The sequence below is a fragment of the Momordica charantia genome, assembly GCF_013281855.1.
Source record: "Momordica charantia cultivar OHB3-1 chromosome 10 unlocalized genomic scaffold, Mcharantia_2.0 BLBB01000010.1, whole genome shotgun sequence".
Lineage (NCBI taxonomy): Eukaryota > Viridiplantae > Streptophyta > Magnoliopsida > Cucurbitales > Cucurbitaceae > Momordica > Momordica charantia.
Window position 1 is genome coordinate 22,716,515 of NW_028275158.1, and position 228,723 is coordinate 22,945,237.

A 228,723-nucleotide genomic window follows, 5' to 3' on the forward strand; every position below is an offset into this window, starting at 1 on the left:
TAAATAGTAAATTAAACAAAAAAAAAAATCTTTTAATTTTTATATTTTATTTTATTTTCCATGGTACAACATCAGGTGGAATTCCATTTTAATTTTTAAAGTTTCAAAATATCATTTTAGAACCTAAGCTTTTAGGTTTATTTTATTTTTATTCCTTTAAATCTCATGTTTTCTAAACTTCCACTCTAATTTATTATGAATTTGATCCAAGTTGAGACTGGTTTAATTTTAGTTATTGGACTTTAAAAAAAGATATTTTAATCTTTTAATTAAAAGAAACCATTTTGATATTTTTTTTCCTCTTTAAATAATTTGCAAACATGATTTATACTATTTATACCAACATCTTAATTATACGAGTGTGTATTGAGACCACTCTAGTCGAAAATGATCATTGGATAAGTAAATATTAGGTGATAAAATAATAAAGTAAAGTTCAAAATTATTGTTTTTTAAATTTTCCATTATTAAAATAGACATGACAAAAACTAACCAAAATGGTTACCGTTGATGTTGGATTTTGGATGAGGTGACACATCATCTTCGAATGTCACCTCGTCCGCCGAGCTACTAATTACACACAAAACCTAGCACCAATATTCAACTATATATTCTTTGATGTTTGAATTATAACTTAATTTGAGCTGGTGTCAAGTTGAGCTTAGTTAGTTGAGTAGAGATTGTTTGTCTTTACGAGGAATCAACTTGGAATCGTGGCACTACCATTTCGTTACTTGATAGATTTTGCACCGATGATAGCTACATCTTCCGGTCATTCCAAAAGATGGTTTTACAAGTTCTTTCTCATTCTTGACATATTTGAATTTAGATCCAAACACGTGTTTTTAACGAAAGAGCACATCTTATGCTTACTCCAATTAATTACTGTGATTAAAATAAATATTTTGAAAGCAAGGAAGGCGACAAATTTAAAAAGTTCAGATTTGAAAAGTGAAAATGGATGAAAAACACGTGTATGACAAAATCTTCTTGCTGTGAAATATGAGGAGAGGATGAAAAGTGAAAATTGTGAAAAGTTGAAATATGAGGAGAGGAAGGCATCATCCGGGGATGGGAAGATGCCATGGAATATTCGAGTATGACAAAATCTCAGCCCCCACATCCGCGCCATCCGTCGGCCCAATCATCTCGCTTTCTTTCTTTTTAATTTCATTATCATTTTTATTCTTTCTTAAATCTTAATTTCCTTTTTTCTTTTTCTTTCTCAAATCTCGTCGTCGGATTCGTTCTCATCCAAATCCCTTCGATCCATCGATATCCAAAATTTGCCCTACTATGCTTTCAACTCCTCCCCCTTTCTCCTCCTGATTCTCGTCGGAGTTCTTCAATTATGGCCGCTCAGGTTCCGCCGGAGCAAAACCAACTCGAACGCCTCGATGTCTTCAAGATCAAAGGCAGAGACAAACAAGGCCGCCGGATTCTTCGCATCACCGGAAAATTCTTTCCAGGTTCCCATCTCTCTCTCTCTCTCTCTCTCTCTCTCTCCGATTCTATTTTCTTCCTCTTTTGATCATCGACCGCGTACTGTCAGACTCTGATTCCATCTTCTTGCTCTGCTCTGCTCTGCTCTGATTCTATTTTCTTTCTGTTTTCATCGATGAAATTGAAATTGAAATTGGAATGTCCTTAATCATGAAGTATCTGCAAATACTTGCCCTAGTATCCTCTGATTCTACTTTCTTGCTGTTTTTTTACTGATGAAATTAAATTTGAGTTTGGAATGAGCTTAATTATGAAGTATCTCCATACTTGCCCTAGTATGCTCCGATTCTGTTTTCTTGCTGTTTTAATCGATGAAGTTGAATTTTGTTTGTATATTTTTTTGATAATCAGCGCGGAGTGTGAGTTTGGATGTGCTTAAGAAGAATCTGCAGGAGAAGATCTTGCCTAGGCTGAAGAATAAGCCTTTCGCGATCTTATACTTCCACACCGGCGTTCAAAGAAGCCAGAATTTCCCCGGAATCGCCGCCCTCCGATCGATCTACGAGGCGATCCCGGCCGCCGTGAAGGCTAATCTGGAAGCCGTGTACTTCGTTCACCCGGACCTCCAGGCCAGGCTCTTCCTCGCCACCCTCGGCCGCATTTTCTTCACCAACGAGTACCATTTTCCTCAACCCTTCTCTCAATCAATTTCAGTTTTCCCTCCCAATATTCTTAGATATCTTAATATTATTATAATATTGCAACAAATCAAATACTCCAATTTTTTAAAAAAAGATGTAATATATATTGTCTTTTTTTGGTTTAATATATATATATCAAATCTGCGTATTTTTAACTTTAGAAAATTATATATATATATATATATATATATATTTCTGTTTCTTAATTTATCAATCTTGGTTCATTAATTAGTATTTTGATTTAAATGGCTTGGAGATTCATTTTAATTCTTATATTTTCAAATACATTCGCAACAGACTAATTTTAATTCTTATACTTTCTCAACTATTTTCTTAATGTCTATTGTGTTCTATTTTAGTACACTTTCACACCTTTTTTTTTAAATGATTATTTTAATTCAATTTCAAATTTTTTAAAGGTAGATATTCACGTCCCATTAAAATTTTTAAGATGATACTTTATCTACTATAATAAATAAATATTTTAAAAATAAAGTATTAAAATAATATTTAAATTAATATTTTCTTTAGGTCTAATTCGACCTCTCGTATTTTTCAAGTTTCTGGTTAATCTTTGAATTTTAGAAAATTTTGTCTCTCATTTTCATTGATTTGATTCATTTGGTGTATATATATATATTTTTAATTCAAAGCTTTATTGGACAAAAAGTAAAATTTGAAAAACGAGACTAAATTTGTAATTTAAGTTAAATTAAATTTATTGTTATTTTTTAAAATTAAAGGAATGGCATTGACGTAAAGCAAAAAGTAAGAATAATGCAACAATTTAAAATCAATTTTTTTGTGAGTGAGAGGGAATATTCGGATGTGGCAGGTTGTACGGGAAGGTGAGGTACGTGAGCAGAATTGATCTGCTGTGGGAGCAGGTGAGAAGGAGCGAGATCGAGATCCCGGAATTCATATACGATCATGATGAAGATTTGGAGTACCGTCCGATGATGGACTATGGGCTGGAGAGCGACCACCCTAGGGTCTACGGTGCACCCTCAATGGAGTCGCACGTGTACTCCATGAGGTGCATCTCCTAGAACAAAACTTTGCTGGGGCCTTGTTTAATGGGTTTGTATTTGGACCTTGTTCGGCCCATTAGTTTGCTTTCTCTCTCTTTTGGACCCCAATTCTGTTTTTCTTGTAAAAAAGCTATGCAATATGTATATATATGCCTTTTAATTATAGATAGTTTTAATTTTTAGCAGTGCTGAATAGTGAATGGCGTTCTTTTACATGTTTACTGAAGAAATTGTATAAAAATTTTGTATTGTAACTTGTTCTTTAAAAGGAAAAAAAGAAAGGGATTGTAACTTTGTAAGTTGTAACACGTATCCTACGCATACTATCAAAGATAGATCTTCAGTTTGACTCAGGATGATTTTAAGTTGGGTTGAATTTTGAACTTCAATTTTATTGTCCGGTAGATAAAACTAAACTAATGAAGTTATGTTGTACTAAAAAAATTGTCAATGACACCAAAAATTGAAAGATATTATAAATCTATGAGATTTTTTAAGTGTATTTTTATTTTGTCATTTTGTCATATTTATTTATTGCTTTTTATTTTGTATACAACATGGAGATTGGAATTGTCCAATTACTTTTTAAGTAAACTCATATTTTATTTTACTATGTTAAAGTTTATGTATTCCCGTCTTGAAAGAGTAGGAAAGTGGGAGAAATATTTGTATGCAGTACTAAGCTCCCTCCTAAAGACAGCTAGTTTGAAGCAAAGTCTTTTAGAGCCAGGGACAAGCAGCTTGGATTGGGGTATTTATTGTTGTTAATGTTCTCATGACAGAGATTTTGCAAAGGAGCACAATTTGTTTTATTATTTACTGGTAATTTTGTACACATTACAAAATTTGGATGCATTTCCAAGATTTTGGAAGACTAGTGAGAAATCAAATTCAAGAGACAAGCTCTGGCTCTAATCATCTCCCTGAATATCCCTTTCAATCCATTCTCAAATCCTTCCATGGCGATTTCCAAACCCTCTAAGCTTCCACGCGCAGATTGCAGCTTCTCCGCCTCCACGCCATCGCCGACAGCTCCCAATGCCGCATCCACATCGCCAAATTCATTCCCCATCTCCTCGTTTTCTTCGCTCGCTACCGCTCCCCTTCGCATCACCACTTTCGAAACTAATTGCCACCGACTCGGCTTCGATTTGGGCGATTCAATCGCCATTAACGACAGCACGGAGCCGAATATCGAAACGGTTGCGAAACTAGATTCCTTTAGGGCTCGAACCACAGCGTAGAGATGGAGATCTCCATGAATCGATCCGATTCTGTCGTCCGTTTGTTTGGCGGATGACATCAATTTCAGTGCCTCCTTCTTCGTCTTCTTTCTCAGGTGAGTGTAATTAGCAATGGCGTTTCTGATGCTCGAATCTCCCTTTCTTCTTCGAAGGGCGGATTGCAGAGCTTGAGCTTGTTCCTGGATTTGCAGTATCATGTCTCTTGTCTTGCTGCAGATGTCCAGAAGCTTCATGAATCCGTCAACCAATCCGTCCACCCATTTCCGATTCTGGTGGCTCGATAGGAGCTGTTTGGTTGAAGCCATGTGGAGAAGCGCATCCATGGAAGCGTACAAGTCGTCCAGGCCCAATAAGCCATCGCGGATTGACTTGGAGGTTGAAGGAGATGAATTCTCCCATGCCTTCAGCTTGCTCAATTGCTCTTCGATTCTCACAGTAGTGGGATGGGATCTGGAAGGTAAGCTGATTGATCGTAAATGGTAGCGAGCAGCCATTGTTGGATGCTTTAGAATGCTTAAATTTGAGAAATCTGCTGAGTTTGATGATCTCTAACTCCATGAATCTGCTTATATATGGGCACATTGCAGATTTGGGGAGGATAAGAGGGAGGAGACAGAGAGTGTGGATTTCAATGAATGGCAGCTTGGCAGCTGAGAAATGGCCGGCGGGAGTGTCCTTTTTTGCCAAAAAACTGAGAAAGGTCAGCTTAAATCTTGCTTTGAATTGTCTCCTTGTTTGGAATATAAAATTGAGGCTGCACACATCCCTCGTTTGGGGAGCAAATGCAATGCATATGCAGATGCTTTTTTCAATCAGAAATTTAATGTTAAATTTTGTTTGCTTTCTCTGCAATCTTGTCGCAATTTGAGAAGTGGACAAAGGGTTGACACCCTTGTTTCATATAGCCATGACAAGTTCTTATAGATTCTGCTTAGAAATGGCATGTGGTTTAGTGGAGTTGAAGGGGCATAATGTTTGGGGGCGTTTTTGAAAGTTTTTGGGGCAAAAATATTCTTGGAGAAAATTTTGATCAAGTGTTTTTCTATCCCCTTGCAACATTGCAAGGGAGTTACGGGATTCGAAATAGTAAGGAGTAGTTTCATAACTATTTCGTTTCGTTCTTATTCTTCTGTTCTTTATAAATATGTTTGTTTTCTACAATTTCATTAGTAAGCTTTTCACCGCTCTTGAAAACACATATTTGAGTTCTTATCCAAATTTGGTCTCAATTTCCAAATGTATATAAAAACTATATAACAAAATAGAGAAAGCTTAACTTTTAAAAACGAAATAGTTATCAAAGAGTCTAAATGATTTTTATACTCATTGAGGTGTTCAACATTGAGCGAAAAAAATATTTTAGTCATTATTAATCTTTTATAAATTATTTAGTAAAAATCAAACATGGTATGTGATGGGTATGTTTTGTTAGACAAGTATCTAGTATAGACTAAAAAAATATTTTAAAACAAAATTAGTATGAAAGTGGTAAATATGATTTAGGGTGTGTTTGGGAGTGTTGGTAGGATGAGTGATTTTGAAAAAAGAAATTCAAGTATAATTGATTTTTCAAAATGATCATCCAAGTGATACCTTACAAATCAATTTAAAGTAATTTTTAACTTTCCTAAAATCAATTTTTTAATTTGCCAAACATGATCAATGGCTAGGGAAGTGATTTTGATAATGGCCAAAATCACTCCCAAACACACCCTTAGACTATAGTCCTTAAATGATAGTTAAAAGCACTTTATAAGTTTTGTTAAAGAGTTATAGAAATATGTCTTGATTGAAATTAAAAGAAGATGCAAATTTTGAACAAAAAATACCCCAATAATATTTTGGATTCATTTAAAACACTCCTCTAAACATCTCCTACTTTCATTTCCCACGTTTTTTTAGAGGAACAGCCAAAGGACTGGGTAGAGTCAACCCCACCCAGAGAAGCTATACAAAAGCTTTCCAATTGTGTAAGGAAGTGGAAAGATTGTAATTACAAAGAAAATTTGCTATAGCTAAGGCACCACCAAGAAGTAGTGTGCCGAATACATCTACAAAAAAAAAATCAAAAGTAGACCTCTTGTTTTCAAAAATACAACGATTTCGTTTTCTCCATAAGTGCCAAAGAAGAACCCTGGTAACGCAATTCCATATAACTCTTGCTTTTTTAGGATCATTTCCCACATTTTGGATAACCAGAGGCAATGGTGCTTAATTTTTATGGATCAAACGGCACAAAAAAAGATGGAAGGGAAGAATCTTGGGGGCAGAAAAGAGACAGAGAAACAGAATATTTAAAAGGTCACCTAAATTGCAGAACACTGAACATGTTCACTGGAAACAGATGGGGTGGAGGAAGAAGACAAGGCTTTCAAGGATCTAGCATGTGACCGTACAGTTCGAAAGGTACGCATTATTATTTATTATATTGCACAAACAAGATTTCTTTTAACAGAATTTATATTTAAATCTTCATAATACCCATTATTTGTAATTTTGAACCTGACTCTTATCTTTTTTATATTGAATATGAGAAAGTAGATACGGAAAATAAAATTTTCTTTGAAACTTAATAATACATAGAGTTTGAGTCTTGTCATTGTAAATCTTTTCAAGTTACTACGGATGTGTTAGGATATTAAATCTCAAGTAGGTGGTTACCACGTTTTCTTTAGGCTCTATACTATTTACCTTGGCCCTTAATAGACCGCTCGGCCAAACTATGATAATTTTTAGGCTCTAAATTAGTTATGACGGGTATTTGGAAAAAAATGTCCATGCTAATTACTAACCATTTTTTTTGGATGTGTTGGGAGTCCTCTCGAACTTTTAGGAATGGTTTGACATGTTCAAGTATCTACCTCACCTGCTATGTTTGCATGTATGTTATTAGTTCATGGGTAGAGGATTGAACATTAAACCTTAGCAGCTCAGTTGAAAAAATTCATTTAATCTTGATTCTCCTTATTGTTCCATAGATCGCATCTGACATCTCAATAATTCAGTTTTTCTTTTTCCGATGAAGAGGAGTTTATTCAACCTATAGTGTCAAGGGACCTCATTTCTTGCCATGGTGCGCTAAGAATTAGCAAACAATTATTGAAAACTACGGACTTAGACAATAATTGTAAAACTTCAAAACTATTCATATCCTTCAAAATTAGTTCATAAAAACTATACAAAATAAACTATAATTGAATAAAATAGTTATAACCTTTTCTTACAAGTTTTTAACTTGTAAAATAAAATGGCATCCTTGTTCATAAGGAAAATGGCTTTTGATCGTCACAATTCAAGTTGTTTCCATATCCAATACCCAATATGTCACAATACCTTTGGTAGAAACCAAGTCTATCAACTGCTCGAGCGTCGGTGTCTTTATTACATTCTTTAAAACCGCTTATTAAGTTGATGGTTAGACCATAACCAGGTAATCTTTTAGCAGATATATCTTGATCAGATGGTATCCATTTACCTGTCATAATATCATGACATGACGGTTTGTTTCCTTGTGGAGTCATCCAAAACCATAAGGCAGTCTTGAATGATATGGTTGCATCGGTCGCCACAAGATCGGGATTGTTTAGCAAATCCACCCCAATTGCTCTACCAGCAGCCCCATAGTTGAAGTTACTAGTCACCCAAGAGTCATCCAAAAGATAAGCATTTCAATAATGTGAACGAGTGTCAAGTTAAAAGATAGTTAAGGCATGGGTGCTCTTGAATATAGAGGAGCAAAGTTCGGACTCCTAATAATGTGAATAGGTGTCAACTTTAAAGTGAGTTGAGAAGAAAATTATTCTCCCCACACCCTTTTGCACTATTCCATTACAAAAGTCACTACTTACATTACGGTTTAACTGCTATTTTGATCTCTGTAGTTCGATTTTGATTCATTTTAGGTTATGTACTTTCAAAATGTCAATCTTTGTTCTTGTATTTTTAATTCATTTTAATTTATATATTTTCAAAACGTTTATTTTGGTCAATATATTTTTTAAAGGTAATCATTTTGGTTCCTATTTCCAAAATTTTAATATAAATTTTATACACAATGGAAATCTTCTAGTACAATTTTACAGCTACATCTCAAGAAATTTTGTAAGTTAAGTGTCATGCTAAATTTATGATGAAATAAATGAGATAATAATGATGGTGAAGGACCAAATAGGTTTTTTTTTTAAGTATATGAATTAAAAGTGCCTTTTGAAATTATAGAGAGTAAAATAGTATTTAAACATGTAAATGGTTTCATATTTACCATTTTTTAGAACTAATATCAAATTAAACAAATTTTTATAATTTACATTTATTCTCTTACATTAATAAGTATGCTATAAGGAGCTTTATACAGGGCAACAAGTTTTTAGTTGGGTAAGAATTATTATATTATGATTAGTATAGTAGATAATGATTAGCATTGTTATCATGTTTTTTTAATAGAACAAGTAAGGGTGAGAGATTCGAATTCATGCCCTCTTTATCGGAGAGATGTGTCAATTATCGTTAATCATATTGGTGCATTATTATCACGTTTTCAATCATTTAGAATAAAATCCTAAAGTAAGAAGTGAGAACTTACAAGGTGATTTGGAAGGGACCTCGGCCATAATATTTCTTGCCAGATGCACAAGGCCAATTTTGGGAAGGACTACATGAGGAATCTTTATTGGTAGAATTAACATAGCAATACCCCCAAGCATATGGTCCATCTGGTGCACTTGCCCATCCTCCTAAAAATAAAAAATGAAAAATATTTCATTTACTAAATTTAATATTGACGCTAATGAATTTAAAGAGAAGTTTCTGTTTAGTTGTTAAATTTCAAAAATTGACAGTTTGGTTTCGACGTTAATCAAACTTAATAAAAGAAAGGTCAAGATCAGAGATCACTTATACTCAAATTCAAAAATTAAAAGTGTATTTTACCATATGTAGAAATTCAATAATGTATTATTAGATACAAAGTTAGAAAATGAGTAGGCATACAATTTAAATTCCACTTAGCAAATATTTTATAAAGTTGACATTCTTATTAGACCATTTTAAATTTCACGATTAATTTGTAATTAACTCCAGGTAAAAAAAAAGAGAGACAATTACATCAGTAATTTTGAAACGGAGCGAATAATTGACGTTGACCTGTGGTCTCGTGAGAAGTTTGAGCGAGGAAAGCGGCGAGCTCCCTCTTCCTGGCGATGAGATTTCCGGTGGTGCCGAAGCCGTCGAACGACGCCGCAGCAGCCACAAATGCTCTGTAGCTATAAAATCCATGGCTCTCGCACCTCAAATCGTTTCGATATTTCAGCATCTGCTCGAAAACCGAGGCGCTGATTACGCTCCCGATCTCGGCGCTAGGGCTCGCAAATGTCAGATCTGAACCACATCGCCTCGCAAATCCAGATCCGCACAGCCCCGATCCGCCGCCGCAAATGCCTCTCGGACACATCGCATCCGCCGTCTCTCCTCCGCCGCACTCCGACGCCGACGACGACGGCGCCAAAAGAACCAAGGTTAGAACTATGAAACTGTACATATTCTTCTCTGACGATGCTGTGAGGGTGAGACTCGTTCCGTTTGAAAATTTTTCCAAGTGGAACTCTCTAATTGACTGGTCCTTTTCATTTCTATCGTTTTTTCATTGGCTAACTCAGTTTTATTCCGATTAACATTTGAATTCAATTTACCCTAGAAAAAGATTTGTGAGAATCAAATTTCAAAGTTTGAGTTAACCATTTTTTTAATATAAACATCAAACTTGAGCCAGGTTTTTATTTCTTCTTTTGATTTCAAAATCTTATACTTTCATCCTAGCTAAATATAGATTTCATCACACCTAAATATATCGTTCAGTCTCTCATGTTTTTTCAGTAATTTTTTTTTCAATTTAGTTGGTTTAAAAAGTTACTTGATACTTGCTTAATTAGCGAAAATTGAGAGGGTTGATGCGTGGATTTTTGGTCCTCCGATTCTCCTCCTCGCTTGATTCGGGACTAATACCTGAAAAACCAAATCGAGCTAAACCCGTGTGCGGCACCACCTCTAAGGCTGACGTAAATGTAGTCAACTTTTAGATGCCCCTACCTCTAAGGCTAGATCGCTACTTATAGCGTGAAGTTGTTCCAGAACTTTTCGTAGCTACAGGGCCGGGGCGAAACCGTCGATCGAAGATGGGGGATCATTGGCTGGGCCGCGGGCCGAGGGGACCGAGCCCCGGGTTCGGACCGAGCCCCTCGTGGCCCAGTGGGCTTCCCTCCGATCGTAACCTGTAGCTCGACTATCGATTCCCGTTGCATAACAGATAGGAGAAAAAAAGTTAAGAGGAGAAAGTTTATAATTTCTCCAAATTTCGAAACTTTGCATTTTCTGCTATATATCAAATTAAAAAATTTTGATACGCGGAGAATGAGATTGAATTTTTTTAGTTCAATAACATGTGAGAGTGGATGCTCTTTATCCAATAATACTACATGATTTTTGTCTGTGATATAATCATATTTTTTTTAGTACAACGATATAATCATATTTTTGCTATATCAACATATAAAATTAATTTTAATGAACCCAATTAGCATTCAAGAAAAATGAAGTATTATTTAAATTTTAAAGATAAAAGTATAAAATTTTGAAACTTATTGCACCAAATGAAAATCTATAGTAAAACTTGTATGGATTAAGGAATGTCTTAAGATAAGAGATACTTAGAGTCAGGATTGTCATATGAAACTTTTCCGATCAAACTTTCCTGACATAATATCACATTATTTAGTACAATAAATATAGGAATCGGAGAATGATGGAAAACTTTCTAGTTGTACTATATTCTTTTTGTTCACACTATAATTTTATCTTTATAAATATTTTTCTTAACGTTGGTTGACCTTACATCATTTTCAGTACGACGATGACGAGACAAATATTTAATGAATGATAACAAGACACGTTGTCGGTTCAAATATAGTTAAGTGGACGGTCCATGAACATAATTGAAGCTCTCTAAAATTTCCATGAACTTTAACTTCAAGGCAAAATTTAAAAGTTTGAATTTTGATGAAAAATAAATCTCATAATGTTCTGATGCTTTCTTTTTCCGGTTTCACATTTGTCTCAATCAAGTCGTCGTAGGATGTTACATCAGATGCCACTTAATTCTTGCCCTTTTCTTGGGAAATGCAACTATACAAAGCTGGAATTTTTTCATTTGATGCTACTTTTTAGTGGCACATTTTTTTTTACCAAAAAAAAAATTAGGTTCGCTTGATCATTCCTATTAACTACTATTAAATGTTTGACTCCCGAACCTACACCGAGGTATTAATTTTTTATCTTTTTTTGTTTTTCAGGAAAAAAAGCTATTTTGACGCGTACAGATTGGTCCAATTTATATATATACTTCCATTGAAACGAATAGTGATAGAGATATATTTCGGTCGGTAGAAAATGAATACTTATTATGTAGTACACTTCGTAGTTTTCATATCACCTAATTGAGTTTACACTATTTTTTTCCTTTTGAATAAATTTGTATTTACACTCGAGCACCAAATAATAAGTTGTCTTCTTGCCAACCTAAGCATAGCTAAACTGGTTAAAACATCTGTTCCTGACTAAAAGTTTGTGATTTCGAATCTCTACCTCCACATATTATACTAAAAAATATAGTTGTCTCTTCCTCTATTTGTTCTCTCTATTTCTTCTGTCGTTCTCGATGATGATCTCTTTAATTTGATCTCTTCCCAACTTTCAATGAAAGAGAAAAATAAACAAGAAAAAAGTTACATAAAACAAGTAATTTAAAGTTAATAAAATTTATCATATATGCAAACATAAACTCAACTCCATGATTGAAACATAGAGATTAAATACAGAGATGAGGTTTAATCCCCCCATCTCCAAATTCTTTTTACTAAAAGAAATTATATATTTGAAAACATATTTGATCACCAACTTAACGGCTAAGTTAGTTTTAAAAAATCATTTGCAAACATTTTCAAAATTTTAGAGACCTATTTTTAAAATCAAAATCATTTTTATATCTCACTTACCAAAAACATAATTTGCCGTTAAAAAAGATATAACAAAAAACAAATCCCCATCAAGTCAATGGAGGAGACAAGATAATGTCAAGCATGAGCTGGATTTTTATTTTTTATTTTTCATATTTTATATTTTATATTTTTAAAGGAAAAAGGAGCACAAAGAACACGTTAATGGCTTCTCTTGACTAAAGATTTATTTTATTCACCAATCAAATTCATGAGAGCTTCCTTTTTAACCAACTACACCTCCACCTCCTCATTCCACTATTTTAATAATAAATAATATGTTATAATTTAGTCCTTCAACTTTATATTATTTATTTATTTTTCTTTAGTTCAAATGAGATGTTGGAGAACTCGAATCTCCCACTTTTAAGGAAGTACGTAATATTTTGACCAATTGAACTGTATTCGTACGTCATATTTATTTTATCTCTTGAACTTTTAAAAAGTAATCGTTTTGTTTTTACCATTTATTTTACCACATGATATAAGTCCATCCAATATCTATTTCAATCAGCTTATATACCTTAATATATGTGTATACATTTATTTGAAAATTCATTATTCATCGTTCAGTTAGTGAGAAAATAGCGGCAAAAATCCACGTAGTTTTTTTTAATAAAAGTAATAAAGATTAAAATAGACATTTTGAAAATTTAAGTACCAAAATGAAACAAACTTGAAAAATTATGGATTAAAATAAATCTTTCGAAAAGTTTAAGGACTAGTCAACTTGAAGATAACTCAAACCGACCAAAATGAACAAGGACAACACTTCTTTATTGATGACCAATTCCTCAGTTTTTTTACGAATAATACTTAAGTGCTAACCGATCAACATCTATCTTTTTGTTGACTACCATTAAAAATTTGATAGTTTTAAAAAATATATATATTATTTTATGCATTCCTCCCTCTTTTTAATATGTCAAAAATTTAATGATCATCGGTCAAAAATAGCTGTTGACTAGTAAACACATAAATATTATTCTTGTTTGGCAAGTAAGAGAAAAGAAAGACTTTTTTAAAATATATATTTTTTAATAAATAAATACATATCAAAAGTTTCTACTACCATTGAGGAAAGAAATAGGAAAAAATATAAACAATATTTAGGTGCTTAATAGTCGACATCAATTTCTATATTAACCGTCATTATTGAAAAGTTAACACTTCCTTTTTTTAATTCTTTATTTTTACACGTCTCTCTAATTTATCAACAATTTAACAGTAGTTACAAGATAGATACCGATTCTTATTTTCCAAAACTTACAGTATCACAGATGCTTAATAGGTACTCGAACACTTACATAACACTTATCTATATATTTAACCCTCATCGAAAAATCGATAATTTTTTTCTAACCTTCATTTTTTAACCTCTTATTTATCAAGAATTTAACGGAATATAGATGCTAACTCCTATAATTCTCCAAATATATATATATATATATATAATGTGTGGAAATGGGCGCCATGACTGAAACAACTTGTGTTTTTTTTTTCTTTTTAAAATTTTAGGATTCGGTGAGGCTGTAAAATGTAATGGGCTGTGAGTCACAGGAGGGTGACGCCACTCTTTAATTCCGTCTCCAAATTTTTAATTTCCATGTACTCTATAAATTTCCTAAGTACGTTGTGATCTCTCTCATCTCAAAATCTCATCTCATGATGGAATTCGACGGCCGCCTTCTTCACTGCCCGGCGAATCTCCTGCCCCTCTCGCCGGTCACCTTCTTGAAGCGGGCCGCTGCCCTCTACGGCGGCCGGACCTCCATCATCTACGGCACTCGCGCCTTCACTTGGGCCGACACTTACTGTCGCTGTCTCAAGCTTGCTTCCGCTTTGGTTCATCACTTCCACGTCTCTCCCGGTGATTTGGTACTTCTTTTACTCTCCACCCCCTTCGACGTTTTAATATTTTTCAATTATACTGTTTATGTTAAAATTAGCTTATGATAATTTAAATTGCGAGATTAAAAAAATTAAAACAATGGTATATACTCCAAATCAACTGATATATTTAACTAAAATGATTAATAAATATCTACTAGTCAAAACGAGCATGGCTCATCGGTAATTGACATATACATCTAAACTATATATTCACGTGGTTGACTACCTCTCTAATTATTTATTTAAGTAGCTTGATTTTATAAAATTTCTCCTGATTTAATAATTATTAAAAAAACATTTTTAAAAAATTGTTAAAGAAATAAAAATATCAATAAACATCTGACTAAATTAATTAAAGTCAATTGATAGCATTTCTTATTTCTTATGCCTTATTTTACGTTCATATACTTCCGAATATCATTTTTTTTTCTTGAAGAAAAGGTCTCTAAACATTTCATCACAAAATTAAAATAAAAAGGTTAACAAATAAAATTAAATTTTAAAATAAACAAAAAACTAAAAATATAATCATCAAATTTGAACTACTTGAACACTTTTTAGTTGGGTTTTCTTTTCTTTTTTTTCTGTCTGATACTGCTGCCATAGAATTTTTGTTTTTTTAGAAGATATGTGTTTCAATTAAAATATTTATTTATTTTTTAAAAATATTATTAAAATCTTAATCACATGTTATGTACTTATGAATAATTGGTTTACTTAAATCTCCCCCAAATTTCAAACATTATATCCAATTTTTATTTTATAATTTCAAATGCAAATTTATAATCCTAAGCTAGAGGCCGTATATGACTTAAAACATAAATCATGTAGTTTCATGTAATATTTTTATAATAATATTTTAATGGCAAGAATTAAAACAGGTTTTTATGTAAAATTCAAACATCAAAAACAAAACATATAAAAATATAAAGACCATAAATAAAATACCCACAAGCCAAGTAATAAAAGATTATCTAAAAAAAATAAAATTTACCCTTTACTATTAGATTTGTAACAAATTTTAATGTTAAAATTTTAATTCCACCAAATTGAACTATAAACTTAAATAAGTGGGTGAAATTAGCACCTCCTAAAAATTAAATTATAAAATTTTCTATAAACCAACCAAAAAATTACACACAATTCAATCAACAAAAGAACTTGATATCAAGCCATAAAAATGAGCCAAACTTAACGACTAAAAAATATCAAACACAATAAAAAAAATATATATCGATACATTTTATCATCTCAAAGATTGTATTATAGAAGAACTTGACTAAAGACGAGTCAACAGTCAATGCAACTATATAGTAATTATGGGCAAAGTCGAATTTTTAAATGGTGAAGTCGTATGTGTGGGGTGTCACACTCGCACCTTTTCAAAGCAGCTCGAGCGATTGTGCGGCACTTGCTCTAGCTCAAACGAGCAAGTCAAACACACCCTAGACAAGCATGTCCACAATATGGGGCATGCAACTTCATTTCAATCGAGAAGAAAATACGCTATTTACAAAAATTCCAAATATAAGTATCTTCAATTATTGGTTTTAATTAGTGACGATAGAACTATAGGAGAGAGCCAATCTGAAGTAGATGATTGTCACTAGATAAGAAACATTTTATCATCTCAAAGATTGTAGCTTGACTGGAGATGATTGTCATCCATCCGTCAATGCAATTAGTAGTTATGGGCAAAGCCAAAATTTAGAATGGTGAAATTGTGTAGACCATGTAACTTCATTTAGTACACGAAAAAATGTTATTTACAAAAATTCCAAACATAAATATCATCAATTAGCGACCATAGGACTATAGGAAAGAGTCAATCCAAAAATAATTTAATAGGCAAGACATCTTTTATCGTCTCAAAAATTTATTATAGAATAGCTTGACTAAGGACGAGTCAACTGTCAACCCGATTAATAGGTATGTGTGGAAGCCGAAACATTAAATGGTGAAGTCTTGGGAAGCATGCAACCTCATTTACTCATCAAGAAAAACTCTTTACGAAAATTGCAAACATAGATATCTCTCAAAATAATATATATACACACACACACACACACCCACACCAATAGCTAAAAATAGTTTTAATTGGTTGCAGTTGGACTAGAACATAAATATTCTAATATATATATTGGGACTAAAAAATATTTTAGTCCATGTATTTTCGCTAAAGTAATAATTTAATCCTTGAATTTTTGTTTGTAACGATTTAGTCTATATATTTTTAAATGGGTAACAATTTAATCCTTGAAGTTTAATATATAACAATGTAGTAGTCCTTGTAATTTAAAGTTTGTAACAATTTAGTCATTATTTGTGAAATGTTTTTTTATTAAGTTTCTTATATGTATGGATTGATAAACTAAAAAATGACTAAATTAAATATGTTTATATAAATTAGAAAGATTAAATTGTTATATGATAAAATTTGACACTTAATTTTAATAAAAAATTATTATAGGGACTAAATTGTTACAAATTTAAATTACATGAACTAAATCGTTACAAGTTAACGACTAAATTGTTAATTTATAGAAAGTACATGGACTAAATTATTACTTTTAGTGAAAATAGGGGGACAAAATGTATTTTTTAACCTCTATATATTTATTTATTTATTTATTTATTGTCCGGATCAAACAAAATGTTATATTCTATATAATCTTTTGATTCCCAATAATAAAGGAGATAATAAAATTAAATGGAACATTTTAAAAATATTAACTGTGTTTAATGTAAGAAATATTAAAATTGAAAGAACAATTTTAATTTCCTACGTCCATATCTTCAAGTGGGAATGAACTGACTATTTTTTATTTTTTTTATGTGAAAAAGATGGTCAAAAAAATGAAATAAATCTTCCAAATTTGATTGAGAAGGAAAGCAAAATGGAAAATCATCTTTTCCATCTCTCTCCCTCTTTCATTTTCAACTTTCACATCATTTGATTTGTCATCAAGCTTCTTTCTTTATTCTTCCCTCTTTAAAGTTATCAAATCCATAAAATCAAATTAAAAAAAAAAAGATTAATTTGTTTCTTTTTAAGAAATAGTTAAAAATAAAAACATTTTTTTTTCTCATTTGGAACCATAGAGGTCGTCTTTCCGAAAAGAGATTTCTAAGTCGTTGGAGAATAACTTTTATTATAGAGAAATTTTACTCCATAAGATTTAATTTTTCTTAATGTGTTTTACGTTATATTAATTTATTTTATTTTTGGTTTGGATTATGTTATTTTTATAAAATTTTAAATTTTTTAGACAATACAAATTTCTTTTATTTTACTTAGATAAATGGCTCTTTATTAGTCATCTACTGATCATTAATTTTATGATTATGATTTAAAAAAAAGACTATTTTATTAGCAGTTTTCCTAACACTCTAATGTAGAATGGATTTACAAGAATTTAAAATCACATAATAACTTGTAAAGATATTATTTATTATTATATTTCAAACACTAAAGAAATCATTTTAAAAACTATGATAATTGGGACCAAATAATTTACTATATTCTCTCTATATAAAAATTTTACATAGCAAGGGGAGAATGTGAGACGAATTATTATCACTCCTTCCGTTGTGGTGAAGCCTTTGGATTAAGAGATTGTGTAGATCAAACGAATTTTCTACACGAAAAGCTATTATTTAGAATAAATCATTTTATTTATAATTTTTTGTTTTTTAAAATTTTATTTACTCTCACAATATCTAAAATATGTTTTCAGGACATATTTGAATTTTTAGTCAAATTTTAAAAATAAAACATTTTTAATTTTAAAATTTTAGCTTAAATTTTGAAGACATTTTTAAAGGTAGGTAGCAAAATAAAATAATACATACATGGGTGGGTAGGAATTTGAATTCACAATTGAAAATATATCTCAATTACCGCTTCGCTTTGACAAATCGCTTTTAAACTTGAATTTGTTTTTTTAATGTTTTTTCTTTCGCTATGCTTTAGACTTGTTAAAATATACCCATTTTTCCCTAGAAGAATGTGATATATTTATTATTTACTATATATTAAAATCCTGTTTTTAATGATAATTTGTTATTAAAAAAAATGTTTAGTAGGATAAATGAAAAAGAAATAATAAAAATATAAAACAATTAATTAAAAAAATATGGATCTCATTAAAAACAGATGATTTTTCATTTTGTATCGGTAGTAAGAAGTAGACACCTTATGTGCATATAATATAATATATGCAGGTTGCAGCGATGGCGCCCAATATCCCAGAGATATACGAGCTTCACTATGCAGTTCCAATGGCCGGAGCCATCATTTCTCCTCTCAACACAAAGCTGGACTCCGCCACTTTAGCATTACTCCTCCATCAACTACGCCCCAAAATCATCTTCGTCGACTCCCAATTTCTTCCTATCCTCCTCCAATCCCTCTCCCAAAATAATGCAAATTCCATCAAACCCGCCGCCGTCGTCATCGTCATCCCCACCGGCCCACCCGAAGTTCCAACCTATGACGGAGTTCTTGCCATGGGATCCGACGATTTCACCCCGCGTCCCAACGCCGAGCTCGACCCCATTTCCGTCAATTGCACCTCCGGCTCCACCGGGCTTCACAAGTGCGTCGTTTACAGCCACAGAGCCACTTATCTCAACTCTCTCGCCACCATTCTCCGCACCCAAATTTGCCGATCCGCGCCGCCGGTGTTCCTCTGGACGGTGGACATGTTCCGCTGCAACGGGTGGTGCTTCGTCTGGGCAGTGGCGGCCGTCGGCGGCTGCAATGTCTGCCTCCGTACCGTCACCGCCGAAGCAATCTTCGACGCGGTGGAGCTCCACGGGGTGACTCTTTTCTGCGGGCCGCCCACCATTCTGAAAATGATTTCGGAAGCACCCAACCGAAAGCCGCCGCCGCCTCTCCGCCGGGTTGACCTCATAGTCGCCGGAGCACTCCCGGTGGGCGAGATTTTGAGCAGAGTCACGCAATACGGTTTCAACATAAGCTACGGATACGGCATGACGGAGGCATTGGGCCCCGTCATAATCCGGCCAATTTCCGGCGGCGGCGGTGGGGTTTCGTTGCTGGAGGATCTGATAACGTCGTTGGAGGTGGACGTGAAGGACTCGACGTCGATGGAGAGCGTGGCGGCGGACGGCGAAACGTTGGGTGAAATAATGCTGAGAGGAAACACTCTGATGTCGGGATATTTCGAGAATCCGAAGGCAACGAAAGCGGCTTTCAGTGGAGATTGGTACAGGACTGGGGATGTGGCCGTTAGACACAGGAGTGGTAGAATAGAGATGAAGGATCGTGCCAATGACGTCATTGTGACGGCGGATGGGGCGGCGGTGAGCACGGTGGAGGTGGAGGCGGTGCTGCTCAGCCACCCGGAGGTGGCGGAGGCGGCGGTGGTCGGAAAATACGAGGCGGGGTTGGGGGAGATCAGGCCGTGTGGGTTTGTGAAGCTGAGGAATGGGTGCAGAGCAAGTGCGGAGGAGATCGTTGGGTTTTGTGGGGACCATTTGCCGGAGTTTATGGTGCCGGCGAGCATCGTATTTGGAGATTTGCCGCTCAATTCTACCGGCAAGGTACAAAAATTTATAATCAGGGACAATGTTAAGGTATTTAATCACAACAATGGTGTATAACTTTACAAAAATGACAGGTGAAATAGAATTCATAACCTCTTTTAATGGGGAGATATATACCAATCATCGTTGAATTATGCAATCATCGTTGAATTATGCTCACTTTGACACACACTTTAAAAAATAGTGAATTGTCCATTGTCACGAGGAGCCAAATATATCTTAATTTGGGAAGGATTTTATGATAGTAAAAATGGCGGGCACATAACTATTAAAGATCCCATGTTAAAAAAAGAATACTAATAATAAACATTGACTAGTTCGAGTTAATAATAAACATTGACTACTCCTCTCGAACTAGTTTTGAGATGAAACCCATCAATATTAATAATAACCGATAAAAGACTAAGCTTTAGACATTTGTTTTTAATCATTCGAAACTTAAACTGACATCTTGTCGTATCTTTTGAAAAGTTGATTAAAAAAAAAAGTGCAAGATATAGGACTTAACTCCACACAGTTAGGACCTAGGGGAGACTAGGCATCCCCTAGGTATTTTGATCGAATACGCAAGCTAACAATTTTATTTTATTTTATTGAAAATGTTTAACAATTTTATTAAATTAAGTAAACTACTTGGTAACCAATGATAGAGACACGTGGACATGTGTATTACTAAGTTGATATTGACAAATATAAAAAATAATTAATTATTGATGTGACAAGTTATTTGATAATTTGAGTATTAATAAATAAGTACATGGCAAAAAATGGACCATTGATCCATCTAACAAAAATGAAATTTGAGTTGCCATATTAATTGCGTCCTTCTTTTATCTTCCATTTGACGCAACCATTATTTTCTCTCCGAGTCTCTTTCAATTCCCTATTCTATTATAGAGCCTCATACCCATGAGACCACGGCAGTTCATTTTAACTCCTAATTAACTTTATTTGATATACATTTTTGGATTGATTTACAAATTAAATTGTCAAAAGATAAAATAATCGACAAAAAAAATTCAATAATTAACTAATAAAGAAAATAACATTGGAATAAAGTATTAACAACAATTATTGCTCTGGTTAAAAATCTTCGTATATTCCATATTAAGGTTCCTCTATCAAAGTTTTGCTAGCAATATTGTACCGAGTGTCTTTGGTAGTGGAAAAGATTGGTCAACCTTTATATATATCACCTTTTATTTAGTATAAATTTGAGTATAACACCCCGGCACCACATTAAAAAAAATAATTATTTCATCATCCCGAAAGATGAACCACAAGAAAGAATAATATTGTATCAAACCACTTGTGTTCTAAAAAAAAAGAAAGAAAAAGAAAAGAAAACTCATTAAATGCGAACTTAATTCCATATTTGGTCCAAAATACTTTCCTACAGATTGTCCAGTAAAAGATTCTTACCGTCTCCAACCCAACTTTTCACGGATAGAAGGGAGAGAGAGAATCGATATTTTTTCTATTTAACAAAAAAAGAAAAAAGGAAAACAAATAAATAGAAAAATAATTTTTCTATTTTAGAAGGGAAAAAGTATCTCTCTGTTTTTATTTGCATTTCTATCTTTTACTTATAAAAAATTTAGTGCTAACAAAAAAAAAATTGTTACTTAGTTATTAGGAAAGTATTATACAAAAAATAATAATAAAAAATAAATGCTGGTAGAAAATTAAACCATCAATTTTTAAAAGGGTAAAAGGGAATTTTTCACTCAATTGTGCACACAAAATTTTAGTCATAAATAAAAAGGAGGAAAAGATGAGAGATTTTTTTTAAATAATAAATAAATAACCATCAATTTTCTTATCTTTCTTCCTCGGTATTAGGTGAGATTTTGAATAAAAATAAAAAGAAATCGTTATGACCGATGAAATGGATGGTTGTAAGCTAAGCTTCGAGTCGTCTCTCTCCAGTATTCATTAACCAATTCGCTGAGTCATTTCCCGAGTTCTGAAGCGATGCCCGAGTCGAACAACCCGCCGCCGCCACCCACCCCGGCCGGCCATCGGGACAGATCAGGATTCTCGGCGACGGCGGCTCTCAAAATCGCGGTGGTGGCTCTGGTCGCCGCAGCTATAGTTGCATACCAACTCGACTCGTTCGACCCGGCCGCTATTCCGGGTGACGAGTTGACTCGGGGGGTGGCGGCGGTGGGGGAATGTAACGGGGGGATGCTGCGAGGGGCAGAGTACCTGGGGCTGGGGAAGCTGTCGGCGGCGGAGGACATGGCTTATGACTCGGGAGCTGGACTCGTTTACACGGGGGATGCGGATGGGTGGGTCAAGCGAGTCAGATTGAATGACTCGTCGGTCGAAAACTGGGCGTTTACCGGCGGCAGACCCCTCGGAATCGCTCTCGGACCCGGCGGCGATATTTTTGTCGCCGACGCTTATAAGGTCATATTTAGAAGTTTTTGATTAATCCCGAAAATACCCTTCCCTCGGATTCCGATTAGAATTCAATGGAATTGGGCAGGGGGTACTAAAGGTGAGCGCAGAAGGAGTGGTGGAGGCGTTGACGACGGAAGCCGACGGCGTGAAATTCGGGCTGACGGACGGCATCGACGTGGCAGAAGACGGCGCCGTTTACTTCACGGACGCTTCCTCAAAATACGGATTCCACAATTTCATATACGATCTTCTGGAGGGGAGGCCGCTGGGCCGATTAATGAGATACGATCCAAACACTGAACTAACTGAAATCCTGGCCGCACATCTCTATTTCGCCAATGGCGTCGCCCTCGATCCTACTCGCCAATTCCTCGTCTTCTGCGAAACTCCCCTGTACGTACTGTATTCTTTCGATCAAATTCATCATTTTCGTCTCAAAATCAATCGGCAGTAATAGTCTACGAATCTTGAGTCGAATCCCCTTTTTAATAGAATACTCAACTTTTTTGCTCTTAATTTTGTTTTTAGTTTCACTGAGTGTCTTTGATCTCACCGGAGAAATGAAATTAGTGCCATGGTTGTTGTTGGAATTGCAGGAGAAGATGCAGAAAATATTACATAGCCGGCGATCGAAAAGGAAGCGTAGAGAAATTCATAGAAAACTTACCAGGAACGCCGGATAACATCAGATACGACGGAGAAGGCCATTACTGGATCGGACTGTCCACGGTAAAATCATGATCAATCAATCAATCAGTTAATTTGTTGCTTCTGAGTTAAATTATGTGTGTGTGTGGACTGTGGATTAATTTAATTGCAGGGAGATGACGGATTCGTGGTACCTTGCGCTGAGATTTCCGGCGATTAGAAAGGTATTGGCGATGATGGAGAAGAAGGGGCGGCGGCCGAAAATGGAGAAGAACCGGGCGGTGTTGTGGCGGTGAATCTGGAAGGGAAGGCGGTGGCGTGGTATATGATTACAAATTGTCGCTGGTAACCACCGGAATGAAGATCGGGAATCATCTGTACTGCGGATCCTTGGCGTTTCCCGGCATCCTCCGACTCGATTTGGACCAATATCCTGCTCGCTCCGCCGCTTGTCCACGCTCCAATTCTGACCTCTAATAATTAAACAACCATTTCTATTTTCCACGTGTCCATGTTATTATTAACGAATATTTCTATAAATCAAAATATTTATCTTAGTTTTTTTTTATGTTCTTGTGTATGAGATAGATAGGATGAAGATTCCAACTCGGGCTCAAAAGGCTCATTTATTTAGGCCCAACCGAGTTCGAACCAATAACTTTCTTTATATGCAGTCAAATGTTGTACCACTGAATTATGGATCCGTATCCATTAAATTTGAGTTAATAATATAAATTTTCATAAGATTTGGAAAATATTGAATAATTCGAAGGTTCATTAAACACAAAATTCATAAATTCGCCAAATAGTAGAGATATCTCAAATTAAGATGATGTTAAATTGGATGGGAATAATTTTTTTCCCTTCCTTTATTATTTATCATTATTATTATTTTTTTAATTCAATAGAGAGTAGAAATTCAAACTTACTTTTGAAAATGATATATTTCTTTAACAAATGCCCGAACGTGTTATCGTCCTGTCGGATATGGCATACTCTTATTTTAATAAGGTTAGAAACCATTTGTTGTTATCAACATTGTAAGCCACAATATTTTGATTTGAGAAAGATACATTAATCAGTTAAGTTATACTCATGTTAACTTTTTTTTTAGTATAACAAACGTGAGACGATATATTGAAATTCTAACCACAAGAGGTCTTAACTATTTAACTATTCTCATGTCAAGTAGATTGATAATTTTGAGAATGATATATAATCGATGTGGAACATGTCATTTCATATGTTTATATTTTATTATAAATTGAAATACATTTTGTTATTGGAGAAAAGCAAGAAAATTTCGTATGAAAATAAAGTAACCACCATCGGCTTAGCTCAATCGTAATCGATGCCAAGAGGTGATGACCTTCGAATTTCCCACCTCCGTTGTAAAAAAGAGAAAAAAAAAGAAACTCAAAGAAGAAAAGTTTCACGTGAAACGCACGTGAGTATAAATATAGATGGCGAAGTCGCTCGCAGGAACGAAGAATTCCCATTAGAATTCCGTTCCAGCTGCCGTCGGACGTTTCCGATGAAAGAATAGCGACTAACTGAATTCTTCTGCGGCAGAGGGATTTATCAATAGCATTAACAATAGATCTTCCGCCGCCGTGATAGATCTCCGGCCGCCATTCCCTTCCTTCTTGATTCAAGGTACAGTTATTTGTCTTGACATTGATTCTCGAATTACGCGCTGTGATTCAAAGATCTCTGTCTGATGTTTTCTTTTGGAACCATGGCAATTGGGGGCGAGGTAGGATCTGATTTTTGTTCGAGATTCCAGTCATTCAGAGACGAAACCACGAAATTGCTAAAGTGAATGCTTCTGCGAAGCATTTCAATTGAATTTACTTCTCCTCGATTTAGGTCTTACGGAGTGATTTCTGATGTTGCTTGAGCTGTGAAATTAAGTGCTGGAACAATGTCTTCGGAGGAAGGTGATATTAAGGAAGCTTCAGGAAGGCAAGTGGAAGAGGGGCCAATGTCTGAGAAGCTGGAATCCGGCGCGAACCATGCGGGCAATGGCCATCATGCTGTGGAAGATACGTTTGCTGATGGCAACAAATGCTCCGATGATCACGACGAGCTTGTCCAAATGGTTATCGATTTAAAATCTCAAAATGAATTCTTAAAGTCTCAGTTGGAAAGCATGAAGAATCTGCAGAATGTGGAGAGTGTGCCGGAACGTGCAGAAGAAATTGGTTCGAGAGATGGAGAATCCGTTGATTGGAAAGAACTTCATGAAAGAATTGAGTCTTTGAACAAAGAACTTTCGGAGGAAAAGCAGACACGAGGAGCAGCAGAGCAAGCTTTGCAGCATCTCCAAGAAGCCCACTCAGAAGCAGATGCAAAAGTTAACGAACTTTCTGCAAAGCTTATCGAAGGTCAGATCTTTTTGGTTTGCCATGTATCTTATATTGTTATTAGGTGTGGATAAAAGTGAGGGTATCATACCCTATATTGTGATTAGAAGGATTTGGTTTGTTTGTAGATTTGTAGAAGTGGTGTACAGTTACAAATTTATTTTGTGTTTTTACCACACTTATCTTCGTAGTCATTTATGCTTTTGCTTTTAATCCTTGAAAATAAAGGCTATATGACTATATCTATTTACATATCCAGTTAATTTTTTTAGCATTATACACGTTCGGAACGAAAGCTTAGTAGAAGCTATATCTGAGTCATCTTTGTGAAATTTTCAGAGAATAGAGGGGAAAAGAAGGTTGAAATGAAGGGTCGTAATTGCTTATTGTAGTGTTAGAGTTTCAAAATGGATTTTTTTTTCTCTCTTTAATCTTACAACAGATAAATGTTTCTTTATGTAGCTCAACAGAAGTTGGAGCAAGAAATAAAAGAACGTGATGAGAAATATTCTGACCTGGACTCAAAATTTAGCAGGCTACACAAACGTGCAAAACAGCGTATTCAAGATATCCAGAAGGTATTTGCTGTATTCCTTCTGCTTACTACGTTCACTCTTTTACTGATCAAATTGTTATGATTGCTATGTCCGTAAGCATGCAGGAGTTTCTCGGTTTTTTAATGCAGGATTATGTATTTCTGTTAGTGTTAGATTTCTTGCATAACTAAGCAATTTCTTTGGATAGATGGGTGACCATGACATTTTGTGTCTTATTCAGTCACTAATATTCAATGATAGGAACCTACGAAGTTTGATGAGCGATTTCAAGATTAGAAAAAAGATTGCGTTGGGTCCTTAGTGATGCGTTCTTTGTAAAAGTGCTTCTGAAGACCTCGTTCATATTCTTTAGAGCTGCCAGTTTGCCAGGCTAGTTGGGATCAGTTCTTGGGGCCCTTGGGGTATCATTGGCTTGTAATAGAGAGTGTAAAGCGATGATGGAGGAGGTTTTGCTTTGCCCCTTTTCAGGATAGAGGGGCCCAGTTGTGGCGGGCTTATTTTTTTGCAATTTTTTTGGGGTATTTGGATTGAGGGGAATAGTAGAATTTTTCGGGGTGGAGAGGTTTTGGGAGAAAGTTTGAGAGTTAGTTAATTTAATAGCCCTTCTTGTAGGCGGTTTGCATGAGGGCTTGTTTTTTGTATGCCCCTTGTATATGCGTTCATACGTTCCTAAATGAAAGATTGAGTATCAAAAAGAGAAAACGTAACAAAAATAAAGCATATTATAATTCCTCCGAATTTGTGCTAGAATGTGGAATTTCGTTTTGTAAGTTTCATGAGTTCTGTAATTTTATGAATGCCTGAGTAGAACTCATGATCTAATATTTTCTTCTTGAGGAAATCAATTTAATTTATTGTTTTTGGTGGAAATTATATTACTCTATGTTTGGCAAAATAATTTGTTTGAAACGTTGTATGCTTACTTGCTTAGTAATCTAAATTGTCTTTTAACTTTGTCGTAAGGGGTCACTCTATGCATACGTCTTTATTATTATTTTTAAACTAAATAATAGCATTATCATGTTGCTGTTAGGTGTCAATAGTAAACAACATCTTTGAGTGCAAACTGGAACTTGCGATGTTATTTATACTGCTGCTTCCAATTTTCTTCTTTGGGTTGGGAAGGGTAAAGGAAGGTGTATTTGTATGACAGATTGGTGTGTACACAAACTATAAGAGATTGTCTTGTTTGTCTTGATGGTATGCTTAAACATTGCAGGAAAAAGACGACCTTGAGGCTCGATTTCGTGATGTTAATGAAGTAGCAGAGCGTGCAACATCCCAGCAGACTGCACTGCAACAAGAACTAGAACGCACTCGGCAACAAGCTAATGAAGCATTGAAAGCGATAGATTCAGAGAGGCAACAACTAAGAAGTGCAAATAATAAGTAAATCTCCATAAATGTTCTTTTTTGTGGATTGAATTTAGAAACTACCATGTGGAGTAGTGCGTTTCTCTGTTCATGGCTAAGTGTCTGTTTGCATGATGAATCCTATATTGTTAATTTTTTCTTTTGGCCAAAAGTGAATGGGGTAGGAAATTTAGATGATTTATTCCAATTATTTTTGCTAGTTTATTATCAGGAGATTTTCTTTTAAACTACCATGATAAATCCTATATTATTATTATATTTTTTCTTTTGGCCAAATGTGAACGGGGTAGGAAATGTTGATTATTTATTCCAATAATTTCTGCTTGTTACACTATTATCAGGAGATATTGTACGATTTTTAAACATTCCTGTTACTGTTATGCTTTCCATCTGTCTTTTGGTAGGAATTCTGACTGTCTCTATATTAATCATCTATCTGGAGTTTAATTATGAAAACATGCTCAGATGCTTCAAGTTCACATCGGTAACAAAAAATAGATTTTACTTTTAAATTTAGTATGATATAGTCAGGAAACTATTATGGGTGATTAATTTGGAATGGAAATTTTCTAAGAAGATAGGCCAATTTTTCTACAAAAACCAGGTGTCAGCTCACTTTATTTGTTGCGCCACATATTATAGTGCAATTACTTCTGATATTTTTAGTGTTTTAGATTTTTATAATTATTTTCTATGTATGGGACAACATCACTAACGAGCAGGCTTCGAGACAACATAGAAGAATTGCGACACTCATTGCAGCCTAAAGAAAGTGCATTGGAGGCATTGCAGCAGTCCCTTGCGGAGAAGGACCAGGTATTAATGATTACTTTGTATTGAAAAGCTACCTGACATCACTCTACTGTGTAAGAAAAGATGCTAAACATTTATCAATACTTGACCATCTCATTATTGGACTCACCAATTTGTCATGATAACAACTGAATAATGGTCAATGGTTAACCAATTTTTTGCCCAGGGGTGAACGTAACCCTCCAAGTATTTGGAAAAATAATATACTTCAGTGAGTTAAATTAGGATTAGGGAGAGACTAAAAATTGAAAACATAAATTGAATTTTCAAAAACTAATTTAGGAACAACATTTTTATTATCATCTTCACATAGAATTCACAAGTTGGATTGTTAGATACAAAAGATAGATTAAAATAACTTTGTGCCATGCAATTATAACAATATATATAGAGCCATAGAGGCAATCGTTATACTAAAATCCATATACTTCACGTTATAGAAAAGTAAATAGGAAAACCCTATCCCAAGCACTAAGATTTAGAAGGAATGAGTTCAAATCTCATGATGGCCACCTATTAAGGAATTAATTTCCTACGTGTTTTCTTGGTAACCAAATATAGTAGGGTCAAGCGATTGTCCCGTGAGATTAGTCGAGGTGTGCGCAGGTTGGTCCTGACACTCATGGATGTCAAAAAAGGGAAAAAAAGGATGAAAAGGTGATAGACTGACTCATGCATCCTATCAGAAAGAAAATTTATTTTATTCAAAGTTCACTATTAATATTTTTCTCTATAATTATTCTACTTTCTCTTTTGATTTCTGAACACGTCAAATACCAAATGTCATTACTACATTTACTTTGATATAACTGGAGGACTTTTGAAATATTTATCTTACATGGCATGTTTCAACTCTGTGTGCTTCAGATGCTGGAAGACATGAAGAATATGCTTCAAGCTACTGAGGAAAAAAAGCAAGCTTCACTAGCTGACCTTTCTGCAAAACATCAGAAGGTGAGGCATATTGGTCGAATGAATCCATGCTTTCTATTCCTCCTATTATCTTCCAATTATCATCTGTGTTTTTTGTTTTCATGCAGAGCTTGGAGAGCATGCAAATGCAACTTTCTGATGCTTTATCTGACAGAAATAAAGCAACAGAAACTATTTCTTCTCTACAGGTAAGAGTCGATTCAAAATTTAGTTCATCTTTGATGCGTCCCTACTACAACCTTTCTTTCCTAATTGGTGCATGTTATGTTAAGATAATTTGAAGGACCGACCAAATGCGTCCTTTCTTCTCTTGTTCATTTAGCTCATTTTACTCGGACAAGTTATGAAGGTTTTTCCAGTACTGTGGTGTTTTCATAAAGATTGCAATTATCTAGTATGCTTTTAGGTGAAGAGTAAAAGGAAATAAATGTTCATTTCTTGATCCATGTGTTTAGTGTAATATTGTGCAACAGACATAAAGTTCCATTTTCATAATTACAGTGATTATATAGTATGCCTTTTAGGTTTGAGTAGAAGGAAAAGTTTGATTTCTGGTTGCAATATAATTCTCCTTCTCTGTAAACCATATAAGCTTTTACAACTTAGTGTGACGGGTATTAAAAATAATTTCCTGTTATTGAAGATTGTGAGCACATATTTTCCAGGAATTAGTTGCTGAAAAAGAATCAAAGATTGCAGAGATGGATGCAGCATCAAGTGGTGAGGCAGCAAGACTTAGAGCTGCTGTGGAAACTGTAAAAGGAGAGCTAGCTCACCTCAGAAATGAACATGTAGGGCTCTTTGGTTTAAACTCTTGAAATGTGTCAAAATCATTCTAGTTCTTCTGCAAATGAATTAAGAACGTTTATATCCTGAAACCTTTTTGCACATTTGTACCGTTTTATGCTCTATAGCAATGTTCTTTTGCAGTATCTTATTTGGAGAACTTAGTCCTATAGCTCCTGAAAGATTCTCTTTCAAGGTTGTGGACTTGGTGGACAAAATATTTTTGAGAATTCATGAATATGAAATGATGGAGAAACTTTTCATCTATCAATGAAAAGGCTTTTTCTTGTTCAAAATAAGAGTATGAAATTATGGAGAGAATTGCTTGTGACATGAATCAAGCATTTTCATATTGTGTAAATTTACCTCTTTATTTTATTCTGTGAATGAGATTGAAAAGATTGACAGACTTAATTCTGATATATTAGTTTATGTTAGAGATTACATGTTGATCTGACTATGCATGTGTTTCCGTTTGTAGCTTATTTCGTTTTGAAATTGTTGTGGTTATTTTCTTTGGGTTCAGTTTGAGTGCAAATTTCAGGTTTATAATCATAGGTTCATAGTTGTATAATGCTACAGGAGAAAGAAAAGGAGGCCTGGCAAGCTGCTTCAGAGGCACTTAAAATGAAGTTAGAGATTGCCGAAAGCAATTGCATACGTGCTGAAATTGAAGCTGCTAAAATGAGGAGTATGAGAAAAAGTTCTGGTGACTTTTGTTGGATAACTATAATATAGAAAAGAAAGGGACAAATGTTTCATTCTTGTTGGACAGGTCAACTGGAATCGGAAGTTTCTGCAAAAACCCGGATGTTGAGTGCAAGGGATGCTGAACTACTGACTATCAAAGAGGAGGTATTATTAACCACTGGAATCTGTGATCATTTTAATCATTCCACTTTGCTTTTCCTTTATTATTTTCCTTAATGGGGATGGGGAGACTAATGTGGTATTCAATTGGAGCTGTTGTAGATGGTCTCACAAGCCTGGATGATGTTTTTTTTTTCTTTTTTGGTTTAATGGATTAATTTTCATCAGTAATTTTTGGGAATCAACGGGTGTGAGGAAAACTCCATTAATCTATCCACACCTTGAAAGCCAAAAAACTGACCTTTCATCGAGAAAAAAATAAATAATATAAAATGGCCAAAGAAAAGCCAATAAAAAGGGACCAACAAAAAGTGGGGCTACAAAAATGGCAACCGAAGAAAAGTAGCTACCAGACACTAACCCATCAGGAACAGGAAGGGCTCCAATCCAAAAAAAATAAGGCTAAACGAGTAAGTTTTTTATTCGGACAAGAAACAAACTTTTCTAAAAATGTTCAAGATACAAACTCTAGGAGTGAAAGAAGAAACAATACAACCAACCAAACAAGATAACTAAACAGAGCAAAACAAGCTCTTAAAACCTAACAAAAAACCAACCAAACCTAAGGCACCAAAATAAAAACCTCAACCATCGACTCCTAAACAAAAAACCAGCAAAAAAGGAAAACCAGAAAAAACCACGGCCTGCAAAGCTTTGCAAAAAACAGCCTAAAACAAGATCCAAATGAAAATGCCAGCTTCCGAACACCACCAAAGCAAAATTAGAGCAACATGAGAATCCCAAAGAGACTTAAAAACCAACGTGAACCCTTAGCCTTGATTTCATAGAGAGTGATTCCAGTTTCTTTAAAATAATTTAGAAGATCTTCCTTATCCAAAGCAATAGAGGGGACGACAAAGTATTTCACTATCCCTATGATGATCCTTCAACCCGAGCTCAATCTCAATATCCCAAACCGGATTGCACATTACTGAAATGAAGACATAAACCATCTTCAAAAGACTTCACCAACTCTCAAGCTTGAATCATCCATGAATGTCAGAAGTATTATATTACTAATAACACTAGCATCCTTTGCAAGGGGCAAAAAAAAAAAAAACTAGCATCATCCTCTTGTAAGGCCTAGCGAGTAGCGAGTAATTACAAAAGTCTTTAGAAACAAACGCCCAAAGCGAGACATAAAACCTAGCGAGAGTCGAAACTCGAAACATCCTCCTTGACTTCTCCACAACCTTAAAGATTCTACTAGGAACAATAATAGTGGCATATTTGTGATCACTTGAGAAGTTGGTGTGTGTTAATAGTTATAAGGAGCATAATTTAGGGTTGGGGAGGTATGTGGAATTTTGGGATTAGCTTTTGGTGAGTGGGACCCCCTCCAAAGGTTATACTGGTGTCTTTTCTCTTAGGTTAAATTACAACTTTTGTCGTTGAGCTTCCAAGGCTGTACCTAATAGGTTCCTAAATTTCAATTTTGTATCTAATAGGTCCTTGAACTTTTATAATATCTAATAGATCCCTGCCTTGAATTTCCAAATTGGTTTCTAATTGATCAGCTATTAGACATTCTTCAAAATTCACGGGCACATTTTGTGAACTCCTGCCAAAAAGGACCGCCCACCAACCCTTCCAAGCACATTTGGAAAGCTAAAGTGCCAAAGAGTTTGGGTAATTTTTTGGTTGTTTATGGGTGAACTCCCCCTTATATAATTACTCATAGGAGATTCTTTGGTAATTATAGTCTAGTTTTACTGTCCCATGATTGGCAAGTTGTAACGTGGTAGTTCTTTAGGGGAGGGCCTCCTCGGCCCTTGCCCGTAGGCTGTGCTCCTTTTGGTTTAATACATTTTGTTTCTTAAAATAAAATTAAAAAATTAAAAAAAAAACCTCCCCCTTATGTAATTTTTCACCTGGTCAATTAAATATTTGTTTCCCATCCCCAAAATGTAAGATAGATTAATATAATTCCTCACTTCCAGTGGAATAATCTCACCAATTGTCTCCGACCTCTATGGGGTGCTTTTAAAGTGACCGATAACGATCACCATTTGATGCTGAATTACTTGTTTTCCAATAGTTTGTGGAATAACTTCCACGTTTTTGCATGCTCATATTTCACTGTTCATGCTTGTTCTCCAATATTTTATCAAATAATTTTTTAAAGCCTTATAATTTTGGTAGATATATTTTTTTTTCCTATTTATTCATCCGATATGAGGCCTTCCATTAAATCTATCAGAATGTCACTGTTCATGGTATCTAACAAACCTGGAACTATGTTTTCACCAAAGTTTCCAGATGCTGCCATGAAAATAAATTTACTCTTTTTTATTGTATTGCCATAAATGCATTTTAAAGTGAATTGTTTGTCCCTTCAACATCTACCTCAAATCAGAATTGGCTTGATGCAATTTCTTAATTATTGCAGATGGGTCGCCTTGAAAGTGAATTTTCTTCATACAAGGTTCGTGCTCATGCACTTCTTCAGAAGAAGGAAGCAGATCTAGCTGCTGCTGTGGACTCTGAACAAATTAAAGCTCTTGAAGAAGCATTAAAGGTGAGGACATCCACAGATAAAGACAATATCCATGTTGATTTCTGAGCTCTCTTCACTTATCAAACTTAGCATTGTAGGAGGCTGAAAAGGAAATCATGTTGGCATATGCTGAAAAGGATCGGGCACAGCTAGATCTTCAGAATGCTTTGGCAAATCATGATAAAGAACTCAGAGAAAGGTAGTCTTATGTTTGAAATCCATAATTTTGTTTTTCCATCTTCTCCCAGTGGGTTACTACAGACTTAAATTGCAACTGTCATAGCTGTTATTACCTCCAAGGTTGATTTGGATGTTACATGGATGCATTTAAAGATGTTCCAGGGATGATTAATATCAGTTGCAGGCTTCAGTCGTGGAACAAATCAATTGATACCATAAATATTCAAAGACATGGAATGGGAAGATGAGACAACAACCAAACTTAACCAAACTCTCCAATTGACATTAATAATGGAGGAAGGTAGTTGTAAATTATTTTATCTAAAATATTCAAGAAAGTACCCATGAGTTGGCACAGTGCCTATCCTCCAAAATGAAGATTCTTTATTTCTTTCAAGCCATATTTCGCAAATGGGTGCTCTAATTGCCATAGTTGGAAGGACTGTGCCCTTGCTTTTGGCTGTCTATCAAGCATCTGATGAATGAAATCCCTATCACGAACAGAAAGAACCACTGGACATCTTTAATGAATGAAATTCTTAAAGACGTATTGGACATCCTGTCAATACTGAATAGAGAGAGGGCATGTGATCTGCCGTCTCTTCATGGTGCTTGAAATGAACCCCTGACCTGGAGGGAGAGAGAGGATCTGTCCTTGGATCCTATTTGTTTGTGAAAGCCTAAAAAAGATCGGTAAAATGGAATGTATGAAAGTACTGTGATTCAATATTCCCATGGACATCCCATGTTACTTTTAGGTGAAAAAGATTTTTAGGCAGGCCAAAATGTTCTCATAGAGGGAAAATCCTGATGGCGAATTTTTGTCGTTACATATAATTCTCATAAGGTTTACACTAGGTAGATAATTGTTTGCAAATAGTTCCATTCTTTCTCGTCCTTCGGAATATTCCTCATTGAATTCTATAAATTATTTTTCCTTTTATGAATTGACAGCATTCTTCTTAAAGATAACTTATGAATTCCACTCGTGACAGAGATTCAGCCCTTGATGATGCTAAGCAAAATATCAAGAGCTTAGAAATGAAGCTAGAATCTGTTAATTTGCACCTTCACTCAGAAAAGGAAGCTTGGGAACAGAACCTCCAAAACTTGGAAGAATCATGGCGAAGTAATATGTCTATAGTTTGAATGAAATAGTGATTCTTGGTTTTTCTTTACAGAATTCGACAGAAATAGATTAGCTGTAGAAGATTACTCTCCGTAATATTTTTATGTGCAGTCAGATGTGAAGCAGTGAAGTCTGAGTTTGAAGAATCCTCTAGACTAGACGTGGAAAAGGAATTTGAAGAGCTAAAACAAGGGTATAGAAAAATTGAAGGCAAGTAGGATATTTTATTTTGTGACTGATGCTAAAATAATTTTATTCTCAAGTTTTTACTTTGTTGTGTAATCTGTAGGACGAGCATGGTTCATTCCGTGATCTTGCCGATAGAATGATTGAGGAAAAGGATACAGAAATTTCTAGGCTTTTAGATGAAAATAAGAATCTTCGTCAATCTTTGGAATCAAAACCTCCTGTACGTTTATTTTCTACTCTTTTTGCTTTTGAAATTTTATTTATAGTATTTTCTGTACTCATACTGACCCTTGTCTTCTATAATCATCTCAGGCAGATCAAATTGATTATACTGCAGGTAGGCAAACTTTTTTTGTTTCCCTATTTATTTGCTGCTCATATATTTAATACTTTTTAGAACCGTATGAAGTTGGATAATAGACTAAAAATGGCTCTTGGTATTCTAACATTCTTTTTCTTCAACTGGTATCAGTCACTCAAAAACTGGAACTGTCAAATTTGAGTGCCTCCAATGCGGAACAACAGATTCTGGTATGTAGATCATTCTTTATCATAAAAGATTGTCACAGCTTATATTTGTCTGAATATCTTTTTTTTAAGGGAAGCGGTTTTGTTAAATCAAAACACATGCTCATTTTTTTTTTCTTTTTGAGGTGAAAACACATGGTCACTTTAAATTTACATTATCAATTTGGCTCCAACCGAAGCATCTTACTTAGAGATGTTGCTCATTAGTCTTTCTTGATTCTCTTGCTTGTATATGTGACAATAAGGTTGCTTAAAGCAACGGAATGTCATGTTGGTTTTTGATCCCATCAATTGCTACTTCAGTTTTTATTTCATTTAGTAACACAAAAATTACTTGGATAATTTTATTTTCAACCTACTAGTAGCTGTGATTGCTAATTAAAGAATATTATGATATAATCGGAAAATTAGTTTGCATGATTCGAGTGTTAAATCCAGTCACTTTTTTATTCAGAGATTTAACCACAATGTTAGAGATGAAATTTTATTAGTATTATATTTAATATCTAAATATAATAATAATAAATTTCTTTGATGCTTTTTACGTGGAACTAGTATGATCTGTAAGAGACCTTGAACATGTTCATGATAGTTTTCTATTTTCTTCTTTTATTCTAGCTTTTAGCGAGGCAGCAGGCCCAGAGGGAAGAACAACTGGCCCAATCACAGAGGCATATCTTAGCCCTTCAAGTATGATCCATTGATTGAGATGTGTATTTCGTTTCCTAAATGCAGCTTCTAATAATTCTGTATTTTATAGGAAGAAATTGAGGAGCTTGAACGAGAGAATCGTCTGCATAGCCAACAGGTAGAATAAGTCCAAATTGGACCAATTTATAAGACATCTAAAGCTTTCAGTTTTAAATCTAATTTTGTTCAATTGTTATGTCTGCTTGATATACGTGAAAGTCATACCATTTTAGATGGATTTCTTATATTTTTGGTGTGGAATTTAAATATTATCTCATGGGTGTAGCAAGTAGTATGTTAAAGGCTGAGCTTCGTGATATGGAAAGATCACAGAAAAGGGAAGGTGTAGACATGACATATCTGAAGAATGTCATCTTGAAGCTCCTTGAAACCGGTACAGTAGAAGTTTTATTCTGCAGCCACAAACTCCATTTTAGGCCTTGATTTATTTTACACCCTGTTCACATTTTGTTGTCCTCAATTTTATTTCTAATTAGGTGAAGTAGAAGCTCTGCTGCCCGTAGTTGCGATGCTCCTCCAGTTTAGTCCAGAAGAGGTTGTATTCGCTCTTTCTACTATATCTCTATCTGATCAGTAGGTATTGTATTCTACTTTCTTAGTTGTGTCCAACCAATAAGTGCAGTCAAAAGAACCCATGGAAATTAAAGAAAGAAAAGTCATTGTTGGGCTTATAAGGATCGCCTAAATAATAGGAATATAATCATTTACGTGCTCTCAAGATATGGTTAGTGGACTTGCATTCCTATGGTTTGTTAGTCTCTAGAGTGTCAAATCTTTTAGTCGTCGATTCGATTCATTTCCCTGTAAAAAAAATTTATGTGCATGAAAAAGGAATATAGGACAAAAAATAATAAACGTTAGGCAAGGAAATGATCATTTTACCCCTATATTTGTCCAATCTTTAAGTGGCGAACTTATTACATCCATAAGATTAAATTAGAAAGTTAGCTATTAACTGTTCTATTAGTCACACAATTTAATCTCCACAACATCCAAAATCAAGCCATAATTGCAGTAGGCAGAAAGCGGTATAAACATAGCACCAAAATTGCCGCAACAACCAAGAAATTCCACTAATATATGATATTAATTTCACTATTTATGTAAGTTCAGAGTTTAATTTGATGAAATTAAAATTTTATGATTAGATTCAGACTTGTTCACTAGTTACAAGTAATAATTTAATGTCAAATTGATTCGTTTGAAAATAATTGATTTTAGATTTCCTTTATTCGATGATGATTCGTGTATAAAAAGGTATTGGAACATTTAGAAAATGTTCATCTAGTTTCAAGTTTGTACTTAAAAAGTTAAAAGTATTGTTTCTAGGCTTTTTTCAACTTCTTAAAGTTTTGAATTTTTCATCAGTTCTCCCCCCGCCATCTTTCAATAGTCTCAACTACCGTGAGTAATTTTGGTTGATGTGCTTATTACACAGATGCAAAAATGTCAACAAGCGTACCGTGCCTCCAGGGACGCTCCACCAAGCCCTGCTACTGATGCTTCTTCAGGATCTGCTCTTTCTCTTTTCTCAAGGTTTTCATTTTCATGACAGATGAGAATGAGAGGAGGCCTCTAGAAAGCGACTGTGCTCGAGCCAGCAGACAAAAGCACAGCAGAGTTGCCATAACTGTAAGAACTCGTATGTTTCTTGTAAAACCATTCTTTCATGCATAAAATGAGAATATTTACAGACAACAGTTACCATAGATTAAGATACATACATCGAAACACGGTCAAGAAGAGGGATTTCATTTTTTTCTTTTGGGAGGGGAAGTGTTGTATTTTCTTTGAAATTGTTCTTTATTATATATATAGTGATAATTCTTGTCCAAGATAGCCGCTCGCTACCTTCCCTTATTTGGACATGGTAAATGAATTGGTGGGCCATCGTTTTGCTGTTGGGTTGGTGACCGAGTCTACTTGTCACATTCTGATTGGTACCCTTCACTTGAAAAACTCGTTTACTAAGATCTCCCCCGATAAATTTTCCATATTACTCTAAATATACTACTGTCTTCTACTATGTGCTACATCAACATCATTTGAGAATTTATGAAGTAAGAACAAAGGAAGCATGCGAGATTTATGAAGGAAAAGTTGTAGTAAGAACAAAGGAAGCATGCGAGATTTTCCCATCCCTCTCCTGTCTCGATAATTTGTTCTATGTTCTGTATAGATTCACTAAATGGAGATTCAATGAAACTTTAGGGTCCGTTTGATAACGTTTCATTTTACGAAATGGGTCCTTAATTAATTATTTTATGAATGATATTTCAATAAAGTCTTAAAAGTTCGAGAATGGGAAACAGGGAACTGATTTCAATTTCGTATTCAAATCTTCCTCAAATTTTGATCCCATTATAGTTCTACCGTCATTAGCCTTTTAGGTACCGTTGGAATTGCAAAGTTTAGCAACAGTAGACCAGAAACTGAAAAGTGGGCAAACTTTTTTGGAACTTGAATATTAGAACTGTGTGCTTGAGTTTTATAAACGTAAAATCAGCCAAAACTGCCACTGAAAAGTGAAGAGAGAGAGAAGTGAACCATAGGTTATTGATTCGAAAGCTTCAATAGTATAATCACCAACCTAAACTACTCATTTTTCACCAGAAGATCAAAATCCTCTTGAGAAAATTTGCACGAAAACTCTACTAAAAAACACAACTCCCCACCCCCATTGGACAAATAAAGATCCTGCTTTGATCAGATTGCCAACCAAAACCAAAACCAAAACAAAAAACAAAACCAAAAACATTACATAAGAAGATGCTCCGGCTTAGATTTCTACCCCAGAGCAGAAAATAGAGAGCAAAAATTACATATATGTTATACTGAAATCAAGCATGCCTTGCCTGGAAATCCTTCATGAAAGCAACCAAACTCTCCACCCCAGCCAATGGCATCGCATTGTATATAGAAGCTCTCATTCCTCCCACTGATCTGTGCCCCTTCAGCTGAACCATCTTCTCCTTCGCTGCTTCCTTCACAAACTCACCCTCCAGCTCCGCTTTCTCCAGCGTAAACGGCACATTCATCAGCGACCTCACCGACCGCTCCACCGGGCACCGGTAGAACCCCTTGCTCCCGTCGATCGCCTCGTACAGGATCTCCGCCTTCTTCTTGTTCTTCTTCTCCACCTCCTTCAGCCCCCCCTGTTCCAGAAGATCCTCAAACACCAATCCACACATGTAGATCCCATAACAGGGAGGGGTGTTGTACAGCGAATTGTTCTCATGGTGGATCTTGTACTCCAGCATCACCGGAGTCCGCTCTTGGGCTGCACCGATCAGATCCTTCCTGATGATAACAATGGTGACCCCAGATGGCCCCACGTTCTTCTGTGCTCCGGCGTAAATCACCCCAAATTTGGATATGTCCACGGGCTTCGAGCAGAAATTGGACGACATGTCGGCCACCAAGATGCCGTTCGGATTCGGATAGTTCTTGAATTCGACTCCATGGATGGTCTCGTTCGCACAGATGTGTAGATATTTGGCGTTGGGGCTTTGTTCCAGATCCTCGAAGGCGGGGATTTTGGTGTATTTTTCAGCTTTTCCAGACCAAATTACCTTCGGCTTGCAGAATTTCTGAGCCTCCTTGAACGCCTTGTCGCCCCAGGAGCCGGTGACCACATAATCGACGGTGTCGTCGGGCTTGCACAGATTCAAAGGGATCGCGGCGAACTGAGTGGTGGCGCCGCCCTGCAAGAACAGAACGGCGTAATCGGAGGAGATATCCAGGAGGCTTCGGAGATCCGCCTCGGCCTTCTGGATTATGGAGGTGAAATCCTTGCCTCTGTGGCTCATCTCCATCACGCTCATGCCAGATCCGCGCCAGTTGTAGAGCTCCGACTGCGCCTTCCAGAGGACGTTCTCCGGCAAGGTAGCCGGCCCGGCGGCGAAGTTGAACACGCGATCTTGGGATTGATTGTTGGCGGGCGGGGGATTTTGGAGGCCGAGAGGCGTGGTGGTGGAAGCTGCGCAGGAGATTGAGATGCGCTTTGGACGCGGCGAAGGAAGAGGGAGGGCATTGAAATGAGGGGCGGAAAAGGAAATGGGGGTTTTGAGGTGGTGGAGATCTGGATTCTGAAGAAGAAGGGAGTGAGGGGAAGCTGTGGAAGCCATGGCTATGGAGTTTTTGAGAGAGAAGAAGCAAAATGGAGGAAGGTTGAAGAAGAAGAACTTTGGTTTTTGTTACAACTTCAAGGGCTTTATAGGAGGAACGGAGGGTTTTTCGCTTGACTTTTTTCTTCTTCTTTTTTTTTTTTTTTTTTGAATAGTAAAAAACAAGTTCTTTTCTTTGTTTGTTTGTTTGTTTTTTCTTTCCTTATATTAATATGATATATTATTTATCTTTGAAGAATGTCACTTTATTAGTCTTTTTCTTTGGAGGGTATTTGATTCTCGTAGTTTGGATTATAAAGTTTTTTTTTTAAATAAGTATAACATTACAACAAATGTAAAGGTGGGAATTCTTTTGATGTATGTCGACCACTTTGAACAATTTTATTTTCTAAAATCTATGTCAATTTTAGTTATTTTATACCTCTTATAGATAAGGGACGTACCTTTAGTAGCTACAAAAGAGTAGGTGATTTTATCCCAACATAATTAGTTTAGACCTTGGTATTGAATATCGATCGACCTTTCCACGTATTCTTAAGTTTGATATTGATATGAGAAGTAAATCGACATTTCTATAATATTACCAAAAAACGACAAATATCAATAAAATGTCATAATATAGACATAACATTAATATTAATAATTTTTAACTTATTTAAAAATGGTGAAATGTTTATTTGTTAATTTAAATATTTTTCTCAATTTTTTTTATTTAATATCTTTTTTAGAAATATGCATCGATACCAATATTTTATTGATATTTACATATAATTGAGACTCCAGCATTTTTATTGACGTCGATATTCAAAATCTTGCTTTGGATTAATTTTTTTAGGGTAGAATTGTCTCTATTAAATACCTTGCGCATGATTTTCTTTTCTTTTAATTACATTTAAAAAAAAAGTGATCTCGTACTATTTATAATGAGTTAACCAATTTGAGTTCAACTCGCAACCAATCAACTATTATTAAAAACTCATTGAATTACCTATGTGTCTTTTGACTCCGTAACTATGAAGTTTAATATTTATTGGAAATTATAATTAAAAAATAAGTTTTAGATATAAAGTATATTAATTTTTTCTTATATGGAAAAAGGGCCCGTAGAAAAGAGGGGAATCATGGGGAATATTGAGAAAAGGATATTCCAGTGGCTGAAAGGAAGCCTGTGAGGCCGCAGCTTCATAAGATTCAGAGATGATTTAATTTTTTTCCTTTTTTTTAATAGTGCGATGGTAAATAGATTTATAAATTAAAAGTTTAAATACTTGGTCTCTACATTTCTTACTTTGCTTCTTTTTTTTCTTTCTTGAAATTTCAATTTTGTTTAGTTTAAGCTTTATACTTCCAGAACATTCATTTGTATCTCTATATTTTTAGATAGTGACTAAATTGGTTATATTTGTAAAATTTTAATGCAAATTCTATACAATGAAAACCTTTTAATACAAATTTATAGTTACATTTCAAGAAAATTTAGTAAGTAAAGTATCAACTTAAAATTGTAATTGAAAGAAATGGGATAATGTTAATAAAGAAACCAAATGGTCACTTTTCAAAATATATGGATCAAAATATACGTTCTGAAATTCTAGAACCAAAATGAAAATATATATATAGATATATAGGAACTAAAATAAATCAAAATTGAAAATATAAAATGAATCAATATTGAAAATAGAGGCAAAAATATTTAAATTTAAATTAAAGAACCTTGTATCACAGTGACTATTGAATACTAAAACATGGGGTATGACTCATTTATCCTTTTTTTTTAATAATTTCTGATCAGAGTAAATTTTATCATTATACTTCTGCAGTATAATGTCTTAGTCACTGCACAAGAAAATTTAATCTTTTTTTTTTTCCATTTAAAAATGTAACTAGTTGTTGTCGAAAAAAGTATCAATATAATTTAATCTAAATGCATCACAGGGATACAAAGAGTTATCAAATAATAAATAAATAAATAACTTAAGAATCCCATAAGGTCAGAAACAAGGCATAGTTTAATTATTAAAAACAAAAGCCACGTCAACATATTTCATAGGCGGAATGCAAAAAACTACTAATTTAACCAATTCAACCAAATCCTTTCCATTCCACCATAACTTTTCCTTAACAAACTTACCATAATGACACAAAATAAAAATAAATAAACTATATTTACAATGCTATAAGTTGCTCAATTGTTTAAAATACATGTTTCTGACCAAAATGTTGAATCTTCAGGGTTGGCCGAGTGGCCATTGGAGTCGATGAAAAAAGTGAAGGACTAGAAAGAACATGTTTGTAGTTAAGTCTATGATGAGCTCCTATTAAAAGTCTTGATAAAAAAAAAATAATAATAAAATTGGTGCAAAATGAAGAAAAACAATAATGATAATAATAATAGAATGCAGGGGAAAAGTCAAGCTAATAAAAATTAGCTACCTTGATATATCAACTAAAATACAACAGGGTCGACCCTAACTTATAAAAACTCTACCTACCCAACAATGACTGAATTGAATCAACTAATTTACATGAATTTGTTAACCCACCGTCTTCAGAACCATAAAAACTAACCACTCTACTAACATGAATTTGCAACTCCTAAAGGATACAGAAACGCATAGACATGGACCAGACATACCGTTTTCTGTGTGTCTTGATTGCTTCCGTTTGCTCTTGTTCTTTCCTTGGTCATGGCAAATCTTCGGCATTCCGTTTGGGAACACGAACAACTCTGGTTGGATTCCTGGGTCGCAGGGAATTCCAATCGAAACTGCTTCAACTATTGAACAAAGACGAACAGGGGTGATGGGTTGAAGCATAGCATTGTAATGATCAAAACCTGGGGTAGGAACGATTGTGGCGCTTGAATCATTCACCTTCAGAAAAGGTGAACTTGAAGTGCATCTTTAATCATTCATTTTAAGAAACTCCAAAGAGCAGCTTCTGATTCACACACTAAAGGCATTTACTTGAAGAGGCTGGACAATGGACCTTTGGGCTGCGCGGTACCTGTTACATGTCTATGTTTCTTATTAGTATTCTCCTTTCCTTGGGACAACAAATAACGCTCTTTCTTCTCTGACTTTCCTTCTTGCCCAATTACCTCGACCCCGTTCATATTCCTCGGGTTGACATCTACTGCATGAAGCAGCTCCTTGGTAACCTTATCATGAGCTTCCTGGGGCAGGATCATGTCCTTAACCTGGTTTCCCGCGGTTTCTAGATCCGTTTGGTTATTCTCTTCTCTTCCCTCCTTTTTAACAAGCTTATGTTTCTTATTTGCTCTCAACTTACCTTCAGAACTAGGTGGCGATTTTTTTATTTTTCTTTCTCTCTTCTCTGACTTCTCTTCTTGCCCAATTACCTCGTCCATCATCCCCATGATTTCAAGATCCTCACACTTATGCTCAGTTTGTCTTCCCTCCTTTTGAACAAGTTTACGTTTCTTATTCGCTCCCAACCTAACTTCAGAAGTAGATGGCAGTTTTTTAACTTTCATCTCTTTCATGACAACCAATTGGTCCTTCACAATATCAGAGACTGGTGAATTATAATTCTCCTTAGTAGTAGTATCAACACAAAGATTCTGCTTCTTGTCAAGAATGTTCTCATCTCCCTGCACAATTGCACCATTCAGGGTTTCGAAGATAATTTTTCCCATGACATATCTACTCTCACTCAAAATACCCTTCCCGAGAAGTTGATAGTCAATTTCAAAATTCTCTCTCTTATTTTTGAAGGATTCAACATCATTCACCAGCACTTCAAAAATTTTAGCAACATCTTTGGCAGTCTTCTTGGACACAAACACCTAAAAATAAGCTCTAATTATAACAGGCACAGATAACAGGAACCTTAATATAGACTTTGGTAAGCAATAAATATAAATTATTTACTTAAGTTAATATATATATTATTTACCAAATTAGAGCATGGAGAGGTTGGTAATGTTGGCGTGGCTTCAAAGAGACAATCTGCACCGGTAAAAGCAGCTATGCAACCCTGTACTTTCGAAGCAAAGTGACTAACCCCTTCAGCAAGCTCCTCCTTTGATTTAAATTGAGCCGATCTTGTAATCTCTGGCCTTAAATTGATCTGCACAAGAGAGTTTTCTCTTGCATAATTCACACCTTCATTCCAGTCCCCATGATACAAGGTACCAGCAAAAGCCAGAACTATTAGAGAATTTTGAGGGTTCTTAACTAATGCCATGTGAAATGCCAACAATCCAACCCTGTACCATTTACAAATCTCATCAGAGGTATAATATTTGACTGTTGTTTAAAGGTCTAAATTTACCTAGGATGGAAACATGGCTGAGATATTCATATTGACACAATGCCATTGATTGAAGTTCAAGGGGGAAAAATGGTATCGGTGTATCGTAATAATTAATAACATGTGCCTTCATATTGATAACGAAAATATCTTCTATAAATTTCTCTGATTTACAGTGATGGTTTATTAATAAAAGAAGTATTTAATCTTTCACCATCACTCCTACTAGCATCAGTGCAACACTAGCAATAGTGGAATATATTCAAAAATGTCTATTTTTTATAAGGATAATAATAAATAATATTGTTTATTCATCCATTATCAAAGCTAGCTCTAGAATAGTCTTTGATCAAACCAAGGAACTTCTTTTGCCTGAATAGATAACATGGCCTAAAATATAACCATACATGCAGTTCAAAACAAAACTTTATTCTTACCGAGCTTCATTAACAAAACTCTTGGACCAAAAACCAGAGTGATTCTTGAAATAAATATTAACACAAGAAAATGCTAATTATGATGAATAACATGATATTAGATATGTAAAATCTGATTTTTAAAATGAACAGGAAAATCTAACAACCAGATGCGAAAGAAAACTAAATAATGAGCTAACCATATATTGCAGTCTGATGGCCGATCACAAGAAACCAATTTATCCAAATTGGAGAACAGTTTCTGCATAGAATAAAGAATACGGAGCAATCAATACTCAAATCCTATATTAAATTGCTGAAATTGATATGGTTTAACCAGTCTGACTTGGCACTGGTATTGGCACCATATGCAAGGAATAGAAAAGCACATTAAAGGACCCAGATATGCACAAAAAAGTTACATTGAAGATCTTTAACAGTCCACACCAGATTCTTTAAAGATTCATTGTCAAGCAACCATGTAGAAGTTCACATAAGTGCATGTATTAACATATACAAAGTATTGTCTTAATGCCCAAGGAAACATTAATCTTCCTTAGTTCACTATTCTAACTCATTTCCTACATTCATGAGACAGTGTAGATTCACTTGAAAAAAGGAAGACCATCATTTTTGTCTTCTATATATGCCAAGTATTTCAGTGATAGTCTCTTAATCATTTCAGATTATGGGTAAAATCAAGTGACAAAGTTCTACAGCACTCACCATCAACATTATGGAATTGAGAGAAGATTCTTTAATGTCTTGCTTATCAAGATATGCAGCCTGCAATCATAACTGCAACTCAGATACGTGCTAGGATTAGATCAAGGTCATGTTCCCTAGAGAAGGAATCATCAGAAGAGCATACATGAAATGGCAGCAGAATCTGGAGCAGGTTAAACCTCTGAAGCAAATAGAGAGAAGGAACAGCAGCTCCATAAGATAGCATATAGTTCAACTCCATCATTATCCTGGTCTGAAAATATAAAGAATGTTGTCAAAGTAACCTATATAACAGTAGCTGCAAACTCTAAGTTATCTCAACTAGGACAGCCAAATGGAACAGTGCCAAACCTCAGAAAGTATGTTTTTTTTAATAGCACATACTAGAGGAAAAAAGACTTCCCATTATAAGTGTAGTGTAAAAAAGGAAAGAAGGAAAAGCAGGAGAAGAAGACACAAGATAAGGAAAAATGGCAGACGTTTTAACAACAAAGTGTAGGAAGGAGAATAGTATTGTTCAACTTCCTCAGGTTACCTTATCCAAGCTCATGATGGAAGGAGAAAGTTTACGAATTGCAGTCTCAGTATCCTTTGAGAGTGACAAACCCAAACGAGCTGCAATTCTTAAGCCCCGCAGAATTCTTGCTGCAACACAAAATTAAACACATCATTGTGGTTGCCTAGTTCATATTGTTTGAAACCACAGGGTGCCACTAGTCACAAATGTTATTGCACCGACAGAGTACACGTGGAATAGTAAAAACCTACCACAATCCTCTTTGAATGACAATGATGCAGGAATTAGTGTCCGCAACTGAGTCCATGCCATCCAACAAAAGGGGGGAAACTTCATATAAGAAGAGGATGGATAAATCAATTAAGGGAAAAATGTAAAGTTACCTCTGTACTGTCTCTATTAGGCCCTTTTTTCCAAAAATAATAGCATAAAATGCCTCTTTCTTTCCTTCAAAAAATTTATTTCCACGGTTTGAAATGACCAAATCAACTTATATGAAAACAAGTATTAATATTAATGGGAATTTCCCAAGAGATACATGATTACTTGTGGAATGTTACCAAAATCACCAACTATTCAGGTTCACTAGACCCCTAATTTTTTAATTTTTTTTGGAAGATAAAACAATGAAACTTTATTCCACAAAAGAATCAAACTAGGAGGGGGGAAGGGGTTAAAAAAGGAGCAACCCCTTCAAAGCCAAGGGAAGCCCACCAAAAAAGAAACAAAAAGAAATTACCAGTCAGCTTGAACAAAAAAAGTATTGTGATGGTAAATATCTGGATTCATCTTTCTTCTTCTTTGTTAACCACATTCATTTTTAAATACAAGAAAACTTCAAATTTAGAGTAAAAAATGAATTAGACTGCAAGACATAGAACTGCTTGAAAGAGATAATTTTTAATAGGAAATAATGAATAGCATATAATATTCCGTAAGTAATTAATGGGTAAATTGAATATAGTGACAAATTCGATTGTTCCTAAAAGGACTATATTATTCTTAAAAGAAAGTATTTGGGCACTGGTACAAAAGAGACATAGTACAAGGGTAACTTTTCCATTTAACCCTCTAAATGAATGAAGAGTTTTCGGAAGGGGAAAGATCTTCACCTTCAAGGACCTTAAGTCTGTTATTCCTTCAGCATAGTCATAGATCATATTCCGAAAGGGGTCAAAGAATAAACTGTTTCAACAATTATCAAGATAACCATGAATTACAAATTTATCATCACACAATGATGTGACTACTTAGTACATGGATTTATGATATAAACCAGATTTCCAACAAAGCCAAAATTATGTCGAATATCTAAATACCTCAGCACATTTAAAAATCATATAATGAAAAAGGTCTGATACAACACCTGATAACAAGACAGGAATATGTTGCAAAAGATATATTTCATATAGAATACAGACCACTTGTACAGCATGGAGTTGGACTATACATTACACACAAATAAAACTGACCTGTTAATTGTGAAATCCCGGTGCATAGAGTTCCTCCATCGGATTAAGTCCTCTTTGACACATTTTCTTGGAATTTGAGAAGACACTACTGTTCCTTTTCCTTCAGAATGTTTTGCAACTGTTTCAAAACTTGAAACCTAATAAAAATAAATATAAATAAAAATCATGAAAGCACACAAGATGTAGATCAATAATTGTAAAATTACTTGCTATCAATGAATTATCAATACTTTTTTAAGCTTAGGCCGTATAAATTACCAAGTTCTGATGTCTCGGTATTAAATACATGAGTTAATCTATATACATTTTAAGAATATGAAATTTTGATATTATTCTTCCAGTCATTTCATGAGGCATAAAGACTTGAAGCCTAATGCACCTCATGAAGGCATAAAACCCGATGCTAAACTTGTCTTGCCTTAAGAATAATAACGATTCAAAAGTACCTTTGTTTCTCTTTTATTAGAAGAAAACAAATTTGAATGAATTAATTTGGGAGCAAGGATAAATTTTTACCCTATACTATTCAACAAAAATATATATCAAGATAAAAAAAATAATACCGGCATGCTCCTTAGACTTGTTTATGGCCCTAAAGGAGTCATATGAGATGCAAATTTCATGTAATCCGGTGAGAACAATGATGTTAATTCAAAAAGTCCTTCAATACATTACTTGCTAGACCAAGAAAAACGAAAGTAAAAGAACGTTAAAGAAGACCATTAATAGTCCAATGGAAATGCATCACTACCTCAATAACAGAGCCTTTGATGTTAACCATACAAATAGGAAACCGGCGTCCAACAATTTGTGCACGATGAAATAGTTTGCGGATCTGCATGGGACAGAAGGAAATATACCATTCTTAGATACATTGATTTTCACTCTTAGTAGTAGAGGAAAAGGAAAAATAAAAAGAAAAAAATCTACAATAAGTTATACAACGCTCACAAAGACCTGTTGAAGTCCAGCTGTGGTAATCACATCAAAGTCTTTTGGTACTCTATTTAGGATCAAGTCTCTGACGCATCCACCCACCAAATAGGTTTCAAACCCTATGCATTACAAGAGAATGGAATGCCAATTCAGTGACGTACCATAAATCAAATTGATGAGACAAAATGCAACATAATTGAAGAATAGACAGCCAGCTACAGAACTAACGAGCTCGAACTATAGATGATTAATAATATAGATGCTTTCTTGGATGTTAATGAAGTAAACATTTTCTCATAAACAGCTGGAAGTTTTTGCCTATTGCAACATGTTTAACTACCATAACAAGGATGTAAAGGAGAAAATACAAGCAGCTCTTGGTCATGCCTACACGTATTCTGTTTGTTTGGCATTTTTCTATAATTTGGATTTCTTTATTCTTTAATTCCTTTGTATTTAAAATAGAGTTTACTGCGGTATTTTATTCATTCATTGAGAAATCGATACAGAGAAGAATAGAGAGAATTTCTCCAATTGCTCTTGAAATTGTGTGAACTGTGAATCGCTACTAAGGATAATTCACCTAGTAATAAGATTAACTAGTTCATCGATATTATAAACATTCAAGCCATATTAATCAATAAACTGTAGCAGGACCAATTTTTAGTAAGCAACGTGGGACATGTAAATGCGGTGGCTACAAATATACCGGTACTATAGGCACTGAACATGTTACCTTTCTTTTGAAGAATTTGCAACACCATCCATGACGAAGGCGGGATCATTGAACGTTTGATCCCAAAAGCCCGTGCATCAACTTTATTCCATTTGGACATGCCAATGTTAGCTGCTTCATCTACAGGCATGGAACATGGTACCTTAAGCTTAACAACCAACTTGTATAGTACGCAAGGAATAGCTAAAAGTGAACTATTTCAATGGCAGGAGTGACAGAGAAGACCACGTTTCATAGAAATACTAAGTAACTTCCTTCAATTGGCAAATGAAAGCAAATTAAACTTGACAGAAGAGGGAGGGGCGGAAATCACCTCGACGACCCGCTGAGTGAAAATCCATTTCTGGGTTCATGGGAGACCGAAAAACTCCTCCGTTAGCAAAACCGTGCCTGAGGCTCTGACATCCAAATTTTGAAACGTCGTTGAGGTAAGAAACTTACAGGAGGTGTTGAAACTGTTGGATTGGAAGAATTGCGTAAAAGAAATGCATTAAAGAAGCGGAGAGAGAGAGATAGGGAAGCACCTGAAGCTTGATCAGGTCATTGAGGCGATGTAGGAAGCCATTGTAGTTGCTTCTGAGAGAAAAAAACGCCATAAGAAGAGGAGTATTCTATCATGGCGAGCTTTGTTCGTCCGCCATGCTCATGGAGGCGCCAGGTTTTCAATTCCTATTTTCCTCGACCCAAATTCTATTAGACCTCGGCCGATGAGTGTGTGACGTCAGTGTGATTCTGTAAATTATTAATATATATATATATAACAAATACAAGATTTGGTGAATATACATTTGTTGGTATTTAACATATTTGTTTTTCAAAACTATTTTTGAATAATGTGATTCAACGTTTAGAAATCAATGTTTTTATATTTTTAATTTAAAATTTTAAAATGTATAATTATATTAAAATATATATATATATATATATATATATATATATATATATATTAAGGAAAGTAGGTGTACCACCACCGTAATAAAGTGGTAATTTTTAATGCATAATTATATTTTAAAAAAAAAACTTAAAATTTCAATAAATCTGTTAGTTTATGTCATAAACTAATTTGATGTTTATTAAATTTAAAAAACATGTCAAGTATAATATATTGTAAATACAACATTGTAAAATTTTAGTTATACAAAATTTATAATAAAAATATTAATCAATTAATTAATATTATTTTATAGTAAACTATATATTTACTCCATAATTATTTATGATTTAGAAATATATCGTTAAATACAGCCCTAACTTCCAAATTTGCTATCAAACGCATCTCTAAAAATAAATAATACAATTTTTTCGTTAAATAATTGATTTTCATATCTATGTTTTATGATCACCGACCAAAAAGTTGTTAATTATAATTTGTATTGTGTATTTTTAGTCATTATTATTAGTTCAAACAAAATTGGTAATTATTTGAAAACAATCAAGGTTCAACGAAAAATATAACCCTCGCAATTATAGTTGATGATATCTTAATACATTTGTGAGTGCATGTCTTATTCAACTGATCATTTGATCGTATCTAAATGATTATCGTAGGATTGTTTTCTAATATGGGACTTCTTATATCACGTATATATTAGTAAATTTAATACAACTCAATCTTAAACCTCAAAGTTTATAATTTTTACAATTACATCTAATTTACCCGAACACGTAAGAAGATAAAGCTCTTAAAATCCAATGAATTTTGAGAAAAATAAAATCTTAACAAATTAATAATACACAATATTCAATGTTTATTAAATCTTATCACGAGGTCATAACTTAAACAAATTTTATAATAATTAAGTCCTAATGTCATATTTCTTTAACTTTGTTATTTCATACGAAACCTTGTTGGTAATCTATTGAATGTACACATCAATAATTTATCGAAAATTAATAATATATGGTAGGAGCACTGAAACGACTTGTCATGTATAAAAAGTTAAGAAGATTGGAAGAATCAATAAGTAAATTATTTTCTCATTCTTCCGATCAATAATGCCTTGAGATCTCAAGGTCGACTCAAGTCTCGATGAAAGCCAAGTCGAGATATGCAAAGACTGCATGCTTGAACCTTAGTGAAAGACAATCACTCAAAATCGCCCACCAAATCATCCATACAATCACTTGCAAAAATTCTTAAAATTTATTAACATATGTGATTTTGTACTTTCGTAGGTCGTAAGTTCGACTCCCACCCTTTATACTAAAAGAATAATTAAATAAAAGTTGAAAATTAATAATCTATTAGAAACTTTTAAGCTTTTTTGACTTATTAATTTAGCATTTCTATTATACACCATCGATAAAATTTGTAATTTAAGGAAAAAAGAAAAAACCAAAGACAATGTGGATGGCAGTGTGTTGAACGCGCCCCCAAAGGGCGTGTGAGAGATCTCATGGAAATCCTTGGCTTTGGCTCTTTTTGGTTTTTTGTTTTTTTTTTTAAATTGAATTAATTTTACCAAAATATTTGAGTTCGCTGGCATTCGCAATTGGTTCCATTCCACGATAGAGAGATCAGCTGCTGCCATCGATTCAACGAAGTTTTTGGAGCTCAGCATCAGCTACAGCTAGGGTTTCTAATCTCCATTAATTCTTCTTCTTCTTCTCTTCCGTTCCTTCTTCTTCTTCTGTATTTTCTCTTTCAATTCGCCGGTTTACGCACCTCCCGCGCCCGGGAGGGACCAACCAACGCTATGGGTGGTGGCGATGGAGCTGTGCACGGCGCCAGCGACACGACGACCGCTGCCGATGGAGTCAAAGTCAACGTCAACATTCGATGCTCCAATGGTTCCAAGTTTTCTGTTCTGGTTTACCTCGAATCTACCGTTGGATCCTTTAAATCCATCCTCGCGGACCACAGCGAGGTTCCGGCCGATCAACAACGCCTGATTTACAAGGGTCGGATTTTGAAAGACGATCAAACCCTACAAAGCTACGGTGCGTTCTTCTTCGATTAATTATTGCTTTTCTGCATTGAATTCTTGCTCGTTTCACAAATCTGGGTTCTCCTTCCTTCACCGTTCTTCTAATTTTGCTTGTCTCGTTGTTGGCATTGATTTTTTTATTGTTCTCTGAAGGCCGGGATTTAAGTGCTTGATATAATCCTTTTTTCTCTATGGTAATTGTTCATTTATTGTGATTTCTGTTAGGGTTAGAGGCAGATCACACCGTTCATTTGGTTCGTGGATCGGCACCTGCTGCACCGCCGACCAATCCTTCTACTGCGCCGCCCAATGCCGGCGGTCCGAACACCACTTCGAGTAACGCAAGGAATGTTCCATCAAATGAAGGTGGAGCTCTAGGAGGATTTGGGTTGGAATCTTCCCTGTTTCCTGGACTTGGTTTCGATGGGCTTGGTGCCACCGGGGGCTTGTTTGGAGCTGGCCTTCCTGATTTCGAACAGGTGCAACAGCAGCTGACCCGTAATCCAAACATAATGAGAGAAATAATGAACATGCCTGCCATACAAAACATCATGAATAACCCAGATATCATGCGGAACTTGATCATGAATAATCCTCAAATGCGTGAAATTATGGATCGAAATCCTGAGCTCGCGCACATTCTCAATGATCCCAGTACTCTCCGGCAGACGCTGGAAGCTGCAAGAAATCCTGAGCTTATGCGTGAGATGATGCGGAATACTGATAGAGCAATGAGCAACATTGAATCTTCCCCCCGAGGGATTTAACATGCTTAGGCGAATGTATGAAACTGTTCAAGAGCCATTTCTAAATGCCACAACTATGTCTGGAACTGCTGGAAATGATGGCTCGAACCCTTTTGCTGCACTCTTAGGAACGGGTGGGGATGTGACCAATAATACGACATCCAATCCATCTACAACTACTCCTGATGCGACTAATGGATCTCCTTCTCCAAATACAAATCCACTTCCAAACCCATGGACCCCTCCTAGCAGTAAGCACTAGTTCGTTTAGATTTATTTTATTTTATATTTCGAACCTGTTTCTTAATAATAGGAATTCAATATATTTTCAGTAGAGTTCATGAGGTTTTGACCCTCTCTTAACTGCTTTAGAATCTAAGTTTCCTACCCATCAACTTTTTATCTTATTTTTTAGAGTATAAAGATATTTTACAATCATTTAACATCTGTAATCCATCAGCTGGCGGTACACAAACTAACTCTACCAGGTCAAATCCTACTCCAAATGTTAGTGCTCAAGTTCCCACTGGTTTAGCCGGGCTTGGTCTTCCAAATCTTGAGGGTATGTTGGGTGCAACACCAGATGCCAGTTCTCTGAATCAGTTGATGCAAAACCCAGCTATTTCACAGATGATGCAAAGTGTTTTGTCAAACCCCCAATATGTGAACCAGGTACTATTTTGTCTTTTCATTAGAATTTGAGGATGATGTGGAGATTATCTGTTTCCTTGCAATATCTCCTGTCAGATTCTTGGTCTCAATCCTCAAATGCGCAGCCTGCTTAATTCCAATCCTCAGCTTAGAGAGATGATGCAGAATCCTGAATTTCTACGTCAGTTGACCTCCCCTGAGACATTGCAGGTAAATGGATCCACACAGCTGCCATGTCAACATCCTCTTTCTACTTTAATTCCCTCAGACCTGATCCTATCTAACCTTAACACTCTGTGTGACCATTTTGTGATCTTTTTTCCTTGATTATTTTTGCAGCAATTGTTTACTTTGCAGCAACATCTCGCGTCACAGATTGGTCGCCAGCCCACCCTGTAAGTAGTGAAAAACTCTCGTTTAGATCGTTCAAGTAGCCTTGCCTAGGAGTTGGGTTTTATCTTACTGTTTTGATAAACATATTATGTTAATATTGATGATTAAATTTGCCATCTGATAAATTGAGTGGAGTCAAGTTCTTAGATATTCTTTTTAAGCATCTTATATAGTAGTTATAGTCCTTGTGATTGGGAAAACAACCCTTCTGCAATATGTGTTTTACATTTTTAGTGCTGAATTAATGTACTTCAACAACATGTCAACACCTCATACCTTTGTGTAACCTTCTTTGGCTGCTTGCTATATTTTTGTTTTTGGTCACCCTTTTTTAGTACTTCTAATAGTTTGAAACAAAAAGTTAATACCAAATAAAAAAGCTCCGACGAGTTTCATATGTGTATGTTGATAACTGGATACATAGTGGGTCTACTAGGAAAGAATTCTTATATGACAGAGAAAAATTTGTTCAGAATTTTTACCTCTTCATCTCCGTTTAAAAAATGCTTTTAACAATTTAAATGATTTTTTAAAAATTATTAGATATTTGGTGAGCGAGCACGTTGAATAGGTTAACATTATCTTGCATGTTTGGTAATGCTTGTCTAAAAAGCATCAATTATCTGTAAGAATCTATACCTTATTCCTATAATATATATTTTTTCTTTTAATAATTGAATCATATAAATAACTTGCTACAAAGGCTATAAAAAGGAATAAGAAATTATTTTTTTTTGTTAGTCTGTATCTTAAGGACGTTCAAATCCACTTGCTAAGAATACCAAAAAGTTGATAATATTGCAACCATCATGGATGAACAAGTTGTTGCACATCTAAGAAGTGTCCAAATTTGTGCAGTAGATTCAAATAAAAATCTTTAATAATCAGTAAAGCTTTGGAAAACTATGTTAAAAGAGTTTAAGCTTTTCGCGTTTTCTGTGTATTGTACTTTAATGAAACTCTGGTAACTTACAAATTCTAGGATGAGTCAAAATAAGTCCTTCAATTAAAGCACAGTGAGGTATGAAATATATTCTCCTTCAAGGGACCTTTCGCCAGGTAATAAAGAAAGCAAAAACAAATAATGATTTTGAAAAGCTTATTGTTTGATCTCCTCAAATGCCCAATGTTCTCTAACAATTGGGCCTTTTTAACTTAAAATTCATTTTTTAAGAATACCAAATGATTAGTTTCAGATGACTGGGTCTGTTCCTAGATGACCCAATCCCCAAAACTTAGAACATTTGGGATGTTTTGATTAGAATGGGGGAGGAAGAATCATGCCATTCTCTCTTTGGGCACAAGCAAGAACATGAAAATGAAAGACAGAGACACGAACACCCTTTTGATTACTTGGTATCTCCTCCTTGTTGCACTCTTATTTACATAGTTGTATACTATAAAACACGGACACGGCAAAAAAGGAGGAGTGTCTGTGTCGGACACGCAATTTAAAGTGTTCGAATATTAAATTTTTTATTTTAATTTCAGACACGTGGGGACACGCCAGATAAAAAAATATTGTTTCCTTAGCCCAATTTTGGAAGTCCAAGAAGTTTGGCTGAAATCTCAAAAACTTAAACTACAAAAAAAAAAAAAAACCCTAAAACGCTACCTAGTGACCCACCCTTCTCTTTGTGTGAGTTAAATTAAATAAGCTCTATTCTTACTTCCTTTTTTTCCTAATTTCATATGAATTAAACTGGAGTAGAATATGTTTTACTAAATTAGGATGACAACTTCGACCCAATAATCAAATTCAAATCCTTCTCTAGGATTTTTTAGTGGATTACATTTACTATTTTTATGCTTTTTAGTGGGGTACATCTTCAACCCAATAAATTTACTTGACATTTATGTTTTTTAGCGAAGTATATTTAGCATTTTTATGTTAAATTTACCTATATCCTAAAAAAAATAATAAATAAATAACGTATCCCCAGCGTGTCCGTGTCCTAGTTTTTTAGAAATTGACGTATCGTCGTGTCCTGTCGTGTCCGTGCTTCTTAGGTTGTATATATAAATAAGAGTTTTGTTTTTCTTTGAAAATGTTAGATAGTTGTTTGTGAAGCATCTGTCCAGAGGAAATATTTAAAAGAGCTTAACTAATAGGACACCCATAGCTAAGAATCTCATTATAGAAGCCTTCAACAAAAGTCAAAGATATTTCTTTAAAGATGTCTTATCACCTAGCATAGCATGAAATTGCAAACTCTAGTTTTTTTTTTTTTTTGGTCTTGATAGCTCACCTTTTTATTTGCTGGTTATTGGCCTGAGTTGGGCACTACCTTTGATGTATTTTGATCAGCTATTTCTATACAATCATTAGTACAAAATCTTTGTACTCATAATCTGTAGAACTTGCATATTGAGGAAGCTCATACCTTAAACCCCGCAGAAACAACTCAGCTCATAAACTACAAGCTGGGGTACAAGCTACCAACCACACCATAGACACTCACGTTTCACATATAGAGAAAGCTCGTGTGTTCATATGTAACAAGGGAATCAACAGATGGACACGAAAATCTGTTTGTCAAAGTAATTGCCCATTGAATACTCTGACTGTCAGCACCTCAATCTCCCCTCTATTTATAAACGATTATAACCACAATTAGCTACTTTAAGCTTTGGAAACTTCATCAAATTTTGATTGAGTTGTTAGCTCTATTGATGTTTGTTTCCACCAGTTTTGCGACTGCGTATTAGTTTACAGGCATTTATCTTGATTAAATTCTTTATCCTGTATTATGATTCTGTTTTTGGTTTGTCTGTAGTTCTTGTAAGTACTTATCCTACTTTTCAAATTTTGTAGGAACCAAGGTCAGAGTCAGACTGATGGAGGCACAGGTAATGAACTCTACAAATAGGTCGACGACATTGATGCTGTGCTACTAATTATGATTGGAAGTTTGGTCTTGGTGCGGTTGTCATAGCATGTTATGAATATGTTGAATCATTCAACACTTTATGTTCTTTAAGAGACGAAGTTGGCTATGATATATACATTCCAGATGCATCATCACGTGAAACAAAAATTTGACTGAAGGTGGTTTTTGATAAAATAGTGGTGGAATAGTTTTCTGATCCATTGTGATTTTAGTTAGTCTTACCAAAATGCACATTACGATGAACCTTCCAATAACAAGACTTTTTATTTGTATGGTTGATCTGATTAGCATTCTGGTTTTGGTTTGATATTATTCTCTTAATGACAGGAGCTGCCAACAACAATATGGGGTTGGAAATGTTGATGAACATGTTCGGTGGACTTGGTGCTGGTAGCCTAGGCGTGCCCAACAGACCCGATGGTTGAATCTCTTGCTCTTTCCTTACATTCAGTTGTTTTATTTTAATTTACTTTGCTCTGATACCTTCTTTCAACAGTACCACCAGAAGAACTGTATTCAATGCAGCTCACACAGCTGCAAGAAATGGGATTTATCGACAGACAGGAGAATATACGAGCACTGATCGCTACTGCAGGAAACGTCCATGCTGCGGTTGAGCGATTACTGGGGAATTCAGGTCAGTAGTCGATCGATCCCATTGGTAGTGCCAGCCTGGTCCCCTCGACTGCTGACAGCTGAGGTAAGTGACTTTGGAGGTGAAATTCAAGTCTGGTGAGCATACGATTGAGTTCAAATTTTGGTATAGGAGCGGCAAAGTCGGGAATACGATCACTGAATTACAAGGTCTCACTCTCTCTCAGGTTCTCGGAGTTCCTGTAATACATGTTTCTCTTACATGATAGCGAGATATGTGATATGAACTGTGTGGAAAATATGTTTAATTTAGATAATATTTGTTGTTTTTGTTCGTCAAATTGAGTTTATTGAAGTTTCTGTTTTGATACTATTACTACGGGAGCTCAATGATGGGTTCTGTCACTCTCACTGACCCACTCTTAAGCTTTCTGTGAATATAATACATCCACTTCACTTGCTGTTTTCACATTTTTTTTCTCGTTTCCAATTGGTTAAAGAAATATAATCATTTCACAATTAACTATGTTTCTGTTTTATTTTTTTTATTTTTTTTTGGGAATATTCTAAAAATTGTATAGAAATTTTTGGAAACAACACAAACAAATTTCTTTCCTTTTTCATTTCCAATTTGTTCCAAAACATAAATAAAAATATTGTTTTATCATACTTAAATTTAGGGATGATCGGGTCATGTATTTTATTTTTCTTTATTAAAAAAATGGAGAAACAAGAAGGCATTTAATTACCAATTTGGTTGTCATGATTTTAAAAGTTTCTATATATGATTTGGGCTTAGTTTCGATGTTACCCATAGTATTAAAAGTTTATTGAGCTTAGTTTTAATTTGGGTCTCGTGGTTTCAATTTGGTTTCATTTCATCAAATCTCACACATTGTTTCTCATTTATCTTTTTATATGTTAGAACAAATTTCTATTCTTTTACTTGGTACTAAACTTTAGTATGGTTAACTGATACAGGTAGTCTATATTAGCTCATTGTTATGTGAAAAAAAGCGCATCAATACATTAACGATAGGATGATTTGTAAGGTTTGATTAAACTATAGGATCAAGTTTGAATTTTTAAAATTATAAAGACTAAATTGGAGTTAAGTTTGAATTATTGGTACTAAAAAATTTAAAATTATAATACTAAATTTTGTAATTTAACTTTTTATTTAGACGACAAATGAAACAAAGATTAAGGATATAATGAAAGGCCAATTTTCAATCAAATGAAACAAAGATTAATATATAATGAAAGTTTAGAAACTATATAGAATATTTGAAGAAATAAGTATGGAGATTTAAGAAGGAAAATATGATTTAAAATATAATATTCATGACTTTCTCTCTTACCTCTTTAAAATTTAAGTAATTTCTTTTTGTCCAACAATTATAGGATGGAGTATTTGTCCAACAATCCTACTTATTAATCCTACCTAAAAAAAAAAAAATTGAGGTGAATTAATAAAAGTCCATAGGGAGTAATGATTGTCCATAGTTAATTTGCAAACACCACTTAAAATTTAACAATTAATCATTCACTGGCATTAGCAAAGCAAGCATTTATTGGTAATTGCAAGTAAAGCATTACTAAAAGAGAATGAGGTTGTCTTGTCTAAGACTTTCCCCAATCTCATATCAATTCAATTACCAATCTCACCCCATTTAATTTTAATACAAACACTTTCTTGTACAAATACAACACTCCTATTGAGTAATGGCTCAATCTACCAATCCACTCTCATCAAAATATACAATCCAACCAAAATACACTGCTCAAAACTGAACAACTCCCACAATCCATGACAAGATAAATAGCACACAAGTCAGTTTATCGTTCGTCATCGCCATCGCTATCGCTATTAGACTGAATGCAATCACATGAGAGCCAGAAGTCCAGCAGCTTCGTGTTAACTGTAAAAGAATTCAGGGTCGTTCGCTCATGCTGTAGCCTTCTGCATGCTGGTAAAGACTATAGTTCTCCGGCGTTTCTATCTTCCCCGTTAGCTGCTCGTTCCCTGCTGCGATCAATTTCAGGAAGAAGAGTTCATATTCAATTGTACATCTTGTGTGGGGGTGTGATAGAGATGGATATCCAAGCAAAAAGCATTATCAAATGTGGATTTTCTCAAAGCATATCCATAGTTAGCAACTGATTTTTACTTGCACATAGTTGTCAGCAGACTACTGATATCAGAATTAGCACACCAGTTAAACGCTGGTGATGTTGAAATGATACTGAGGGAACTTATTCAGCTTTTAATTTAGCTTGTGTTATGCATGCTCGAAAGATTAAGCCGAAAACTTGACAAATTAACATGTTCTGAATCCTTCAAATAATGACAATAAAGTAGTTGGCTATTATATCAGGCAAAGAATGATAAATAGAACATATGAAACTTTTATGGCATACCCTCATAGAAAGACATCTGGCTGAAACTTCTCGCGGGTTTTAAACTTCCATTGGATGGAAACGTAGCATCAGCTTTGTTGGTGTTTGGATCCAGAAAATGCAGTTCAGAACTCATCTGATCAGGACTCTGGAAGCACATGTCCTCCCCCAAGGGTGCAGAAGTCTGAAGGGATTGAAAATCCACAGGTCTTGTTTTCTTATCTTTTGGTGACTCGACGTCGGTCTCCACTTCTGATTCGGCATAGGCGGGTGCCGTATTCTGCTGCTTCCTCTTCGATCGAGCGCGCCTGTTTTGGAACCAGTTATAGACATTTGATTCAGAAATTTGGCCATGCTGACCCAGTTCAGAGGTTATCTCTTTGATCTTTTGCTTGCTAGGAGTTCCATTCCCTTGCTCGAATATACGCTCCAAGATCTGAAGTTGCACGGGCGTCGGAGTCCATCGCTGCCTAGAAGTAATTTTGTGGCCGGAAGATGTCATCAATGGCTCACAGTACATATTACCCAATCTCATTCCTGCAAATCAGCAAGACACGAGCTTTGAGCAAGTGTATAGAGGAGGCTCATCAGATTGTCTCCAAGATCAAACGGAAGGAGCAGAAAGCAGTTTCCAATTTCTAACAAGTCATTTCTCATCCAAATTCTCTAACAATATCATCATCATCATCATCATCACCAAAATCGTTGAGTCTCCACTAGGTTATTCAATTTGCAAATAGTTGTATAAAACCCCCCTTATTGATCAATAGCTAAAGAAAATACATCTCACCCGTTAGATAACACGGTGATAACGATTTGGTTCATCTGAAATAAATTTTCTTTTTACTTCTTCGAAAAATGCTTTAGAATTAATTTTAGAGAACAAATACATTGTGATTCTTTTTTCCCCAAAAAAGTAGATCACTAAATGGTGTTATAAAAGCGCCTCTTAGATAACTATCCTGCAAACAACGAAGGAAGAGGGAAATAAATACTTTATGGCAGTCTTCCACACCCAAAAGGACCACAGAAAAAGTTGGATAGCATCACAAAAAGGAAACCAGTAGTGCAGTCTTACAGCATTAGATGTGTGCCCTTTTTCGAGGTAACAAAGAACAAAAGCAATCAAAATTCAACACGATCAATAAGAAAAGAGGCAATCGACGATACTCCAATAAAAAATCAACACCGATCGAGAAACGAACATCCTACTGGAAGGTCATTCGATTGAAATAAACAAGAACTTGGAGAAGAGCATTGCATTGGAGAATTAAAAAGAGAGAGAGACCTGTAAGATCGTGGTGAGCAGTGAGGGTCTTGTGCATCTCAACAAGCTGCTCGCAAATGGTGGCGTAGACAGCAATTTGCTTGCGAAGAGTCTCCAATTGGTCATCGGTCATGACTTTGACGTAGAGAGCGCCGGCGGCGGCGGCGGTGGTGGTTCCGGTGAGGTGAAGCGGAGGGTTCTGGTGATGGTAAGGATTTTGCTGCTCCGCCTTTCTCCCACTCCATCATATTACTATTCTCTTGATGCCTTCAAATTTTCTTAGAGAGAGAGAAAAAGAAAACAAAGAAATATGAACGAAAGAGGAGAAAGTGGAAACTCAGAAGAGAGAGCTCAGCAAACAGAACGGTTAACCAGAAAAGTAAACAAACAGACAAATATGCGGGAAACAAAGCCACGGAAATCAAATAATTAAACCCAAAAATATATATATATAAATAATAATAATTAAATTAAGAAAAAAAGGTAATTGTCTATTGGTAGGATTCATAGTTTTTTTTAGTTGGGAGAGCAAAAAGTTAATAGTTTGATTTTTTTTTTTTTAAAAATTAATTACAGATCAACTCAGTCTGGTTAAGACAACTATCTCTAGCCATGAGTTTAAATTCTTACCCCTTTGCAAAAAAAAAAGGAGAAAAACTCATAAAATTCCAGGTTAGTCTAAAATTGATTTGAATTATATATTTTTATTTTTAAAAGTTGGGTATATATATATATATATATTATATTTTAATTATTTGGGTAGAGAACATGGGTGTTCATTTGAGAAAAAGAAATTAACCTAAAATTAATTTAGGAAAAGATTTGGCATCCATAGTTATTTGAATCTAAAAGAAATGGTAATTAACTAAAGAAAAGCGAAAAAAAAAGAAATAAATAAATTGTTACGGACTTTTTCAAGAGAAAGAAAAAGGGAAGACATCCCTGTCCAACAATTACGAGATACTTAGAGAATCAAATCCACATCGGATTTGATTTTTTTTTTTTCTTTCGGGAAAATATTCGGATCTAAAATGGAAAGCAGTTAAACCCAATTGAATTTCCTTATAAAAGAGGAAATTATTTCATTTGAAGGGCAAATAAAAGAAAGGAAAAATGAATAGATATTTGCAGAGAAAGGCAACCGGACGTACCGGTGGTGGAGGGCTGAGGTGTAAGAGCTTGTTCTGGCAGTGTCTCACCCTGGGGGTACCCGTCGGCCCAGTCAGCCTCTGACAAATTGACGTGTTATTCTGAAAGTTTGTGCTGTCTGCTACGGCGGTCGGCGGTGGACATCACGGCGGAGATAAAAAGAAGATGTCGGAAACTCTGCAGCTTTTGGCAGCGGAGGAGGAGTGTTTTTCATTTGTGTCAGAGATTGATGGTCGTCCTGTCCTAAAATTTAAATTAATTATTAATTATTAATAAATTAAATTGAAGAGGAAATAATAATTAAAACGTGGACACATGCAGGGTCGTTGTCTGATTTGTAATGTGCATGTGAGGATGTAATTAATTAGATGAGTCATTAGCGTTAATTGGATTTAGAAGATAAATCCAAAAGCCTTAATCATATAATATTTGCCTTTATTTTCTCTCTCTCTCTTTGTCTCTTTTGTTTAATTAAGATTCGGTTGGGATTTCCTGTATCTTACTTTTCAATTTGTGGTGGAAGGCAACCCATTTTTAGTTTCTTAATGGCAATGGAAATAAAATAAGAATCAAATTAGAAAGGCTAGAAATATAAGGCAAAATGAAATTTTTGATATAATATCTTCTAAACTTATATTTGGAATCACAATCGAAAAATGAAGTTGCCAATTTGAATATAAATAGTTAACTAAATAATTTCTCCAAGATTTAGATTCTCACTCCCATATTTGTAAATTTGTAATATTATATTTGGAAAGAAATGGTGATGAAATTTGTAGGCCTTTAAACCTAACAAGATAATTTTTTTTTTTTTTTTAAGAAATGTTAATGGCATTTTATGCCCTTCTAAAATTAATGAATAAATAAAAATCATTAATTTTGGTACAGGATTTCACAGTTGGGAATTGGTTTTCCATTTTCTCAACTGTTATAGTGTGAGCAATTAAAATGAGAATGATAGGAAAAACTCTTATTTCCGTGAAGCAAAAGAGGCCTAATATTACAGATAATTCCCACATTGGATGAAGATAACTACCGAAGAAAAAAAAAGCTACTTAAGCGAGAGAAAATAATGGATAAACTAAAATTTGCCAACTCTTTTGAAAAATACACATCAACAAAATTTAATATGCATAGGTCACGTCACCATTTCGTTGGATCAACTAACAGTCCAACTCAATTCAGGAACCAATTCAAAACTAAACTTTAATGTCAAAGATAGATTAAAAATTAAATTCAAACTTCACGAATCAAACATGTCATCTTTTACATCGAATTGAAATTAAATTTAAATCTCGATGACAGAAGTATTGTCGTAGATCTAAAAGTAAAATGAAATTGAATAATGAATAATGAAAATCATATATATTAATATTAATGGGGATGGGGTTAATTAAAAGGAATTTGGAGTAAGGATGGGAATGAGAATAAAACAAAGAGAAGACATAAAAAACACGTGTAAGCAGGAGAGTGAGTGAGATTAGAAGATAAATTTGATTAATCCAATAAAGAGAGAAAGAAAAGGAAATTAAGGATGATTAGCCGACAGAGCATGTGCTCCACCACTAAGGTTTGTAAGGGCAGGTCAAAATCAGGGGGCGGCCACGCATTCTTCCTCTGCCCCGCCCTGCCCCACCACCAATCATCCACCAGTGTGAACACAAGAAGAGGGAGGAGCAGAAGCCTTCCATTTACATGGAAATGGAACTGGAGGAGGAGATTTCCGAGCGAGGAAAAGGATCCAATGACTTCGAAAGAATCGAAATTGGTCAAAAATGGAAAAGAGATATATCTCGTGAACAGATAGTTTTGAAGTGGAGTCCTTTTGAGGATGTGAGAGCTGAATAGGGGCATGGGAACAGTGTGCTAATCCACGCTCCAATGGCAGCCACAGAGAGTGGAGATTTTGAGTTCACCAGTGAAAATCTAATGGCAGCCACAGTAATTCTAGTTGGTTCGGTATGAATCCAGCTTCTTTCCAAAGTCCATGGACATTTTGATAACTCTCTGCCTCTCTCTCTCTCTATCTCTAGGATTATAGCTTCGACGCCCAGTGAAGCTGATGGAGTTTGCTTTCACATGGTGTGGTCTACGTCTACGTCTACCTAAACCTAACCCATGATGATAAATCATAGACCCACAACTTGCTATATGGGAATTGGCTCAATTGGTAAAGTTCCATTCGTCAAATTGGGTTGTTGTCTACTTTAATAGTAAGGTTGACCCATTTTTGGGCCGGCTTAATAAGGAGATTTCGTGTTGGGGTTGCTTTATCTCAAAACCAATTGACAATGAGATGAGTAGTTCATATCTATTATAAATTTGAAGTTTTCACGTGAATCCTTGATATGTTCTCTTGAGACCGTGACTCTTTTCATTATCGATCTTGGTCGAATTCTATTTTTGGACTGAAACTCGTTTGAGCATTTTAGATTCTAGTATCATAACATGTAAACTAAATTTTGAATTAGGAATGAATTCAGTCTTCAATACAAGAATTCATTCATAATTCATAATTCAAAAGTCAGTTTACATGCTATTGGACAAAAGCCCTTCCCTTTCCACCAAAATAAAACAAAGGGAGTATTTAGTTCCCGAGTTGAATCTGTGCATGTGTAACGCTTAGAGTTATGAAACCAAGTCTGGGAATTTATTAACCAATGAAAAACTTAAGTCTAACCCACATTTTTTACCTTTACCAGTTGTAAACTTTGCAAACTAAATCCAAATTTCTATAATCCGTTAATCTATTCCTGTGAGTGTGGACAATCTAACTGTACATTATGCAAATTCAAGGCCTCCAACTCCAAAGCTTCATAAGCACTAGCTTATTAAAACCATGAATCAAACATTACCTAAACAGGTAAAAAATAAATAAACAAGAAAAAGTTCAAATCTATGTGTGGTTTATCACGTTTTTCTGTCCATATAATAATGATAGATGGAGAAGATTTGTACAAGTTATACCTTTCGGCAAAGCAATCGACCATAGAAATTTGTGGCACCTTGCTTAAGTATTCGATGCTGGATATTACAATGGATGAAGAGGCAGGGGTTGTGCAAAAACTGCAGAGAGAAATATCATGTTAAATTTCCTATACAAATTATAATAACATCAGATAAGAGTCATTTACATCTGAACAACACCTTCACCCGAAGCCAATCTGCATTAAACACATCCAAATAAGGACATATGTACGCAAAAATAACACAAAAAAGAAAGTATATGTCGAGTGAATATCAATCGTGGTATCCTCAATTTTTGCTTTCCATGCAGTTTCTGATCACTCCAACTCCAAGTAGTCGAGCATATAGTCAGTGTTATCCTGAGAATTAAGAGTCTGCGCATCATTTTCGAAAATCCTTCACAATTTCTTCAACCAAATCATTGATGATCAGACCTTCCACCTCCCTTCCAGTCGTGTTAACTTCATCATCCATTAATGATGACCATGGTGTCGAATTCAAATCTCGAGCCATCACCCCATCAAGCAAGTAATAAGATCTGTCAGTTGGAGGGTGTGTAAACTTGTGGATGATGTCCCATACAGAATCCAATAACTTTTTTCCAAACAAAGGCGGTGGCGGCGTAGAGGAGTTAATGACTTTTGTTCTAAATCTGGACATTGTTAAACATGGTGCTAGTGCGAGTGGAAGTGCTTCGTTCAGCAGATCAAATAATAGTTTATGATCTACACTATATTCGTTCTGCTCCTTCTCAATGGTTTCGTTTTTCCTCTCTGATTTTCTGTAAGCTTCTTCCACCTCTTCAAAGATCGCATTGCTGATAGGCTTTGCAGCTGTGTTATTTCGTGAAAAGTTGTTGCCAGTTGATCCATCATACATACCAGAAACAATGAGAAGGTCTCGTACGTAAGCTTCTGCTGGATCTTCAAGTTTTGTGATTTCAGACTCAACGGGCGCTGCTGTTCCACTTTGTCCTCAAAATCATCCGACTCGAGTTGATTCAACTGTCTTCGAAGTTCTGTGGTGTAAGAAAAATTAATTAAATATTCCAACTCAGATATTATCCCCTGTACTTATTTGATAAGTGTCAGTCTCTCAAAGAATGAGATGTTTTAGCTAGTAATGCCAATTTGCGTTTACTGTATTCATAATTCTTTATGTAAGCAATGTTCATGTTCAGAGAAATTATATATCTTGTTAATACGTGTACTAGGATTTTTTTAGAATGGCCAGAATAAGTAGAAGCAGAAAAACTTTTGAGGGCAGTATTTGAAGAGAACAGACTTCAAATGTGAGTAATCAAGATGGAAATAACCACTATATAGTCATGATAACACAAGAAGAAACAGTTTATCAATGAACAAATATCCCGAGAGATATGACCTCTTAAAATAAATGAGTCCAGAAATAAAGGAAGGGAACTTTTTCTAAATACGTCATTGCCCATTGGTAAGAATACCCCACACAGAGTAAAAAGGCAATTCCACGGACCTTTTTAAATTAGAGCTGATGTCCCTAAAGACCTGAGAAACACAATTCTCATCTCTAGGAGTCACATCTGAAGTTGATATTGGGCTGTGATGATCAGAAAACTTCCAGAACTCTTCTTGGACACTGCTGCACACAGAAGCAGGACTAGGAGGCACCTCAGTGAAATTCTCCTGAAATAATAAAGAAAAATGATTAGTGAAGATAAAAGTGCAGAATAAGAACTGATATAACTAAATTTTTATACCCTTTCGTGGCGTTCCCCAGAGTTCATTACAACAGTTGGTCCACTCAAGATGTCTCTGGTAGAGTATAGGTCGGTAGTATGCAATCCACTGATCGATTGAGTCTTTCTGCCAAACAACTTCCCTCTAAGAGTGAAATTATATCTGAAATTGGAAACCTTTTCTTTAAAATTGAACCTCTCTTTCTTCTGCTTTTTAATGTTCGCCACATGATCACTTGCTTCATGTTTTCTCTGAATGTGGACACCCGTTAAAATGTGGCGGTCCTCCAGAAGAAGCTTCCCAAATGATGTTCCTGCCACTGGAGCTGAGACTGACCTTGTGAGATTCCTAGGAGACAATTCTTTGGGAAGGACCTCATTTACATCTGCCTCATGCCTAAAAGATCTAGTTTGCATTTCTTCGGAATCTCTGAGTATTTCCCAGTAGTTCGTATGTTTTTCACTTGTCAATGTAGTTTCTACTTGCTTCGTTACTCTTTCCTGATCATATACAGATGACCTAGAGCTGCCACTATCCAGGTCTGAATCCTTACTCTGAACATTATTTCTCATTCTCTCTGACAAGAACCTTCTGGTATCTTTGTTTAAGAATTCTGGGGGAATCTAACGCATTAAACTGAATTTCGCTTTTGCATGATCTCGTTGATTCTGAACGAAGTAGACTTATTCCAGTATCTCTAGTGATACTATCTCGGACTTGTGTTGCTATGTTCCGAGCTATTTGTCTAGAGTGAGATGGCTTCTCACTATATGGTGTCTCTATTCCACTTCCACGTGCAGCAGTACCCTTTTTAAAGGTTTTCCCTTGCAATTCGCATCTCAGCCGCTCCTTGACCTCTTCAAGAAAATCTTCGATACTAACTCTTTCTCCTAAGGTCCCTGAAGAGTTTGTCCAGTGCTCTTCATGGAGGCACATCTTATCAGGACCAGGCTTCAAGATCACTATCTTTGTCGGACCAAGCAATTTGTCTGTCTTCCGATCACAACTTATCAGGCAAGGGTGCTCAAAATCTGCATCCATGGATTTGCTTCTCAAAGAAAAGGATCCTCTCTGAGTCTGCTCAGCTCGGAATGTTTCCCTCTTAGTACCATCATCCAGACCTACACTTCTACGAGATTTCATCTCCACCGGACCCTCAGATTCTGCCGGGAGCTTCTGACTCGATATTTTCCCTGTGTTTCCATTAAGTGCCATCTCTTCCTGAGCCATTGACCGTCTGTTTATGCTACTAACTTCAATAACCCTTGAACAATGCCTAAACCTTGAAGCCTGCCATGCTTCAAATTCCTTCTTGAACTTTTGTAGTTCCTCCTCTTGAGGATGTTCCCTACGGCATGGTTTTCCCATCTTCTGACTGCTGCTCCATTGATCAGCATCCTGGTCATTATCATGATAAGATGAATGCAGGTCCATCTGCTTAGAATAATTCGATTTGGAGGATACATGAGAAGGCAAGCCTCTGCCAGTACTTTCTTTATTTAAGGTCTTCACTCCCTTGCTATTATGTCTTTTGTCACTTAGCTCCACTTCATCTTTTGCATCCAAGGGCAACATATCCATCCCCATGAGTCGAGCAACAATGCTTGGTCCATTATGTCTGGGATTTGTGCGCGTGGACATTTCCTTATCAATTAATTTCTTCATTGAAGACTCATTTTTGAAATAGTCCTTATCACAAAACACTTCATCAATTTGATAGGAGTACTGAAAGTTCAGAAACGATCACATAAAAAATGTTTGGTTAGAGAGCATCAATGGGAACAATGTGAAAAATGACACTCATGGATAGTATATTGGTACTGGGAAATAAGATCATTAAGAATAACAGAAAATTAGAGGATAGACCCTTGAAAAGGAGATTATTTTAAGAAAGAATGCTGTTTTGAGAATGAGAAAGTGAAACTATTTGTAGAAAATACTCCAATAAGGATGTCGTGTAGTAATAAGATTCACCTGTATATATTTCCTTTGAGTTTTCTTAACAGGAGGGCCAAGGTTAACTTTGCCATTTTATTCATATAATTTTCCTCACATAGGCTATTGAGTCCCTAGGGAGTGTATATGAACTGTTATAGCTGCGGGTCAATTAGTTTTAGGAACTTATGGTATTGAATTTATTAACTAAGAGAGTATATGCCATAGGTAATACCATCCGGTACAATTTTTTGGTGGCAGTCTAATCTAACTATGTTAATACATGCCAGATGATAGGTCAATCCACAATCAAACTTGGTTGCTGACAGAAATACTAAACACGAAGCTTTTTTTTTTTTCCTAACTCGTATGCTAACCATGATGTAATAAATTAAAGGCTGGGAAAAGATCTTACAGATTCAACTTTCAAAAAGATTCTGCAAATGATGTTGACTGAGCTAGAATACCAAATAGAACACATTTCCAGACAGATCAAAGCTTGATATCTTAAACTTAGATGGTCTAATTATATAGTCAGACTCGTTTCTAAGACAAAAATTGCATTGGCGTGAAAGCTTCAAGCTGTAAACTCTCAGAAGTAACAACATCTTAGCAAGATAATTCGACGTGAACAGTTGTTTGGTTAGTATAAAGCAACTGCAGATTTACCGATATTTCTTTGGCAGCACAATAGTTTTGGGAACTCTCTAAGTGCAGCTCCAGGCTATTTCGAGGGGTTTCTAGGCCTGCAGAATAATGCAATTTAAATTTAGATAAAACCGCATCGCATAGCAACTACTGTTAATATATATATATATATATATATATATTTTTTTTGAGAAAGACAGTTTATCCTATGATTAATTTCTGCTCAAGAGTATGCTTATATCTAGTTGGACTGAAAAATGTTTAACATTAATGACACCAGAATTTCCAAAAACCTATGAATTATTAATTTAAAGAAACCTGGTAATAAAGAAACATGGTTCTATATGCATACCAATATTCTACTGCAGACTCGGTCGTCCAAGAACAATTGATCTTGTCCTGGCTGCCAAACTAAGGTTCTAGATAGCACAATACTACATATTCTGATATTTTTAGAACTCAACTTAATGTCAGACACATTATAAAGGGAAATGTCTCTTTGAATAGTCGCGCAAAATGTTCTTCGTATAACGAAGGAGCACAATAAAATCAATCATACCGCCATTACGTCTCTTTTGATTAAAGACTTTCTTGGCCATGCTTCTGTGGTCAAAGTCAAGAGGATTCAATAAGCCTCCCATACAGCTCGTGGAACTACCATGAGGCCATCATTATTATGGTTCTGTCATACTAGTTTATAAACTGGCAAACTGCAACCAACAATAAATAAATATCAACGACAAAACCATACATTCCGAGCACACAAACAGTATTTAAATTAACAACCACGTAATATGTTATGCCAATTGCTAAGTAGTACAATTTTTTTGTGGGAATGGAACTCTGGTTATACCTTAGCTGTTTAACAGCGATCCTTTGTTTGAAAAAGCCTTCCGAGAAACAACAAGAGGCGACAAGCATTCAGACCAAATCCTGGAAATCAATATCGTGTATGAGTATGAGCAACAGAATCTACACTACACTTCAAATAGAAATTCCGAATAATTAATTCTTTATATACAAAACATGATCATTTTCCGTTTTCTTAATATTTTGATTTTCCGGAATCAGTAAGCGGAGAAAGTCAATAGCTCAGTTATGTACAAGAAAATCACGAGTTAACACAACAAGCACAACTGTTACAGAAATCAGAGAGAGACAAGAGAAAGACTATAGCGAGATCCATAGAAGGAGAAGCAGGTCAAATATCATATCGAAAGGCTTCAAGGAAATTCGTGGTACAGAGCATAGCAAACAAGAAGTCTACCGAAAAACAGGACTCATTAATCACTTTATTTCGTCAAAACAAGCCACCTACATCATAATTTGACAATCAACGAGTTCAAACAATCACAAACAATTGTCAGAAGACAAAATTTATTCAGAGCGGCGAGACTTGCATACATCGGCGGAGTTCAACAATCCAAGTCCCTGATCAGTAAGCAAAATTCACGCTCAAACAGAAAACAAAACGCAGTCTAAGCATCAGCACCGGCTTCGTCAACCAACTAGCTCAATTGAAATTCTCCGAAGTAATCGAACAGAGGAACAACGAAATTGCACGGCATTACATCGGAAAAGTTGCTGAAAGTTAAATCCGAAAAACAGAACACAGCGATTGAGAGAGAGATGTGGAATGGCGATCGCACCTTTGAGAAGAGAGGCGGAAATGGGGACGGAGGATGGCGCCGGCAAGAACTGGGGCGGCGAGTGGGGGAGTACAGTTAAATAAATGAGGTGTAACTGGGAAATTTAGCAACGAGGAAGAAATTAGAAATGGCGTCGTTCGTTGGATGCAATCATGAATAGGAATGTGTCGACGCAAAAAGTAGGAATTGAAAGCCATCAATTTTCTCGTAATAATTAAATAATAATAACAGTAAAATGATTACCAAAATGGCCAAACTATTTTTAAAAATACAAAATAAAAATAAAATAAAGGAAACGGAAACGATGAATATTAATAGTAATAATAAAGAGCGGTAAAGTACATGCCATATTATGCGTTTTCAAGCCCCGGTCCCACTATCCTTTTTTCCCCTTTTTTTCGGGTAATAAATTCCTGAGATCTTTCCCCTGAATTTTTATTGATTTCTTTTACAATATTATAATTTTTTTAGTACATGATTTTTTATTTTAATTTTGTTAAACTGCATCAAGTTCCATTTTACCATTTGTGGCTAAAATGTTGTTGTTGTGTAGGCTTATATTTAAAGTAATACACCAAACTCCGTAACGTTAAATCTTAAGGAGAAGAAAGTCAAGTATTTGAAATTATATTCTCAAATATTGTTCTACTAAAATAAATATATAATAATACATTCCAGTGATCATTTTGGTCCATGTAGTCTCAAAATGTTTGTTTTGGTCTCCACATTTTAAAAAAGCTGATCCATTTGGTCATTGTTTGCAAAATTTTAATACAAATGCAATACACTATGAAATTCTTTAATACAAATATATGATTGCATTTGAAAAAGTTGAAGGAATGTAGTATCACATTTATTTTAGTATAATATGTAGAGGTGGAGGATCGAACTCATAACCTCTTGGTTGAAGATTACCGTTGAACTATTTTTCGCTTTAACAAGATGTAGTGTCACGTTGAAATTTCGGTAGAAGATAAGAATGAAAATAAAGAGATTATGTTGGAAAAATTATTTAATTTGTTTTTTAATAATTGGAAAAAAAGGAGAGAAATACAGTTGGTTTGACGAGATCCGGTCGCATAACGTGAAATGATTTGTTGGAACAGCTCAGACGCAGTTTGCTTTTACGCACGACACTCCCATTTCCCATTTGGCGCGCGCCTACGCCTACGTACCAACGTGGCTTCCTTGCCCCTCACGCGCCATCCCCCACGCGTCGCCCCTCGCTTGTCGAATGGAATGTTAATAATATTTGTAAAATATTATTTTATTATTTATAGTACCAAGCTAGCTAGCCTAGCTAAGCTACTGTTCTTCTGACCCTGCCATTCTCAGTCTGACTATTCATTTTATTTTATTTATTTGCGGAATAATAAATAATAATATAATGCCAGCTCTTCGGTTCTGGGTTGGATTTTTTCAGTTCCCATAAGTGTCAATAGTCCATACCTTTTACGACAATCTAAACGACAACGTACGGATGCCTCTGGAATCGCAATCTGCAGTGGAAAATAATGGAAATTACAATTCCGAAGAAAAATAAATAAATTTTACAAACCTTCACATTTATCTATCAACTTTATTACAGGCTACGTACGTCTACGTCAATTTAAGATATGCTTATCGAATCAGGTATGAATTAAGATCATTATAATCTAGGTTAAATATTATTTTAGCTTCGGTATTTTAAGTTTTAGTTATTATGATATTTGTATTTTTAAAATGATTATTTTAATTTCTGTACAGTTAACTTTTTAACTTTTTGTTTATATATTTTTTATACGTTTGTTTTAATATTTGTACACTTTTTGTTTATATATTTTTTATACGTTTATTTTAATATTTGTACTTTTAGGAGGGATCATTTTGATATTTCATTTTCATCTCATAATTTTAGTACAACGGTTAACTCTATAGATTTTTTAAAAGTAGTCATAAATTTGAATTAAAGTATTTCTATTGGTATTATTATTTTTTTTAATTTTACAAATAGGGACCGAATTGACCAATTTTTATTAAAATATGGATCAAAATGAATGTTTTGAGAAAGTACTAGGACTAAAATAAACAAAATTTAAAAGTTTTAGATTTCTTTTTTTAAAATTAAAGAGACCCACATAAACAAAAATCTTAAGTAGAACGATCAAAATAGTATTTAAACCCATAAATACAGTATCTATACGTTGCTAAAATAACATTCTTGTGAAATAAATTTGGATTAAATTGAAATGATGTGATAAATAACTTCTTTTAGTTAAATAAATAAGGAATGAAGGTTAGAATTCTGACTTTTAAAGAGGAATATATAATATATCTTAATTAATTGAGCTATAGTCAAATGAGTATGATGTGACAAATAATTATCCGATGAACTAATAGAACGACACGATTAATATAAGTGCATATAAAATCTAAAGTTTGAAAACATAATTAATTTTTTTTAATTTAGAGATTAAATAAACCTCGTTTTTAAAGTATACCTAGAGTGAATTTATCATTTAACATTTTAAAAAAAGTGATACAAAATGTGAAGGGTAGTTTCTCAATTTGGGAAACTACCCTACAAGACTAACGAAATTGTCCCAAACCACCAAGATTTATACCAAAAAAAGTTCAGTTGTAACGATTTTAATAAATTTATGAGAATACTGTTATTCAAATTGAATGTTTGTGAATATGGGTGGAATAAGAGCTGCCACATTGACTCTCTTATTTAGAAACACGGGTCTCAGTTTATATAGGTCGAGGACAAGACAGATTCGATACAGTCACACACAGGTTAAAGTCCAATTTATTGTTACCGACTTCAAACAGGGATGCCATCAATGTAAAATTCACTAAACACCTAATATTGAGCCGTTTAAATGATATGACAACACTTCTCAAAGCTCCCTTATAAAAGATTGGGTCCATTCCTCATAAAGATACGCAACACAAAACAATTCTCACTAAGTTCGACTCTACATCAATTCAGACTAAATAGTAAGTTATAAGTTTCAAAATATACGTGATCTTATACCACATTAGTGCAGAGTTCTATCTGCAAGTCTTCAGCTCAATTGTAACAGGACTCCACCTCGACTCGGATACTAATGTAGCAGACCTTGACGAAAATCCTACATCATCCAATACATCGAAAGAAATTCTATAGTTTTCTAAAATAAAATATGAAAGGAATATAATTAAGTTCATGGGAACCTAGACATAAAAAAATCGAACATGTGTGTAGTGAGACTAGGACATTACGCAACTGTGTTATTTGGACCAGAAGTAGGGAAGAGGGTGAGAAAGCTCACCTAATAAAAATGCAACAATTAATGATTGAATATTCCAAATTTGAATTTGGGTCTGCGTACATATTTTGGACTACCCTAATGAAATCCCTATCATACCTATATTCTTTGCTTTTACTTGGATAAATGGATCTTCTAAAAATAATAATAATAATTTTAGTATTATACTTGAGGTTTTTTTTTTTTTAATAAATTTTGTTTGTATTGTTTGATTTTGTGATTGGATTTGGGCACGTTTTATAGTTATATTAGGGATGATTTATTAATTGATTTTTTTTTCAAACAAGTTTCTAAGTTGGTCGGTAGAGAAATATTGACTTCACTATTATTCAATTCAATAAAATGAAAATTTAAAGTTAAAATTAACTAAATACCCAATAGAAATTTTCATAAGGGAGCAGCAAGATTTTACTTTCTAATTATATATAAAATTTTTCAATTCTAAAAATTAAATGAAAGAAAATTTGAGATTTTTATTATTATTTTTTTAAATATGTGAGTTGAAGAGAAACTAAAATTAGTCTCCTTATATTAGTACTAGGGCAGTATACAATTTTTTTCCTAAAAATTAAAAGAGAGTCAAAGAATTTAGAATTATGACATGATAACACACTATACGAGTAAGAGAAATGATTTGTTAGGTTATAAACCGAAACTGACCTCTCTCGATCAATACAAATATCATCATAGATATGACCGTGTCGAGAGAGACTTGACCCGAAAAAAAAGAAAGGGAAGGAAAAGGAATGGATAGGAGGAGATGGGGAAAGCTTAGGTTGTAAAGGGGAAGGGGTGTGTATGTGTGTGTTATAATGATATGACGGTGAGAGGACCACATGTTGTGTTGTCATGTGGGACTTGAATAAGGAGAGAAGTGATGATGAGCCCACCCCAATGGCAATGCCTTGCTATAAGATTAGAGTCCCGGTCTTAGCCTCGTTCGGACCACCGATCAAAATTTGATAGCTTACTATTTTCTAAAAGGTAGAGAAATTTTTTTTTCTTTTACATTTTTCTTTCGTGGCGGTTAAAAATTTAGTGGTAGTCGACGAGAGATTGATGTTGACCAATCAGCACCTAACTATCTTTCTTACCTAATTACAAATTTATGGTTTAAATACTATTTTTGTTCATTTATTTTCCACCTTTGTTCATTTTTATTATTGTACTTTCAACTTTTGTTCGTTTTAGTATTTTTACTTTCAAACTATTCGTTTTTGGTCCCACTATTTTTAGAAAGTATCCATTTGAGTTCCTTAATTTTTTTTTATCACAATTTTAGGACGACATGCACTTAACTCACTGTTTTTTTTGAAATGTAGGTATAAACTTGTACTAAAAAAATTTACATTGTATATATAAAATTTTGCAAATAAGGACTAAAATGGCCACGTTTTAAAAATACATGGACCAAAATAAATCTTTTGAAAGTATAGAGAACTAAAATGAACAAAAATTTAAAATATACGGACTAAAATACACGTTTTGAAAAGTACAGAGACGAAAATGAATCAAAACAAAAAACACGTCGACCAGAATAGTATTTAAACATAAATCCCTTTGCCCCTCAATTTCTTTCTTTTGCATTTGGGGCCATTGCCAATGGGGACCAATGTCTTACATTATATTATTAGTTGTGAGCTATGATTGATTTCTCTAACTAATACATCCCCCATGTGCCCCCTCCCCCCTTCCTTACTTCTAACTTCCCATCTCCCATCCTAATTTTTAACCCAACATTTTCCTTTCTCGTCCTATTTCTATGCCCCTAAATTTAATGTCAGACTCGACCCTCTTAAATACCGAATTAATCATGTTCCAAACAAAATAATACGTTAGTTGTCAACTTCAGAATTGCTCATCTGGTTAAAGTATCTATTTCTTTTGTACTAAAAAAACACATTTCATTTAACCGCTCCTATGATCAGATAAACAATTTTTCTGTTATATTTTTACATTTGCATGGTTAAATATTTGCATAAATAACCATTAAAAAATATACAATATAAATATAGCAAAAAAAAAAAAAACCTTGCATTAATTAATTGTTATTATTATATTTTCAATCAATTTTTTGGTAAATTGATTAATAATTTTCTAAAAAGAAGTGTTATAAAGTACATCTGCCTTTTTAAAAGTTATTATATATGCAAACACTATAAAACTTGTGATTACTTTTTAAGAATGGCTTATTTCGGTACTTCCAAACGTAAAAGATCTGTTTGGAACTACAGGATTATGAGTGATTTTAAATCTTATCGATTTCAAATAAATTATGTTGTTTGACACCTAGAATTTTGAATCAAATCGTGTTTTATGTAAAAAGATATCAAAATGGTTGGATTTACCGATTTCATAAAATTTCAAAATAAATTACTTATTTAATTCTTGTCATATTTTAATTTCTAATTGATAAATTTAGATTAAAATCCTAAATCAATAAAATTATAATTATAACCTTCTTTTTAGTACAACAAAAATAGGGATGAAGGACTCAATCTCCGACTAAAAACGAAGAAGTACATGCCTTCATCCTCATATTGATATAATTATAGCTAATTAATATCTAGATTTACTATCAATTATGCAAATCAATAATTAGGAGTATTTTGGTGGGAGGTTGGAATCTCTATTCTACCTGACCTAAAAAAATTACTATTTAAAATAAAACTATCTTAATTACCAGTATCATAATAACTTATTTAAAGAATACTATACGCATTATTATTTTTATGGAAAATACACGTTTATAAATATTTTAAAAAATTAGATTTAAGAAGTGTGGATGTATTTAGACTAGCACGGCCCGACCCAATAATTTCATGAGGGATTGGGTTGATACATACACAAAGCATAAGCCCATCTTCACGGCCGATCCGATTATTTGATATGCGAATTCAAAGGAACAATTTTTTTTTTCTTTTTTCTTTTTCGAAATAGGTTAGGTTGGTATATTTAAACGTAAATATCGCTAAAAAGGTTGAGGTCTCAATTTCATGGAAATGTCGATAAAATCTCGATATTGCTGGATGTTTTTGTAAGAGTTAAAAGAGAAATTAAAAAAATCCAATAAAATATTTAAATTAAAAAATTTATATTTTTCTATTTCTAAATAAGTTAAAAATAATTAATATTAATTTTCTGTTATTTTATTTTTCAAAAAACATTTTGAAATTCTATGTAAATTTCAAAAAAAAAAGTAGTTTTTAAAAATAATTTTTTTTTTTCAAAATCTCATTTTTCTTTTAATACTCAACTTTTTTTTTCTTTCTCGTATTTATCTCTAAAAAATTTTTTCACTCTAATTTTTTTATTTCTAAATTTCTATCTACAAAACTTTTTTTTCTCTCTCTAAAATTTTTCCATTTTGAATATTTTATTGTAATTTATCTCTCTCCAAATTTTTCTGTATTTTTGTTTTTTTTCTAACAGACCAATATAAAAATTTAATATTTTCCTAACTTTATTCTCTTTAAAATTTCATATTTTGTAACTATTATTTCTCTTCGTAATCTATTTTTTCCTCTACATTATATTTTATTTTCTTGTTCAATTTTCTTTCACGCTAACTTTTATTTATCTTTGTATTTATTTTTTTCTATAAAAATTATATTTTGAATCTTGTTTTTATCTCTAAATTTGTTTCCACTATAATTTTTCTATTTCTTTATAATTTCTTTTTTTTTTCTTTAACCTATCTTTTCCTCTTGACTTTAATTTTTTCCTCTTTTTGTCTTTAACTTTTCTTTTTTTTTTCTAAATATTTTTATTTATCTTCCAAAAATTTTCGTACATCTCTATTTTCATGTCTCTATATTAGGGGAAGACAAAAATTTCCACACGATCGGGTCCAAAAAATAGAAAATGCATGTCTCGACCCCGTCCCGTCCCCAATTCCATTTTTTAAATAATTAATATATATTTATTACACTTTTTTCTGCTTAAATTCTAAAAATAATTAAAAACAATTATAAAGCCGATAATTTTTCTCGAGAACATCTCTTAGACCCAAGAACGAGGTGGAGACGGAGACTAAAAATTTTCACGAGCTCGATAATCGAAAAGAACATCTTTACTCGCACCCACACCATTATCATCTCTACTCTACATAAAATTTTCTCTATATCCGGAAAAGTAAGAAAGTCAAGTGCTAACGTGCAGCTCCCATTCCTCCACCAAGAGAAAGCCTAAGAGAAGACCATGCTACCAGTCCTAGCTGGCACCGAAGCCAAGGGAAAGCATTTGAACAAGAGGAATGAAAGAAGAGCTTATTCGTATTCAATGCGGGACGACCCAGCCTCCCAGATCCGCATCAGCGAGTGGTGTGACGACGACCAACTTGATTTAAAATAACGATTTGAATGTAATGACTCGGGAAAAGAGAAAGCAGTTCTGCTTTCTTATTTTCAATTTTCTAAATTTTTAAAAACATAAAACTAAAAATGGTTACCAAACACGTTTTGTGAAAAACAAAAAACAAAAAAGGGTTATAAAAGTTTTTGTTTTTTAAAAATAGAAAACCAAAAACTAAAAACAAGAAAAACCCAAAAACCAAACATGGTTATCAAATGGGTCGGAAGTAATTTTAACCGTATCAAAAGTTATTTTGGACCCAAAACACATCCTTAAATTACTGTAGTAATAATAGTACTGTACATCCATAAGATTCTATTTCTAAAAATTAAACTTGCTTGTGTTTCGTTTAAAAAAGTAAACTTCTCTGACTCACTTTTTTGAACAAATTTTTGTTGTTGTTATTCTTTTTAAATTCTTAGATTAATTTCAAAACAAAACTAAAAAAAGATCTAAAAGTTTTTTATTTTATTTCAATTTGGCCATAATTTAAAAATTATTGATTTTTATTTTTTGTTTTTTATTAACAAATAAATATTTAAAAATTGTATAACTATGTATTTATCTATTGACAACTTGAACCTAACTTACTTTCGACTAGAATGTTGTGAGTTCAAATTACACCTCCGCATGTATGAAGAAAAACTATATATTTATCTATTAAATATTTATCCATTACCTATTAATAAAATGGCAATTCTTACTTGCAACTATACACATGGTTCAATAATTAAGGTATTTTGTTTCTTTGGTATAGGTCGGAGTTCAGTCCTCCATCTTTGTACTTTGTATTGAAAAATGGTAATTCCAACTCAATCCTCCCGGGAGTACTTAATTGGAAAATTAATTGTACATAACACAAATAACTATTCCACATTATCTCATATTTAAATCCCAAATGAACACAAAAAGCAAATAGCGAGACACTTTAGGCAGTCCATTTCACCGACTTAAAAGCAGAAGTCAAATAAAGCAAATCATTAAAGAGGGAGAGTTAATTAAAATTATTAAATTAACATTTTTATTTACCCCAAATCTTTGGTACTTTAAGGGATTTCCCTCCCTCTCAGTTACTCCTCATTCCTTTCCTTCGCTGTCCAAATTGTACCAAAAATATATATACTCTTTTTGTGCCTACCAAAATATGTATACTTGCATTATCATTAATTATATTGGTTTAATAATGTAGCATGCTTAACTCAAAAGAAAAAAAAATTTAGATAATAATAATAATAATGTGGTATGCTGAAAGCCTCAACTACTCCCAATGAGCAAATCAATGACTTATTTTTTTTTTTAGGATATGTCATATTTTCTTAGTCATAAACTTGTTTTATTAATCTGCATGTTTGAAATTAGTCTACTTAAAAAGTCAGTGCACTGCTACTTTTAACTATAACGTGTCACATTTAAGAGATAAATAGACAAAATCTATTGAAAGTTTACAAATCAAATAAACTAATTTGATTTATTCTTCAATTAAAATGAGCGGGTGATTATCATAAGAAATTGAAAAAGTAATTACAAAATATGTTGAAAAAACAAAGAAGCAATTAAAAACTTCCGCTATCAAAAAAAATAAAAATAAAAACTCTCGGTTTGCCACGTGCCGTACCTGAATTCAAAGACAGGGACATAGGTCCCACATACAAATCCACGTGGCATTCTTTCACTCGTCAGAGTTGTTCGTTTTAACCCATCGTTGTCACGATCACCTAATCAACGTCCACGTGTCCCCTTCAGATCATCCAAACCTTCCTTTTTTGAAAAAACCGCTTTGGTTCCTCTCTGCCCCACTCATTTTTGTGTCTCTGCTCCAAAAGAAACTTCATTATAAGACAAGTTAAGCTTCTTCGGTTATCACAAAGCGGATTTCATCTTCCATTTTCAGTCTTCTCTTCCGATCTCAGGCATCAGTGACTCAGATTCTTAGTGACTGGAGCTCTCGCAGCCGCATCGCCAAGATGTTCGTCAAGAAACTCGTTGATATGGCTTCGCGGAAGGCAAGTCACTCTGTTACTGTCACTATTTTCTTTCCACTCAGATTTTCTTCTCTTCTTCTTCCGATCGTCTTTACCAAATCGTCAACTGCGCACTGTCGATCGGACTCTCTGATCTTAAAATGCTTTGATTCTAAGCAGCCTGATCACTGTTTCGATTTAGTTTTAATTTCTGCTTTCGTTCTGCTTTGTTACTGATTTTGTTTTGCGGAATCTACGAGGCTTGAATGAAACGGAAGTTCGAATTGATTAACAAGAGTTTTCACAATTGATCTGTGCAGAGTTCATTATCTTGTTTCTATTTATTAATTTTTTGATATTCCTGGAGAGTGCGGGAAATTGGAAAACGTAGCAATCTGGAATTCACCTAGAAAGTGTAGTCATAGGAGTTGGAATCCCTAGGATTTATTTTTTTTTAGAATCGGAATTAGCAGAAGCTGACGCCAATTCCTAATGCAACTTGTTTTATGATTTTATCATTCCTCTTCTTCGGCTCTCTGCAAATCGGGGGCCTCGAGTCGAAGAAGAGGAAGAAGCTACCACTGGCGCTGCGACGTGGCGTGGATTCATTTGTTGATTAAAAAAGCCTTAATAGTCTATCGAGTCGATGAGTCGGCAGATAACGCCAAAACCGATATCGGATTTATTTATTTTTATGAAAGAAGAATTAAATAGTTGTATGGTCCGCGACGATTGGGTTCTGCCAGACGAAATTTTAAAATCGGCCGAGGGCAAATGATATTTGTGTTTTGCAGCACTCGTTCGTCTTTGGAAATTATTATTTTAAAAGTTAAAGTTTGTTGGCTTCTGTAAATCTTTTTATTTTTCGATTTTTTTTTAACCTATTCTCAAATCGAGTCATCCTCAATCCCAACATCTTGTGAGAACAAGAAGTAGGTTTGAATTCTATTTTGACGTTGAATTTTTTTAGCCTTTTTTTAATATTTCCAAATATTTATTATATCCCTAACTTTTTAAAATACATTAAAAATTATGTAATATAAATATTTATTATCAATTTATCATATTGTTGTCGAAAAGAAAATTATGTTTTTTTAATAACCGAGTCCAGAAGAAATAAATGTATGAGAGTCAGAGACACGAGCAGTCCACGTGATGGGCGGCGAGTTGTTTGGGTAAGGGCTGGAATGTATTTAGAATTAGACCCTTCATAACTAATATTTACAGATTTATCTTTTTCTTCTTTTTTTTTTAAATATTATTTTAAATAATGTAAATTGATATCATTGCATGGTTTTGTATATTTTTTTTACTCCTCTAACCTTTTTTTTCTCTTTGGCAAATAACTCCGAAATTACCTCCCATTGTCGTATGCTTTTTAATATGAATTTCAGTGAATTGTTCTTTTGGAAAAATTATCTTTAGAGTTATTTGATCTGCTAAGGTTTTATGCTTCAATGGCAGATATGTTTTTTTAATGATTTTTATTTTTAGATACATATTCTGAAATCCTTAAAGTCTGTCCCAATTTTTTTAAACTTTTCTTGTCAGAATTATTTCTCTGGATTTCTCAATTTTAAAGTATTGATTTTTTTCTTTCGAGTTCGAGATTAAAATCTTCGATCTTTTAATCTTAAATATGTCTTAATGAGCTCTTTTGTTGGAAAATTCTTTGACAATTTTATAGTTTTTTTACGTTTAGATATTAGACATTTTTTGAATTAGAAAGTAGACTTCTAATGTAAGCTAGTCCTCTTATTATCCCTTCCTTGCCAGACAAATTGTCCATCGGCAGTAATCTCCCGCGGGTGTATCTTTGCGGTATTCAATATACGAAAGCCATTGATATCTAATGTATTGAATTAAATTTACCCAATTCATCGGCTTAAGCTTTTGGGTTGAGTGTTGGTTTATTTATCCTTAAAACCATTTCCGTTCTTCACTGCCAAGGTTTAAATTATTACTTGTAAAGAGATACAAAAGAAAAAGGGGTGGTTGATTTGTCCATGGAAGGAGGAGTTTGCATTGATGAATGAGAAATCTTCCTTCTTTTTTTTTTTTTTTTTTAACATGGAGAGGGGATAGTTTTGTAACAATTTGACATGTTTGTGCTGCAGCCAGGAGGCACCTTTGACGGCTTAAAAGGATGTGAGGTGGAACCACGTCTTGCCTTCCACTATGGCATTCCATCAGGTTCTACTACGTTTGCTTATGACTCCATCCAAAGGATACTTGCTCTTTCTACCAAGTAGGTGTCCTTCGCCCCATCCTTGATCATAACTTCTTTTTTTTTTTTTGGTCCAAATTCTTCTCCAACTAGTTACCCATTTACCTCCCATTTTGCAGTTAATTAATTGGTGAAAGAATTGAATGTTTAACTTTCAGTGCTTATTGTTATTCGTAGAGATGGTCGAATTAAGCTATTTGGAAAAGATAACACTCAAACTCTACTCGAGTCTAAGGAGGCAATTCCCAGCAAGTTTTTGCAAGTATACTGATTCTTATCTTCTCAGTTCTGTATCTGGTGAACATTTTTATTTTAGGTGCTTCCTAACAAGCCTACTTAATAAGATATTGAGGTTTTTCACTTTCAGTTCATGGAGAACCAGGGATTCCTTCTTAATGTTACTGCAAACAACCAAATTGAGGTAATTCACTAAGAGGAGACTAATTCTGATTTCAACCAAGTAATTTATTCCATTAGGTTATAATCACTTCATGCAGTCAATGATAGTTGTGAGTCATGATTTGTCTGTCTCCTTCGTAATATAACATAATACTTATAGAAATCTTTTTGTGTAGGTATGGGATATAGACAAGAAGTTGTTGTTACATGTGCATGTTTTCGAGGAAGAAATCACCTCTTTCACGATCTTACAACAGAGTCCATATATGTAAGTTTGTTCTGCTTTCATTGAAAATCTAGGTGTGTTACTGCCCTTAAGTTTCTTATGAGACTAAAATTTGCAGGTATGTTGGAGATTATCTCGGTAATGTTTCAATTTTGAAGCTCGACCAAAGTCTCTGTAACATAATACAAATGAAGTACACCATACCTGTTTCAGCCTCACGTGGTGAGACCAATTTTATTTTCTTCTTCTCTGCAGTCTCTTCCAACATCTCTCTCACAAAATTGTTCAATTGTAATCATGTACTGACAAGTTGTTAACAATGTAATCCCTGTTGATCACTTAGTTGTGAACTGATCTATGTTAAAGCGCGGACTTCACTGCATCCTTAGCAAATAACGTAGATTTAGAATTGATGAAATGGGGCTTATAATCATAGCTCCCTACTTGATTAATCAAGCATATCCACGCCACATCAGAGAGATACATACATACACACACATATATTATATTATTGTCAAGCAAATGCATATCTGTATAAAATTGTTTGGTTTTCTTTTTCCAGGACATCTACTTCCTACCTATTTTTCTATTCGAAATTCACCTCTATTCTTGAACTGAAACGCACCAACCATCTTGTTCAGGAAATCCAGCTGAAGTTACCAGTGATATATCTATAAACCACATATTACCACAACCGACCACTGAATTTAAGAGGTAATGCAAGAAATCATGGCCCTGACTCGCACTGCTTATTTGTTAAAAAAAATAAGTAGTTGAATTATTAAAATTAAAGTTTATCGCTATCATCTTTGTTTCTACTCCTTGTAGAGTGCTTCTAATATTCAATGATGGCCTGATTACTCTGTGGGATACTAAAGAATCCAGATATATTTTCATCACGGGTGGAAATACCATGCTATCACCATATCAAGAAGCAAAGAAGGTGACCTGTGCATGCTGGGTCTGCCCTTTAGGAAGTAAAGTTGCTGTTGGGTATGGCAACGGAGATGTTTTAATATGGACTATTCCTTATGGCAAAAATCCGAGAACTGATTCAGTGTCCGAGAATAGCACTCGAACTGGTCCTTTATGTAAGCTTAATCTTGGATATAAGTTGGACAAAATTCCTATAGCGTCGCTGAGGTGTGCTTATGTGGATGCAAAAACAAGTAGACTATATGTTATGGGTGCCTCTGCGAACTTCCTGCAGGTACTGCAATTTATGATGAAACCGTTTCCAGTATTTCCCAGAGAAGCATATTATTTATTAATAAGCACGTTATGATGACCTTTCAAACTTGTAATTTTGGTGTAACCATCAACAACTTGAAGAATTGCAAGTTTAATTATGAATGTAACTGAACAAATTTAGACCATAGTTTTGCTCATCTCTGTTCAATATGATGCATGCAGGACCTAAATTTAAAGTGAACTTAACTAACATTTAAATAATTTGGAGGCAGGTAGTCTTGTTAAATGAGCAAACTGAAGCTCGCATGATTAAATTGGGGCTTCAGCTGTCCGAACCTTGCATCGACATGGCAATCATTTCAAGCCTCAACGATCACAGCAAGAACAAGCAAGATTATTTATTATTGCTTGGGAAATCTGGCTGTATTTATGCTTATGATGATTGCATGATTGACAAATATCTCCTACAACAATCCCAATCCAGGTCGGCAACCTCACTTCCAAAAGAGGCTATGCTTAAGATTCCGTTTGTTGATTCAATCATAACTGTGGCAAGATTTTTCATCAATAACTCTAGTTCTCTATATGCTTCAGATGAGGTATGATGGAAGTGTAATTCATTTCATGCTTTCGTGCATTCAAATCCTCACCATATATTAATTTTCTTGTCAGCTAAGAGAGTGCGCTTTCTGATATGTTGTGTCACTGTAGGATTACATTCAGCGGACAAAAGACATTCCTTCACTTTTTCTTTCTGAGCCAAAACCAAAGGAAGTAACATACTTAAACACAGTCCAGTTTGGTGGATTTTCAAAGGTTGAGAATTTGTATATATCTGGACATAATGATGGAAGCATAAACTTTTGGGATGCATCATGCCCTATTTTCATCCCAATATTTTCTTTACAACAACAGGTAAACATTTTTCTTATCTCTGAGCTTATCAAGATTTCAAATGAAAGAGAAATTTGCGTATCTATTCATATCTTCATTTTCTTTCATTAGCTTTAAGTTCATAATTGAGGACTCTATTCCTGCTGCTTGGGCTGGATTACATGTTTTAACTTTGCACAGGAGATATAAACATTATTTGTTTTCTTCACCACAAATTAAGCGCACAGATCGAGATTTGGACAAGGACCCGTTAAAGGATTTTAAACATTATAACTATATTTATTCAAAATCCATCTCCTATGAGCTAGCTATCTTCCCTTACTTGGGACATGAGTAAAGCAGGCATGCCATGACAAAACTTGGGAATGATTCTTTTCCATTTAGATTGTAACCAAAAATAAAATTTTTACTGAAATTATTGTTAATAATGCAGAGCGAGGATGATTTTTCTTTAAGTGGTATACCGGTGACAGCATTGCATTTTGATGGCAGTTCCCAGATTCTTGTTTCTGGAGATCACAGCGGAATGGTGAACTAATATCTTGAGTAATATTACAAAACTGACAAAATAGGATTCTTAATGGTTTAATATTAAGACGCTATTGTATCTGACAGGTTCGTGTCTTTAAATTTCGGCCAGAACCTTATGCAGCTGACAACAGTTTTATGCCTTTCCAAGGTAGTTTTAGGTTAATGAATCCATGACTTGACTAAGATGTATTGTTTGGTTTAATTATTTATTAAGTAGAGATGAGTTTTCCATGGTGAAAATTGTAATTATGTGTTCTGAAAGGGATCATCGTGACATACCACAGGAAGTACGAAGAAACGGAACAATCATATTATGCAGAGTGTTAAACTTATAAAAGTTGATGGTCCAATACTTGCAATCAACATAAACCCCAGATCAAATCATCTTGCTGTTGGATCTGACCAAGGATGTGTAAGCTTAGTCTCTTATTTTGCACTGTGAAGTTGCACACTTTCTTTTCACATTGAATGACTGAATGTCAAGAATGTCAGGAGACTATACATTTTAGATCGATTTGCTCTATGTTTGGTGGAGAACTGACAAATTTAATTTGTTGCAACTGCTATCACTTTCAACAGGTTTCCCTATTCGATATTCAAGGGTCCAATCTAATATATCAAAAACGTATTACCAGTGAAATATCTGCCGGTATCATTTCTTTGCAGTTTGAAAGCTGCAATTTGCAGGGTTTTGAGAAAAATGTTCTCGCTATTGCGACCAAGGATTCTTCTATCTTGGCTCTTGACAGTGAAACTGGAAATACATTAAGTGCTAGCAATGTTCATCCCAAGAAACCCTCTAGAGCTCTATTCATGCAGATTTTATGTAAGATCTACTATCTCTCTCTCTCTCTGATAATGTATAGAAGAATCATACTGAATTTAATCTCCTGTTTTCTACAGATGGTCAAGATGCAGCAACCAGAGGATCAAGCATGTCAGATGATCTAGAACTGGTAAAAGGTAGTCCAGCTGTGGATAGCATGCCAAAACAGTCTCTGTTATTACTATGTTCTGAGAAAGCCTCATATATCTATTCCTTTGTGCATGCTGTTCAGGTAGGCATCGTCTTTAGGCACCCAATTGAGTTATTTTTCTACATTACTGAGCTACTGACTACCACTGTCATTGTTTCTTTCTTCTCAGGGAATCAGGAAGGTTCTTTACAAGAAGAAGTTTCATTCATCATGTTGTTGGGCATCAACCTTCTATAGTACCTCAGATGTTGGTCTCATGCTTGTTTTCGGCACTGGGAAAATCGAAATAAGGTGCTGGTTTTGCATATTTTGATCTTGCTTTAGTCAAATTATACCATGATAGAGATATAGTGTTTCAATATTTTCTTTACTCTATGATTTAAATGTCGATCATTAGGAGTGTTTTACTAATTAGAAGTCAAAGATTGCTCGATGCTTATGTTTTTAAGATTTTTGTTTCCATCATAGCAAGATATTGCATGGTTTACAGCACATAAGATTCAGTTTATTGTGGGAGAATGGCCGCTGGAATAATCAGGCTGTTCTTGAGCCATAAGTTCTTAATGCAACTTGATTGGTGCACAATACTAGGTTAATCTAGCTGTGAAGTTTAGTAATTTTATACGTGTACATTTCTCATAGAATTCCACCATCACATTTGGAGTGCGTATTTGTGATCTGTTGAACACATATTAACTTAAATACCAACCATTGTAGGTCCTTGCCAGAGTTCTCTCTCTTAAAGGAGACTTCAGTAAGAGGTTTCAGATGTTCTCCTTCAAAAGTTAATTCATTGCCTGATTGCATTATATGTTCTTCCAAGGATGGCGAACTTATTGCGGTATGAAGCATGGATGTTAGCATTTAAATTCTACCCACCCCCAACACAATTGAATGCTCTTATTAATCTCTGTCTTCTTTATGAACAGGTAAATGGTGATCAAGAAATGTTTGTCGTCTCGGTATTGTGCCATAAGAAAATCTTTAGGTATTTATTTCTTCCATGTAAAAATTTGCATCTGGTGATGATCATGTACGTCCTTCATATCCTCGGTGCATTCAAGACATGTTAACTGCTTTGTTTTTGTTTTAGGATTTTGGACTCTGTCAGTCACATATACAGGAAAGATCATACTTTTTCACAAGAAGGGATTATTGCTCACAAGGAGAAAAAGAAGGTAAGAAACATTACTTCAACTCTACCTAGAACAAGAATGTTCAATCAAAAGGGTGACAAAACTTGTCTCTCGAATAATGCTAGGGTATGTTTACATCTGTTTTCCAAGAGATGGCTGGAAGCAAAACAAAGCAGGCTCCCGACATCGAAACAGAAGATGCTAAAGAATCTGTTGAAGAACTTTCCGTAATCTTTTCAGCTTCCAACTTCCACAGGGACGTTAAAATTGCTGAAGGTAGTGAAGACAAGTCTGCATTGGATATAGGTATTCACTCCACGTGCTAGTTTATCTTTTAAACTGATAAATTGTTCGAGTTATGAAACTTGATTACAACAATAATTTGTCTAAATCTATTGAAGTCTCTGTTCAGTATCCTCTTTTTGTCTAAACATGTTATATTTTGTCTTTCTATCCTTCAGATGACATCGAACTTGAAGATCCTGTTGAAAAACCAAAAGAACAGAGCATGTTGGGTAATCTTAACAAGCAAAAGTTGGCAAGTACATTTAATTCTTCTTTAAAGGTCAGTGTCCCACCAGTTTCTTGAAAATTAATCTTCTCTTGATGTATTTTTAATTGCTGGCTATATCAACTACTTTAGATTAGTTTAGAATTACATCTTTCAAAATTTATGCCTAAATTTACAGTTGGCTGCTTGGTGCGAGAATGTAAAATTGAGAACTTTTATTTCTATGAGAATTAAACTATAATGAACTATGGCTTTACAAATCCAAACTATACTAGCATACATCGTCACCCTAATCGAATCAGTATATACTTCATCAAAAAATTCAGGAAAGCTGAAACAGATGAAGGTCAAGACGGAGAAAAACTCGGCCAAGGAAGAGCAACCTGATTGGAATCCAGATAATAAGGCAGGTGCAGTTGATCAAATCAAGAAGAAGTACGGGTTTTCATCAGCTGGGGTAAGTACACATCTGCTACCAATCTTCTAGCTACGCATACATATGGCTAAGTTGAACTCTTACAAATGATGCCTTTCGAAAAAGATGATGAGAGGAGTAGGTCAATGGATCTTATAAATCTTGTCGGGTTCTTTGATATTATTCATCTGGGATCCTTAACAATCTTAAATAAGGAGAAAGATGTAAGCAATGTATGTATAAATGATCTAGATAACTCTAGCAGTTTATACGAATTCTAACTAATGATTCCTTCTTAAGATTGAGCCGACACTGCACAATTAGATATTGGTGATCCTTGGACGAATACAAAAGTAGATAGACGAATGCAAGCTGTATGGCCTCTTGGAACGTAGCTGTTAGAGTCACATTTCGGGGCTAATATTCCACTTAATCAGAAATAGATTGAGCTATTGATGTAGAAAATAGTGAACTAATTTAGAGTGTTGGTGTAAGATTTGATGAAGTTGCATCACCACTGATCACCATCCGTTTTCTTTGCTTGCAGGAAACAAGTGTTGCAAAGATGACAGAAAGCAAGCTGCAAGAGAATGTGAAGAAATTACAGGTACAATCCCCAACTTTCAACTTCAAGAAAAGTATGCAAAGGGGTTTTATATTAATTGAATTTGAGCAAAAGAGGGAAGGGGAATGATATATAATTACATTGTGCAGGGAATCAACCAAAGAGCTACAGATATGCAAGACACAGGCAAAGTCATTTTCATCAATGGCAAATCAATTACTGCGAACTGCTGAACATGGAAAACGTAATTAAAAAGTAATTATTTGTTATATTTTGACTGCTTGGTGCTCACAGTCTCTGGTTTTTGAGTGGAGGCTAGCCCAGCACCAAATTCTCTAAATTCAAGTCATTTCAAGAAAAAACCTTTTTTTTTGCTTAAGGTCAATTACTGCTTTCATATAAATTAAACTGACATTTCATTGTAGGCTAGCACCTCGAAATCCAGTGTTATAATACGAGTAAAATTATTACTTACATATTGTCATTTCCCATCCATTTGTCGACCGAGATGGTACCCAGACTGGTGTATGCCAGTATCTTTATTTTCATATTGTAAAATATATTGAAAACGTATTAAAAGAATGGCAACAAAATCTCGACCATGATGAGTTAGGCATAAAGGGGGAAAAGGCCAAGAATAAAGGATGTAAATTTAGAAAAAAAATTCTTAGGTTCTGTCCATTTAATCTTTATTTACAGAATTTTAATACAATGAAGATACTCTAATACAAAGGAAATTGAAATTTAGTTAGTGAAAAATAAGATAAAAATGAACGAACTAAAATAATCACTTTTTAAAAGTAGAACGTTTCGATATAAAGAACAAAAGTCGAAAGTATAGAAACCATACCATTATAAACATTTTAAAAATATAAGGATCAAACCGAGTCAAAATAATTCTTTATAAGCTGGCTTAAATTAGACACGGCATGTGAAAGTAGCATATTTGCATGTGCTTATTGGTCCATGAATTTATTACAAATTTATCAAGTAGAGTCTACAGTAGAGAGAGTTTTAGCAGCCACCGGAGTCAGCTTTACAAATAATAAATACGACAGATAAATACAATCTTCACTCATTAAAACTCACTGTAAAGTTCAACCAAAAGAATATAATTTATAGATTTTGCAAACAATAAAAGCGTCTGGAATTATTTTTGAATCATAAAGTTATGGACAAACCACAGTGCCCCACTCACCAATATGGCATAAATAAAGATCACAAGATTGATGCACATGGTTTTGGCTAAGCATTTCTGACTGGAAGAAACTGGCTTAGGCTTAGGTTGAAGCACCTAATGGTGCTGTTCCAGCATGTTTAACACCTGCCCATGAATTTGCTCTCTAGCACCATCCCTGTTACTTGGATCCAACGTAAATATGGTTGCCCCTCGATGATTTCTCAGCCTTGCAACTGCCAAATTTTCACATTTTTACACAAATTAGGGTTTTTGCAATTTACACAAATTAGGGTTTTTGCAATCACCCTACACTGCAACAATGTAATTACAGACAACGTGAATGTCTCAACCAGCTTGCGTACATTTCGACTAATCTCATGGAGCAGCCACCTAACCCTATAATATTTGAATCCATGACAATATACAGAGCCTAAAGAAAGGTTTTAGTCTCTTTTTTGTTTTTTATGTTTGGATCAAGATTCTATGTAATGCTACTCTATTATATGCGTTTTTCCTTTCTCACCTACTACTACTACTTGTTTGTTATGTAATGTCAAATCAGTCAACATTTGTCCAACAGATATATCACATCATAATTTAGTATCCTTACGTTACAATTCAAAAATTAGACATAATTGATCTTTTAATTTAAAAATTTATAGACTACTAGATGGAAAGCTACTTAATTTTTGTAATTTAACTAAAGTAGTGATACGGAGGTGCGTTCATTATGGGAGAATTGAATTTCTACGAGTGTACCTTACCTCCAGGTATATCCCGACCAAACTTGGGAATGGGGATCGAAGCCACAACTGGAATATTTGATTCCAAGACCCTCAGAACTGCCGGAAAAAATGACGAACTATACAATTCCATCTTCCCAACCTCATCTATGATGAAGAGATCTGTATCTTTTTCAACCTGTACCAGACATCAACTTCAGTACCACTCATATTATGAGCAATTCGCTTCATTACTATAGATTAAGAACTTAGGGGCGTCCTCCACTACCGCTGATTTATACCATCCAAATGTAAACAGATTTATTGCAGCTACAATGTTCAAAGGTACAGCAATTCGGACGAGAATGTTACATCGGGGGTATCGATGTGATGTGACGCCCTCCCAAATAATTAAGCATGTGGTTTCTCAATAGTTATGGCCATAGCCCCCTCGTCACAATGGAGAACACTTGCATTAAAGAAAAAATCCAAAGGGAAGACAATATGTCTAATCTAATAAGGGGCGATGAAGGAGCTAAAAACAAGTCTTTCCAAATATTAAGCTTAATCTCTTTAATTAACAAACTAGAATCTTCTCAAACAAAATCTCTCCAATAGCACTAATCATGCTTGTTAGTTATTTCCAATCAAGAAGGCTTTGTAATGCTTGATAAGGGAGGACGTGTAACCGTTTCTCAGGTTTCAATTTCAAGACAAATTTTGTTGCTTTAGCTATTCAAAATAGAGCTCATCTTTAATTTTTAGGAAAGTAAAGTGCAAGTACTTCTTCCGTGCACGTTCAACATTTCAAATAACTCATATTACCTGCAATTCTGGCAATGCCAATGACTCGAATGATGCTATATCAACTTTATACCTCCCAACAGTGGGCCATCTTAGAGACTCTGAGCTGCCATCAATATTAATAGAGTTTAGCAGGAGCCATGGGATGATTAGTATTCGTTAACAATTTTTATAAAAAAATTAATGAAGATAAACGTACTATACATATCCCTTCATAACTATGGTTAGAAAAATATCCTATCAAGTTCAGGCACTCTTTCGAGGCTAGAGTGTAACCATTGGGGATGCATTCGAACACTGAGACACAAATATATCTGAAATTCTTGTTAATTTTCAATTATGTCAAAGGCAAAGAAGAATACACATCCATGGATTGGACAACACCATAATTCAAGATTTTAAAGGCAGGTCATATATAGCATATGGATACTTCAATAGACTTGGACACTTTAAAGAAGGAAAGAAGAAGAAGAAGCCCAATTCCCTCCTCCGTCTCTCTTATGAACTATGTGTTAAAACATACAATTCATTTTACTATCTAATTGACCAATCTTCGCCGTGTTTGCTTTATTAAATAGATTGACATGTGACCATGTGGATGCCAATTCAAAGCTGACCACTCTTACATTTAAAAAAGGGTTAAATGCATGCAAAATAAAGAAAACTTAGTGCAGTACCCATCGAGCAGAAGAATTAAGAGGGGAGCAACATTACAGCGATGAAGTTTGGAAATCATCATAATTGAAAACAAGTCCTCAAGGCATAGGAAACTCGAATTAGTTCAGGTAGCATTGCAGCTTAGATGAGAAATCAAGCAAAGGCAAAGGCAATCGCAAGAAATTGCATTACAAAATAAGGAAATCACGAACAAAATCTCCCAAGAATCCTACAGAATTGAAAGAAAATAAAGTAACGAGGAGAGAGAGAGAGAGAGAGAGGTAAGGACCTGGATACAGAGGTGGAGGCGAGGGGAGCAGTTCGGCCACCTAAGGTAACGACCTCAAAGCCAACACGGTGGCTTCCTTGCCTGATTTCTCCTGCAACAACGGAACACCCACAGCAAAATCGACGGCGTAGAAAGAAAAGAAGAAGAAATGTATATGCTGTGCTTACGAGTGTAGAAGCCTTGGATCTTCAAGTTAGGGTTGGAGGATTTAAGCATCTCAAAAACCCGAACGATTAGAGTAGTTTTGCCCACGCCCTGCGCACAGCACAAACCGACACAGTCATTCACATGAACATGAATCCATCCATTTCGAATTCCATTGTTACGATCCCCGCCGGAGAAAAGCTTACCGGCGGCCCCGTAACCAGCAGGCACCGTCCTACTCCTGGTCCTACCATTCTCACTTCTCACTTCTCACGCTTTTCAGACGTACCAACACGCCGCTTTCATTCTTGTTAGTGTTTTCATCATGGGACCGAACCCAAATTTTTTTTTCTTTTAATTTTTTTTTAAAATTTTTTTAACACGGTTAAAGAGGTGATTTTCTTTTTCTACACAGTGAGAATTTAATTTTTGAACGGAAATAGGATCTTAATCAATTGGAGAAAGAATTGAATTTTTTTTAATAAATAAAACACAGTAAAAGCATAGGATTTGAATCTTGACTCGAAATAAAAAAGTCAAAGAATCAATATTTGAATAGTGTTTCATCTATAGATATAACCAGTAGAGATGAAAAGACAAGTATATTTTAAAGTAAAGAGTTCTATCTTTCAAATATTTTTTACAGATTCATAAAATATAAATATCTAAAAAATATCAAAAGTGTAAAAATGAGCTCAATGATGACAGGCCTATCAGGTCTTTACTGGATCACAATATTTACTACTGTGTTGAGTATAATAACGTAACACAGTTTTTAGATACAACCACAGATTGGTTAAAGATCAGAGCAACAAAGCAAAGGGCCTAATCAGGCAGAAGTCTACATGAATGAGCTCAGAATTACAAAAGATGGAAATACAATTTGACTTTTAGCAGAATTAATTAACCATAACTCAAAATTCCCAAATTTGGTCATTTTTCAACTCAGGTGAGAAATCATAACAGGAAAAACAAATAGTAAAAAAAATATATATATATTTTCAATGATAGTCGAAAAGTTGAGAAGTCAACCAACACCATCATTTCATCCACCAGTGCCAAAGCTCAAAACAAGGTTGGGGAATCAAACAAACTTTCCAACTCAAGTCCTCCTGTCAGAAAGAAAAACCAGACAAAACTCACCCAACAATTTATTAAGCTCACAAAGTATCTCATGCATTTCCATGGAGAATGGTATGCTGATAGGTGAACAGGGGAATGGAATTAGCAATTTTTTGTTGATTCCAAGCTTCCCAGCACGAGGAAAGGCAATACACAAAATTCAAGAAGATCAGTTAGAATAATCAGCTAAAACTGAATGCTTGTGCCATTACTAACAGATTTTGCTTTCAAATACAGAACCATGTCAACAACTCAAGGAATCTAACATTGCACCTGATACTTCTTTGTTTCAATTTCTTTTCTCGCATCTATCCTACTTACCCAAAAAAGGGGAAAAAAAGGTAGCTATTTATCCGAGACATAAGAAAAATCTAAAGTGCTGAGTCTTTATGCTCCAAAGCTATAAAGGAGTTAAATGCTTGTTCTTCCACCGCCACACCTCCCTCGTCCCTAACATTTACTCATCGTCCTCCTCCTGCAATGTAAAAAATCAAATATTATCATCCACTTACTACGTTTTTTATTTGCTATGATTACAAAGTTCAGGCATAAGTTGAATCTGAACCTCTCCACTCTCATCATCCTCATCATCGTCGTCGTTGACTTCTGATTTGGACTTGTCTGATTCTTCTTCTTCAGCTCCATTTTCTCCTTCCGCCTAATGGAATGGTGCATGATTATACAGATTAGAATTAATGATTGTGTAACAAAGACATTGAGAATGAAAATAGGATAATAGGGCATACAAGTCTCTTATTATAAGCCTGCATGCTCTTATTGTACTCAGTCTTCCTTTTCTCAGCCTTGTTTATGTAAGGAGCTTTCTCCTGTAATATTAGGGAACATATGAGCAACAAGTAATTTGATTCCATTTTGTTAAAATATAATCAGTTTCCATTAAAATACTTACAGCTTCTGACATTGACTTCCATTTATCACCTCCAGCTTTTCCAACCTGTTTATTCACCAAAATAGCACGCGTTTACAAATCAAAGAATTTCCTAAAAATTGACGGAAAAAAAATCAGCGCGTAGATCTGAAATCACTTACAGCAGCCACGGACTTGTTATTAGGATGCTCCTTCTTGTACTGTTTCCTGAATTCCTCCCTATATATTCATCAACAAAAACATCGAAACAGTAAAAATCCGATACAAAATAAAAATAACCTAAACGATAAAAAAACGCGGATCTGAAAAAGAAAAATTCAAGACAAGCTCGAGAGAGATACATGAAAACGAAGAAAGCACTGGCAGGCCTCTTCGGCTTGTTAGGATCCTTCGCAGCCTTCGCCGATTTCTTACTAGCTCCAACACTTTTGCTCTTCAACCTAGCAAAATCAAACAACAAAACACGAAAAAAAAAAAGGAAAAAAACTGAGAACAGAACAAACAAATAAAACGCATAGGCAGGATCCATCCAACCGCCTACTCCGAAACACACTTCCACACAACACATCAAAATCAAAAGCAACCGATATACTCACTTAGTGTCGGTCTTTTTAGGCGCCGCTTTGGATTTCCCGCCCTTCATGACGAATCCTGCAGAAAAACGAGCAAGAAAAAAGGTAAAAAAAAAAAAAAAAACCGTTGTAGAGATGATGAGCAAGCAACGGAGCGAGCGGCGCAGAGATTCGGAGATTTACCTGCAAACTCTAGGGTTTGAGAAGAAGATAAGGAGAGAGAGATGTGGGGGGTTGCGTTTGGTTCGTGTGATGCGTTTGCGTTGGGCTTTGGGTTTGGGTTTGGCTTTGTGAGAGTGTGTGTGATGAGAGTGTTCTGTGGAAAGGTTTTTGAGGGCGAAGAGCGAGAGAGGAGAAGCAGTCGGTTCGTTTCTGAGAGAGAGAGAAATCGCGATATCAATTGAAGTCCGGGTTTAGGCGGGATTTCAAAAATCTTTTGCCACGTCATCGATCCGCGTCCTCGCTTCTCATTGGCTTCCCTTCCATTCCTTCCCCTCTTTTGTGTTTCCTTTGTGTGTTGTTTGCAATTTCTTCGCTGTGAATGCTTCCCTCTTGCCAGATCCGGACACGTGAGTTAAAGCCCGTTGTTTCGCCGCGAAATTACGCCTTTGCCCTTCCCTCTTACGACTCGTGCCTTTCCTTTGTTCGCAACTTATCAGAATAAACGTGATAAAACGATTAACGCGTCGTCCTGGTAATCGCTCGAGGATATTTTCGTAACTTCACTTCTCTTCTCTTCTCTCCGTCAGATATTTTCTCTCCTTCGACTAACACGGTGCGTTTTCTTCCTCCATGACTTGGGCTGGGCTTCGGTTTTGGGCCTTGGATTTGAAGACCTTCTTCGGAAGCCCATTTGTTGATGTCCGGAGCCCAATGTCCCGCCCAACTGCTTCCTGAATAACCTCCGTCGTATTGCGACGACGAACGGAGTGTTCGGTTTGATTAAGTTACTGTGGTGGCAGAAAAATTCTCCGGAAATGGAAGCGGAAGCGGAAGGAATCGTAGAGCATCGAAGCTCGTTTGCGGCTCCGTCCATATTTTTGGTTGTTATTACCTTTCAGTTTCTCGCTAGATGGCTCGAACGCACGAAGAGGGTTGGTTTTTTTTTTTTTCTTTCCCGTTGGAAACTTTTTCATGTTTATGTGTTCTATGATTCTGCTTGTATTTCAATCCTAAACCTATAATTGATGATTGAGTTTTGGCATGTACCTCAAATTTCGGCCTGTAGTGCGTTTTAGTTTTTCGTCGACAGACTTAAGAATGCAATATAGCCAACTGGGGCGTGATGCATTCTATGTGGAGATCTATCGATGCTTTTTAATCTTGAAATCGAACAAATTGTTGTTCATCTATCTTGTCGATTTGTTTTTTTCTGAAACAATTTTGTTTTGATCGTGTATTTACTTTTCAGAGCGGTTCCAACAACGATGTGGAAATGGAGTTGCGCAAATCTATAAAGCAACTTCTGAAGGAGGCAAGCGCCTTATCTCAGTAAGTAATTCTTTCTAGTTCGGGATCAACAGTAAATAGTAGTACATCATTTGGCTCAAATCACTCATTCAGTACGAGTGTTCTAATTCTTATGACTATGCTGGGGATCATATTGACTTGGTTTTATGTTGACGTAGACCATCTACATTTGCACAAGCTGCAAAACTTCGGAGGTTGGCAGCCGCTAAGGAGAAGGAACTGGCAAATTGTGAGGCTAATTAATTGATGCTCTAAAATCCCGAAATTTCCTTCGAATTACTTTTCTGTTTGTTTGACTTTGAACAATGAGTTGCTGAAATATTATTGTGTAATTGCTTTGTAACCGCTTCTTATCAATAATCTAGACGGTAAGTTAGCATTGTATGTTAAGTTTTGTTGTACAGAGTCATAGATGCATGAGCAGTTTTCGAGGATGCTGCTTGTAGTATCGACTGCTATGTGATATTGGAATCTTTGGATTAGAAGCTTGAGCAACAACAAAGCTATTTTCAGTTTAAAAGAATGGTTTATAGGCTCCTAATCTACTCGGTTCCTTATGCTGGTAATCATCCAACATGGTGCTCATGCTATGGATGGTCAATGAATTGGGATTTTGAACAACCTCTGAGCAGAAATATGCTTTGGTGTGGAGGGAATTGTAGGAATGTTATGTATGTTATTGGAAATAGAGAGCAACTTCTCATTAGTAAAACTGGTCTACGGTTTACTTTTGGTGTCTTGTTTCTGCCTTCTGGGAATTATGCATATATGTAAATGTAGGCATTAGCACATGCAAAGTGGAGAATTTGGTTTGATTTATTACGAAGTAATAAAATCTCTCCATGTTAAAGTATCAGCATCCAACTAATAAGGGTTTGATGTATACAAGTCCATGTGGTCATGACATGCGTTTCTGCACTTAAATCTACATCCTAAATTGAACTTTAAATATTGTATTTGTTATAATTGTAGTTTTTTACTGGCATATTTTCATGTTTGTGTCTCATTGTGTGTTTGTGTATCTATTTCCTAGGCTACGTTAAATTCCATTTTTCATTTTGGCTCTTGCTAAATACCATTTGAAGGTTGCTTGTGAGGCACTGATAATATATAGGCTTTACCAAGGTTATCCATTTTCAATAATTCATATCAAGTTATCTCAACTAGCGAGAGTAATGATCTCTGGACTTGTATTCTTATTTTGTGTCTAAAATCCAATATCACCCAGAATGCATTTTGAAGACAAATTATAATATAATATTAAAATAGCATCATCGTAGCCTAGCCTCACCTCCTGTTCATCTTATTTCAGTTGTTTTCTCCCATTAATTGTTTTTATTTCCTTGAGTACTACTTAATAGGATGCTTCAGATTATGCTTAGATTAAACTTAATGACATTGCTGCCAGATCAAGAATCACGTAGTAAGGAGATGAAGACGTCATATGGTTTATATAGTCAAGTACTACTGACGTCAAAGGTGATTATATTATACTGAATGTTCTAAGAAGTGTGTTATCATGTTGGTAATATTTTAAAGAAGTCATCTATCTCGTGTTCATGTAGGTTGTGATCTATATTGCTCTGGTTCTCTGGTTTTGGAGAGCTTCTGTTGCTACTGTACCTCATCACCTTGTTCAGCCGTTTGGTAATGACTCTTCTCGCCAGCACAATTTCTGGAGAATACTTAAAAATAAATCTCATTTCATTTAAGATTATAACTATTATAGCGTCTTGATGCTCTCCCTTCTGCAGGAAAACTTTTGTCTTGGAGGGCTGGAGGTACCGTAAATGATTATGTGAAGGTAAAACATAGTGTATTGATTTTATCCCTTGACCCATAACATACCACTAGGCCGGTGCCAAAAAAGAAAAGGATATCTAAATGATTAGCAGCTCTCTTGGTCCCTGAGGGGTAGTCCAATCGACAAGGGCTTGGAGTCTCTTGGTCACACCTGCTTAGGAGTCTCAAGTTTGAACTTTCCAATGAGTTTAATCCAAAAAAAACTCTTGTCTCTTGCGTTTGGGCCTTGGGGTAGGCATGGGTGCCTCAAGCTCTAACACGTAGTTATTAAAAGAAAAAAATATATAAAAGATGATTAGCAGCTCTTGTACTACTGGTAATCAGAGGTGGGCAGAGCCATAAAGAGGTGCAAAATTTTTCCAGCAGAAAAATTAGAGGAAAACTACAAAAAAAAAAAAAAAAAAATCTTAAATATTTTTCTGTATAGCTTTTGAATTACAACAAACTAATCCTCCTCCTCCCTTCCTTGACGTGATCCTGCTATAATTACATTAAAATAGTATCTATAGTTACAATATTACCTTGCACAGGATGAGAATACGATCATGATTCATGATGGTTCATAGTATGTTTTGTAATGAACTGCAGGTTGGAGTTATACCTTGGTTGATACTGTCCACAAGGGTTAGCAAATATGTATGTCAAGTCGTCCCGTGAAGAATCATTGAAGGTAAATGTGATGTAGATGATACATCGCATGATGCTGTGTAAAATATTTGGCAACCAATATTTTCCTGAACTTCGGTGAGGGGAGGCTGGAGAAGTTTTTACAGCCCCACCACTTTTTCCTCTTATATTCAAATATGGGGTTCAGCATTGCTATTGTTTTTTTTTTTTTTTCCTTCTTTTTTCTTCTTCTTTTGCCTGCAAATGTTTTCCCTTTCCCTTTCCTTTTTTTCCCCCTTGTTGGTGAACTCTTGCTCTTAGGCATAATTTATTTTTTGTTATTTATATATAGAATTAATATATCCTTTATATAGCTTGATTGCTTGTTCATAAGTTAAGGGTCATTCTTTTTTTCTTTCCTTCCTTTGGGTAGGGTTGGAAATATTTTTATACGTAAGATGCTGTCTTATGGCATGGTTTATTTTTAGAAATCTTTCTATATTAATTTAATGTAAATAGGAGTTAGTAAATTGAACATGCTTTTATATTAAACATTGTATAAGTAGCTAATTTGATATAATGTAACGTGTTTGTATATTATTAGAAAATATACTCAGTATAGTTTCATCCTATAAGTTTGTCGTTTTTAGAATTGGCCAAGTATAATATTAAGTGCAGAAGTGGTTTTTAGTAAATTAGCGTGCATTAAATATCTAATGCAAAGGCAACATTTAGATATTAATGGTACATCCTTGGTGCGCCTATATTTATAGTTTAGGCTCTTTAGATTTGACGTTTATAAATTAAGCTTATTCACCAATATTTCTCCTATAGTTTCATCCCACACGATTGAGACATAAAATTTAACTTTAACAAATATTTAATTGGTTAAAAATTTATAAATGTAACATTATTAACATGAACATGGTTCAATGTTCATTAGTAATTGATACCTAAATAATTGTACCATATGTTCTTTTCTCATTCATTGGTACTTGAACAAATGAAAATTTTCATATTTGTTTGATGGGAAATGTGAAATGAAAAATGAACAAAATCTATAATAATAGGATCTTCATTTGGAATGAAATTATGCTATTTGTACTCATCTTCACATAAAATAGAGATAAGAATTTATGTATTTTTTTATTGGATTTTGATCTGGCGTTGAACCCACGACTTCCACCTTGATAGGTTGGTGCTTTATCAAGTACAATCTTCCATACTCCAGATTCCCAACTTGTTGTACTAAAAAAACCAACTTAGTACTAAAAAAATTTTAAAATCAAGACTTTTAATTTAACATTTTTTTATTTATATGGTAAATAGTTAGAACTAAACTAATTTCCATTTTTATTAGTTTAAGTTGAACAACTTATGGAACTAATTGCCATTATTACTATTATTAATTTAAAGCATTTTTGTCAAAACGAGCATGGTTCAATGATAATCGACATATATCCTGTGAGTTCGATTTCCCACCTGTATAGGTAATATAAAATAAGTATATTTTTTCAAATTTAAAAGATCTAAAAAAAAATAGTATAATTTAAATCACAAACAAACTCAAATGTAACCGCAAAGTATGCTAGAACAAAATAAGAATGGCAGTATTTTTAAAATTACATATTGAATTGATGTGAAAATCAAAATTATACATTATTTTATTTATTTATTTAAATTCTGGATTAAACTTTTATAACCTCACCGACCATTAGAAACTGGTCGGGTCCCGTGGTCTCGCAGTTCTTGGCTGTGGGCTGAAGGAGGAAGAAGAAGACAACCCATTTGGAGATTGTTTCGGAGGCAGCGCCGTTGGAGGAGACGGTGGGAATCCTTGTTTTGCTGCTCCAATTCCTTCCGATCATGAGCGATCTCTCTCCAGACCCTCTGATCGACCCCTCCACCTTTGACCTAATCGCCGTCGGCACAGGTTTGGCTGAATCCATCATCTCCGCCGCTGCCTCCGCCGCCGGTAAAACGGTGCTGCACCTTGACCCCAATCCATACTACGGAGGTCACTTCGCCTCTCTCCCTCTCCACGACCTTGCCTCCTTCCTCAATTCTGTCTCTCACCCTTTACCGCCATCGCCACCCTCATCTTCCGACGACGCTCTTGATTATGTCTGTGTTGATCTTCAAACTAGGTCTCTGTACTCGGACGTCGAAATCTCCTCCCGAGCACCTGTAGTTCTTCAAGAGCATTCCAGAAAGTTCAATGTTGATTTGGCTGGGCCAAGGGTTTTATTTTGTGCCGACAAGTGCATCGACGCTGTTCTGAAAGCGGGAGTCAACCAGTATTTGGAATTTAAGAGCATTGATGCGAGCTATTTGTGCGATGAGAATGGCAATTTGGCTAACGTGCCTGGTTCTCGTGCAGCTATATTTAAGGATAAGAGTCTGAGTCTGACGGAGAAGAACCAGTTGATGAGATTCTTCAAACTTGTTCAGCAGCACTTGGATCCCGCTGCAGATAATCAAAATTCCAAAATCTCCAACGAGGATTTGGAGAGTCCTTTTGTGGAGTTCTTGAAAAAATTGCGGTTGCCCCAGAAGATGAAGTCGTAAGTCAATTGGTTTTGATTGTTTACTACTGTCATATTAATGCATTCAGATTTCAACTAGGCTCGTTAACTTACTACTTGTATGATTTCCTGTTGCTCACGATCCTCCTGCTCCATCATGCAGAATGATTCTGTATGGCATTTCATTGGCAGATTACGATCAGAACGACACTGAAGTTGGCAAGAACAGAATACTTACGAAAGAAGGAATCGGCCGCTTAGCTCTCTACCACACTTCAATTGGCAGGTTATTATGATATTTATTGTCATTTCAGTTCAATTGGTGTTCGATTATTTATTTATTTGTTTGTTTGTTTGTCATTTTTGAAAGTTCACGTAGGATTAATTTATGGTGGCGGACCTTTCAATTGTATGTTTCTAAAGAATGTACACGAGCGCACGCAGAAACACAACAGAATTTAAATATATTAGATAATCATTTGACACATAGCCAAATGAAAAGCTCCCTAATTTGGCTAATTTTATTAATTATGACATCGAACGATTCCATTGACATAAGCTCCAGCATGATTCTTTTGTAATTAGAAAGTAGTATATTATAATTTACAATTTTTTTCGGACATTTTTATGCTGCTTGTCCTTAATTTTGCAATTTATGGAATAGCATTTCTCGTACAAATTTTGTCTTTACTCTGCTAATTCCTGCTAGGTTTCAAAATGCACATGGGGCCCTATTATATCCTATCTATGGTCAAGGGGAGCTTTCTCAAGCATTTTGTCGTCGTGCTGCAGTCAAAGGTTGTCTTTATGTAAGTTCTATTAACATGTAACCTCCCTCCTCCCAACACAATGTCTTTCTTTCATGAAATGCAGTCGAGTCGTTTGTTTAGCAGCATTACATATCTTCATATCAATTTGGTTGTACAACTAACCTTTGTTTTTCATTTCCATGATTAAATCGAACTTGTTCTCTTACCTACATCTTTTCTTTGTACAGGTTCTGCGAATGCCTGTGGTTGCTCTATTAAAGGACAAGGTTTGGAATTATAATAGTATGTTTTTTCTTTTTCTTGTGGATACTACTTGGAATGAACTCAACAACTCAGACATTGAGGTGAAAATGGATTGATATATTACATCTTGAAATATTTGCAGATTAGTGAAAATTATAAGGGTGTTCGGCTGGCTTCTGGACAGGACATCTTTAGTCACCAGTTGGTGCTGGATCCATGCTTCATGGTTCCCCCACCGTTAACATTCTCTCTAGAAAGTCTTCAAGGTGTTAGCTTGAGAGATGTTAATAGCAAGGTGGCCAGAGGAATATGCATTACAAAGCATTCCTTGGTATTAGATGTCAAGAATTCTCTGTTGGTTTATCCTCCTAGAAGTAAGCACTCCTTACTTTCTATCTCAGTATGTTATCAAAACATCTAGCAAGAGGGAATTAACAATTTTCCTTCTTCCACCATAGCTCTATTTCCCGAGCAAGTTTCATCAGTTCGAGTTCTCCAGATAGGTGGCAATTTAGCAGTTTGTCCCGAGGATATGTGAGTTCAGTTCAGTCTTGTAAATAACTTAAATGTTGTCTTCTATTTTTTCTTATCCTCTTTCATTTGATCTATTCTTAATTGATACACTTGTTTTGTTTAATGAAATGACTACCGCATTTTCTAAAAATGCTTGAGGTATGTGCATTGTGGCCATCTCTAGTCTTTGTGAACGACTAACAGAACTCATAGTCAGATGGGTGCTGCTGTTTGAATATGTTTTAGTACTAACCCCTTTGATTAGGCCTAATGGTGAAAAGCTTTACTGACTATCAAATATTATCCTTTTAGGTGGGCAGTCTTCAATTTTGAACCCCGATTAACGTGAAAAGATAATTAGACTTTTTAGATTGTAAAAAAATAGTTAGACTTGGATATTAGACAAATTTTACTTGTATTTTTTTGATAGAATTGTTTAATCTTCTGGTAATTCAGCTTCATTGGCTTACATCCTCAAAGTGATGGCAAAATAGAGCTGGTAGATGCTCAATACCAACGTAGTGGGCTAAATGGCTGGCATGGACAGACTGCAATTATAGTATTCATTTCATACCTCTATTAGGAGACTCCTTTCAAAATTCTTTTGCCCTGTCATTTTAAATTTTCTTGGTCTCACAAACCTAAATGGATAGAGATGCCACGTTGACTAATATCAAGTTCTTGAACTTTGAAAATTTTCAATTACGTTTTTAAACTTGAAATTCTGTTTATCTTTAGTTTTTACTGATAACGTTAGTTGGTGGAATGCAAGTCTGATAGTCATTCTTGAAATTTGGATCAGGTAGTGTGATCCGTAATTAGTTAAACAAATTTGGGAGATTGAATCTAGGTTATTGCCAGACCCAATTACCCGTGCAAACAATCTCCCAAATAAATTGACCCTGATTACCTGTCAATTCATATTTAATTCACCCAACTGGCTGGTAGATCATGTCAACTCATTCAAATTTTACAACAGGAGTGTCAAGCTTGGTTTGACTCTTTGTGATGATTTAAAAAAAAATATATCATCACCATCATCATCATGTCTGTGTATATTCTTTCATTTACCTTATGAAGGTATGGTTTCTCTTAGAAGTTAGAAGTCTAGACTTCAAAAAAGATAAGTGTTTGTCTTGCATCCCATCAATTGTTATTATTGACTGGGACTAAAGATGAGTATAATTCTAGGACAATTGAAAATTTTTAAAGTTTAAAGATTATATTAGAAATATGTAATTTAACCTAAATTTTTTTGTTTTTTCCATATCTAGCTGTGCTGTATATAATTAAGCGAACTTACAGGACAGGAGTGCATATGTTTTTACCCTTCTATTAACCCATTGCCATTCCTCTTCATCTCTAGCAAAATGAAAGTAAAGGTTTTGATGAGAAGCAGGGTTATTTTCTCACAACATTTATTTATTGCAATCGTTTTTGTTAGAAGGAACATCTCAATTTTTAATGACTTATTTCTTATCTAAAAAATATTGTGGCTTATAAATATACTTATTTTGAAACATTAACGAGTTTTGTTTTCATATTTTTTTATTGTTTTGCAAGCAATGGTATGGTGTCTAACTAATGCAGTCAATACCAATTGCACCTGTTTGACAGTATTTCCTTCTTGTGTAGGTTTGTCATATACATCTCTACCTTATGTGGTAATGCTAATCAAGGAAAAGAGACACTCCGTGCAGCTATAGCTGCAATCATGTCACTCATTGTCCGTGAACGACCTGATGATATAGATCAGAATATTAATGCAGATGATAAAGATTCTGCTTTACTTTGGAGCGCGCTATACATTCAGGAATTAAGTATGGTGAGATATAACTGGTCTTTTGCTTCTTGATCATATCATCATAATGATTGGTTCCACCCATGTAAAATAGAAGTATGTGTCCTTCCTACTTTTTCCCGATTAACACCTTCTTTTAAGTAATAAACGATTTTGTTGACAAGAGAAAAGTACAAAGAATATTAATAACCGAAAAACAAAGAAGTTAAGAAGTTAGAGAGTAATTACAAACTTTAAAGAACAAAAAAGAAGAAGATAAGACTATCAACATTTTGTTGACCTCTAGTCATAACTCTCGAAAAGTGATTATGGAAGCTTCTAACCTGTAAGAACTTAGCTTTACCTCCATGATTGTGTCGTCAAAAACCAACAAAATCCAATTTCTCTCTTCTAGGCATTGGCAAAGAAAAGTTAAACAAGTTCAGAAGGTTAAGCCATAAAGTTTGCCCAGTAGAACCGTGAAGGAAGAGCTGATCTTGGTCCTTGCAAACACGTAGAACACCTAACTGGCGGAAGGGAGAGCTTCTTTGGACTTTATCATTAGTGTTAATACCACCCAAACCAAGCTATCCAGCCTAGCATGTAAATCTCTCAAGACTAATAAAAGAAATTTTTTGTTCATTTTAAATTCTATTTAGAAAAGCCTAACCCCCATTACATAGGGGTTGCCTACTAAACAACCAGCCAGCTAAATAAAAATAACAATAACCCTAACGAACTACTGAAACAGAAACTACTTCACTAAGACAGACCAGTCAACAACCACTAAAAGTAATTAACGAATGCAACTAAAAAAACAATGTTATGGAAGAAAATTACATGATTATCCTTATAAATCACTGCATCATTTTCCTCTCTCTTAAAAAAATGATTTGATTTAAGATGTGGTGAAGTCAAGAGAGGCCAAGGGGGCTAGCTCATGGAAGGTTGAGTTAGTTTGGTATAACTTTGGAACAGTGAGATGTGCTTTTTAACCCATTAGAAACGCTTTTCAACATTTTCATCGTATTTACTACATGGTGATACTAGAAATTAAAAAAAAAAAAACTTTAAAGCACTTCACTTAAAAGAACTAGTCCCAAAATCATCTCATACTCACTTGAAATCCTCGCGTTTAATTTAGTTCAAAGGGAGAGTACATCCAAAATAGTAGAAAAGCATGTTCTTGGAGGAAGCCTAATGACGGTAATAAAATGTCGTTTTGAGATACTTCTCCTCTCTCACAGAGGATGCATCTATTTGGAGGAAGAACCAAAGAAAGGTTACTCCTTTGGATCTTGTCTAAGTGGTTTTTTAGGCTTTAGGTAAATTTATTAACGTTGTTCCAACAGAATGGAAGATGTCATCCTTATTTTTTGCCATTCGATTCCTGATGTATTTTGAAAAATTTCTCTTTCTTGTGATGGGGGTGCAAGTTCAATAGAAGAGTCCTTCAAAGATAAATTTGATGATCTTGCTAATGTTGGGGTGGTATTTAGTTTGTTGGTTTCTTCATGGACTAGGACTCTGAAACGGTTGGATCTTGTTCAGTGTGCTATAATTGTATTGATATTCACTTTCTTATATTGTAAATTCCTGCGAGAGAGTGCATTTTTCTCTTCTTTATTTTGTCTCTTTGCACCTTTATATCCTTTCTTGTTGTCAGTGAACTTATGGTTTCCATTGGGAAAAATAAAGAAAGAAATTCAATGGCCAATTGTCTATAGTCCTATTCGATGTTAAATAATAGAGAACCGAATTATTTGGATTATGTTTATAATTAGTAAATCTACAAGTAAAGTGTTCTTGTTAACTTTTCAGGGTCAATTTGGATCAGTGAGCTTCACTCCCATGCCTGATGGAAATCTGGACTACGACAACCTTTTGAGTGCATCGTTTGAGGTATGCAGTTGCTTTGACGTGGAAATTAAGTTGCATATTTCACTTTCCTTTCCGTGAAACCTCCTACGAGTGTTCTCTAAGGAATTTATACATTCGCACACAATTTTTCTTTTGTTAGAAACCTGAGTAACCACATCCAGCTTCTAATTGACAGACTCTCAATGGACACGTCATTTTTAATTTTTCCAATACTTCCCTGTTTTAATATTTTATATTTTTCCCTTTTTTCAAGGCTATTGTTCTACTAAAAGCTTTCTTTCCCCCCATCCCTAAAAAAACATGCTGAACCCGTCAAGTTTGTCATCAATGTTATAATTGTTATTTGTGTTTGTACTTGACAGCTCTTTCAGAAGATGTATCCCCATGAAGAATTCTTTCCGGAGACAACCTCAGCTGCAGTTCAGGAAGACGATGGCGAGCCTGATTCATAACGGCACGGCATGATAATTCTATCTATGTATCATTCTTAGCAGTCATGAGAATTGCCTGCAGCCTCTTCTCTGAGATTGGTCGGCATCGGCCCTACCTCAAATGAATCAACAAAGTCTCTGTTGCTAATGTTTTTGGCCTCTGCATGATTCAATCAAATACTGGATAATGCAAGACCATGCCTACGACAGGGTTATATAAGCAAAGACAAAGCGTTCACTTAAAGAATGCCAAAGAATTTAGGTGGATTTTCTAGTATTGTGTTGTACACTTTATGCATGTTTTTACACTCCATGTCACACAAATTAAATTATATGCATTATTCTAAATGGGAGAAACCATAACTTCCCTCGAGGTCTGTTTTTGATGCACAGATGCTGCTGCCACTGGGACGACGTTGTTGTATTTTCATTGATATTGTTGTGGTCTTGTTTATCAGAATGGTCACTAAAAATATTAGAATCAAAGATTTCCTCCTTGGTCATGTGTACACGATCTGTATGATTTTGCTACATGATAAATTCAATATTGACTCTAAGCATGCGATTAAGGTCGGTCAGCTCGACCCGTTTTCTATTCTGTTTTGTTGATGAGAACACTTCGATGCGACTTGCTTTTATTCATCCATACAAGTTGCTTGCAGTTTCTGTTTTGTTTGATGTGATGTCCATGAGTGTAATAGTTTATGGGAAAGAAGCTTTTTCTCTAACCAAAAAAAAAAAAATAGTCTCACACGAAAAGGCGAAAAAAGGAAAAGGAAAAAGTGTATAATTCTCGTAGTCTTGCTATAATTGTTCAATAATTGTTGTTCAATTAGTTAAGACTTTTATTTATATTAAATCTTTGTTTTTAAGGGAAAGGGAAAAATGTATAAATGTATAATTCATGCAGATTGCTCAATTAGTTAAGACTTTTATTTATAATCTCAATCAAAATGTTAGAGGATTAAATTTTTGCTTTATAATCTCGATCAAAAGATCAGGTGATCAAATTCTTATCCTCACATTGTCGAACTTAAAAAAGAAAGAGCTTAGAAGAACATGCATATCGATTTTTAAAACAAAATCAAAATTTTATTAAATGAAAAATTAACGTCTTTTTCTATCAAACTATAAGACGACATTTTATGACTTATTTATTAGAAGGATGATATAGACACTTTTTTTTTTTTTGTTCATCTACCTATTTAGGAAATTATATATGAACAAGCATTTGAAACCACTATAAATAGAATCAGATCTTTGCTAAATGATTAATAAAAATAAATAAATAAATGTTATTACTAACAAATTTTTTATGCACAATTTAAAAGAACGTTTAAAAATTTAAAAAACACACACATATATTTATATGAAATATTTGTTTTGAGAAATTTAATGCATAGGAACACAATAAATTGGTTGTAAGAAATTTGAAGAAAACATGTGGGTGGAAAAAAAGGAGAGGAGATTTCAAAGTCAAAAACAAAATGGGTATTGCAAGTCAAATGGGGAATTTGAATGAAATTTAAAAACTGGACTTTGAATTTTCTATGTGAATTTGATAAGAATGGCCATCAACATTTATTTGCTCTTAATTTCCTTGAATTTAGGGGCTTTTTGTTGGTGCATTTCTTTATTTTATTCTTGGTTTCAGTTTCAAACAGCTGGATCTCATTGTCTTTCCCACAAATTTAAAGGCCACTTTACAAATTAAAATCTCCTTCAAAATATTTATTTTAATTCTTGAATTAATAATTAAAAAATATCTTGCTTTTTTTTGCAATTATTCTGTCGCTTATCCAATACTTCTCAGGCAACCCACGTGGATTAAATACATGCACACAACATGTTAATACGTATATATAATACCGTGTTATCTGTTTTGTTAAATGAATTAAAAAGTAAAAATGATTGACGAGAATTAATTAAAATGTTTAGAAAGTAAGTAATTTTTAAAAGTTTAAGTCCGGTTTAATAACCATTTTATTTATGTATGTTTTTTGAAAAGTAAGCGGGTAAATACAACTTTCACCCCTACATTTTTTGGTTCTCAATATACTTTTTAAAAATGTTTTTAAAATTTGAGTCAAAAATTAAAAAAATAAAAAAAAAATTCAAAATTTTAACTTTGTTTTTAAAATTTAGCTAAAAATTTGAATATTTTTTTAAAAAAAAGTAGAGTGAGTAAAAAAAAATTTAAAATTTTAAAAATAAAAAATAAAATAGTTATAAAACGAGATTTGCTTAAAATTTTTATTTTCATCATATTAAATCTTAAATTTGAGTTAGTGGTGTAAATTTTGTTGCCCAGATGTATAGTAGTCTTTTGAAATCTTAAGTTTTTTTTTTTTTTTTTTTTTTTTTTTTTTTTTTTCGTTTTTTGTTTTTCCTGACAAGGAGGAGGTTGGAGTTATTTATGTTAAAATGGTGTATTGAATTCCTTCAATGAAAGAGGCAAAGTAGTTGTGAAAGATTCAACTGACAAGAATGTATGGTATTTTTAAATTTGGTGAAGCTTGGTCAATGAAAATATTAAACTTATGCAAATTTGTGACTCAAAACAGCAACTGTTTTTTTATTCTTAATTTAGGAAAAAAAAAAGTTCATTTTCGATTTGACCTGTTCTAGAACTTCTTCCCATTGCAATTTCGTGTACTCCAAAAGTCCAAACTTTATGTTTGTTTGTTTAATTTAGTTAAAGGGATTTGTCGTTACGTTCATTTCTTCACCACCATCCAAAAACCGATACACTTTACCATTTTTCTTAACCATTTTCACTCCCACCAATAATAAAGTGCTTTTCAGATTATTGCCGGTCTTTTTGACTCAGCCGGTTAACCAAGAAACGGTAATTAAGATTTGCCTCTAATTAACCGGTCACTAGTTCTGCTCTCACTTACTTTTTATTCTCTTTTTTTTTTTCTTTTTAGTAAAACAGTTACTTTTTATTCTTTGTAGTTTTGATTAATGTAAAATGCCAGATTAAAATTGTGATTGAAAGATATGAGATAAAAATGAAAATGAAATGATCAAAATAGTCATTTATAAATTTATAAGGACTGAGATTGACGTAAATGAACAAAAGTTGAAATATAGGGACTAAAATAGATGTTTTAAATGTACATGAACCTAAACGAACAAAATCGAAAATTAAAATAGTATTTAAATAAAATATTTTTTGAATAAAAAACCAAACATAATAGTATTTGTTATTAAAATATTTATAATATGTATTTTTTAAAATACTCCCCAGCATACCTTTATATTATATTCTCAAATCACTCAGACAAAAAGGCTTGACATAACTTTTGGAGGAGCTAAAAATGATTTAGAGATAGTGAAATATTAAAAATAATTATTTTCTAATTTTTCAAGGTGTTTGGTTTTAGAATTATAAATCCTTTTAGAAGTGGTAAAATTATTTTAGAAGTACTTTTAGGAATTCTATGAATACGCTTGGTATGGATTTTATGAGAGTAAGGAAAAAAAAAAGTAATTTTATCTATTTAAAAATATATTATAAAAAGTTTTATGGCGTTTAGTTACAAAAGTCAAATTTGATTTTGAAAAATGGTTTCCTTTTAGCGGAAGTTAATTGATTTTTGGGAGATGAGGTTGATTTTGATAGATATACTTTTAAAAAGTGGTTATTTTGATTTTTATTTATAAAATTTACGTAATTTAATAAAAAAAAATTTCATACAAATATATGGTTACATTTCAAGAAATTTAAAACATGAAATGTCATTCTAAAGTTTTGATCGAAAGAAATGAGTACAAAGACCAAAAACGAATGTTTTGAAATACAAAGGTTAAAATAAACAAAAATCGAAAGTATATAAAAGAAAATGAATGTTTTGAAAATACAAGAATTAAAATAAACTAATTTGGTACTGGGACCAGAAAAGTATTTATAACAAAAAAAAAAAAGGTGAATTTAGTATTATTCATCCCACTCAACAAAATCATCATATACTTTAAAATATTTTAGAAACTATCTTATTTTATTATTTAAAATAGCCATAAACTCACACAAAAGAAACCTATAAAGTGAAAGCTTTGTTTATATAATAGGTCCACTACTAGTAATGGGGCATTTCAATCATATGGGAAAACTTAAAATCAACTTTATTTAATTTTTCATTAATTTATTTTATTAAATTTGATCACATTTTAAATGTATTGCTTCATTCACTTTTTAAAATTCTGATAGTGATAAATAACAAGTGAGTTTTGAATTTTTATTAAAAAGTAGATTCATAATATAAAGAATGAGTATATATCTAAATTGCCAATTTGAACATAGTTTTACTCATTAAAAAAAAGTATATTTGAGATTAAAAAAAATATCTTTGACCAAAAGTCGGATATTGTTGAACTAAAAAGATACATAGTAACAAAATGCTTAGATTTATTAACAAAATTGGAAACCAGAGATAACAAACAGAAACATTACCAAATGAATTGTCACTCACACATTGTTGAACTAAAAAGATACATCTCTTAGGTGCATGCCACCTCCCAACTTGGCTTGAGTCCACCCGGCAAACTGCATTTCAACCAATCGACTCATCAGTCTCTCCCAACATTGGGGATGAGAACCCATGATTTGATCTGCTAGCTTGAATGCCTGGATCATGTCCAGAAGAGAAAGTGAAGAAAAGATTGTTGGAACCAATAGGAGGAGTATTTCAGAGTCCATCCTCGCCTTTATTGAGAAGTTAGAAGGAAGAGATATAAAGGTGGGACATCCATCGTAGCTGTGATGACGTAGTTGAGTGTTCATTTGATCCACCACCCAAGGCAAGGCCGATCAAATCGAGACGTTTTTGGGTTCGATCTAACAAGCAATCCATGAGTGCCTAATCAAATTGATCGGGTCATATAGGAACAAGGTTCAAGTCTATCGGTCTATTAGGATGCCTCAGCTACATACATCACTACACTTCCACTTGACACATATCGTGATGATAAACGACTAATCTCGCTGTGACCTTCTCTTGAATTTTCAAAACTTCTGACGCTCCATCCCCACGAGGCAAAGAACAGACCATTTCAATAGTATGGGTGCTGTTGTGCCACAAGGCACGACCATGAAAGTAATGAAAAAGAAAAAGTTATTTAGTTGGACCATCTGCTCGAGATGTTCGAGTTTCGCTTATCTAGAGAAGATGAGACACTACAAATGAAAATGTTCGGAATGCATATCGAAAAGATATCAATGAAGCTGACAATTAATGACTAATTTGAAGACCATGAGCGGTCCGATCAAATAAGGGGTCAGATCGCTCTTAGAAAAGGAAAGAAAAGCAAACTCTCATAGTTCAGAACCCAGCTCCAACTACTTCTTCCTAAATGAAGTGAGGTACTTCTTTGGATTTGAAAAGTGGTTGCCTTTTTTTGGTTGAAGTAGCAACTACTTTGATCGTCATATAAATCAGTCAACTATTTCAGTTTTTTTTTAATAAAAATGATCAAAATAAAGAAACATGTATGTGAGAAGTAAGAATGGCAAAAAAAAAAAAAAAAAAAAAACTCGTGGGACCCGATCCCCACGTGTACTTGCCTCGATTAGGTCGGGGAATCTTCGATTTGACCGAGGACAGGATCAAACTGGGAACCCTAATGAGGGTCCCCAGTAGGGACATGGCAGGGATGTGGGAAGGCCTCCCCGCCCCATCTAACATTTTATTAATTTTATTGAATACAAAGTAAAATTTTTATGCTCGACTGTTTTTTTTTTCTTTTTTTAGTACAACAAGTGGAGTGGGGGATTGAACTTACAACCTCTTGATTTGAGGTAAATGTTCTTTGAGGTAATTATCATGTTTCATTGATTACCTTTATTTCTACTACAAAATAATATTTAAAAAATACAAAATCTCTATAAACCGCCTATTATTTTACTATTTTATTCTCTGATTATGAGTTTTTATCTATTTTTTAGTACAACAAGTAGGATTGGGTCTCAAACTTATGATCTCTTGAACAGAGATAAGTAACACCTACCGTTGAGGTAGCTCTAACATTTATATTTTGGCTATTTAATATTTTAATTTTCAATTTAATTTTAAAATTTCATTAAATCTCACGTTTTGACCTTAGGATAAAAATAGTTATATAAATATGGCGTATGGACAAAGATTAGACTTTGTAGTGCACTGATGTTAAATTGTGACCTCTTGACTAAACGAATAGACATATGAGTGAGCAAGGTCGACCTATGAGGAAGTGAGGTCGACCTATGACGGAGTAGAAAGATTCGATAAAGAGAGTAGACACTGTGACGCTCAAATCAGTATTAATTCGAGGTATCGTTCTCGAGACGAGTTAATCAAAATTGCATACATGCATATGAAGTCTACCTCTTTTATTTATAGGCGTTCAAAATGACATTCACTCATTGACCATGTTGCACGTTGTGTGAATCTTAGCTTGATTAGATGGTAGTGGCGAATTGGGAGTTGAATAATGGTTGAAAAGTGGTTAGGGGGAGTTGTGTGATTGCTCTTCATGGATCAAAAATGGCCAAGCTACAAATGCAGGTCGATATATTCCTTGGGCGAGCTGCAAATCAAATGGTCACAGATTCGGTATCTTAGCCTATGATCAGTACTTCTTATTGGTCCACATGTCATACCATTTTTCATCGCTTAATATAATATTTTTCTAAATTTGAAAATAATTAAAGGTTGAATGACTCAAGTGTATATATATTAAAAATAGAAAGCGGGTAAAATACAAGGATTCAATCAAAATAAAAAATTGAAGGACAAAAATAGAAAATTGAGAACGATTCAGAGACCAAAATCTTAAACCTTTATTTTTATTTGTTGCAATGTAAAAACTTAAGCATACAATAGAATTAATCCGTTAAACAAATCAATTTTTTAATGAGTTGGAAGTAATTAATTTATTAGATATTTTGAATTCCAAAATATTGCTTTTTTTTTCTAATAAAAAATAATAATTAAATAAAAACGAAGAATGTTCAATGAAAGTTCAATTGATGATCTTAAGAAACGAGTTTTAAAAGGCAATAATTCAAGTCTTCGGAGATGACTTTTGTATCATTCCGGATGAAGAAAATTTGGAAGCCATGATAACAGAATTTAAACATTGAAAAGTTTTTTTTTGCCTTTTTCACACGAAGTGCCAGTGATTAAGGAATTGGATTTCTACTTTTTGCTTCCATTGATAAAGAAATTCAAGCTCCAATAAAGGAAGAGCGCGCAATCTAATGATAAGCGACATCCAGTTTTCCTCGTTCTTTTTCGCCCGCCTTTCGCCGATTTCCTTCAGATTTTGTTCTTGAGTTGAGTTTTTCTTCTTTGACTTGCCATAGAGAATTGCAGCTGAGTTTTTGTTTCCTTGGTTGAATTGAACGCATAAAGCTGTTGATTATGGGAAATTGTTTACCTTCTTCAGCTCGCGATTCTAATTCTATTCCCAGCCAGACGCTATCTTCTACTCCAGGTGCCAATTTCGAAACAATTATCTTCGAGATTACTTTAATAATGTCAATTTTCAGCTACAGTTTCCGTTTTCAGTTGCGATTCTTCATTTTCCTGCCGTCCATTTGATTGTATGTTGTGCCATTTCTCAGGAACATCGAGCAATTACAGCAAAAACGTAGGGTTTTCAGGTACCAGTAGCACCGCCGGCAAAAGTCAATTTTCGGATGCGGCGAGTGTGGATGTGAGCGAGCCGTATCCGAATGGGCAAATCTTGGACCAACCAAACTTGAAGGAGTTCAACTTTGCTGAGTTGAAAATCGCAACCAAAAACTTCAAACTCGAAAACTTGCTCGGCCAGGGAGGTTTTGGGAAGGTGTATAGGGGCTGGGTAGATGAAAAGACGCTGGCTCCTTCTAAGAGCAGTTCTGGAATGATGGTTGCCATTAAGAAATTGAACTCAGAAAGTGTCCAAGGTTTTCAGGAATGGCAGGTAAAATTAAGCTCATTCATGGATCATCTTCTACAGAACATTCATCTACTACTCTACTGAACATTCGTTGGCCAATAGAAAAAATTTGGCTTATTCCCCCTTTCCAAAAATGGAATTCTTAAGTTGCATACCATAAACGGCCATTCTTAGCTACTGAACAAAAGTAGATGGCCACTATTAGTATTCTCAGTTCTGAACAAAATTGTTAATAATCATTTGCAGATTTAGAATTAGCCTAAATACTGCAAAGGTTGAATGTCTTTTTTTTTTTCCTTTTAAGTTCCATCATTCCATATTCATTGCCTGTTTGACTTTTTAAATGTTTTATATGATGATATCAATTGAACTGTTGATATAGGTACACCAACCATTAAATGTTTTTATGAAGTACTTGGGGGTGAAGTTATTTATGTCAAGAAGATGTAGCCTCTGTTGTGTCATCCTTGACATGTCATCTTATTACTTGAACTTTCCAAATGCCAATTTTTTTGCTTATCTTGTTGACACACAAGTTAAATTAGAAATTTGCACTCTTTTGAAATGGCGAAATGATATAAGCATAAGCGTAAAGCCTTGAAGGACCTATAAGATGCTATTGGTAGTTCTGCTGATGTCTGTAAATCGTTTGGCAAATTTATGTTTTCGGTGAGAGTCCAGCTTTGCGAGGTCTAATCAGTGGCTTACCGCTCTTATGATATAATGCAGGCCGAAGTGAACTTTTTAGGAAGATTGAATCATCCAAATCTTGTCAGATTATTGGGTTTCTGCTGGGAGGATGATGAATTGCTTCTTGTGTATGAGTTCATGCCCAAGGGAAGCTTGGAAAATCACCTATTTAGAAGTATGATTTCCTTAAATGAAGGACAAGAGAAAACTGATTGTTCATAATTATCCGTGCTAATCTCTGGTTTCTCTGATGATCAGGGAACTCTTCCACAGAACCTCTTTCTTGGGGAAAAAGGCTCAAGATCGCAATTGGAGCAGCTAGGGGTTTGGCTTTCTTGCATTCCTCAGAAAAAGAAGTTATATACAGAGATTTTAAAACATCAAATATACTTCTGGATACGGTTCGTCCAATTTTCTGTGTTCTATTTTTAGCTAATTTCAAATATTTAAATTATGTCTTTGTATTATACTGTTTATCATTGCACAACTTCCACTTTTATTTTTCATCTTTTGGAAAGTACAGAGATATGTTCAGTTCATCATTACATATCTTAATATACTCATAGATCACATCACACTGTTGAAGTTCTTGGTCCTTCCTGTTTTCTTGTCTCATTTCATCTCTCTTTAACCCTTTTGTCTGAATTTCCTTCTTTATATTCATGTGCACTGTGCAGGATTACAACGCGAAAATCTCAGACTTTGGCCTGGCAAGATTGGGGCCTGCGGGTGAAGAATCACATGTAACAACAAGAATTATGGGCACATACGGTTACGTCGCCCCAGAATACGTTACTACAGGTGATAGATAATATCTGTCATTGTTGAATCAAATTTACCAAATAGTTTGGCTATTTGGCTTTATTGACAATTTGTAGTATATTGGTGAAAGAGGAGATGAATTAAATATGCAGGGTGCTATATTATAATATGAATTTACAAATTCTCTAATCAATCTTATTGTGGCAACATTGAAAATGATCTTCATTGCTCAACCATCCTTGCCATTGCTGATCTTATATAGGCCATTTGTATGTGAAGAGTGACGTTTACGGGTTTGGCGTTGTGCTGCTCGAAATTATGACGGGCTTGCGCGCACATGATATGCGGAGACCCAGCGAAAAGCGAAATCTGGTTGATTGGGCTAAGCCAATCTTGATGAGGAAGAAAAAGGTTAAGAGTTTGATGGATGTAGGAATAGAAGGTCAATATTCGTTGAAAGCAGCCATTCAAGCGGGAGATCTTACTCTAAAATGCCTGGAAACAGATCCGAGAACTCGTCCCTCCATGCAAGAAGTTCTCGAGGCGTTGGAACAGATCGAAGAATTGAAAGAAAAACCGAAAGGTGCGAAGATTAGCAACTCACAGTCTAAACAACTTCATCAAAGACAGCCAACCAATTCATCAGTTAAAAGGCACAGATAAGTGAGGCCCAATTTTTTTTTAATAGATCTTATGATGTAACATTGTATGCATTTCTGATTGTGATGGAAAAAAGTTTTATTTATTATTATATATTTTTTTTGTTTCTCTTTGCTCATTGGTTGCCTTCTGTGGGGATGGCAGGAGGCGAGGTAAGGGAGATATTTGATTATATCACAAGTGAAATGTTTCAGGTTTATTGATGAAAAGTTAGTGTGTTGATTTTCTCCAAATCTTGCTGAGTTCTTTCAGATTCATTTAAGAACTAGGAATCCTAGGTGAAGGTTTTATTTATTTATTATTTTCTTAAAGTACGAGAAATGTGGAGATGTGAGATTAGACCTCCTATTTTTAGATAATGAATAAGATGCTTTTAACTCAAAATAATTTTGATTATTGACTTTGTCAAATTTTGGAGTTGAAGGTAAGAGATGAATGAAGATGTTATAAGGTAAGTGCATGTAAAGTTATATTAACATATTTTATATTAAATTATAAATAGTAGGTAAGTGCATAATCATTCATTGTTTGGATCTACGAACTAAAAGTTGTATTTATTCAATTCTTATATGTGGTTCTTGAAATTTGGTTGTATCTAAAAGAATTAATTAGCTTGCACGTGCCCAAAATCAATGTGTCATGTAATTCTTATAGTCCGTTTATTACATATCATAGATAAAATTAAAAGTTTAAGAATATATTAAAAAATTATTAAAATAAGAAGATTAAAAATTTTAAGAATATATTAAAAAATTATTAAAATAAGAAGATTAGATAGATAATTTTGAAAGTTCAGGACTTATTAAATACTTTTTTACATATAGTAATAAAATATACACAACCCTAAAACTCAAACCTAAAATAAATTTAATATGCTATTAATTTAAATTTACATGAGGTACGGACTAAAAAATTAATAAAAAGAATTTGATAGTCTCCACCTCCACCATATATTAATGACCTAAATGATCTACTATAAATCCCAACTTTCTAGTATTACTAAATAATATATAAATGTAATAAATGATATACCACACAGAGATTCAAATTTCACCTCTAAACTTTTATCATTTACTTATAACAGCATGTAGCTAAGTAGCTTACCTGTAATTAACACATGTCGGTGTGGGTATACTTTAAGGGTGATTTTTACTTCGAAAGCCATGAGTCCTATTTAGGAAAGCCTAAGCCTACGGAACAAACTTGTTCCTTTTGATTAACTCGTCGCTACTTCTGACCCCTCGTAGTACCCTCTATTTCTCAATGACTCTTCCATGTACTCGACACGGATTCCCAAGCTTGGGAGGAGAAGGAGGATCTTACAACTACATCATTCTGACCAAGTTCGAATCCTTCTACCCCTACTTATTGTACTATGATTAACGTAACATTGACGTGATAAATATGTTAATGGCCACAGAGACAGAAATAGTTATAGTAAGTTATATTTAATTGTACTAAAAAAAAAGTAGTAGGATTTAATTACAATATTATTAATCCTAATACAAGAATCTCAAAATCAAGAAATAAAGTAGTAAAGGGGAAGTTAGGTATAATTAATACCCAAAATTTGATTAGTGGCCAAACCCACAATTATTTATTTCTAATAGGTTATAGTGGCTACTTGTCTAGATGACAATGACAAATTGACAAGTCAAAAGACTATTTACTACATTTGACTCCAAAGTTGATATTTGATTCACACCAAATTTAGTGATTGACGGAGGGAAAGTGGGTAGGTGGCACATGATGCACAAATTGGAAATTAACAATTTCCCACCTAAAACATATTATCATCTCAATTTCCAAAGGGGTTTCCTTTTTCTTGTTTTTTAAGAAATAAATATTTTTTAATATAATAGGTGGGATTTCATACTTATGACCAAGATATACGTTAATTACGGTTAAGTTATACACATTTTTACGAAAAAAATAAATATCAAATGAGATTAGATTCAAATTATAGTTCTAAATAAAATTTTGAAAAATGTTAACATTCATATAATTGTGCAGTTGGAATGAATGTAACTTAGAAATGGAAAAACTTGAACTTAAATGGTAAACGAGGAAGTTTTAGTAAAGTGAAATATTAGATCTCAAAATTCTACCGAGCTGTCGAGGTCGGTCATGTGGCAACTAGCCGAGTTGATGAGGTGCGAGCTCATGCAAGGTAGGACCTGCAAAAATAAAGTAAACACTCCGACGCTCAAGTCAGTATAGGCGCGAGTTCAAATAGGTCATTCTCGGAGTAGAATTGCATACATGAGTAAGAGGAATGAAGATCCTTTTATAGGGGGAGTGAAAGGACACGTCCGTCATGACCGTTACGACATGGCGATTAGATGTCGGGCCATAGGTCGGCTATGGATGAGCTTAGTAGCTTAAGCTATGCCATCAGTGAGCTAAAAAGCTCGGCAATATGTGAGTTAAGGAGCTCGGCCATAGGTGAGCTTAGGATCGGAGCTCGGCAATAGGTGAGCTTATGAGCTCAGCAATAGGTGAGCTAATAAGGAGCTCGGCAATATGAGATTAGTAGCTCGGCAATAGGTGATCAGCTCATGAGCTCGACAATAAGTGAGCTCATGAGCTCGGCTATAGGTGAGCTTAAGAGCTCGACAATAGGTGAACACATAAGCTCAGCCATATCTCGCCTATTGCCGAGCTCCTAAGCTCACCTATGGCCGAGCTAACTCTCCTTGTAAGATTCGGCACACACTCTCAAGTAGAATCTTACCCTTGAAATTACTGCCCTCTTACTCTATTTGCTCCATACCAGTTCACTCCCAACTTGAGTTCTAACTTACTCATCAAAATGAATTCGACAGATCACCAAACCAGTGCTAGATTATTGTACACAGACAACCAAGACTTTGTAGACGAAAAAGGTGTTCATGGTACCTACATAATATTGATGTATCACTAGCCCAGAAATCAACATCAACAATAATCTTTAAGTGCTATGACAGATAGATATTTTCTCCATAAATTAGTTCTATGGACCAAGATTGTAATTTAACCCCTAATTTTAATTATCATCTAATTTTGAGAGGTATGTATTCCACAATGGTGTTAGTTGGCAATGACATTGTAAGTCAAACAAACTTCCACCATACTCTTAAATGACTTGGATTTCACAAGACTCCCACTTTGACCCTGAGAATTCCGGACCAATCAAATGAAAGTCGAGTCAATCAAGGTTTGAACAACTATATGGTCGGCTCTCACTATTAAAACCATGTAAAAGCTTTGGCCTTTGGCACACAACTATCAACTATGGCTCTCACCTCTCTTGTTCTCTCTTCCCTTCTCATGACAATTATTCTCTCTTCGACCGCCGCCGTTGCTCACCTTCACCACCATCACCGCCATCTTCGGTCCCTCCACTTCTCCCTCTTCCAACATGAAACGATCAATAAAACTGGCTACTTCGTTGTAGACGGGGTGGCCGGCCCTGGGGTGAGCCAAACCACAACCCCGTTCGGAACCATGTTTGTTTTTCAGGATCCATTGACTACCACAGCTGACCGAGCGTCAAAGCTGGTTGGCACGGCGGAGGGAACCGCTATAACCTCTAGCCTAGATGGGCTACGAAGCATTAGCATAGCCAAGGTCACCTTGCGTTTGAGGCGCCACTCCGGCTCTGTCTCGGTGGTTGGTGGGACTCATAACATTAAGCCATCGAATCACCCAGTGGTCGGAGGGACTGGAGACTTCTTGTTCGTACAAGGCTATGTGACGTCGTCTCCAGTGGATCTCACCGGCATCACGGTGGTTTACAAGTTGGAATTTCACCTTTATTGGCCGCCCTATGCATAGATAGGCTCCTCCACCTTTATTTTACTTATTTATGAAGAATGATTTTAGATTTCAATTAGTTCTATGAATATTTGTAATAAGCTTGGATTGTAATCGGCAATATCGTCTCTCGTTTTCTGCTAAAAAAGTAATCATTTTAATTTGGTTCTTGCTATTATTTTAGAGTTGATTGTTTAACTAATGTGTAATGGAGAGCCTTAATTAATATCTTAGTCAAAGCATGTAGATTGGCTACATAGAATGGGTGTTGGAGTCAAATATTAGAGGTAGAACGTAGCAAGAATTACTATATATATAATTACTTCATTTTTTGGAAGTCTAAACATTAAAATAGACATCTTAAATATTTAGAAATATAAAGTAAAATAAACAAGTTTAGAATAAAAATTAAATTAGTCAAAAAGCGAAAATGAGATTTAAAATTTTAAATATTTAAAAAACTTAACAAAGATAATTAAAAATATAAATTTGTTTATTTGGAAGATGGGAAAATATATTTAAAAAATAGTTGAAAAAAATATGCAAAATTCATTCTTTGGTGCTTGTTATTCATGCTTTTTTTTCCCTTTTGTTGAAACTATATGCCCTCCTACTTTTATGCAATTGTGTGTTGCGGTAAGTACTAATTAAACTAACAATTGGAGTTCAATTATAACAATTATAACTTTTTATTCTTTTTTTTTTATTCTTTTTTTTTGTAAGTTTTGTTTTTTTTTCTTTTTTAAAAACTTTTTTTACATTTCAAAGTTTTATGTATCTTTTTTTCTTTTTTTTTTCAATTTAAAAGTATTTCTCCCAACAATTTCTTTTAACAGTGTGTTCTTTTTTTTTAGGAGCTAACTTTATCTTGTCGCTTCTTCTATTGGAATTGAGATATCAAACTTTCGCGCTTCACCTAATTATCAAAGTTTGTCTTCGTCTTGATTTTTCTTTTCTCTTTTTTGTTTGTTTTTTTTCCTCTCTCTTGCAGCAAAGATACTTCAAGGATTGACAAGACCACCTAATTTGGTGAAGTATCCCTCACAGTTACCATCCTTTCGGGGATGACGCCTACATAGAGATATTGTCCGGCTCACATATCCTCGCGAGACAAGCCACCGAATTTGGTGAAGTATCCCTCACGGCTATCATCCTTTCGGGGATGACGCCTATATAGGGATATCGTCCGGCTCACATATCCTCGCGAGACAAGGCCACCTAATTTGGTGAAGTATCCCTCACGGCTACCCTCCTTTCTGGGGTGACGCCTACATAGGAATATCGCCCGACTCACACATCCTCGTGAGACAAGACCACCGAACTTGGTGAAGTATCCCTCACGGCTACCATCTTTTCGGGGATGACGTCTACATAGGGATATCGTCCAGCTCACACATCCTCGCGAGACAAGGCCACCTAATTTGGTGAGGTATCCCTCACGGCTACCCTCCTTTCGGGGGGTGACGTCTACATAGGGATATCGTCGGGCTCACACATCCTCGCGAGACAAGTCCACCTAATTTGGTGAAGTATCCCTCACGGTTACCATCCTTTCAGGGATGACGCCTATATAGGGATATCGTCCGGCTCACACATACTCGCGGGACAAGGCCAGCTAATTTGGTGAAGTATCCCTCACGGCTACAATCCTTTTTGATGACGCCTATATAGGGATATTGTCCGGCTCACACATCCTCGCGGGACAAGGCCACCTAATTTGGTGAAGTATCCCTCACGGTTACCATCATTTCGAGGATGACACATATATAGGGATAACATTCGGCGATTACAATTTCTTCACCAACGATCAAGCAGCTACAATTTTTTTCGCAAAGCTGCAATTTCTTTACTAACGATCATGCGGCTACAGCTTATTCGCTAATGATCAATTAGTTGCAATATCTTCGTCAACGATCAAGCGTCTGCAACATCTTCGCCAACAATAAATTGGTTGCAACTTCTTCGCCAATGATTAAGTGATTGCAACTTCTTCGCAAACCATCAAGCGGGTGCAATATCTTTGCCAACGATCAAGCTTGCAATATATTTGTCAATGATCAAGCAGCTACAATTCATTCGCCAAGGATCAAGCGATTGCAACTTCTTCGCTAACGATTAATCGCCTGCAATATCTTCACCAACGATCAATCGGCTGCAACATTTTCGCCAACCATCAAGCAAAGATCAAGTTTGAGGGATGATACTTATCATGAGGGGCACAACCTAATTTGATGGTATATGCCCACAGTGATTATACTTCATTCTACTACAAAGCTAGCGTTCAATAGGGTTAAGCGTCGTATCGTCACTCTTGGTAAGGTTACGTTTTGCAGCGTTACTGTGGTGTCGCCATATTTTTTTTTAAGTTTTTTTTTTTTATAAAAACTTGGACTGAACTTAAAGATTTCTTTAAGCTACTTACGTATCCTAGGAAGAGATCAAGTCATAACGTAGTTCAAATACAAGATTTTTTTTTGGTCGTTCACCTTTTAAACTCATGCGGGGTTAGGAGTATCATGAAGTTTAGACTCTTACGATAAGGAGTGTTTATATTTCTTGTGCTCACATTTTCATCACAACTTCTATATCCTCCATTTTTAGGATTGGTTGATATGAAAAGCTTTTGTTTTACTTTTAAGGAACCTTCTGTATTTATGAGAAGGGAGAATTTTCTTTTCATATGTGAAGGAACAATGTTGTGAATTTCCTTCTCATCATTAACTTCATCAGATGATTTTGCTTCCACGGTCTTCATCATTCTTTCGTATTGATCGTTTGACACTTCGAGACGATCAAAAACAGATTTCAAAGATTGATTTTTCTTTGACGTGGAGATGCTTAGTCTTTGAAATACTGAAGATCGAGTGGGGATGTATGTAACACATGTTCTTTTGCAGTGGCCATACTCATCCTCTGAAAGACTGAAGGTCGAGTAGCTGAAGGCTTGATGCGATCGAATACAGAAGTCGCTCAGTTATTTTAGAGTTGTCAATTTCTTCCACATTTATGTAATGTGAACTTGCAAGATTTTCTTTCTTCTTTTTGATATAGAAGAATTTTTTTTGGGGAGAATTCTTTTAAGGTCACCGATATTTGGGGTCGAAAGGAGTCTTTATTTTTTTCTCTCTGATTTAGGTTTCCTTGAATCCTTCTTTCCTTGGTGTCCATGCTCTTTGCTGAGCATAGATAACTTCTTCCGAGCAAAAGAACATGTGTTACATACATCCCAACACATGTTCTTTTGCAGTGGCCATACTCATCCTCTGAAAGACTGAAGGTCGAGTAGCTGAAGGCTTGATGCGATCGAATACAGAAGTCGCTCAGTTATTTTAGAGTTGTCAATTTCTTCCACATTTATGTAATGTGAACTTGCAAGATTTTCTTTCTTCTTTTTGATATAGAAGAATTTTTTTTGGGGAGAATTCTTTTAAGGTCACCGATATTTGGGGTCGAAAGGAGTCTTTATTTTTTTCTCTCTGATTTAGGTTTCCTTGAATCCTTCTTTCCTTGGTGTCCATGCTCTTTGCTGAGCATAGATGACTTCTTCCGAGCAAAAGAACATGTGTTACATACATCCCAACACATGTTCTTTTGCAGTGGCCATACTCATCCTCTGAAAGACTGAAGGTCGAGTAGCTGAAGGCTTGATGCGATCGAATACAGAAGTCGCTCAGTTATTTTAGAGTTGTCAATTTCTTTCACATTTATGTAATGTGAACTTGCAAGATTTTCTTTCTTCTTTTTGATATAGAAGAATTTTTTTGGGGAGAATTCTTTTAAGGTCACCGATATTTGGGGCCGAAAGGAGTCTTTATTTTTTTCTCTCTGATTTAGGTTTCCTTGAATCCTTCTTTCCTTGGTGTCCATGCTCTTTGCTGAGCATAGATGACTTCTTCCGAGCAAAACTTTGTTTTTGTTTCTTTTGACGAGTCACAGTAGCCCAGTTTCCCTCTCCCTGATCGACAGATTTGACAACATCTTTAATGACATTTCTTGAAGTCTTCCGTTGAGAGCGAACAAATATAGGCTTCAACGTTCCAAATTGGATCAAGTCTATCCCCTTATTGTAGAAATAGACTTTGAGGTGTTTGGCTGCCTATATTTGTTGTTACTGCAACGTGATTTGATTGAGCTATTTCATTGAAATCCAACTCAATCTTTCCTTCTCGAGCTAAATTTAGGATACACTCTTTTAGGACAAAACACTTTTCCACTGGATGACTGATAACTTGGATTATCAACTTTACCCATTTTTTCTGGCCGTATACACTCAGGAAGTACTATCAGCCGTGTTTCCAGTAGTTGTTCCAACATATAAGGGATATCGGAATCAGGAAAATGATAGACCTTTTCTTGTCTTTCCTTCCAGCTTAGCCATCTTTTCCTATTTCCTTGTTGCTTCTCAATTCTCTTCCCTTTTATTTTTGAAAACAACTTGGGAGAGATTATGTTTACACCAAAAAATTCATTTAAAGTTTTCTCAACACTTTTGCTTTCTTTCTCTAAGTCTAGCACTAAAGAATCCTTACTTTCTAGATTAGCAATGCTTAGCTCCATATCGTGAGCACGAGTTGCTAGCTCTTCAAAGGTGCGAGGTTTTATACCTTGAAGGATGTAAAGAAGTTCCCAATGCATACCTTGAGTGCATAATTCGACAACAGATAGTTCAGTAAGTCTATCTTTACAATCAAGACTTAGAGCTCTCCATTGGTTGATATATTCGACAACTGGTTCGCCTTTTCTTTGTTTGGAGTTCGTGAGCTCCATCATGCTGACGGTTCTCTTCGTACTGTAAAAGCGATTTAGGAATTCTCTTTCAAGCTGTTCCCAACTCTCGATCGTCTCAGGCTCGAGATCAGTATACCAGTCAAAGGCATTTCCTTCTAACGTTCTGACGAACTGCTTGACTAATTGATCGCCTCTTGTACCAACATTCTCACAAGTTTCGACGAAGTGAGCAATATGTTGTTTGGGATTGCCCTTCCCATTGAAATGTTGGAATTTTGGAGGTTGGTATCTAGCAGGCATTCTCAGGTCATTAATCCTCTTAGTATATGGCTTAGAATACAAGAGGGAGCTTTGAGAAGATCCGCCGTATTGCGCTCTGATCGTGTTCGTGATCATATCTTGGAGCTGCTGAACAGACAGCGAAGCGATCGAAGTGGAATATTGCGATTGATTTTCTTGAGCGATAGTCTTTCCCTTGTCATTTATCTTAATAGCAAGGGTTTGACTCGACTCAGCAACATCTTTGGTTTCAATCTGATTCTTCAAGGAAGCGATTTCATAATCTCTTTCTTCCACTGTCTTCATCAATGCAGCGAGCTTCTTTTCCATTTCAGCTATTTTTTCATCCATAGTGCTTGCATCAGTCATCAAATAAGGGGTTATGATGCATCATTACTTTTTTTGCAACAACAGGAGGAGTTTGATGTTCCCGTAGTTGGAATTCATCAGAGGAACCATAGGTGATATGACCCATATGAAGGTTACTCATGTAAGCAGCTGTTGTAGAAGCCTTTTTAATAAATTCCATTGATTTTCTTAAAAAACTTTAAGTCTTGAGAAGGAGATGAGAGGTAGAGATTGTCCCACTGGGCGTGCCAATTTGTTCACATGAAATTTACGGAGAAATTATATTTCGTGGAGTTGAACTTTTATATTTGTAGTATGTGTTGTTTAGTGGATTCAATCTCTAATCTTTATCCTCTGATTCTTTCTCTCGAACTTGATGTGAAGATTGAAATGCTTCTTCTTGAATTTGGATCAAAGTTATATGTTCTTCGAAAGTTTCTAAGTCTTCAAGCATTCAAAGTTTTCAAGTTGGTATTCGAATCTTCAAGTCTTCAAGAGAGTCTTCAATTTGGTGTGAATTCTCTCCATTCTGAAATTCTGAACCCTCTAAATGAATGAGGTCCCCTCTATTTATAGAGGTTTACATAGGCTTTGGTGGGCCATTGGGCTTGGGTAATTTTGGGCCAAGCCCAATTCTTTAAATGGATTTATTTAAATTTAAATATTAATCCACTTTATTTCATGGTAAATTAGGTTTTGGGCCAAGATTGTGAACCAAATTGATTCCAAGCCCAATACTCATATGACCCAATTACATACTTTAATTGTCAAATTATCTTTAATTTTAATTTAGGGTTAATATATAATTAATCCCTAAATAAAATAGATAATGATGTGGCCGTTTATGATTGGCCAAATTTTTTGGTTCTACAATCACTTCGGCTTCTAAAATTTCAATTGGCCTATTTTTTAACAAATTTATATTTTGTCGTCTCACATTTGGCTTCTCAAGTTGACTAATTTCATGTTTGTTTCTAAACTTAGGTCTATTTTGTTTAGACTTCCAAAAAATGAAGTGATTATCATATTGTAATTCTTGCTATGTTCTACCCTCTAATATTTGACCCCAAAACCCACTTTATTTAGCCAATCCATGTGCTTCAATGCAAATATTATTTAAGGCTCTCTATTATACATTGGTTAAGTAATACACTCTAACATAATGACACGAACCAAATTAAAATGGTTACTTTTTTTTAGGAGAAAACGAGAGACGATATTGCCGATTACAATCAAAGCTTATTACATAACAAATTTTTAGTTATAACAGCCACTAATTAATTCGATGGATCATGTACGGGAAAAAAGAAAACAAAAAATTAAAACCACCTAGTAGACCCAAAACCAGAAAAAACAAAGAACGCCTAAAAGGAAGTGAACTAACCTGATCAATAACAGCCAGCGTGCCACCAGAAACAACTGGAATGAACTTCTTATCCAGTTGTAGAAGAACCTTGGCATCTTCAAGGAAGTTCTTATTGATGGAATTGATAACTAAGGAATTGCTGGCAAGAAATAGGAACCCTGAAGAGGTATTGAGCATACTACACTCATCTTCGAAGCACGTGACTCATCATTTCACTGAAATCAATTAAAAAAAGAACTATTAAATGTTAGTGAAATAAATTATTAAAAAAAATCCCAAAACAAAGCCTCACATCAAACTAAAGTAAACAAATTAAATTTCAAACTTAACTGCAATTAGACAGCAATTTTGCCATTTGATCCATAAATTTGAGGACTCTTGACAGTTTCCATTGAGCATAATTCTAGAGGTGAAACACAGGGTCAAAACTATGCAATCTGAATAGAAGGGGAGGATATTTAAGAATTTAGCTAATATGCTGACTAGAAAAAGCACTGAAGTAATATTTCTCAGCCAGTAAAGATGTTACTACCATCACATAAAAATCAATATTCGAGTACAGCAAAATTATAAACCAATGTGGCATGCTAATTAGCTATAATAGCTAACTTTTGGATGACCAATTGACTTAAGTATCCTTACTAAACACTATTTTTTATTAAACACTATTACCACAAATGATTAACTACTAAATCTGCATGAGAAGAAAATAATAGCACAAGATTCTACCGATGTATTATAATCACATAAGAACCAATTACCTCTCTAGATATTGAAATATCATAAGACAAATCCTTAAGAACAAAGAAATAATCAGTTTCATACACACAGTGTAGTTACCTATAGCAGATGCGGTAACTTTATCATCAAGGGACTGGGACTGCTTGGAAATTTCTCCTCCTTGTTTCTCTTCATTATTTTCCTTAAAATCAGGTATCTTTTTCGTATCTGTTGATGCGGTAACTTTATCATCAAGGGACTGGAACTGCTTGGAAATTTCTCCTCCTTGTTTCTCTCCATTATTTTCCTTAAACTCAGGTATCTTTTTCGTATCTGTTCAGAAAGTGAAGAAAAAGTGCTTTATATCCTAAAAACAACTATTACAACCTTAAATTGATTGAGGAAAGGAATGGCTGTCCACCTGGTTCCCATAAATAAGTCATCAACAGGACATGGCTTGACAATCAGATTACTTGTACCAGAGAAATGTTTGGAATCTCTCGGTTCATCTAGTTATGTGCACTACTACAAGGGCACAAAATTAGTATTTCATAGTGACAAAGTCTTGCTGGTAAAATGAGGTGGGGTGTCATATGACCGATGCCTTAAGCTTTTCAATTTCCCTTGGTCCATGCAATAGGAATTAGTGGCATTAAAGACCTTTTCTGCCTTTCTTTGGTACAGGCAAAATCCAAAATAGTGGCATTAAGCTTTTCTGCCTTTCTTTGGTCCAGGCAATAGAAACTAGTCTTTCTTAGAAAGGTGGAGCTAAATTGCCTCTTATTGGCCTTTTTTCACAATCTTTTCTAAGTAATCTCCAACTAAAAACATCTTTCTGACCAGAGAGCATATCTGAACCCATAGGAGAAGAATGTTTAAAATTACTTGGTTTTTCAAGAAAGTTACTAAGGCGTATAGTCTTGTATCAAAAACATCATCAATTATCAGTTTACTATTGAATACAACTTGAGAAATAATTTCTTTTGTTGGAACCTTTCAACATGTTAGCATCATTAAATTCCCAGCCTTTTTCCTCACCATCCACCAAATCCCTGAAGGGAAGGGTGTCCCCTATCTCTAGATCTCCAGCTTCTTTCAACTGCATCCTTAACAATGAAGCAATCAACATCCCATTGTGTGGCTAATATGAGATTGGAGGTCAAATCCGGTCTGATAACTTGGGAAAAACTTCCGCACACGCTTGTCCAAATGCCATGAGGATATATTTTCTTCAGCAAACTAATGTCCAAAAAAAGTTATATTCTAAACAATAATCTTTTGACAGAAATAAATCCTGAGCAATGCATAAATTGTTAGATCTAGGAAGGGTCAGAGAGCATGCCTCAGTCTGCAATGAGGTTCCTACACAAAAACCAGCTTTAGAACATCAACATCGTCGTCAGGGATTCCCTGAATTTGGGTTCTTTTGATGACATCATTTGGAATGTTCAGTTTGTCAAAGGAATCAAAGTCCTCTCCGGTTGAGGAGCATCCCCTTGGGGAGGGTTTGGAACCTGTGAAGACATTGTCATCATAGCTAAATTCATGAAGACATTGTCATCAGTAGACCCATTGATCATATTGATATGGACTATAGATGATTGACTTTTCCATTCTGAATTGAAGATATTGTCCTCAGCATTGTCATCAAAACTTCTAAGAGAAATCAACCTTCTATCTCTAAAAGGAAGTCTTCAGATACAACATAGCTATTACCCAAGGATGTCGTTCATTGTTTTGGACAACTGCAGTTGAGCACTTTGCCAAGGGCTATGTTGTATCTGAAGACTTCAATTTAATTGGTCAGCCTGGCAACTGAACTCCAACTAAGTTTGTTGGTCATCGACGTTCAATTTAATTGAACATGGGTGTGAGTTTTCACATGCCTTTTTGTCATTCAACCTATCGGACAAGAGCTAAGCATTGCAGACGGTGAAAACAAATCAACAATGGATTCTGCTCTTCACAGGTTCTTCATAAATTGAACCAGGCTGTTTTTTGATGTAACTAACTCTACTTAAGTATAGCAAAGTAAGTTAGTTTGCTATTAGTTGTTAGTTAGTTAGCCTTTTAAATTGGTTGTTATCTCTTTAAGCCGTGGTCTTCTCCTATTGATAGGAGGAGGTCTTTAGTATCTTTTGAGCATTATTGAATTAAAATAGTTCTTTAATTCCTACTTGACTACACCAATTTTGGTATCAGAGCACCACCTTGGGCTTGTGAATGGCGGGGAAAAAGAGTATTCCTTTCGGAGGAGAGGTCTTCGCTCGCTGAAAAAGAGTGGAAAAGTTGTTGACGTCCTCTCTCCACGATCCATAACCGCCCATTTATTGATGGTTGAGGGCACTGTTGAAAACCTCCAGCAGAATGTGGTATAGATCCGTCACCTACATCAAAGCCAACCAAGGATCGAACAATGGAAAGGAGGTGGTATGGGAACGGGGGATTAAAAATTGACCTCAATACCCACCACCCAGCTCCAAGATTACATCCAAGAACCCCTCCCCCTATCCCCCGAAGAAATCTGGAAATTCATGACGAATAGGTTCAAGATTTCTCCGGTGTTCAAAAGATATATAGCTCCAAGACCATATCAAGAACCTGGTATTGTTCCCCAAAGACATCCATTTAGGCACTAAAAAAAATACATCATTGATTTGAGATATTCATAAGGTGAAGATTGACATGGAGATAAAACCAACAATCGGAGGCTTGGTCATTTTCTCCAGTGATAGGATTTTCCGGATGACTCCTCAAGCGACAAAGAATAGTTTCACACTGGGGAGATGGCAGGAGACAAAACCGAATCAATAACAATTATCATAGATAACAAAATGAGTACAAGATGAAGATTGATCTACCTAGTTTCGACGGAAAGATGGACATCGAGGGCTTTATAGAATGGATTAAAAATGTCGAAAGCTTCTTTGGATATATGGCCACACCAGATCACAAAAAGGTAAAGTTGGTAGCTCTTAAATTGAACGATGGAGCATCAGCATTGTGGGAGCAGTTGGAAATTAATCGACAATGTTTTGGTAAGGCTCCTATTCGTACATGGGAAAAGATGAAGAAACTGATGAGAGCACGATTTCTACCTTAAACTATGAGCAAATATTATACAATCAGTACCAAAACTGCAAATAGGGGACTCGTTCTATTGCTGAGTACATTGAAGAATTCCACCTATTGGGAGCAAGAACCAACCTGGGTGAGAATAAACAATATCGATGGCTCGATTTGTCAGTGGCCCACATGCAAAAAGAAAAACTTCAACTCCAGCCTATTGGGTACTTTAATGAGGCGATCGCCACCGCTGTCATGGTGGAAGAACAACAAGCCAACAAATTTGGGTTCCAATATCAACGACGGATCCCAGGTGAAAATCAGGTAAGTTCTTCCAAGAAGGGAACTTCTTTTTTGGACAAGCCGCAAATCAAAGTATCCCTGGTTCCAAAGTTAAAGGTTCGGAGGATATAAAAACAACAGAGCAGACGATAAAAAAAAACAACCGACGCGTACATTAGACCAACTTTGGGAAAGTGTTTTTAGGACACTTATCAAACTAGTGACATTTTTTATATAGGTTTATTGTTGTTTACTTTGACGATATTTTGGTCTATATTAAACTAGATAAGATCACCTTGCACACCTAAACATAGCTCTGCACACTAATAACTTGGTAATTTAACCTTAAAAAATGCCTCTTTTTGGTTACGGAGATCTCGTTTTTAGGATTTACAATAGAATATTTTAGTGATGGTCTTAAAATGGATCCTTAAAAAATAAAAGCTATCTCTGACTAGCCAGAACCCTAATCTATTAAAGGGATACAATGTTTTAGAAAATTTATTAAAGATTTTAGCACAATAGCAGGACCTCTTACTGATTGTCTTAAAAAGGGCAATTTTCATTGGGATAAAGCTCAAACCAACAGTTTCTTTACCTTAAAAGCTAAACTCACACAAAGCCCAATTCTTAAACTTCCAAATTTCACTCGATCTTTCAAAGTAGCTGTTAGTCTTATCCCAAAACCAACACCCTACTGAATATTTTAGCGAGAAACTCCGTCTATCTCACCAAAACTGGAGCACTTGCAAACAAGAGCTATATGCTCTTGTCTGGGCTCTCAAACAATGGGAGCATTATTTGTTAAGTCAAGAATTTATACTGTTCACCGACCATTTCTCCCTCAAATTTCTGCATACCCAAAAATCAGTGAGCAGAATGCATGCTTGGTGGCTCTCCCTTTTTACAAAGGTTCGATTTTGTTATCAAACACAAAAATGGCACTCTAAATAAGGCAGCTGATGCCCTTAGCCGAAAAGGCACCTTGCTCGCACTCCTTCAAGGAGTCTACCCTCCATACAACTTATCAACATGATGCAGATTTTGACACTATATGGAACCAATGTCAAGAGTATGATTACAGGGGAGTTTCAATGGCTATATTTTTAAGGGAGACCAAGTTAGTATCCCTCACACTTCGTTAAGGGAGACCCTAATTAAAGATCTTCCCACAGGAGGATTGACTTTGGCCATGACAAAACCCTCACTCTTATGGGTTCACGGTTCTTTTGGCCACAATTGAGAAATGATGTTTTTAGCTACGTATCAAAGTGTTTCATTTGCCAAGCAAATAAAGGCACAAAACATAACACCGCGTTATACACTCCCTTACTTACACCCAAAACCATTTGGGAAGACTAGTCTATGGATTTTGTATTGGATTCACCCCGTACACACCGAGGGTTTGACTCTATTTTAGTAATTGTGGACAAATTTCGTAAGATGACTCACTTTTTAGCTTGTAAGAAAATGTCAGATGCTATGTATGTAGCTAATCTATTTTTCAGAGAAGTTGTTCGCTTCCATGGCTTCCAAAATATATTGTTACAGACCGAGATGTCAAGTTCCTAAGCCACTTTTGGAAGACATTTTGGCGCAAATTTGATACTTCCCTTTAAGTATAGCACAACCAACCATCCACAAACAAATGGGCAAACGAAAGTCACCAATAGGACTCTTAGCAATCTCATCCGTTGAATTTGCAGTGACAAACCAAAACAATGGGATTTGGCTATTGCACAAGCAAATTTGCCTTCAATCACATGCAAAACCAAACAACAGGGAAGTCCCCCCTTAGAGATTGTCTACACTAAATTACCTAGGTTAACCGTTGACTTGGCTAACATTCCTATTTCTATTGATTTTAGCTTGGAAGTTGATTAGATGGTCGAGAGGATCACTCAATTACATAAAGAAGTACATGATCACATTGAAGCTGCCAATGCAAAGTACAAGAAAGATGCGGATGCTAAAGGAGGGTTCAAAATTACAAAGAAGACGATCTTGTTATGATACATTTAACTAAAGGAAGATTACCTACTGGGTCTGCACATAAGCTCCAAAAGAAGAAATTTGGACCTTTTGAGGTATTTGAAGAAATATGGCCCCAATGCTTATAAAATCAAGTTACCTCCAGACTACAACATAAGTCCAATATTCAATATATTGGACATCTATAACTATGCAGCACCAGACTCCTTTACCTTGGCATCTTAACTCGAGGTTTTTTTTAGGAGGAGGGAAATTGATGTAACTAACTCTGCTTAAGTTAGTTTGTTATTAGTTGTTAGTTAGTTGGGTTGCTATCCCTTTAAGTTGTGGCCTTCTCCTATAAATAGGAGGCCTTTAGTATCTTTTTGAGCATTATTGAATTCAAATAGTTCTTTCATTCCTACTTGACTATACCATTTTTACACTGCCAGTTTACTTGGTATGCATATATATGTTTAATGAATCATCAAAGTGAGATTTGAGAACAAAGTTTAGCTTAAAAATAGTTTCACCTGATTTTCTCAATATCATGTTGTTATCTTCATCCTTCCACAACCAATCTTCTGTAACTATACCATTAAACATATAGTTAGCTTAAAAATAGTGAGAATTCAAATAGTTCTTTCATTCCTACTTGACTATACCATTTTTACACTGCCAGTTTACTTGGTATGCATATATATGTTTAATGAATCATCAAAGTTTGATTTGAGAACAAAGTTTAGCTTAAAAATAGTTTCACCTGATTTTCTCAATATCATGTTGTTATCTTCATCCTTCCACAACCAATCTTCTGTAACTAGGGGGTTGTATGGACCAAAGATGATCCTGCAAATGTAAAATATAACTTCAAAAAGTTGATGTGAAAATTCACTATGGCGTCAAAGATATGGCTAATGATTACATACCACGATTATATTTATCCTTGGGAAATGAAAACAGAAGGAAATGAGAAGAGGTTGATTGAAAAGTCTAAGGATCCAAGGATACAAGAATATTCTACAGAACCAGTAAATTGTGATAAAAAAAATATCCCCATCAAGAAAAGGCACCATAAATCCTTAATGATAGTAGAAGATGTTATAATCATTTTCATTACCAGAAATAATAGAAGAACTCAGTTTGGAGAACAAATAAAGAATTACCTTGAACTGAACAAAGTTCTTGGATGATTCAAATGTTAGGTCATAAAAAGATCCAGGGCAATCAAAATTTAAAATGGCAGGATGTGCTTCAGGCCTGCTGTGAAAGACATGGTCAGTTTGCGGATCCAGGCTTTATATATCTACTGGCCACTTGATAAAGTAATTTATGAATTTGGCCCTTCTGTTAATATTTGTCCTTGCTGAGGTCAAAACAATTTCACAAAATACTGAATTCTATTCACCCGCCATAGATCTAAAGATATCAGACTGATGTGGATACAGAAATATTGAACAGCCTACCATAAAAATAATAAAAAATTAAAATAAAATAAAATAAACAGAAATAACATTCTTTCATATCATCAACAAGGTATACACTAGTAATTTATGGATTTTGGAATGTACAAGGGCATCACGAATTACACATTTCTTGACTGCATGCAAGACTTTCTTGGGTGAGTTCCAGTATGTAAATCGGAAGTGCACATGTCAGGAAAATGCAATGATAATACTTCATTTTACACAGCTAAGAAGAAGGCCTATTTGGGTGTTGCTCAACATTGTTTTAAAATAAGTATTCTATACAATAATATTTGAAAACTAATCAATGTTCTTTTTTTTTTTTTAAATAATTACTAAATGCTAACTTTCTGAGAAAAAAAATATACTAAAAGTATCAAACAAATTTTTAATTAATTAATTTTCAAATATATAATAACAAAAATGGTAGTTATCATAATATGAACAAGAATAAATAACAAAAAAAAGAACTCTTGAAAGCCACAAAATGCTGCTCTTGTTTTATATTTCTCAAGAATGTGCTACCAAATGCGCTTTACAAATGTATTCTTGTTTCTAAAACCAGACACTTTAAACTTCATTTCCAAAAGGCAGGAAATTTCTTAAACAATATGCAACTCCATTTTCTCCTTTCTCCTCATAAGAACAACCTTACCCGAATTATTCTTCTTTACTTAAAAGTTTTTTCTTATACCAAAAAAATAAATAATAATAATAATAATAACAACAACAACAATAATAATAACTCGTTTAAAAATAATAATAATAACAATAACAAAATAAAATAAAACTCAAAATATAAAAACTTGGATTGCATTTGCTTACTTCAACTGGTTTCTTGTAAAAAAATCTCGAACAATAACTACAAAATAAAAAGACAAAAGAACCCTGATGCAGTATTGGCATTCACAAGTGTATGCAAAACTAGTCTATAACAAAGGAGAAGAAAAGAAATGGTTTTCTTCAATGTAACAACAAATCACGTGGATGTTTAAATTATTTGTAACCATATAAACCATAATAAGATGCATATATTTTCAATTCTTTCTTCAAAACTTGTTCATCACAAAATCCAGTGATACTAATAGTTGCCAAAACTTTCAAGAGTAGGTCAAGTGCATTAATACAAATAGTTTATTTGATGCATGCACATGCAATCTTAACATCTCTTAAGATCTCCATAGACCTTGCCATTGTCAAATAAGGCCCGTTATGTGCGAAGAGCAATCCAAAAAATTTAAAGTGATTGTTATTCTAAAAATTGGAAGAATAAACAATCACGCAAGTAAATCCGAGAGTCCTACAACCCTCACCAGGAAAATAACATTTGATAACTCTACTACCCAAAACATTTCCACATGAAGTACCCAAAACTTACTAACAATTATTTGGAGTAAAAATTTTGATGAAAAAAAAGTCGAACAACATTTACTAAAATATTGTTGACGGAAAAATATTTAGCTTTATCGTTTAAATGCTCAATAGTTAATTGTGATTTACTGTACCTGAAATCCCTTGAAATCAATTGAAAATTAGTTAAGTAAATCATGTAAATAATAATATGTTAATTAAGAAAATAACTAACTCATATATAAGAGCCCTGCCTATCAAGATGGAGGGTGTGTAAGAGAGTACCTTTGATTGTATTTGTTCATCAATTTTCCATACACTCATTTTGTTGGGTTTGTAAGGTGATTGCAAACAAAATCCCACATTGACTAGGGAAGGGAATGATCATGGGTATATAAGAGAGGACAATTACTCTATTGGTGTGAGGCATTTTGGGTGAAACCAAAAGCAAAGCCGTGAGGGCTATGCCCAAAGCGGACAATATCATACCATTGTGGAGATACGTGAGGTACTCTGTAAGGTGATTGCAAACAAAATCCCACATTGACTAGGGAAGGGAATGATCATAGGTATATAAGAGAGGACAATTATCTCTATTGGTGTGAGGCATTTTGGGTGAAACCAAAAGCAAAGCCGTGAGGGCTATGCCCAAAGCGGACAATATCATACCATTGTGAAGATACGTGAGGTACTCTGGGTACCGTTGTCCTTAACACATTTTCTATACACAAATATAATTAATGGGATCAAAAGCAGTAGTTACAAATATCATAATTATAGATATGATATTAGAGATTTACGTTGAATAATGGTAATTCGAAAGTCCAGGACGTTCATAATGAGACTTCATACTATAATAACATGAAGTAATTTAAAAAGGTCCGAGATCATTTATAGGAATAAGGCAAAAGTTTAAATTTGAAAAAAAAAAAGAGTAATTAAGTTTAGGAATCGATTAGCTAAAAGGCTCTGTAACAGTTTGCTTCAAAAAATGTAATTTATGCATCAATATATCATTGCAATGAAGTAATTAAGATTTAAATAGATGAAAATTTTACGATCGATTAGTCTATAAGAATATAATCTCATTCACTGAGGCCTTTTTTCAAGCTCCCTCGACTGGGATCTTCCTTTTTTCTGCTTCCACGGCCTTTAACCTGAACAATCAAATCAAAACTAATCCATAATTAGGGTTTTCAAACGCAGAAAAATAAAAAAATATAGATGAATTTGATCTTTTATGATGTTATTTGGAGAGACAAGTAGAGATGGCGAACAGAACAGAAGAATCCGTAGGCGCAGAACAGAGCAGTAAGACACGAACTAAGGGAAACGAAACAATTTAAAGGAAATAAGATTGAACGGAATAAAAGCGGAAAATCCCTCCCCACTATAGAACAAAAAATCATAATAGAACAGTCGGGGCGAACCCTAAAATTTAGAATCCCAGAACAATTGAGGGCCTTACCTGATCAACGAGATGAGAGGTCTTCTTGCTATTCCTTCCACTGCCAGTGCGTGGTATTGATCTAGGGTTTGGGTTTGGCTTCATGTCGATTGGTCTCGTTTGAAGGCCAGAGGCTATCGTGAATGCTCGGATTATACTAAATCCGCTGGTATTGATCTAGGGTTTGGGTTTGGCCTCGGCTTCGTATCGATTCGTTTTGTTTGCCATCGTGATTGCTCGAATGTGAGCGGATGAAGAAGAGAGAGTATATATGAGTGAGGCCTGAGGGAGAGAAATACGACCGTTGGACCACACCAAAGATGACTGTTCCGTGAGATTGTTTTTTAAGACAAAGAGACCTCAACGGCTAGTTAATTCGTTTTCAAAAGGAAAAAAAAAAAACAGCTAGTCAAGAAACTTTATTTCACAACTTTTTTAAATTATTTTTTTAAGTTATAAAAAATACGTCAAAATTGAGTTTTCCATTTACTTAACAGGAAGAACCCGAATGATAACAATTTGATAAGGGAATTAATTGTACTTGCTTCTTTGTTCTTCGGAAATTTTCTCAAATCAGAATCATAAATCTATTGGAGTAATAAATTTTAATTTACAAATAGACAATTTGTTTAACATTAATAATTAAATTAAAATGACGCCAACTAATAAAAGATTACAAATCTAATTTATAGACGAGAGGCAAATAATAAACCTTGTAAATTAATTATTAAAAAGTTGCGAAGCAAGGAACGTGAATTGAAAGTTGAAACACATTAGGCGATATATATTTTGGGGTAGGTAGGGGTGTTCACAGGTTGGGCTGGATCGGGTTAAGGAGGGTTTTGGGACCAACCCGAATTTTCAGGTTGGCCATATATGGGAACCATCGGGTTTGAATGGGATGACCAACCCAACCCAATACTTTTAGGTTGGATCGGGTTGTCAGGTTGGAGTTGCTGCAGTGGGCTGACGATGGAGAACTGTTTCATGACGGAGACGAGGCTACGGGTCACGAGATCTACTGCAACGAGCTAGCGACGGAGTGCTGCTTCACGACGGAGATTGCTATGGGCCGACGACCAGTTTCACAGGGGCGACGGGCTTCATAGCGACGTGACAAAGCTTTTGGATCTGCTAACGACGACGACGAATTTTAGAGCAGCGACGATAAAGAACTGCTTCAACGGAGATTTAATGACTGCGACGGAAAGCTACCAACAACGACGAAAAGTTTGAGTGAGAGAAGAAAATGGTAAAGGGAGGAGGAGGGGTGACAAGGAGTTTGAGTAAGAGAAGAAAATGGTGAAGGGAAGAGGAGAGGCAAAGAGAGCTTCAGTGAGAGAAGAAAATGAAGGAGAGAAAAGAGGTTTGATTGAGATAAAAAAATAATATGAAAATCCTCGAATGAAGGGGTCACGATTGAATTTAGATAGAGGACTATGAAAATGAAAGGTCAAGATTGAATTTAGATAGAATGCTGAAATTGAATAAAAACCTAAGATATTATCATATTATGTATTTATAATTTTAAAATAATATATATGCATAAATTTTGGTTGGGTCGGATTGACCCGAATTTTTTAAGGGTGAACTCGAGACCCGACCCAATTCGATCGGGTTGGAAAAATCTCAACTCAACCCAACCCTTACAGATTGGATTGGATTGGATTCGTCGGATTCATCGGGCACCCTCGCGGGTATGGTTGCATGTCTCTCAACAATTTCCACGTCCCTCAATAATTTCCTCCGTGGCAATGGTTCGAACCTTCATGCACTTATTTGTTTTTTAATATCTTATTTATTTATTTACTGATTATTTCCGTTTACTGTTTCTGTTTATATTTTTCTAACCAAAAATAAATGGTTTCTTATATGACTTTTTTTGTGTAGAAAAAATATATTTTCTTCTTACTATTTATATTTTTAACAAAAAGGTTGTTAGTTTATATAATTTGTTTACTATAAAATTTTTATTTTTTAATTTTTTTTATAGAAAAATGTTATTTCAAAAAGAAGTTATTATATTTTTCTTATGAAAATATTATTTTCTTTATATTATATTATTTCAAACAAAGGTATTATTTTTATTTAAAACAAAAATAACCTCTTTTTTTAAATAAAAGTAAAAACTTGAAAACATATATAAATAGTTAATAAAAAAACAACTTTTTATGAGTAAAGAAATAGTATTAAACATAACATCTTTTTTTTGTTAAAAAATATAAAGATTTTAAATATATATATGTCAGTAAATAAGAAAAAAATTTGGGATAAGAAAAAAATTTGGGACATTCGATAAAATTGGAACAATATAAAGAAAAATTAGCATAGTTGAGGTCATGGACAAGATGACATGCATAAATTGAAAAATTGTCCAAATTTTATCAATATTCAAGGAGTTTCTCTCGTATGTCTATTATAAATCTTTGTTAGATGTCTTATTTTAGAATGATGTACACCATCATGGTTCAGACCCGAATGTGCTGAGGCGGTAGAAAATCGAAAGTGAACACACTGACTACACCATATAATTAATAAAATAAAATTAAAAACACCATATAATTAACGAAATCACTTATTATGCGATTTTGGCCACCTCAACTTCAATGTTAGATCCACTTCACACCCTTAAATCATATGACTTTGACAATAAATTATTATATTGTTATCCATAGTTTAGATATATGCTTTAATTTTCTAAATTCTTATTTAATTTACATTCGTTTTGGGTTATTACTTTGAAAGTAACATTATTTTTGTAACATTTTTTAAAAATTACATTATTTCTGAAATTAACTCATAAATTACCTTTAGTTATGAAAATTATAAATTAGTTGTTGGGCTAATTTCTCCATATAGGTAGAATGTAGATGAACCGAGGAAGTCCTTGTAAATTGAGAGTTATATCGAGTGGCGAGCAGATAAGAGAGTTAATTAGCACCTAATTATCGTAGACCTTCAAAATGTCGATATCAAATATAAAGGTATTCTAAAGCTCTATAAGGTGATTGAAATTTCTATCTACATTAATTTGGTAAATTTAAGACCCTTATGTCACAAAAGCCAATTTAATGATAGTTCGACTCGTGAAGATATAGTAGTGTTAAGATATTTATAAATAATTAAATTTACTCTGACTTGTCAATTTAAGCTTTTGAATTTATTGGTGATTTAACAGGCTCCTTGGGTCTCAAAACTTCAATTCATGATCTCAAAATGAATTTTAACATTAAAAATGATAAGAGATCCTCACACAAATATTCATAGTTCAATAATAGTTAAATTATCAGTAACATAGTTAAATCATTAGTAACATTCTCCATAAATTGAAGATAATTTGAATCCACATCCCTCAATTATAAATAATGTTATATTCTTAAAATACAAAAAAAAAATAAATAAAAACTTTTGAAACCATGGCTGTAATTAATTAATTAATTCACATTGAGAGGAAGGAATAATTATAATTTCCACTATTTCTTTTTTACCAATTATAATTTCCCCTATTAGTATAATTATCAGACAAATAATACTGTGTGTTTTTTTTTTCTCATTTTTGTTTCGACCTTGATCAGTTTTTCTTTTTTATTAAATTTGAACTCCAACTAAAGTTTTTTTCCAAAGATTCAACAAATTTTAGTTGTTAAAATTTAATATGCATTTCTCAATATAGCAATGCCAAATCTAAATACTAGATTTGATAAAATGAACCTTCCAAACATCGATTAATATTAATTATATTGTCTTATTAAAAGATAAATTGTCAATTATATAAGAAGAGAAGAGTTGATGTTAATATTCATCACTCACAAAATAAATATGCGAATAATAACGAGTTGAGAGTGGCCCTCGTCTTCCGTTCATCAAAGTATATTTGGTTTAGAAGATGAAGATAGAAACCTATATTATTGATTAATGAAGTTCAGAATCCTCAACTATACGGTGAGTAATTCCTTTCTTTTTATACTCCTTTAAAAAGATTTTATTTCCTTCTTTTCATTAAAAATACAAAAGGTTTTAATCTCCGAACAAGAGCATTAAACCAATCAGATAGGTCTCGTCATTCCTTAATTTATTGAATATGGTAAAAATAGCTATTTCTTCTTGATATCAGAAGTTTTTAAACTTTTAGGAAATTTTCGAATTTTTTCTAATGTAATGAATCTTTTCTAAATTTCTCTCTACACTATGAGTGAAAAATTCTTACATACATTTTGGTGTAATTTTTTTATTAAACAAAAAATAATAATAAGACCGACTTATTTATTAAAATATAATACAAATAAATAAACTTGTAGAAATAATTTTAATATCGGTAGATATATACACGCAACCAATGACATATATACATATATGTATATGTATATGTTCGTTGTATATGCCTGTGGAGATGTGATTTTTTATTAGATAGAAATTTATTATTTATTTAATATTAATATAAACAAACTAATAAAAAAGAATCACATAACATATTACGTATATATAATGGTTTTATTTATTTATCGAGAAAAGTATACATGTCCGTTTTAGTTAATTTAATTAATAGAGTGAGAGATTATTTTCCAAATGCAGGCGTTGCCAGCCCAGTGTCTCCTCAGCATGCATGCATGATCTCGGTGTTTGGCGTTATTTATTTAAAAATTAAAAAGAAAAAAAAAGGAATTGGCCCGGAAATGAACAACGTTCGAAATGGTGGAGCAAAAAATATGGTGGATTTATTCATATAATTACACAAAAATGTGTTGATGTTAGTTTTGGATATTATTGAACACTCGCCGGTTCTCAATCCTTGTCATCGCTCTCCGGCGGGGGCTCGGCGTTCAAATCGAAGCCGACGCCGGTGCGGTCCTCCTCGTCGGCGGCTGACGGCTGGTTCAGGTCGATGTCCAGTCTCCTTCTGGAAGCCGCCGCCTGAGCCGCCGTCAGCAAAGTGGAAGCCAGCTGCTGCTGGCACCGGTGGATGTCAAGCTCTGCCGCCGTGGGTGGCGGAAGAGCTCCACGGTAGGTTCGTTCCGGGTGAGACCTCAAGTGCCCGAAAAGTGCCTTCCACGATTTGAACACTTTGTTGCACGTGGCACATCTCGGCTCCCCTTTTGGAACCTCCGTCAGCTCTCCCTTCTTTTTGGAGGCTTTGGGAACGGCCTGATCCGGGTTATTCACATCACTCCGCCCTCTCTTTTTCACTTGGTCGATGTCGGAACCGCCTCCGTACGACGTCCCGACATCGACCGAAGCATCTATAGTGGTGGCGGAGGAGTGTCGTCCTGTGTCGGCTGCAGGAGCTACTACAGGTGGCGGCGGAGGAGTGTCGGAGGAGAGTTCGATGACGACAATGGTGGCGGGAGGAGGAGGGTTATTGATATCCACGTTGTGTGCGAGTGATGGAGAAGTCACCGGAGACCTTTCCCCGCCGTGGCGTTGGTCGGGAGAGGTCTGTGGAGCAGTACTGGAATTGACATTGGCATTGGTATTCGTGTTCTTCTCCATTGCAAGATGACGAGAGAGAAATGGAAGAATTGAGAATAGCAGCAGAAGGGAAGGAATGCAACTATTGCTGGGTGTGGTGACTCTCTTCTTAAGGTTATGCATGTATTTATAGAGTAATGTTAGAGAATTTGGTTGAAAAAATGATGTAAAAGAAGTATGAGATAATGTAATATGTCGGGAACGTATATGAGACTGGGGTAGGAATTTGAAATTTCATCCAATAAGGAAGGTTATTAATATCTTAAACTAGTTCAGCTATATTCAAATTAGAGGAGGTATAGAATAGTTTTATGCTTTTTAATATCATGTAATTATAATTAATTTAGTAAATCAATTTAAGTCTAGATTTTTTAATGATATTAGCTTTCTATTCAGGATGCATGAGATTAATAAGTGTCTGGTTCTTCATTCTTATGCTTTATTTTGTATAAATATAATTCTCCAATACAAGGAACATCAGTTGATTATGTCACATATTTGTCTATTAATCAACTGAAGCATGACACATGAAGTCGAGAATAATATAAATTAAAAATGATAAATTTATGAAGTAGCACTATTCTCCTCGAGCAACAATCCTTAAATGAGTTTATAGTTGGTTGGATTTAGCTACACTAACCACAACTAGCCAATCAAATAGAACATATCTTAAAATTACGGCGATTATGGGTGGAGCAAAGAAAGATGGAGAAAAACTCCTTGGAAATACCCAAAAAAATGGGTTGGAGTTGTTGCGGGCATATACACGAGCCCTTGCCTGTGAACTCTAAATTTCTCTGAGGGGTGAAATTTATACTTCTTCAAATTAGTTAAATTAGAAGATTTGTCTATTTGTTCGACCAATAGAACACTCAAAATCAAGTTAAAAAAATGTTTTGACTCAACCATGTAAATATATACTTGAATTTAGTTACAAAATTCTCAAACTTAGGTGTACAAAATAATCAATACGGCCTAAAAAAACCATATTCAGCTAAAAAAAATACCCCATTGTTGCTAAAATCATTTTTTAGGAAGATTAAAATTTTAACTAATTTGGATACTAATTTTACCATTTATCTAAATTTTAGATTTTTATGAAATTAAATTAAAAATATATAATGTAAATAGAAACATAATTCAAACTAGATACTTATTTTCAAAATATTAAGCTCAAATCTTCATTCTACATATTATACTAAAAAAATTAAAAATTTATTATTAATAAGGGTAAAAAGTTTTCACAACAGATATTTGAATTCTTATATTATTTTTTTTCTTCACTTTTTCTTTGGCAAATCTTCTCATGGAATGCCCCTTTTCTAAATAATTAACAATTAAAGTAGTTTATTCTTACAAAATTACATATATGTTGAACAGTAGTCTTAAGACACACAAACAACATTTACTTTTACAATTCATTCAATAGGTATAATTGGGTTAAACATTAAAAAAAGAAAAAGAAAATAGACGCAATAAATTAAAACGATTAATTAATTAAGATCTTAAAAGTATTAAACTTTATTAATGATTAATTAGTTATTTCGATAGAAACTAGAAAATCTATTTTAACGAATGATCAATAACCGCTTAATTTATATATAAATGTTCGCATTGTTTGTCGTTGTACGACTATTTTAATCATTCATACTTAATTGTACTTAAGCGATGTAACATTCATGACGACTCAATTGATATAATTCATTATGTTTTGTTAGCAGTTACCATCTAAATCGTCGTAAACTTATACGAACCTCATTAAATAGGTCGAGAGTTGCATCTTATCACTCCTCTATATATATATATATATTTATATATATAAATCAGCTCATAAATATGTCTAGGAGTAGTGTTTTCGTTTTCGTTTTCATTTTCATCCAACATTTTGTAATTTTAATTTTCAAAATAGTATAATTTATTTTAGTTTGAGAAGGATTAAGAGAATTCTAATTTGAACAAAGGTAAGTAATGTCTAGACCAATTAATAAAATCAATAAATTTATGAGTAAAAAAACTATTACATACTATGGGTTTTTTTTTTTTGTTATTAATATGAATTTTGTTTTAAATGGTAACGAAGTAATTAAAATTTTTTTCCTTATAAATGTATTTCAGTACTAATTAGGTTACTATAAAAGGCTATGTGCGTATATATATAATTTGTCAAATATTTAGCTATATAATATTTATTATTTTTTGGAAAAGAATCCATTTTTATTTTGCACTTAGCTCGTAAGTTAATTTTAACCTAAACTAAAAAAATAATTAAATTCAAAATTTCAATTTTCATCCAATTAAACTTTTGTTTATGAGCCGATTTTAAGGCTATATTAGGTTTAGGAGGATTATGACTTGTCGACCGTATTATATATTTTTATGTTAGGTTTCAACATTTTGTTGTCCAAGTATTTTTTTCTTTTTTTAAATCTTATACAAACATGTCTTATCTAGCTTACCTTTTTTACGATGAATAAATTAATATCATAAAAGTAGTAAATTTTATATCAATGATTAATTAGTTAATATAATATGTTAATTATATGTTCTTGCCAACCTGAGTAATATTTGACACCTACTCTTTTCTTTAAAGTTGGAGGTTCAAACCCCCAATTTGTTATATATATCTTTTTTTTTTATAACAAGTTATATCTCAATTTAAACCTTAGATAGTAGGATCCTTTATATTATTATACAACTCTCTTACTCATTTATATTAGATTAGTAAGTCCTATAACATTCATGACGATTCAACTAATAAAATTTAGTCGATTAGGAGCTACCATTTAAATCTTATTACACAACCAAATGTATTATGCCGAATCATTTTATCACCCTTATCTAAAAAGGAAAATAATATTTTTTTTATTATTAGTAATGATAATAAAGTAGTCGATATGAGCATAGATCAACAGTTAAGTTATCTTACTATTATCTAAAGATCGAAAATTCAATCTCTCAATATCTATATTTGATATTTTTTGACCAATTAAGTAATTAGATTTTCTTTTTTCTCCACTTTTTTTTTTGAAACGATTTTCTTTTTTCTCCTTAAAAATGTGTTTGTGGTATTAATTAAGTTACTTTAAAAGGCTATGTGCGTATATATATACTTCGTCAAATTTTTCTATAAATAACATAAATCATTTTAAGGTAAAGAAAAAAAAACCGAAATTAAGCTGGATTACACAATGTTATCAAGTGCATTAAAGGCCAACTCAAGCTCGACTTGATCTGATCCATACATTGCATTAGATATGGTCATGTGTATTTTTTTTTTTAATATTGACCTGTTTGTTTCCAACCTATATGTTATTTTATATTTTTACATGTTTAATTGAAAAAAAAAACTGATTTTTTAAAAATACTTTACCAATTATATTTTAGTACAACAAGCTTCTAATTAATAAAAAAAAAAAGAGAAGTTACTTAGAAATAAAAAAGGAAACCGAAAATTTTTAATTAATGATTTTTAAATATTATTTTGGTCTTTATACTATCAAAACGTCCATTCGGTTATTTTGTTCATTTTAGTCCCTATATTTTCAAAATATCTATTTTGGTCCATGTACTTTTAAAAAGAGATCATTTATGTTCGTCTTTATTATTTAATTTCTTTCTATCACAATTTTAGTATGTCATTTTATTCACTAAATTTCTTGAAATTTATCGAAGTGTATTTGCATTAAATGGTTTTCGTTGTGTATAAAATTTTATAAAAAAAAGGACTAAATTGGTCACTTTGTAAAAGTACATGGACCAAAACGGACATTTTGAAGACAATGATTAGAATGAACAATAATTAAAAGATAAGAACCAAATGAACGTCTCTTGCCAAAATGAAATGAGATGGTTTAAATCAATAGCTTTTTGATTGATTAAGGCACTTCGAAGCCTAATTCAATCAGTAGATAGGGATGTGGTGTGGGTCATATCGCTTTTGTCGGATATAATGGATAGCGACTGCTGCATAGTTGTGGATACTGACCTCGTATATAAAATGCCATCTACGAGGGCAGCAAAAGTGCGAACATCACTAGTTTACCTCAGGGGGGAAGAAATTTATCTTCATGGACCCTATTGATTTTAATTGTGCTCCATCTAATTTCTTGTTGGAATAATTTTATATTTTCTAAAACAAGAAGAATTGAAGAAGGCTTTTTCTGCGATTGCATTAAAAGGAAGTTTTCAGTTTAAAACCGTCAAATCTAACTAGAAACAGTTGGTTGTAAGGTGCATCGAAGAACCATGCAACTGGTATATTCGCTTCTCTTAATACGACAACAGTAAATTATTGATTCTTGGACAACTCATATCGTAGCACACTTATTTGATTGATCCTGTTCGTAATGACCATAGGCAAGCGACAGCAACAACGATAAGTGAATGTGCGAAGATAATGTTAAGCATGAACGACGAGAGACATTGTAGTCCATGTGACATAATTGATTACATTTGGAAGAAGCATGAAATCAATATTAGCTATGACAAGTAGGGGTGTTCAAAAAACCCAACAACCCGACGAACCTGATGAACCCAACCCAAACCATAAAGGTTGGGTTGCGTTAGATGAAGGTTTGGGTTGGGTTGGGCCTCGGGTTCAACCTTTAAAAATTCGGGTCAACCCAACCCAACTCGAATTTATGCATATTATATATTTTTTAATTATAAATAATATAATAATATTTATAAATATATAATATTTTTTTTATCTTTAATCTCAACCCTCTATTACTTTTAATCCTAGTCATTCATTTTAAGTTACAGTATCTTTCATCTTGTCAATCTCACTTTCCCTCCTCCTTTCTCTCAAACCTCTCTCCTCCATTTTCTTCCCTCTCTCAAGCCTTCTCTCCTCCATTTCCTTCCTTCTCTCGAGCTTCTTTCCTCTATTTTCTTATATCTCTCAAGTTTCTCTCTTCCATTTTCTTCCCTCACTCAAGTTTCTCATCGCCATCGTCCTTCGCAGCTCCCATCGTCGCCCGCCTTTGGAGCTCACGTCACCGTCTCAGCCCATCGTCATCGCCGCCCTTGTAGATCGTGCATCCACCTTCAAAATCCACCAAACAGTACTTAAGATCAAGAAATCCTTCTAGCACAGATTATCTTAAGCAAAAATATGAAGTGTAAAACGAAATTAATCCCCGGCAATGGCGCAGCAAGTAATAAAAAGTTCGTACCCACAGGGATTGATTGTTACACACTTCAATAATCACTTAAGATGGGGGGTTTTAAACAAGCAAAATATTTATAACAAATAGGAAAACTAGAGTAAATCAACCCAAACAATATACCAATGAACTACTGTTAAAATGAATTAAAGACATATGACAGCAAAATGTCTGAGGAAAATGCGCAAATATGAACTAAAATACTAATATTAAAGTGAGTAAGAAGTGACTCTTGTGGACTTAAGCAGATGATGCTACAACATAAACGATGCTAGAGCATTGGCCAAACAGACATGGAATCTTCCCAGATTTTCTACTATTAACATTCATAGACAAACAATAACAGCATATATGCACAGTTTTCATGACCAAGCTAGGTGATTCTTATCCCTAAGTCACCACATGCTAAACTCAAGTAGACTCTAGCTCGAGATGAAGTATTTCGCTTCCTATTACGATTTTCCAAAAGATAACAAGAAAATATTCCAACATGGTGATCAAGCATATTGAAAATAAATTTATAAAACAACTTCAACTCAATGTTCTTCATCATTTAAAAACAGTAACAAAGTCTATCAGCCACAAGGGTTCACAACAACCTCCCCCTCACAAATTAGATTAGCTACGCAAAGCCATACAAGAAAATCAAATAAAAACTAGAATGAAAATAAAATAAAGAGATTCAAAGATGAAGAGAATGAACTGAAGGTTTCAGCTCAAAGCGAAATCCTCTTGTTCTTTGTTTCAGCAGCAGATTTCTAGGCTTCTTCTTCCTCTTCCACGAGCAACTGGAGAGGTTTTCTTAGAGAGTGGGATGGATGATTCCAAAATGGAGTGGGGAAGAATTCTTCTAGAGGCTGCCTTAAAAGGGGACTTTTATACCCATCCTTAATTTTAGGGCAACACAAAGGATAAAGTGGGCCCCAACCCTAAATTCCAGATATTTCTCTGAGTTACCGTGGTAAATCTCATTGAGCAGTCATTTCACTGTCAGTTTGTAGTTTTCTGCTGCTTTCTGAATCTGGATCTGATGTTGTAGCATTGTCAAAACTGTAGCAAAATGCACCTAAATTAGCTAAATTGCAATTGACAATACTACAATGTAGAAAGCTAGTATTTGTGATCTTTTTTAGCACAAACTCAGTGAATAAGGGTGCAAGTGATGCTATCTTTAGCTAATTTATCCAACATTATACCCAAATAACTCTCTATTTGGAGAGTTATCAATTATCACGAAAGGAGCCCCGGTGAATGAGGTTTTGATTCTTCTACGTGAGCCGTTTTGTACCTTTGAGGTTAGAAAAATATATGGAAAAAAAATAACAACCCGACAACCCAACCCGAAAATTTTGGGTTGGGTTGGGTTGGCCATCGATTTTGGACCCGTTGGTTCTCATATATGGCCAACCTGAAAATTCTGGTTGATCCCAAAAATACTCCTAGTCCGACCCAACCCAACCCGTGAACACCCCTAATGACAAGGTTTGGAGAGGAAGGGAGAAAGCTTTAACCTCATTAAGAGGTCACCCGAACAGTCGTATGCTCTCATCCTGTCTTTTGCAGCCAAGCTGATCGAGAAAAATCCATGTATCGTGTGTGTTTGTACTTACTCTTTCTTTATTCTGTCTACATGCATATTTACCATATATATGTCTGTAGGGACGTACACAAACCACGAGGTTGATGGTGATGGGAGGTTTAAATTTTTCTTTACGAGTTTGACAGCATCAATATATGGATAGAAACACTGCCTTCTAGTATTTTCTGTCGGCAGCATATCTATAGAAAATAAAATCCAGTACCAAGGATCGATTACGTTTTTTGGGGAAGAAGAAAACGGCTCGTGAGTTTGAAGGTTGCCACGGTATCAATTATTGTGTCTCCAATGTAGCTACCCCTCCATAGTTTTAAAAACAATATTTTATTTTTTTCAATCCTATTTTTCTACTCATTTTCCACTTTTCTACATTGGGTTTACATTTTGTTGGACAATTTTCATATTCTTCTATATCAAAGTATTCATTTAACAGACTTTATTTTTGAAAGTTTGAACTTTAAAATTTTGATTCACTGTTTTATTTCATGAGATCAAGTGGTAACAAAGAATTGTTTCAAGGACATTTTTACCACAAAATTTTAGGGGTAATAGTAGTATAACTTTAGCTATTTTGGTGGGAGAGCATATGTGTCCACATTAAATTCTAGCGTTGAACTAAAACTCTCTATTTAATATAATTGTTCCTCTAGTTGTCCCAATAAAAACACTTACCTAATAGACCAACCAAGACTAAAGGGAGCATAACTGACTGATAATTGATATATATCTCCAACCAAGAGGTTGTAAGTTCAATCCCCCAATCGTTATGAAAGAGAGAGAGCTGGAGTACGGGCTGATGTGTTCTAAAGCCCAAAGAGTGCGATGAAGTTGGGTGGGCTTTGGAACTGGGCCTGCCGTATCGGCTCCGATGACGAAGAGGGCTTTCTCATAAGGCCAGCGGCGGAGGCGAAGGTGGAGGCCGAGCCGTCACTATTGCGGTGAAATGCGACTCAATCTTCTCGAGGTCAGACGATCGTATATTGAAGCTCAAATGGCGATCAATTCTGAAACGCCAATTGTTACACTGCACTGTGGAAGATTGTTTGTAGGTTATACTTATTAAATCCTTCAGGTACTGCTGATCCGAAACTTCTCCCAGAGTAATGCTGATTATCTGAGAAAATTTAAGGGCACACGTTGGAGAATGCCAAAATGGCCGAGTTTTCCATTACGAATTGGAGATACGGATACTTCCGCGACAGTAAATGGCCTTCTGAAGCAGTTGATATCCACCACGTTGTTCTTAGGAGTAAGGGTGGTGGAAAGGGTTTCCTCTTGTGTATTTTTGCTGCCCTTGCGTTCTGTTTTTTGCTACTCAAGGTAATTTGTTGCTGATCTCATTCTCACTCAATTTTTTATGTGAATTTTGAAATTTGAATATGAAATCATTCTAATTCTTACTAGTTTGACTCTGCTGTCTTTATTTTTGTATTTGATCTTATTGTTACTGTTATTTTAGTCTCGGTATGTTTGTAAAATGTAATGTACTGCTCAATTTCATGGCCTTAGAATATCAGTTCATTTACAGGTATATTCTATCAAAGTTTGTTGAAACTGATTGAACTGAAATGCCTAAATGTTCCCTTTTAAGATGTTTATTTGAGCTCAATGCCGCTTTAGGCACATCTCTCTTTCTTAGTTTCACAGAAATATTTACATAAACCATAGTGAGAGTATCAATAGATAGGATTACTTTTGATATTCGAACAGCACACTTGAGAAATCTGTTAAAGTTATTTTCAGAGCATGACCATTGACTCTGGGTTTAACAGGACCAATCAATCTTTGTCGTCTTTTGGTGCTTGGTCTTGAATGTATTCTTTGCCAAGAAGTTGTTCAGGGAAACGGTTGAAAAAGGTGAGGAATTGGAGAAGGTTCTCTGTCTAATTCTTTATAATGTTATCATATCCTTTTGATGGAAGGGGACGTCTAAATGTGCAGAGTCTGTTATGGTTATGCCAAATTTTGGAGTCCAACTTGAAACTCACTATAGGAGGTAACTTTTTCCTTCAGTAAGTTGTTTCATTGGCAAGAACTTTCTTTTTCAAGGCATCATATATAACATTGGACGCTGAAGTTTGTTTTTTGGATTTGGTAATCCTTCTAGGTTAGTTAGCTTTAGTTCTTCATTTAAAAAATATAAAAGAAGTTATTGGGACCATCTTAAACCTGGCTTCACGTTGCTGAATCTAATAGATGCATCAGCAGTTCATTTGCCATTAAAAACACATGCACACGGCCATGCCTCGTGTATTTCTTTTACAGATTCTCCTAGTTAGTTACTGTTTCTTTGTTTCTTATTGTAGTGGAAAAGTCATCTGTCGGTTTGTGCCTGTCGATAAACTTCTAAAACCAGTTCTCCTTGAATGCGTGACTCCAGTTACTTGTGACTGGAGCTTGTCTTTGATTATACAAGGGGAAGACAAGCTATTGTTGGTTTTCAAGGTAATTTTATTGTTTATTCGAAATTTCCTCACCTGGCACATGAGCTATGTATGCTAATGATATAGCAGTAGTAGATGGAAATGCACACTAAATAAATGTTTTGCTCCCGAGTTAGGCTTGCATGACTTGGGGTTGAGAAACTAAACCTATATTTGGTTTGCAAGTTTGCTCATCCCCAGTTATAGGTTTTTCAATTTCATGGAGTTCATAAATTCAGGCTTACAAAACCATACCTTTTTATACTATGTATTAACTTTTTAGAATAATAAACCTATGAATCAAACACAAGTTACACAAACCCAATGATTCTGTAATCCATTCATTTATATGATCTAAACATAGATTATACAAATCTAAGCAAATTAAAACAGTGAGCCAAACATACTCTTCTGCATTATATTTTGTTGTTTATGCCAGTTGAAAAATACTTGCTCTGTCTCTCTAGGAATTACGCCCACCACTGAAAATGTTGGTCCCTATCTGGAAGGCTTTATCTACTGCTACTGGTAATAATAATAACAGAGAAGCTTGTTCGTAAGGCCATCGGCAATTAACTCCAGTTGCTGTGTATGATCAATCTTATGATTTTTGCTGCCTCAAATCCTACCCGCGGTTGTGTGTGTATATCAATGTTTAAATTTTAGTTGTAGCCATTCTCCTTTCTTTTTTTTTTCTTTTTCTTTTTCTCTCTTCCATTAATGTTTGTTTGATGCTATCTCACAGGTACACCCTATTGTTCTGGTCTTGTCTGAGAACATTTTTGTTTGAAAGTATGACCTATAGAGAAAAGATAATTGAAGTTTGGAACAAGCACACAACAAGAATTCAAGAACTTTTTATATCTGGTTTGATAATGTTTTTGTTTTCTATTTTTTGATTTTCAAATGTTGAGTTTGTTTATATTCGCTTTTTCATTTTGTTATTTTACTTTTAAAAATATTTTCACAATTAAAATTATTTTTAAAAAAATAATAATAATAAAAGAAGGGGGAGTGAACATATTTAGTTATAAAAACAAAATCATAGTTGGGACCATTTTCTTTATAAGATATGCTTCTTTGATAACTATTTTTGTATTTAGTTCTCTATTTTTTTAAAAATGAGTTTGTTTACTACTAATTATTTAAATATTTATTGATGCATTGTTATTTGATTTTTTTAATCATTTATATTGTGTTTTTGTAAGATATAATTATGGTTCTTAGGTCTTCCCATTTTCGACACGAAAATCTATCTAGAAATTATGGCCAATCACCAGTTTTGACTTTTGAGAATTGCAATTTCCAAAAGAAAACCAAAACAAATCATCCGACAAGTCCTATATTTCTTTCAACAAATAACGTAAAAGAATTTGCTTTATTTATCCACCACACGCATAATGCAGAAGTATTTATTTAGGTGGAGGGTAGAGAAGCTCTATTGGCAGAATTACAACCAAAACTCCAAGATTTTGAAAAAACATCAACAGCCTCGTGCTCATACTCTTCTTCACAAATCATCATCCAACTTAGTTCTATACATGATCTAATAAAGCTGTACAATCCATCCTCTTCCTCGGACTGGCATGGCCATCTCCTTCACCAATTCCCAGCAGCACTATAAACCTTCGGCTGAACTTAAGCGCTGCAATGTCCGTTCAAGGCTCAGCTCGTGTTGCCGCAGCCCATGCCATGTTCCATTTGAACCATTTTTGTTTGATACTTCCAGCTCCCTTAACTGCTTGTGCAAGGCCTCCAAGTTCACAAGAGGTACTGTCGTGGGTCGTCCATGGGCACACTGCACGTTTAACATCTCATACTCTTCAATTACTAGTCACTTCCTCCTCTTCCTAACCCCAAAAGAAAAACTAACGAAAATATAGAGAACCTTGTCAAAACTTCAAAAAGAGGCTTGAAAGATTATTCACTCACTTGGAAACACAGAGAAGTCTGCTTTAGTTCTTCAACAATGAGGGAACATTCTGAAGGTAACAAAGAGTCTCCAAACATAATTGCACCTGATCAAATAATTTTAACACAGAAATTTTTAATCAAGATGCAGACACACACAGCACTACCAGTCGACAGATTGTTGCTTTCTTTAGGCTCGGAAATGAGACAGTAAGCAGGGAGTGTATTGAATGACTTCTCAAAGTGAGGAGACACTACATGGAACTATGGAAGTAACTTTTTAAACATAGTTTATGACAAAACTTGCCATGTTATAGCTAAAATTATATCGTAAAAAGTTTCAAGTTGACCCAATCTATAACGTTTAATTTGCCAGAGTACATAGCATTTTGCAAACATTATAAGAGACTAAGCATGTACCTCTACAGGCCTTTGAATTTAGGACTCGGAGCACGGATGGCGGCATTGTCGATGAGCCATCTGTATCAGCAAGCTTATGCATACAACATAGCAATATTGCAAAATTATTCAGGTGTCTAAGGGAACAATGTAGCTAAATAAAATTAATATTTGAGAAAAATAAAAGTTGTATTAAAAGGCGAGGTCCTCAGTTACCTGATGAAGAAATTCCAAGAGATCCACATCAGACAAATTAACACCTAGTATGCAAGGTACCTGTGCCATACACATGAATTGGAATTCAAACAAGAAATATAAATCTGTTACAAATTTCAAACACAAACTTGACAATTGCTATTACATCACACTAAATGCTTTGCTGGTTTTGATTCCAAAAATCGAATGTAATAATCAAAGAAGCAAAAAATATGGTGATTAACTGCCATTAGCGTGATGACTGTTTCCTGCTTGTGTAGAATATTCAGATTCCTGCACAGAAAACCAAATATTACTGGCAAACTTGATGTCCGGGTGAATCAGACAATTTGAATAAACCGGGTAAATCAAACAAACCAATCATCTCTTAATTAGTCCTTTTTAATTAAAACCAAAAGAAACTACTTAGGCAGTCTTCACCTGGCACAAGTTTATCGATGAAAAATACATATATTTCCCAATGAATCAAGAACTGTTGCCCCTTACTCTCATTAGCATGCTGAGTTGTCTTCTAGCTTAACATAGCTAGATTAGGATAGATAATATTCTTTTATAGAGGCAAAGAACAATTTAGAAGGTTCAAGGGAGACACAGGATACCTCTGGAAGGATTTTGAGTCTTGATCATGAATATTACAGATCCAACCCCACTCTTTAACCTGGCCAGCATAGTTATACAATAACTGATACCCAATATCTGGCAGCATCTATTACAAACAAACAGCAGGGTAAATATACATCTCTTCCAATCAAAGCAAAACAGACCATAAGACATCAAATTCTTACCAGCTCGTGTTCAGCATCCAGATAGGCTATAGTCTTTGCTTCGCCAGACAACAACTGTGTATATATGGCTTTATTAGAAGTCACAGAGAATTATTTCAACAAACAAACTTGTTTACCTTTCGACGAAGATCTTCAAGTCGGATTCTTTCATCAGCAGCATGCTGTAGAAAAGCACCACTCAAACATTATTACCCCACACCATGCACATAGAAGCATAGTCTATTGGTGAGCACATATATGTTGGTATATATATAGTGTGAGAAAAATCACAAGGAAGAATGTGTTGTAACCAAGCCATGGATGCAAGTAAATAAAAACAGAAACTAGTCTCTCTCTTTTTTTTTTTAAGAAACCAGACTGGTCCATTAAATTTTAAAAGGAGTACAAAGCACTCCCGATTTTTGGATGGTGCTATGATTTTCATGATGGGGGAGATGGGGTGGAGCTTGAGAAACTTGTGAGTGAAGGCTACGAGTTGCTTGGAATCTTCAACCGGAGTGACCACTTCCATTAAATTTTAAAAGGAGTACAAAGCACTCACAGTTTTTGGACGGTGCTATGATTTCCACGATGGGGGTGGTGAGAAAATCCATAACCATTTCCGATTCCGACATTCCAAATCTCTCATTTCTTTAGTATGTGGTGAAGGAGTGTTTAATAATGCACCCACCTAGCCCTCTTTTGTCATGGGCCCGTCTGGCTGTCCACAACGTCCATGTCGGTCGGAGCTTCATCCGGGCCAGCACAATGGCGATGGTGAACATGGGGGAAGGGGTGGGTGTGGGCAGAGGTAGAGAAGTTCGACCCCAATCAATTCATGGGGGAGGAGGTGATGGAGAGTGATCTAAGATTGGCTTCGTTTGGGGCGGTGAGAAGGGAGTGCCCTGGGAAGGCAATGGGGATGACGACTGTGTAGCTCTGGTTGGGAGAGCTGCTCCAAGCTTACAAATGGCGCTCCAAGCTTACAAATGGCTTCCTTCTTTTGACGACGATGGCGCCATTAATAATGGGGTGGACTTGACAAAATGCCTTAAATTGAAAACTCTCTCTAGAGATGAAAACTCCATTGGTTTGCAAAGTTATCCGTAGGGTTGGTTGAGGATAATAATGAATGGAGCTGAAGCAAAAGGCCCCATTTGTACTTGTCAAAATGATTAAAAAAGAAAACAACCCTGTACTTGTCACCTGAAAAAGAATCTATTATCTCTTTCCATCCAGAGAGACCACAGAAGAGATCTTGAAGCCACCGGCCTGCTCTGGGCCACCTACCCTAGAGAGTTTCTTGAAGTAAAATAGTAGCAATAGTAGTGTGTTTAAGACTGCACGAAACATAAAATCAAATATGTTAACTCAGCTGGCAACGAATAAAAGTTGGTCCCTGTTTTCCTCTTCAACACAACAATTGAGGCATATTTTAGGAGAGATTGAAATTAGGATTTGCCTCTTCTGATTTCTACAGCTGGTATTGAGCCTTCTACAAGCCAAACTCCAAAGGAAATACTTAATCTCCTTTGTAGCTTCTCTTTCCAAATCGAAGATATGGCCTTATTTTCCAACGTAGCAGGGCTAGTACAAAGACTAGAGGCAGTAGACTTACTAGAGGAAGAAACCAATTTGACTAATTCCAGCACACATAATCCTCATTTTCACTGAGGTCAATCTCTTCCAATTTTTTTTGGTAAACAAGGTCCATTTTCCAACTTTAGGACCAAATAAATTCCTAATAAATTCCTTCTAAGCCAGAGATATCTTTTTTTTTTTTTATATTCGTGTGTCAGGGTCAACTTGCACGCACCTCGACTAATCACGAGCCAACCGCCTAACCCTACCACATTTGGTTGACAAGGTACCTCGTAGGATATTAAATTCTAGGTAGGTGGCCACCATGGTTTGAACTCATTCCCTCTAAGCCATTTGCTATTTAGATTAGTCCTTATTGACCACTAGGCCATCCCATGATGGCCGATTTTCTTTATACACCTCGATTTTCCTTGTTCCAAAAATTTTTAATGAGCATCTCTATTGCTTCAAAACTGAAGTAGACGTTAGGAAATAAATTATAAAATGGGGAGTTGATCATCCAGTTGTCTTCCCAAAATCTAATTCTTGCATCTTTACCAACTTGAAAAAGGAACTTCTTTTTTTTACCATATTCCAACATTTACTATGACAAACCAAGGGCGAACTTCCAATAGGAATTCTTCTTGTTTTACACCAAAAAATAATAATATCGTATTTTGGAACAATCACCCTCCTCTAAAGAACACTTTCTTATGGAGAAAATCTCCATTCATAAGATAAGAGTGCAATTATTTTCACTCTAATATTGACTATACAGAGGCCTTTCAAGTTTCGAGGAAGAGAAGGCTTGCTCCTTCCCACGTAAAATACCCTGTGATATTGACAATATCATATTGTCAATGTTGTCACCTTGGCTAGCCTGAAAAGAGATAAGTAGGAAGGTTGGTGTCTAGAAATTTGAGACAATAACACTGGTATAAGAAGCATGGACACGGATACGGGACACAACACGATACGGACATGGCGACACGTCAATTCTAAAAATATAGGACACAGACACGTGGGGGACACGTTATTTTTTAAAGAAAAATATTAAAATATAAATAAATTAACTATACAACATTTTGTAGATAAACGAGATTGTATAATAAAATATTAAATAAGTATTATCTATAAAATAAAAATAATTACATAATTAAATTTTAAAATAAAAAATATTAAATAGACCTAAAAATTAAAACCAGCTTTAAATTATGCTTATTTATTAGACTCCAAGAGTTAAATGGAGTATTTATTTGGAGAGAGTAGTTGTCATTTGTCAGTCATGGAGGAGTGGTCCAGCATGCAATCTTTAATGCTTCTAACTTTTCTCCATCATCTCCACCTTCTGTCTTTTCTTCTTCCATTCCCCTCGTTCTTATTTTTTCTCCTTAATCTTCAGGCTCTATTAACTCTTCTTATTCCAATCATTATTTTTCACTTTTCTTCTACTTCTTCTCCTCTGTCTCAACGACAAGTGGGTCTCGGTGTTAACGGCGAGTGGTGGCGGTGGCAGCACTGCAGAGAGATTTGGTCGTTGGCAGCAAAGGCGTAAAGTTGGTTATTTGTGGGAGGCAAAGCAGTAAGAGAGGGATAGAAGAAGAGAGTAATCGAGATGGGGGGGGAGAGTACTGACATTAGGTTTGGGTTTTTTTTTAAAATATAATTTTTTGTGGCCGTGTCCTTTGCCGTGTCTGATAATAAAAAAAATAATAAAAATACGGACACGTTTTTTGCCCGACACATGTCCGGAGCGTGTCCGACACGGACACTCCACTTCCTATGGTAATAGTGGTAAAAAGGCCAAGAGAAGAAATATACACCAAAGACTTATAATTTCATCCTTAATTGGATTACATTGCCACTGGCAGACTTTTCAAGTTCCTCTATTAATGATGAGGGTTACAACAAGACAACAATTAAGAAACACGCCCGAATGCGTCTCAGCTTTACATATACAAATGGTTCTCCATCTCTATTTTCTCTCAATCAAGTCCAAACCTCAAGTACATTGTTCTCTTTTTGGCTACAATGTTCTCATCTCCTATGGACCTCACACCACAGCACAAACCTCCTTTGCACCACGATGCATGTTAAAACACACCGAATAACTACATGGTAGTTCATTGGCACCATAGTGGACCTCACACCACAGCGCATGCTTCCTTTGCACCATGAGGCATGTTGAAGCACACTGAATAAAACAAGTACGTGGTAATTCAATGGCACCATAGTGCATCTCCTGACAGCACAATGCCCAAGCTACTCGAAAACAGTTTTTTTACCTCATATCCAGCAACGCAATGCAAAAGCTTTTAGATAATAGTTAGTCAACACCTTTAATAATAGGAATTTTCTTCCACTTAGTCAATCTGGCAGAGATTCTTTTCACTAAAAGCTCTTAAAAGGTCGTAGACTTGGGACCACCACTAAAAGGAAGACATAAATTATCAAGAAATAACTTCTATTTATAACCATAGGTATCCGCCAAACTTATAACCCAATCATTCTCAATTGTTAACTCCAACAATGGATGATTGGACCCAACTCATTAATAATACTTATCCGCATATCTAAAACATATAATGATGCGTGCTTTTCAGCTACCAATCTTAACCCTTAATTTTTTATGGAAAAAATCAATCTTAACCCTTAATTCTGCCAAGATTCTTGCATTTATCTATCGGTCTACTTGAACAATCAGCCACATGTACAGTCTAACAGGATTTCCATCCAAGCATTACAAAAACCATTTGGCTTCCATCTCCTTGAAAAACATAACAAATTTTTAGTTAGAACTTCACAGCCACTGACTAATTTGGTGACCGTGTACAGGAAAAAAGAGGAAAAATTGTCTCTCACTGAAAACAACCTAGCAGACCCAGGACCAGAAAAAACAAAAAAATACCTAAAAGGAAGTGAACTAACCTGATCAATAACAGCCAGCGTGCCACCAGAAACAACTGGTATGAATTTATTATCCAGCTGTAGAAGAACCTTGGCATCTTCAAGGAAGTTCTTATCAATGGAATTGGGAACTAAGGAATTGCTGGCAAGAGATAGGAACCCTGAAGAGATATCAAGTATACTAATTTCATCTTCTGAAGCATGTGACTCATAATTTCTCTGAAATAAATTAGAAAAAAGAGAGAACTATTAAACGTTACTCAAATAAATAAATAAAAAGAAATCCCCAAAACAAAGCCTCATATCAAACTAAAGTAAACAAATTAAGTTTCAAACTTAACTGCAACTGGACAGCAATGTTGCCATTTGATCCATAAATCTGACGACTCTTGAGTTTCCTTTGAGCATAATTCTAGAGGTGAAACAGGGTCAAAACTATGCAATTTAAATAGATGGGGAGGATATTTAAGAATTTAGCTAATATGATGACGACAAAAAGCACTGAAGTAATTTTTCCAGCCAATAAAGATGTTACTACCATCGTATAAAAGTCAATATTCCAGTACAGCAAAATTATACCAATGTGGGCATGCTAATTAGCTATAAAAGCTAATTTTTGGATGAGCAATTAACTTAGTAACCTTATCAAACACTATTACCTCAATGATTAAATTACTAAAACCTGCATGAGAAGAAATTAATAGCACAAGCATCATTCGATGTTTTTTTAATCAAATAAGGATGCTTCAGAACCACTGCCCTCTCTAAATATTAAAATCTCACATGAGTCATGACGAATCCTTAAGAACAAAGAAATCATGAGAAGAAATTAATAGCACAAGCATCTTTCGATGTTTTTCTAATCAAATAAGGATGCTTCAGAACCACTTCCCCCTCTAAATATTGAAATCTCATATTAGTCATCACAAATCCTTAAGAACAAAGAAAGAATCAGTTTCATATGCATAGTGCAGTTACCTATAGCAGATGTGGTAACTTTATCATCGAGGGATTGGGACTGCTTGGAAATTTCTCCTCCTTGGTTCTCATTATTATTTTCCTTAAAATCATGAATCCTTTTCGTATCCGTTCTGAAAGTGAGGAAAAAGTGCTTTATATTGAAAACAACTATTACAACCTTAAAATTTATAGAGGAAAGGAATGGCTCTCCACCTGGTTCCTATCAATAAGTCATTAACAGGACATGGCTTAACAATCAGATTACTTGTACCAAAGAAACGTTTGGAATCTCTCGGCTCATCTAGTTCTGTGTGGTACAAGGGCACAAAATTAGTACTTCATAGTGACAACAAAATCTTGCTGGTAATAAATTTTGAAATAAAATACCTAAATGAGGGGGGGTGTCAAGGAAGACCGATGCCTTGAGCTTTTCTACTTTCCCTTGGTCCATGCAATAGGAATTAGTGGCATTGAACTTTTCTGTCTTTCTTTGGTTCAGGCAATCCAAACTAGTGGCGTTAAGCTTTTCTGCCTTTCTTTGGTCCAGGCAATAGAAACTAGTCTTTCTTTTGTAGAAAGGTGGAGCTGATTTGCATCTTTTTGGCCTTTCAATAGAAAGATAATTCTGTTTGAAAGCTTGATGTCCAAACTCAAGCTCGGGGCTTTCATAAGCTTTTTCACAAACTTTTCCAAATAATCTCCAATTAAAAACATCTTTTTGACAAGAGTGCATATCTGGACTCACAGGAGAAGAATGTTTAAAATAACTTGGTTTTTCAAGAAATTTACTAAGGCCTAGTCCTGTATCAAAAACATCATCAATTGTCAGTGTACTATCAATACAACTTGAGAAGTCATTTTTTTTGTTGGAACCTTTCAACATAATATCATCATCAAATTCCCAGCCTCTTTCCTCACCATCTGCCAAATCCCTGAAGGGTGTCCTATCTCTAGATCTCCAGCTCCTTTCAACTGCATCCTTAACAATGAAGCAATCAACATCCCATTCTGTGGCTAATATGGGACTGGAGGTCACATGAGAATTTGGGGAATTTCTGGTCTGATAAATTGGGAAAAACTTCTGCACACGCTTGTTGAAATGCGATGCGTGTATATTTTCTTCAGCTAACTAATGTCCAAAAAAAAAAGTTATATTCTAAACAAAAATCTTTGGACAGAAATACATCTTGAGAAATGCATAAATTGTTAGCTCTAGGAAGGGTCAGAGAGCATACCTCAGCCTGCAATGAGGTTCCTGCACAAAAATCAGAACCCTGGATGTAACTGTCAAGCTTTAGAACATCAACTTCGTCATCAGGGATTCCCTGCATTTGGGTTCTTCTGACAACATTATTGTGAATATTCAGTTTGTCACCAGGAATCAAAGTCCTCTCCAGTCGAAAACTGCTTCCTGAGAGGCATCCCCTCGGGAAGGGTTTGGTATCAGTGAAGTCATTGTCATCATACCTAAATTCATGAAAGTTAGAAGATGGAATACTTCCATCAGTCCCATTGATCGTATTATGCACTTTAGATGATTGACCATTCCATTCTGGACTGAAGATATTGTCCTCAACATTGTCATCAAAAATTTTGGGAGAAGTCAACCTTCTATCTAAAAGGGAGACTTCAGATACACAATAGCTATCAGGTACCCATGGATTCCGGTCATTCTTTTGGACAGCTGCAGTTGTGCACTTCGCCAAGGGAATATCCCATGATTTTAAGAAAGGGTCAGCCTGATAACTAAATTCCATCCTTGTTTGTTGGACATCAACATTCAATTCACGTGCCTTTTTGTCATGCAACCTATGGGACAAGAGGTGATCTTCTTTTATAAACATTGCAGATGGTGAAAACAAATCAATAACGGAAGCCTGATGCCTCTGCATTTTGCTCTTCTTCACAGGTTCAACATTCTCGGGGGGAAAAAGTATGACATCCTCAGGAGAATCTAAAAAAGAAATATTTTCAGAAATGATATTCAGAAATTGAACCAGGTATTTTTACACTGCCGGTTTTCTTGGTATGCATATATATGTTTAATGAATCAAATTGAGATTTGAGATCAAGCTTCAAAGTTTAGCCTAAAAGTAGTTTCACCTGATTTTTTCAATATCATGTTATCTTCATCCTTCCACAACCGATCTTCTCTAACTATGGGGGATGTATGGACCAAATATTTTCCTGCAAATGTAAAATGTAACTTCAAAAAGTTGATATGAAAATCACTATGGCGTCAAAGATATGGCTAATTGCATACCACAATTATATTCATCCTTCCAAAACCGTTGAATGGCCTCTTCAATGAAGGTAAGTATCGGAGTCCAGTCCTCAGGAAATGAAAACAGAAGGAAATGAGAAAAGATTGATTAGAAAAATTGAAGGATCCAAGGATAAAAAATATTCTACAGAGCCATTAAATTGTGATAAAAACAAAATATCCCTATCAAATAAAGGCACCATAAATCCTTAATGTTAGTAGAAGATTTTATAATCATTTTCATTACCAAAAATAAAAAATGAACTCATTTGGAGAACAAATAAAGAATTACCTTGAACTGAACAAAGGTCTTGGATGATTCAAATATTAGGTCATAGAAAGATCCAGGGCAATCTAAATTTAAAATATAGGCAGGATTTGCGTCAGGCCTGCTTCTCTTCCTGCTGTGAAAGACATGGTCAGTCTGCGGATCCAGCCTTATAAATCTATTGGCCAGTTGATTAAGTAATTTATGAATTTGGCCCTTGCAAATAAATCGCCTGTTAATATCTGTCCTTGCTGAGGTCAAAACAATTTCACAAAATACTGAATGCTATCCACCCGCCGTAGATCTAAAGAATTCAGACTGGTGTGGATACAGAAATATTGAACAGCCTGCCATAAAAATGATAAAATAAAATAAAAATAAAATAAAATAAACAGAAATAGCCTTCTTTCAACAAGACCGTTATACCTTAATAGTAAAACTGTCAAACGGACTGCATATATAGCCAGAAAGTTTTAAGTCCCCATCACCAATTTTCACTTCATGGAGAGACCTCGAGACCTCACTACCAAAGCCACTTCTCAAAAGTGACAAAGGAGAGGACGAGGGATATGTGCAAAGAACGTTGCTCTCACTACATGCAGAGAAATAAAATTGTGAAAAAACTAACATAAAGATTTACACATTCCAACCTAAATCTAATAGGTTACCTTTCACAATCTACAAGTTTGAAGGAAACTTTAGAATGTACAAGGGCAATACGAACTACACATTTCTTTACTGCCTGCAAGACCTTCTTGGGGCTTCAAGTTCCAGTATGCAAATCAGAAGCGCACATGTCAGGAAAATTCAATTATAATACTTCATTCTACACAGCTAAGAAGTTAAGGCCTATTTGGGTATTTTCTGAACATTTTTTAAAAACATATTTTGTACAATAATATTTGAAAACTAATCAATGTTCTTATTTTTTTAAATAATTCCAACAAAAAAAAACACTTAAAGCAATAAAATGTTGCTTTTATTTGATATTTCTTAAGAACATGCTACCAAATTCGCTTTAGGGATTCTAAGTTGGAAAAATACTATTGTTTCTAAAACCAGACACTTTAAACTTCATTCCCAAAAAGCCCTATATTTTACATTTTTCCTTTTCAGTTTTCTTAAACAATGATACAACTCAATTTTCTCCTTTCTCCTCGTAAGAACAGCATTATCCATAGGTCAACTCTTGAATTACTTAAAAGTTTTGTTTCTTATACCCAAAATAATGATAATAATAATAACAAAATAAAATAAAACCTGGATTGCATTTGTTTCCTTCGAACTGGTTGGTTGTAAAACAAATCTCGAACAATAACTACAGAAGAAAAAGACAAAGAACCCTCATGCAGTATTGACCTTCACAAGTGTATGCAAAACTATATAACGAAGGAGAAGAAAAGAAATGGTTTTCTTAAATGTATTTGCAAATCACATGAACATTTAAAATTATCTGGACGATAATTAGTAAGGACATAAACCATAATAAGATGCATATATTCTCAATTCTTTTTCTTCAATACTAGTTCATCACAAAATTCAGTGATACCAATAGTTTGCCAAACTTTCAAGAGTAGGTCAAGTGCAGTAATACAAATAGTTTATTTGAATGATGCTTGCACATGCAGTCTTAAGATCTCCATACACCTTGCCATTTTCAAACAAGACCCGTGATATGCTAAGAGCAATCCAAAAAAATTAGGATGATTGTTATTCTGAAAATTGAAAGAATGAACAAACACATAAGTAAATTTGAGAGCCCTACAACCCTCACCAGGAAAATAATATTTGATAACTCCACTACCTTCCTTGCCTCTCCCCCTTCCCCCCTCAATATATCCCTGCAGACACCATGACAAAATCCCAACCAACATAATATAATTGCTAAAAGACAAGTTCACCCCCTTTAACATTTTTTTTTTTTTTTGTGATAAGAAACAAAAGGTGTGTATTCAAATCAAAAAGTCCCTCAAGGGGAAACAATCAAAAACATCCCTCAGCCCAGCAGCCTACCCCACCCCCTACATTTGTTTTCCCCTCCTTGTACGTGTATAATGGGTGGCTTATCAATACACTACACCACCAAGACATAATCAAACACTATTTCTTACAATTCTATGATGCTAATTTAGTGGATTAACATATTTTTCACAACTAAAGGTCAGATAACTAAGAGGATAATATTAATAATTTATGTTGTCTGATCAGATACATGTAAAACAAAAAAAATGTGAACGTCAAATAACAAATTTTCTAAAACATCCAAAATATGCATATACATCCCACACAATTATGTTTTATCACATCAATGTTTTTCATGAGGCTAAAAGTCAGGACAAGAACAATCGAGCAAAATTAAAATTATAAAAGCAGACCCCAAAATCAACGACTTAAATCCATGTGCCTATCAGCTATCACCAAACTCATGAAGTTTTCATTAACTACATTGTGAAATAAAAACCTATTTACCAAATTCTCGTGCATAAAACCTAAGCAAGGTCTTAATGCATGATAAGTATTCTTTGTAATATAATATAACTAAGAGATGATGAATTCATTACCTGTAGTACCAACATCTTCCATATCATCATCAACTCCAAGATACAAGCACTTGCAACCCTGTAACAAACAGAACCAAGATTAACTATTTTTAAAAGATAACAAAACATGAAACTTTGCACATATTGCTCCGTAATTAAATAGCTGCAAACTTCTTTACCTTCATGACTTTACGATATCCATTTGCCCTCCCACATGTTTTGGTTATAATCTCTACCAAGGATACATCTGAAATGGAAGCCAATGACTCTCCTCGAAAGCCAAATGTTCTGCCTTTGGCATCCATGTCAATGAGATCATGAAATTTTGATGTCACTGCATAAAAGTCATTTAAAAGTACAGCCTAAACAGGCCAAGGTAGTAAAACCAAATGCATTAAATATTCATATCAAACATGCCGTACCACCCAAACTAATTGACATAGTTTTTGGATAGGATAATTGACATGGTTCATTTAAACATCCTTGCACTTCTTAGAGGAGACAGTTATACGAGCAATTGGCAGATTCAACCCTTTCTCACACCAGTGATAAAGAAATAATTGTGCCATTTACGTTAATTGAAAAACTACTAGATTCTGGAAAGAAATATATTGGGGTAATATTTAAAGAGGTTTGGTCTAAACTAGTCCCCTGTAAGTGTTATTTATCAAAGCTAAGCTGTCATCTTAACCCATCAAATTATTACACAATTATCAATACCATCCCCATTACCCTGGAAGCCCGAGCATCTCAGTATTTAATTATGGATTCAAAATAAACCCAGGCAAAAAAGTACACAGATGCACTCGTACACATAGAAGAGCAAGAAGTTTAAATGCTCACCATATCTTTCTCCTAGCAAGACCAACCCATCCCGAGTAATACCAGATCCTATAAGAATATTACAAATTCATAGTATCCGTATGAAACCTGATATAGGAAAGTAAAGTAACAATTATCCGAAAATCACAAACCATCATCCGCTACTTTGACATAGGATGTGCCAGTGCCAATGGAAATTGAAATCTGAAAGACATAAATCAATACAAAAGATCATAAGTAAGATATTTTAAGTCAGGTAAATTAGATATAAAAAAATAATTGTTATTTAGTTAAATTATAAATTTAGCCCTTGAACCTTGATGGTAGTATCTATTTAATCCATGAACTTTAAGTTTCAATTTACATCCTTAAACTTTTTATTTTGATACTAATAAGTTCTTGTCATTAGTATCATTATTTAAATATAGGCATGACATGTTGATTGGACTAACAAGGAATGATTTGACATAATGTGGCACAAAGTAGACCGACTGAGGGCAAATAGGCCAAAAAATTTGATGGAGGCGATGGGGCAGAATACATATTCAACTGTACTTTTGGTATTCTCACCCTTATTTTATTCCCACTTGCATACACCTTTCTATACTCATTGTTATGTCATGTCAAATCTCACTTATTAGTCCAATCAATATATCATGTAACCATTCAAGTAATAGAGTTAATGGTAGGGACTTATTAAAATTTAAAAAAATCAAAGAGGTAACTGAAACTTTGTAAAATTTTGTGCTAACTAGACACAACTATCAAAGGTCATGAACCAAATTTGTAATTTAACCTAGTTTTTGCTATGGAAAATGGCTAACCATACAGTGTGAGACTAATACAGTAAACAGAAATCTAGTAACACTTTGATGCACATGCTTTTGCACTGATGCATATCTCAACCACTGTTAGGGCTATAAGTTTTACAGCTCAACATGTTGTAGATTATTTCAGTTAAATTTTAATCAGTTAGTAATCGCTTATGTATTTGGTTGCTCATAGCTACCTAAAAAGAGAGGTCTCTGGTACACCACAGCGTGTAACTAATAATATATTGAATTATCTTTGATAAAGAGAATCTATCAGCCATAAAGTAGTTTCTCTCTTCCAGTGGAAGAAATGTGCTCGGTTATGAACGACTAAGAAATTAACTGTGATTTCATGGCATGGCCTAATTTTTAGTGCACGATTTGTAACTGTTTTAGGACTTGGTAGCAAGATTGATGTATATCTAAGTTAAAATATTTAGTATATTCCAGATGAACTTATTACATTTACATTGATAATTAGTAATAAAACCTTTACATTTCCTTCTAGGGAGAATATGAAACACCATGACTCATCGTAGAACAATATAATATGATAGACGATTAGACTATATACCTTCGATGCACCAGCATCCAAGCTATTGTAAACAAGCTCTTCAACAACCCTTGTAACATCAAGGAGAATAATGCCAGTACGCACAGAACTACGAACGGACTCTGGCAAGGGCTTGATAATCCCCATCTAGCATTACGCTACATCAGTAAGGAAAAACATCAAATGGGAAAGAAAAGAAAACGAAGAAGAAAAAGATGATAAATAGCAGATAAATAGAAAGATCATTTGATCAAACCTTAATACATAATTTGTTCTATATTTTTCTGTAAAGTAGGTTCAAATGACGAAAGTGCGTGAAGAAATGACGCAAAATTTTGACTACAGAAGCTTCAATTTCTAAATTTGTTATAACTTACCAGACAATCTCAACCTTCCCGGTCCCTTAAACGGGGAAAATCATGGACGTTGTGGAAATTTAATTTCGGCTCAGAGATAAAATAAGATGAGAATACAACAAACTATACTATCAATTCAATGCTTTTTTTCAACATAAATTCATTCGGCAATTACAGAGGTCCAAATGTTTGATTTACTTGATTCCTTTCATATATTATAAACAGTTTTACGTCAATTCTCTTTCCACAGGTTTTCAGCAACAGAGTACACGCGAAAGCGACAAGTTAAAGAAAAGAGAAAACTGGGCATTTCCGGAAAATTGGAAGTAACAAAAAATGGAATGAAGAACCATACTCGGTTGGCGCTCTTGCGTGTGTGGTTTAGGAAAATTCATGAAAAGCGGTGAGTTCTTAACGAAACTAGCCTTAAAAAAACCCTACATGGAAATCTTTGGTAACTACTATTTCACTCCATATCCGTCAAAAAAAAGAAAAAAACCCAGAAGCTGCTCTCACGTGTATTACGAACTTCAGTATCCACAGCCGGACTCTTCTTTCCGATGCGGCGGTGCCGGCACATGTACCGACGTTTCTGACGCTTGAACTGTGCCGCAGTTGGTGGAGAAAATGGCCGTGTCGAGTTCAGAGGTCACCGTCGTATTACGAACTTTTCCGGTGCGAGCCGCAAGGATAGTGCTAACATGGACGACATGTCGGTTAGTGCCTAGCTTGCTTTTTTCTTTTTTAGTCTACTGAAGTATGCTCGTTAGTTAATTCTATCATAGAATTAAAATTGAACTCACCGTTTGATTTAACTATGTTGTTCCTTTTTTTTTTTTTAATACAAATTGATTGAACTATGTTCGTTAGTTAATTCTATCATAGAATTACACGTGGGAGAATCACATGTGCCCATAGACCTTTATAAAAAGAAAAAAAATTAACTAATGCTAAATTGATGTGCAAAAATATTTTATATAATTAAATATAAGATTTTAAAAAACAATTTATGGCAATTAAAATTTTTTACTTAGGCCAAAGCGGTAATTGACATATACCTCCAACCATGACGTTGTGAGTTCGATCTCCACCTCACAGTTGTACTAAAAAAAAAATAGTTAGGAAATGGAAGTATTTTATATTTATCTATAGTATATATAAAAGGGGTTATAGGGAGACACTTTTTCTCCTTATTTTGCCCTTTTAATTTCAACATTCTCATAGATATTTTGAGGGTAATTTTGTCTTTCAACTATAAAATTTTTTCTCTCACTCCCTATTTCTCTCCCTCCCGCCACTTTCTCTTTTTTTCATTTCTTTTAAAATATTTAATCTCCATTGTTACAAATTTTACATTTCTCAAATTAATTTTCTCTTTCTAATAAACTATCCCTCTTAAAGGTTAGAATATAAAGAGTTAGAATATGGAGGGTTTTGTCTATTTCTATGTTAAAAAGTTATAACTTATTTTGAATTATAATTAATAAGGAATTTCAAAAGTTTCGTAACTTCTTATTTTCTACAAATATATAAAGAGTTTTTTCTTACTCTTTCTCCCAACATTTTCTTCATCAAAACTTGAATTTCTTTTCTCTTTCGGTATGTAAATTTTCTCTTTTAGTCAATGTCTTGTATTTTCTTATATTTAGTTAGATTGTTTGATCGAATATTCAATTTTTTTAGTTATTTTTTTCCAAACGACTCAATCAACTAGAAAAAAAAATGAAAATTAGTGATAAGATCGAATCACCTTGGACGGATCCACTTTGGGATGACACTTGGTAACCGCGAGGACTCTCTCAATGACCTCCTCCTTGGTAAGGTGATCATCGTGTGATGAAAATAGCTTGAGTAATTCATCTGAACATGGTTGCGGTTGGCATTCCCGACGAGCTCGGACAAGGAATTGGACCGAAACTCAAACATGGCAAAGAATGGCTGCCCTGAATGCATCTCTATCTCTCACTTTTTTTTGTCATTTTATTTTTCAATGACTCAAATAAGAAATTGAAACAAAGTTGTATTATTTATTGTTATGTTTAGGGAAAAAAAAAGATGAAAAATCCCTGAATATGTGTTTTTTTTTTAGAAAAAAATTTAAGTAATTGAAGAATAATACTTTTAGTCATACTAACCACATCAGTTGGTGATGAGAATTATTGAGACGTTGTTTTATGAGATAAACATTGAAAATACGAAAAAATCTGGTGAGGTAAATATTTAGAGATAAAAAATCAAATTATATTATAAATTTTATCTATTTAATTAAATTTTATATTTTTAAACATTGAAATAAAAACTATGAAATTTCAGGTGGCACGTGTTTCTTACTGGTATATATAAAAAAGGGTGGTTTTTGCGTTTCATTTTCCAGAAAAATAAAAGAAATTGTAACTGAAACCTATCTATTTTCTCGGACAACCCATAGGACACCTACTTGCTGTGAGGTAAGTTTGACTTTTTTTCTTTTCTTCTTTTTGAAGAAAGGTAAGTTTGACCTAGAAAGAGACGGAGGAATAAATTAATTAATAACATAAACTCTATTAACCTTTGAAAAAAAAATCACCTCTACAAAATAAATATTTCTTCAAATTTTAGAATATTACCTCTTTTTTTCTGGAAGGGAATGTTACTTTTAATTTCAATAATAATAATAGTCAGGTTGATATAAATAAATAATTTTTTATTCTTTTAATTGTTAAGTACACCATAGGATGGAGGGATTCGAACTCATAAACTTCTGGTTAGACATAGTTAAATTATATTTAGTTTGACAAATAACTTTTAAATTTTGATTGCTAATTAATGATAATTTATTATATATATATTAAAATTTATTGTATATATAGTAAAATTTGTATGACAGTGAAATAACTTTTTTTCTTATTTGTATGATTAATTTCAACCACATTCAATTTTTTCTCAATAAATTACTGAACGATATTTATCTCATTATTATAGCATGAACTTTTTTTTCTTGTCTCATTTGCTTAACATAAACGTTCATAATTGAGATGGTAAATTTGAAAAAGAAAAGTCATACCGCTATTGTGTGATGAAACAATATTTATCTAAGACGCATGTGACCAAATTACACCTCAAAATATATGGCAATTCACCATCTAGCTTCTTAACTCAATCTTGAGTCGAAGCATATTTGGAAATACCACACTGATTTAGGTTTGGGTTGAGAATCTTAAACAACATTTTCTTATTTGGAAGGTCACCAAAAAACTGAGGCTAAATCTTACCATGTATATTGTATATTACTTGTATAAATACATCATCATATTTCTCTTTTATATGCCTCACAAATGGTCCCTTAATCTTAATTTTGACCTTTAATTTATTTTGGTTCTTATGAATTAAAAAAATATATATATCAGTCACCAAAGCGAGTATAGTTCAACGGTAATTGACACATGTTGAGCTATAATTTGCACATGTTGTACTATATATATATCAGTCACCAAGTTATTATTATCAATGCAATTTACAAACTTCAGTTGGTTTAGTGTTCAACCATAGTTGTTGATTAATTCAATTTTTAAAAGTATAAAATTGAAAACTTTAGTTACGAGTTCGATTTGGGTAAATTTTATTTCTATAGTTTGGTTGGATTTTGGTTAGCTCGGTAATTGCTTTTGTTGATTTGTAAAAAAAAATTATTTTGACATTGTTTTTTTTTATGTCAAATTCACCCTTTGCACCACTAATTTCATATTTTGACATGATCACATAGTATAATGTAGACTCCGTGTACATATATGTTGAGGGTGAAAATCTAGTATGTGACCATGAACGAAGTGTACGATTGAGGAGGACGCATCCTGGCATCAGCTGCACAATACAGGAGACATGCTACCGTCACGCCTCACGACAAACGGTGCCTTTCTCCTAATAGGGCGTCCTCCTTGATCATCTGAGGGTGCCTATAAAAGGGAAAGAGCCACCACGACTATGGGATAAGTGAAAAATCTGTCACTAATTTGTTAAAGTGCTCTCTACTACATTTATCGTCGATTAGGTAGGGCACTGTACCAGTGTCGAGGATCATTGTCGTAGACTCATTTGTCCGAGACAACCCACCTCGAAGGATACGTAGACCTCTTCGAAACTCGCAATCAACAATATATATATATTTTGTATGAAGATTGTAAAGAAATGAACAAATAATTAAAGTTGATTGAAATAAGAAAGATCAAGATAAGATATGTAAAAAATAAAGATGAGGTAAAATTGAAACCTAATTTAGAAAGGAAGATGGTGTTAGATGGGGAAGGGAAGTTAGGTTGCACGGAAGAGAGTGAGAGGGCGGGGGCTTTCTCATTTTATAATCACACCTTACAACCAATCCAATTTTTCCATTTATAATTTTATATTTTATGTAAATTTAATATTAGGACACGCATATGCATCATATTAAAACATGATCTTCAGTTTTCCTCTGGACCTGAATTTTCTTCTTCTTCCCATTCCCTTCTTCTTCTTCTCTCCGAAAACCCTAATTACACCTCCCTCCTTCTCGTCTACAGTACCAGAGATCAGGTATTTACTTTGCTTTTTCATCTCCTTTTTTACTCCCTTTCATTTCAATCCTTCTTTTCCTTTCCAATTCTCTCAATTTCCCTTCTCCTCAGTTCCCCCCTCCAATCGGCCTCTTACCATTGCTGATGCCCTTTTTTATGTCCTTTGATTCTGTTTATGTTATCGCGTTTCTCTCAGATATTGCGGAATTTCACCCGTTTTGGATTACCCGCGTTTCTTGTTTTAATTTTTGTTTCATTTTCTGCATGTTTCTTTCATTTGATTGTGTTTGGATTGTTTTGTATTTATTCTGTTTGACAATTGGATGTCGATCATGCTTTCCGATTCTGAAAAGGTTAGTACTATGTCCACGAATGAAATGCAGTTTATATTCACGCGCTGATTCTGTCCATAAAACCTTGGATAATTGGCAATCGGTTATGTGGGATCTTCTTCATCTAGCAAATTGTGGCAGCTTCAATTTTTAATTTTTACTTTTGACCACTGAAGAAATTTTTTGATTTGGATGTAAATTTTATCGCTTCCCAGTTTTCTAATTGATTTTAGAGTCTGATGGGGATTGCAGAGTGGAATTTGTGATAGAAACAGAAGCTCATTTTCCTTTCTAATGATTTGTTTCAGCGGAAGTAATAGTATATGTCAACTCAGTTTCTTGTCCGTGTGGAGAAACATTAGCAATTTATGTTTAAAGCAATAATTTGGAAGAGGAAGAATGGAGGCTAACATCTGTGACGTCAATCACCTTGATGCTGATGTCCTTCTACCTCCAAGAAAGCGTCTTCTTGCTGGCTTGAGAAAGCAAGGTGCCGATGGTGATGGTACTTTTAATCTGCCTCCAGTTGCCTCCCCCTCCTGTTCTCCTCCTCCTTCTCCTTCCTATGCCACCACTTCTATAGAATTCAATATACGGCTTAGCAATCTGTTGAGTGCTCATTCAAATACTAACCTATCACCTGAGGAGATAGTGGAGGCCTCAAGATCAGCTGCAGCTGCAGCTGTGAAGGCTGCGCAGTCCGCCAGGGCAGCAGCTGAAGAGAAGGCTGCGATTGCAGCAAAGGCTGTTGCAGCTGCAAAGAGCGCCATGGACTTGGTCGCCTCGATTTCTGAAGAAGCAGCTTGCAAAGAAATTAACCTGAGGAAGAATAAGCTGAAGAAACATGTCCCAGTTCAGCTTCTGTACACAAAATATCAACCCATTGAGAATTGCAAGACAGATGAAGAGTTAGCCCGCAAATTGCATCGGGCAATCAATAGCTCCCCGAGAATCACGAAGAATTCTTCTAGTCCTGATGTTAGAGGCCAAAAACATAAGAAGTTGAAAAGCTCACCTGGTTCTGAGAAAACTAGGGTTTCCAATTGCGACATCTCACAAGAGTTGGACCCTACTCCCTCATGCAATGGGCATGCTAAAATTAGCGAGGCTAGCTCTGAATGCAGCTTTCGGGAAGTATACAAGCTCAAAGCTGATGAGAAGACTAGCAAGTATGAGAAGAACTATCAATCTCGGATGGATAATGGAGAAGCAGAGACAAGTCGAAAGGAGAAAACATGTGACGATATTAGCGTCACTGTCAAAAAGAGGGGAAGAGTAAAGCTTAAAAAATTGCCTTTGAGTATTTGTTCTTTCAGGGATCAGGCAACTCTCAAGGAAGAGATGAATAATGGAAGTTCCCCAATATTGACTGTGCAAAAAACGGGGTCTCCCACATCTGAAAATGTTATTTTGCATTCTGTAGGTAGCCCTACCGAAGGTGTGATGCCAATAGATTCTACATCAGTATGGAAATGCCAGGAGTTCAATGCTCCCCTTTCTGTCAAACAGAATAAAGTTATGCAGTCATGACCGGATATGACATATGGTAAAAGGTTGCTGCCAATAGAAGTTGATAGTTGAGGTAGGATTCGTGCAGCTTTTCTTATAGAAACGGCTTTACTCCATCTGTCTTCCTCTTGATCCTGCATATTTTGTTTCATAATGAACTGGGACAGATCAATTGTAAATTTCATATTATGTGTTTGAATATTCTCCAGAGTTCAAAGATATCCTTTATGACACACAGCTTGAAGTCAAAATAAGAGGGATACAATAAACCGAATACTTGAATACTCCTTGTTTTTTGGGAGGCATTTTTGTCTTGATTTCTCCATATATGCGGAATATACTAAAAAGTAATCCCCATGTATCTGTAGGTAAGATCTGTAGATGGTCGTTTTGATGGTCCTGCTACAGTTGTATCAATATATTGCTTAATGACGTTCTCCTCATTTATAGGAGTTGTGGATTGAAAGAAATTGAAGAAATTTTCAAACTATTGTGTTGTACTTGTTGAAAGAGTAAACCGTTTGCTTTCTGTGTTCTCATAGTGTTCTTGATTATTGATTAATCATTAATGATGATTAGATTGTATTCTCCAGATCTCTTTTTCCCTCTAAGAAGAGAATTGCCTTATCCTCTCGTAGCACTGTAATTGCTCATATTTATTAATGAAAGCTTCCTTCCCTTTTCTTAAATAAGTAATGTTCTACGTGAAGCTTTGTTCTCTGTTTTTGTGTTGACTGCCAAACACATGAGCTACTAAACTAGCTGTTACCGTTTGTAAGAATGATAGGATTTGGCTGGTTTTGTGGCTTGAAATTTTGAGTAGTTGAATTCTGTCACAAAATCTGGCGCTCGAGAGGTCATTTTCGGGCTGATGAAATCTCTCAATTTGTATCAGTGGAGAAGGAGATTAATTACTGAGGCTCTCTCTCTCTCTCTAAACATGATCTTTAGATATCAAAAGCTGTTTTAGGGTGTTCGGATGATATTGATGTTCATTCTCAACGGTGAAGGAAGAAGTTGCTTTTGCCACCAAGGTACCAGCAAAGCCATCCAGCTCAGCAACAAAGGTACATAGCCGATATACTCGGTGGACATATTAGCTAGAGAGATTCCAAGATGGTGTAGTCTATTGCTAGGTTTAACACCTCTATTTGGGCGTCACTTAATAAAGGATTTTTTTCTTATCCTTTAGGTCTTATTTCTTTGAATTGGAGTCCCTCCTTGTATAATTAGCCTTGGAATTATATTTGTGGACTGTCTTTTTGTATGCCTTTATTTTTTGCCTCATTGTTCCTTTTGTTTGTGTTTTCTTTTATTAAAATGTAAAATAGAATGGAACTCCTAACCACAGTTAATATTCAATATGTAATTTTATCTTTTTCCTTTTTAAATGAAAACTATATGTATGTATGCATACACACGCATATATTGAAAATCAATGTGACATTAATTCAAGATGGTTCTAAAAGTATAATTATATCGGTGGTAAACATATTATCTCAAGATGGTGGATTAAAATCTACTTCTATATGTTGTACTAAAATAATATTAACAGGGTACTCAAGAAAAAAAAATAAGGCAAAAGAAATAGGGTATGCACTACTAATATTATTTCCTTATACTTTTATATATACATATCCATATACATATGTACCCTTATGCTTACATTTTAGGCTTTCAAACATAACAAGAGACATGTATATTAATCTTGTAATTTAGAGACATTATTTGTACACATAAAAGATAAAGGTTGTTGTTATATGAACGTAACCGATGTAATATCTTGATTTCAAATGCCAAAAGTTGTAATTATAGATTATCTCATTGATAAAGTCAAAGTGAAACCGCATCACTAAAGACGTAAATTGTTTCATGGATTTTGGAATAAATATTAAATATTCATGTTTGTTTGGGAGATTATATAACTTCTTAAAACCCAATAATTAATTATCCTTATATGAAATCTTTATATATATATAAAAAGTTCTTATAGGTTAACATAAGCTTTAACTCATGGTAATTGAGACCTACCTTCGATAAAGAGGGTGTGAGTTCGAATCCCTCACTCTTATATGAAATGAATTTAGAAACTTTACTCTCAAATTTTGTTTCTAGCTATTATATAAGATTAAATCGTGCTCTCTACCATTAATTTGGGACAATAGCAATATTGACTGAGAACGTTTAAAATCAAACGAGAATGGACTTCCAATTAATCAAGAACACGGTACTGAAACAATGGCTACTTGTATACCTAGTATGGCGACTACTCTGTTTCTTATTTTAAATTTCCTTTTTTTTTTCAAACTTAGTTTCTATATTTGAAATATGGTAAAAGAATACAAAATGGGTGGGTGAAGGTGAAGAAATTAAATGTTAAAAAAGGAAAAAGAATCAAAACAAGATCCACATGAAGACTGCAGACCAAACAGCAAGAGCAAGAGCTGCAGCCAAATAGGTCCATAGCAATATAACCGAGCATTCTTCTTGACCAACCCCAAACAACTGAGTCATGGTGCTGATCGCCATCGCCGGCGGCGTCGTATACTGAATCATCAACAAGAATTGATACAGAGGATCCGGCGACAGAAACCCCAAGGCATTGGCACCTTTCACCACAAAAACGCCAATTCCGGGCAGTGCAAAGTACCGAACAGCGATCACCCCTACGATCGTCGACGCCTTCACCTTCGACGATCGTAGCCCTTGAGTCAGGTTGCCCCCTAGTATAAGAGTGGTACAAGGGATCGTTCCGTCCCTACATATACATAACATGATTTGAACTTTCGACCTTAAAAAAAATCTTAACTTAACCAATTTAGAGTGATTTAAAATTACCCGAGTAGTTGAATAGCATCTTGGATTACTCGAAATGGAGCCTGCGACCCAACTATGAGATGCCTAAGCCATGTGACCGATCCAAAAATGAATCCCACAATCTAATCACAGATCACCAGTGGTAAAAATTTAAAACAGCAACCAACCCAAGTAGTTTGTATGGGTAGAGAAATTAATATATGGGTACTTACGGCTCCTAATGATGGAGGGGCCATCAACTCTTCAATGATAACGTGAAAAAGTTGAAGTATTTTAGCCCAAAGGGAGGCTGGTTCCTGTTTCTGTAAGATGGCCACTGGTTGTTGGGATTCAATCTCTTCTCCATTATGTTGGTTGTGGAGAAGGTGAGTATGTAGGGCGGCATTGGAGGCCTGGTTGGGTGCTTTCAACAGCTCCTCGGACGCCTCGAGTTCTTTGAGGCGCAACGAAGACGTTTTCACCAGGTGGAAAGTGGAAGTCCACAAGTAAAACCCACCGAGCTGAAAAAGTTCAATTAAATCTTAAGCTGATGGATTGAGTAAATTTAATTCATATATTTGATATCTAACATTTACCGCTGCGGAGAAGGATGCGTAAGAAAGTCCAAGAGAACTACAGGTTTCGCGGTCCCCGAAAGGGCTGCCTTCTTCGGCGCAGATGGCAGGGATGATGATGAGAAGAAGGTTTCCCAAGTTTCCTAATTAATACCCAACAAGTAAAAAATTAATCATAATTAACGAAATGGAAATCAACCAAAAACAGAGCAATTAAACTAACCAGCAGAAGAGGTTCCAATGATAAGGCCTTCAAGATATGGCTTGGGTTTCAATATTTTAACAGCTATCCATCCCAATATTCCTCCCAACAGAAACGTAAGACCAATGTTCAGTGGCATGAACCACCTAAACAAAAATAATTCAATCAACATATGATTAATTAGAAAGAGTTAGTTTAATTAATTAGTAAAATACCATGAAATGATGTCCTGGAAGGTGACTGTTTTGGCCAAATTTGCAAACATGAGACAAGGAGTGAAAACAGTAAAAACAATCTGCACAAAAGAAAAGACAAAGAAGAAATTAATTACATGGTGGGATTTAAGCCAAAGTTATTTTTTTCTAATTGTCAGATATTTAATGACGGTAAAAAGTAACAGGAAGGAGGAGATGACCTTGTTGAGGGAGTTTCGAGCGTGAGCAGGAAGAATATTGCAGTAATCAGTGGCCAGAAAAGCTCCCAATAAACAGATGAGGAGGACTTGTAAATTGGGCATCAATGCCACCTCCAACAGTGACAGCAGCCCCATCTTCCCCGTAAATCTCTCTCTGTGTTTCAATTTGCAACCATTAAAATCAAATCAATACAAAATTAACAATAAACATTCACCACTCCACTCTATTACCTGGGCTGGAATGGAAATCAAGTTTTAAAACGCAGAGAAACAGAAACGATGTAATATATATATATATATATTTTTAGGGTTTTGTTTTGTTTTCTTCGATTGGGGTTGGCTTGGGCCGTGAGCCGTGAGAATTTTGGTTTAGTACAGCGCGCCCGATCGTAGCTTTCGAAAATGACAATTGACAAGGGCATGGCCACGCCAAAGCAGCTGCATTCTCAATTCTGATTCACTCTCGATCATCTTTTATTATATTCTTTTGTCTTTTCTTCTTTCTCATTCTAAAAAACATAAATATTCTGTTGGAGGGCCGTCATCGTTAAGTCGACAAACCCAACTCTGCGTCTATTGGAAAAGTTTGGAGGCAATGAATTTAATGCCGAACTTGCGAAAAAAGAAACTGAGTACTGTATGGGTATCATATATCAAAATGCATTACTTTAATTTATTGGTGTATGGAAAGAACAAATTTGTTTAGAGGAGGAAGAGGAAAGAAAGAAACAGATCAGGTGAAGAAGTAGACTTCAGAAATAAAACAAATAAATTGGGAATTAATGGAGTATACCTGAAATTTGAAGTTTGAAGAGGAGAGAGAGAGGCAAATAATTAAGTTAATCTGTGGATTAATTGGGCAGAAGAGAGGAGATTAGAGATTAAACCTTTGATATTGTTAATTTTGAATTAATAATATTATTGAAAAGGATGCAAACCTGGAGTTAAGGTTAGGCGAGAAGACGAAACCAAACAAATCTGCAGACGAATTTTTGGATCTGGATCTGGATTGGTTTAATTAGAGTCTCAATTGATCCAAATTGAATTTGTATTTATAGGAACACAAACTGGAGAGGGTCTCACCTCTATGCATGGCGACCATGCGATGGAAACACAATTTTTTTATTAATTTATTCTTTATTATCATCTGATCATATAATCCATCCGAGATGGAAACTTTCACAACACACCACACGGATCCTCATGCTAAATTTGTAACCGGAAATAATTTCCCTCTTAAAAGTTAATTCCTTTTTTTTTTTCCTTCGAAAATATATGCACTCTTTCATATGAGAAAAAACTTTGCTTCCTAAAACTAAGAGAGAGAAATATAAGAATGAAGACTTTTTGCCAATTTTTTTTAATGGTGATGAAGATAAGATTTAATTATAAAGAAATTGTTTTGATGAGTTTGTGGTGTAGCGCATAAATGCAAATTAGATTCGAGAAATTCTTGACTTCAAGAAAATGAGTACGTACCAACTCTGGTTGAGCTATATGATGCCTTTCTCATCCCCAGTATTTTCCAAAATATACTGAGGTGTTGAATAATTGAAATTTTGTACTAAAATTTTTTTCCCTCTATTATATTTTACCTGTCAGCATCAGCAATGAGTATTTTTCATATTATATTGAAATATAGTATTTATGAACTTTGGTTTGAAACGTATTGAATTTGATAAGGTCGAAACAAACAACCCAACGCCGCCTGGCCGCCACCGTGGACGTTGGAGCAGCCAATTTGGAAAAGTCACCGTTCCACCGGGGCCCACTCCCACCACAACCCTAATTTTCGGGATGCTTTTCTTATACGCTTAAATCCTCAAATTACAGCTGCCAACTTCAATGTATATCTACCTAAACTATCCATAAATTGAAATTTTAAATTCCATGCATCGAAAAATTGTGGACTTCGAAATGTTATACTCAAAACAAAAAAGTGAGGCAACAAGTGACCAATAACATATTAAAGAATTTATATAAATAGCTTCGTCTTCTTTTGTAATATTTACTAATACCATGTTTCTTTCATATATAACTTCAATTTTTTAGAATTTATTATATGATACGACTAAAATATACAAGTAGTAAAATAAATATTTTTCCACACTGAGATAGAGAATTGAGAAATTTCCATTTTATTTTATAGTAATAAAAAAAAAAGCCAATTAGTAGATGTCAATTCAAATAAAAACGTCAAGTCTTAGAGTATAATATTTTACAATTATATACTAGAGATACAATGGATCATAGATAGCTTTTTTCATGTTTCATTTTAATAATTTTGATCCTTATATTTTTTTTATATATTTAAAAGTGTTTTTTTTAGTTAAAGAAGTATCATTTTATGTTTAGTTAAATTACTATTTTATATTGAATAAATAAGATCACTTTTAAATTAAGCTAATTGTAAAAAAGTTGAAGTGATAGAGCTTCTAAAGATATAATTTATATTTATCTATAGCATTATTTGAGAATTTTATTTTGGCTTTATCTTGACTTTGGAAATGATATTTTATTGAAAATATTTCGAAGAAGTGCTAACATTATAAATGTCTAAGATCGAGGTACTAGGCTTTTACAACTAATTTAGTCTGGGATTTGATTTCGATCTCTACCATCGATATATGGTTCTGGTGAACACCTAAAAACTTCACATCAGTATGGCGTTAAGTCCAACACACTCCGATGTCTAAGTAGCAGATAATTTTGTTGGGATCACTAGTGAAAGTATAGTTGTGAGCGTTTCGCACCCCAAGTCTCGGTTCCTATTTATAGAGGGGGTTTTCTTGGGTGTGGTCTGGATGGATTGATCACCTATGTCATTTGTCTAACTTCACTTCATGTGAGTTTGGTTGAGTAATTTCACCCATGTCATTTAGTATTATTTGTTTTCTTTTTTATTACAGATTTTTATATTGGTGATAAGATACATATTATTTTACACGTCCACCAAGCATCTTGAAGATCTCATTCTTAATCCTAATTGAAATCGAGTAGTTATACTCAATCAACATATATTATATAATTTCATAAATAACGCTCATCATTTACTAATTAATATACATATTCAAAATCACATAATTTAGTTAAATAATTATTAATGTCAAAATAACAACAAATTTTGATACACAATGAATATTTTAAGTAAGATGACAAGAAATTGTCATCTATATTTTAAACAAGACAATGTCAAATTGTCATCTTAGAGTCATGCAATTGCATAAAATGCATGTATCTAAGTTGTCATCATTTTTTGAGGTTTTCACACTAATAACGCCCAAAATAAGGAAAGTAATAATAATTAGAAGATGATAACCCTTATTTTGTTGGATTGGATCTACATCCTATATTTTGATCACGTTTATTTATCTGCAATTGTAATGGAAATCAATAGTAGTGTCAATCAATTGTAAAGAAATCAATCGGATTCGTAATGTTATTCCATTGATGATGTTTACCAGAAACTTTGTGGAATCGTACTCAAATTCCTTTGATGTTGTTTACTAAAACTGTCTGGAATCGAAATCGGAATCAGATATATAACAATTACTAATATACCATTTTCTTCTTTTTAGTTAATTACAAATATATTATTGTGCTAATCTTTTTTAAATTACAATAATAATAAATTTTAATTTAATTTATTACCATATCATTGATAATAAATATTTTTTATTATAACAATTTAACTAATATTAATACATAATGAATAATTAAAATAAAATTATATAAAATTTAATATAACATATTATTAAGTTTTGTTATCGTAATATTTAAAAGTAATAATATCTATTTAAAAATTTTATTGATATTAATTAATATTAATTTATCATATTATATAATAAAAAAATAAAAAAATTGGAATATAAAGGAGAAGAAATCATATAAATATATATAAAAAAAACTAATTAAAAATTTATGGATCTTATCCATAGATGAAACAGAAAAGGTAAAAGTGGTACATTAATTATAATATATAGTGGGGTCTGCGGAATAAGAAATAGAATGAGATTGATGAGGTTGTAGGAATGTAATGAGATTACACTTGTTGGATGAGATTACAAAGTTTGAGATAGGTCCTACCATTTGATTACCTTCCTACAAGTTGGAAAAATCCATAAAGAGAAATGAAAGTTCTCATTACGATTTATTGATTACGATTGTGGATAAGTAAATTGGGCTTTGATGTTTTCCCTTTTTTTTCTTTTTAGTTCCATTTAGGGTAGAGGAGTTTATCCTAATTTTCACGTAATTGGCCTCGTTAATTATTATTTTAAACAATACATGCGCGTATGTTTTCATTTGACTCTTCAACTAATACTACAATGATGATTGACAAAAGGACTATTAAATAAGTTAAGATGTTAATTAGGAAGCAATTTTTAAGTTAATTAGTGATAAATTAATTTATTTATAAAAAATTTTGCATTTGGAAGTATTTCTTTTTAAAAATAGCGTAGTTGAATTACTTTTATAAATATTTTCGAGGATAAAGTTACCTAGCTACTATAAAAAATTGGGAAATATATATAATCTTTTTATTTCATCAAAATTGAATTAAATTAATACATTATTAATTAAGTTTTATTTTTTTTAACAATTTGTTGCTATTTATGAGATTCTTGTGACTATATGATTGCAAGACGTGTGTAATTTTGTGGTAAAGTCATTTCAACTTTGTATTTGAGTATTTATATAGTTTTATTTTTTTAGTACAACAAATATGTAGGACGAGAGATTGAATATTTGACTCTAGAGTAAAGTAAATTAATTTCTTAACTGTGTTCACATCGGTTAAATAGCTTCATTGTAGGTAGCTTTATTTATCGACTTTTTTCTTTAATTATTCACAAGTCGGTTTAGTTAGCAAATTTTTAAATAATTTAATTTTGATGAGGTATTAATCTTCTTATTTATTTATTTTTTTTATCCCATCAACAAGTGGAGGTGAAAATTTGAAATTATAATTTTTTTCTTTCAATTTTTTTTATCTTATCTAACTTTTATCTCCCTCTAAATATATATATTTTTTGCTTAACTTTTTTTTCCCTCTTTCTAATTTACTCTCTTATTATCAATCCGAGCTAAACAAGACAAACCGTACCAATTACTTTTCTAAGACGTTTCTGTAACTCTACTGAAAAAAACTTATCCTCCCATATATTTATTAAAGTAATATAAATACAATATGAAGGATAGATGACAAAAAAATTTATAATAATTATTAATTTTTTAGTACGCAAGAATTCATGATTATTCACTCAATATATAGGCTATCTCCAATAATATTCTACTAGCTACCATACCATTACATATTTCCAATTAGCTAGCACTGAAAGTGTACGTAGAAAAGCACTACTCACTCGTTCAAAATACTCACCTCACAACCATCATCTAGAGACGAAAATTAGAGACGAACATAATTTTCATCGCAATAAAAACGTCGTTTTAGAAACGACGAAAGAGTAATTTCGTACCACTTTCGTGGCTCGGTTGGCGCACCCACCCCATATGGGAAACAAAAACTAAAATATCACAATAAAAAAGAAACAAATTAATATGGGAAGGTAGAGGAAAATGGAGTTTCTTCCTCAATCCCTTCACTAGAAAATTGAGATGAAAATGCAAGATATGACAAATTTGTTGAAATGAGCATGTATATGTATTATTGTGTAAATTAATAAAAAGTTATGGTTTAGTTTAGTTTGACAAGATGCACATGAAGATGGCATACCAAAAAGCTAATGCAACGACGGCAGCCAAACAGGTCCACAACATGATAACGGAGCACTCTTCTTGACCCACTCCGAACAATTGAGTCATTATGCTTATAGACATACCAGGCGGCAATGTGTACTGAACCATCAACAAGAACTGATACAGCGGATCTGGCGGCAGAAATCCTAATGCTTCCGCCGCTTTCACCATCACAATTCCGATTCCGGGCAGAGCAATGTATCGGACCACGATCACTCCGATAATGATCACCGGCTTCACTCTCGACGACCGTAGCCCTTGAGTCAGGTTGGCGCCTAGTATAAGAGTGGTGCTCGGGATTGTTCCATCACTGCCACATAAGTTACTTAAATATGTTAATTAAGCATCCAACGCAGATTGTACGTAAAGATAAGCTACTTTTGATCTCTCGTTGCTAATTGTTTTTTAAGATAAAACTCCATGAAGAAAAGAAAAAGAAATGCATACCCGAGTAGTTTGACAGAGTCTTGGATTACTCGAAAGGGAGCAGTCTGTCCAACCACGAGATTTCTAAGCCATGGGACGGCTCCGAAAACGAATCCCACGATCTAGACCCATTAATTTTGATGCAATTTTGGGATCATAATTGCATGGAAAACGTATGTTGAACGTAGAGAAAATAAAAAAATGTGACTTACGGCTCCTAATGTTGGTGGCTCCATCAACTCTTTAATAATAACGCGAAGCATGTGTTGAATTTTAACCCATATGGAATTGGATGCTTCATCTTTTAATTGTTTCTCTAAAATGGGAACAGCAACAGCTTCTTGGGATTCAACCTGAAATTAAACTGAGTTTATTACAATATATTAATAATTTAAAGATTTTGTTTTTGAATTTACCTCTGGTAAGGTGTTGGAAGTAGGAACGACGTCGTGTTGTCGAGGTTGTTGTTGATGGAGCAGATGAGTTTGCAGATCGGCTTGGTTGGCTGCTTCCAACACCTCCTCTGTATCTGTTTCTTGGTGTGCTAATTTCAGTCGCAAGGAAGATTTTTTCACTAGATGGTAACTGTAAGTCCAGCTGTAAACACCCCCAAGCTGAGGGACACAGAGAAAGAAAAAAAGGTTTTAAATCCTCTCTCGCCTGAATAGGAAAGAGGGATGGAAATGGAATTTTAGGGTGTGGGCAACGTTTCGTTTCTTCTTTTTTAATAAAGAAAAAATGAATAGCATGATCCAAATATCGGTGAAAATTCACTACGATAAAAAACAATCTTTTTAGGTTTTGGAATAAATTGAAAATGAAAAAAAAGTATTATCTACCATTTCGAAAGGGTTCCAAATAAGGAGAAAAAGAAACATAATCAGTTTAAAAATGTTTAGATTTCTTAAGAAAATTGAAAGAAATGGAAACGTTGCCGAACATGCTCTTAAAAATTGGTTGTTTGGTTTGGTTTACCGCCATGGAAAAGGAGGCATAAGAGAGTCCACGAGAATTACAGGTTTCACGATCACCGAAAGGATTGGCCTCCTCCGCACATATGGCCGGCACGATGATCAGAAGAAGATTTCCCAAGTTTCCTAATAGTAAAGAAATACCCAACCAATTCAAATTACTAATTACAATCATCAAAATATATCTACATTAATTACCCTCAATAATCTTAATAAAAGTTTAAATTAAATATAGCTGATTAAGAATCTGACCAGTAGCAGAGGAAGCAATGACAAGGCCTTCAAGATATGGCTTGGGTTTAAAGATTTTAACAACAATCCATCCCAAAATTCCTCCAAATAAAAAGGTAAAAGCAATATTCACCGGCATGAACCACCTAATTAGTTAGAAATAAAAAATAAATATTGATTTAGATATGTTGCTGAAAGGGGAAATTAGAAGATAATAAGAAATAAATGAGATGGTTTTGTTGTATTACCATGAAATAATGTCTTCAAAGGTGACAGTCGTTGACAAATTTGCAAACATGAGACAAGGAATAAAAACACTAAACACAATCTGCAGTACAACATTAACACAATTAAATTAAAAATGATTGAGTGTATGAATAATATAATACAGGTGGATTAAATTATTTAGACGATTAATTACCTTGTTGAGAGAGGTTCGAGCATGGACAGGAAGAATATTGCAGTAATCAGTGGCCAAAAAAGCTCCCAGCAAACAAATGAGGAGGACTTTTATATTGGGCATGGAAGCCACCTCCAATAGAGACAACAACCCCATCTTTCTTCAATTCTATTTCAATTTTTCATCCCATCAACCTTTTTTATATAAAAAAAATATTTGGCAACAGCTATCTTATCCTCACTACTATTAAATGTTTGACTATTAATTAAATGTTTGATAATTGAGAAAGATAAATACAAAAATAAACATTTTCTTTTTAAATAGATATATATAACACATTGGAGGTACATTATTATCATATTGCAAGTTCGATAAAAAGTATATATTATTTAACCTACTAGATTCATATATAACAATGAAAAATATATATTATATAATATTTTAGAGGTATATATGTTTACCATGTTGTATATTATAATTTTTAAATGAAAAATGTATTACATAAGTGTCGTTGGAATATATTATATAATCTAATAGTTTAACATATATAAATTAAAAGTATATATTATATAACATTTTGGATGAGTATATGTTTATCATACTATTGGTTGGGAAAAAAAAGACTTTGGAAAATAAATAATAAGGGAAAGAAGATAATTAAAATATGGAAAGAATATTCTAGAGGAGTATATATTTATCATACTATTAAAAAAAAAAAAAAAGTAGGAAAATGAGAAGACTCTGGATGAATGGGCGAATTCATTTATATGGAAATTGAAATAGAATGAGTTGACGGATTCGGAGAGATACAATCATGGAAAAGATTTGTTTTTGTCATAAAAGTGGAATAATTTACAATATATTATTAAAATGAAAAAATTAGGAAAATAAATGAATTGGGACGGTTAGAATATTATTCATTCTATTTTGAAAGCGGGTATAAATACTACTGTTAATTGATCACTTTATGAATAAGACTGGTGACTGTACATTTGATGATCAAATTTTTCACTCATATTTCTGTTGATAATAAAGTGGTAGTTTTAGTTCTATTTTTAGAATTTTGATAGACGGCATGAGACATCTAAATATATCATATTTAATATGAAAATTTTAATTTTGGAAACATTTAATTTAAAATAAACGCAAATCTTATTAAATATAAAATCAATAAATGAGTACAATCTTGATATTAATAAAAAAAAATTTAATGTTAGAATCTAAAAATGTTAAATATGAAAACACAATCCATTTATGAAAAATAGTTTTCAAAATGACCAACCAAAGACAATTTCTCTCGAGAATTTATATTGCGTGTCGCTGATCTCAACACAGGCAACAAGGTACTTTTACTTTTTGTCCGACATGTTTTACTTGTTTTAAATCCTTTTTGGTGCCTCTTTTCCATGTATTTTTTTGCTTCTTAAATTTTAAAATAGAAAGAAAACTATATTTCCTTAAAATTTTGAGATATATATTTTAGTTTTTAAATTTTGAAAAAACAATTAAAACACATTTCGAAAGTATAAAAATTAAAATAAGTCAAAATTAAAAACACAAATAAACCTGGACTAAGATAATATTTTAAACAAATTTAAATGATATGTAGTATAAGAATTTTAAAAAAAAATGTGAGGCAAAATAATGAAATTGTTATTTTCCTAAATCCAATATAATTAATCATGTGAAACTGGAATCAATTGACGTACCCAATTTCACATGATTAATGAAATGGGTCCATTAATTGAAATTTTTTTTTTTTGGGACAGGGGTCCATTAATTGATTATTATAGATGGAAAAAATGATCAATATATATAATAACTCTGAATGCGTATTACAAATATTTGTGTAAAAAAACTTCATTTAAAAAATCATTAAAAAAGAAAGAGAATTTCATTCAAAATTTGGAGAGAGAAAAACCATTAAAAAATAGAGACAAAAAAATATTTTTTTTAGTATAGACAATTAAGAATTAGAAAATCAAGTTAATTTTTTTTATACTCTACAAAAATCAAGTTAAAATTGAAAAACTAATTACGAGGTAGGGTAAGTTGGGAAGCATAACTTTTTTGGCCGGTTCAACTTTTTAAAGTATTAAACTAAAATACTTAGCGGGTTTACTAATTGCTAAGGTACCAGGATTTTAAATATCCGTCGATAGGTAGATATTTCCATCGACATTCATGAATTCGACATTGATATGAGAGATAAATAGACATTTCTATCATAGTATAAGAAAATCGACAAAAATATCAACAAAATATTACTAATGTATACATAATATTAAGATTAATTATTTTTAACTAATTTCGAAATAGAAAAATATTTATTTTATCCATTTAAATATTCTTTACGATTTTTAAAATTTTTCTAATTTTTACACATATGTGACGATATTTTTATCAATATTTTCATAAAATTGATCTCAACATTTCGATTTCATGGATTGCGAGGAATTGTGATGCGAAATAAATGGCAGTTAGAGAGTAGAGAGAGAAGCGAACCTGGTGGGTGATGGGACGGAGAGGAGTCCACCGGCGAAGAAGGAAGAAGACGATCGGCGATTGCGATTCCGGATCTGGATCTCGGATTCACACAACTGAAAGTTGAAGGAAGAAATGGAATTGATGGTATAGTATTATATATTATAGGGAAGAGAAGAGTGGGAAACTGCCGTCCCCGCTACCGGACAAACCTCCTAAAGGCTCGACTCTTGGAGCCACCAGCAGCCGCAGCACGGCTCTTGCTCTTACATTATGTTAACTTCAAATACTATTTTAATCCACTTTTTATTCATTTTTGTGTCCTACTTTCAACGGTTATTCTGCTTGTTTTACTACCATTAACTTTCAACAATGACTTTTTTTCTTTTTGACTATTTTGGTTACTTATTTGTAAACCCTAAACCCTAAACAAAATTAGACCAACAGTGACAATTTCATATGCTAAACATCAATGTTAAACATGTGTGTAACTTCATAAATTGGAGTTTATATTATCTTTTTGAATCTCGGTCACATTAACATTAACAAATACTAAACCATTAATACAGTGTGAATTCAACTATGTACCTCCAGCAAGAAATCGACATAACAAACCTAACAAATTTTTGTGAAGGCGGCCCCGAGCATTCTCACGGCTCTCTTAGACTATGAAGTTGTCTCATTCAGTCGTTGTTGGGTCCGGGGGAACAGACCAGGGAGGCTCTCTAACAAAAGCATCCAAAAATTTTCTCTCTCTGAATAAATATGTTTATTGTTTTTGTCCCACTTTCTAATTTACTCTCCTATTGCCAATTGGAACTAGGCAAAGATATCAATTACTTAATTCCAACTAGGCAAAGGATATCAATTATTTTTGTAAGACGTGTTTGTAATTGTACTAAAAAAACTTATCCTCCCATATATTTATTAAAGTAATATATATAATAACGATGGTTAAAATATGAAGGATAGATGACACAACCTTTTCAAAAAAAAAAGACAGATGACACAAAAATTTATAATTATTATATATTAATATTATTTTTTGAGTACACAAGAATGTATAATTATCCACTCGATATAGGCTATTTCCAATAATATTGTACTAGCATAGTGTTGCATATTTCCAAGCTAGCACTGAAAAGTGTACAAAGATGATTAATTTACAAGCACTCAAAAATGTATTCTCCCACTCACTCAAAATACTCGTCTCACAACCACCCCATCAAATGCACAACTAAAATATCACAATCAAACAACAAACTAATATTGGAAGGAGAGAAAATGGAGTAATTTCTTCCCCAATTCCCTTCGCGAGAAAATATGATAAATGTGTTGAGGTGAGCATATGCATGTATTATTGTGTAAATTATTAATAAGTTATGGTTTTGTTTAGTTTGTCAAGATCCACATGAAGACGGCATACCAAAGAGCTAATGCAACGGCCGCACCTAAATAGGTCCACAGCATGATAACAGAGCACTCCTCTTGACCCACTCCAAACAACTGAGTCATTATGCCGATGGACATGGCCGGCGGCAATGTGAACTGAACCATCAACAAGAATTGATACAGCGGATCCGGTGGTAGAAATCCTAACGCCTCCGCCGCTTTCACCACCACAATTCCGATTGCAGGCAGCGCAAGGTAGCGGACTACGATCACTCCGAGAATGATCACTGGCTTCACTCTCGACGACCGTAGCCCTTGAGTTAGGTTGGCTCCTAGTATAAGAGTGGTGCTAGGGATTGTTCCATCACTGCCACATAAATTACTTAAACACTAATATAAGAGATCAAAGTGAAATAAATGAAACAAATAGTTAATTTATTTTAAGTTTAAGAACATACCCGAGTAGTTTGACAGAGTCTTGGATTACTCGAAACGGAGCCGTCTGTCCAACCACGAGATTTCTAAGCCATGGGACGGCTCCGAAAATGAATCCCACAATCTAGACCCATTAATTTTGATGTAATTTTGGGATTTTAATTGCATGAAAAAAGTATGTTGAACGTAGAGAAAATGAAAAAAAGGTGACTTACAGATCCTAATGTTGGTGGCTCCATCAACTCTTTTATAATACCGCGAAGCATGCGTTGAATTTTAACCCATATGGAATTGGATGCTTCCTCTTCCAACTGTTTCTCCAAACTGGGAACGGCAACAGCTTCTTGGGATTCGATCTGAAATTAAACTGAATAATTTATTAGAAAATATTAATAATTTAAAGATTTTGTTGTGGAATTTACCTCTGGTAAGGTGTTGGAAGTGGAAACGGCGTCGTCTTGAAGCAGATGAGTTTGCAGATCGGGTTGGTTGGCTGCTTTTAGCACCTCCTGATCCGTTTCTTCTTGTGCTTTCAGTCGCAAGGAAGATGTTTTCACTAGATGGTAACTGTAAGTCCAGATGTAGAAACCCCCAAGCTGCAACCAACAACCGAGGGACACAAAAATTATTATTCAACTAAAATTTAAAATTTGGGTATCAAAGATTTATAATAGAGATTGACTACTATTTTCATTGTCTATTTATTTCAAGGAGATATCCATGTACATTAATATGACACCAAAACTTAAAAGGCTCAAACGAGCATCCGATCTAAAAATAGAATCCGATCAAGATCAATTATGATTTTGAGACGGTATTCATGTATATTTGGAATTAAAGAGGGATGGAAATGGAATTAAAAGAAAAAAAAATGGTTGTTTGGATTACCGCCATGGAAAAGGAGGCGTAAGAGAGTCCACGAGAAGTACAGGTTTCACGATCACCGAAAGGGTTGCCCTCCTCCGCACAGATGGCCGGCACGATGATCAAAAGTAGGTTTCCCAAGTTTCCTAATAGTAAAGTAATTCCCAACAGATTCAAATTACTAACAATCATCAAAATATTTACCTTCAACAATCTTAAAAAGCTGAAACTGACCAGTGGCAGAGGAAGCAATGACAAGGCCTTCAAGATACGGCTTGGGTTTAAAGATTTTAACGACCATCCATCCCAAAATTCCTCCAAATAGAAAGGTAAAACCAATATTCACCGGCATGAACCACCTAAAATAGTTAATAAATAATATTGAAGAAAAATTAAGGGGAAATTAGATGATGATGAAGAGAAAGAAATGAGATGGAGTTTGTATCGTATTACCATGAAATGATGTCTTGAAAGGTGACAGTCTTGGACAAATTTGCAAACATAAGACAAGGAGTAAAAACACTGAACACAATCTGCAGTAGAACATTAATACAATTATATTCATTTAAAATGATTGAGTGTGAGAATAAAATAATATAGGTGGATTAAATTACCTTGTTGAGAGAGGTTCGAGCATGGGCAGGAAGAATATTGCAGTAATCAGTGGCCAGAAAAGCTCCCAGCAAACAAACGAGGAGAACTTGTATGTTGGGCATGGAAGCCACCTCCAATAGAGACAACACCCCCATCTTCCTTCAATTCTTTAACCTATCGATCAATCTTTTTTATATAATCCTCCACACTCCACAATATATTTCAAATCCACCCCACCATTATATTCTTTCCAAATCAACTCAAAAAATATATTCATTTGGCGTACGAGAATTGTAAAGATTTGGAGCTTGTGGTGGAAAGTTTTAGTTTAAGATTCCAAATTAAAAATTAAAATAAGTCAGTCTATTTTTTTTTTCGAAACTTAAATAAGGAAAAAAAAAAAAGGAAGAGTATTGAGTATTGGCATGATTGTGTTTGGTGGGCCCACTACTGGCCTGAGCTGTGGTTTGAGAATCTGTATTGCTTGCCGATGATATCGACAAGGCCAACAAGGTGCTTTTACTTTTGGTCCAACTGTCGTTTTACTTCCTCTAAAATCTAAATTCTTTTTGGTGCCTCTTTTTGATATATTTTTTTCTTTTTTAAAGATTTTTCACTTAATATTCGTTCAATCGCAATTTATATAGTTCTATTTCATACTAATATTATTTATTTATTAAAAGAAAAACAAAGATTAAGTATCAAAATAGTTAAAAATTTAAATACTAAAATAAATATTTTTAAAGTTCAAATATTAAAATGAAACAAATTTAAAAATTCTAAAAATAGAAACAAAATTAAGGTTTAAATCTTTTATAAATTTTGAGTCCATTAAGTTATTGTGATCTCCATAAAAATTGGAAATTAGAAAGTGAAATTCACACCCCTTATTTTTGTTTTTATTTTCTATTTTTTATTAGATAAATAACAATGTTTATTTTCTTGAGAAATATATTCACCATGGTATATAAATTTTGAAATTGATAAACTTTAATATTTTATATAATATTTTATTTATATTTTTAAATATTATATGATGTTGAGAATTTGTACTTAAGGTTAAAATATTATTTTGATTCATTCCTTTCAATTTAGTTCATTTAGTCCCTACTTTTGAAAATGTTTAGTTTGGTCTCTATATTTTTAAAACTGTTCATTCTAGTCTATTTACTTTCAAATTGTTTTTTGTACTTTTAAAAATGGATCAATTTTGTCCTTACATACAAAATTTTAACACAAAATTCTACACATGATAGAAACACTTTAATATAAAGTCATGGTTATATTTCAAGAAATAATGCTTAGTATAATGTCGTATTGAAATTGTGATAGAAAAAAATAAGATAAAAATGAAATTAAGGGATCATAGTCGTCACTTTTTCAAAATACAGATACTGAAATAAGTAAATTAAAAAATATACGGACAAAAATAAATTCAAAATAAAGTAGAAGAATTAAAATTATATTTTTAAAAATTTTGAATGATATGTAAAATAGGAATTTAAAAAGGGCTGCAGATAATGTAGTTGGTATTTTCTTGAATTCATTATAATTTATAATTTAATCATGTGAAAGTGGGATCAATTAATGTACCTCTTTTTAGTACATGATTAATGAAATGGGTCCATCAATTAATTATCACAGGTGGTTCTAAAAAAAATGCTATATGATAGAGAGAGGTTATAATTTCGAATTTCTCAATCTAGTAAAAGAAATCTAAAGGAAAAAAAAAATTGGAATATTGCGACGAGAAAGAGAAAAAAGTAAAAGGGCATACCTGGAATAAAATATTTGTAAAAAAATAAAACAATTTATTTATGGAAGAATTAATTTCCACGTAAAATTTTAGGAATTGTGTAGAAAAAGAGAATGGATTAGGATGAAGAGGAATGCGATGCGAGAGAGGCGGGCAGGAGTTGTCGAACTTGTTCCAGATATATCCTCCGTACGTCAATTCTTCAGTCCGATTTGATTTGATCCGATTGGACCCCCAATGTCCATTATTTTACTGTTTATGTGTATTATTGTAATGCAACAAGACAAACATTCTTATTCATCTTGTACGCGAAAAAAAAAAAAGTAAAAAAATTCTTATTCTTCCTTTGGCTTTGGGTTGCGTTTCAGTTTATTCTGAATAAAAAAAGAAATTTGTAAAAGATGAGGGGACTTGTGATGTGAAATAAATGGCAGTAGAGAGTAGAGAGAGAAGCGAACCTGGTGGGTGGTAGGACGGAGAGGAGTCCACCGGCGAAGAAGGAAGAAGACGATCGGCGATTGCGAATCCGGATCCGGATCCGGATCTGGATCTCGGATTCACACAATTGAAAATTGAAAGTTGAAAGTTGAAGGAAGAAATGGAATTGAATTAATAGGATAGTATAGTACATATTATAGGGAAGAGAAGGGTGGGATACTGCCGTCCCCGCTACCAGACAAACCTCCATAAGGCATAAAGGCTCAACTCTGGGAGCCACCGGCAGCCGGAGCAGGGCTCTTACACTTCCATCATGTTAACTTAAAATACTATTTTACCCCACTTTTTATTCATTTTAATGTCCAACCTTATTTATTCTAGTGCTTCTACTTTTTTTTAGTCCTATTAAATAAAAAAAACTATTTTATTAGATAATTAAAAAATGGCTATTTTAATTTCTATCGGTACAATTTTAATATAAATTCTACCTCTGACAAAAATCTTTTAATATAAAGTTAATTGTATTATGAGAGAAAAAATCGACCAACCATGTGTCAGACATCTGAGAAATGTACCGATCTAGCGCCATCAGGTCGGTTGAAGGAAGCAAATCAGTTCGACTTTGCCAACCTGTTATCGCCATCAACATGCATTAACAGCGGGATTGACTTAGCACAATCAGCGTCACTGACATACTAATCCTTACCGAGATTAAAGGCTAGAATCTCGGCCCTCTTACCAAACTAATCACCTGTAAAAGAATTAGGTAACTAGTCACTCTGGTATGTTTGAATTCCTTTTGAGGTATACAATATACTCTTAATCTCTACTACTGACTTAAGTATTGGAATGCTTACTTATGTTTTGCAAGACTCATATTGCAGAAAGGACAAGCCATTTTATTTAAACAGACTAAATTTGTGCACAAATAAACTGTAATGTTGTGTTAAAATTGTGATAGAAAAAATGAGATTAAAAATAAAATTAAAGGTGAAAAATTATTCCCCGACTAAAAGTAGTATTTTCAACCATTATTGTTATTTGATGATGTGGTTTGAATCAAATATAATTTAGATTATATTTTTTTTATTAGAGGATTTATTTCTTATTTAACTTATGATTTAGAATTAAGTGAATGTTTGCGCATCTCAATGAAATATTCTCTCTATTTTTTTTTTTTTTTTGTCTTAAAAGTAGATGGGCCACCACCATTTATTTTATACATTGATTCTGCAGTGGAGCTGCCTCTCACGTTTCTCCCCTCCGACACTTTCGAAATTTCACAGAATGGGAAAAAGGTACAGAGTCACAGACTACAGAAACGCACATTGTCCACATGCCACGGATCCCAAAGCCACTTTTGGAATTACACTCCTTCATTTTCATTTATCAGTCGGCAATAATTGTCATGTATTAATTCTTTTGAAATTAAATACAATAACGGGTTAAAATACTCATTCTTATGATTACCTCCAAATAAATAAATAAAAGTTTAAAAACTGATAATGATAAAATGAGTTATTATCTCTTTTTAGTACCGATAAGTAAATTTTAAAATGATATTTTTTTATAAGATTGTTAATGATATATTAAAATTTTTAATGAAACTAATAGATTGTGAGTTCAATCCCCACCTCCACATTGTACTAAACAAAATTTAATGCATCTACCTTTTATATCAACGAATAATTTCATAGGTAGATATTAGTCTTAAAATTTTATTGGTGAACAATGGGTATTGCATTAAATTAAAATATATGGAACATTTTCATATTCACCAATCAAAAATGTGTTTTATGACAGCAAAATTTATTTTAAAAACTTAAATTCATGTATAAAAAATAAAATTAAAACTTAAAAAAGAAAGAAAGAAAAAAGGAAACGAATTTTAAAAGCAACCCAAACATGATGCGTTAAATTACAAATTATGCTTTGAGTTATTTTTTCCGCTCCTCCTGATCCTGAAAGTGACAGGTAATTATTTGGTGACATGTGTGGCAAGCATTATTGGCTTTATGTTACATTATTATTGCTTTTTTGTTTTGGAATTCTTCCTTAAACTATGTTTGAAGCTAATAAATCTAACCTCATCGCTTCTTTGTTTGAAGCTTATTTAAAAACTATTTAATAAAATATGACTTCATTGTTATTCCTTCTCACTTTTCTTTATTTCTTCTCACATGTCTTGTTTCTTAATTAAGAAAATGATGGTAGAAGAGATATAAGTCATATCATCTTTAAAATATTATTATATTATTTTGTCACGTCAACATGAAACTAATTTAAAGATGCCACCTTATTTTTCATTTTTTGGTGTAAAGTCATATAGATAACAAATACAAAAGGTCAAAATAAAACCGTTAGAAAATAGGTTAAATCGTACAGGACCGAATGATACTTTTACTTAAATATAATAACCATAAATTGTTTATCTCAAACAAAAAGAAGTTAAAGTGCTTTTAAAATATTGAAAATACCATTTGACCATCAATCAAAAAGTAAAATACAGTACAAAGTGCGAAAAGCTTTTTTTTTTTTTTACCATTGATCTAAAAGTTGTATAAAATGATAAAATATTCTGAATGCTTTTGAAAAATTCGAAAAACACAGTGAGTGTGGCGAGTGCTTTAGTTATTATAAAAATACACATTAAAAAAATAGTAAGCATTTTTTACTAATACAACTGAGAAAATCCGGAACAGAGTACCTGAGTTAAATTTATAACTAATTTAATTTCAAAAGATCTTACATTATACATATTTTGACATATATTTTTAACTAAGAAGTCGTGAATTCAATCTAACATCCAATATATTGTATTAAAAAAAATATATGGACCCTACCTTTTTATTTATTTATTTTTTATTATTATTATTTAAGAAGTCCACTTTACTAGGAGTTGTGCGGCCCCTCCTCCCAAAGTATTGGCATGTGCCCCGTCGCAATCATTTTTAAAGCACGTGCCATTTTAAATTACAAAACTGCCACCGACGATGAATCCTTTGTATTTATTAAAATTAGCTGTGCTTGTGCTTCAAAAAAAAAAAATTATATATATATTAGTTTTTAATAATTATTTTATACTGCAACTACAAAATAGATATTACAATATACGGTTACTTTACTAACTAATCTGTTTAGTTAAATGGTTAGTTATTTAATTCTCTTGGTGTCACATTGTTGGAGTGACATTTGTACATATATATTGATCTGTATTCTTTTGTAAGTTAATGAGAACAAATTTTTTACGTAACAATATAAAATAATAGTCAAATTAATCCCAGGTAGCTTTTTAAGTTTAAATTAACTATAAAAATATATTAAAAATTTCTCCCTTCAATTCCACAACTAGTAAAATAATTAGAATTCTTCTTCAAAGGGATCCAACTAAGATAGATCCAACTGATTAGGTTAAGAATTAAATGAAAATTTTAATATACATATAACTAATGTGTGTATTAGTGCTTGTTTGAAATCATTGGAAAAACGAGCGTTATATAATACATAGAATATGAAGTATGAGGTGTTATGATAGGTATTGGGATAAAGTATGATTCTTTTATGTACTGTAAATAGAGTTGCACATATTTGTGAAAACACAATTTTTTTTTTTCCTTTCATTAGATAACTCACTGAATTTGCATCATCCATCTTTAAATGAGTGGCCAACTATTAGCTAAAAAAAGTGTGGTGATCAAAAGTTTGGCCAAAGATGGAGATAGGCTTTCTCATCCTCCAAAACTACTATAATATATACTAATATGTAGATATAAATTTTAAAAATTTTATTATTAGAGTGAACTAATCTTATAAATAATAGCAGTTATTTATGGTTAGATATGTTTGTTCATTCTATTGTATATCACAGTTAGTTTTCTGTTATTTTCATTTGCAGCTTATATAAATGTAATATATGAAGCACTCACTATTATTCTAATAGAGATTATTACATGTATAAGCCATTTTTTTGAATTCTCGCCATCTCCCCTCAGCCACCTTTCCTTCTCCATTTCCCCATTTTGGATTTAACCAAATGCATTGAGTTTTGTGTTTATTAACAAAATTTCTTTAAAGAAAAAATATTTAAAGAGAGTCTATATACAAAAGGTTACCACAACGTTCAACTTTATTTTTTGTTTCATCCAAAAGGTCTCATACTATTGCAAATAATTATTCTATCTATATATACCATAAATTGCTCTATTTTCTAATCGATATGGAACTTTATTTGCATATCTTACCACTCAATTCTATCTATATATATATCTATCTTAGATTGTTCTATTTTCTAACCAATATGAGACTTTGTTGACATAATTTACAAACCCGACAAAAACCAAAAAGATAACTTTAAATTGGAGAATATGAAAAGAACGGTTGGGGCCAGAGAGTTGAAAGTTCCTCCTTAAAAAGAAAATTCGTTCAGTGTTGGTGGGTGTGGGCTGTTGGGCCCCTGACTAACACGTGACTCACCAATCACCCACACATCTAAGATTCAGATCATTCACATCCTCTTTTTTCTTTTTTAACATTCATATTCCTTTCTTTTTCTCTTTTAAATTCCCCTTTTCATTTCATTTTATTAATATCTTAAACTTATAATTGTTTTTTTTAATATAATTGTCAAATTTTCAACTCTTGAAATGGCCATATTTTACTTACTATCCCAAGTCCATGAGTTTCTTTTTTCTTGAGTACGATCGAGTACAACCATACAACAATATATGAGGTGAGAATTCGAACTCAAAACTTTTTTATCTACAACGTATCTCTTAGATCAATTAAGTTTTGCTCAAGTGGACCCAAATCTATAAGTTTAAGTTTTGTTAGGATATTGGAAAGATGAAGATATGATGTTTTAGTAGGATATCAATATTAATGGGCTTTTTATATATAAAAAAAAAGAGGTAAAACATTTTAAATCATCATTATAAAACAAGTTAAACCAACACAAATTCATTTTCAACTAGTGTTTCAAGCCAGTTAAGAGTAGGAAAAGTCCAAGAAATGATTTTCCATCGTGTTCTTCGCCCAGACCATGTGCCACACTATTTGCCTCTCTGTAGACGTGAGCTGTAGAGACCACTCACCATTTTGGGCTATAAAAAAAACTTCCCCAATCTATACCATTGCATTTTATTATGTTTTAAACACGTTCCTAATATATGTAGGTAATCTCAGTAACAAAAATATTAGGCACTGTTAGGGTCAAATCGGGCGGACTACAACCCAGAAAAATGAAGGAAGTTGGGCCCAGCAAATTATTGTTCGGCATTAAGCCCTGAAAGGCTGGGCAGGTCTTCTGCGGCCCACCACCACAAGGGTGTGGGCCTGATTTTTGTGCGGCCCATTGAGTCGCCAATCCATCTTTGAGAATCATATTTGGCCACCACCAATATGGTACCGCTTTAGGGCCTCATTATAGTGCGGATTTTAGTCATGAAACCTACTTACCCTTTTTTGCCTCCATTGGTCCCATTATAGAGCGGAATATAGTGCGGGAGTTGACTTTGACCGCCTCCCTTTTTGTGGTAGGTAGGTATCACGCCGACATCTACTCACCTTCTCTCTTGGCAGGTCACTTTCGTCTCAACGTCCAAAGCCAAGATCTTGTGAAGACTATCAACTCTCCCGGTCGTCCAAACAACAAGGTCTCGTCTTCCCCCTACTCACAACTTATCGGGTCTCGGCTCCTCCTAGCTAGCACAACCTCTCTTTGATCACTCGGCGGTCGATCCGATTCACCGACTTCGGTCCGACCAACTTTTCCCAAGTATTGCATCGAGAGGCACTATCTTTTTCTTTCTAGTACAAATGACACCGAAACCTACTTTCTAAACAATAATAATGGGTGGCGTGAAGATTCAAATCTATAACCTCGCAGAATGATTAATTAAGTTATATTCATGCACTAAATAATAAGCCTTCTAAATAATAATAGGTGGTTGCTCATTTTCAAAAAAGAAAAGAAAAAAGAGATTAGTTTTAACTTTTAATATTAAACAATATTACAGCAACCTAAAAGAATAATTATCGCTCCTGCAATGGGTTTTAAATATTAAAATGGAAAAACAAATATAAATGATTATAATTTGAAACTCCAATCAAATGTCCAAAAGAAGCCCAGAGGAAGTGATAGACTGTTTTATCTCTCCTAAACAATGGACGCAAATTTGATTGGATATTATATTATGTGGATGTCAAAATCCAAATATGCCAACCAAAAAAGGAAAGAAAGAAAAGAAAAGAAAAAAGTGATGTTGACTGGTAAGCTATATGTTTTTGTTGACATTATATTTATTTTAGACTTTAAGAAAATAACACTTGAAAAGTCATTGACCGAACAAGGAAAACAAGCAACAGAGATCTTAAGGAACAACAATTTGAACTCTACATCAAGAAGCAAGCACAATCTGACAGTAGAGGTTAAACCGAATAGAAATTATGTGTGAGCAAAGCTCGTATATATTGATGGATGCTCGGACACCCACGCCGATCACAATAAAATCTTAAGTTGGAATGTTGGGATTTGGAGAATTCCCGAACACTAAGAGATGGTGTACATCAAAGCTCTACACCATCTTGTATGTAGTCGCAAACCCATGTTTGTCTTCCTTATGGAAACCAATGCAAGAATCGGGTGGAAGAGAAAATAAAGAGAGAATTAAATTTTGATGGTTGCTTATGTGTTACGAATAGTGATAATAGTGGTGGTTTGATGCTCCTATAGAACAATGAAGTGTAGTATAAGGTACTTTTTATATGGGCATATTGATTCAGTCATCAATGAAATGAATGATGGGTGGAGATTTACAGGAATTTACGATCACCTGATTCAAGAGAGAATGACAAAAACTTAGACTCTTGTAGAAAGACTTCACAGTATTTCAAATATGTCGTGGATATTAGGGGGCGATTTTAAGGAAATCGTTTCAGATTCATAGAAAGTAGGTGGTGCGCTTAGGAGACGAATGCTGGTGTCGCCTAGTTTGAAGACAGCAAAAAAGGGGGTCTGGGTTGGGTCATGGCTGAAGTATGTGTATTAATATCCTAATTTGAGCACCAAACAAGTTAGTCGAGACAATTATTGAGTTGACAAAATAATAGCAAGGATCAAAATAGATATTTTTGTTAAAGTTTAGAAATTAAGATAGGCATTTTGAGAGTCCTCCACTAAAATAATTAATTCTAAAATTTAGAACAAATATAGGAGGTGAGAATTTGAACTACTGACCTCAAAGGAATAAATTTTTTTGAACTATGAGCTAGGCTTATGACTATTTCTTAAAAAGTCAAAGTTTAAAATAAATGTTTTGTAATTGAAGAACCAAAAAGAAACAATACATAAAAGTTGGCCATGGTATGGCATTAGTAGCTTAGGGTTACTAAGTCTTGGGTTTGATGTTCGGGTGTTGTGTAACCTATGTTTGGATAGCATGTGTTTGTGGTGTAGGATTGGTTAACCTGAGTTACTTTTTTTTAGCTGTTTTTTTCCTTTGTTATTTAGCAAAATGTTCAACCTTGTATTTAATCCAATTAAATTTGTAGACAATATTGTACGATGCAATTAATCCATTCATTTTGAATTTTGTATTTCTTAATTTATATATTTTATAACCATAATTTTCTTTATTTTTTATTCATAGATCCCAACACAAATTAAATTTTAAACTCAATCAAATTGTTCACAATAATTTGGAGCAAAATTTAGCATTGATATCATAGTCTTAAGAGTCATTGGAACATAGAAAGTAGTTTACATAATTATGTCAGAAGTAAATTTCATCATTTTTTAAAGCATGTTTGTAGAGTTGATTTTTTAACTTTTTTTGTTCGATCAAACTTGGAAATCTACTTAATTTTACTTATTTACTTTGAAATTTTGAAAATGTAAAGTATACTGTAAGCTTTTATTTAAATATTAGTTGTCTCCAAATCTGATAGTTTTGTTACTTTGCATATTGTTAAAAATCAAATAATTTTTTTAACGTGAATAATTTAAAATTAAATATCATATTTCATAAGTTCAAAATAAAATATCATTTATTTTTTATAATTTGAATATATCTCATCTTAAAATTGATTATTTTTTGTAATTTGAATATGATAACGGTAAATTAAATATATATTTTTTGATTTTAATATGAATAAGTTCATGAAAAGCTAATATTTTTATCTTGAAATCTGTTATTGAAAATTAAATCTTGAAATCTCTCATGGAAAATTAAATATATATTTTGAACAATTGTTATTTAGACGTCAATTTAGATAGGTATAAACGAAAGAGAATAAGATTTTATAAGATTTTTTAAAATTAAATATTATTTAATTTTATAAATTAAAAATAAAATACCATTTACTTTTTATAATTTGAATGTAGCTAAATTTTAAAATTGATTCTTTTTGTAGTTTTAATATGATAACTGTAAATTAAATATATATATATATATATATATATATATATATATTATATATATTATATAATATGAATAAGTTTATAAAGAACTAACATTTTTTTATTTCTTATTGAAAATTAAATATATATTTTAAACAACTGTTATTTAGAAAGGTATAAAGGAAAAGAATAATTTTTTTAAGAAAAAGAGAATATTATTATTTGTTGTAAAAAAACTAATTTAAACACAATGTTGTAAGTGAAAAAGGAACATTTTTTTTAAATAAAGTAAAAAATAAAACAAAAACAAAAAATAAAGAAATAAACAAAGAAAGAAAATGGTGTGTAATCTATGTGTTGAACTATTCAACCCTGTGGTCATTTGAAACTCTAGAGACCAAATTAACACCTGCACCAAATCTGAGAGAAAAAAATTATTTCTTTGAAATTTTGAAATGGAACCGTGTGGAAATTGACATAATTTAAGCAGATGAGTGTCTTACAAAATTTGTCCTTATTTAATCTTGACCCCCACGTTGAGCTTGAGCATCAAAAAGTCACCCAATTTATTTATTACATAACCAAACCCCTCTCTCGTTTTGGTGTGCCCAAAGACACAAAAAGACCTGCAATTTGGCAGTGTAATTGGTTGCAGTTTGCAGAGAAGAAAGAAGCCACTTCAGTTTTAAGTTTTAACTGGATCGGCTGAAGGCTGAAGGCTGTGGCTGATAACATAGACCAAAATTTAGACTTTTATGTACATTAAGATAAGATTGAGATGTTACCCATTTTTCAGACTTAACGTACATTCTTTTCTGTAAAATGTTAAACGCTCTCGTTCTCATTAACTACAAACCAAGCCAAGGTCATGAAGATGGGATCCACATCCAATGCCATTTTCCACTCTCTCCAATAATGTCGCCCCGGCTGTGCTTCTTAACTTTACCAAATTAATTCCCCATTTCCGCCCTTTGCTTCTTCTTCTTCTTCTTCCCACCACTTCAAAAAATGTCTGTTTTTTGTCTCTTCCTCTGTCTTCTGTTTGGTGGCGCAGCCCTTGTCGCCGCCTCGGGCGTCGGCGACTCCAGGGAGCTCGACAGCACACCCACATGGGCAGTTGCTGGTGTTAGTTTCTTTTTCATTGTTATTTCCATTGTCTTGGAGAAAGTTCTTCACAAACTTGGAACGGTAATCACTTCAAATCCCTTCTCGCACATTCATTCTACTGGGTCTGAGATTGTGGGCGTTGTCTGTATATTGTGAGTGCTGATTGATTTGTTATTGTCCCCTCAGTGGTTGGCAGATAAGCATAAGAGTGCTCTGTATGAAGCTCTGGAGAAGGTTAAGGCTGGTAATGTAATACATAAAACATTGTATAAGAACTCTTTGAGTATGAGAAGAAAATAAAATTGGCATTCCACAAAATTTTTGCAGAGTTGATGATTTTGGGTTTCATTTCTCTGCTTCTGACTTTTGCACAAAAGTATATAGTCCAAATCTGCATTCCTCCGGCCGTTGCAAACACTATGTTGCCTTGTCCCCTTGAAGAGAAAGATGCCCCATCATCTTTAGCCGGCGAAGAGGAGCATCACCGACGACTTCAACGGCTAAACCGCAGATCGTTGGCCGGAGGCCATGACGTCGTCTCGTGCAAGGATGTAAGAGCTTGGATGGACAAAATTTTACGTTCTAACTTTCTCTGTGTGTTGGTTTTGTTTTGATTATTGCTAAACAGTGAAGGTTCTAACAAGGCTGATTCTTCCAAGCAGGGTAAAGTGTCTCTTATATCTGTTGATGGATTGCATCAGTTACACATTCTCATATTCTTCTTAGCGGTGTTTCATGTGCTCTTTTGTGTTACCACAATGACACTTGGGAGGATAAAGGTAAGGGCTGTTTCTTTTTCTTGAATCAATTCTTTCCATTAGCTCAAGTGTTGAGAATGCATGAAATATTTGGACAAAAACAAGTGCTTACAGTTCTTATTGTTGATGATATAATTCTCTTTTGCTGCAATTTATCATTCTTACTGTCTAAGTAGGCCTTTTGCTTAAAAGCTTTTCATTATGTTTGGGGAATGGATAGCTCACTTGAATTTTGATAATTTGATTCTTATATACCATGTCTTGTGAGCTACCCAATAATATGATATTGTTTGATGCTTTTGGTTTCACCTAAAAGGTCTAATACCAATAGAGATAATTGTCCTCTTATATACCATGGATCACTTCATTTCGAAGTCAATGTGGGACTTTGTTTGCACTTCTTACAAACCCAACATTCATATAATTAGATTTTTTGGTGATTGTCTCGTGAAGTTTGTACCTACATTATCACTTTGTTCATGAACGAAATGGTTTCTGACCAGGCTCGAGGCTGGAAGGAGTGGGAGCAGGAAACTTCAACCCATAACTATGAGTTTTTCAATGGTCTGTTAGTTTTAGCTTTCAACAAACTGTTGTTCTTTTATTTCATGGATTCAAATCACACTTTCTGTCCAGTTTCTTTGCATGAAATTTACACTTTTAGAGTTTTATACATACAGAAAAGTGGTTATATTTCAATGTACAGATCCTGCAAGATTTCGGCTTACCCATGAAACATCTTTTGTAAAAGCACACACCAGCTTCTGGACACGCCTTCCTTTCTTCTTCTATATTGTAAGACAAGTTTCTCAAAAATCCTTTTCGGTATCTGTTAATATCTATATTTATTGATATTTTCATCCACATTTTTCTAAATTTGAGAGCTTGAAATTTAGTGCATTATCATCCTCAAACATTAATTAAGACATGTCTGGGATGATTTTGGCATTGACCAATAATCACTTTCACTCTAAAATAGTAATGTTTGAGAATGATACGAGTGATTTTAAAATAGTAACTTAGATTTGATTATATGTTGCAGGCCTGCTTCTTCAGACAATTTTATGGATCTGTTAGTAAGGCTGATTACTTAACACTTCGCAACGGATTTATAACGGTGAGTTCTCGATTCCAAAACTGCAAACTGATGATAGCTGCAAAATTTAAGAAGTGATACATACTCTCTTGTAGGTTCATTTAGGACCAGGAAGTAAATTTAACTTCCGAAGATACATTAAGAGATCATTAGAAGACGACTTCAAGGTAGTCGTGGGAGTGAGGTAATAATACTTACAAGTTGATCTTATGTTTCCTTATGGTCAATTCAAAGTGTGATGTCTTTACAACCTTTTGTGTTGGCAGTCCTGTTCTGTGGTTGTCATTTGTGATCTTCCTGCTCCTTAACGTAGCTGGTGAGATAATTTTGCTCAATCCAACCATTCTGACTCAACAAATAGTTCAATAAATTTGATTGGAAAGGAAACCGTTTTGTTTTCAGGATGGCGAACGTTGTTCTGGGCGTCGTTTACGCCTCTGATTGTAAGAAAAATCTCTTTCTTCAGGGGAAATTCAACCGATTGGATAGTTTGTTGTTATAAAATGATGGCTGTTTGAACCTCACACAGATCATCTTAGCTGTTGGATCCAAACTTCAAGCCATTTTGACTAGGATGGCTCTTGAAATTTCTGAGAGACACGCAGTGGTCCAGGGAATTCCTCTCGTGCAAGGATCCGACAAATATTTTTGGTTCGGTCGACCTCAACTAATTCTTCATCTCATGCATTTTGCTCTATTTCAGGTAATCGAAATCTTTGGTATAACGTATAAGTTGTTGATGTTGTAGAGAAAACTGTGTTTTTGGTGTTGATCTGATTTTACTTTGGTATATGCAGAGTGCATTCCAGACTACCTTTATCTTGTCTACAATGGTATTCTATTCTTCTCGACCATTATATCGATCGCTTACGGTTCCCACATGATTCATGATGAACTATGTGTTTATTATAATGTTGATGGAATGTTTCATAAAAAACTTAACATTATTGGTTCTATAATGAAGGTGACAGTTAACTTACTGTTTGATGACTTCTAGAGTTTGGTAGAAACTATTACATGGTTTTGAAGGAAAAATACATTACTTTTGACCAAAAGTTTTCATCTACAAGTTTATGCAATGTGTAAGCAAGCTAGAATCAACGATATGGTTGTTGTGTGCAGCATTCTTTTGGGCCAAAATCTTGTTTCTCCGACGGCGTCTTCCTTACCAGTTTGAAAGTTGTTTTAGGGTAAGAAAGCCTTTCTTCCCATCTTACATTATGAATGCTTGATTATATAGAGCTTTTCGAGCACAAGGTTTGCATATGCTGCATTGTTTTGCAGGTTTGCAGCTCTGTTTTTATGTAGCTACGTTACGCTTCCGATATATGCCCTTGTAACTCAGGTATAAACGTATCTTCACTTCACCTCATCCATCGTTCCAACTCAAAACAGTAGTACGACGAATGTTTATGAATTAATGCAGATGGGTTCGGGCATGAAGAAGTCGGTCTTTGACGAACAAACATCAAAGGCGCTCAAGAGATGGCGTGATACAGTCAAGAAGAAGCGTGTCCAACGAGCCTCAGCAACTCAAACGCTTGGAGGCGGTTCCAATGCTTCACCTGTACGCTCCCTTGGACGCTCGCTGCGACGATTCAAAACTACAGGACACTCAATACGTGTGGACGCGTATGAGGACCTTGAATCATCAGATTATGAAGGTGATGCATTAGCAACGCCCGCCCCTGAATCAATTAATGTCGATGTACGAGGAGAGGAAATACAGCAAGTTGTTGAAACAAACCAAGCTCACCTTGTAGAGCAGACAGAAGAAGAAGGAGATGAGTCGTCATTTATAAAAGCCGCAGCTACAGCCGCAATCGCAACACCAAAGTAGAGATCATATTATAGGCGAGAGGTTGTAAATGTATTAAGATTTAGTTTGCACATATGATATATATATGATTTTGATCGAGGCCAAACAATAAGAATGTACCATAAAAGCATCAAGTAAAGGCTTGGTTTGGTTAGGTTAGGGTAGCTGCAAATGTAGATTTGGAAGTCATTTATGAATCAAGTGTTGTGTCGAAGGCACATGAGATGTCTGAAAATTTCTATTTTGAAGATTTATTTATGAGGTCCGGATGATGTCAGCAGCTGAAAAGGAGGCTAATGGGTACAAAAGAAAAGATGTAATGTTGTGTGGGTAACATTTTTGTTGGTATTGACAACAGCAATTTGTTGTTAATGAACAGGGTAACACAGTAGAGTGGAAATATGAAATAGAATACAACAAAAACAAACTCAATTCCAAGTTCCAAGATAAGCATCACTTACACTTGCAGTTTCCAGAGACAGCCAAATCCCTTTTCTTCTTCTCTGAAATTCTGTGCCCTCTCTAATTTCGTCATGACTCGCTATATCACACGCCTGGCTGCCAATACGTCTCAGGCGGCGCCTCCGCCTGAGGCCGTCGCCTTGGAGTCCGACTTCGTCGTCATTCTCGCCGCGCTCCTCTGTGCCCTAATTTGTATGGTAGGCCTAATAGCGGTGGCTCGCTGCGCCTGGCTCCGCCGTGCCGCGGGACCCGCGCCCAATCACGCGTCTGCCAATAAGGGCTTGAAGAAGAAGATCCTGCAATCGCTCCCCAAATTCACCTACACTTCCTCCGCGCAGGCCAAATTTCCGCCGGAATGTGCGATCTGCTTGGCAGAGTTCGCGGAGGGGGACCAGATCCGGGTGCTGCCGCAGTGCGGCCATTGCTTCCACCTCGGCTGCGTAGACACCTGGCTCGGCTCCCACTCCTCCTGCCCCTCTTGCCGCCAGATTCTGGTCGTCGCGAGGTGTCAGAAGTGCGGCGAGTTCCCGGCCGTCGTCGGCGGCGCTCACAACGACAACGAGGAGGAGCAGCAGAGGAGGGAAGATAACAATGCTAATACCGCCGGTTTGGGATTCTTGCCTTGACTTGAATCTCAATAATTTAAGTGAACGCCATAATTAGGGCTAGAAATTGAGTGTGAATTCTGAATTCTCTTTTCCTTCCTTCTTCTCTCTTTAGAAATACAAATCTTCAGAATGTAAAATTTCCATGATTCAACATCTGCAGTTGTAAATTCAAAGCTGATGCCTGATGGTGTTGTGTTCGTGTTGGTCCCTTCGTCAAAGATCAAAAGTTAGACAATTTCTTTTAGTTAAATAATACACTTGTTTGTTTGTGAGGTCTTTATTTCTTAATTTTGTCTTTTTTTTTTTAATTTCTAAACCTGATTATGTTCGTTCCATCTATCATATAAGAAATTTAAAATGTTTTTCTTTAACGAGATTGTCCATGGTTAGTATAACAACGTTCTTAAATAATTTTAGATTGGGTCATGATGTGAAGGGATTAGGATTTTTTTTTTTTTTATGGAGGAACATATCTATTTAATCAAATTGAAATTGAGATTTTTTCAACTCAATTAATAAAATACATTTTGATATCACATTTTCATTTTGTTACTGGATTTTGACCTTTTGCAATAGTAAAAGTTTAATTAAAAATAATGAACACATAAAATATAAAATTGAAGTTTTTTAAAAGATAAAAACAATTTTTTGTAGTACAATATATAAGAGAGTGGATTTCAACTTACAGCCATGTGACAACATGTAACAGACAATGGTTGAACTAAATTATATATTTTGACTTTTTATTAATTTTTTATCCATTCTTTTATTTTAATTTATTAATTTAAAAAATCCATATACTAATAAGTCAAATAATGAGTTTGGAATATTTTTTTCAAAAGAAAATACTTTCTAAGTGAAGTATTAAAAAAATTAATTAAGTTTACTAAAATAAATAATTAATTAAGTGTATTTTAAAATTTTCAAAAATCACTCTTATTATCTAATTAAATAATATGAAACTTTTGAAATTTTCACCCCTTCAAAAGTCATTTTAAATTTACTCAAAGTTAATCTTATCGAAATTACATTAGTCCATATCAGCATCGTCATTTTTTTTTCTTTTTCCATTTCATTATGTTAAAATATAGAAATATAACCAAATTAAAGCAAAAGTATAATTTAAGATTATTTATTATAATTATTATTTGGTTTAGGTTGTGGGTGTTGTGATGTATTCCTTATCCTTTTAGATGTTGGTTTCTTTTGGTTTGTCATTTGTGTTTGGCTTTGGTTGATATTTTTGCCAAATATCCCTTCCTTTGATGCCTCCAACCTGTTTTTGCACTTATATCTCTTTATCTCTTTTCTTCATGTCTTGGTCTTGCTTGCTAATGATCTTCACTAATCTACCTATCTTTTTAAATTTAGTTTTCCCTTTTTTCTTTTCTTTTTTTTTACGAAAGAACGATTTGCTTCCAAAAAAAAGAAAACATCTTCCCTTTATTCTCCTATATATTATGCATCAACTAAAATTCTCTTCTCTTTACCACAACAGAAACAAAAATATCAAAATTGTAAAGCAAGATTCTATTCTTCTATCTTCTTTATTACTTTATAATAACCTTTTGATTCTTGTACTTTCATTTGTTTCATTTTGCTTTACCTTACTTTTAGAAAGGCATAAGCCATTTAAAATATTACATAGGAAATTGACCTGACGCTTTGATATTGCCGTATGTTAGCTTATAATGCAAACATAAAGTTGTGCGCCTTTGTCAATTTTCATATAAATAACATCATATCAACTTTTTGATAAAGAGAATAATTAACGATAAGGATGATAGAAATTAAAGTGTCACAAATAAAAGTACAAGGACTATGATAAAGTATAGATACTAAAATTATAATTTAATTTAAAAGTGTTTGACTGTTTGTTTGGTTTAGAATATGATTTTATTAATCCCGCAAACTAAATGATTCTAAATCATATAAACCAATGGGTTTTAATCAAGGCTTGCACACTTTTATTATAAGCCCACAAACAAAGCATCTAATACATAATTCAACTTGGCAGTAATTGATCACAAAATGATTATTATTGCCTCAGATACAAAAAACTGTGGGTTTAAATAAGCTATTATGAATACACAAATATAAATCAGCTGTTTTTGAACTAACTCAACCGAGTTAACCCCTAAACTGTAATTTATAACAAATTCACTTACACTTCTTAATAAGCAGACTGATAAAAAAATTAAAATATATATATCTATATAAAATTTTGATTTTGATGATGAGAAGAAAAGTGGAGCCGAAAATTAAAATAAAATTTGGCTAAAGTTTGCAGTTTGAGTGATTTATTATTTATAGTTGTGTGGGAGAAAATAAAGCATCTTTGAATTGCATTTTTAATTAAAAATTATTCCCAAATTTTATAAAACAAAATTCTTAGACCACCCAAAGAAAAACAGATATTAGGCACTAATGTCTTATCACCACTCATAGGCTTGGAACCATTCAAAGCTCTATTATTTATACTTCATTATTCCTCCTTACAATTCTGCAACTTTTCTTATTCAAAAGAATTCCATTCTTTAAAAGAAAGAATTCATATGTTGACTCCTGTGGTGCATACTTGGGGTATTCGTGTATTTTTGGTTGCTTGAGTTAATTTAAATTTTACAATATTGAATTTTAAATTTGAATGAGTGATGAATTCAAGAAGTTAAATCGATAAATGCAATTTATCATCAATTCTAGGTAGACTCTAGCATGATCCAATAAGTGATAAACTACCTACATGTAATCAATAAGGTGAGATATACTAATCATTGTTCTATTGGATGAGACATACGTTACCATATGGTTGTAGCTTTGATCCAACAAGATTAGAAGTTACTATGTGCTATAATAGTTCAATTATGTGAAACCAAAGTAATTAGTACATGTATAACCCTACTAAAGGGTAAATGAAGTCGTTTGTCTTAAATAAGCGAGACTAGCTTATAGTTAGGTGGGCTTGATTGGGTGAGTCCAAAAGCTCCCAAGTAGAAGACTAACTAGGTGAAATGGGAAGTCACTAGATGAATCGTAACCCAACAATGCGAGACCGTGATTAAGCGAGTGTAGTAACCCAATAAGACGAAGTGGCTCGTTCACATCATTATTAAACCCTGTGAAAACTGCACTGACGTGTCGTAGTTTTTTCTTTCATCAAATGTTTATGTTTGACTCTCTTCTATCACACATCACCTCAAACATTTGCGATCTAAATCTCACATTTTCCCTCATCACCTTTAATTTAATTTTAGAAGGGAATAAAAATTTTAATAAGTAACCTCTATTTAAATTCATCTATAAAAATTAGAATATAGCATTCTATTGGTTAAATATACATACATACAAACAACAGAGAAAATGCCGGAGCTCAAACCTAGACTTCTAGTATATTGGTAGAACCGTAGAAGTGAGAGTAGTTTAAAAAAAAAAAAAAAACTCTTAAAATTGCTATATTTCCAAAAAAAAAAATGATTTGTAAATTGTTATATTTTAATAATTAGTTATATTTTTTATATCAAAAAATGTTTGAGAACATAGGATTATTGATCAAACGGGAACAAGAAATGAGAAACGAAAAACATCAACATTACGAATGGACTCTAATGACCAAATTTGTAATTTAATTGATATATTTTTGTGAACGTAATTCACAGTTAGAGTCTCACATCAAATCTATTTGGGAAGGGAAGTAGCTAGATTTATGCTTAATTTTCTTTCACAATAAAAGCTTATTAAAAAGCAAGTTTTTGGATGATTTGTTTTTCAATAGATTTATGCTCTTGGTTATTTTTCCGTTCTAAATAGAAGACCGTAGATAATATTATATCATCATCTCTCGATTTCGAGGTTACAAGAATCTTATTGAATTATTTTATATAAACAAAAGAACATGCAAAAATCAAAATTACAGAAGGGCATCGCAACGCAATTTGCCAAACCAAATGACAAGTGTGTGGGTAAAAAATTTCCAGAATAAGGGGCTAAGGGCGAAATTGTCTTTTTGTTTAGCTTGAAGCGACAGGAGCTAAGTTTTATGTTAGTGAGATTAACAAAATAAATAAACTCGCCTGCCAAACATAAATTCACTTCTTAATCCACAAACCATGAATCATAATTATCCCCAAATAATAATAATAATATATGGAAGTTTGGAGCGGAAAATGGCCCGGTTTATACATATCAACTCTTCTGTAATAGTCCCATGACCATGACAGCAAATTTAATTAATATACCAAATTTTTTCTTGTCATCTAGTTTCCTCTTCATCATCACTACTGCCCCCAAACATGGCAGCCATTTTCAGGGCCAATTTTGCAGCCATTTCTCTCCTTTGGAAATCAGGCATCAGCCTCAAACTGTCGCGCATGTTCCCTATCTCAGACATCAACCGCTCTAAATCCTCAAGATCAAGATTTTTTTTCTCGTATGGATCTGTCACTTGATCAACTTCTTCATCAACTGCCACTCGGTTTCCTTCAGCCTCTGGCTGTTTGCAGACATTTTGACTTGCTCGATCCTGCTCGGCAATATCGATGTACTTTGGACGAGCTCCACCATCTATGGATGATCCTTCTCCATCTGCAGAGCAACTCTTATAATCTGCGTCATCCCACAGCTCAGCTGAACCCCCAGATAGTATTTCGTAGTCAATTTCAAAATCAGATTCCTCTTCTGACAATTCTGATTGGATAAAACCAAAAAGGGCAAACTTTTTAGAATTTTTTCTAACAAATGAAACGATAAAACTGAAGATTAATGTAATGCCAAAAAAAGGGAAGAAAAACCTTCTTCTTTGGGTAATGATGGCTTGGTAATCTTATCTCCAGATTTTAGAAGCATTCCAGGCCACAAATGAGCGGAAAGAGCACCATAGAGCCGTTCAACTCCTTGTACATCACCATCAATTGATAAACCTGTAGATAATAGTACAACTATGTCACAGAAAACAAGACAACGAATGGGATGCTGAATTCATGTGGTAACAAACTTGTCAGATTGCTACTTCTACATATGTGATATGAAAGGGATAGGTTCCTCAAATCTCTGTCAAGGAAGTTTCATTAAAATATCCCAACTAACTATCCCTAGAAAGTTAAAAGTGAACTATAACACCTTGGATAAGAGACCACAAAAGTGCTGGATCTTACATTTGTCAAAATCTGAATTAGACGCACAAGCCTCAATGAACTCAATATTGCGTTCAGTGCACCACTCCAAACATGACCTCCTAATTTCCCACGAGGGTTCTTCATCTCCTAATAAACTACTCCCTTCAATTTCAGATATTCCATATTCGGCTATATCTGAATGATCATCTATAAAAGATTCTTTAAGTCTCTGCTTCTGCAGCTGTTTTTTGTACTCAATATGAACTGGATGACCTGGGACAAGATCTACTTTGTTTCCTATGCATAATAAAACATCAAATTTTTGTAGATCAACATGAGCAACCCAATCCTGAAGAGCCACAAGAGATGGAAGCTGCAATGACACGGATAGTAGTACGCATAAGAACATATGACATCAACAAACAATCAATTATTACAGCTGTAGTTCAGAAACTTAATTTCCAACAGACATTAAATCAGAGAAGAAACAAATAACGTGATGCCAATAGAAACGACTAACATCACTCGTATCAAAGACCATGACCAAGGCAGCCAACTGATTGAACGTAGGCAAAGCCTCGATGGAAAATTGCTCATCCAAATGAGCCACTGATACAGAGACATCAGCTGTGTAATACTGCGTATTGATAGTCCAACTGTTTGTCAATGAAAAAGAAATCTAATTTCAAATTTGAAATGGGTGCTAGATAATACTAGTAAATTTTCATTTTGACCAAGAACATAAAAGGATTACATTGATAGCTGGAAGAAGAAAAATGAAAAATTCCTTCATTCGCTTACCCATGAATCAAAACCTGAGAGGATGAATCGAAAGCATCTTCAAAGTCCACAGAAAGTAATCCTACAATTATCAGAAAGACATTGGATACACAAAATGATCAGTTTCTCTACTGCAACTACCAATGTGTCTTCCAGTAACCCATGAATTTCAAGATGCATGCATCTAGGACTAGTCCCACTAACTTTACAGCATTAGTCGCAAAGGAAAATTAAACGTTGAAGAAAATAAACGGATAACTAGCAAATACAAGGTTTACTTCTATATAATTGTGGCCACTTTTGTCTATTACATAAATGCAATTCCAACATTTTTATAGCATAGGACTATTGCAGTAATTGAGAAACTTCAATTCATCAGCCCCCCAACAGCAGGAATAAAATAAGCTTCAGTATGGTACAATCAAAGGGCCTAATAATAATGAGCTTATTACTTTATAAACTGCAACAAATGAGACCTGAAGTAGATTGAAGTTAGAGATGCAAGAGAAAGAGACTTACTAGAGAGGAGGGAGCGCTTGCCAACATTTGAGGATCCGACGAAAAGGATGCCAGGTCGACTCTCCAGAGGAATAGGATTCAGATGTAACTCTTCACCCATGGCTATTCTTTAGTGTGAACTCCAACCATCAAATTATTTTCTAATAAATGTACCAAATAAAGCATACATGAATATATATCCAAACACCTTCTAATTTTAGTTATGGTGTACTGTAGCTGTAGAATGTTCGTGCATGAGGTAATAGGTATGAGTTGAAGTTAATTAAAATCCTTTTACGATTACTTTTATCAATTTTCTGAAGAACTTATGAGTCTGGGTAGTCAACATCGGGTTTTCCAAACGTCTTTACTGCTATTTCTTCCACAGCAATCTCAAAATACCTTTTGATATGTCTCTCAATAATCTTTATATATCTCCCTCCCTTCTCTTTATCAAAAAAACATGAGAACAACTTGTCTTCAATCTTTATTGACATTATTTCATGTAATCTAAAGGTACTAGTAGCATATCGTACTTTTTTTTTATGAGAAACAATTTAATTGATAATATGAAATTACAAAAAGGGGAGAACCCCATCCAAAGGAGTTAAAAAAAAAAAGTCTCCAATTGGATAGTAGATTAGTAAAGCTATAATGATGAGAAAGGGGGTAGCACATCTTATAAATTCTTAAGAAAAATAAATAAAATTAGTAATAAGGACCTGCTCCACACTTGTTATCAATAACTTTGTGGCAAAATTCCTACCATTCCATTCAAAATCTCCATATTTACTTACCCAATAATGCTTCATTTCTCATTCCTATCTTGCCAATACCACCCCACTCCACCAGCCTAGCCGTGAAGTCTCATCTCGCTGATTTAATTTTCCCTCTCCCTTATCCCAAAAGAAATCTCTAAGAACCCTACCTTTTCTTGCAGCTACCTTGTTCAAAAACTCAATCTGGAAATCCTACCATTCTTACAGCTTCCTCATTTTCAAAAATAATCTGTTGTCAGCAAACTGAAAATGAGTAAGGTGAAAATCCTACTGCTTGATTGGAATCCATTCTTTTTGTTTGGCTCCCTTTTGTTGGGCTATTTTCTTTGTATGCCCTTTTGTATTATTTCACTTCTCAATGAAAGTTCAGTTTTATTTTGGGAAAAAAAGGTGAAAATCCTATGTAAATTTCTAGAAGCCTTCTGACACTACTGACTCAACCCCCAGATAATCAGCCAGTCAACACAGATTTTTTCTCTTTTTTTTGGGGGGGGGATAAGAAACTGAAAATGGTTGTACTAAAGCCACGAAAGTAGACAACCTAAGGGCAGGGGTAGAGAGTACCCCCTCCTCCAAAGAACTATTAACCAGTCAACAGAAATTAAAAGTGAGAAGTAGGATCTCCGTGGCTGTCTCAGACCTCAAATAGCTAAAATCTACCTTCTGGGCCCCTCATTCATGAAAATCAAGAACTTAGCTTTAGTTGGCCAGACTATAGTTTATGAAATCCATCTAGACCCAAAATCTTCTTCCAGAACCTGGCTTGAGGAAACTCCCAATGAGCATGATCATAAACTTTTTCTAAATCAATTTTAAGCATTGATCCTTTCCTTTCATCCTTCTATACTCCTCCACATAATAAGTCGCAACTGAACTGATAGTGTAGGAGACCAACTGGTTTAATTCTTACCAGTGCGGTTCTCAGTTCTTCCAAACGACAACTATACCTCCCAGCTAGGCTTGAATAGAAAATGAAAGAAATAGAAAACTCAGATTAAACCATTCGCCGTAACTTAGAAGCAAAAATCATTCATCCCATTGAAGCTATGCAAACTCCAAAGTGAAAGATCAAACCAGTTCACCAAATAATTAAGGTGCTACGTTAATGGAATGCCAAAATGAAAATATTTGAAAATGGAGAAAGGAATCCAAACAACCATCATAGATCTACAAAATAGAGGAAGTCATGGAGGTGTTACCTGGACATATTGACCACAAATCTGAGATATAACCAGAAAAGGCAAGCGGTGGCTCATACACAAAACCCAACAGCAATTTTAGGGATTGGAGGACTCGGGGTGAAAAAATAGGGGCGAGGACACAAAATTCCTGAGAGAACAAAAAAAGTGAAACTATAGGTGAAGCGAATTACTGGTATTCAAGGAAGCTATCAATGATCAATCGTGACTCGTGAGACAACGAAATTGAAACTAAAAGACGAACACTGATTATTGTCGATGTTGTCACCTCGTATGTGCTATGATTGCGTGCCTGAAGAGAGAATAAATCGAGCGGGCCTACTTAACGAGAGAGATGGGAGGCCGGCGGTGGGCGACGGACAGATTGGTGGCCGCCGACGGGTCTGAGTATTGAGTATAGAACAAGATCTGAGGGATAGAATTTAGGAGAGAGCTAGGTGTATTCTTTTTCTTTTTTTTTTTTTTTAGTACAATTTAAATTCTTATGTAAAAACTGTTTTGGACAAAATTTCTTGTTATTTTGTTAATATTTATTTTTATACAATTTAATTCTGGAATATAATATAAGATACTAAATTTAGATTAAGTTTTCCTTCAATAAATTATTATGGAATGAATAATTAATTGATAAAACATGTGAAAATAACATTATGTCATTTGTTACTTACATGTTTTCTTTTTTTCTGTTTAGACATGTTAATGCTCAATACTCGTGTTTTAAAGTTTACAAATCTTAAAATTATGCTGATAATTAATTTTTTAAATAAACATCTTATTGTTCACTCAAAAAATAATAATAAGCATTTTGTGAACCATGATTATAAATCTATGTTTTTTTAGTTGATAATCTAGAATCGATATCTTGTGACTTTGCCAGTTGGATCCCTATAATCGGGGAGTGCCAACGGCCACCCAACTTTGTAACCAACGTTGAGGGACGCGGAAAAGTCTTGGCTACGCACCTCATGAGACTCAAACCGAGGAGGGAGAGTATCTCCATTCAGCCACAAACCCACTACCTACCACCAGTCGGTGATATGATTATGAATCTATGTGAAAATGGTGAAACAGAAAGCATGAAGATCTAAGTTTCGACTTTTCTATTTTTTTTTTATACACTGCAAAATTAACTCATCAAATGTTCAATTACTCATAAATGCAAAGCACAAGTTGCTAATGACAATCTAAGCATAATTCAAATGGTTCCTCCTCGAAAATAGAAGTCTAGAAGTTATGCAATGATCCCCAAATAACCTACTTGGAAAATGCAATAATATTTTGCTCATGTATCCCTTCCCCCAACTTGCCTAATCAATAAGTATTGACAGTCCACAACAAGCTTTCCCTTGACAGTCATACTTAACGTTGGGGCATTGGCTTCAACTTTTGGAAACCCAGGCATATTCTAAAATCAATCACTCTTACCCTCCTGAGACCCAATTTCTTGCAGGTAGTGTTCTGCATCCAATGCTGCCATGCAACCTGTACCAGTGACGAAAAAAGTCTGAGCCAGCAGATAGCAAGCAGCTTCACTTTATAAATCAAAACATCGTGTGTTAAAGAAAGAAATTGTTTTTGTACAAAAATAAATTCTTTTAAGGGGGGCAAATGGGGCGCAGATTAAAAACAAGGTAAGTCCCATTTGTCTTATTAACTTCAAGTAAGAAAAAACATTACTAATTATTAGTAAAAGAACAACAATGGCATGCCAGGTTAATGTTTAACATATCTGGTAGCTTCCTATTCATGTAACGAGCCCAAATTGAGTCACTTCTCAAACCAAAAGACTCTGAATTGCTAATTTTTTGAACTTGACGACCAAATAATTAACCAAACTTCAAAAGTAAATATAATTTATCCACACGAAGAGAGAATACTTGGGAAGAGAAAGGGTTGGCTTTGAGACTCGATTACTAGAGTTAGAAAAGGCTTGTAACGTTAACATTAAAGCAAAGGCATAATACTGGAATTCGCGTAAAGTGCAAGACGAGGCAGGCAATGTGCACGCCAGTTGCCTTTCCATGGGCAATGGAGAGCACTGTCGATATGGGGTTTAAGAAGAGGCAAAAAAGTGGCATAAATTCTAGAGAGCATGAAGATGGTCGGTAGTTCAGCAAAGTTCCTTCCGCATGGCACCGTCCAAAAGCTTCCTACCTACACATTTCCTAAAAGTAAAGAACATGGGTGGTGGACATATTTGACACCCTTCTTGCTCGTGTCCCTTCAGTAACTAAGTGTGTTAACCATCCTAGCTCTCTATAGAGAGCGTGGCAGTGGCACATAATCCACTACCAATGTGGGAAGCTTTCAACTACATAGTGGGGTATTGGACATATTTGACACCCTTCTTGCTCTTGTTCCTTCGGTGACTAACTGTGTTAACCATCCTAGCTCTCTATAGAGAGCTTGGCAGTGGCACATAATTATGGCCCACTCTACAGCGAGAAGAGCATCTACTGATAAGGAGAGTTGTACTTAGTGAAGGGTTCGAAGCTAATATGGTCACGTTGTCGCTACAATTGTGTAGTGTACAAATTTCTCTAATGAAAGAAAGAAATTAGCTCTTTTTAAAGTGTGTCCAAGCTACTCCCTCTCCTGACTCTCTCGTCTTACTTCTGTAGCATTCATACAAGGTGTAGTGTTAAGCTCACTAGGCAAACTGGGTGAAAATTTTAGTGGTCAGATTCGTCCTGCAATTGGGTGACTAACAACAAAGTGGTAGACCATGTGAGTATGAGTGACGAGATATCTATAGAAGTTTACATGGCGAGGTTGGGCATGTCACAGGGCACAAAAAAATCACATCACGATAAAAGACCCTATTGGCCTAGAACTTATTTAGGTCTAAGTAGAAATGTGACATGGCTTTAACGACCTCCTCAAACGTCAGAATAAGTTTCATGAAAGTCCTACCTAGTATTGTTGCAACAGATTACCAATCAATCTCTACTGCATGATCATTGATTCTCTATCCCTACTTATCAGCCATTAAGGAAATCATCCAAACTCTCAAACATATCCTCATCATTTGAAGATTTTCTCCGTAGGAAGATATCTATTAGTACCACAAAATTTCCCCCATCCTAACAGATTCTTGCCAAACAGTAGAGTGAAACAACCCCTCCTTCCATTATTGATAACTCTAACCGCATAAACCCATTTATTTACATATTTCCCCCATAAAGTAAAATTATTTCCTAACCTTGTGGGAACAAACTAAGAATAATTAGGAAAGAAAACCATCTCTTTAATGCCATCGAGCCAACTAGAAGGTTGACATATATCAAGCATACAATCAACCTTCACATCAAAATTTATGATCAATTTTTCTTGAGGATCGTGAGAATGATACCTGATCTTAGTCTAGAACAATAATAATAAGACATAAGCTAAAATAATTCAATGCTCCAACTCACAAAATTTTATATTACTCAGAAACCTGAAATTTAATTGTCTAATCTCCCCTCACACACCCGCACCTTTCTCTACCATCCTCGAGTAATCCCCCCTCCTATCTCTGCCTTATGTATCAGAATGAATGGAGAAGTGCCTCCCTTCATGAAGAGAAAAGGCAGATGCAGGAAAGTCCAACTAGGTTGAACAATATATTGAGTTTAGCCAAGTTCTGCTTCCCACCCCTAGGACAACTATAAAGATGTTGATCTCATATGCATCCAAATAGGCATAAGCAAATAAGGAACGTTTCCTATTGAAATAACAAAGGAAAGAGGAAATAACTGGAGCATATCTTTCCACATATACTCAAATGTTAGAAGAATAAGTCGACCTCAAAAGAAAAATCATCTTCATTTGTTTATTGTTTAACTAATATACTTATCCTGAACTTTAACCTCACTTATGTCCATGTCTTACGTTCATTGGTTTGTATTAGCCCGTTATCAATTGAGAGACATTTTTGACGTTGAGAAAGAAGAAATAAAACAGGGAAAGGAAAAATGAGTATGGAAACGGAAAGCTTTTTACTGACCCGTTCCAGCAGCAGTGATAGCTTGTCTATACTTCTTATCCTGAACATCGCCGGCCGCAAAGACTCCCCGAACACTGGTGTGTGTCGTCCCTGGCTTCGTCAGCACGTAGCCATCAGAATCGAGTTGGAGTTGTCCATCTAAGAATTTGGTGGCTGGTTCGTGACCAATAGCGAAGAACAATCCGGAAACCTTCAGGTCGGAAACCTTTCCAGCGACCAGATCATGGACCTTCAGGCCTCCCAGGACTCGTCCATCAGCGTCGCCGTAAGCTTCCTTAACCACGGAATTCCAGATCACCTCGATTTTAGGGTTGCTCAAGACCCGCTGTTGCATGATCTTAGAAGCTCTGAAGGTGTCTCTTCGGTGGATAATATACACTTTGGAGCCATACTTGGTGAGGAAAGTGGCTTCTTCCATGGCAGAATCTCCGCCCCCAATGACCGCCAAGGGCTTGTTTCTGAAAAGCGGCGCAGCGCCATCACAGACAGCACAAGCCGAAATACCTCGGTTCCAGAACCCATTCGTTTCACCGGATCCAGGAAAGGTCAAACGCTTGGCAACCGCACCAGTGGCAACAATAACGGAATCGGCAAGGACGGTCTTGGAATCGGTGAAGACCTTAAATGGCTTGGATGATAAATCGACCTTGTTTACAGTCTCGGAGTAGATCTGAGTGCCGAAGCGAAGGGACTGGTTGCGGCAACGGTCCATGAGTTCGATGCCGAGGATGCCATCGGGGAAACCAGGGAAGTTTTCGACGTCGGATGTGGTAGTGAGCTGGCCGCCAGGGGCGATGTCGTTGGCCATCCATCCTTCGAAGAGAATAGGCTTGAGCTCGGCACGGGCGGCGTAAATGGCAGCAGTGTGGGCGGCGGGCCCACTTCCGACAACGCAAACCTTGGTTTTAAGGGTCTCAGTATTAGCCGCCATGGTTGATGTCGATGAGCTTGGTAAGCTGGAGATGGAGATTGGAGGAGGGACAGAGGCGCGGCAAATAGAATAGAGCGCCTTTCGCAGTAAACTCGGAATAGCAATTACCGCCCTATTCCTGTTCCTATTGGCTCCAAACCGAGCACTCATTTCGCTTTTTGTGCCCTTTTTAGACTTTTTTCGATTTAGGAGTAAAAAGGTAAATAAAACCGGAGACGATTTATAGACCAAACCGCAGTGCTTTATGCGTATAGTGTGAACAAAGGCATGCTTTATGCTTTGCTTTACCCTCGTCGAATATTGTACAAGCCAAGAACAATAAGTTGTTATTCTCTCTTTTTTCGTTGTTGTTCACCTACCACAAATCACAATGAGAATGTTATTACTCTCGTGTTATTATAAAGTCACCATTTGATTCGATTTCTATAATTATCATGGAAAGGAAAGTTTTCATTAAGATTACAGATAGGTAAATCGAACCTTATTTCATTTAATAAGTCCCTTTAAACTCAATTATTTATGCTTTTTCCTTTACTTTTAATTTTTACCATTTTATACCAATCTTTTCTACTTCTTCATGTCACAGGATTCAAAATATTAGATTTCAACTTTTATTTGTTTTAATTACTCAACTGTCAAAATATTTTCTCTTAATTATTACCATTTCAATTTTTGTCCATTTTAATTTTTGTACTTTAAAAATATCTATAGTCTCTATATTTTAAAAATGTTTATTTTTAAATATTTTTTATCTCATTTTTTCAATCACACTTTTAGTACCTTGATCCATGTCTTGAAATGATGTCATAATTTTTGTGTTAAAATGTTTTAGTTGTATATACTTTTTATTAATATCTTATAAATAAAAACAATAATGATCACTTTTATTTAAAGTACATAATTCAAACAAATGTTTGCGTAGAAAAAATTAATAAATGAATATTTTGAAAGTGTATGAATTAAAATAAATTAAAGTTATATCACAATATATATATATATATATATATATATATATATTTTAGTACAAATCACAAATATTACTTCAACCAAAATAGAAAAAACCAACGAGTGGATGGACTAAAATAAAATTTAAACTATATTAAAATAAAACATCAAATTCATCTTAGTTACGTACTATTAAAAGTACATAATTTGAATGAATATCTGCCTCGAAAAAAATAATAAAGGAATGTTTTGGAAGGGTATGAATTAAAATAAATTAAAGTTAAATCACAAATATTACTTCAACCGAAATAGAAAAAACCAAGGAGTGGATGTACTAAAATAAAATTTAAATTATATCAAAATAAAACATCAAATTCATCTTAGTTAGGGATAAGTGTCTTTGATCCCCTTGATTTTTGTTAATGTGGTCTATTCCTATTTTATCATAATTAAGGTTAGGGTCAACTATCTCTCGTAATTAAGCGGGTGAAACAACTCATAACCTTATATTATAGTTTAATATGTTGGAATAATATTTGTTGGTCAGCATCTATATTTTTGTCCATCATTGTTAGATAAATACAATACAAAAAAAAAAAGATAGATAGTTTGTATGTTTAAACAAATATATAACTATCAAATTTTTAATAGTGGTCAATATATGTTCGAAGTGATTTCTACCAACCACTGTATCAACACGTGATAAGACAGTCATGATGAGTCAACACATAGATTTATATACTGAAGTGATAGTACCTTAGACCCCACTAGAGAGGTCGATTCGATCCAAAAAAGCCTGTCATGAGTCATCTAGAAGACGAGCATACCTGGACTTTCTACCTCGGTCGCTTGAGACCCAAGTCGAGTCTAGCTCATAATCTACATATCGGACGTTTTAGTTAGTAGCCACGTCGATAAAAGAAAACTATTTAATTAAATGTTTTTTTAGTACCAGTGAAGTTTTGGAGATTAAAACCTCGATGTCATTTGCTATGCTTAGATTCGCCTTTATGGCTAAATTTAGTTATTGGTATACTAACACATAAGAAAACACATTTTAATTATGACCAATTTGAGCATTGCTCAACTGGCAACTGATAAAAAAGTTGAGAGTTCGAATCTCTACTTCCACATGCATTTTTGTACTAAAAAAAATAGTACACATTTGTGTGAACGATCAATGGATGTCATCTCGTTGGAAACACTCCCCTCCCTCAAACAAAGTCGTCCCTGCAAAATATTTGAAGCACACACTGAAGTGTTACAATGTTATACACGAGTCTTTGTATGTGCACGCACATGCACACAGTTTTGTTATTATGCAAAATCGATTATTGACCCATTTCTCATAGGGAGTGGGCCGATTAGGTCGATTCCCTATTGCGCGAACGACCATGTAGTGGTGAGACTGGCAACCAGAGGTAGTTTGGGTACGACAGTCGTTCGCTGGCATCGATTACACTCTCCACCTTCGATCATATCGAAGTGTCTTTATCGTCCAGCCTAATTGACTTTCAACTTCAATCTTGTTCAAATTACTCAAATTTTTCAAGTGCTTCAGACTTATGTTGCGAGATATCCCTACCTTGAATAACTCAAATAATCTAAGGCTTTGTCGGAGTTGCTTTGACAAACACCATGTCCTTGTCTCTCTTAAATCCTCTTTCAATATTTCTCTTTTGGCATTTTTTCCCCGTGAATCTTGATAATGGGTCCATTATTTACAATGTGATACTCACCATAAGGTCTATTATAGTATTATGCATCATCTTCTCACTTTTTGTTTTTTGCATAATAGCCATCAAAGGAAGATAAATTTTGTTTATTCCACGATATGGGGCAAACGATTTCAGCACCCACTCAGAGTTGTTGTTTGGTACCTCATGATTTTAAATGAATTTTGTAGTGGTCTATTTGATAAGATTTCATAGAATTTTAAAATAAATTACATATTTTAACATTTAATTAATAAATTTAGATTAAAAGCCCAAATAAATAAAATTTGTATTTTCTCAAACATCCAAATAAATAAATTTAATTTAATTTATTTCAAATCATTATCTTTCCAAACACGATAAAGTAAAATGTCGATTTCAAAATGCCAAACAAAGGGTTGGGTCGAAATTGTTTAAGTGATTAATAAACCTTTGGGATAAGTTTCTTGGGTTGACTTCTTAGGCTTGGTTGTCCACCTATGAATAAAAGATGGAGTTTCAAATGTGGGTTTTAAATGTTAAAAGCAAATAAAAAATATCAAGCTTTCATTATTCTAAAAATATAAGACTAAAATAATTGTTAGGAAAAAAAAAAGTGATGGAATGGGCTGACACAATACCTTTTAAATTGATTATTTAGCCTACCTTTGTTTTATGCAAATGCATATTCATCTAAAATTAATTGGACTAATATATGACGTCACTGTCAATAGCAGAAGAAAAAAGTTTTATTAGAACAAAAAACAAAATACAATTACAAATTTTCGAGCCTGGTGTGTTGGAAACGCATTAGTCAAAAGATGGAAATGGAGTAGGTGGCGTAATCACGGAGCTTTACTGTACCACATATTCATTTCCAAAATTATATATCGACTCATCCAACCCCACTTTTTCCTCATCTCATTCCAACTAATACTCTTAGTCAAGTTAAATTAAACACACATCCACAACCAAACTCTCAATAAAATATAATAAAATTCAATAGTCTTACACAAACCTCCTCTATACTCAATCGTATAGACAAGATTAAACAACCACAAATCGAATATCGAAACTTCCACCACAATAACATGTTAACAAATTAAAATCGATCTACAAATTATGTTATTTATTTGTTTCGAGATAAATAAAAGTGATGTGATGCCGTGTGTCGACTGCCTACACTGTATAGGCTTGTTAAATAATAATAGCAGAAATTTGGAAATTGAATCAATTAGACTCACTAGGCCGTCCAGGCAGGCAATTTTGCCGTGCAAGGGACTACCGAAAAATAACTAAAATGATTTTATGATGCAAAATCGATTATATAAATGAATTTGACTTAAAATAATAACCGATCAATTGAGATGTGAAAAGGAAAGATTTTAAATAATATTATACAAGTAAAAAAAAAAACTGCAATGATTGCATTTGCAGAAGATGTGCAGCATCCTATTCTAATTTGCGTAGAAATATGATTTGGATGATCATGGATTGATGAGATAATTAGGAAATATGTGCAGGTTGTAGCGTGGGCGAGCCTATTTTTCTTTTCTGAATAAGGGAAAAAAAAGGAAAAACAGAGGAAATTGTTAAGGCGAAGGATGGCGGAATTCAACCATGGGTTGATCAACGGCGACGGAGAGGGATGATGAGGTGTTGGTCTTGATGAAATCCAAGCAATCCGCCATGGCTTCGGTAGAAGGAGTTGGAGCGGCGGAACGATCTCAGGCGATCGGTGCACCACGGAAACTCCGCCACTTCCGCCTTTGATCTCCTCATCTTCTTAATCGATCGGCGCCATTTGTTTAAGATCCTCAGCAGGCACATAAACTTCGCCCGGAGCCTGGAGACGGAGAATCTTCTAGAGTTGAGGCGGAAGCCCCGTGCCGATTGGGAACGCCTTCGGCTTCCTTTACCAATAATCCTCTCATACGAAATAGGCTCCATTTGAAAACGACGTCGGCGCGGCCCTGACTGTTGCAGCACTGCAATCGGGAATCTGGAATAGTGGGGTTGAATTGGAAGCTGCTCCGACTCCCGACTCCCGACTCGGACTTTATTAAAATAAAATGGAGTTCGTCTCGTCTCTGAAGTCTGAATTGAAATGGTTGAAATTTGAAACGGAACTCCACGCGGACGCGGAATAATGAATATGATTATTTATACTTTATATATGCATCCAATTTTGAAAAAGTAGTGGGAAAATAGTCAGAGATGCAGTAGATTTTGACGTACGGTGTGGTATACTCTTTCTCTGCTGCGGTGAATACAGATCTCTTCTCGTCTCGCACGTGCAGCCAGACCCAACCACAGCCACATGGATCTTATTAATAAAACAATCCATTGGGGTTTAGGCCAATTTTAAAAGTATTTTAAAACTAATTACCAACTATGCTTGGACAACCAAGTGAATGAGGTTAAAGTGAGCATAGTTCATCGATATTTGACAT

General features: G+C 34.4%; 28 protein-coding genes, 4 long non-coding RNA genes and 3 pseudogenes across 62 annotated transcripts; 18 read left to right on the forward strand and 17 right to left on the reverse strand.

Annotated features, from left to right (window-relative positions):
- The first annotated feature begins 1,200 nt into the window (after positions 1 to 1,200).
- LOC111014918 (SEC14 cytosolic factor family protein / phosphoglyceride transfer family protein) lies at positions 1,201 to 3,360 on the forward strand. The gene is made up of 3 exons (XM_022289787.2): positions 1,201 to 1,469; positions 1,855 to 2,119; positions 2,980 to 3,360. Exons 1-3 carry the CDS (start codon positions 1,352 to 1,354, stop codon positions 3,191 to 3,193), a joined length of 597 nt encoding a protein of 198 aa, XP_022145479.1. The 5' UTR covers positions 1,201 to 1,351; the 3' UTR covers positions 3,194 to 3,360.
- A 689-nt stretch (positions 3,361 to 4,049) lies between these two features.
- On the reverse strand, positions 4,050 to 4,928 carry LOC111014903 (uncharacterized). Its single transcript, XM_022289767.2, has one exon. The coding sequence runs from the start codon at positions 4,911 to 4,913 to the stop codon at positions 4,050 to 4,052; it is 864 nt and encodes a 287-aa protein (XP_022145459.1). The 5' UTR covers positions 4,914 to 4,928.
- A 2,666-nt stretch (positions 4,929 to 7,594) lies between these two features.
- Positions 7,595 to 10,507, reverse strand: LOC111014902 (basic endochitinase). Its single transcript, XM_022289765.2, has 3 exons — positions 9,562 to 10,507; positions 9,002 to 9,152; positions 7,595 to 8,052 (listed from the first exon to the last, which is right to left on the reverse strand). The coding sequence occupies exons 1-3, from the start codon at positions 9,953 to 9,955 to the stop codon at positions 7,680 to 7,682; spliced, it is 918 nt and encodes a 305-aa protein (XP_022145457.2). The 5' UTR covers positions 9,956 to 10,507; the 3' UTR covers positions 7,595 to 7,679.
- LOC148208793 (uncharacterized) lies at positions 9,794 to 12,096 on the forward strand. Its single transcript, XR_015788367.1, has 2 exons — positions 9,794 to 9,932; positions 11,763 to 12,096. It is a non-coding gene; the product is annotated as an uncharacterized LOC148208793 (long non-coding RNA).
- Positions 12,097 to 13,968: 1,872 nt separating this feature from the next.
- On the forward strand, positions 13,969 to 20,042 carry LOC111014787 (AMP-dependent synthetase and ligase family protein). The gene is made up of 2 exons (XM_022289606.2): positions 13,969 to 14,342; positions 18,582 to 20,042. The coding sequence occupies exons 1-2, from the start codon at positions 14,130 to 14,132 to the stop codon at positions 19,983 to 19,985; spliced, it is 1,617 nt and encodes a 538-aa protein (XP_022145298.2). The 5' UTR covers positions 13,969 to 14,129; the 3' UTR covers positions 19,986 to 20,042.
- Positions 20,043 to 21,759: 1,717 nt separating this feature from the next.
- LOC111014916 (protein STRICTOSIDINE SYNTHASE-LIKE 6) lies at positions 21,760 to 23,550 on the forward strand. The gene is given in 6 exon segments (XM_088118835.1): positions 21,760 to 22,340; positions 22,420 to 22,727; positions 22,931 to 23,062; positions 23,155 to 23,257; positions 23,260 to 23,305; positions 23,308 to 23,550. Coding segments are annotated over 6 exon segments (1,179 nt in total). The 5' UTR covers positions 21,760 to 21,902; the 3' UTR covers positions 23,460 to 23,550.
- Positions 22,802 to 23,319, reverse strand: LOC148208794 (uncharacterized). The gene is made up of 2 exons (XR_015788366.1): positions 23,177 to 23,319; positions 22,802 to 23,054 (listed from the first exon to the last, which is right to left on the reverse strand). It is a non-coding gene; the product is annotated as an uncharacterized LOC148208794 (long non-coding RNA).
- A 900-nt stretch (positions 23,551 to 24,450) lies between the features above and the next one.
- On the forward strand, positions 24,451 to 37,750 carry ATGRIP (Golgi-localized GRIP domain-containing protein). Its single transcript, XM_088118524.1, has 21 exons — positions 24,451 to 25,369; positions 25,811 to 25,926; positions 27,125 to 27,294; positions 28,002 to 28,095; positions 28,960 to 29,046; positions 29,133 to 29,213; positions 29,691 to 29,816; positions 30,394 to 30,502; positions 30,587 to 30,666; positions 33,071 to 33,199; positions 33,277 to 33,377; positions 34,354 to 34,487; positions 34,599 to 34,694; positions 34,775 to 34,896; positions 34,989 to 35,013; positions 35,149 to 35,207; positions 35,823 to 35,894; positions 35,965 to 36,011; positions 36,182 to 36,288; positions 36,392 to 36,450; positions 37,354 to 37,750. Exons 1-21 carry the CDS (start codon positions 24,907 to 24,909, stop codon positions 37,465 to 37,467), a joined length of 2,391 nt encoding a protein of 796 aa, XP_087974650.1. The 5' UTR covers positions 24,451 to 24,906; the 3' UTR covers positions 37,468 to 37,750.
- A 703-nt stretch (positions 37,751 to 38,453) lies between these two features.
- LOC111014764 (phosphoserine aminotransferase 2, chloroplastic) lies at positions 38,454 to 40,121 on the reverse strand. The gene has a single exon (XM_022289581.2). It carries the CDS (start codon positions 40,040 to 40,042, stop codon positions 38,756 to 38,758), a length of 1,287 nt encoding a protein of 428 aa, XP_022145273.2. The 5' UTR covers positions 40,043 to 40,121; the 3' UTR covers positions 38,454 to 38,755.
- Positions 40,122 to 42,406: 2,285 nt separating this feature from the next.
- On the reverse strand, positions 42,407 to 49,824 carry LOC111014843 (Polynucleotide adenylyltransferase family protein). Of its 5 annotated transcripts, none has more exons than XM_022289688.2 (14): positions 49,645 to 49,824; positions 49,434 to 49,518; positions 49,121 to 49,240; positions 48,400 to 48,503; positions 48,200 to 48,283; positions 47,449 to 47,585; positions 47,089 to 47,161; positions 46,228 to 46,306; positions 45,995 to 46,104; positions 45,605 to 45,712; positions 45,460 to 45,519; positions 44,934 to 44,995; positions 43,961 to 44,273; positions 42,407 to 43,850 (listed from the first exon to the last, which is right to left on the reverse strand). In XM_022289688.2, the coding sequence occupies exons 1-14, from the start codon at positions 49,714 to 49,716 to the stop codon at positions 43,005 to 43,007; spliced, it is 2,253 nt and encodes a 750-aa protein (XP_022145380.1). In that variant the 5' UTR covers positions 49,717 to 49,824; the 3' UTR covers positions 42,407 to 43,004. The 5 variants fall into 5 exon arrangements, with proteins under 5 accessions (XP_022145380.1, XP_022145381.1, XP_022145382.1 ...); XM_022289689.2 differs by having other exon boundaries at positions 48,406 to 48,503; positions 49,645 to 49,823; XM_022289690.2 differs by having other exon boundaries at positions 46,228 to 46,273; positions 49,645 to 49,823.
- Positions 49,825 to 51,598: 1,774 nt separating this feature from the next.
- LOC111014794 (ubiquitin domain-containing protein DSK2b) lies at positions 51,599 to 57,791 on the forward strand. Its single transcript, XM_022289618.2, has 8 exons — positions 51,599 to 52,060; positions 52,273 to 53,044; positions 53,254 to 53,465; positions 53,541 to 53,654; positions 53,784 to 53,839; positions 56,653 to 56,687; positions 57,056 to 57,148; positions 57,225 to 57,791. The coding sequence occupies exons 2-8, from the start codon at positions 52,816 to 52,818 to the stop codon at positions 57,371 to 57,373; spliced, it is 888 nt and encodes a 295-aa protein (XP_022145310.2). The 5' UTR covers positions 51,599 to 52,060; positions 52,273 to 52,815; the 3' UTR covers positions 57,374 to 57,791.
- On the forward strand, positions 51,817 to 52,814 carry LOC148208795 (ubiquitin domain-containing protein DSK2a pseudogene; annotated as a pseudogene).
- A 1,086-nt stretch (positions 57,792 to 58,877) lies between the features above and the next one.
- On the reverse strand, positions 58,878 to 61,385 carry WOX13 (WUSCHEL related homeobox 13). The gene is given in 4 exon segments (XM_088118506.1): positions 58,878 to 59,351; positions 59,744 to 60,259; positions 61,011 to 61,221; positions 61,223 to 61,385. Coding segments are annotated over 4 exon segments (837 nt in total). The 5' UTR covers positions 61,238 to 61,385; the 3' UTR covers positions 58,878 to 59,256.
- Positions 61,386 to 62,133: 748 nt separating this feature from the next.
- LOC148208796 (uncharacterized) lies at positions 62,134 to 64,478 on the forward strand. The gene is made up of 2 exons (XR_015788179.1): positions 62,134 to 64,097; positions 64,172 to 64,478. It is a non-coding gene; the product is annotated as an uncharacterized LOC148208796 (long non-coding RNA).
- Positions 64,479 to 65,209: 731 nt separating this feature from the next.
- Positions 65,210 to 71,216, reverse strand: TRM26 (RB1-inducible coiled-coil protein). The gene is given in 9 exon segments (XM_088118507.1): positions 65,210 to 66,059; positions 66,062 to 66,125; positions 66,600 to 66,766; positions 66,841 to 67,437; positions 67,439 to 68,545; positions 69,425 to 69,501; positions 69,963 to 70,113; positions 70,257 to 70,336; positions 71,053 to 71,216. Coding segments are annotated over 7 exon segments (2,667 nt in total). The 5' UTR covers positions 70,045 to 70,113; positions 70,257 to 70,336; positions 71,053 to 71,216; the 3' UTR covers positions 65,210 to 65,486.
- Positions 71,217 to 80,558: 9,342 nt separating this feature from the next.
- Positions 80,559 to 90,207, forward strand: DAW1 (Transducin/WD40 repeat-like superfamily protein). Its single transcript, XM_088118615.1, is given in 25 exon segments — positions 80,559 to 80,705; positions 82,781 to 82,907; positions 83,064 to 83,148; positions 83,254 to 83,307; positions 83,462 to 83,553; positions 83,630 to 83,733; positions 84,153 to 84,225; positions 84,340 to 84,721; positions 84,975 to 85,301; positions 85,414 to 85,617; positions 86,030 to 86,125; positions 86,212 to 86,275; positions 86,412 to 86,539; positions 86,707 to 86,953; positions 87,031 to 87,185; positions 87,274 to 87,395; positions 87,822 to 87,945; positions 88,034 to 88,092; positions 88,198 to 88,282; positions 88,366 to 88,546; positions 88,702 to 88,797; positions 89,072 to 89,208; positions 89,714 to 89,773; positions 89,881 to 89,916; positions 89,918 to 90,207. Coding segments are annotated over 25 exon segments (3,147 nt in total). The 5' UTR covers positions 80,559 to 80,662; the 3' UTR covers positions 89,984 to 90,207.
- Positions 90,208 to 90,827: 620 nt separating this feature from the next.
- On the reverse strand, positions 90,828 to 93,951 carry LOC111014875 (uncharacterized). 2 transcript variants are annotated; one of them, XM_022289737.2, is made up of 6 exons: positions 93,734 to 93,951; positions 93,551 to 93,638; positions 93,384 to 93,474; positions 92,459 to 92,543; positions 91,671 to 91,832; positions 90,828 to 91,144 (listed from the first exon to the last, which is right to left on the reverse strand). In XM_022289737.2, exons 1-6 carry the CDS (start codon positions 93,779 to 93,781, stop codon positions 91,133 to 91,135), a joined length of 486 nt encoding a protein of 161 aa, XP_022145429.1. In that variant the 5' UTR covers positions 93,782 to 93,951; the 3' UTR covers positions 90,828 to 91,132. The 2 variants fall into 2 exon arrangements, with proteins under 2 accessions (XP_022145429.1, XP_022145428.2); XM_022289736.2 differs by having other exon boundaries at positions 91,676 to 91,832; positions 93,734 to 93,890.
- An 871-nt stretch (positions 93,952 to 94,822) lies between these two features.
- On the reverse strand, positions 94,823 to 96,488 carry LOC111014885 (HMG1/2-like protein). The gene is made up of 8 exons (XM_022289746.2): positions 96,294 to 96,488; positions 96,135 to 96,189; positions 95,880 to 95,978; positions 95,700 to 95,757; positions 95,560 to 95,604; positions 95,396 to 95,476; positions 95,215 to 95,307; positions 94,823 to 95,124 (listed from the first exon to the last, which is right to left on the reverse strand). The coding sequence occupies exons 2-8, from the start codon at positions 96,179 to 96,181 to the stop codon at positions 95,107 to 95,109; spliced, it is 441 nt and encodes a 146-aa protein (XP_022145438.2). The 5' UTR covers positions 96,182 to 96,189; positions 96,294 to 96,488; the 3' UTR covers positions 94,823 to 95,106.
- Positions 96,489 to 97,020: 532 nt separating this feature from the next.
- Positions 97,021 to 100,334, forward strand: LOC111014752 (tail-anchored protein insertion receptor WRB-like protein). Its single transcript, XM_022289562.2, has 7 exons — positions 97,021 to 97,204; positions 97,522 to 97,601; positions 97,739 to 97,809; positions 98,989 to 99,059; positions 99,146 to 99,227; positions 99,335 to 99,384; positions 99,972 to 100,334. The coding sequence occupies exons 1-7, from the start codon at positions 97,088 to 97,090 to the stop codon at positions 100,038 to 100,040; spliced, it is 540 nt and encodes a 179-aa protein (XP_022145254.1). The 5' UTR covers positions 97,021 to 97,087; the 3' UTR covers positions 100,041 to 100,334.
- A 1,355-nt stretch (positions 100,335 to 101,689) lies between these two features.
- REP (Rab escort protein) lies at positions 101,690 to 108,641 on the forward strand. The gene is made up of 9 exons (XM_022289608.2): positions 101,690 to 102,553; positions 102,678 to 102,800; positions 103,224 to 103,323; positions 103,512 to 103,550; positions 103,670 to 103,901; positions 103,986 to 104,061; positions 105,676 to 105,865; positions 107,642 to 107,722; positions 108,064 to 108,641. The coding sequence occupies exons 1-9, from the start codon at positions 101,856 to 101,858 to the stop codon at positions 108,151 to 108,153; spliced, it is 1,629 nt and encodes a 542-aa protein (XP_022145300.2). The 5' UTR covers positions 101,690 to 101,855; the 3' UTR covers positions 108,154 to 108,641.
- A 6,534-nt stretch (positions 108,642 to 115,175) lies between these two features.
- CST (Protein kinase superfamily protein) lies at positions 115,176 to 118,258 on the forward strand. Its single transcript, XM_022289788.2, has 6 exons — positions 115,176 to 115,608; positions 115,739 to 116,079; positions 116,785 to 116,920; positions 117,004 to 117,146; positions 117,423 to 117,546; positions 117,770 to 118,258. Exons 1-6 carry the CDS (start codon positions 115,536 to 115,538, stop codon positions 118,168 to 118,170), a joined length of 1,218 nt encoding a protein of 405 aa, XP_022145480.1. The 5' UTR covers positions 115,176 to 115,535; the 3' UTR covers positions 118,171 to 118,258.
- Positions 118,259 to 118,991: 733 nt separating this feature from the next.
- On the reverse strand, positions 118,992 to 139,310 carry LOC148208797 (uncharacterized). 11 transcript variants are annotated; one of them, XR_015788396.1, is made up of 7 exons: positions 139,007 to 139,310; positions 135,486 to 138,695; positions 135,256 to 135,312; positions 129,524 to 129,736; positions 129,014 to 129,086; positions 128,702 to 128,898; positions 118,992 to 120,344 (listed from the first exon to the last, which is right to left on the reverse strand). XR_015788396.1 is itself a non-coding variant. In XM_088118882.1 (6 exons), the coding sequence occupies exon 6, from the start codon at positions 127,336 to 127,338 to the stop codon at positions 126,115 to 126,117; it is 1,224 nt and encodes a 407-aa protein (XP_087975008.1). In that variant the 5' UTR covers positions 127,339 to 128,898; positions 129,014 to 129,086; positions 129,524 to 129,736; positions 135,486 to 135,571; positions 135,652 to 138,695; positions 139,007 to 139,310; the 3' UTR covers positions 122,003 to 126,114. The 11 variants fall into 10 exon arrangements, 10 of the variants coding, with proteins under 10 accessions (XP_087975008.1, XP_087975006.1, XP_087975005.1 ...); XM_088118879.1 differs by lacking the exon at positions 118,992 to 120,344 and having other exon boundaries at positions 122,003 to 128,898; XM_088118882.1 differs by lacking the exons at positions 118,992 to 120,344; positions 135,256 to 135,312 and having other exon boundaries at positions 122,003 to 128,898; positions 135,486 to 135,571; positions 135,652 to 138,695.
- LOC148208798 (dirigent protein 19-like) lies at positions 121,381 to 122,137 on the forward strand. The gene has a single exon (XM_088118887.1). The coding sequence runs from the start codon at positions 121,441 to 121,443 to the stop codon at positions 121,981 to 121,983; it is 543 nt and encodes a 180-aa protein (XP_087975013.1). The 5' UTR covers positions 121,381 to 121,440; the 3' UTR covers positions 121,984 to 122,137.
- Positions 130,324 to 132,289, reverse strand: LOC148208799 (uncharacterized; annotated as a pseudogene).
- Positions 139,311 to 152,034: 12,724 nt separating the features above from the next.
- Positions 152,035 to 154,500, forward strand: LOC111014789 (phosphatidylinositolglycan-like protein). 2 transcript variants are annotated; one of them, XM_088118516.1, is made up of 6 exons: positions 152,035 to 152,180; positions 152,289 to 152,536; positions 152,989 to 153,073; positions 153,158 to 153,212; positions 153,523 to 153,661; positions 154,107 to 154,500. In XM_088118516.1, exons 2-6 carry the CDS (start codon positions 152,369 to 152,371, stop codon positions 154,197 to 154,199), a joined length of 540 nt encoding a protein of 179 aa, XP_087974642.1. In that variant the 5' UTR covers positions 152,035 to 152,180; positions 152,289 to 152,368; the 3' UTR covers positions 154,200 to 154,500. The 2 variants fall into 2 exon arrangements, with proteins under 2 accessions (XP_087974642.1, XP_087974641.1); XM_088118515.1 differs by having other exon boundaries at positions 152,049 to 152,536.
- A 498-nt stretch (positions 154,501 to 154,998) lies between these two features.
- Positions 154,999 to 170,649, reverse strand: LOC111024800 (DNA mismatch repair protein MLH3). 11 transcript variants are annotated; one of them, XM_088118511.1, is made up of 28 exons: positions 170,508 to 170,649; positions 169,657 to 169,793; positions 168,423 to 168,474; positions 168,292 to 168,339; positions 167,628 to 167,782; positions 167,470 to 167,527; positions 166,169 to 166,226; positions 165,577 to 165,669; positions 165,335 to 165,500; positions 165,240 to 165,255; positions 164,933 to 165,150; positions 164,641 to 164,710; positions 164,481 to 164,564; positions 163,613 to 164,331; positions 163,296 to 163,506; positions 162,765 to 163,178; positions 162,591 to 162,684; positions 162,396 to 162,508; positions 161,759 to 161,829; positions 161,439 to 161,636; positions 157,067 to 157,111; positions 156,951 to 157,004; positions 156,765 to 156,871; positions 156,390 to 156,438; positions 156,166 to 156,225; positions 155,971 to 156,043; positions 155,572 to 155,657; positions 154,999 to 155,437 (listed from the first exon to the last, which is right to left on the reverse strand). In XM_088118511.1, exons 2-28 carry the CDS (start codon positions 169,780 to 169,782, stop codon positions 155,258 to 155,260), a joined length of 3,618 nt encoding a protein of 1,205 aa, XP_087974637.1. In that variant the 5' UTR covers positions 169,783 to 169,793; positions 170,508 to 170,649; the 3' UTR covers positions 154,999 to 155,257. The 11 variants fall into 11 exon arrangements, 9 of the variants coding, with proteins under 9 accessions (XP_087974637.1, XP_087974636.1, XP_087974634.1 ...); XM_088118510.1 differs by having other exon boundaries at positions 162,765 to 163,506; positions 167,628 to 167,740; XM_088118508.1 differs by having other exon boundaries at positions 162,765 to 163,506.
- LOC148208800 (uncharacterized) lies at positions 164,245 to 170,665 on the forward strand. 2 transcript variants are annotated; one of them, XR_015788182.1, is made up of 4 exons: positions 164,283 to 164,377; positions 168,757 to 168,830; positions 170,242 to 170,394; positions 170,526 to 170,665. It is a non-coding gene; the product is annotated as an uncharacterized LOC148208800 (long non-coding RNA). The 2 variants fall into 2 exon arrangements; XR_015788181.1 differs by lacking the exon at positions 168,757 to 168,830 and having other exon boundaries at positions 164,245 to 164,377.
- Positions 170,666 to 174,379: 3,714 nt separating this feature from the next.
- On the forward strand, positions 174,380 to 176,861 carry LOC111024810 (uncharacterized). Its single transcript, XM_022302598.2, has 2 exons — positions 174,380 to 174,539; positions 175,161 to 176,861. The coding sequence occupies exon 2, from the start codon at positions 175,252 to 175,254 to the stop codon at positions 176,380 to 176,382; it is 1,131 nt and encodes a 376-aa protein (XP_022158290.1). The 5' UTR covers positions 174,380 to 174,539; positions 175,161 to 175,251; the 3' UTR covers positions 176,383 to 176,861.
- Positions 176,862 to 178,544: 1,683 nt separating this feature from the next.
- LOC111024797 (protein PIN-LIKES 7) lies at positions 178,545 to 181,435 on the reverse strand. Of its 3 annotated transcripts, none has more exons than XM_022302569.2 (9): positions 181,288 to 181,435; positions 181,143 to 181,193; positions 180,350 to 180,503; positions 180,150 to 180,229; positions 179,956 to 180,080; positions 179,754 to 179,875; positions 179,391 to 179,678; positions 179,200 to 179,262; positions 178,545 to 179,119 (listed from the first exon to the last, which is right to left on the reverse strand). In XM_022302569.2, exons 3-9 carry the CDS (start codon positions 180,482 to 180,484, stop codon positions 178,670 to 178,672), a joined length of 1,263 nt encoding a protein of 420 aa, XP_022158261.1. In that variant the 5' UTR covers positions 180,485 to 180,503; positions 181,143 to 181,193; positions 181,288 to 181,435; the 3' UTR covers positions 178,545 to 178,669. The 3 variants fall into 3 exon arrangements, with proteins under 3 accessions (XP_022158261.1, XP_022158264.1, XP_022158263.1); XM_022302572.2 differs by having other exon boundaries at positions 179,200 to 179,300; positions 181,288 to 181,434; XM_022302571.2 differs by lacking the exons at positions 181,143 to 181,193; positions 181,288 to 181,435 and adding an exon at positions 180,581 to 180,922.
- Positions 181,436 to 185,991: 4,556 nt separating this feature from the next.
- On the reverse strand, positions 185,992 to 190,743 carry LOC111024813 (protein PIN-LIKES 7-like). Its single transcript, XM_088118657.1, has 9 exons — positions 190,643 to 190,743; positions 188,159 to 188,305; positions 187,986 to 188,065; positions 187,759 to 187,883; positions 187,511 to 187,632; positions 186,952 to 187,149; positions 186,748 to 186,888; positions 186,557 to 186,657; positions 185,992 to 186,419 (listed from the first exon to the last, which is right to left on the reverse strand). Exons 2-9 carry the CDS (start codon positions 188,291 to 188,293, stop codon positions 186,053 to 186,055), a joined length of 1,269 nt encoding a protein of 422 aa, XP_087974783.1. The 5' UTR covers positions 188,294 to 188,305; positions 190,643 to 190,743; the 3' UTR covers positions 185,992 to 186,052.
- An 882-nt stretch (positions 190,744 to 191,625) lies between these two features.
- On the reverse strand, positions 191,626 to 196,339 carry LOC111024814 (protein PIN-LIKES 7). Of its 2 annotated transcripts, XM_022302606.2 has the most exons (9): positions 196,121 to 196,339; positions 193,927 to 194,080; positions 193,766 to 193,845; positions 193,547 to 193,671; positions 193,337 to 193,458; positions 192,871 to 193,044; positions 192,664 to 192,804; positions 192,472 to 192,572; positions 191,626 to 192,380 (listed from the first exon to the last, which is right to left on the reverse strand). In XM_022302606.2, exons 2-9 carry the CDS (start codon positions 194,059 to 194,061, stop codon positions 192,014 to 192,016), a joined length of 1,245 nt encoding a protein of 414 aa, XP_022158298.1. In that variant the 5' UTR covers positions 194,062 to 194,080; positions 196,121 to 196,339; the 3' UTR covers positions 191,626 to 192,013. The 2 variants fall into 2 exon arrangements, with proteins under 2 accessions (XP_022158298.1, XP_087974784.1); XM_088118658.1 differs by lacking the exon at positions 196,121 to 196,339 and having other exon boundaries at positions 193,547 to 193,627; positions 193,927 to 194,569.
- A 9,024-nt stretch (positions 196,340 to 205,363) lies between these two features.
- LOC111024815 (MLO-like protein 8) lies at positions 205,364 to 209,552 on the forward strand. Its single transcript, XM_022302608.2, has 15 exons — positions 205,364 to 205,683; positions 205,789 to 205,846; positions 205,930 to 206,153; positions 206,265 to 206,381; positions 206,864 to 206,924; positions 207,067 to 207,155; positions 207,403 to 207,477; positions 207,552 to 207,640; positions 207,723 to 207,772; positions 207,859 to 207,899; positions 207,986 to 208,159; positions 208,254 to 208,289; positions 208,579 to 208,646; positions 208,741 to 208,801; positions 208,883 to 209,552. The coding sequence occupies exons 1-15, from the start codon at positions 205,504 to 205,506 to the stop codon at positions 209,294 to 209,296; spliced, it is 1,737 nt and encodes a 578-aa protein (XP_022158300.1). The 5' UTR covers positions 205,364 to 205,503; the 3' UTR covers positions 209,297 to 209,552.
- A 194-nt stretch (positions 209,553 to 209,746) lies between these two features.
- LOC148208801 (RING-H2 finger protein ATL80 pseudogene) lies at positions 209,747 to 210,617 on the forward strand (annotated as a pseudogene).
- Positions 210,618 to 214,402: 3,785 nt separating this feature from the next.
- Positions 214,403 to 216,895, reverse strand: LOC111024806 (GTP binding protein). Its single transcript, XM_022302591.2, has 6 exons — positions 216,756 to 216,895; positions 216,258 to 216,318; positions 215,977 to 216,112; positions 215,496 to 215,829; positions 215,133 to 215,261; positions 214,403 to 215,028 (listed from the first exon to the last, which is right to left on the reverse strand). Exons 1-6 carry the CDS (start codon positions 216,853 to 216,855, stop codon positions 214,595 to 214,597), a joined length of 1,194 nt encoding a protein of 397 aa, XP_022158283.1. The 5' UTR covers positions 216,856 to 216,895; the 3' UTR covers positions 214,403 to 214,594.
- Positions 216,896 to 218,712: 1,817 nt separating this feature from the next.
- Positions 218,713 to 223,832, reverse strand: LOC111024809 (thioredoxin reductase NTRB). The gene is made up of 3 exons (XM_022302597.2): positions 222,701 to 223,832; positions 218,981 to 220,194; positions 218,713 to 218,842 (listed from the first exon to the last, which is right to left on the reverse strand). The coding sequence occupies exons 1-2, from the start codon at positions 223,779 to 223,781 to the stop codon at positions 220,124 to 220,126; spliced, it is 1,152 nt and encodes a 383-aa protein (XP_022158289.1). The 5' UTR covers positions 223,782 to 223,832; the 3' UTR covers positions 218,713 to 218,842; positions 218,981 to 220,123.
- Positions 223,833 to 228,723: the final 4,891 nt, after the last annotated feature.

Coding starts and splice junctions, on each gene's coding strand:
- LOC111024814 (XM_022302606.2), bottom strand. CDS start 194,061: ATGGGGGTGTTGTCTCTATTGGAGGTGGCTTCCATGCCCAACATACAA. Junction 192,573..192,663: donor AGCCACCAACATTAGGATCT/GTAAGTCACCTT, acceptor TAATGGGTCTAG/ATTGTGGGATTCATTTTCGG. Junction 192,381..192,471: donor GACTCTGTCAAACTACTCGG/GTATGTTCTTAA, acceptor TTTATGTGGCAG/TGATGGAACAATCCCTAGCA.
- LOC111014902 (XM_022289765.2), bottom strand. CDS start 9,955: ATGTACAGTTTCATAGTTCTAACCTTGGTTCTTTTGGCGCCGTCGTCG. Junction 9,153..9,561: donor AACTTCTCACGAGACCACAG/GTCAACGTCAAT, acceptor TTTTATTTTTAG/GAGGATGGGCAAGTGCACCA. Junction 8,053..9,001: donor GGTCCCTTCCAAATCACCTT/GTAAGTTCTCAC, acceptor TTGGGTGACTAG/TAACTTCAACTATGGGGCTG.
- LOC111024809 (XM_022302597.2), bottom strand. CDS start 223,781: ATGAGTGCTCGGTTTGGAGCCAATAGGAACAGGAATAGGGCGGTAATT. Junction 220,195..222,700: donor TATCACTGCTGCTGGAACGG/GTCAGTAAAAAG, acceptor TCACTGGTACAG/GTTGCATGGCAGCATTGGAT.
- LOC111014885 (XM_022289746.2), bottom strand. CDS start 96,181: ATGAAGGGCGGGAAATCCAAAGCGGCGCCTAAAAAGACCGACACTAA. Junction 95,758..95,879: donor AGTGCTTTCTTCGTTTTCAT/GTATCTCTCTCG, acceptor ATGAATATATAG/GGAGGAATTCAGGAAACAGT. Junction 95,605..95,699: donor ATAACAAGTCCGTGGCTGCT/GTAAGTGATTTC, acceptor GTGAATAAACAG/GTTGGAAAAGCTGGAGGTGA.
- LOC111024815 (XM_022302608.2), top strand. CDS start 205,504: ATGTCTGTTTTTTGTCTCTTCCTCTGTCTTCTGTTTGGTGGCGCAGCC. Junction 207,900..207,985: donor CGTCGTTTACGCCTCTGATT/GTAAGAAAAATC, acceptor AACCTCACACAG/ATCATCTTAGCTGTTGGATC. Junction 208,802..208,882: donor TATATGCCCTTGTAACTCAG/GTATAAACGTAT, acceptor GAATTAATGCAG/ATGGGTTCGGGCATGAAGAA.
- LOC111014843 (XM_022289688.2), bottom strand. CDS start 49,716: ATGGCGTTTTTTTCTCTCAGAAGCAACTACAATGGCTTCCTACATCGC. Junction 47,162..47,448: donor CGGGATTTCACAATTAACAG/GTCAGTTTTATT, acceptor TTGTTGAAACAG/TTTATTCTTTGACCCCTTTC. Junction 46,105..46,227: donor GTCATTCAAAGAGGATTGTG/GTAGGTTTTTAC, acceptor TTTGTGTTGCAG/CAAGAATTCTGCGGGGCTTA.
- LOC111024810 (XM_022302598.2), top strand. CDS start 175,252: ATGGAGGCTAACATCTGTGACGTCAATCACCTTGATGCTGATGTCCTT.
- LOC111014787 (XM_022289606.2), top strand. CDS start 14,130: ATGATGGAATTCGACGGCCGCCTTCTTCACTGCCCGGCGAATCTCCTG. Junction 14,343..18,581: donor ACGTCTCTCCCGGTGATTTG/GTACTTCTTTTA, acceptor TAATATATGCAG/GTTGCAGCGATGGCGCCCAA.
- LOC111024806 (XM_022302591.2), bottom strand. CDS start 216,855: ATGGGTGAAGAGTTACATCTGAATCCTATTCCTCTGGAGAGTCGACCT. Junction 215,830..215,976: donor TGGTCTTTGATACGAGTGAT/GTTAGTCGTTTC, acceptor GTGTCATTGCAG/CTTCCATCTCTTGTGGCTCT. Junction 215,029..215,132: donor ATCATTACCCAAAGAAGAAG/GTTTTTCTTCCC, acceptor TTATCCAATCAG/AATTGTCAGAAGAGGAATCT.
- LOC148208798 (XM_088118887.1), top strand. CDS start 121,441: ATGGCTCTCACCTCTCTTGTTCTCTCTTCCCTTCTCATGACAATTATT.
- LOC111014875 (XM_022289736.2), bottom strand. CDS start 93,781: ATGGTAGGACCAGGAGTAGGACGGTGCCTGCTGGTTACGGGGCCGCCG. Junction 93,639..93,733: donor TGCTGGTTACGGGGCCGCCG/GTAAGCTTTTCT, acceptor TGCTGTGCGCAG/GGCGTGGGCAAAACTACTCT. Junction 91,145..91,675: donor TGGTCGGGATATACCTGGAG/GTAAGGTACACT, acceptor AAAATTTGGCAG/TTGCAAGGCTGAGAAATCAT.
- ATGRIP (XM_088118524.1), top strand. CDS start 24,907: ATGTCTTCGGAGGAAGGTGATATTAAGGAAGCTTCAGGAAGGCAAGTG. Junction 28,096..28,959: donor CCCTTGCGGAGAAGGACCAG/GTATTAATGATT, acceptor TGTGTGCTTCAG/ATGCTGGAAGACATGAAGAA. Junction 29,047..29,132: donor TTTCTGCAAAACATCAGAAG/GTGAGGCATATT, acceptor GTTTTCATGCAG/AGCTTGGAGAGCATGCAAAT.
- LOC111024813 (XM_088118657.1), bottom strand. CDS start 188,293: ATGGGGTTGTTGTCTCTATTGGAGGTGGCTTCCATGCCCAATATAAAA. Junction 187,884..187,985: donor TTTGAAGACATTATTTCATG/GTAATACAACAA, acceptor CTAACTAATTAG/GTGGTTCATGCCGGTGAATA. Junction 186,889..186,951: donor CTTCCAACACCTTACCAGAG/GTAAATTCAAAA, acceptor GTTTAATTTCAG/GTTGAATCCCAAGAAGCTGT.
- LOC111014752 (XM_022289562.2), top strand. CDS start 97,088: ATGGAAGCGGAAGCGGAAGGAATCGTAGAGCATCGAAGCTCGTTTGCG. Junction 97,810..98,988: donor GGAGAAGGAACTGGCAAATT/GTGAGGCTAATT, acceptor CATTGCTGCCAG/ATCAAGAATCACGTAGTAAG. Junction 99,228..99,334: donor TCACCTTGTTCAGCCGTTTG/GTAATGACTCTT, acceptor TCCCTTCTGCAG/GAAAACTTTTGTCTTGGAGG.
- LOC111014918 (XM_022289787.2), top strand. CDS start 1,352: ATGGCCGCTCAGGTTCCGCCGGAGCAAAACCAACTCGAACGCCTCGAT. Junction 1,470..1,854: donor CACCGGAAAATTCTTTCCAG/GTTCCCATCTCT, acceptor TTTGATAATCAG/CGCGGAGTGTGAGTTTGGAT. Junction 2,120..2,979: donor CGCATTTTCTTCACCAACGA/GTACCATTTTCC, acceptor CGGATGTGGCAG/GTTGTACGGGAAGGTGAGGT.
- LOC111014764 (XM_022289581.2), bottom strand. CDS start 40,042: ATGGCTTCCACAGCTTCCCCTCACTCCCTTCTTCTTCAGAATCCAGAT.
- LOC148208797 (XM_088118882.1), bottom strand. CDS start 127,338: ATGACTGATGCAAGCACTATGGATGAAAAAATAGCTGAAATGGAAAAG.
- LOC111014789 (XM_088118516.1), top strand. CDS start 152,369: ATGGCCGAGTTTTCCATTACGAATTGGAGATACGGATACTTCCGCGAC. Junction 152,537..152,988: donor TCTGTTTTTTGCTACTCAAG/GTAATTTGTTGC, acceptor TGGGTTTAACAG/GACCAATCAATCTTTGTCGT. Junction 153,074..153,157: donor CAGGGAAACGGTTGAAAAAG/GTGAGGAATTGG, acceptor CTAAATGTGCAG/AGTCTGTTATGGTTATGCCA.
- CST (XM_022289788.2), top strand. CDS start 115,536: ATGGGAAATTGTTTACCTTCTTCAGCTCGCGATTCTAATTCTATTCCC. Junction 115,609..115,738: donor GACGCTATCTTCTACTCCAG/GTGCCAATTTCG, acceptor GCCATTTCTCAG/GAACATCGAGCAATTACAGC. Junction 117,547..117,769: donor CCCAGAATACGTTACTACAG/GTGATAGATAAT, acceptor GATCTTATATAG/GCCATTTGTATGTGAAGAGT.
- LOC111014903 (XM_022289767.2), bottom strand. CDS start 4,913: ATGGCTGCTCGCTACCATTTACGATCAATCAGCTTACCTTCCAGATCC.
- LOC111024800 (XM_088118508.1), bottom strand. CDS start 169,782: ATGGGGATTATCAAGCCCTTGCCAGAGTCCGTTCGTAGTTCTGTGCGT. Junction 164,332..164,480: donor CATGATATTGAAAAAATCAG/GTGAAACTACTT, acceptor TTTCTTTTTTAG/ATTCTCCTGAGGATGTCATA. Junction 155,658..155,970: donor AAATTCAAAGGCCTGTAGAG/GTACATGCTTAG, acceptor TTATTTGATCAG/GTGCAATTATGTTTGGAGAC.
- REP (XM_022289608.2), top strand. CDS start 101,856: ATGAGCGATCTCTCTCCAGACCCTCTGATCGACCCCTCCACCTTTGAC. Junction 103,324..103,511: donor CAGTCAAAGGTTGTCTTTAT/GTAAGTTCTATT, acceptor TTCTTTGTACAG/GTTCTGCGAATGCCTGTGGT. Junction 104,062..105,675: donor GCAGTTTGTCCCGAGGATAT/GTGAGTTCAGTT, acceptor CTTCTTGTGTAG/GTTTGTCATATACATCTCTA.
- LOC111024797 (XM_022302569.2), bottom strand. CDS start 180,484: ATGGGGCTGCTGTCACTGTTGGAGGTGGCATTGATGCCCAATTTACAA. Junction 180,081..180,149: donor TTCCAGGACATCATTTCATG/GTATTTTACTAA, acceptor ATTTTTGTTTAG/GTGGTTCATGCCACTGAACA. Junction 179,679..179,753: donor ACGCATCCTTCTCCGCAGCG/GTAAATGTTAGA, acceptor GAACTTTTTCAG/CTCGGTGGGTTTTACTTGTG.
- LOC111014794 (XM_022289618.2), top strand. CDS start 52,816: ATGCTTAGGCGAATGTATGAAACTGTTCAAGAGCCATTTCTAAATGCC. Junction 53,045..53,253: donor CCCATGGACCCCTCCTAGCA/GTAAGCACTAGT, acceptor GTAATCCATCAG/CTGGCGGTACACAAACTAAC. Junction 53,655..53,783: donor CCTCCCCTGAGACATTGCAG/GTAAATGGATCC, acceptor TTATTTTTGCAG/CAATTGTTTACTTTGCAGCA.